A 288,358-nucleotide genomic window follows, 5' to 3' on the forward strand; every position below is an offset into this window, starting at 1 on the left:
ATGGATTGCTAGTGCTCCTTTCCCTTTTTCATATGTTACTTCCCTGTAAAACCAAAGATGATGTATTAAAATGTAGTTTGATGTATTAAAAGCTTTACCATTATGAAATTGCGGAAGACTTGAGAGAAAAATTCCTTCCCATGTTCAAAATTACTCTTTGTTGCCTGGGTAAATTCCTGATACTTCTGAAACACCTAATGGCTGCTAAACAACCTGTGAGTAAGGAGAGAAGATCAACAAGTCCTGTTAGGGAGTTTAGGGGACATATGCCATTTATAATCATGGTATTTGTTCCTTAACATTGTATTAGTCAAAAAAGTCTTCAGGCCAGCATATATAGGTACTTGCCTCCCCTGCAAGCATCTTTATCAGCAGACTATGTGCAAAAATAAACCATGCAGCACTCTTCTAGAAAAAAAGGGAAGCGGTGGCTTCCAAAGATCTCATTGATAAAAGTATTTTCACTTTTTTAGTTGAAAGAAAATGTACAGATGGCAGTTAATCTCCCAATGAATCTGACAGTTAAAAATTATGGTGTTAACTAAAACATGCCAATATAGTTCTATTAATAAACTGGAGTTCAAGGGCGTGAGATTGGTGGAAAAGTTTTTCCATCATGGAGTCACGTCCTCAGTGAAAACTGCAGCAGAGCAACACAACTGTGAATGTGGCACACGAACTATTTGTGAATTGATGCTCCTGCTACTTGGAAAAGATGCTGCTGATCCGTGTGTTTGTCTCACGTGTGGATGTTGATGGTATATCTGCAAGGATCTGCAAGGCGCTGTTCTTCAGCTTTTCATTCAGTCATCTGATGGCCAGGGAGTAAGATTGTGCAAAGATCTCTCAGAAACACAGAGTAGAATTGTCTCAGTTGTTTTGTGACTCTGGTCATCCTTGATCAGCTCTTGCCAGTGAGTTGGGTGTGGTGCACTGGCACCATGACCTGAAAAGGTTTCAGCAGAAGCATTTTGAGAAGTTTGTTTGGAGGATGTGGAGTCGCGCACATGATAAAATACAAAATCGTCTAGTATCCTCTAGGTTTAAGATCTCTTTTGTAAATGAGTTAGCGTTAAGTAAAAAGAAATATGCGATTGCATATACTGACTACTGATAACAAGCCTTTATAGGGATGGGATATGGGACTTCTAGAGAAAAAAAAAAAAAAAGTCCAAGATAGGACTACACCTTATTTCACTGTGACAACTTCATCAGCGTGTGTGGGTAAAAAGTGCCATTGCGGTTCAGTAGGTGGTCAGCTAAACAGGTTGTTATCCTGTTTAGCAGCAACTCATAGGAAAAGAAAATGCAAGAAAGTGTAAAATCAAAATGCATGAAATTAGGATGATTGCAGCCATAGGAAGCTGCTCTCCTTTCTGGCTCTTTATGGAAGTTTGACCTGCAGCTTCTTCCCAAACCAGTGTGCCATTTCAAAGGTCCAAAAGGGGAGAAATTAAAGAATGACCAAGTCTATGAAGATGTGATTTGTTTTCCTAGAGGACAGACTTCTGCGTGACGTGGTGGACCTTGTTCTCACCAACAAGGGAATGTGAAGCTCAAGGGCAGCTTCAGCTGCAGTGACCATGAAATGGTGGAATTCAAGATCCTCAGGGCAGCGAGGAGGGCGCACAGCAAGATCACTGCCCTGGACTTCAGGAGAGCAGCCTTTGGCCTCTTCAGGGACCTGCTTGGTAGAGTACCATGGCACAAAGCCCCTGATAATGAATAAAGCCTTGGCTGGAGTACTCCTGGGTATTCCCTAAGGCACAAGCATCCTCCCTGGAGAAAGTACGAAGGGAAGCACATCTCTGGCAGTGTTAGAAAACAGAGATGAAGGAGAGGTCGAAAAGAGTGGAAATGTCTAATGCAGAAATGTTGGATAAAAATGCCATAACAAATCTTTCAATATGTAAAATACTGCAATAAAAAAGGGAGTGATCAGTTGACCACAGGTCGAGAAGAAATAGTATCCTTACAGAGACATACTTGACACCCCACCCCTCCCACTTCCTAACTTTAGAGATGTTTAAGCACCAGAATTCCCAGTCTAGGCAGATCATTAATTTTGGTTGATAAGAGTTTTTAAAATCTTGTTAGACATCTCTTGGTGATGATCGGATGTTACTTGATCTACCCTCAGTCAGGTAGCTGCCCAAACCAATTTCTCGAGTCCTCTCAGCTTGTTATTCCTGCAATACTCTATTCATTATTAGCTTCTCTAAAAATGAATTTCTAGTAAGTAGAATAAACTCTGCAATGGTACCCTGTCCATCATGTTCTAACCAAGGTGCCTTGAGACATCCAAACTTACTGTAGGCAAGACCCTTGAAATCTTTATCAGTTACTACAAGTGAAGACATTGAAGCTTTTCAGCTGCCTGCTTTTCCAGTGCAGACCTGCACGGGCTCAGCAGGACCTTTTCTTTTTCAGTAACAACTTCTTTAACCAGATGCCAACTCCTCTGCATATACAGTTCTCCCTGACCCCATCAGGGCTTGCTGATCGTTTAGGATAGAGACAGGTTGCCGTTCTGAGCTGCAAAAGTCTTCTCGCGCCTTCCTGCGGCTCCAGCCGGAGCCGTGCGGCTGCTGGGAGGGAATGCCACTGCTCTGGTGTGGTGGGACGAGCAGTGTCCTCCGCCCCAGGTGAGCCTGGTGCCCCACAGCACCCCAGCGCAGCGGCGTTTCTGGTTTATGGCCTTACAGCGTGACTGCTCGCAGCTACATTAGAATGAGGTGGGGGCTGACCCTCTGTTGCCAGTGCTCGGTTTAATACAGCAGTGATACGCCTGTTGGCCTGGGGGGAGAAACTAAATGGAGCAATGAAACAGCAAATGACAGTCCTTCAGCCAGCTCTGGAAGCAACAGGTGAGTTAAGCCGTCGCGTTGGCATTTTTGTTTTTCCAAGGGCCATGCCTGCACTAAAATGCTAGTGAAAGCTCTGCAGAGGGGTTTGCCCTCCGCCTGCCCCCTGCCCTGGCTGGGCTGTGGTGCTGCTCCCTCGGGACAGGGAAGACCCATACGCTGGATCGATAAAGTGACTCCTTCCTCAGCCCCGGCCCGAAAGCTGTTGGTGGCTGTTTCTCAATGGGATCGTTTCCTTTCTCTGGTTTATTAGGTGGCTCCAAAACCAATTGCACTGGCCCAGTAAGATGGGGATGGGAGAGCAAGCACCGCTAAGCCAGCCCTGCTCTGGACTCGTTCATCTTTAGTAGTCCCCCAAGACTGCAAATAGCTGCCAAAATGCCTGCTCTCCTCCTGGGTGCAGGGGCTGCGTGCCGGCCATGGCCATTTCTTTTACAGCTGCGGGGAGGGAAGCCCTGCTGAGCTGTGAGCACGCTTCTTGTCGGCAAAGCATGACCTCATGGACATCCGCCGCTTCGGCCGCTGGTGAATGGGACGTGTTGAGGCTGGAGGCCGGCTGGCGGGGGGGAAGTGCTGGGAGCACGGGGCTGCGTGCGGGGAGGGGTGAGGAGGCAAGATTGCCTCCGTCATCTGCAGCAGCTGGATCCTGCCAGTGCCCCCAAGAGACAGGAAGGCCATGGACAAGGGATGCCCCTCGTCCATCAGGTAAAGCAGGTGGTGCTGGGGAAGCCCCTGCAACACAGGGGGTCTTGGGTGCCACCAGCATTTTGGAACAGCCTCGTTTGGTTGCTTCCAGTATTTTTATTTTTTTTTCTCCTTAGTATTTCTGGTTTGTGGAAACTTTTCATCCTGATTCTGTTTGCAGACTCAATGTTTGCATCCCAGCCAGCTCCTTTGCTGGGATAACTTGGCGTTGTCAGGTCAGGGGGCTGGAAGTCCAGCTTCAGAGCTTTTACTGTTGGATTAAAAATGCCATGGCCCCATGGCATGGATAACTAAATGTTGTATAGACCCATTTTACCAATTCAAACTTGCTCTAATGATTACGGTATCAAGTTCAGTGTAAGGTTAGTTATTGTCTGTCCTGGAGCCAGTATGAAGCTGACACAAATTTTCTACTGTGGGCCTTGGCTACTTCAGTGGGAATGCCATCCTGTGGCCAGGTAATTTGTCTTTCTAGTTTGTTATGTGCAAATCCAAATTGTTTGTTGTGAAAATGACAACTATTTTGAATGGCAGTAGTCTGTTGCGTGCTGTCAGAAGACAAATACTGGGCATTATATGTATCAGGGGAGGAAAGCCCCTGGGAGTAAGAAATGTGTTTGCTATAAAATTCTTCATAAAAACAGGCAAGTACGACTCCAGGTGACAGTCTTGGCTCCAGGTGAAATCACTTCTGGCTTCAGTCCCTGCGTTTGCCTCTCAGTCTTGGTTCAACAAATAAAACTGCCTGCATGCTACAGGATGTCAATACCATTTTGATGTTTGCTTCCAAGATGGTCTTGCTTGGTCCCAGGCAGTTTGCGGTGGTGTTAAGATACCCGTGTATAGGCATGACCAAGGGAGGAGAAGCCTGTGGGAGATTTTCAAGCTTCCTCTGTGGTTAAGGCACAGGACTGGGAGTCAGGAGATCAAAGTTCCTGTGTTGTACAGAAAAGCTATTTCAACACATAGGCTGCAGTGATAAAAGTGATCTCATAGGAGTACTACACGCATTTCTTTGATGGGGCCAAGGCTTCGTTCTTGCCAGGTGGTGCACTGCAGCAAATTGGCTCATCCCAGCTAGAAAAGGCTGCCATCCTGAAACGGGAGTAAGGACAAACAGCGCCGATGCTCACTGGTCCCGTAAAATGTACATTTTATGTATGTCCATGAAAGTAGCCTCAAAGTGGTGAGCACTGAGAGGGAAGAGGAAAGAGTAGGCAAAAGGTGACTCTGCTTACTTGTGTCACACCATGTCACAAGAATTGGGAAGGATGTGGTCAGCATAACCACGGCCAAGAAATGCAAGTAGAATTGCCCTTATATGTTTATAAACAAACTAAAGTTGTTCTGGGTATTGTTTGCCAAAGATGTAAGAGTTAGAGAATTGTAGAGATGACTAATGGAGAACAGTTTGAGCAAATATTTGTTTACAGTAGCTGGCCACAGAAATGGCTCACATGCTCAGAGCATGCTTTTGGGATATCCATTCATGCAAGGCTTTGAAAGGAGAAGTGGGGAGGACAAAATCCCTAGCTAGAACTTGCTTCCAGGCTGTTTAATTTGAAAGATAGCTGTACAAGCTGTTTCTCTCCATTTGGGAGTGATACAAACTCTCTTATCAACTTCTCATCTCTTACAGAGCGGTGACAATTGCTGCTAAGGCCTTATGGGAGATGGTAAAACAACTGCTCTGTGGCACCTCTGGGAGATCCAGCTTACTTTATGGTCTCAAAACTGTTCTGAGGCACTGGTGTTTGCAGGAGTAGTCCGTGCCCCTTCTACACGTCAGAGCCTAGATCCAGCTTTCCTGCTGCTTTTAGGAAGAAGTGAGTTGCAACTACTGAGCACTCATTTACTGACATGGCTGGTCTTGGGGTCATTTCATGAGTTTTCAGTAACTTGTCTGTTGCCTGAAGAAGACAGCAGCTCCTAATAATAACATCATAACCGTGCTACTGCTGTGTTGGGAGGGGTTGCAAGGTATCTACTCCGGGTTAAACATCAACTAGCCTGACAAAATACCTTGGGGATGACAGACTGCTCTGAGGAGGGGTTATACTATGGGGGTGGGTGGGATTTTGGCATGATGGAGGTCTTTTATCTGGTGAGTTATGAATTGCCATGAAGTGAAATGATGCTTTCCTACCACTGAGATGGACTTTGGGTTAACAGCGTTGAGCAGTCCTCAGCACCCTTTGTGACGAGATCCACCCTTCAGAGATGAGCATCTGTATGTAACTCAGAAGTGCCAGGTTGGCGACGGTCCCTGAGGGACGCCCCTGGTGATGGTGCACAGCTGGTTTCCTTTTGGTATGGCTTTCGGTCTGATGGAGTTACATCGGTGAATAGAGTTTTTACTAAATTGTTAATCAGTCGTTATAATCCTGCAGTTTTCTGTTATAGGATACTGGACACTTAAAGAAGTGAAAGGCCCAGGTTACCCATGATGAGTTACCTCTTGAAGAGACGTGACAAAGTCTGTGGCTGGCACAAAAAACTAATATAGCAGATAGAAAAGGAGGAGCCGAAAAAAGCCAGTGGGCATTACTGGGTCTGGACCTTTTAACAGCCCCGTTAATGTTACTGTGAGACATCTCTGCCATTCCCGAAGACATGAATGCTCCTTTCCCATGGAGAGTAAAAGGTCAGAGGCAAAAACTGTGAAGTGAGATGAAACAGTGTCTTGTGAAATACACCTCTCCTCCATTCAAGTCTGATACGGAGATGAGGATTTATGGTTAGATGTTCTTATAGATGAGCTTATGGGAGCCAGCTATGCTCTAAAGAGCCTGGAAAGAAAATTCTTTTCACCAGTTTGGCAAATGTTGAGTTAAACCCTGCAGAGGTGGAGGTGTTTCCGCTCAACCAGACTAATGTGATGGATTCTGTGAAACAGGGCTGGGAAATGTTAGGTAATGTGTAATAATGTTATAACTTTCCTAGCAGAATTGTATATAAAATATGTGTGTATCATTAATTATCATTATGTATTATTAATTATACACATATATGGCAAAATAAAAAGGGAGAGGAATATGTAACTTTGATAGGAAGAAAAAACCTTGTGAACCACAATTAAACTTTACTGAAAAATCATAGCAGTCAAATGCCTTCTTTTATGAAAAATTCAGAGACCTTCCCAGATTAAGCAAATTAGATTCACATCTGCTAGAGACATATTCTCTGCTCTGCCTCACAAAGAGAAATAATGGCTCCGTAACCCCATTTAAGACTGAGGTTTGCCTGTGCATGGACACCCGCGTAACTATCCTGGAGTAATTATTTGTCTCGGTCCACTCCAGACCAGTGCAGGGTGGGGAAGTGGAGAGGGGGCATATGCAGTTGTTCTGGAATAGATGTGGAGACCGGCATAGGCACAGAGAGATGGAGAATTTGGAGCTACACAGTATTTGTTTCTCTATGTAGAGGAGAGATCCACACAGATATTTATCTTTGTAATTACCTCAGCTGAGTTATGATTAACCCTAAAGATATGGGATGACTTTTGGACATGAAGCTCCTCTTGTGCAGTGAGTACTGTCTCGTGCTTGTTTTCACATATGCGCTCGTGTATAAAAGGGTGTTCACTCTTGCAATTGCATCTCCTTGTACAGAGAGTCATGTAATGGCCCTAGTAGCCCTCCCTGTATCATCTGGATGCTGCTCTCCTGTCCTTGTGCCCCTGCAGCACAAGGTGAAGATGTCCGGCAGCTCCCTGGCCTGCGAAGATGTGCAGCCTCTGGCGTGCGGGGCGGCCGTGGCTGCCGGGTGCTACAGCCGGGAGCGGGAGCAGTGTTGGGCAGGCAGTGAATGCCACCTTTCAGGGCCCAGAGCTGAAAGGGTACCGTTGTTATCTGCACCCCTCCCCGACCGCATCCCATGACCTGGTGCTGGGAGCCTTCCACAGTGGATCCAGGCAGAGACAACAAGGCTGGGATGCGCACCCGTCTCCTTGCCAGCAGCGTGCTGTGAGCAAGGATAGGAAGTTCATGGGTGCTCTGCTTTCCCTTGTGGGCCCTCCCGCTGCTGCCGAGGCACACGCCGTGCTGGGCTGACCAGTGTGATGAAAACTGTAGCTTGATATGAAACACTCAGAGACCTCCAATAGTAGCCATGTAGAGTGCGGGGCAGGCTTGTTTAACATCACTGGGGACTGAACAACAGGACCACCAGTACTGTCAGCCTCACCCTGAAAGGGTGAATCACGGGGTTGGCTGCCAGAGATGGATTTCCTCGGCTTTTCCTTCCTGCAGCCCTGCCTGGAGAGGCTGCTTGTTCCCAGGTGCTCCAGAAGGTGAATCTTTCATTTAAGCTTGCTTGTTAATTGAGCTTGGTTTGTTGCGCTCCGGCATACATCAGCACAGACTTCTCCGATGGTCAGTTCAAGATGGCAACTATTGCCACTGAGCAGGCAGCGTTGCTGGAAAGCTGTACTGTTCCTGTTCAATAACTGCAGAGGAAGCCAGAGAGTTATCACACTCACTACAGCTAGACGGTTTGCAGGTATAGACTAGATTTCTCCCCTCCATGTCTTTTACATTTTGACTTTCCTTTCTGAAGAAAATAAGTTGTACTATTTCAGGTTAGTGTACAGCAAATGGAATTTTCTGCCCCTGTGTTTTCACCAGTTCTGCTCGGTCCCACTCCTCTCACCATCCTTCTCCCCTCCAGATGTCCTCTCTATTGCAGACAGGCCCTCACAGGGGTAGGAAACAAGAGAAAGAGGCAGGAGCATACAGGTAGAAGAATGGTAACTAGAGGAGAAAAGAACAGAAGAGACAGATGAGGAAAGAGCCCAGCCACAGCTGGACTCAGACTTGTCTGAGCCTGGTGTGCATTTGCTCACAGCTGCTCCAGCAAACGTGGGAAAACAGAAGTACAGCTACAGGGTGTCGTGTGCGGACACTTGCCTTAGGGAGATCAAACCGTTCCTGGTTAGAAAGATCCCTTACAAAGGCATCTCCCTCTTACTGTTCATTGTGCAGGAGATGTAGGCATCTCCCTCTGGAAGACTGCTAAACTGTGTCACCTAAGGCTTTGTCCCTCCTAAATCTAGGTGTCTAAGGTGAAGGTGTCCACATGTGAACTCACTATCTATTCTCCCCATTTTGGGATGCAGAGGCTTAATCAATACGGTTGATACAGCCTAGAATTTTTTACTCTCATCCTGCAGTGGACAGCTGGCCGTGGTCGGGGTGACCCTTCTTAGACTCTGCTGACTGCATTGACCCTTCAGCTCCAGGGTCTACAAGTGGGAGTTTAGACATGCGGCTTTTGTGTAGACACCTTAAATTTGCCAGCACAAACCTCTCCCTATTTTAGACTGGGATGATTTATCCATTAGAGGTGTCTGTATCTTTATTTAAAGTGTAGGACAGCAGTTAGGGTGGACACCCAGCTTTCACACAGCAAGGGCAGCGCAGTGGGAGGGGATGAGATGGTGGGTGGAGGAGTCACCCCTTCCATGGGTGGAGGGCAACACTGGTGGGCTTCGCCGTGGCCCCCCTCTACCCCCAGCCCCCAGGGTTGGGCGGGCAGCAGTCTCCCGCCTGGAAAGTCCATCAGGAATGCCAAAGCCCCTCTCTGTTGGTCTGAGCTGCCAGAGTTTCACACAATGCCAGCCTGTTTGCAGGGACATTATTCCCCACCGAGAAATAAGGCTTTCCTCTGCCTCTGCAGCACGAACTTGTTTAGAATACATGGACTATGATCTTTTTTGTCTATTTATTTATTTATCTTAACTTCAAAACCAGAGTTTTCTCCATAAAAACTTTTATAGGGGGTGTTGGAAACCCCATTTTTGCTCTGAAAAGACAGGTAATGAAACCAGAACTAAGCCTGGTTTGCTACTCAGCTCTGGTCAGTTCTGTGGAAACTGAGAAGTTTCAAGACTCAGTATTGGAAAAATGATCCAATATGAGTCCAGACCCCAGTTAGCTCCTGTTCCGCTGTACAGGCTTATGGACATGAAATCCTAAATCAAACTGAGCAACATCACAGTTGTTCTCTTTGCAGTCTTTTCTAGATGTGATTTCATAATTTACTAGTATTTTTTGCATATCTTTTTGTTCCTATTGCAGATTCTTCTGCAAGTGCAAGGCATGATGTTCCACGTAGTGCACATTGAATGCATTATTTTTAGAGACTTGAAGCATATGCTAAGCACCACTCTCTGTAGTGCAAATATATGATGTTACTTTGCTATTTTCTCTTAAATTTACTAATGGAATTAGGGAAGCAAAATAATTTTTACTAGCAATATAAGCAAATACAACAACATTGCATCCCCAGCTTTCACACTTCCTACACCCATCATGTTCCCGGAATGAATGAGAATGTCACAAACCCACATATGAGCTTAGCAAAGACCACAGCATTTCACACCCTAATAACCTGCCATTAATTTGGAGCATTTCTGCCAACTCCATCGTCCACATGTGGTCTTCAGTGTCCTGTTCACTCCTGACAGCCTGATCCTCCTCCAGCCTTTTGGTGTGCACCTGGATCTTCTTGCTGACACCTCACTTTCTGCTTTCCAACATTCATTTGCAATCCTGTCTGCCCCAGCTGTCCACTGGTGGTATTCTCCCCTCCACCTCTTACCCTCAGCCATCCTTTGACTGCCTTGCTAGGAATAGACTTTTTAAACAACTGACTGGACTCACTGTATTGATTCAGCCTTTATACTCCAGCCTCTGTGTTGATACTTGTGTCTCTATAACCCATACAACCATTCCCATACTTCGTGTTCCTGCCACAGCTTTGGTCAAGACCTGGTTGCTGGCCCTACAGCTCTGGGAGGCGAGCCCTGCCTGGTTTTGTACACTTTTGCCGAAATTCTTATTGCTCTTGCTTCATGGATCTAGGAAAATAATAATAACCCCTAGATGCATTTTCCTTCCATTTTTCATCTCGCTCAGACATCAGCCTCAGTTTCTCAGGACATAACTCAGGGTACTGAAGTACATCTGGTGTCTTCTCCTGAACCATGGAGTCTTTCAGGTCTGCTCAACTGCTGTTTGCACAGGATCTGCATCTAACCTACTTCTGAAACCCCTTTCTACCATAAGGTGCTCATCTGCTTTCCATTTTTGTTTTGGCCCATGCATCCTGAGTGTCTTGAGTTTGCCTTTCTCTGTTTTCCCTAAGGGTACCTTAACTCCTATTTTTGATGGTGGGCAACTTTCTTCTGCTGCTGCAGACTGGTGAGAATCACTTCAGTTTATCTCTTCAGTCACTCTTCTGGGTAGACTTGAGTCTTCCAGGAAAGAGATGCAAAAGCGTGACTTTAATTTCCTATTTCACTAGAGTGCATGAAGTTTCTTATTTAGCATATAAAGTTCACAGGAAACATTTCTTTTGACTTCCTGGGATTTCTGCCTGGCCTTCCACTGTTAATACGGCTATCTCAAATGTAGCACAGATCTTAATGGAAATGTAGGTTAAATGCGGTGATGGGTGTTTGGTGAACTCTTATGGCAAAACAGAATAGTCTGCATCCCTTTGATGTGTGCCCTCTTGAAATACTACAATTACTCTGCAGATCAGTGATGTCTTGTTTGTTCCTTACCCTATTTGCTGTATTCTGTGTTTTACACCATCAGTGTAGGAGGAATCTTCATCATTTTCTGTGTTTTTACAGCATCTCCTGCTTTGGGGTCCTCAGCCATGGCTGAAGCATCTAAGCAATAGAAACACAAATAAATTATTATAAAGTTGGATGTGAATAATTTATCTTAATAAAGGAATTTTTTTTTGTATTAGAATAATCTTTGAAAAGAGAACTGGATTCACTTGTTTGCATAAAACTGGATGGGAGGACACCTGTATGTTTATAATCTATCTATAAATTAATATTTTCATGGAAAATTATTTTTCTGTGATTAAAAAGGCCTGTTGCCACACTGAAGCAGTTAGAGAGTAGCTGTCCTGTGATACTGAGGATAGATATAAATAGATTTGCATTCACAAAACATGACCAGGAACTTCTTGAGTTACAGGGGTGTAAACAACTTCCTAGAGCCTTCATGTTTGTAGACAATCAGATTAAACTGGAACCTATTTTACAATAAAATAGCATCCATTACATTTGCTCTACAACCTTAAAAAAACCCCACAAACCAACACTGAAGAATACACTTTTGGACCTTAAGTACCTCCAGCAACAGCACGAATAGAACACTTTAATACAAACTACACGGTGGTCCACCTTATTGCATTTCCTGAGCAGACTCGTACAGTAAACGCCTCTCCCCAGCAGCAAGAGACGGGCTATGGATGTACATCCATGATGCACATCAAATGAGAACATTGGAGATAACTATAGATGACCTTATGGATAATCCTGAGGGAGCTGGAAGTGTTCAGCTCTGCCTTGAGTCTTAGAAGGTCAAAACCAGTTACTCATCTTTCAAGAACAATTGCTTCTTTAGGAAGGCTCAGCTAGCAGAAACCATCATTACTACTTAATAACATGCAGTTCTTCAAGGCAAAATGTCAATAGCATCATTCTCTTTGTATAGAATGAATTTTGTATTATTTTCCTTTGTCTTATTCTGCTTGTAGCTATGATATTAATGTAGCATCTGTTTCTCCAGTTGGCATGTACTCTATAGGGAGTGTAGATTGTATTATCTTTTATCAGTTTTTTGTCTGATACAGGAAAAAAGAGTTTGGCTGGCATGGTGCTTAATTAACATTGCATTGAGTACTGCAGAGTAATTCGTAAATCTTTGAAATTCCAGTATAAAGAGTAAGAATGACTGTTTGTCCGGATAATCTTTTTAGTACTTTCTGATGGCAGAAAAAGTTATTTTTCCCCCCTTTCAATCACGACCAGTTTTTCATAGCGAGAACTGTTAAATCTGCTCTTTTACAACTTCTGCGGCATTTTAACAATGGCCCTTTCGCTGTGTTCTCCTCCTGCTTCCTGCCCAGACTCAGGGCAGCGTGTGAAGTGTCTGCTCAGTGAAGGTAATGGTGATCTGTGTACTCTTTCTCTCTCTGCCACTTGTTACAACCCTCTCGGGCTTGGGAAGAGCTGTGCTTGGGCACGGAGTAACGGGTGCTGGGAGTAAGTCGAGTGCTAGTTCCTCACTGAAATCACATGATGGCAAATCTGGGAATTCCTGCTTCATTTATGAGTGTGCACAGGATGCAATGTCACTCTCTCCTCATCCAGAGATGCTTACTACAAAGAACTGAGCTGGATTCCACATCAACAAAGTCATTTACCCAAATAAACTCTCTATTCAGAAAACACTAGGCATCTTGCAACTCCCTCAGCTGAACCAAGTATTTTATTTTTAACATCTGTGCACCTTTTTGGGTTTTTTTGTTTTTTTTTTTTTTTCCCCATTTCGGAGGCTTTCATTTTCAAAGAAAAGAACCACCTCAAGAATTCTTCAAAAAAGCAGGTAAAACGCAATTTTTCTACAAGAAATATTTTCTAGAACAGTTTAATGCAGTTCTGTTATACTGAGAGGATGAGTTTTATTATGTGCAATAAAATAATATGTATTAAAATTTAGTCAAACTTTGCAAATAGTTCAGGGTCTCTGGAAAACATTTATATGTACCTGAGCATTCAGCATTTTATAACATCAGTGAGGCACAGTGAGTATATGTTATAAAATTCAGTGGTTCTTTTTGTTACATTTCCTTTTACCTTTACATTGTCTCAAACATTAACCTTTCCCAGAATATTAAATATTTAAAAGATTGTTTTAACTTACTTTAGACTGTGGATTCTTTGGAGACTCAAACTTACTGTGACTTTTAGTGTATTTTTTGCTCCTCCTATTCATGTATAAGGGAAGTAGTTCAGGCTTACTGTTTGGGCTAGGTGGTCTGCAAAACATGAACCTTTATGTTTAAAAAGTATGTTTAGGTCTGCGTGTTGAGGTAACCCATTGATCTTGCAGAATGAATACATCTCCAAAGTAAAACGATTTAATAAAAAATGAATGAAGCAGGTTTTTACTCCCATCACTTTTCTGAAGCATTCCTTTTCATGGATTTTACTCATGTTGGCTGTATTTGTAACAAGCTGTTGTGATTTTTCCAATCATCTTGCTGGAGTAGTCTGCCAGCATGAGAGCGGTCTGCAGACCAACAATGGGCTGGTCTGTCCTGCTCAGCCCTGCTTTTGCTGCAGGAGGAAGAGGGTGAAACTGTCCCACTTCCCGGCAGCTTGAGATTTTACGAATTAGCTGTGAACGTTTGGTTTTCAACGAAACTTAAGGCAAGAGGTCAGGGGATTAGTAGCTACATAATTTTTATATATATTTATATATATATATTTAGAATAAAATCCATTACTCATATAAAACAGATGTTGAAGAGCTTCCACTTTCAAGAGGTGTGGTTCAGCTGACATGTAGGAATCTTTTTGTCTTTCTTAATACAGTCATAGATGGAAAACAGACACTTATTTTCTACCTGAACTCTCACAAAAGAAGCTGATCTTCTCCCACGCTGCCATCACAATTCCTGGTAGCTTCATGAGGGCAGCTCCTGAATCGTTGCCGAAAGCTGAGCTTTTCAATGCAGACTTTGATCTATTGGTAGGAGGCTAATTTGGACCTCATCAGTTCTCTCTTGAAGCGTGCATACGCTGTCTTCTGAGTTAAGCAGGTCACCATGAGTTAGTCTTTAACATCACTAGAGCAACGAAGGGAAACCATGGAAGACAGAATTGCTGAACTTGAGGGCTGATCAGATCCTGGTGAGTTAATGAGAAGATTTGTCTGGGTTATGGGCTTTTTCTACAGCTAAATCTAGGAGGAGAAACGGTTCCTCACCGCAAGCCTTTGGGGACGTTGTTTGCGTAGAAACAGAAGAAATATTTAGGTTTGTGGACATGTGAAACTGCTGTCGAGGGACAAAAAGGGAAGAGTAGAATGTTAGTCTAAGGGATTTGCCTATGATTTTCCTTTGTGAAGACGTGTTAAATAAAGTTAAAGCCTACTAGGAGTACTGAGAAATTTTAACTTTTGCCCTCTTTTTCATCGGTAGAGAAATAAACTACAAAAGGTACAAAATGTATCACGTAAGAAGAGCCTTGTTAGTCTGAGACAATGCAACAATTATTTCTGTAATGTTTCCCGATAACATTAACTGCAGAAAGACTGAGAAAAACCCCCACAGTCTAATGATTTATTTTTTTTTCTTTCTATGACTGGATGCTTTTGCCAGATCACATTTTCCCCTGAGGATTAACTTTGAACTGCCAATTAAAAGTTATTGCTAAATCCTGTTACAGCAGAAAGCCTTCAGGTTCTTACTGTTAAGGTTTGGCCATTGTCTCTCTCTCAGAGTAGATTAAACTGCTGGGGTTTTGGCAAATTACTTTTGCAGAATAACCACATAGCCAATATATTTTTTAGGGGAAGGGTAGTGACTGTATTCAGTCCAGGTTATTTCATTCAATTAAAAACAAAGGGAAAAAAAATCTGAAATTGAGACAAGAGCAAATATTACCACTTTGTGTTAATAGTGCAATAAAGTTTGCCTATCGATACAGTGATGACTTGCTTTCTTCTTCAAGAGCTTTAGAAAACCCCATCGACCTATCCTACTTACAAAAGAAAATTACTGAAATCTATGTACCAAAGGTTGGATGACCCTTCCTACAATTTTTGGGCAAAAGAGCTAGAATGCTGCAATAATCCTACTGTTTTCTGACAGGCACGCGCTGTGTGTGTCACTGCTCTAAGCGAGGACAAATGGAGCATTATCTCAGAAACCGCCGTGTGGTAATGGTTGGCAGATGTTTGCTTTCTTTAATGTGGTCACTGTAGAATCATCATCCACTCTAAAATCCGTGTGTCCCAGCTAGGAACAGATCAAAGAGGAAAGAGGAATGAATCCACTGATATTTAAATTTGCCTGAGAGAAGAAAGAAAACATTCTGCATCCATCAGAAGAGCTGCATAGTGCTGCCAAAATCATCCATTCACCCGAAGATGTGTGGAACATAAACACTGTATTCAGCCATAAATCAACATTCAGGCTTTCATGTTCCTTGCATTTCCGTGCTTTAGCCCTAATCCTAGACCTGTGATCTTGTTGAAAAAGTTGACATTTTTCATCTCTGCAGGAATATAACCGCACCCAGCATTTTCCTATCAAGAAGGGCAGAAAAAGGGGTGTCTTTTTAGAGGAAAAATGATAGCCTAGAGTGAAATAAAAGTTGCTTTCCCGTTCAGCAAATGAATGGATGAACCTGCTTCTCTGCAGGGTACAGCATCTTCTGGTTGATTGATGACTTTTTCTTGCATGCATTACCTTCTTCTGAAGTGTCTTCGTGACACTTGTTGAGAGAAGGCTTAGGCTGACAGAAATCCTTCTGCAGCATTCAATGGGTTTAGGTACCAGGTCTGCAGTATTTCAGGAGCCTATAAAAGAGAGTAAAATGAGTACCGAAGAAGGGACTTTGACAGTTGGTAGCATCAGCCACAGCGGGGATTTCTGGGGCTCTGTACTTCTCTCTCACAGAATCTGGCTTTTAAATTGGAGCCTCAGTAAATGCAAAAGATAACCTGATCCAGGGGCTAATGAAGTCTCATAGAAGACTCTCATTAGCTACGTGGCACAGGACAAGGGTATGGGGGCATCTGTCCTCTGCAGGTTGCCATTTGCCAGCCTCCCCCCGTTGACAGCAGATATACCCTTATCTTCTTCCATGGTCCTGTGTCACTTCAGAAGCTTGCAGCGTCAGCTGGCTCAACACTGTAGAGATCTCATTTGGTGTCCGCTGCCTTTTACTAGTTTGCATAAACATAGGACTTCTTTTACTCTCTTGGGAGGGCTAATTATTGTTGTATTTATTTGATCTATGAAACTACCAGCACACCCTGTGGATGCTACATTTGAGGTCTCCTCTAACTATTTCTCGTCTCTGATGTGAAGTGCTTGTAGCAGAGAACTTCACCTCTTTTACATGTATCATTACAATTATTAGTTTAATTTAACGTAGAAAATTCATCTGTTACATTTCTGTTTTAATTAAATAAAGCATCTTGGCATGATGAGCCTTATAACTTGTAATTTCAAAACTGACAACAGCATTGATTATTGTTTTTCAATAGGCTGGGCTATGATCTCTCTGGTTGCTTAACACAAAAGGACAGTGGGGTTTCTTTGTTTTGTTTGGTTTGTTTGGTGGTTTTGGTTTTTTGTTTGTTTGGGGTTTGGTTTTTTGTTTTTTTTTTTTTTTTTCCTCCTACTAGTTCCCAGCTATTGAATTCCACTCAGCACCAACAAAACTGCTTTCTGCTAATCTTGCTGTGGTGCTGCAGCTGGTTTGGATCTGGGGCATGAGGTAGTGCCTCACTCAGCTTCTGCCACCGCTGGGCTGCACAGAGATTGCCTACACGGAGCTCTTCTCCAGCACGATTAGAGTTGGTGCCGTCACTTTTCCCTGACCGAAATAATGAACCTTGAGAAATGTTAAGTCAAATATAATGGACAGAGACTTGCTCATGCTGGGGTGTTCCACGCCTGTCCCAAAGCCAGACGCTTGCTCTGGTCTCAGGCCTTGCATTAGGCTGTGTAATATTTTCCTTCCTGTTGTTCACAGGATCATTTGCTAAAAATCTCATTTTTTTACCTGTCGTCAGACCAGAGGGACTTGAAGCATACATTTTCCTCCCAGTCCAGCGGCAGAAAGCCAGTACGGTTACATGACTTCTTTTGGATTTGTGGATTTGTGATTAGCATGGATTTGTTAATTACTGTGCATGGGAGCGGCGGTGCCACGAGGCACAAGGCACAGCTGGGATGTATTTTCCGCTCTGCGAGGAGCAGGAGCAGCAGCAGCAGGGCGAGCGCAGGGAAGTGCCTCTTCCAGCTGCCCGGTGCAGGAGCTGCTTCAGCGGGGATGCCGTAAAGTTTGCTGGAAGGGAGTTTGTTTGAAACTAAATCAAAACAGAAATATAAGTGTGACATTTGGCACCAGTCCCTGTTCCTTGAACATCCCTGAAGGATGTTTATGGGTGATTTTCCCTCTGAAAGAGGTTCTCTTTCAGACAACTAATGAAGCACAGCACTTTTTGTAATTGCTTGTCCTAGAAATACATTTTTGTTATGGCTGTGTAGGTTTATAAGTTTGTAATTTGTATTTTGAGCGGAAAAGAAGGATTGGTTAAAATGCTTTGTGAAAACTATATTTAAGTCATAACACAAATGCCACAAATATTCAAGATTTTTTTTTTTTCCATTTTCTTGGGAACAGGGCAGTGTTCAAGGTGAAAAATGCCAAAAGATATACTAAGTACAAATTGCAGAGATGTTGCAACTCTTCTGGATCTAGCACTACAAATGTCTCTAGAACTACTACTGCTCTTAAACTACAGCCTCTCCTATGTCAGACATTAATCATAACCTATAGGCATATGCGTAGTTGAGTCAATATCTCTTTGTCTGTAGAGGCGTCATCCAATAATCGTATGATTATGAAGGAGCCATTTCAGTGTTTGCACATCTATCCCTAGTGATTGATCTTTACAGTCTCTGCTAATTTTGGTCCTTGTGGCTCTTTGCAAGGACTCTTAGTTTTAGTTCCTAGAATTCACACTACAGAAGCTGCTGCAAATTTCACAGCACCGTGGAGATCTCATGATAGGTGGGTAATTTAGAAATTTGTTTTAATCAAGCTAACCAGAGTCCTGTAGGCTGAAATATTTGGCAAAGTGATATCATTTATGATCAGTAATGTTCATACCATAAAGCACTTTTGAATATTTGTCATTTGTATTTAGGAATATATGCAGGAAGATTTCTAGTTAACAGGGCTGTTTAAAGCAGGAATAGTTTCTACCTGTTTGGTAGCTCTGGCAGTATGTTTTATTTTACCTTTTCAAAGACACAAAGCATTTCCTAAATATCTGTTAATTGTCTTCTAATTTCCTGATTAGGTAAGTAAACTTTCTTGCTGTGTCTCATCAGTAGCAGGGAGAATTTTACCTGGCAGTTGTGAAGGGCGGTGGGCTAATTACAGGGCCTTGAATACAAATATCACAGGAAAAAATGGAAAAAACCCAAAGTAAGCCTTGGGATATATGTGGATGAGACAGCTGTGTGACTCAAAGCTAAAGCTCCTGTAAATTGGGGAGGGAGAGGCAGAGATGCTGCAGCAGCGCTTCTGTAGGAAATGAGCCAGCTGAAAGGACCCACTCACTAATAGGCACAAGAAAACTTATTTGAAGAGCCTTAAATACGCTCAAACATGGCTCAAGCTTCAGTCAAGGACCTGACTTTTTCAACAATAAACTCAATTTGTTACAATCTGTTGAAAGCAAAAGCCCCTTAGTTTTTGTGCTGGTGTTTTATATTTGCTTCTATAACTGATAATACATTTTTTTCAAAATTGACAGTCTTATGCCTGTATGCCCTTGCTTGATTTACTTTAAAATTTCGTATTGCACTGAATGTGGCTAATTTAATTTATAAACTGGTGTTTCACCCTGCAGATACAATTTCCCATTGAAATTATTTTTCCTGGTGCGTTACACTAATAAGATCAGAAGCACGGGAGAAAAAGTGCTTAACTACAGCCAGTAGTGGACAATTCTCTTTTAGCTGAGCTGGAGCTTGGCGACCTTGTTGTCCATGGATGTCCCTTCATGCGACAGCTCGAGGGAGGCTCTGGTAGAGCAGGGAATCAGGGCGGGTTGATGTAGGAAATGGGGAGGTCTATACATAAATCCCCACCGCCTCCCACAGTGGGTTTTGCATCCAGCTGCTCCTCAGACCATCTGTGTCTAAACGGGAATGCCGGTCTGAGGTCATCGCCGTCTGAGGAATTTTACATAACGGTCAGGCCGGTCAGCTGAGAGGCGAGCGTCAGCCAAAGTTTCTCGCTGCTGTCATGTGCGCCGGGGTCTGGCCCTTGCCTGGTACGCTTTGCTACAGGCATCACCGACTTGCTTTAAGCAAACATCCTTCTGGGTTGGCTGGGGCCCCACCTGTGGTCTAGGTTCAGGTGGTGGCTTGTGGGGGTGGCGTGGAGGATAAACTTTTCAGAAGTTCCTAGATAAAAGAAGGACCTATATTAGTTTTGAAATTTGACCTTATGGAGTGACAGGGAGATACTCAGCTCTGCCTAAGCCCTTCCAGATAGGGAACTAGGCATCTGGTCCTCAGAAACTATGACTCTTTAAAACATTTACCATTGATGTTGAGACGAACTAAAGGGTTTGAGAATAAGAGGCAGATGAAAACTCCCCAAAGGACAGCCTGGTGGTTGTGCTGGTGACCATGGCCATGGGAGATACAAACTCCACATCTGTGTCTCCCAGGAGCCATAACACACCGTCTACTGGTAACCCACTCCCCCTCATGGTGGGTTCATGTACTCAGGGAGTGCCTGGCCCAAACGCTGGGCTACTTTGTGTGCAGCAACTGATGGTACTTTGCTCTATTTTCTACCTCACCTAGCTTTGAAGCCAGGCCTGATTTGAGCAGGAGTTGGACTAGGTGATCCTCAGAGGTCCCTCCCAACCTCTTCTTGTTCTTGATTCTGTGTCCTCCTTTGCAGTGGGGCTTCAGGTGGCTTCAGATCTTCCAGTGAGGAAAGAAACTTCAAGATGCATCTTACCCACAGGAGATGAATGCCCTGACCACAGGCTGCCAAATCTCCTTTTCCCTGACCCAAGAGATATGCAGAAACTGGTATAGCTGACCAGTTTGTAGAAACTGGTACAGCTCCAACAGCTTGTCCTGGTAGGTATCAGCAGCAGAATACCCAAAGTCAGGTCAAATGCTGGGCTGGTGGGACATTCAGATGCAAATCTAGTTTTGGACCAGAGGTTTTAATCCAGCTCCCTTTATTCCCAATGAGCCCTTGGTCTTTTTGATGATTTAGGTTACCTCTTTCAGTCTGGTTTTAACCAGAATGTCTGCAGTTGGCCAGGAAAAACCTTCTAATAAAATATCACTTGCAATGAAGTGTTAAGGGCCGGGAGTTCTTTGCAACAGGAATTTGTGAATACTTGACATTTTCATGGGTTCAAAAGGTGACTGGACAAGTTCATGCCATGGAAATCCAACAAGGTATGTGGAGAACAAAGCTACTGTCACCTGCTCGGGAGCTGCAAACCCTTGGAGACTGGGGAAGGCAGGATGCAGGACTCAGGGCGAGGGAGAGCAGCTCCGAGCTACCCTGGGATGGCTGGTCTGTAAGCGCGGCCTTGGCTGTCCATGAACAGATTCGCTGAGCTGAGCCTTAGCCTTCACCGTGCAGCATTTCAGCAGAAGTGCTGTGGTTCTTTCTCTGCGGACCACATCCTAACATGATCACATATCCTAATTACAGTCTTACAACCTAAAGGACATGTTGTGCAGGAGAAATGTTTTTGCAAACACTCCTCCTATATCCCTGACTTCAGCTGAGGAAGGGAATGAAAGGAGAGTTTCTTGTGTCATTGTGTATTTACTGTTTTGTTGGGCTGCAGATTTTTCATTGCGTACGTAAGTTTGGGCAGCAGCTAGTGCATCATGCTTGTGCCTGCCTCCAAGCAATTTTCCTAGCTGAGTAAAAATGAAAAACAGGAAATGAAAGTTTAAAACGAGTACAGGTGAATTTAAACTGAAAGAAACATCTTTGAAAAAGTACATATAACAGGCACACACACGTAGGCACTTACAATCACAACTTTTATTTGCTTTAAGTATTTAAGTGCTGTTACTCCATGTTTATATCCTCGGTGACCCCTGATGTGTTAGCATTTCATAGAGAGGGACTGTCAGGCTATTAGGGACCACTCCTTCCCTCCCAAGCATTGTACAATGCTGTAACATTTTTCTCCTGAAGAGGGAAGCTGAGTAATTTCAGTGAACAATATGGCCTTTGATATCAATGAATAATCTAATGGGTTTATTTAAGCACCATGTGGTAATGACTTTTTTTCTTTTTCTCCTTGACATTTTCTGTGCATCATCCTTGTTAGTTACCCAGACTCACTAAGCAGTGAACTTTTTCACGCCATCCATGACAGTTTTATCTGGATCTGCCCTGGTGGAGAGGATGCTTTGCCTCAGTCCGTCCTTGAAGACAGTTGTTCAGGTGTTCTTACAAATGGTCGCAACAGCTGTCAGTTTGCCTTTGTAGTTTTTCTCTTTGGGATGAGGGTGCTAGTTTTTGCACACATTTTCCTGTCCTTCATTTTATGTGACTACCCACAGATGCTGGTTCCAATCTTACTGGAAGTATTTTAGTGTGGACCAGAAGTGCATGTTTGAACTGAATCTCCCACCATCTCTGTGTGCTGTGCTTTGGTTCATGTGGTGGAGGAGTCACAGAGTGCACAAACTGGATTACTTGTGGCTGAAATTAGACCAAGACATGTGCTCTCACTGCCAATGGGCGTTCAGTCCACAGGACCAGACTAGGACTAGTCCACGCTAAAACTTCCTGGGATGTGTACAGTGTGGACTTCAGGTCCTCAGCACCAATCCTTCGCCCTGCAGATTCGTTCCTATTGCGCCACACTACTTACTAACACAGATATAGCCACAGACAGCTTGTGGAGTGCTTTTGTCTTCTTTTATTACTATTTGGGGCAATAGAGTCAGTGCAGGGTAATATATGAGATATCGTAATGTGCTGCTTCTGTTCCTGCCTTCTCCTGGCATTTTTCCAGTCCAGAACAAATGTTGTGCTTCTCTGTTAGGTCAGTTCTTTAATATCTCTCTTTGGTCATGTTGACAGCTACTTTTGCTTTCCTTTTAGACTGGTTGTGTGTGATGAACTTGAATGCGGTTGATGTTTCAACTCTTAATAGAAAAATAAAGTCTCTGAAACTCCCCTCCAGGCTTTGCAGGAGCACTGCATGCTTTAGCTAGAGGCCAGAAAATCGCTTTTCTAATGATCAAGATCGTAACTGGCTATCACAAAACTAGAGTAATTTTACATATAATCACACCTAATTTGGTCTGGGGTTGAGCAGGGACCTGATATATTAGGAGACACTCCTCATACACTCCTTTTTCTGTTTTCAAGGAATTTCTCAGCAGGTAAGCATTAATTCATGCAGTGCGTCACTTGATCGCTTGTCCTTGGCTGGCATGGGACATCTTTGGTGTTGTGTACATGCACTCTAGCACGCATGCATGCCAAACACAAGGTTATAACTTCAGACTGTATACCTTTACAAAAGTTGCATGGTCATAATGCCCCAAGAATACCACTTTCTGCTAATGTTTTCTGTGCATCAGATTTCATTACATGGTAGTTTTCTTGTCTCGGACATACAGGCTGTTTGAGTGCTAGCACCCAATGTATTTTGGTAAATCTCTGCAAGGAAATCATCCTAGGTGACATGTCCAAGATCCTGATGAAACTCCTGCATGTACTGAAGATTTTCTGACTGAGAGTGTCAGCAGCAACTCTGTTTTGTATATTCCCTCTCACTCCACTCATTGCACTTTTTTGTATCTCTTTCTTATCTTATCGTTTATGGCTTAAGTCCCAGTGCTGTCACAAGATACGTGCTTCAGCTTCACTAACTTAAATGCTCCAAATTAAATAATGGTAAACCACTTCATTTGCATGCATGTAGGAACCACAATGAAGCTAAGTCATTGCAGCCTGGCTGAAAATATGAAGCCACAGACAGCTTTGTTTTGATTTCAAAAGCATATATTTTTCTGTTTTGCTGGAGGTACAAAGAAGGAAATATCTGCCATTGACTTCAATAGGCGACAAATCTCTTCTTCTTTCAAGGAAACCAAGGTTTCACCCAAAACATTTTTCTAAAGCAGCTTTGGGATATGAATACCCAAGAAGTTATTGGAGGAAGAGCTACTGTGAGACGCTGAATGTGTCTGGTGTCTTGCAGGAGGTGCCCCTATGGTCAGAGGGGCAGCTTTGGGGGAGAGCCAGCACACCGTGACCATGCTCCCAGGTTCGCAGTGATAACTTGCTTGTATGCTCCCATCTGAAGACTGTCATCACACAGCTCATGATTTCTCTTCTGCTAGCTTCAGGTGCTGGCCTTTCAGGAGGCAGCCCTTATCCAGTAGTTGCTGTGATGGTGGTGATTTTGTGCTCCAATTCTTTCCTGTGATTTAGGCAGAATTTTCTGGAGATGCTTCAATTCTCACGGGTAACAGCACAGGCAGTCTGATATTGTCCTCAGTAAGCCACTTTCCTGTAGGTTTCTTTCTCTGATCAGCTGCAAAAAAAAGGATCTGAGGCCTACGAAACCTTCTGGCAGCACGAAGCCATTTACCTTATACAAAGTCCCTTGGGCTTAGAGCAGGCAGGAACGGGGCTGCTGCTGGACTGGCAGTCCAGCCTCACTGCCTTACATGTGTGGTGCAGACAGGGGTAGGTGTACTTGGGATGCATTTTCAGTTTAAAACAGAGTATTTTATTCATTGCCTGGCTGACTACAGACAATGTTGCTGCTGATGGACTTGCAACACTGTTGCTGCTTAAGACCATTTTAATCTCAAATCACTACAAATTTCAAATGTCTGACGAGATAAAGTTTATTGATGCAATGTTTAGATGTAGGAGAACTGAGACAGAGGTTTTAAAAGTTTTTTCTTGGGGCTGGCCAAGATGTCAGTGCCACCGTCCAGAGGTGATGTGTTCTGGCTGGTAGGGCTCCATTTTAACCTCCTGCCCTCGCTTCCTCACGCTGCTTGTGCCAGTCGACACTCACAGAGGTATCAGGGATATGAAATGTGTGATGTGCAGCCTTTTGAGTTTATGCTCTCTCTCTCTCTCTCTCTCTCTCGAGAGAGAGCCTGGCAAAGAGAAGGCTTTGAAGGGATCTTATTGTTGTTTTCAACAATCGAAGGTGGTTATAGAGGAGATGGAGCAGGGCTCTTCTCAGTGGTGCACAGTACATGGAAAGAGGCGACAGACACAAGCTACAATAAGAAAAATTCTGCTTGATTGTAAGGAATTTTTTCTCACGCTGAGAGCAGGTTAGCACTGCAATGGGCAGAGGGAGGCTGAGGAATCTTCGTCCCGGGAAATATTCAAAACCTGGCTGGACAAGGCCCTGAGCAACCTGGATTCAGATTGGCATTAGCCTTGGTTTGGGCAGGGTTGGGACTAGAAGACCTCCACGTGTCCCTTACAACATGAATTATTCTACGGTGCGTATCACATAGTAATGTGAAAAAGCAGCCTGCTCTGAGCTTTTTACCTGTATTCTGAGTATTAAAAGAAAGCAAAGCCACTCTACGTTCATTTTCCAGAATCCCTTATTATACCACGCAGTGAATTCAAGCAACAGCGTGAGTCCGTGACGTGCTCTGCAAGGCCGTTGGAGCCTGCTGCAGAAGCCAGGCTGCCTTCCCGGCAGAGCAGCTGCCCAAGGCTTGTGCCCGTGGGCCCCGCTGACCTGCCGAGCTCCCCTGGAGCGTGAGGCTCCGTTTTAGCACCTTCCCAAGGAGAAGCAGCAGGGGCCGAGGTATTTCAGGTTTGGAAGAAGAGTTGGGTTGATGAGAGGAGCACATAACAAAGCCCCCCTCAAGTATGGCCTATTGGAAGGTATTTTGGCAGGTTCAGCATCTTGGGGCTGGGAAGGCACCGGCGCTCATCGTCGGCAGCTTCCTCCTCTGCAGGGTGGGTGAAGGATCTGCTCCACTGGGGCTGGAGTCATGAGGAGCAATGGTCTGGAGATGTCCCATTAGTTACAGGGGCTCAAAGGGAAAGAGCAGAGTCATTTCCTCGGAGGGCTGAGAGTCTTCTGCTCTCACTGCTGGAAAATCCAATTAAAATACAATGTCTGGCTAAACTTGGTATCTTCATCGCAAAAGCATAATGAGCTCTTTGCATTTTGTGTGTCTCTCAGCTAATGAGTTCTCCCCTTTCATACGGAAGCTCTGAAGACAGATTTTTATTATCTTTCTCATTATTATTAAGAAAGGAAAAAAAGATAGTCTGAATACAGTACCTCTCAGACATCCTGCCCATGTCAAGGGCTGCCAAAGCATGTAGAGTGTGATTACAGCTTCCTATTTCATTGCTGAAGTGGCTCTATAAATAACAGTGTTCAAAGAAAATTGCTGGCAGAAGCACTGCTTTTTAAGCATGAAAATGTACAAAAAAATCTCAATAACTAGATGGTTTTTTTTGCCTAAGCCTCCTAAAGGTTTTATAGGTCCAAAAGGAACACATTACTGTAAGGATTTTTTTTTGAAACTTTTTCTACTGTGATAACCATTTCTGTTTTCCCTGGTTGTTATCAAAGATCTGCAAAGCCAAGGTCTAAAAACTAAATTCCACTTGATACTGACACTGATTTATTTCCTGAGGTAGAAAATTAACCCCAAATGATTTTGAGCTCATGGACTAAAAGGAAATTTGTACAGCCGGACTTTCATAACATTTGGGGCTTGAGGGGGACTCTCAACTCGAACTCTCACATTTTTATCACACATTTGCACATTTCAGCCAGTTTTCCAAGTGCTGGACTGAGCAGCATGCCTTGTCTAAGCAGATGTCCTACTGATAAATCTAGTTGAGAAGACATTGCCAGACTGCTGTCCTCAGTAGTTTGTTTCAGTAGTTAATCAATGTGATGACTTAAAAAAAAAAATAATAAAAGTTGTACTATATTTCCTGTTTGAATTTATTTGGCTTCAGCTTCCAGCCATCAGTTTGTGCCATGCCTTGTCCACTAAGTTCAAGACCCTTTCAGTACCAGATATTTTCCCTCTGTGAAGGTGGCCTAGTAATTGAGTCATTGATCCATCTTTTTTTTTTTTTTTTAATGGAACAGATTGAATACCTTTGATCTCTTTGCAGTAAGACATTTCTCCAGCCCTTGAATTATTTTCATTGCATTTTTTTCTGCACTGCCTCCCTTCTTGCAAATTCCTTTCCAAAAGGGGAGCCCCAGCGCTGCATCCAGCACTTGGTGTGTAACAAATTCTTACGTGGAGGGAAAACAACAATCTCAATTCCTACACACTATTTGGATTTACACCTTCAAGGATTACACTCCTCTTTTTTTTTTGCTGCATGGCGCAGGAGATTGTAGGCTTCCTTTGTCTGTTAAAAGCTGGAGCATTTTGCAGGGCCACTCCTCCTTGCTATGTAGCTTCATTTTCTGTAAACAGGCTGCATTCCTTGCTCCTATTATTTGCATAGGTCTGTATGCAGAGATGCTTGCTCTGAACGGGATCAGATGGCTGCCTGAAAAACAGTTTATAATCATAAAAAATTCAAAGGGCAATGCTGTCCATTAAACAAAGGGTATCTCATTAATTCTGGGGGATATAACCCTAAGCTGAAGGTGTCTGTATTTTCAACGGGAAACTTCTCACACCAGGTCCTAGTAATGCAATATTTGGGCTAAGCAGCTCTTACTGTTTTTCCTTGCATTTTGAAAGGAACAAACCCATGCATTCTTTTACAAATGCTTTACATATGTTTATCAGTCATTCACAGATTATAGACATCTTTTCCCCTCTTTATATGAATTTGGTTTCTTTATCTTCTTATTCTCTACTCTAGAAATCAACCCAGAGGTCCAATTTTTTGGCTCTATGAAACAGAGCAGAAAATTCCTCCCCCGGACCCCGCCCCGAGAGATTGTTCTGCATGTAGCCACAGACTGCTTTTAAGTTCCACAAATCAGAAAAAAATGTTTAACATTGAATGCAACAGATTTCATCAACACTTTCAAACAATTTGAATGGAATAATCATAACTCTTTTTGGACTTTACTAAGCAATAAATTAGTTGAGCTACAATCTGAGCACCAGAAAGACAATTTACTTTCAAATAACTGGTATTTAGCTTCAAAATACAGACTACATGGATGTCAGAGAAAGTTAATAATGTAAATTTTTTTGTTGCTCTGTTAACTCAGAACCATTTCTGCTATGAGGTAACTTTTGTGAACTTTGATAAATGAAGAGAAGACTTTTATCTAACAATTATCCATAATCTAGCAATTATCTTGTATGAAGCAAAAGAAACAAATGTCTGCAGTTTGATGTGAAATTCATACATATCTTTGAATAATATGTCTCCTGAAGTATGATCCATGATTAAATTAAAGACTTTGGGATGCAAGAAATTATCTAGTCATTGTCTTCCACTTTCTTTTATGACTGTTAGGGTGAGATTTCCAAATTGTATCGGGGTAAAGAAAATTCTATATTCCAGTGAAACTTCCTGAGAAGTTTAGATCAAATTATCTCTTTGAAGATAATAGTGCTTATTCCCACCAGCCCTAGCATTCATTTACACTGCTTTGACTGTGAAAAGAGGATTTAGAGTAAGTGCAAATGTATCTTGCTCTGGCTTTATGGTAGGGAGAAAAGTTATTACTGTGAGCGTCAGGCCCAACAGTTTTGTCTCCTTTCCCCTTCTTATTTGTACCTGTGTCCCACTGTGGGAACAGGGTGTCATCTCCCGAATATAAGGATAGGGACCAAGAGCAGAGTGGAGCCAATTATCACACAACAAGGTGACAATTTCTTCCAGCCCTCTGTTGAGCTCGGTGACCAGCAAATTGTGTTTTTCAGGGGCTATTTTTCAATAGGGATTTTTAAAGGGATAGTGTGACGATGGAGGGCTGGAACTAGAGATGAAACAACCTCATCCGAACTTTTCTAAAGCTCAGAGCTGGCTGTGCCCATGGGTCTGCCCTGACACGAGGTGGTCGTGACCCTCGTGCGTGCTCAGGAGAGTGCACTTGCTCTCCGTGCGGGTTGCCGCAGGTGTCCAGGGAAGGCTGCCCGTCCTTCCCCAGCCAGTGTGTTGCCCTGCACGCCAGCCGGGATTCCACTTCCATCTGAGCTGCTAGAGGCTAAAAAACTTCAAATGAGAATAAAGAAAGAAAGGGAAAGGTGGGTGCATTTCTCCCTCCCTCCCTCTGTTTAACTGTCACAGTGTCGCATTGCTCTGTTGGTCAATGGTGAATTTTTGATTGTATAAGGCTGTCATGTCACGTTGGACTTAGCATTTGAAAGCCAAAAATACTTGAGGGACTGGAGGATCATGTGGCTATTCTTCCAGCCAAGTTTCCCTCAGATCTTTAAGCAGCTGCTTCAGAAATGCATTCTTGCTGCAGACCTTCTGGAGACCTGGAGGGATTCACAGAACAGCTCGCTAATGACTCTTCTGTGCAGTGAACTTTCTGCCCAGGAACACACTGTCTTCTGCGAATGCCAACAAATCTAATCACTCATCGGGGCGGTTTGTTTAAGATGATCTGAACAGAGAGGCCACCCTCGGTTCCCCTTTCAGGGAAACATGCTCAGGTGTACTCTCAGGCAGAGTCCAAACATTTTGATGAGCAGCGGCGGTAACTATTGCTACTATAACACGATTCTTCAAAATCTCAAAATAATTTACAGCTTTGCTGAATGAAACCTACTGGACAAATGTTATTTCACAGACAAGGTACACCTTAGCCCTGAGACAAGCTTAAATGCATAGTAAAGCAGGGAACAGAAAATGCTGTCTCTTTGTCTCCAGTTTTGTGGCAGCTGCTAGGCTGGGGCTTCACCCCCTCCTCTTAAATGCTTAAAGCAATCTCCAGTTGCTGGAATATTTAAATTGCTTGATCACTTTGGAGATTTTCTTGCTCTTCCTTTTTATTGTGGTAGGAAAGCTCTGTTTCTGTGCCATATTTGAAATATCTTCTTCCCAGTGATACCTAAATGAAATAATTCATAATGACATTCCCACCAACATGAAAAGAATGTCTGCCTTGGGTGAGGGAGGAGGAACCACTGCGGTCTCCAGGGAGCAGTGCCAGAAAATGGAAATGCACCAGCCGCTGCATTCCTATTCATAGACCTCCTCTTCTGCTGTGGACTAGGGCTGGTCTGGTGTCCTTCCCTTCCCACCTGTCCTCTGCCTGTGCCCACGGGGCCGACTTGCCAGCATGATGGTTGCAGTGTCTCTGTGTGATCTTGACCTTCTGTCCCTGCGGTTGCACAGTTCAGCCTTCCCCTCTGAGTCATGGATTTGGGCAACTTATATTTGTAACCAAATATGTCTCACAAGCTAAGCATTTCAAGCCTGTGTTACATCTTTGACAGGCTTGGTCCAAAGCTGAGTGAAGTCAGTGGAAGGACTCTCACTAGCCTCGATGCATTTTGGATAAAGCTCTGAGGAAAGGCTCACATTCCATACATTTTAGCTTGGATTTGGATTTTCATAAGCTTTAACACTCCAGAAAGCTGCCAGCTTCACAAATCTACATCCCATAGCATGTGCTTTCAGCCTCTTGGTTTTGTAAGAATGCTTTAAAGCCGAGAGAGAAGTTAATGAATTTGTTAGGACTATGACATGAACATGCCATCAACAGCACGGAAACACCATTTTTCATTGAAGATGCTGTGTTTCCTTTGAGTGCATGATTGTTTGCATCTAGGAAATATGAATGTACGTAAAAGCAGGCTCGTTTGCAACATGAGGCAGGTAAAAAGCTGTGTACACCAGTAGAGTGCTAATGGAGTGCCCAAATCCAGAAAAAGAAAGTTCTAAATATGTCTGTTTTCATTTTCCCCCTTGCTTACTCAGTATAGGCTCCATCAATTTTTACTTCATAGCAGAGCGGGTTATTGGAATAGCACTGAAATATCTAATCCAAACTGAGGCTTATTAGCTCAATCAGGTCTGACCCTGTCCCAGCTAAAATCAAAGCAAAACTTTGATAGGAACAGAACCAAATCCCTTCGGCTGTCTGGAAAGAAGAAGTACTAATGATGCCTGAAATCAGTACAGCTACGTCCATTTACAGGGTCACTGTCTGGCTCCTGGAACGCTTTGCTCTTTGCCATGACTGTCTCAGAAGAGTATTATTTTTGCATTCATTGCTTTGTAAAACAGGAAATAGTTTTGTCTTGTGCTGATGATTAAATTCTGAATATAGCCATGAAACTATTTAGTACAGGAAGGAAACAATTTTTTAAATAAATAAAAATAATTTTTTAAAAGTAAACAAAACCTCCAAGTTTTTTGAGCATTGAATATAGAAATGGATGTGTACAAAATACTTAACTAGCTCCCTTAATGTCCCCTCTTGGGTTTAATTATCTTGGATGTATTATGGCCAGTGTCAGCAAATCACGTAGCAGGTATTTTTACCTGCAGTGAAGTAAAAATTCCAGGCATATTAGCAGGCTGTCAAAAAATTACATTCACTTTGAAAAGTATAATCATACGTAGTATGATTTGTTTGTGAGTTGAAACAGTTGCTGCGCCAAAGGGCACTTCACAAACCAAACTCCAGTCTGATAGTACTAGGATAAAAAGACCAGCTAAAAAGTGTTAAGTCTATCTCACTGCCATCTCCATTTGCACTTGGGTCCTACAGGAAAAAGATCTATTTTGTTCCACTTTGCTGCATGTTTGGAATAAAGGAGGAACCAGCAATACAGTGAACTCTGCTCTTCTGCACCTGTTGGTATTATCTTTTTCCACGGTACAGCTGCCAAGGCATATGGAGGCTCTAATTCCTTTGTGCAAAGAGACTCCTTATCATCATCTTTTCTATGAAGTAAATTTAGGCTAACAGCGGGCAGGAGAAATGTGACATGAACACTTATTGCGTATCAGTATTGGAGCTGCTGCAGCAATTTCAAGCACCTGCAGTTTATCAAGTTAGACATAAGAACGATTGACACTGTGGGAATAACAATCATCTAGACATGTCATTCAGGGGGCAATAACACATTTTTTCTGCACTTTGTTTTAGGGAGCTTCGTGTTAAGCTTGAAAGTCTGTAGAATAATCTGTTAAACTTGTAACATTTATTAGTACAGTATGGGCATAAAACTAATAAAAACCCCACCTCTGATATTAGCCTTCCTTTTCCACTTGGCAACCTGAATTTTCTTTTTTTATGAAGCAGAGCTGAAACTAGCTAGCCTTCTTCTGATGATTTCAAAATATATTGTCAATTAATCAACCTCTTCTTACTGCCTTGTTTGTTAATAATAAAAAAAAAAAAGATAGAAAGACCTCTTTATGCACCAAATAACAGAATAGAGCCCTGTTATATACTTAGCCTGACATGTCTGAAGGATAAAGAACCCAAAGTAAAAATAACACCACCAGCAATATGTAATAATCAATAAAAACCCATTGGAAGACATTTAAGATTTCAGAATACTCTTTCCTAACAGCCTTTCCTGCCTGTGTTGCTGTCACCCTGCGCTGCCTTTGCTTGCAGCAGCTGGAGGGACACAAGGCAAGGCCGGGCGTTTCTTGCCAGTGTCTATCTTGAGGCCTCAGCAGTTACCTACAGAAGTTCTTCAACATGACCTGAGAATGTGAAATCTCATTGCTTTCCTGTGACCATGTAATGATGGGTTATGAAAGTACAATAGAGAAGTACCAAGCTCTCAAAAGTCCTCTAGCAAGGCTATAGAGCTGGAGTTTTATTCATCAGCGTGAATCATTTCATGTTCTTGCACAGAGCTGTAATGAAAGGCCTTGGACATCTCAGCCGGCTATTCAGCTTTCTTGACTCATAATATTTGCTGTTGATCTCATTTTTAAGAGAATGCAGAAACATTAACTTTATGGCATAAAAAGCAACTCATATCTTAAGGAGCAAAGAAAACCTTCTCTGGGTTTACACTTGGGTCATGACAGGAAGGAGACTGTTTTTCCTTTCAAACCTCTCTAGCTTCTCAGCATCTCTTTATCAGAGCAAGCTACATGTGCTGAGGTCTCCAGCTATATGTTGCAAGTCTCTTGTAGGGTTTCCTTATTTTTTTTCCCAAAGTAAGACTATTTCAAAGTTGCACCATTTTCCTTCTGATACAGCCTACTTCTAACACAGCCTCCTGAATCTCTGGGCTTACAGTACTTAGCTGCTTTTCTCTAAGATGTGGGCACCTTTTTGGTTCCAGTGAGAGTGCCGCAGCGGCCCTGTGCACAGACGACACAACTGTCATGCCTGAGTAGCGTTGGTTAAGTAGTTCAGTAGCTTGTGTTAATATTGACGTTCACCTTTCCCTCTCTCTTTATTTGCGTGGCTTACCAGCAATAAATCTACTTCAGTGTATGCACTGGTTCAGTGATGTGACAGCATTAAGTAAGTCTTCAAATGGCCAAGCCCCAGAGTTGGCCTCAGTAACTCTAACAGCGTTACTTGGTGCCGTAGGTTTCATGTTCCCAGTGACTCCTGTCCTGGACACAAAGCTACCAACATTTGCTGGAAATTAGCTCACGGAAGCTGAGATGTCTTCACAGCACACCTCTGCCTTAGCACCAGGTCCCTTGGTAATCAGGGGGAGGTACAGGCACTTCCAGAGCATGGTGTGTTGACTCTGTCTCGGGGGTCCACCGTAGCAAGAGCTGGATGGGGGCCTGGCGGTCAGTGCCTGCCTCTCTCCATGGGCTCTATGGGGACCTAGGATGTAAATGTGGTGCTGGGGCAGGGGGCAAAACTTGTGTATTACAATTTCGTGATCTGTATCTGATTAGATACTTTAAAAGTCTGTCTATTCATTTGAATGAGCATTGGATTGGCCTCTTTGGCAGATGCAATAAGAAAGCAAAAAGGAAATTACATTCTTCCTTCAGCAAAGGCTCCTTCTAAAGATCTCCCCAAACCAACTCTTTAGACTAAACATTGAGCAAGAGCAGGGCATTGACACATAGACATTCAGGGATAGAGTGTTTTCTTTAAAAAAAATCCTAATTTATGGGGATCTTTTGCATAGGGTATGGTTACAGGAGGAACTGAATCTCTCAAACAGGATGATCACTGACTGCCTGGCTGATGATGGAAGTCTCTGTGTCAATGCCGTCTTCGGTTGAACCAGATGAGGCTCCATAAACTGTTTTTCTTCCAACAAATTCTTAAAAATCCATCTGTCCTGACCACTGTAGCATGTCCATGACCCATGCTATTGATTACCTTAAGATACATACAAACCACTTCCCATCGCAACAGCGCACGAAGGCCTGCCCTATCTGACCATTCCCGCTTATGCAGAAACAGTTTCTGCTGACCGATTACAGATGTTTTATCCACGTACAATTAGGTGAACGCTGCAGCAGGAACTGCCAGGAAGAAGCGGGGGTGGCCAGCTCCTCTCCCGGCAGCTAACCAGCACCCCTTTGCCGCACCGGGCACGCTTGCTCCGTGCGCGGCTGGGGCAGCCCGAGGTCGCGAACCCTCCTGTAACACCCGGCTTTAAAAAAATGGGGTTTCCTCTGTGTGTTTTTCCTCGGGAAAACCCCGTTTCTGGCCGGCGGTCAGGCTGCCAGCAGGGGTCAGCCTGTGCCCGCGTATGCGGCGGCTGCCGGGGCCGGTGGGCGCAGCCTGCGGCCGCTTTCACTGACTGCTCGGCGGCTTCTGCTGCTGTTCAGCGCTGCCCGGCAGAACTGCCCCGAGAGCGTCCCAGGAAAGGCGGAGTGCTGCTGTCACAGCAACGTGTGTGCCCGAGCAGCACGCATGGAGCCTCTCCTGCCCGGACACAGGCATTGAGATGAGACGCAGGAAAGACACGGTCTTACTTCCATGTTTTGCTGGCAGGATGGTTTTTAAAAGTGTTGCCAAATTGTGTCAACACTCTTTTCTCTCTCTGTTACATCTGCTCCGGCATGCTTACTTGCTGTATTCATGTCTCAACTACTTAGTGCAGCCTGATGGTTTTGTGGTTTCTTGGGATGCAGTTAGACAATACTTTTTCTGCAAGGACGCCCCACCTGGGCTGCTTGCTTTTGCTCCTGTGCTGTGGTTTGCTGCCCAGAATGTTGCATTGATGCAGTCATCTCCTGGGCCAAGAATTCATTTGAAACATAAGAAGTCAGATTCATCTTAGACAGGAGCCTCAGGCAGTCTTATTTGTGCAATTGGTGCATAATGATGAAGGTTTACCCACATCATTCCTCTTGCAACTAGTGGGTGGCATGAAAAAATGACCCCAAAACCACGGAAGAGTCAGTAGCGACAAGCTACTGTGGCCTGCCCTGCAGCCCCACTCTGCAAATCATGCTCTGGTTTTTTCCCCACTGGGTCATGCAAAGGAGGACTGCTCTGTGCAGTATTACTCTGTGCAATCCCGAACACCGCCCTATGGGATAATGGATCCTATACGTAGAATAGGCAGGGTTTTTGTGGAAAACAATTGCAGTGGAAAATACTGTGAAATCCTGGATTAAAAAGTGATTTTTTACATCCCAAACCAGTCTTAGCTCCTTCCTACAGCTAGAAATGCTTTCTATTTATAAGACAAAACACACCAATTAAGAAATACTGAGAATGCTTGCTTGCACATCACATTACTCAAAATAAATAAATATAAATAAGTGTGTATTGGCAGTGGTAGTGTGGAAGCACGTGTGTGTGTGTGTGGTGTCTTGTTTTTAGATTGTGGCTCTAGGGATAGGTTTTCAGCTGAGTTTTCATCTACCAGTCCTGGGAATGGTTCTCCACTGTCTCCAGGATGACAGGGTCAGGGATATGTGCGGCAATGGCCATGCAAGGACAAGCCTACGATGGGAAGATTTCAGAGATGTAGAGCTGAAACAGCTGCTCTGTTTCTCTGGGCCACAGGCTAGGAATAATGACTCTCCTTTCTGCTGCTGAGATCATTTTAAGGTGTCTTTGCCACAGGAGGCCACTACAACATCACCCGTCTGACTAGTGGGGAAGCTGTTGGGAGATGCATATCTGGAAGGAGATGCATGTACAGAAAGGTGCCTTGGTGGCACTTCTGTCTTGACGTACTCCGTCAGTATGGCTGTGGGAGATTCCTCATAGCAGCCCATACCCATGGCCTCTGCAGTGCTCCTGGCACAAGGGCACTCTGAAAGAGGAGTCAGAGCAAGAGACAAGTTTATTCAGTCTCAGATGCTATAGAGAAATCTCCCAAGCAGATAAGATTTGGCTTGAAATTTTCTTGGGAGAGAGGCTCCCTGGCAAATGCAAGCTCTGGGGGCTGCGCATGAATTTTGCTTCAAGAGCCGTGTTCTCCTTCCCCTGCGGAAGGCAGGCGTGTGGGCACACTCCGCTCAGCAGCACTGCATCCTCCCTCTTCAGCTAGCTATTTTTTAGAATTTGGGTTTCTGCCTGATAACGGGAAGGTGACTTAGTGCAGAGGTAATGTTTTTTTCCAGTCTTGGTGGGAGAAAGGCTTTGATAGATAATAAGATGCGCAAGACAGGAAAAATGCTATTTCTGGGCATTACCTGGAGCAGATGTGATATTTTGTAGCCTCATGGCCCCTAAGATTAAATTCTGCTTCATTTTTGATTGCAAAAATGCTATGCTGTGCTTATCGATACCCAGGAAGAGAATGTTTTAAATGACGATGTATTACCAGCTGTGTCATTTGCCTCCAGCATTTTGTTTTGCAACCAAAAAGCAGGCTGCACAAAGCCTCTTAAATAAAATAGTCTGTTGATCTTATTAGTACCTATACTTTAAAAGTGGATGTTCAGCTGCTTGGACTGGGATGAAAGGGATGAAAAGGGATAACAAACATGGCTTAAATACTGTATTAGCCCTTTTATTTTCAAACTCTGGATGGGTGGTTGCTGAATCAATTTCTAGTGGTGGCTAAAAAATACTTTCTGGTGCATAACTCCAGAGAGATGAACCCCAAATGAACTTTTCCTTGGCTAAAATCTCTCCTTACCCTCACATGATAACATCTCACCTGTGTCTCATTGCTGATGGAGGCATAGCAAGATAAGAAAAAGGAAGAAGAAATAACAGTAAAGTTCTGTAACTACAGAGAAATGTGATCATTTGAGAATTTCTTGAATGGTAAATGCACTGATGTCTTAGAAGCTTAGATACCATGGTGACAGTTGCCTTAGCAATGTTTTAGCTATGTAGGTAATCACAATCAAACCTGTCTCTTGTGGCAAAGCTTTTGTGAATGTGCAATAATGTGGTTTATGGTTTTGTATCTAGGCATCAGGTTTTCTCTCAAGCTTCTTTTCCTTCGCATTCTTTTATTTTTTCACTGATGTTAATTCTGAAAATAAATGTCTTTCATGCTAAGGCTTTGTACATATGAGAACCTGACTCACCTCAAGATAAAAAATTTCCCACTTTTGGGGTGAGACAGGATCAATTTTAGAGGTTGTGTTCAGGTTCTCATCTTTTAAAAACTAGTACAGCCTGATTTGCTGTAGGTTTACTGCTCATCTTTCCACAGCCTGACATAATTTAAAAATCTGTGTATTTTCACAGCAGGCACTCAGACAAACCAAATGTTATGAAAAATTGAATAAGTGGGCAGATATCTCAATTATCATTTACAGAGTGTCTTAACAAAATGAGTATGTAAACATATAGAGTGAGATTGGAGACAAGAACAATTATCTTTTTCATTTGGAGTTGGAAGTATTTGCATTTCAAAGTTATTTATTAGGAAGGAAGGCACTTTGGGATTTTAGAACAGGCAAAACTGGCTGCCTGGTAGGGCAGCAGGCTACCAGAAGCGACAAGAAGGTGTTGGTGGGGCAGTGATGGCCCCCGCGTGGTGTGCGTTGGCCCTTCCGACACCTCCAGCCTCAGATCCCACCGTGCAGGAGTGGCATGCCTGGTTTTCCAGGACTCTCACTCAGGGTTTTGTCTTGAATCACCAAAATTCAGTGCTTTCCAGGCTATGGAGAAGCCCTGGACCAGCTCAGTGACAGCGTGCTTAGTATTACAGCAGCGATGCTTGTGCTCCTTACACCAGGTGATGATGGGGCTTGTCCCTTCAGGAAAATATCTGGAGGAGAGGTATTATCCATTGAAAACTGAAGTAACTTCAGTGTTTCCTGATGTATGCCAGCCAAGTTAAAAAATGGGAGCACTGTGAAGCCAATAGCTGCCACCTTTTTTCTCTCATTAATTCACCACACTCTCTGTACCTTCCTTTTCTTTTTTCTCCCTTTCAAGAAAACCAAGAAAGAACAAGTAACCAAAGGCTTATTTATGATGATGTTTTTCAGGCTGCTAATCATTGACTCATAGACCAGCTCAGGTTGGAAGGGACCTCAAAAGATGATCTGGTCCAACCTTTCATGGGAAAGGATGCCTAGATGAGATTATCTATCACCCTCTTTGGTCATGTCTTGAAAACCTCCAGTGATGGGGACTCTACCACGTTCCTGGGGAGGTTGTTCTGGTGAATGATTGTTCTCACTGTAAAAAATTTATTTCTTATATTGAGATGAAACCTCTCCTGCTGCAACTTGTACCCATTGCCCCTTGTCTTCTCCATGTGGCTCCTTGTGAAGAGAGGGCCTCCATCTTCTTTGTAGGCTCCTTGAAAGTACTGGGATGCTGTGATGACATCATCCCTGAGCCTTCTCTTCTCCAGGGAGAAAAGACCCAACTCCTTTAGTCTTTCCTCACAGGGCAGGTTGTCCAGTCCTTTGATCATTTTCATTGCCTCACCTTTGGACTCCCTCCAGTCTGTACACATCTTTTTGAATTGTGGGGACCAGGACCAGACACAGTACTCCAGCTACTGTGTAATGGTGGGAAGAGTCAAGTTAGTCAATTTACTTGTAAGGACAGGTGAAGAAGATTAGGGTATGAGAACTGAGGGCACTGGGAATAGAAAAAAAAATAAATAAATGCAGGACTAGAGAAGGAAATGCCACCTGGGGAAATTCTGATTTAGATTTGGCTAGCAGGCCTGCCTTTGCTTGGAGCCAAGATCTGCATTTGTGGTGACTTGTATGTTCAGTCTTTTCTTTCAGGAGCCTCTATTCCCTTCTAGCCTGCAAGGCTATGAGACCTCAAAGCTGCACAAAATCATCATTAGCTTTTTGTTATTTCTGTTTCTAGTGATTTCTCCTGCTGGGACTGAAGCAGAACCTATTTCCTATTACTGTGCTATTTTTGGCCCACAGCCCTGCAGGTCTACCGACATGTCCTGTGCTGAGGTCTCTGCAGGGAGGGGCAGGTATGTGCTCCAAAAAGGCTGCTTCCCCCTGCTGTGGGGACGTTGGAGGCTGACGGCCCCGTTTCCTGAGGTCATGCTGTCCTCTGCAGTGGCTTCAGCACTTTACCCTGAAATATTCCTGTGATTAGACTCCACAGCATGCATTTAAGACAGGCTGATCTTTAACTCAGTCTTCATGTCTGATTTGTGCACTTTGTGGGATTCTGAAGTGTTTTTTTTATAAATTTTCACGTTGAATTTTAATGATGAGAGTATAAAAGCTTTTTGACTGTTACGCACTAAGTTTTATTATAATCACCATTAATAATGATATAATAGAACCTAATTTTCATCAAGGTTTGATTCACATTTCATAAATGCAGCTGGCAACTGCTGAAATGGCACGTTTTCTTCATAAAACTCGAGTACCTGCTTTGCTTAATGAGGGGCCAGCTGCTGTACCAGAGCTTCAGGGTGACAGTGGCTTTCTGAGGAACCCAGTGGGTTTGGAGGAGACCAGTGGCTTTGGCAGGGCTGCTGCCACCACAGCGGCCGGAGAAAAGCCATGTCGTGGTGGTGGAACAGTGCTGTTATAAGCTGGGAAGATGTTCCACACTGGTGACTCTTGCGCCTCTGATGAAGAGATTATTTTGGCTTATTCTGTGGGATAGGGCAGTGCAAGTTTCTGGGAAATTTATGGGAGAAAATCATGGTAGACATGGAAAGAATAGAAGAGCCATCTCTTTACGTATTTCAGTGGGTTTTTATAATGGCTAATTCTGAAGCTGCAGAGAGGTTTAAAACATTAGAATTATTCCTAGTGGGAATAAACCAACAAGACAAATATCCAAAGGTGCACAAAAAAATCTTCTGCTTGGCATTTTTAACATGCTTGTACTGAAGTAAAAATGGAGTCAATTAAATTTAGTCCTAATACATTTGTTTTCACTTTCTTTAGGAGAACCACAACTCCCCCCCCCCAGGGACAGATGTACTTTGATAACAAAGATGACAGTACAATTTCTAGACAACAAGAGATGGAGCTGAATCAGACATCTTTACATCAAACCAGTTTATCTCCAAAGATGGCAGCCAATTCAATGACCAGAAGTTGCAATGAGCTGCAGCTATTAAAAGAGTATCATGGCATGGTAGCGAGCCTTGGAGAGCCACAGACCCTGTGTGAAAAAACAGCAATTGGGGAGGATGGCTGCATTGCTCTGGGGAAGGATTTCACTTCTGTCCCCATGCAGGGAAGGTAAGAGTAAGGATAAACAGAATATTTTTTTTCTCCTAATCCAAATTAATTTTTACTTCCTTGCAGAGCAGATATGTATGTTCATTAAGTGAATTCTGTTTCTCCCACACAGAGAACAGGAAGCTTAATGGGACATCAGAGCAGTCTTAATTGCCATGGGGAGATCATGGATCACCAGATTTCTGAACTAATCTCAGCTTTAATAGCAGCCATGGGCCAATTTTGTGGTGTTTTCAAGATCAGACACATGGCTTTTCTCCCCTACTTGGTGTCACAAAGTGTTGTAAAACACACGGAGCTAAAACAGTTTTCATACTCCACCCCTCACCTGTTTCAGAAAAATGCATCATAAGGCCATAAACTGAATGACTATGGCTAAGGTTGGGAACACTAAAATGGCACTAATAATGCAAATGTGACAGCTGACTCTTCACATATCAAGTGTAAAAAGGAGTGTGTGCTCCTTGTGTATCCTCTCCTACATGATGAAAGGTTCAGGTTTGGGGACAGGGGTTCCAGTTTTTCCACATAGAATCATAGAATGGTTTGGGTTCGAAGGGACCTTAAAAATCATCTAGTTCCAGCCCCCCTGCCATGGGCAAGGACACCCTCCACTAGACCAGGTTGCCCAAAGCCCCATCCAACCTGGCCTTGAACACTTCCAGGGATGGGGCATCCACAACTTCTCTAGGCAACCTGTTCCAGTACCTCACCACCCTCATAGTAAAGAATTTCTTCCTAACATCTAATCTAAATCTACCTTCTTTCAGCTTAAAACCATTATTCCTTGTCCTATCACTACACACCCTTGTAAACAGTCCTTCTTCAGATTTCCTGTAGGCCCTCTACAAGGCTGCTATAAGATCTCCCTGGAGCCTTCTCTTTTCCAGGCTGAATAACCCCGACTCTCTCAGCCTGTCTTCACTGAGGAGGTGCTCCAGCCCTCTGATCATCTTCATGACCCTCCTCTGGACTCATTGCAACAAGTCCATGTCCTTTTCATGTTGGGGGCTCCAGAGCTGAATGCAGTAGTCTAGGTGGGGTCTCATGACAGCAGAGTAGAAGGGCAGAATCACCTCCTTCAACCTACTGTCCCTGCCTTTGCCTTCTGCCACTTGGGTTGTGTGGCTTGAACAGTTGCTGGTGAAGACTGAGGCAAAAACTTCATTGAGTGCCTCAGCCTTCTCCATAACCTGAGTAACCAGGTGTCCTGTATCATTCCAGAGTGGGCTTACATTTTCCCTAGTTTTCCTTTTATGGTTGACATACCTGTAGAAACTTTTCTTGTTGCCCTTGATATCCATGGCCAAATCTAATTCTGTCAGGGTTTTAGCTTCCCTAACCTGATTCCTGGCTGCTCAGACAGTTTTTATATATTCCTCCCAGGCTACCTGCTCTTGCTTCCACCCTCCGTAGGCTTTCTTCTCCTGTTTGAGTTTGCCCAGGAGCTCCTTGTTCATCCATGCAGGCCTCCTGGCATTTTTGCCTGACTTCCTCTTTGTTGGGATGCATCACTCCTGAGCTTGGAAGAGGTGACCCTTGAATATTAGCCAGCTGTCTTGGGCCCCTCTTCCCTCCCGGGCTTTGTCCCATGGTACTCTACCAAGCAGGTCGCCAAAGAGACCAAAGTCTGCTCTCCTGAAGCCCAGGGTAGTGAGCTTGCTGTGTGCCCTCCTCGCTGCCCTGAGGATCTTGAACTACACCATTTCATGGTCACTGCAGCCAAGGCTGCCCTTGAGCTTCACATTCCCCACCAGCCCCTCTTTGTTGGTGAGAACAAGGTCCAGCATGGCACCTCTCCTCCTTGGCTCCTCTATCACTTGGAGAAGGAAGTTATCATCAATGGATTCCAGGAACATCCTGGATTACTTATGCCCTGCTGTTCTGTCCCTCCAACAGATAGCAGGGTGGTTGGCATCCCTCATGAAGACCAGGGCTTGTGAATGTGAGGCTGCTCTTATCTGTCTATAGAGAGCCTCATCTGCTCAGTCTTACTGGTTGGGTGGCCTGTAGCAGACTCCCACTATAGTGTCATCTGTCCCTGACCTCCCTTTAATCCTGGATCCATAAGCTCTTGGTTGGCCCCTCATCCATCCCCAGGTGGAGCTCCATGCACTCCAGCTGGTCATTGACATAGAGGGTGACACCCCCTCCTCGTCTCCTCTGCCTGTGCTTCCTAAAGAGCCTGTATCCTTCCATTCCAACACTCCAGTCACAGGAGCCATCCCACCATATCTCCATGATGTCAATAAGAACATAACCCTGCAGGCGTGCGCATGTCTCCAACTCCGCTTGTTTATTCCCCATGCTACATGTGTTTGCATAGGGGCATTTAAGTTGGGCCCCTGATGAAGCTGACTGACTGGCTGGAGTGGCTGGAGTTCCTCTGTGCTGCACTGCAGGTGCTCTCCCGCTGACCTGCGATCCTTCTCCCGGCTCTGGGCATCTGTTGCTGGCACTGGCATCAAACTGGTAGGAGTGGGATGGACTGAGGTTCCTCTCCGCCAACAACTCTAATTTAAAGCCCTCTTCACCAGCTTGGCAAGCCTATGACCAAAGATGTTCTTCCCCTGCTCTGACAGATGGATGCCATCAGCCCCCAGTAGACCAGGTTTCTCAAAGTGAGTCCCATGGTCTGAGTAGCCGAACTACTGTGGCACCAGTCCTGTAACTGTTTGTTGACTCACCAGATTTGACTGGCGCTTTCAAACCCCTTCCCTGTGACCGGGAGGACTGATGAAAAAACTACCTGCGCTGCAGAGTCCCTCACCGTGGTTCCCAGGGTTCTGTAATCCTTCTTGGTCCTCCTCAGACTGCTCCTGGCTGTATCACTGGTGCCCACGTGAAACCACAGCAATAGATAATAGTTAATGGACTGTACAACATCAGCAATTCTATTTGTAAGTGTTTAGAAATATTTTATAGACCCCAAAATATTGCAGTTGGCTTTTTATACATTTCTTGCTCACACATACACTTTGTTAAAAACCCTTTGATATCTGGATGGAGCATCTTTTGCGCTAGCAGCAACCACAGCATATGGAAGGCAATCAGGATGGACTGTCAACCTTTTTGGGCAGTTCTGATAATTTGTAGAGGTGACTTGACAGAGCCTAAAGCAAGAGCAGTGTTGTACCTAACGTGAGCTTCTGCAGAGCACAGGCCTTGAAACGCTGCCTGGGAAAGTCTGCATTGAGCAAGATGACTTACACTGCACTGGTGAAATAGTGCCAGCACAACTTCCAGAACCTGATGCTGGAGACTTCTGTTGCACTGCTATAAATCAGGAGAAAACGTGGTAGATTTCAAAGCAGTTTAATTTTTAAAACAGATTATTTTTAAAGACTAATTAAAATTAAATAAACATAAAAATAAAATTTCTGTAATTACTTAATTAAAGTGGATCAGAAGTATAACGCAGATCAGAATCATCAGTAAGTCTTACCTGTAGTCAGCCAGACTTTTCATCCAAAGGACAGACTATTTTTATTTCTCTCCTTCCCTCCTTCTTCTTTGTGTGGTTCTCCATGGCTGTTTGGGTAGGGTGGGAGTGGCAGTCCCAGGGGCACCCCACAGTTCTGGACATGTTGGTCACATTCCTGAATTGCTGGGCAGGGCTGAGGTCTGTTCTGTGGCCCTACATCTCATTTGGAAGGAAATCTGCTAATGCTGGGAGTAAAGGAGGTTTGGGGCATTTTGGTACGTACCCTGATCTGGGCAAGGGGGAGCCAGGCTAGCTGGATGACCTTTGCTGCACCTCTTACTTACCTACAGTGTAAGTGTGTCCTATAAGTCTACAGCAACCCAAGTCAAGGTTTTATGTGCATCCGAAAGTATTTCTGTCAGAGTGAGAACTGGAAATCATTATAGCTATGCTTTCTAAATATTAAAAAAATAATCAAATTGACAGCTTGACCACAAAAGCCATATAAATCTTTTAGAAATGATTTTTGGAGCATTTGAGGATTTGTTGTGTTGACTAAGAGTTTTACTGGCAGAATCAAATCTTGTAAAAGTTCTTCAGTTCAGCATGTGGTGGGGATGAGTTAATGTCATCTTGTTTTGAAAGAGCACGGTAAATACGACATATGTGTCAGGACAGGAGGCAGGCAGGGGAAGGGAAGGACTGAGTGCACCTGGAGATAAGGTTTTACTTTTGCAAATTCACATATATGTCTTACTACAGGTGTGTTTACCAGTGCTATTTACTGTCCTGTTAACTATCGTAGTGCAGGAACAAACCCCACGATTGTGTTCTTACGGACCAGCTCTCACCCTTCTGGCTAACCGTCTTCCTGTTATTTTCCAATGGGTGATAGGAATTTGTGTACTGGTGATGCACAACTTATTGTGAACCTATGAACCACAGTTTGGAAATCATGGTAACAGGTGGTAGAGGTGAAAAATACTAAATCATGGGTGAGCCCACCTTCTTGCAAGTGCAAGCAGTAGCTCCAGGTCTTTTGATAACATCATTTTCCTGTTGAGTAAACTGTAGTCACTGTGTGTGATTTAGGGATAGATGTACAATTAAATAATCATCCCCATGCTCCCTTACAAATGTGTATCTAATCTTCTATAGTAATATATTAGGCCTCAGAAAAGGATCTCCTGAAATTTCTCCTTGTTGATCTTGCTCCGCCAATATTGACTTTTTTTTGCGTGGAGATGAATCTTATCTGGCTCTTTTTAGCCAATGTACATTAGGTTCAGTTAAAATACTGATGTGATCTGTGTGACCCCTCTAGTATGAGAAATTACCCTTAAATCATCTGGACTACTCAACAGAATGCAGATAAAAAAACGGATAAACCTTTGCAGACTCACAACTTGTTTGATTAGTTTCTTTAGAATGCGTATTAGCTTTTAATGTAAATTGTTTTTTTGCTTGCAATGAAAACTACTAATGTTTAAAAAAAGAGGAAACCAAATCCTTTCTTTTTTTTTTTTTTTCTGTAAAGAGGTTCACTAAATTGGCATGTCTGTATGGTTTGTTTTAATGCATCTACTTAAGTTAAATTGTTGAATTATCTTTCAGGGATAAGATTTCCAGGTTCTCTAAATTGTTCAAATGTACACTGAGACAAGACTTTCCAAAGAATCTATTTAATGGAACAGGGGATTTATCCTGGTTGCTAAAATCACCTTTAAGAAAATGTTCTTGAGTTGAGCAGGATCCTTTTCCCAGGGACATAGATGTCCACCCTATCTTGGACTGAACATTTTGATCTGACTGCAGTGCAATGCTGCAGGTATTTAGGTTGGTGTGTGTATTGTGTCAGGCTGCCTGCCCGCCAAAATGCCTTCTCATTTACCTTGTGCATTGCAGTCCCTTCTGAGTCCAGCTTTTACTGCATTGCCTTTGGCTCCCTGGGCTCTGAGTGAGGAGGTCTGGACCATCCACAGTGGTCACTCTGACTTTGTCTTTCCTGAACATCCTTCCCTGTGAAATAAGCCCTGTCCTCCTTGTGAGGAACATACGTCCTTCAGTCCTGCTCACCACTGGAAATGCAGATATGCCTCTCTGAAGTGGGCTACGAATGAGCTCCAGTGGCGTTCAGTGGAAATGCACCCGGCCTAGGTGTATGTTTACACTGAACTGTGGTGCAGTTTGGTCTATGGGAAATACAGGTTTTAAAACAGCAGCTAAGCCTGCATTTTCATTTTGCACTTCTCTCATTCTCCTCAGCCTTTAACAATGGATTGACTGGGCTCTCTTTCATCACAGTTACATGAAAGTGGATTTTGCAGTTGATAGACATTGGTCCAAGCCACCTTCCTGAGTCCAGTACCTTGCAGGAAGATTTCACTCTGCTCTCTGGCAGCATGGGCAATGCTCCTCAGGTCAGCCCTGACATCTCCAAAAGCACAAGCTACTTCCTTCCATCGTGTCTCTGCACGTACGGGATGGGGCCACAAAAAAGGCCCCTTGGTGGCCTTGGTCTCATCATCATCAGTGCTACTTCCATGGGAAAAGCCTAATGGCATGGTTTTATATCAACCAAATCTGAAATCCTCCTTTGTGATCCACAGGAAGGGGGTGAAGTCAGCATTTTTCAGCTTAGGAGTTAGTGAACCTCAAAGGCCATTTGAGATGAATAGTAGTTCTTAATTTCATGTAACCTATTACTTTGTGTTGCTATTTAAAACTATGTTACTGAAAAAAGAAGGGCATTCATTGGAATATAAAAGTGGTGGAAGATGGTGGAAGAGGGGGGTAATAGAGTAACTAGACCCTGTGGCATTCATTTTACATTGCTTTTTGGTTCCTTTCTCTTTGATGTAATTGCGGGCTGTACCTCCTTTAGGTGGTCAGATAATAACTTTATCTTCTTAGGAAAAAAAAATGCTTGGCAATTGCACATTCATTATGTCATGAACTTTCCATGAGAAATTAGACTGTGAAAGGAAGGTGATGAAATCAAGCCCTAGCCTTACTCCACTAAAGTTATATTTAGATGAATTTGGCCCTGGAATTTGCTGGTCATTTAATATGATAGTCCTTGGAAGTATTTTTCTTTAATCTTTGTGCCTCATTAAGCAGATTCATCTCTGGGATAAGAAAAAAAAGATCTGTTCTTTTTGGAATCTGCTTGAGTTTGTGTTCATCTGGCAAAACTATTTTTGTCAGCATTTCTTCTGGCTCTCAGTTTCACCTACGTAATGTTCGCTTACGTAAGAAAAAGTAAAAACAATCAACCAAATCCAACTCTTCCTTTGCCCTGAATCTGTGGTCCCAGGATCAGTAGGGAGATTGGTTTGCAATGAGAAGGTCAGTGACTTAAAAATGTCTATTGAATTCTCAGTTTGCAGCAATACAACAGAAAGATTACAATTGTATTTCCAGTTAGTTGGAGAAGCTGGGAGAGGGTAAGCTATTGTATAGTGGAAAGTCAAATATGAAAGTGAAGTTATGCCTTTAGCAGTGAGGGATTATAAATCTCAATTTTGATTTTTAATTATGTTGATGTATTGCTACCCTTAAAGGACATTCATGAGACTTAGAATTAGATGGCAAGAAGACATGGTTACTGTCTAAATAAGTAAAATTTATGTGACAATTTAAAAGCTTCTTCAGACAAGGAAAAAGGCTGAGAAAAAAAAGAACTCAAAAACATTCAAAACAAATTTTTTGTGTGTCCTAAGACTAATTTTGATCTTTGGCTATTAGAATAAAATGGGATCATCTTCTGTTCAACAGTCAAACAGGGAAAGCAGTCATTTTCACATCATAATTGTGTGTTTGTGTAGGAACCCTTCTGATTTTTCATGTCAATCACACAAACATTAGGGGAGTCCAGGACAGAAAGATGACTTCACAGCAAACCACCACATTCATCATTCTCGTGTGGCTTCTGGTGATCTTGCTTGCTGCCTGAATGGTGACACTTCTGGCTTTCTTTCCATTTATCTGTAGTGAATGTTTCTGAGTTTTGATTACCTGTGCAGATCTTTAAGTGCTATGACACTGCAGTGAACAAATATTATTATAGAAGTTTTAAAATCATGACTTTACTAAATGATTTAACTGGGTTCATTTGGATTTGAAGATACTCTCTCAAGCTCTCTCTTTTTTGCTAACATGGAGGCATGTGGCTGCCATACAGCTTGTCCTGAAAAAACTGTGTAGAGGCATGGAACTGCTGAGACTCTCTCAGCTCAGATTGCAGCTCCCTGCTCTTGCCCCTACTGCATCACAAGATCCCACTGAAAACCTGAACGACTCACAAGAAGCAATAAGCAGCCCTAGGAAACCTTTAGCTTGAATAGTAGGAAGTATAACAGAAAGACAACGTTATGCATGATAGGCAAATAAATAAGTTATTGGGAAGTTCTGCTACCCCCTTCTAACTTGCTGTTCCCCATTTCCTGGAAAAAAGCTACTAGGAGTGGTAATGGAAGGAAGACAGAAGTGTGGTTTTATGGCTTAACTTAAGGAGAGTGTTTTGCTTCATTTGAGCAAAAGATGTGTGTTCAGCAAAAGACTGATTTTAACTTATGTTTTGCTGTTAATGAAACAAACAGACATAGACCTTACTCATGATAAATTATACTTTGTTCGGAGATATTTAATTTCTCTCTTGCTGTGTACTATTCATCCTCTTGGTGCTTGTTTCATATAATTATTCCCAATATCTCAGATTGGTCATGTACTACAATTTCTGTTCTGTCATTGGCAGACTAAAATCACAGCACTCCCATGTAGCCACTCAAATGCTTTTTGATTCTGACAGGACATTTTGGTAAATGAAAATCCCCCACTATTAATTTTTGGGTTTAAGTGCTCTGTTGAAAGAATTAGGGGGTACTAATTAACTGCTTCACACTTTTCCACTGTCAGGCTAAAAACTGAACTCAATACTCAGTGAAAAATTTGCAGTGTACCAACCTCCAAAGATCAAATGTTTCAACTGAGTCCCCGTGACATTGCACAAAACTGTTGAATTTTACAAGCAGCTGCTCTCTTCCTAATGGTTAATAATATGGTTATGTGGGGTTCGTCTTCATTAGATCTCTTAGGCCAATTGTGGAAAGATGCCAGTAACATACAAGCTTCAATCCTCTTTGGGGTTGGACAGCTGTTTCCTCATGTAAACCTCTATTTAAATGGAGGAAGGCTTTTAATGTCAGCAATGACTTTTTTACATTATAGGGTTGAAGGGTTAAGCCAACCAGACAGCCAGACTTTGAAAAGAAATGTGTTGCACAGAGCCAGTCACAGTTGAGCAGGAGGGCATGCATGGGGCTTAAATAGCTGTCAGGAGGAGTAGCTATCAACGTAAGATGAAGTAAATAGCTCAAAGGCTCAGTATCCCTCAAATGAAGCTTTTTCTTTGAAAAACTGTTCCGTGTGCTTTGTTCCCGGCTGATTTGCCTGTGTGTGGGTGGCAGCTCTGACATATTAAACAATTTGTGGGAATCAGAGCTTTGCACTAGCAGGTGGTCAGATGATACTAATTAATAAGAATTGAGTTTTGTCCCCAATTTCCCCCCATGTAAGTGTGCAAAATCTTTATGTGAGGAAGAACACTTGAGTCTTTGCTGACAGTGACTGGGGAGAAGAAAAACAAAGCGTTGGAAATCCAGAACCCTTACATGTATCACTGCATCAGGTGGACATGCACTACTGTTGGGTGGTAAATGATCTGCATGATGCGTTTTCCATGGACCCAGGCCCTGCAGTTGAAGGATTGAGCAAGACAAAACCTGAAAATGCAGCCAAAAATAGTTGAGAAATGGCATCATGGAGAAGAAGCTGATGTTTGACAGTAAGTGTTGGCTATTCAGCTTTAAGGCTTGGACCTCAGTGAGCCTGAGGTAGGGCAGGAGCCCATGAACTTAGCAGAGCACAGGAGGAGAAAAGGAGAGAACCCAGCACAAGGACAGTTTGGTTTCATAGTCCAGTCAAAAAAGAAGTAATGCTGGTGTGGCTCTTTTACTGTAAATGCCCCATTTAATTACTTTGCACAAGATGTAGGAGGTGAGTGTACAATTCCCACCCTGGTCTGAGAGATAGTAAACACACACCTCCTAGCTCTTGAGTAAGTATATGGGCCACCAGGCTCCAAGGCACTCTTATTTTTGTTTTCGCTCTTTCAGTTTAACACTTTTTCTTTCTCTAAATAATGAAACATCCATTGAAAGAGCAACTGTAATTCAGGTATTGTATTTTCTAAGTAAATTTCCTGATAATCAGCATTGTTTTGTTCATTTCATCCTCTTGCTTCTTCTTCCAGTGACTAACTATCACTTTGTTGAAAATAAAAGGGCCTGAAGGAAGAGGAGAGGAAAACAGTTTGCAGGCTACTGTCTTTCCTAGTAGTCAGGGTAGTCAGATGAGAGCTCGGGTAGCTTAGTTTGTACTGACTATTTGCCCAAAAATATGCCTCAGCCTCTGCCCAGGCTACTGGAGAGCTACTGGAGAGGGGAGAGAGGACTCTGAGACACTGGTGGAAGGAGAAGTGTCTGGAAGGAGAGATATCAATAAAAGGCAGAGACAGTAGGAATAGTGAGAAGGATGGATGGAAACCCTTCCATGTGGCTACGGAGAGACACTGGGTGTAGCTGAAATACAGCATGAAATACAGAGTGAGACCAGGGTGTAGTGAGCTATGGAGTGAATTAGATAAAAGCAAGTTAATGGTGTGGTTGTAAGCCAGATGCAATCAGTCCTCAGTTAGGATAAAAAATCCTAGCTCCACTCAAAGCTGCAGTTAACAAAGGAGTACAAAAGTATCAGTTCTAAACCTTGAAGCGAGCCGGCTGAGTTAACGGCACTCCTTGCTTACACTGAACGCCTTGCACTGGTGAGTACTTACAGCTTGGTCTTCCAAACAAAAAATATGACGTATTAACAAGATAAAAACATGGAAGGCCACGATCCCTCAAAAAGTCAAACAATCCCACCCTGCAAGGGGTACAGAAAGAAATATTTCCTTTTTTTTTTTTTTTTTATTTTCCATAGCTTACTGTTAGGAACATATGTTTTAGAACATAGTTCTGCTTGGTGATAGAGATGTGTTTTGGTCTGCCCAACACTTTAAATGCCTCTCCCATTAGAATTAATTAGCATCAGAATGGTTTGTCCTCTTGTGTTAGAAGCACCGGAAATCATTCCTCCGCCACAGCAAAAATTTTCAGGATAGTGGTGGTCATATATTTAAGACCTGAAGTTCATGTTAAAGTGAATGTAGTTGATGGAAAAATAGATTAATTTAGATGGAAGAAATTAGCCAGTGAATTAAAAAAAATTAGGGTCACAGTCTGTAGTCTGGCAAATCATATGGCTTTTTTTTAAAACCTGCTATTCATAAGGAGCTCAAGTGATTTACTCTCTGAAATAGAGCAAAAGCTGATAAATGAGTCACCAGAATGCTTACAGACAGTGACCAAGCAAGCAATTCTCTGCTTGATAGGTACTAATGGGACTGCAGGGGCAACCTGCAATAATTGTGCTAATGGACCAGCAGAAGTCCTGCTCTGTCCACAGCAGGTCGGAGCTAAGTCAAGGACAGCACAGCGAGCTGGAGCCGGGTCTGGCAGAACTGAATAGGTTCAGAATTAATGCAATTAGGTTTGTTTTGTTTTGTTTTGTTTTTTTTTTTCTTTGCACATTTTTATATGATTTCTTTAGGGCAGGGTGAAATAGAAAACAGATTGGCAGTTTCAGCAACTCACAGTTTTCAGAAATGCAGCAGGATACTGACTCAGTACTGTCCGTGAATCAGCATCGTTCAGAAGCACCTGTGAAAGGCTGAAGGTTTTGCTCACACTTTCTGAGCTGCTCCCTTTTCCGTGCGAGTCAGTAAGGACAGCAAACATAGTCCATCTGCCACTCAGTCCCTGCTGCCATTGAGCAGAGTTTTTGCAAGGACTCCCTTGACTGAAGCGCAGCTCTGGCAGTGGTGGAGTCTGAAAGCATTTCTCTCAGGTGGCCATGCTGGCAGCTGTATTGACCTGGTATGCCTGGCAGGGCATCGCAATTGCTGTTTGAGGAGGAAGCGCTACGCTACTGACAAATTTATTGTAAGAAGTCTAATCCTGGATTAATACAATACTTCCTTGAATAGGATAGGTAAATATTTCACAGCGACTTCTCCACCCACTCTTGTGGTCTTATGTAAATTATTTTCTCTGCTGCTCAGAAAATACAAAAGTAAAAGCAGCTTCAAATATTCTTTTGTCTCTAATCTTTTTAGGAGTGATAAGAGCAACTCTACCTCCTCAGCCACGTCAATGACGTGAACTGCAATCCTCTTTAGGAGACAGCTGGTTCATCATGTAAACCTCTTAGAGTGAAAAGCATGAACGTGAATTTAGTGAATCTGTCTGAAAAAAGGAATGGTAAACCCAGAATGGAGGGTAACAAGGAATGCCCTTCTGTTTTCTCTCATGTGTCTTTAATTGTGTAGGCTAAACGAGCAGGGCTATGTCATAATATCATATAAATGCAGAGGTTTGTTGCATCCGTTGGCAGCACATGGCTCCTTTGCCAAGACTCTCTGTGTACTGTACGTTGTGCCTCCCAGGGCTTTCCAGTACAGAATAACAAGACAAATGCTCTATGTAGAAGTGGCACAATGGAATTTGTTCATTTTAGACAATGTTTTTGGCTCACACCTACTTGGCATATTGTAGTCTGTACCCAAAAATGAGCTAAGCCAGAACTGTAAGGAACAGTGATGTTTCAGAATAAAAATTTTGAACATCAGCATGTGGAAAACTACTATTTTTAACCACAAATAAAGTGGCAACGAGCACCCATTACAAATCTGTTCATAGTTGTATAACAGTATTGAAGAGGATTATACGGCCAAAAATATTCCTACTAGCCTATTTTGACAGAAGACAAACTACCCTCAGCCAAAAAGAATGATAGATTGTCATAATGATTTGTATGCATGGGTATTGTGCTAATCACAACTCTGAACCCGTAAGTCTGTCAACAAAAGTTGAAAAAGCTTCATTGAAGTCATTAGACCTGTTGTGCTTTCCTTCAGCTGGAAATCTGATGTTTGTGACGCAAAACACACCAGAGCTCTGTATCGAAAGCAGGCAACAAATGTACAAATTTATTTACAACTTAGAGTCGGACTGATCATTTAATTTTCTTGATGTGCCAATCCAACAAATGTTTTAAGCTCAAGCAGACAGGATGGAGAAAAGAGAATTCTGTCTCTTCATACTTGTGAAATGCTGCATGAATTTGGGGAGATTTAGGTCATATATATAATGCTTTGAAAACAAAGTATTGACACCAGCTTTTATATATGTAATGGAATTTATTTACTTGTATGCAGAATTAGTCATCAAGATCCCACCTGTGCTACATATGTATCCCCCCTTCAGGGGTGAGGCCTTCATTGTATTGTGGTCTACATCACATTTTGTCTTCATTAACAAGAAAGTTGCAAGTAGGAACATACCTTGTCCTATTGAGGTTATAGTGTTTGGTTATTGACCAAAATTAATATATAAACTGGGATAACACCACAGAGCTGAGACCGTAACCATACCTCTTGCAATGAAGAACAAATGTTGATGGAGTCCGTCCTTCCTTTCTAAATCGATGGCCTTTTTAAAATTTAATATATATATATGGTTTTGTGTTAAGTTAAAATCTGTTCTTTTAGCTCTGCCATGTGTCATGATTTTTTTTTCTCTCCAGCCCACGCTTTTTCCTAATGCTTCTGGAGGAGATAATTCCTGTAGCTTTAGTTCTTCCACTATTCTGATTAACTTTCACATTGCATAACCCTACAATAATATAATTTTTTTTTTTTTCTCTGTGACAATGTACTATGGACTTCTGCTTCTCATAGACATTTTGTTTGTTTGTTTTAAAACCTTTTCTTTGCAATTGTAATCTATTTTTAAGTGCCTCGACTCACATGTGATTCCATTATTTGGGCTTTAAAGTTATTATTTTTGTATAGAAAAACAACCATTATTCTGTGTTTATTCTTGAGGTGCAGAAGAGCTACCTCTACACTAACTTTTAAGAGCAATGTCTGGCTATGGTCATTTTAGTCGCTCTCTCTCGTCTTTCTTTTTTGTTACTTAGCTTCATTGTTCCACTGCCTAAAGTATCCACTTACCTTTCTTTTTCCTTTGCTTTTCCATATTTACAGAATATCCTTCAGTTTTCCTGCTATGTCGCACCCTACTAACAATTTCTTTTTGCAAACTGCCTGTGCAGACTGTATTAAAAAGACATTTGTTAGTGCAGTGGCTGCTTATCTTGGCAACAGTTTCTGGAGTTGTTTTATTCAAAAGATATATGTGAGAAGCTGTGTTTTGTTAGTACTATATCCTACATTCAGGCATCTGATGTGTGTTTCAGGCTTCTCTTATTTGGAGGTGCTGTTGATTCAAGAGCACTAAATGTTTTTGATCCGTTTGAGTTTATAATCAAACAGTTGCATAGCTGTTTGGTCTAACACATAGCAAAGGACAAGCTTTGCTTTTTTTTTTTTAATGAAAAGCTTATTGTTTTCCTGCTTTTTAAAATGCTATCTAGTGTTTCTGATTGAAAATTAATAGATTATTCAGGTGCTATATCTGCCTGAAGAAACCAAACACTTGTAAACTTTCTTCTGTCTTTAACTAAATTATCTGTCCTCCACGGCATTTCTGCCAGGGTGGGACCAGTAACAGAGATCCTTCATCTCAATTCTTCTGCTTTTGGAGGCAGTCATATCTGTCTGGCTTCTTCAAAGGGATTCATTTCTAAGAACATGCTGGTTTTTTTCATCTGTCTCTTTGTATAGCAGCTTGGAGCTTTCTGCCTTAATGAGGGGAAGAAGACAGAGAGAAGCTGATGACAATGGGCAGCTATGTCAGCATGGAGTTTCCCCTTTTCTGCAGATAATATCTTCCCAAAGAATTTTTTTTTTTTTAAGTCAGCAGCACTGACACTTTTCCTTTTCTATTTTCTTTTTCTTTGGGAGCACAGAATGAGGTTTTATTTATGTAACCTTGTGTCTGGATGGCCAGAAATTTTCAGTCGTATGAGAAGACTTATTATCCATATGGCTACTGAGCAGAATCCTTTTTTTTTTTTTTTTTTTTTTTTTGTGATCAATGTCCAGAATTTAGCTTTGGGATGGTGCTGCTTTTTAGAACATGCATAGCAAATGTTATGGCATTTCTCATCAAGAATATGTTATGTCAGGAACAAGATGGAAGGAAATCAACCCTGTGAGATTATGGAGCAACCAAAGTGTCACTCTGCATAGGGCCAAAGGGAATGCAGTGTCTGAGAGAAGAGAGTCTGGCATCTGTGTGACTGGGAGGGAAGATCTGCATCATTGCTATCAAGAAATATGATGTATAGTTAGGCTGTGTTACCGGAACAAAGCCATCTGCCATGTAGGAAAAGGAATTTCCTTCTCTACCCTGAGAGGCATGATTTTGTTTTGTTGACTTTTCAGTGCACAGGAGTCTGTTCTTACCTGGAGACGGACTACAGCTTAAATGAGGAGGAAGGGACGCTCAAATGACATCATTATTCTTTGCTTTCGTGGTAAATTTCCCCACTTTGGGGGAGACTTGCTGAATATAATTTGCATGCTACTCTGCATGAGACAAGGAAATTCTCAGAGTTTCTTTGGAATGCATTATTTATAATCCTTGGTTTTTTCTTTCTTTTTTCTCCTTTTTTTATTCTTTGAGAATCTAACTTGAATGTGTTTATGGACTCAGATCTTGTGTTTCAAATTCATCTCCCATTGGCATTGAATCAAAAATCTGTCTTTGAAAGCTGCTTGTTAACATCAATTAGACAGCTCCTTCTCTGACATTGTAGCCTTGAGGTACCTGTAGATATCTGAGGCCTTTAAAGACAGAAAAAAGAACCCAACAGTGTGGAATGAGTTTTCTGAGGCTTGGAAACTGCATATGTTAACACGTTACAGTGATCTTAGTGAAGGACTATTGCAGGGAAAAGCATCATCTTTGTGAAACAAAACTGCATTTCTTCTTGAATGGTTTAACTGAATATTCTCCAAGTGTTAAGAGTAAATAGTGTATTATTATCAGCTACCTTTTTTATTCTGTTTGGTTTCTTTAATTTGTTCCTCTGGGATTTTCAGTGCTTTAAGCATTTTTTGTCTGTGATATAACTCGAGGAGGAATGCAATGACCGGTGATATGGATTTACTCTATATTGGAAGTTACTTGTTAGAAAGTTATGAGCAAATCATATTTGGAAGGATTTGTTCCTAGTTCTTTGTATTCCTAATCAACAACGAATAACTTTTTTTTGGTGAAAAATCTTCTGTACTAAAAAGAGATTTCATCTAAGAGCAAATGAAAAGTACATGAAAAAAAGTACTTTTTGGTACACTGTAATATAGACATTGTTTGTGTGAGGTCTATACATTATTTAGTGAAGAAGTCCTTCTTTCACTTTCGCAGTTAACTCTCCAGGTTGCTAGTATAGTCAACATGGGAGACAGGGAGGATGAAAATGATTTGATGAGGTCTCTCCCCTGCCAGTGACTGTAACTCTCCTGGACTAGACTTTTAGACAGCAAAAGTTACATGAATAACCTCAGCATCTTATGCTCAGCCAGAATCTGAAGAGGAAATCTTAGTACCTCCATTATAGTTAAAATAATGAAAAAAATAAATATAATGGAAGGACTTCCATTATAGTGAAAAAATATCCATTTTTTTTAATTTAATAGTGTTATTTCATTATATGATAGCTATATCCTCCCTACAAATTATTTTTTAATCTTAAACTTTTACTGCTGTTTCTCCTCTGCCTACTCTGAGCACTGCGTCTCACGTCCTAGCTTTGGAGTGAATTTTAGCATTTTTGCTGGGTCCAGTCCACTGAAATCAGGATCAACATAAAGGCCATATAAGTTGTCCTAGTTATATTGTAATACCTTATGAGAACCTGACTATTTACCTGATATGAGGGTTCTTGAACTTGCCTTGTTTCATTTTATTGTGACCAAAGGACAAAATACAAGTCCCTGCAAGCTTACAATAGTAGGGATCCATCGTGTGTTTTTTTTGAAACAAAGCTTAATTTGATAACAACTTGAATTTTTTAAGCCATGTGGTGGCCTGCTGCTGGCCTTCACCTCCTCTCTCTAACACCTCTCCAGGAACAGAAGTCAGTCCACATTTTTTCCTGTTGTTAATCAGCTTTTCTATACATCTGTCTGGCTTTTTTTTTTTTTTTTTTTAACTCTAAGAAATGGAGACACTTTGATTTTAGTGACAAAGTTACTTTTTTACTCTAAAAGTTGCAGGTATGAATAATGTTATCTCCAAATTCTTGGAATGAAACATATGGAACTAAATTTTTTAAATAAATGTTTAAAAATGAAGAAAAATAGCTTCTTAATGACTTCATCTTTAAGTATAGATCACTAATTCCTCTTTTCTGTCTCCAAAACTGGAGAGAGTGGCATAAGAGTATATTATAAGACTATGCAAAGCCAGAAACATAATTATGTGTGACAGCTTGTTATTTCATTGCTTGGAATAAGGAAAACCGTATCAAAATAATCCTGTCTCACCAGGATTTGTGTACGAAAGCGTTCCCTTATCAGGGAAGTGTCAATGGTCTTCTTTTAATAGTGCTTCCTTTTCTTGTATCATCCTTAAATTCAGCTAGTCTGAAAGTGAATCTTCATATATTCCTTCAAACCTTTGAGACTACAACATCATATTGCTGCAACGTTTGAAGAATAACCTTCTCTAGAAATGGTCACATCATCCAGTTGTTTCTCAGACCTATTGTTCTGTTCGTGTTTCCATCATCCAAATGCCCTTGCATCTTTAAGAGAGTCTGGTCAGATAGAAAGTTAAAACATTAAGTTGTGACCACTTCCTTAACTTTTGAGATTCTTGAAATTGCCTCACAGACTACAAAAAAAAGTGTGAACCCACCCTTATTTGTCATAAATTCAGTTAGCATCAGAGCTGGTTAAGCTAAAAGCCCATTGTGAATGCCAAAGAGAAATGCTGGCATTTAAAAGCCAGCCTTGGAGAATATGCTAAAGTATTACAAGTGCAGCCATGCTTAAAGTGTTGCAAATAAATTGCTTCCCTATAGCAGATTCATTTTTTAGTCTGTCCTGCAGCATTTGAGAATAATACCTCTTAACAGGTTATCTGTGTAATCCATAGAGGAACTGGGGTTTTGGAATTTGGAGCACTACCAGTACTGGCTACTGCTGCCTATTTCATATTTGCAGCTTGCTGGCAGTCACCAACAGCTAAACGGTTTTGGCAGCACCTGCTCCTGAAATATATTTTCTCCTTCAGACTGTCTGCAGTTTTTGCATGCTCTCTCCTGTAGCTTTCCAATTTTCTTCACTGAAGCAGAAATTGGAGATAAGGAAACAGTAGCTACACTTTCTTAAGTGCAACTTCTCAGCCCGTCAAAGGGTAGGCTCTTGGGCCTGCCCCATCACTGTGGCCCTGCTGGGTAGTTACGAGGGTCCGGGCTGGCCCTGGTCCCCATCCCTGTCCCATCCCTGCTCCCTTGCTGGGTGCTGTGAGATGGGCCCTGGTCGAGGAGGGCATGGCCCTGCCAGACCCATGACCACCCTCTGCTCCTGGCTCCTTCCCATTGGGCAGCCAGCCCTCACCGTGCCCTGACACAGGAATGAAAAATTGTGTGGAGAACAGCTTAGTCCTCTTAGGTAGAGTCAGAGGAGCTTTGGGGCAGCTTAAGGGTTAAGTATATACTTCTAGCTTCACTCACTGCAGTGGGGTCCTGGTGTGTCTAAGTTGTTAACCGTGTCCTGATGTCTTCTTGATGGAGACTTTCCCTGGCAGAGGCAGGCAAAGACTTGAGGAAAAGGACCTACCAAGCCCTGGAGGTATCTGAAAATTTCATTTTTCGGGGAAGTACAATAACCCTACAAAGCCAGATTTGATTTAAAAAAAAAGGGAAATACAGGAAGCACACTATTTTCCAAGCTATTTTTGAACTTAAACTTGCCCTACTTCTTAAAATAGCAGAATATTGCATAAATGAAGGAGGACAGATGACTACCACATGCTCTTGCAGGACATGTTCGGTCTCCAAATTCAGCAGAAATTAATGTAGCAAGCACATTGTGTGTTCCTTGTATATGGAACCATTTCTGTCTTGGAAAAGCTTGCCACACACTTCACTACATCTTTCTTAAGCATGTTCTTTATTTGTCTAGGGTCTTGGCATGGCAGACGCTTCTCAATATGAGACCTGCCAGTTGGCTGTACCTCTTGCAGTGTCTTGCTGTCAGGTAGTGCCAGCGCCGCAGTCCTCTGGGGAATCCTGTACAGTCCTGTCTAATAAAAAATTAGGAAAGTCAAAGAGAAAATGAGTCTGTATTAAGTAATGCTTTCATTGCTAAATTTTTCTGACATCTTAATGGTGCATGCTTTTAAAGGGTCTAGAGGTTATTTGCTGATTTAGTTGAAGCTACATAAAGCAGTCATCAGAAAATGTCTGGAGCCTGTTTAGAGATGTGAGATCTGGAGTCTTTGATCCTTCCCTTGACTCCTAGTGTATCAGTTGACCATACTTCATTTGCGATGGGTAGTCATAACAGTTCCCCCATGACGTGCTACCACTGAGGAGAAAACTCGATGGAGGGTTGTGTCTCTGTGTGGGCACATATATATCATAATGTTGATGTACGTATGTATACAGCTGCTTAGTACACAGTAAATGTTTAAGAGCTGAATGCTATGATGTCGGTTAGCACAGTTTGTACCACATAAATGTTGTTCAAAAGTGGACTTTATCAGAACCTGGTGAGAGAATGTGTTTCAAACACGGTCAAAAACTGGTGTGTGGTTTTCTTTTTTATGAAAAAAAAAACCCTCCCTGTTTTTCAATTTGTTTCTGCATTGTGATGAGAAAGTTACGCTAAGAGCAATTACTTCAGTACATATCATTTGTATAAATGTTCTCTATTCAGGGAAGATGATGCTTCTGAAATTAGGCTTAAACTTATAAGAATTTAGAAATTATAAATTAAAGTCATACAGTTGTTGCTAGTCTGCTGCATGATTAATTTTGTCTCCTATACTTAGTCTGGCCTCCTCTAGGAAACTTTGCTTAAATTTTTATTGTATTTGTTATAATCTCTTGGCTTGGTAACATTCCTGGACTTTTGTTTAAGAGGCAGCCTCACACTTATAATGGTTTTAGTGACTACTAATTCAGGGAAGCATACATTTTTTTTCCTGGGAGAGATTCTGCTTTCAATTTTTTATGTAGTAAAGTTTCCAATAAGTTATGTTCAAAACTGTTGATGTCCTTGCATAATACTTATGCTTCCTTATTCACCTCTTCAATTCTGACCAAATCCTTTCCATAGATGTGAGAATTATTGCTTTCTGTTGTCATAGAAATAGCTCTTTTACTGATAGTTGCGTGCACGATGTAGCATATGGCAGATGAAGCATTATATTAGCTGATGTTTAAAATGTATGCTTTTTATTATAGGGAGTGAAAACTTAATGCATTGTGTGGCATGATTAATCTTTTCAATATAAGGCTAAATAACAGATTCCAGCAAAACCTAGTGATTATTCTAAGTGTCAGCTGACTAGGATGAGTATGGTCTTTTCCTTTCTCAGGTTCTTGTAGGATGCTTACTTCTTTTAGTGTCCTTTGCTGTAGTGTATTTGGGATCGAAAGGCTGCTTATTGCTGAACGACAGTTGGACCACAGTGTCTTGCTTTTCCTTTAAAGTGGCATGTGTAAACACATAGAGGAAATGCCTGAAAATGTGGTCGGGGACAGGTCTGGTGCTCAACAGCATGAATAGAGTTCTCTCTTTGGACTTCATCTAAAGTCCCCTGAAGACTTTGGAAGTTATCACCTGCAGATAACGGGAAACAGTGGTACTCTGCAGCCACCGATTCTGAATGACACCCAAGGAGTCATCAGTCAGTGGGAGCAACTGGAGTCTCCCACATCTCTTCCTTTCCTCTCCTGCTCTCCCTGTACCTCTCCATGTGGCCAAGAGGGCAGGGGGACCTTGCTTCTTCTTACACTGCCCAAATGAGTGTAGGAGACTGAAGGTCCTATTGCTGCTGTACAGCTGTAGAGAAGTACAAATTGCCACCAAATAGCGTGAACCTTGCTCGTCCATGGGAGCAGTGGCACAGCCACAGGTTGTGGGGTTTTCTGCAACAGATGCCTGAGACTTGCACTTGGACCCTCGTATTTTTTAATGCTGTGGGTGAGATCCTTCTCCAGCTGCTGACAGGCAACTGGAGCTCATCTGTGGATACCTCCATGACTTGGCAGAACCTGCTGTATCATCTGGGGCATGGACAGCCCTCCTACGATGCTGGTTGCTCTTCTGGGTAACTATGGAGACAGTCAGAAATTGTAATTGCTTGAAAGATTAGCTATGGAAAAGTATGACTTTGACTGCAAGTAACCAGCTCAGAAAACACACCCTTCCTTGGAACAAACTCACACTCCTGCAGAGAGCGCCAAAATCTGATATATGACTGTCACAGCAGTAGCCAAGTGGTTAAGAACACAACCTTGTGTTTGAAAGATTTCTCTTAATTAAAAAAAACATGCCCAGCTGTAACAAATGTGAGAATGAATGTGGCCACAGCTGTGGTTGTACAGGAGGCAGGACATGCTCTTCTTTTCCTGATGTCAGTTCTACACGGATCTTTCCATATGTGTGGTGCTTTGTAAGTATTTGAAGAAGTCAAATACTTTTTTCCGTATTTTTTGGTTTTAATTTTCTCCCATCACTTTTAAATGAAAGGGAAATGAGAATGTTATTTTTTTTTGTGTGAAGATCTATGTGCATATCTACATATAAATGTATACATTTGTAAATGCAATTATTTGATGTCTCTTCTTATATTTAATGTATAAAATGGTAATGATTTTTGAGTCTGAACCATGAGAGAACAACAGTGGACAAAACTGGTGTCCAGCTTACCAGCTCCTCACCTGCACATAGTATAAATCCAGAGCAGTCTTCTCGTCCTATGAACGGGCCTATCCAGAATGGGTTAATGAGGGGACCTGAGCTCCTTGGCAATGTTGCTGAATTGCTCAGTATAGATTCCACTCCATTCTATAATTTAGGTATAATCAAAGTTTCTAGCTCTTCTGATTGTGAAGAAACATTCAAAGTGTAAACTAATCCTAAGTTTTGAAATGGGTCACTGATTTCTTTCCCTTATTTACACAGTCTCATAATTGCCAGCCACTTGCAGGGCTGAGAAGCACCAAGAATGATGCCGAGAGAGTTTTTGAGCACTGCAGACTTGCTCCTCTAATAGTAGGGGGTCTTTGGGCCTTCCTAGGTTTTGCTTGCAGATGATCTCTGTTATCCTTTGATGAAGTGGATGACCAAATCGCACCAATAGTGTCCCTGTAGAAATATGAGAGGCGCAGAGGGCCTTGCATTAGGCTCTCTGTTTGGGGATGCCTTTCATTTTTATAATCCATGCTATTTTTTCATGATGTTTTTTCAACTTCTGTTTCTAGAGCTTTCAGCCTTCAAGAATCTTTTATGCCCTAATTAGCTTTATTGTTTATATTACTCTCATTCTCTGATTAGAGTAATCACATCACGGGGGAGTTGAGCCTTTTCTGCTTTTTCTCTAATTATTTTTGTTTTGTCAAGCCTGGCTGTTTCCTGCTGCTTATTCTTGTCCATGTGTTTTTACTCTCTACAAATTGATGTTGTCATGTACTAATTGTTTTCACTTTTTCCGAAGACCTTTTCCATTTTTACTGTATTGGCCATTCTCGGCAATCTGTGAGGCTCTACAGTTCCATTTAAAAGTGTCACAACCTATAGCAGCAAGTGTGTCCTGGTTTTTGGCTGGGATAGAGTTAATTTCCACAAGAAGCTGTGAGGGGACACAGCCGGGACAGCTGACCCAAACTTGCTGAAAGGGTATTCCATACCATATGATGTCATGCTCCATATATAAAGGGGAGAGCTGGCTGGGGAGGATGGATCTCTGCTCCGACATGGGTCGGACATTGGGCTCTGGGTAGCGAGCAAGTTGTATTGTGCATCATGTGCTTTGTATATTCTTTTATACATATTGTTGCTGTTATTTTCCTCTTTCTTTGCTGTCCTGGTAAACTGTCCCTATCTCAACCATGGGTTTTACCTCTTTCTTCCAATTCGTCTTCCCACCCCACCGGCAGTGGGGAGGAGTGAGCGAGCAGCTGCGTGGTGCTTAGCTGCTGGCTAGGGCTAAACCATGACAGAGTGGAAATAACAAATGTGCAAAAAGAACAGCATATAGTGTATATTATTTGGAGCCTTTTTCGCGGAACAAGTGGCACCATTTTGTTTAACAGCAGAAACAGCTAATTAGTTTTTGCAAGAGTTAAATTTCTGAATGTGCAAGTTCAAGGTCCACTATCAGAATTTATATTAAAATTTCCTCCTTTGGATGCAAACTTTGAATGCAGTGGGATGCTGGGATTAGCCAGGAGCATATCAGTGATGCTCGGTGAGCATGCGTTTAAAATCCTGATAGTGTTTTTGCTATTCTTATGGATTTCATTTTGTGAAAGCTCTAGGTAATCTATTACATCTAAGGCTATGATAAGATTAGAATAGCATTCTCTTCAAAATACCAGAGTTTCTCCACTTAAACTTTTTTGTGAATGATATTCTCCTATTTAATAAAAGAAGCACTTTGACACCTTCAGAGTGTGCAAGCATCTCTTCACAGATAAAGTGTCAGTGCAATGTAGCACCTGAATTGTAATCTGCCCAACATTTGCCCTGAGGTATGGGATAATTCAGTCTCTAACTCATTCATTCTCTTCTGTTGGGACTGCAAATGCAGTGCTTACAGCAGAGTTTGAACAAGCGTTGTGGCCACTCAAGGCTGAAATAACTATATCTTATTGTTCCACACCTAGCACAGCTTCTGAATGATAACACAACTAAACAAGCAAGCTGAAGCATTAACTGGAGATTTTAATTTTACAAAGTCTGAGTTTGTGCATACCGCTACAAATTGCAAGAAATTCCACTATCTTACATTGTGTTATAAAGTTAAATACATAGATCCTTCTTTTTTGAACTGGCCTTATATGTATAAGAATGAATTGCCAGTCACCTTTGAATATTTAGTTGTTTGTCTATGATTTTATAATTTCCTTCCCCTCACAGTCTAGCAATAGCAGAAGACATTTTAGGTTTCCTCTAAGTGTCTCTAGGAGTAATGAGATCCGCATATTGACTGTATGTCTAGCAGATTTTTTGGGGACTTTCTGGTGGTAGGTGGCTGCAATTTTGAATGGAATAAATCTGAGCATGTCGGAATAATGGTGGTTTTGATGGGAAATGTCTCTGGAAGAGCCAGGTCTTGGAGAGTGCTCTAAAATAGCTCAATTATTTAATGTCTCCCAGAAGCCTGCCCCAAAGCTAGACCCCTGTGATTGTGCTTGATTCTTTTCGACTGTTTCCTAAGTTTTGGGATTTATATTTTAGCAAAAGGCTTCTTAACAATGCTAAACTGCAATATGGCAAAAAGTAGCTTACTGTCTGTTAATTATCTGCAGCACCAGGACCAACACTTGACAGAAACTCTTTGGAAGGGATTGTGCTGCAGGGATGAAGTACTTGCACTTTAGATAAATCTTTCTTCCCTCATACAAAGGGTGCTGGGGTGGTTGTAGAGAATTTGTGATCCATGTGATATTTGTGGGACTGAAATGATCCTATTATTTTATGTTTTATGAAGTATATTAATATGAACTTACATGAATATATGTAATTATTTACCTTAAGAATTTTGGCTCACTAATATTACAGTGCAGTTGTTCCACTGTAAATTTAGGTGTCTAAAATATAAGTGTCAGTTAGATGTCTATTGCTCTTCTGGCATTAAAAGGGAATTTAATTGACTATTTTAGATGCCACTTCTAGGATAAGATAAATTTATCTTATTTTATGCAGTAGAGTCCCCCATAACTATAAGGAAGTAACTACCATGAATAGTTCAACCTTCATTTAGGTGAACACCATTCTTAAAGAATATTTAACTAATAAGATGCACTTATAGCAAAATATTGTGTAGAACTGGAACTGTAGCAAATCATTGTACTGCAGATTTACTGTTCTTTTTTTTTTTTTTTCCCTCTCCAAAGATATAACTTCAACTTTTCCAAATTATTCAGCTCAAGGTCAAAAAACACTGGTTTTACAGAGAAGACACCATTGTTGAAGGTTTCCTCAGAGGAAAATAGGTGAGTTTGCTTTCATTTTACTTGAATTATTTTTTTTCTAAACTCTCTTCTATGTAATTGTGCATGGTTCTTTCTTATATCCTGACACCAAACCTGCTGGGAAATAAAGTGAATGACAGGGGTTGTGAGCTGAGAATGACTCTGGAGGACCTTGAGTGGGAAGAAAGGGCTGTAAATGGGGAAAGGAAGGACGTAAGGTCTGAGGTCAGAGTGATTACAGAGCCCTAAGGATAGGCATCTGAAGGTTGTGCGCTCTTATTTCCTCCATGTGGTGTTACATCAGGTGCACTGAGAGACACAGCAAAGCTATAGAAAGGGTCCTTGTAGGGGGTTTCCACAGCAAATCCTGAAATATATCTGCCTGGCGCATCAGAGAGCTGGTTCTCCCAGGTGCACCTAAATGCCATGGGGCCTTTGCTCTTGCTGCCCAGTCTACCCAGCTGTGTCACCAAGGGGAGCTCAGTCTGTACTGAACAAATGTCTTTCTAGGAACTTTTCCATTAACATCTTTCACAGGGAACCTAAGGATATGCAAGCTCAGTTGCATCTACTACCTGTTAAAATAAACTACTGTTTTGTTTTATTATGTTTACTGAAAATGTGTGACAGGTTGCAGTCCATGGCTCTTCATAATCCAGATTTTACCACAGATGATGATTCATGGGACAACAGCTCTGCAGAATTTGAGCAGAGGTTTCAACTGGGAAGTGAAATGACAAGTTTGTCCAGATCTGCTTCTTCTGAGAAATATGAAATCTTGGACAACCTTCATGTCAAGTTCAATTTATCAAAAATGAGGTCTGAATTCAAAAGTTCATTTATTTCTTTTTCCATTTTTTTTTTTAATTTAAATTTCTGCAGGGATTAGTTTTTAAGTACAGACGTCTAGAAAACCATTTATTTTCTGCAAATGAGTAAAATGACACTCCATATTTAGGCCGTATCTTGCCATTGATAGTCGATAAATAAACCCTGGTGAAATTGATTATAGCCTCTACCTAATGATCAATAGCCCCTTGCTCTTGCAAGCATCAGACATAGCAGCTATTCTAAATTTGTAATTATGTACCTTCTATATTGCTTTTAACATTTCTTTGAAGCCATTTCTTAAAAGCCCCTTGGTTGATTCCACAGCTTTATTCTTCACTGTTTTGTTGCTTTTATGAAATACTTCACTTTACTTAAAAAATGTATCTAACACAGCCTTTCTGTAGTCGTTATAGTAGCTTTTCACATATACACAATGAATCTAACTGAGCATTTTTCTGTCTTTAAGTACATTAATATATTTCACTCTTTAGATGAAAGTAGTCTTTTACCTCATTTAGGCATGGAGAAAATTGAATCTCTTAATATATTAAAAGATACCAATGTGATAAGAGCTTAAGTTAAAATTTTCTCAGGATATTTTTGCCCGGGATTTAACCAGCAAACCCTTTAATCTTGGATACTAATTCTCTCTGCCCCTTCCAGAGTTTCAACAGTTTTTTTACTAGTTTGGTTTGGCCTCTGCAAATAGCTCTGAAGATTTGCATGGAGCCCAGCACTGCATGTCCGTGTCTCCGTGTTGATCCACGGAGCATTTCAAACGAGATGTCTGTGCATCTTTTCCCAATCTGTATGTTGTCTTAGCTCATCACTTTGCAATTGTTTGCCTCCTTTCATCGTGCATACTGTATTGTGTAGAGTGCCACTCTCCTGGACTGCTGCTGAACAAACGGAGCAGGAGAATTTCAATGGCTGCAATTAGTGCAATATGAGCAGATGTGAAGAAGTTTGGCAGGCGTCTTTCTTCACGCCCGCGGTAGCTTTCCCTGGTAATTGACTGAACAAAGGCATCAAGCAGGAGCGTAGAATCCATTGTTTCCAGTACAGCGTAATTTTATAATCTGGAGAGGAGCGCATTTCTCTGGCAAACCTTCCCGTGAAATATTTTCATAGCGATGGCGTGGGTTGTACATATGGGGCCAGCTCCTTGGCTGCTGTAATTCAGCATAAGTCCGCCGAGATAATAAATGGAGCTAAACTGCTCGACACCACATGCAGATCAGACTAAAAATCATTTGGTTTAGAACAGGGGGTGAAATCCTTCATAGATTTTTACTTCATACATTTCCAACTGAAGTCAAATAGGATTGCGACGGAGGCATATATATCGGCGCCGGATTTGGCACAGGGTTTGTACTTGCGTCGCTGTGCCAGATTAGTGCCGTAGGAAGAGACAGATTGCAAACCACGGGCGAGTCAAAGGCTGATCGCTTCTCAACTGTAAGCTGTTAAAAGCGCTGCTTCCCTAATACAAAATGCCATGAAAACAAACAGACGGGAGGAAAAGAGCCTTCTGAATTCTATGTTTAATGAAATAACCATTTCCAAAAGCTTTTTTATTATATCTTGCCAGCTCCTTTAGATGAGTTTCTGTTATTTACAGACAAGTGGTTATGAATTTATAAAGGCTTAATTAATGCTTTTTGATTTCTTTTATGTCTTAAAAACAAGTTATTGTGGTTTCTTATTTCAATAATAATTTGAATTATTGTTATTATTAGAAATGATAATTTGGAAGTACAACAGAAAATATCAAGTACCTTAAAACTAAACCAATCTGGACTGGGCCTTAATAATTCATAACATAACAAATTCGCAAAAATACCAAAATGGAACTGTAATGCAGAGATGGGGATAATAGACAAGCAGGATAGAGGGTGCATGATTAAGCTGGCACTAGGTATTTGCCATAAATCCCGTAATACCAAAAGAAGTTATCATTTGTGAGGTGCTGATAATGGCTTTTGCTGTCATTCCTCTCTTTTTCAAGCCTTTATTATCTTCTTCCTCCCTCTGCCACCTTGTTTTTCTGTAGAGCGGGGCTACCTGGCATTTCTGGAAGAAGTCACCTATTGGCTTCCCCTCTTCCTCTGCCTTCTCCAGATTTTTCTGCTGTGCAGTTTGTGTAAAGTTGCAACCACTTGTGTTTCACAGGATATTGTAGCCCCTTTATACCAGTTTGTCTGTGGCAACGTATTTTTATTAGCTGCTGGTTTTGGGTTTTTTTCTGCCTGTTTGAAGAATTCTAAAGAGGAAGTGATCTTTAGAAAACAATGTTTTTCGAAAATAGATCTCCAGTCACTCATGTTGCTTTCAGTCAATGAACTTGATTTAGGGACTTATTTCCACTGTGATTGAAAATGATTTGTGACTTTCTTCAGACTTTGCTTTAATATTTTGTTCTATAGCAATTGTCAATGCAGCTAATTATTGCACTGTTCCCTTCTCAACTAATTATCCTCGTAACTTGAAATGTTTTCCTTCTTGCCTGTCATCAGGCTTAAATCAAACTTTACATTTGCCATTCTGTCAGAAAAGCAATGTTTGAATGTTTACTTTTGAAAAAATGGAATGAGAACATCAATGCCCTCAATTAATGAAAAGATGTAATAAGAGCAAATCACAAAAAAGGGTTCTGTAAATTATGACATCTGTGTAACATACTGATGGGCAGCCAGAAAATGTTTAGTTGAGAGTTGCCTTTTATGGTAAGATAAAAAAAAAGGTAATTTAAAAGTGCTAAATCTCAAGATTTCTTACTTGAGAGCATGCATTTTCAACATCCACATTTTAATTTAGAATTATTCTTGCTTAACCCACTCAGTAGTAAGCTCTGACACTTCAGAAGATTTGATGGCATCAAATCTCCAGAACCGGGCATTCCTTCAAAGGGCACAGATGTGCTATGGAAAAAAAAAAAATCTAGTTTTGCTAGTTGGTTTATCTAGAGATGCTCATGAAGTATATGTGCTTTAAAGAGACACTACTAAACCCAGGAGATTCTTAAAGCTTGTTCTCATCCTCAAACCGTCTTTTCCAAATACCTTTCAGAAAGTATATTAGAAGTCCAGTTTTGAGGAAGTCATTCATAACACCACCCCTCTATGCAACAATCTACGCTTTCTGCTTGGCCGTGCCACCTCCCTGCAGTGGCAATGCTCCTTTGCGTCCGTAGAGAAACTGGGTGCTCTGGGTCTGTCGGGGGCCAGCAAGAGCAGCAGAGAAGTGGCTCCAGGTCCCAGCACCAGCTCATGCTGTAGCCCGAGGGGTAAAACCTCCTTCCCCTGCAGTGAGACCCGGCTGGCAGCAGACCTGGAGCAGCAGATCCTTATAGTCACCGAGGCTTCTGAAGCCCCTGCTGCCCTTGCGTAGTGGTGTCCATATCCTGACGTGCTATATTATCACCTATAAGTGCTCATCGTGATGCTTCTAAAATGTCAGAGATATTAAGAGAGCAGAAAAGATTTGTTTTAAACTAGCCATATGCTAAATACATGTTTCTTATGTTTCAGGTGCTGTCTAAAATTCCTAAAAGTTTCAGGCCTTTTTGTCTTTGTAGTTGTCTGCTCTGTAAGTATTGAATTTGCAACCCTCCGTGCCCCCAGCCCCCCAATTCCTTAGAATTAGTTCAAAATGAAGTGTGATATTTGGTCTTAGCTAATAAAAAGATGCCGCTGGGTGGGGGCAAGACAGCAAAAAGTGAAAAACCTGTGCAGGGCTTTATGCGAAATCAGACCACTGTTTGATGCACTAGCCATCACTTGGGACAATGTGGTAGGGTAGGCAGTTGAGTTTGAGGAGGCAGCTTAGACTCAAATTTGTATGATGTCCTTAATGGTTGCTTGTTGAATTTAGGATGAATCTTTAGATATTGGCTAACACCTGGGTAACATTCATAGGACAAGCCGTGCCGGGGAGGATGCACCAGCAATGTGCTCCATGGTGTGAAAAGCAGAAGGCCATGGGGAGGTAGGCAGCTCCCTACCAGGGATGCCCGAGTGCTGCCCTCCTCTACCAAAATCTTCAAAATTAGCAAAATCTTAGACTGCAAGACTTGAGAAATGTTTCAAAAAGTTGGATTTTATCCTTTTAGCTGCTGTGAGGAACACTTTTTTGGCTAACAGGACTTCTGTATTGGAGACAAAAGAGATGACAGTCTGTATTTCCTCAGATGTGGGTGTTGATTTCCAGAGGGATCCTTAAGATTACAACTTTGTCCTAAGAAACACTTGGATAAAATACATTGAATGTGTGACTTTGGCAGTAAGTTTACAGAAGGAATATTATTTGTCCTTATTAAGTATGCCAGGGCTGCTTTTCAGCTGTAGTGGAAAAATACCTGAAAATACTGAAAGCAATCTTACAATTTAATGTGCAGTTTGAAAGAGCTGTATATAAGTATTTGAGATAGGCTTAGCAGGCATTTTTCAGTTTTTGTGTTATTAATGAATGCTTGGTTTTTATCCTTGCCCTAGATTTTATTTTGCACTTATCCAGATCAAGGTGTGTCCTGGCAGATGTTGGCTGTATCACCTCTGGAAAGCTTCTGTATCCTTCTTTGATTAAAAAACAAAACAAAACAAAACAACCCAGAACTGAAGTTTCATTGATAAACTGGTTGAATGGGTGGGTGTTTTCTGTCTTATACCCTGAGAGGACTGGGTGTCCTCAGAGCCTGGGCTGCACTTAGACTTATCTTTGATGCAGGCCACAGTCGTGCTGCCTAGCCTAGCCTAGTCATACTGAATGGTGCCTGCCTGGGCTGCCTCATGGTGCCCATCCAGCCCTTGTGTCCAGCCAAGAGTGTGGAAGTGGGTGGCAGAGCTGGTGGGATCAAGGCCCAGCAAGTAGCTGGGACCATGGGTAGGACATGCACTTGGCTGCAGCAACTGCACCCCAGGCCAGTTGTATACTGTCATCTGTAATATATCCGTTGGGTATACTTGGACCGTGATGCTACCCAGTGAACTCTTTCAAAAACAGGAAACTATATGATTCATGGATACATTTCCAGAACAGCTTAGCCCAGCCATATGTATGGATTTGTAGATCTGTAGATATCTTTTTCAGTGGAGGTGCAGATTCTTTTACAAATTTTCCATGCAAAATTGCTCAGTAGTGAATTTAAATCTACAGATTGCCAAGAAACTGTTAAAAAGAACGAGCAACAGAATAACCCAAAATAAAAATGATTCCTCGCAGGTGAATGCAGACCTGAATGTGAAAAGTCTTTGAGGGATGAAAACTCAGTTAGTAACAAACAAAAAATTTTGCAAATAAATTACATTTCCTGTTCCTACTATATTTCTAGTTTAATCAGTCTGCTCCGCAATCTGCTTGGCTCTTACTTCACCAGCGTTAAAAGATGATTCACATACAGATATATTTCACAAGCTCCTGGGAGATGTCTTGCTTTGAAAAGGTGCGGTAGGATTTAATTTTTGAAATGCTGATTTTTTCTATTTAACTGGGCAGTTCCATGTCTTTGAACAGGGAGAGTCTATTTTAAATAGATTTGATTATTAGCATTCTCATTGTCACCGATAATGACACAATATAACACAATAATTAGTAGCGTAAATGAGGAAGAAAAGGTTAGTGCTTGAGGGGCATTTATAATTAAAAGTTGAGATTGCTTTTTGGAGGAAAGCAAGTGAACATATAGTAGGAGCAGTGACAACTAATACCGTAAACTCCCATCAATATCTTGTTCACATAAATCTTTTTTTTCTCCTTGAAACCGTTGGTGAAGACTCCTAGATATGTACAGTGTTGAACAGCACCAGGGCTGTCATGGCCCAGTCTGCCAAACGAGAGTGTACTGGCAGCAAGTCTTTAAGTTCAAGTTTTAGTCAAGTGTCATAGCATATCTTGAGAATTTCCTCTCTTTCCACAGATTTTGGACTGGAACCATAGATGCTACATTGTACACATTGAGTCTGCAACCAGTTATTCTTTTTGTTTGTTTCAGGGAAGTGCTGGTGGGACTGGGATTTGAGTACAAACAGGTGTTCCTATATTTTACAGTTTACCTATCATGTCAAGATGCTTTGAGCCAAATAGCCATCAGACAGTCAGAATATAGCATTCCCATTTCTTACTTGACAAACCTGGGGCTGAAGCTTCTTAGTTTGTGTCATGTGTGTTGAAAACTGGATGTTCTGTCCCCTATCTGAGATCACTGAGCTGGGAAAAAATATGTGAGAGACAAGCAATCCAGCAAAGCCATGCTTCATTTTCAAGGTGATGTGGTAATTCAAGAAGAAGGGTCAAGGAGAAAGATTGAATTTCTAAATGAGGTTTGGAAAAGGCACAAGCAATTCTGAATGTCATCTCACTGTTGCTGCCAGTCTTCATTTGCACAGAAGTAAGCTCACATGGTTGTCCTCCACTGTGTTGCATACTGAAGAAAATATTCACCTTTTTGGCTAGGCTTGGATAATGTTAACCATTCACACAGCAGTGTTGAAGATGTGATTTATGCTGGCTGACAGCCTGCGGTATTCCCAGTGGATGTTAGGCACTACTCTCTGAAAGTCTGTAAGAATTTCATGGTAGGACGGCAGGTGTGCTGCAGTAGTCCTTGTCACAAAACCCTTAGAGGCTATTACAGGAGACTGCTTTGGGTGGAAAACAAGTCTCTTAGCTCATATGATGCCAAATTATGCAAATGAACACTCTTTACCTCTTGCTCATGCCTCAAAAGCTGTTAAGAAGTGTTGAATGGGTACTAACCACTATATACTTTTTAAAAAAAAAGAAAAAAAATCCTTCCTGTCGCTTCTATTTCTTTCCAGAAAAGCCCATGCCCATTGATGCATGTGTTATGGATGCATACTCATGCACACAGTGTGTCTGCATACACTAGAAAAATAAAAACAAAGTTTGAAATACCGTTAAAAACCAAGCGATCCCCTTTGGACTTCATATCCTTTGTCATCCTGGTGTCACTTAGATATTTGTGGTTTTTCTGTCATGCGTATTACACCTCAGGTGTGCTCAAAGGCAGGACTTTTTGCTTCTGGTGCTGGGAGAGACCTGCATCAGCTGACATAAGGGTGACCTGTTTTTCATATGACATCTCTTTAACATTTTTTCTGCTTGTTCTAGTTCCTGTTTGTTTATGTTTCTATACCTTTATCTCTTGTTTGGATTCACTCTAACTGTCTTTCTTTCCATTACCTTCTTTTTTTATCAGCCCACTTGTACCTCCCTTTGCTTTGCCCCTCCCCATGAATACAAACCTGGCATGTGGCACTGAGGTGTGTTGGCTGCAGTTTCTGAAAACAACATCTCGCCTCCTGTGAATTAATAGAAGATTTTGAGTCTGTAAGGTTTGTTTTTTATATGCTGATTTCCCTATCGGCACCAGATACAAATTCAGTGGATTTAGTATAGTTTTTCAAAACAGTGGTAATATTGTTCCTTTTTGACAACACTTGGGATTTATTGCTTTATAATTTCTAACAGTCAGCTCTCTAATACCAGAGAGAAGTAAGTTTATACTGAAGCCTGGCTCAAGGACCCTTTTCTACAGGAAGCAAGATTCAATACCCTTATTGATGTAAATGTGTGAAGCATTTTCAGATATTTTGCTCAAAGGCTGTATGTTAAGTGGGGAGCATCAATAATTAATAAGAAGATGTGCCTTTGGAAAGCGGAGTACAAAAATAGAAGAACAGATATAGAGTCTGAATAAATTCCAGCATTTCCTAGTTTAGTTACATGTACCTGTTCTAAGACATGAACATTTTATTTTCTGTAATTGTTTGGACATTCAAACCTTCAGGTAACTTTTCTCCATTAACTGGTTGACCAAAGAGTGAATGAGAAATATTCTTATTCTTCTCCACAACTTACATAAGTTTTCAAACTCAAAGAATCTTCTGAAATGCTAAATATACTCCTTCGTTTGTAATAACTTCTGCCCTGATCTAAGCAAATTTTAAATTTTTCTCCAACAATGGGGAACAGACAGCTGGAGCAGAACTGTGCATTAATATCTTGAATTGAACTAGGCTTTATGAAATTAAAAAGTAATGGGGATTCATGGATGCTATTAAGGAATTATACAATCAAACTGTAGGCTACCTCACTGTCATTTAAAGAAGTGTCTGTCTCCCTGATACAGTGCCTTCTTTTCTTTCACTCTCCCTGATACAATTATTGCTATTTCTACACCTCTCAATAGTAGAAATATTTTCTTTTTACAAGAAAAGGTAAATGTCCTTCTAGAGCATTTCTGTGCAATGGGTCTCACTTAAGACATTGAGCTGTGAATTTCCATCTTTACTCTCTCCCTGACAAGTGTTTCAGTAACAATCTTGTTTGCTTCCCTCTCAACCTCTGTACTTGTGCCAGTACCTGTTATAGGTGAGGGAAAGATAGATCAGTCTAGGTGAAGTAATTTCATTTCCATTTTTCAGACTGATTGTCAGAACTTCCTTCTCTTGGACCTGAAACCTGATAATAACTGGGGAGTGGACTGTGAATTCCTTCTGAGTCTGGCCAAGGATCTTGCATTTTTATAAAGGTATTTTAAAGCCTTTCAGTCCTGATCGGATTGTTTGCTTTAAATGTTTGATATCTCCTCAGCAAAATTTTTGGAGCAAGGGCTGACATTTTGCAAGGTATATATTTGCACAGCACCCAGTGTAAAGGGTTCCTTACTCACTTATGCTTTACGTGCAAAACAAAACTTAATGAAAATACATCATCTCAAGTCATGGCTGAATGGGTCTCTGGTCAGTTGGAATCAGACAAAACCAGAGATATCAAATTGTCTCGTTAGTGGCTATTTTCTCTGACTTACCTTCCTCCTCAGTAGCTCTGAGAGATTTCATCACATCCAGCCTGAGATTAAGATCTCAAATTCAGAAAATAGGAAGTGTATCTCAATAGCAATAATATGTTGAAATTTACATCACAAGCTAGATTTCTCATTTCATTTGGATTCAGTGGAAGTATTTAGAACAACTTCCAATATGGAAGTTGATGGGGAGGCTCTAGACTGAGCAGACATAAGATGGGTAAATGTGCTGACCTTATTATCAAATTCCTTGCTGAAGGTGCATGAGTTTGAATGATTGGTGCAAATGAGCAAGAAAAGGTCACTAGGAAAACTTGTAATCATGCCATGACCATTAGTGACACTGGAAATCACCTTTCCCACTCCCTGAAGCAGAGGTATACATAGAAAGAAAGACTGTGAACAAAGAATATAGTCAGATTTTAGCACATTTTCAGATTCCATGGAGGTCCTAAAAATGAGTTCTTCTCCCAGGAAGCATAAATTAACAAAATGAATGAAACCACCTCTCTAATACCTTTAGTTCTTTTTCCCCTTTGATTTTTTTTTTTTTAATTTTGTAACTGTAGTTCTCTGCTGTCAGACACTCCTCCGTCATTTTCCCTTGCAGAACACATTTAAAAATCATTTATGTTTGTTGGTGCTGTTGGAAACTTACTAAGAATTTTGGCCTGCAAGCAATGTTCAGGCTGCTAAGTAGATGGATGAAGACCAGGACCACATGCAGAGGCAGGCAAAGCAGCAGAATGTCAAGGCATCATTGAGAAAATGCTGTAGAAAAGAGAGTTTGTTACGGACTCACATAACTTCTAGAACTGATGGAGCACAGAGAGGAAGGATGGATCCAATGTAGCAAAAAATGGAACCAGACTGCTGACACTCCAAAAAAGAGAAAAAAAAAAGTTATAGAGCATTCTTCAGATGGGGAAACCAATAGGTATAGAATAGCATGTGGTTCAACTTGGTATATTGTGAAGGGATGGTGTAAAAACAACCTCATAAGCTACAAAGAGGGATAGGACATCAAAAGAGAAACCTGCAGAGTGATGCAGAAATAACCCCAGTTAAGGACAAGATAAAATAAAAATAGATGCTAAGACCCAGGCAAAATGCCTTCTTTAAAGTGGCAATATCCTAGAGAAACTAGCATGAGCGACCTTGTCATAAATCATGATCAATAGTACATAAGCACTTCAGAAACATACTATTCTCAAGGTACGTTTTACAGTAGGTAGAGTAGGTGATACAAGTAGATGTTAAAGAAAGCATAAAGTCAGCCATTTGCATGTAAATATAACAGAGAATCTGTGTCAGTCATGGCTTTTCAGCTGGTTCTGTACATACTGAATTAATGGCGTGATATGGGGTAGAGCAGGGACTCAGTATTTAGGGAGTGACTCATCTCAGCTACACCTGAGTTAGTCATCCTAGACCCTTTTTATAGTCAGAGAACTGATGCTTCTCATGAGCGATTCCTCTCATCTTTGTGTGGTGGTTTAAAACGAAGCAATGAATTCCATCTTAAAAGCACCCCCTTCTCACTGATTTTAAGGAAGTAACCAACTCAGACGCAGATGTCCACAGTATAGAAGTATAGACTGTGGTGAATGAATACCAATTTAAATGTTTAGCCACTGCATCCTATTCCGTAATGTTGTCTACTTAAGCTACAAAAAAGTAAAGTGACATGAGGTGACTCTCACACACCCTTCAATACCATCTAGGAGCAGCTAGTCAGAAAACTGAGATCAGAAAAAAACAGCTCTTGGTTTAGCTCTGAGCAGTGGACCCAATCTGGTGCCAGATGTAAATACAGACAGCCACCGTGCAATGGTGCACAAAGCATAGACAACCCCAAATCCCTTGACAGGGTAATTCACAGCAGTAATATAATTTCAAGAATGGAACTACATAAAAATGAGGCATCTTAGCTGAAGTGAAATAAAAAATAACAGCTCTGGCTGTAAATCTTGTCAAGGAATATTTTGCTTTAAAGGTACATATTGCAGGCCACATTAAAAAAAAAAAAAAAAATCCCAGCATGGTTAAGTTGCAGAATAAAAGGGGATATTAGAAGTAAAAAGACAGTTTTCCCAAAAGTTAGTCACATCTGAATGATTAAAATATAGAGGAAATCAAATTCTAGCAATTTAAGGGAAATATAAAACCAAGATATGGCAGAACAAAAATATTCTGAAGAGCAGCTTGATAAAAAAAAATAAATCACATTTTGATTAATATAAGCATGACTGAAGTTTTCTCCTGGTTTATTTTGATTCCACCTTTCATAAAGGCTGTGATCTGCTGCAGTCTAACAATAGAATTATGACAGAGTCTCTACATATTGTTTGGAGAAAGATAACTCTGATGGGATTTCAGAACCTCAATGCGGACCGGTGAATGATGTTCAGTTCCACTTGCAATCAAAGGAGAACCTGTTTTGCTAGGGCCCTTTCTGATGGTTTTACAAATGCACAGAAAGGAATGGAAAAACGTCTTAAGTATCCTCATCTTTATAGGAAAAGAAGGAAGGAACCGCTCTTCTTGAAAATAAGATTTTACTTCCCCTCCCTTTAATTTTAAGCATCCTTTATAATAGCTCCTGAATGTGTCATCTAGGTAATTACAGGATTTATTTTAAAAGTATTGCTTAAAAGGAAGCTGCCATAATGATATGCACCTGAAGCTTTTCAAGACATGAATTACTGGCTACACTCCTAATAAGAGGTAAACTGTCAAGAAGTGTCCCAAATCATTGGGTTAATGACTTCAGGTCAACAGGCCTTTTAGAAGGTATAATTAATGTTTCTAGTTAAAGGTATAGCTATAGTTCCAGTTGAGATTAATATTATGTATTAATTAGGACACAGAAAAACTGTGATGCCAAATCACACTTAAAACCTTCAGAACCATAAGAAAACTGTTGTAATTTGTTTTTATGCTTGCTAAGGGCTATGTGTGTAAATTCTTCTGACTGGAACTGGTCTCCTGACTTGTTCCATCTGAGGTTATTTTTGTCCTTTCCTGTATGAGTCCTTAAGCAAATAGGTGTTTGGGAGGTTCATTTCTAATGAATGGCACGTGAATGACACTGGTGGTGATTGCTCTGCTCACCGTGCTAAGCAGGGTGGGTGACATTTATACTACTTTGCAATGCATTGGGTACTCACCTGCCACTAGATCTGCTAGGATCTTTTTTGGGTTCGTGTGAGAGCCATCTCTTTTTCTAGATCCAGTTCTCCTGCTGGGAATGTGGGCAGAAGCAACAACTCTTTTTAAGATGAATGACCCCTGCACAATGCTACAAAGCTTTCCTCCTTAGAACCTGGTCTGCCATGGATGGCCTTACTGGGGCTCACTGGGAAACAGGGCACAGCTCTACACTGAGTCCCCTCTAACTATACTGTGTTTTTTCTTCTCCTGTTAAAATCTTTGAGTTCTGTGGGCAATGAAACATATTTCTGGGGAACTCCTTCTGGTACATATATGATCTTATACATTTTTTTGCAACAGATTCACTCTTTGTAGTATGTTCAATTAAATATCAGATGTTAAGACCATTAAGATACTCAAGCATGTGATTAAGTTGAATGATTTCAACAGAAAATGTACATGTAAGATCCAGTATCTTCTTTTCCCTTAAGGTTGGTTGGGGTTTTTTTTGGTGGTGATACCTTAGTTTTCTATCTGGCCGCAGATAGTAGCAAAACAATTACAATATCTCTCTGTTATAGAAACAAAAGAACAGTGAAGGTTTTAAAAGCTTAGACCTTCCCTCCTCCCTGTGGGGACACTTCTTTCTCAGCCATGCCAGAAGTGGACTTCTCACAATACTGAGTTTAAATATTCCTAGATGTATTGGGACTAATAGAGCCAGACTTCCAATAGATTCGTGGCTCATAGTGTGCTGACTTCTTAATTATATTAGACTAGGAATGTAGTTTGACCACAGATCATGCTAGATATCCAAAAGAGGAAGAAAGAAAAAGTAGAAGAGGGGACTGGAGGAGAAAGAGACCACGAATATTCCAACCAAGAGGAGTTCTAACATAGAATCATAGAATCATAGAATGGTTTGGGTCAGAAGGGACCTCAAAGATCACCTAGTTCCAACGCCCCTGCCATGGGCAGGGACACCCTCCACTAGACCACGTTGCCCAAAGCCCCATCCAACCTGGTCTTAAACACTTCCAGGGAAGGGGCATCCACAACCTCTCTGGGCAACCTGTTCCAGTGCCTCACCACTCTAGCAGTAAAGAATTTCTTTCTAACATCCAATCTAAATTGACCCTCCTTCAGCTTGAACCCATTACCCCTTGTCCTGTCACTACACTCCTTCATAAACAGTCCCTCACCACCTTTCCTGTAGGCCCCTCCAGGTACTGGTAAGCCGCAATGAGATCTCCCCGGAGCCCTCTCTTCTCCAGGCTGAACAACCCCAGCTCTCTCAGCCTGTCCTCATAGGAGAGGTGCTCCAGCCCTCTGATCAGCTTCGTGGCCCTCCTCTGGACTCGCTCCAACAGCTCCATGTTTCTCCTGTACTGGGAACCCCAGAGCTGGACGCAGTACTCCAGGTTGGGTCTCACAAGAGCGGAGTAGAGGGGCAGGATCACCTCCCTCGACCTGCTGGTCACACCTCTTTTGATGCAGCCCAGGACATGGTTGGCTTTCTGGGCTGTAAGCGCACACTGCTGGCTCAAATCTTTCCAGTGTTTGAAAACTTGTGAATAAAATTTTGATGAAAAAGCAAATTCTCTGGCATGAATAGGATGTTGATTCTGATTTAGTTTTGCCTGTGGTTGGAGCTTCCACAGTGTTTTTCCCAGTAAGAATTCTGTGATGTTTAAATTGCTGAGCTAATGATGCAGTCTTTCATCTAGTACAAGCACTTAAAGAACCTTACTTCTCTGTCTATCTCCATATGATATTTTGGAGCTTTGGTACATCTATAGTGTCAGCTGAAAGTGTTAGTGATCTCAAAAGCTGCTAGGAAAGGGCAGATGTATTCATTCTGAACCCATAATTCCTGTTTCCTTAGGAAAAATCTATTTTGTTCTTTTCTTAGTTTCTTAAGCATTTTAGGTGAAGAATGTATTTTTCAATGTAAGTTGGATAATCTTTTTTTTTTCCCTTTTCCCTTCCCCCTGGAATTTGTACAGCCTATGCTCATTTTTAATGGAAATGTACGCCTTAACAACTTAATTAACAGCTATGAATCTGACTGATTTTCGTGATGCTGCTCTGTTGAAATTAGACATAGGAGGCCCATTTGTAGCAGATGTAGTTGATCAGCAAACAGATGAATATGTTGTAGTACAAATCAGCCAGACTGAAGATGTTGGATCAAGGAGGAGACACCAGCAGCAGGTGATGGTCTTTGAATTTTCTTTCACTTTTTCTGGGATGTGTTTTATCACTTATATTTCCATCACCATTGTGTTCATTTAAGTGGTCGTGCTTTTTCCTGCTGTGAAGTGTGTCAATGTCAGCATTAGAAAACTTATTCTAATAAGAGTACATTTTCTTTTGTCTTTATAAGACTTCCTTTAGCTTCCTATATTAAATTTTTTAAAACTTAGGTCCCTTCACTGACACTTACCATGGAAGTTCTTATGTTTAAAATTGGCAACGTCTCAAAAGTTGTCTTAGAAGGAAGAAACAAGTGTAAAGTGCCTTTTCGCACTCACTGAAATACATTTTCACATTTTGTTGCAAATTATTTTCTCAAATATGTGTCACATTTATTGGCTTTATTTCTCTTAAGGCTTTCTCATTGTTGATGTTGTTTGTAACAAGTTCCTGCTGCTCTCTCCCGGAGAACTTGGTGAAGGAGGATCTTTTACAGCCTGTCATTGTATATCACTGGAAAACAAAGATAAGCTTCATCATTTAATAAATAGCACTGACATACAAACAACTGCCTCTCATCCTGTATACATGACAGGATGGCCTGCCTCTACCTGCGACAGCACAGCTGAACAATGCCAACAGTAATTCCCACTTACACCCAATCTCACAGCCTACAACAAAAGTTTAGTCCTGCTACCTCGGCATGGCAAACAATATGGCAAACCGTAACGGCAATTACTCTCTTAACCCACCCACCCCCACGATGAGGAGGCTGCTGTAACCTGTGCTGGTGGCAATGATCCCCAAGGAACCTTCACGTTGCTGTGGGGTGGCCAGCGCACAGTTGGTTGCAGCAGCCCACCTCTGCTGGCACACCAGCGGTGGTCTTGAGATGACCAAAGGAGTAGGTAGGTAAAATAACCCTCCCTGCCTGCATGCTCCTCAGGTATTTTTCTGTGTCAGATGTTCCAAGCTGGCTGTTGAAGCTGGTGTTTTCCACGCTTTGTAGCGCACAAGGTCAGGACTTAGGCTCAAGATTTAGGCTACAATTAACCAAATTTGAAGGTTTTTTAAGTTCCTTTTCTTTAAGAAAGAGAGAATATCTGTATCTACATTTAAAGAATGCATTTGGTTAAACATGCATGAATATCAGTGTGTAGTAATGAGCAAAGTTTCAGAAAGTGTTTATTTTCTGAAGATTTTTTTGTTTCTTATTGCTAGAAGGTCAGCAAACAGGAAATCTTTTTACTGAAATTCTACCATGCCCTCTTCATAATGTCTGGGGGTACGACATTGCTCCTGGGCCTCTCATCATTTGTACCTCATGTATGTTAGTTTTTTTCCCGGGCAGTCTTTGGGAATGAACCATATTTTTGTCTCTGAGCCTAGCTGCCCTAGATGTTCCTTACAGACAATGCAGAAAATACGATTTGTCATCCCCACTCTGGAGCACTTCCTGGAGGTATCTCTCACTTCATTGATTGAGTGAGGGCATGAGGATGAATTTGCTCCAGCCTGAGTGCCTGTACATACCTAGCTAGGTGGAATTAATTCAGGCTGGTGTGTGTTATGCCCTCTCCACAAAAAATTCTCCAAAATGCACAGGAGAGAGAACAAAGAGGAATAACCCCTAGATCAGAGACCTATCACTTTCAATGACTTTTATTAATATTGCCAAATGTGACTCTCTTGCAGGTGGTATACAACTGGACTCTACCCTTAAGTTCAAGAAGAAATCAGCAAATCATCACAACTAGAACCTTTCAGATACTGAACAGGTTGGCTAAGAGACTGAGAAATGATTCATTAAAGCAGTACTTTACATAGACATATTCCTATAAAGGAATAGATAGTATTTAAAAAATAATCTATCACTGCCTGTTTCAGAGGGGTAGGAAAGGATGACTTCTTGTTGCTTTTTAAATGGATTGACAAGGCTGGTTTGTACTTGGGTTACTTTTCAAACAATGTTATTTAGAGGGACAGAGTGAAAATATTTGAAAAGTTGCTTGCAATTGTATAAATATAACACACACACATATTTTTACAGATACTCAATATAAAATTAATGCATTAATAAAATGAATGGTATTTAATTCCATAAATAAGCAAAACTTCTCCTTCTTTCACCAGAGGCACCATCTTCATAAACATTCAAGCTTTCCTACAGGAGCCTGGAAGTGTTCCTCTATCCATGAAGCATCAGTACCTTCATGCAAATATAGAGGCACAAGTAACAATTGCGTCCATCGTCTTAGTAGGTGTCTATGTGCTGATCATACTGGAAGTAAGTCAGGTTTTGTACTTTGATATTATTTCCCCCTTGCATTGTAAATGGAGCACAAGTAAGGGTTTCATTCTTGGGCTTTAATACGCTTTTAAAATGTGTATATGAGTCCTTGCTGTACCATCAGCGTTGCTAATGGCATGAATAGGATATGTGTGAGGAAATTGTACTGAATTGTAACTGATTTTGGCAAGTTATATTAACGTTACAGTGATTTTGTATTTTTTTTTTTATTAGGACCTATTAGTGTTTTAATATTTTAACAAGATTATAGCTTGGTGAGAGTGAAAATAAGTCTGGGTTATAAAAGGTGCGGAAAATCTTATCTTAAAAACAATTAACTTAAAAATAGGTGAAAGAAAAAAAAAGCTTCAGTTATTCCCTTTTCTAAGGGATCTCAAGCTATGAATTTAGTGTACTCTTAAAAGGTTAAACTAAGCACATTTTTTAATGAGTGACATTTAGAAATTCTTTCACTGTTTCATTTAAAGAGGAAATGGAGTCTGAGTTAACATGAAGAAGTCAAGGGACAGAGAACTTTAAACATATATTGCAACTTCATTCCAAAGACTTGAGGTATCAAACCCAATGAAAATGCCTTGCATCAGCACTACGGATGGAAAAACATGGCAGAAATAGCACAGGGCTCTGACTGACTTCTTTGAACTGGAAACACTTACTGCCTGATTATCCTGAAATAAAGAGCAGATACAGAGGCACAACTTTTCTTTTTATTTTTCATGTGACCATACACACTCTCAATGAATTCTCCAAGTTGAATCACACCTGATTTACACTAGTATGAAACAGAGAAGTGAATCAAGTCTACAATGTGGTCAGTAGTAACAATGTCCAACATGCTCCTTTTTTTTTTTTCCATATCCCTTGTGTACTTTAAGATTTTCATCCTGTTACCTATTGAAAGGGTAAGACAGTTGAACAGGTTCTAATCAAATATCAATAATGGGTGCACACAACATGACAGTTGCTTTAGATGGTTGGATTATGTCATTCAGCAATGGCGATTTATTTATGAAACTAAAACTCCCTCTACGTATTTTATAAATGAGCACCAAAATAATCTTAATACTTTTAAATGCAGCTTTTATTTAAAAAAAAAAAACCAAACCACAAACCTCAACTATGCAACCCTTTAGCAATTGCAAAAACATCAGGTTTTTAAAGTATGTAAAGGTTGAGGTTTTGTGTTTGCATGCTAGAAAGCTACTTTGGAACAATTCATGTGTCAAACGAAATAAAGGCTTGAAACTGAAAAGCAAAGCCAAGGAAAGCATGCATTTTCCTGTTGTTTCTAAGAAAAAGCTTTAAAACAACTCATTAGTTTATTGTTTCTGTGAAAAGATCAAGATGAAATTTCTGTTGTTGGCAGAAAAGTTATTTCTGCAAATTCAAATGTAGAAATAGGTATTTATAGGTAAACTTACTTTGAATTTTAAAATGTGGAAAGTCATGTATTGCATCATATGTTAGCTGTTTTCTCCATAACATCTGTAGGAATGGCAAATGCTACAACTAGAGTAAGTTTTAAACTATAAATATATAAGCTGGCAATTGCTATCATAGAAACAAATTTGACTGTTTGGTTCCCTTACGGATCTCTTGAAAGACATGGATGTTAATATTGATAGAATATGTAATAGTGGCTTACCTTATATTCAGTATTTATATCTTTAGTGCCTGAAGTCCTGCTTTCTCAACACATTGCACCCTCTATTCCATTAGCAGTTATCACTGTTAGAGAAATCAATTGGTGTTGCTGCAGGAGCGATCTCTCATGGATTTTCATTTTCAGTGTTGCTGCTCCCCATCGTTTATCAGTCTTTATTAGAGTTTCCTGTGTCTTATTCATTATCATTGGCAATACAGGTTCAACTTCAGACAGTGTGGGCACCCAAACAAGTTTTAGAGCTATATTTTCATGTATTTTATTATAATGATGAAGAAAGAGGAAGCTTTTTATCCGGTACAACTCACAAGAGCCACCCAAAGGTGTGCCTGTTGCTCCTGCACAGCCCTTTTCTCCAAACGTGAATCTTAGATCTCGTGTCCACAACCTCCTCAACCCCACTGTCCTCATCTTTTAATCCTTCCTTCCTTTTCCCCCCTTGCCCTTTGCTACCTTAGTCACCAGGGACCGTGCAGGAGAACAGGTTGCAAGAGCTTCTGCCTCCTGCAGATACAGATGATGGGAAAAGCTGATGAAGTAAAGAGATTCCAGTTGGAAAATGAAGTGCATTTGCTGTACATGGTCATCTTTTCCAAACTTGCACCACTGTAAAGACATAGGGTGAATTCTACTTTGAGACAGCCATTTGCCTCTAAGTTGACATCAAACTTCGAGGAGGTCAACGTATGTCAAGTACCAGTCCTTGTTGGTGGAGAAGTCTTACTGTCTCAGGATGCGTTGTTCTTCAGAAAACATGTTAAGCTGTTGAACTTCATTTCTTCAGACAAGTATTTTAAGTGTTGTTTCTTTTGAAACTGATTAGATGTTATTCATTCATAAAGTGCAAATATGTTTCTGGTAAAAGAAGATGCCTCTTTTTCCTCTTTAATTTCTTATGAGTTCTTTTATGCTTACCACAAATATGAATATTTTCTTACTTCACAATCCTACTCTGCCCCTTGAAGTCTTGGTATATTTTGTTTTAACTCTCTTTAGATGGACATCTCTTAGGTACTTTTTCTGTTTGAAATCTGTGGGGTTTTTCTTTTTTTCCCCATGTAATCATCCTTTCCTTCAGTAACTAGACATTCATGCTCTTGAAATTGACTTTTCTTCAAATTTCAATGAGTTCACTCTTTGCATTTCAGTCTTCTGTTCTCTCCCCTTCTCCCAGATGAGAAAGGAGAAAAAAAATCTGCTTTTTGTGATATTTTTGAAATATATATAATCTATACTATTTTATAGACTTGTTGGAAAGAATGAAGTATTTCATTTTGTTCTTGGAAGCCTACATTGCACAGAAAATTAAAACAAGTGTATGTTAAAAAGAAAAAAAAAGGGGGTCCAGGTTTACCTTTGTTGATCTCAGCTCTACCTTCTGACCCTTCAGAATACTGAAGAACAGGTAAGATGGGCTATAAGTATGTTTTCACGTTGGTCTACAGGGACATCTCATGTAAAGTGCTGATCTACGGAGTTCTGTACTGATGTTGCTGTACTAAATTAGTTCACAATTTATTTCAATATAGGCTCTTTCTAGTTTTGACCCTCAAAATGTGCTGCCTCTTTCAATTGAGAACTTAAAGAGAAATTCAAACAAAAACATCTTAGAAAAACAATTTTTACACTTTTCTTCTCCAAACACCTTTGTTCTTTCAGCTAAGAGTGCTTTTTGTCTTTTACTTTCTTTGATTTCCATTCTTTTTCCATCAAAGCTTTTTTTCTATGTATATGACTAAAGTGACTATTTACACCCCATTCACTCAGATTCAATAAGCAGTGGTGTGTGGCTGTTTCTGGTGGTACAGCATAGTCAATGAAAAGTAGTGTGGACAAAATATCTTTGTTTCCTCTTTGCAATACAGTAAGGTATCTTTGATTTCTCCCCTTTTTCCTGAATTTGTGTACACAGAGAATGGGATAATACACTGGTTATACTGAAAATAAATCTATCTGCCTATCTATATATTAAAATATCTGTTAATTGTATAAATTTTATTGAGATTTAGAAAAATTTATTGAGTTGATAAAGCTCTTATTAATAATTATTAACTGCATATATGCACTATGTTGGAGCTGCATTAATTAGAAATACGTAAGGAGGAATGTTAAACATCTATTATTAAAGGACAGAGCTCATTAATTTGAATGAATTATTGTGTGCATTTGTGCAATATTTTCCTTTATTAATATATTTATTTTGTGTTGTGGGTTAAAAAGGAATGTTAGCTGTTTATGATACTTAAATGAGCCAGCAGAAACAAATATGAGGATAATGTCCTTTTTAAAGCTGTTTTATCAAACATTTTATTTAGTTAGGAGAAAAGAGAGAATAACATTCATTTCATGAAATTTAAAAAAAAAAAAAAAGAGATAACAGTAGCACATCAAATGGCAGAAAAGTGATACCAGCAAGTATCAGAAATTCTGTGAGAACCTGCATGGGGCTTGTTTTATCACAGGAGCTATGATTTACTTTCATATCCTGTCTTGTAGGTAGCCCTAAGAAAAATCTTGCCAGGATCTTTCAAATGACATTTTAATGATCTGTCATCTTTAACAACATTTTCATGTCTGTATTTCTCCTTAAAATACAAATACTTGAAAGTGCATGATCTGGCCTCAAAAGCTCTAGCTTCTTATTAGTATGAAGTGTGGGCTTATAATCACAATTTTTATCACTTTAATGGAAATGGAGAGTGTCAGTTTCTCTCCGTATAACTTTTCAATTATTAACTAGCTTAAATTATGACTAAACATCCCTTAAGCTTAATTTCTTTAACTCAAAGCAGAGTGATTTTTAATAGCATCTAACCAGGACAAATTAGCTGCAGACAGCAAAACTTTTATGTGGTTCAGTCTGACCATTTTTCTGCCGTTGTGGCCTGGTTGAACCAATGTTTCTTCACAGGGAGCATTTTTACAAATGAAATAAGATGTTTATTATTGCTGCTGTCTACACTCACACAGTCCAGTTTTTGCTTATTTCCAGTAACGAGGCTATTTATCTGCACATGGAAAATGCTTCAGAGATGCTTCAGAGAGGGAACAGGAAAACAGAAGAAATATTCACTGGTACACAAAATACAATACTAAGTGACGGCAACAGGCTAATCTTAAGGTAGAATTTTTCTGATGAGGAAAGTCACAGAAACCAGTGATCGGCTTACTCAGCATGGTTTCTCACTTCCCATCCATTTTCACATTGATCTGTCTTTAAGTACGGACAAGAGCGTGGATTAGAGTGTTCCCACCTTCGCGTATATACTGCCAAAAGATTGGTAGCAGAGGGACAGAAGAAAATCCATAGCCTTTATTGGAAAAGATGGTGTAAAAAAGAAAATTGTAGCTGCTGCTCTGCCTGGACTTTGTGGGGAAAAATATATGCCTGCTGATATTATTTCCAGTCGTGCAAGACTGGAAAAACTGCAAAGAGGAATTAAAACACTGCTGTAGGACTTGGCAGAAAATTAGGGACAGGTTATCAGAACAAACCATCTATCATCTTTGGTGAAGAGTCTGAACCATACCCCACTGGGCAAGAATAAAAGTTTGCCCTCATCTGCCCTCCTGTCTGGGGGTGGGAGGGAGCAAAAGGGCCCAAGATTGGGGCAGAGCAGGAAAGCAGGTGCCCTTGGGCATGCTGGCCAGCTTCTAGCAGGGCAAGGATCTCTCCTGCACACTTTTCCTTCCTTGAGAGACTACTGGTCCTGACCGGGGGAGAGAGAAGGCTGCCTCGATACTCTCTTGATTATCTGCAGTGTTTTACACTGAGGTATAAATGGAGCCAAGAGGTAGGAATGAACTTCCCATCCCAAGGCAGAAATCATAAATGTGAATCTGGGAGTTGCACAGAACCTGAATCCAGCGTAGTGAAACCAAAACCACAAAATCCAGTAGAAAAACTTAGCTTGAAGAAAAATCTAACTCCCTCTGGAGCAGGCCAGCTGCATCCTTTCTAGGCAGCATGTGGTTGTGGGTCTGGTTTGGAGTCCCCATAAGCCTAAAGCATCATTACCATTCAAAAGTTTACTCTTTCTTCTCTTCTCTTCTCTTCTTTTCTCTTTTTTCTTTCTTTTTTTTTTTTTCCCCAGCTGAAAATGTGCAGTATAATGAGGGCAGACTTGCAGTCCCCTCGAGTAACGGTTTTAGGACATAAACTGAGGGTGTGTATGGGGAATGGTATCAAGGCGCATGGACTGAATGGAAGCAGCAAAGCCTGCTGAAATAGGTGCTGGAGGACTGGACTGAACAAAGGGATCCAGACATGGGGTGGATCCACCCATCCTGTCCCTCAGAGTGAAATATTCACTGAACGGTACCCTAGATGTTGTCCCAGGGAGAACAGCCTGCGACTGAGCTAGCAACTAACCAGTATGGACCCCTACTTAGGGTCATTCCCTGCCTTTCTGTGATTTAGGAGGAGGGTGTGACCTCTGTGCATTTTCACCTCTGTGCATTTTGAGAGGCTCAAAATGACTTTAAAGCAGTTGTGCAGGAGCATTACAAGTTGCTCCATATGAGGAGCAGTGGATCAGGACCCCAGAGGTGCCAGGATTTCTGCCGCTTGGGTAGAGCAGAGCCTCTGCTGCCAACAGGACAGAGCCATCACCAGTTAGATAAACCACAGTTATTTTTACCTGCCATAACTGCAACAAAGGAAGTGTAAAGGAAGCAGAGTGCTGTAAGAGAAGGATTGGATAAGTTTAATTCAAACAAAAATGCAGTATAACAGCTAGCAAAATCCTCGGCTGGATCCCAGCTTGATATGTTATAACAATGGTTTTGTATTATTAATCCAATATGAATATTGATTTTACACTGACTATTGCCTGTCTAATTGTTAGATCTATCTTGGTAGAAGTCTGGCTCTGCTCTGTATATATGCGCTTTAAAGAAAAATATCTTCTTTTGGGTGCTATGGTAGTTCTGTAGTATGTAAATTGGCCTTAATTAAGAACTTAATATGAAAAAATTGCCACTGGATGGTGCTGCTTGCTATTCTAAGGACTTGATAAGATTGCCTGCTTTAAAAGATGCTGTCACCCAGGCTCCGCTTTTTACAGAACGCTATTTTTTGAAATAATAGGAGTCATATTTTCAACACTAAGTGTATAAACTAATTTCCAAATGTCCATTTTCTATTTTCGATTGCCTTTTAAAACTAATTTTGAACTGTATTTTGTTCAATTTGTGGAAGACTGTCAAGCACAAATGTGTTGCCCTGCCTTGCATACTATGCATGTTGTGGGAAGATTTTTTTTTCCTTTCTGTTTGAGACAGGCAATAGAACATTAAATTAGCTTAATTGAATGCTGGTGTTCAGCTTGTACCCTGCCTACGGCAATGAGAGGGGTAGAAAGCCATGAAGACTTAAAATTTTAACAAGGTGTTAGAACACACATACACTTCTAATGCACATAAACAGGGACGAGAACCACTCAGCTTCTTCTGGGGACAATGTCTTCTTTTGGCAAGGGCAAAAAGGAATGAACAAACATGAGAGAGTGTAGGGGCCAGGCTTGGAGGGAGATGTGATGGCATGTTCTAAAGAGGAAAAGAAATCCAGAGGAAAAAACTCAAGTGAGAAAGAGAGGAGATGTCAGGGATGAAAGACTCTCCAGAGGAACCAGTGGCTAGAGCAGATACCTTCTTGTGAAGGCAATGTGAGGGCTGAAGTTTTCGCAGTGCATGGCTGTAATTCTGTATGGTCATATTACCCTTCTGTTAAAAGAAGGCTGATGAAGATTCACACAGGGAAAGTAAAATAGGTTTGCCCCTCACTTTTGTGATTCGCTCCATGTAATTTCTTTACTAGAAATACACAGTCTCGTTAGTCTTGAGGATGCTGAGATAACTAGGGAAATACAGATGGTGGCATCTTCTTCAGTTTCAGAAAACATTCTGAAACTGCAAATATAATGAAGGGGTCTTGCAGTCCCAACAAATAATGCTTTTAGGACATAAAAATGAGGGTGTGCATTGGGAATGGTTTTAAGGCACGTGGACTGAATGGAGGCAGCAAAGCCTGCTGAGATAGGACTGGATTGAGCCTTGAAAAGGGTTGTGTAAGACTTGAAAGCTTGTTGGCAGGCCAGCCTGTCGATAATACAATGGCTTTGGAAATGTCAGCCCACAGTAGCAGTCTGGTTTATCATCTTCTAGGTAGCAACATAAGTCTTTTACTGGCTCATGATCAGCTCGCTCTGCTTTATTCACGTAGCAAGTGTTTTTCATAGCTAAAATATTATAGGAGTGAGATGCTTTGGCACAGAAAAATGATCACTATCCTGTCTTTCCACAGGGCTCCACTTTCTATTAATCTGAGCTGACTCAAGGCCTTGATTTACAGAACATCAGCTCATTCATCTCTGTGTGCCTCTGTCCAATTACACATTAAGACAAAACCCCCAAATTCATGGCAAATAAAAAGACTCACTTTTAAAATTTGACTTTGAGGAGGTCTCAAACTGTCAGGTGTTGTTGGATTTTCCCCTTAGAGTGTTTTCTGGAGGCGTATAAAAATAATTTTCTTACACCAGAACCATTCCAATAGGTAGAGGCTGGAAAATATCCAACTATGGCTTTAATGATATATTTTTGTATGAATCCAATAGAAATATTTACTAGGTATGACACTATACCTTTTTATCCCTAGTTCTCATCAGCAATATTCTGAGCTGGGAGATTATTTCAAAACCAGACTCAAAAGTCAAGCAGTCATTTCAACCCTCATCATAGAGGAATAAACCCTCATCTGGATCCTCTAGCCAACATCTGTACGAATGCTGTTTCCCTCCTTTCTGGCTCTACTGTTTTCTCCAGCTTTGCTTTCCCCCTGAGTTTCCGAGGCATGAAAATAATAAGGGTTTCAGTAGTCTTGCTCATCTCGCACAGTAAGGATGTGTTTATCCTTCCGTCGTTCAAGGGCTACTTTGAACCAGTTACCTCAATGTCCTGTGTCAGCATGAAGCTTTAGTCCATCCAGTTTTCTCTACAAACAGCAAGCAATGATGTTGCTGAGGAAGATAGCTCACAGATAGTGAAAAGATTGCAAATTGTGCACATTGTTTATTCAAAGCCTCTGATAGAGATATGGAGTAAGAAATTGTGTTGGGTTTGCGTGGCAAGGTTTTGGTAGCGGGGGGGGCTACCTACAGGGGTGGCTTCTGTGAGAAGCTGCTAGAAGCTCCCCCTGTGTCTGACAGAGCCAATGCCAGCCGGCTCCAAGACGGACCCACCGCTGGCCAAGGCCGAGCCCATCAGCGCCTCTGTGATAACATAATTATGAAGAAAAAAAACAGTTAGAGAGAGCTTTTGCAGCCAGAGAGAGGAGTGAGAAGATGTAAGAAACTCTGCAGACACCCAGGTCAGTGCAGAAGGAGGGGGAGGAGGTGCTCCAGGCACCGGAGCAGAGATCCCCCTGCAGCCCGTGGTGAAGGCCATGGTGAGGCAGGCTGTCCCCCTGCAGCCCATGGAGGAAGGATGAGGGGGTGTAGAGATTCCACCTGCAGCCCGTGGAGGACCCCACGCCGGAGCAGGTGGAGGCACCTGAAGGAGGCTGCGGCCCCGTGGGAAGCCCACGTTGGAGCAAGCTCCTGGCAGGACCTGTGGACTCGTGGAGAGAGGACCCCACGCCGGAGCAGGTTTGCTGGCAGGAGTTGTGACCCCGTGGGGGACCCACACTGGAGCAGTCTGCTCCTGAAGGTCTGCACCCCGTGGGAAAGACCCATGCTGGAGAAGTTCATGAAGGACTGTCTCCTGTGGGAGGGACTCCATGCTGGAGCAGGGGAACGGTGAGAGGAGTCCTCCCCCTGAGGATGAAGAAGCGGCAGAAACACCGTGAGATGAACTGACCGTAACCCCCATTCCCCGTCCCCCTGTGCCGCTGAGGTGGGGGAAGGTTGAAGCCAGGAGTGAAGTTGAGCCCGGGAAGATGGGAGGGGTGGGGGGAGGTGTTTTAAGAGTTGATTTTATTTCTCATTCCTCTACTCTGTTTTGCTTGGTAATAAATTAGATGAATTCCCTCTCTAAGTTCAGTCTGTTTTGCCCGAGACGATAATTGGTGAGTGATCTCTCCCTGTCCTTATCTCGACCTACAACCATTTCGTTATGCCTTTTCTCCCCTGTCTAGTGAATGAGGGGAGTGAGAGAGCGGCTCTGGTGGGCACCTGGCCTCCAGCCAGGGTCAACCCACCACAGAAATACCTTTGAAGAATCTAGAATTGGCTTATAGATTTTCTATATAGAAGAGGGGAATGAATTAATCAATTTATTCACAGAAAATAATTTGATCTCCTTAAGTCTCTTTTTCTCTCTCTCCTTCTACGCATTGTGTTTTATATATAGAATGAATTGATGTCAGCTGGTGAAACTTAATGTAGTTACTTAATCATAGAATTTCAAGGCTATCTGTCCTAGACAAAACTCCCAAGATATCCCTACCTTGTATTTCTTAGCCTGTTCAGTCAACATACCATAGGAGTAAAAGTGAACTAACACAGCATTAACTTGGATACCATATAGTATTACTTTTAATCACCTTTTATTTAAGATAATAATCTTGTGTAGTGCCATCTTATGTTTTGAAACACAGCATTAAGAAGTGGCAAACTGCTGCCTTCTATACCTTTTCCTAAGGCAGGGTTGTTTATACCATGACTTTCTCCACTGACATTGAATCAGAACAAGTAATTTGGCCCACTATCTGAGTGAAGATGGATATTATAGCACAATGTCATAGATGGGTGCTTTCATATCTTGGAGTTGTGTAGATGTTCTTCAGGAGTTACATAGTTTGCTGTAGAATCTAATGTTTCTATTTAAAAAAAAACCCAAGTCTTTCAGGGTTGGGAATTTGTCAGTACAAAGAGCTTATTGAATGTATATTGTAAATCTTATTTTCACAGGGTTACAGAGATCAGCCATTTATTGTGCAACTAATAAGAATGCATGTTTATACTAAAATATGCAGTTAATGTTTCCAAGTCCACAGACCTCTCCAGTCTGTGTTCTTGACTGATCTTGTGCACATATTTAATGCATATGGTAGTACTATTATACTGAATCACCACTGAATTCTTATAAAAATGAGTAAGCTGTTGGTCCAGGGTTTTTGTATTGTTTTTTCTTTCCCCTCTCCCCACCCAATAAGGCATACTTGTGTACACTGATGCAGTTTGGATGTATTTTGACTTACAAAAATGAGCCTAGTAATAAGATTTTATAAAAATGTAACCTTAAGACTTATTTTATGATTCACATGGCTGAATATGTATAGAATACACATAGACAGTGTTCTAATATGCAGACAAAGATATAAATAGCTGTTCTCACTGTCAGTGATTTTTGTGATGCTTGTAGTCACTTTGGGATCCTTGATGCACATCATCCTTCTGCAGCTGTAGACTGCGTGGTTGCCTCAAGAGCTGCTGTATTCCATCCCTGAATACTGCATCAGTATGTCATGCTTTCTAAGCTATGTCAAGCAACTCCCTTTTGCTTCATTAAAATCCCTACAGAATTTACTTGCTATTGCTTAACTAAGTAATTCTAAGGCAATTAATTTTCTGTTATCATTCATTTTGCACAGCTGTTGAGACATATCCTCTGTTAAGGGGTTCCCGTGTGCTGGGTAGAGTGTCCCGCAGCTGAAGAAGCAGCAGAACTGCTTCTGCAGAGCTCGTGTAGGGAGCAAACCAAGGGGAGGAGGGCAAGGAGGTAAAACATTAGCTGCCACGATGAGCTGAAGGGGAGGTATGTTGCTATGCCTTCACTAACTGGTACTGGTTAGACAGTCTGTTTAATATAGGCGAGCATGAAGAAAATCAAGTAAATATGGCTGGCTCCATTGACTTTCTTTTTCTGCTGCTCTGATCTCATCTGTTCCTGACTATATCACATATTTCTAGTCTGTTGGTTTACATTCTGTCCAAATTGTGCAATTTGCCAGAAGTAAAGCAAATTTTCATGAACTGAGAATTTGATGCCATTCAGCTTTGAAGTGTATCTACTGCAGGGCACAGTTCAAAGTATTGCAAGACTCTTTTTGACCCTTGTTGATTTCTAACATAAGCTCAAATTTTCAGTTACGTTGCTTGACAGAGTTAGGAAAAATTACCTAAATTATTTAGCTAAATTACCATTATTTTCTGCAAATTTCAGTTTTGATTTCAGCTTCTGATGCCAGTTTCAGGCTTCAGAATTATTTTTTCCAAACTGCAAGTGGATAAAATATGAGTAACATGAAAGACTGAAGTTTTGTCTGTATCCTGCTAAACCAGCTGGAATAGTCCAAGCCAAAGCAGACCACCAAAATTTATAAAGTACATGACAGCAAATGATAAGATAATCTTCATCAAGGAATCTGACTGAAGAGCACATTTTCAGAGGCAGTCAGGCTAATACTGTCTTGATTATCTTTAGGAAAAACAAACTCTTTGTCTTTGAAAAAAACGTCTTCCACTGCTGAGGATATCTTCTTTTAATGCAATAAACCCTATTAAAATATGAAAAGGAATAGATATGAAACATAAAGTCAGGGAAAAAAACTATCCTAGAGCAAATTTTACTCTCCTTCTCTCCCTCCTTATCCCATGAGAATAAAGAATTGAACTAGAGACTTTATAAAGTCTAAGAGGGATTTGGCTGCTGATTTTATAGGGAAGGTTTCAGCTACTCTGGAGGTAGGCGAAAAATTGCACAAACCCCATATGTGGATATAGGCTTGGAAATAACTGCCTCCTGTTGAAATGCAGCAATGCTGCCACTCTATCAAATGAAAATTACTTTATGAGTAAAATAAGTAGTTTAATGCAACAGGCTTCACTGGAGAAAAAAATGGATAAGAAATGAATTGGGGCTGCATTTGAAGCTTTACATTAAAGTCACTGACAGTCATCTTTCAACTGCCATTTATCACTTATAAAGAAGGACTTGTGGAAATAAAATAATTGGTATGATGTATCATTTATCAAATATCTTAAGAAGCACATTTTAGAAATATGCAAGTCCTCGATTTCAGCTGGGAAATGTATGCTCTGAAATAGCACACAGGTCACCATTCAATTGGCTTCTAAATAATTTCCTTTTACTTCTTGGAGCACTGTACAAGATAAAGTGTTTGGAATTTAGAACCATTTTTATAATAATGCTGTTGCAGTCTACCAAAAGATTTGATGAACTCTGTGCAAACATTCCAAAGCACTTTCAGACAGATACACAAATTTAAATCTGCAGATGGTCTAGGTTGTCTAAATCCTGTTTGCATTATAGCTCTGGACGTGTATATTTTTAATTAATATCAAGCACAAAGACTTGTGGCGTAAATGATTTGGGTTGCTTTAATTTCTTACTTTAAAATTTACTTCTGAATTAAAAGTATCAAAACTATCACACAAAACCAGCATTCAGCACATTGTGTTTATCACACAGCAGTCAATCATGAGACAAACTTCCTACAGATAATTATGCAACAAAATCATCATGGAAGTTTTTCCTAACTTTTTTCAGTTTTGCACCTGAATAGTCTTTGTTCATTCTTCAGGATATATTTTTGTATATCCTTCTTGAAAAATCACTAGGATGAAGGAACTGACAGATGACTCCATTTGTACAGCATTTCCCCCCCATCTTTCTGCAGAAATTAAAGGAAAGTTCACCCATAGGTGACAGCAAACTCTTGAAAACTGAAAATGCAGTCAACCCAATGTATGCAATTAAGTATACAGTGGTGACAGCAAATATGCAAAAGTAACAATATAAAAAAATCTAAACCCAATCAAATCTCAGAAAAACCATGATATCTTTCTGAGAGCTGCAAAAGAGCTATCTAACGTGGGTGGTGATTAGATGAGGAGAAAGCCTCCAGCCTGAGGACAGCTGAGGATTCCCCAGTAGCTTACCCTTGAACTTACTTTGCCCTAGTAAGTAGCTGATCTCCTTCCCTAACTGACATCTCTGCGTCGTGTCTTTTATTGGAGAGAACTGTAAGGTCTAATTACTGCACCCCGTTGTCAGCCACAAGAACTGTCGAATGTTCTCAAATGCCTCCCACCTTTGCAGAATCGGAAGGGCCATACGTGTGCGTTCATATCAACGCTCTGAAACTGGAAATCAAAGATGAAACAGTGACCTGTCACGCACATTTCTGTGGGAGCTGGTGGGAGTTGTAATCTGTGCTACGTACTTTTAGGTTCTTAGGACATAAAAACTTTGGTCTGATCTCCTGCTTTATCACTACGAATAGGTTATGCTCCAATGCATTTTGAAGACAAACATAGGAGAATGAGACAGATTTTTCTTTTGACTCCTATATTAGTCATTTATATATTTATTTTTCTACTAATTTGTTAAATTGCTTAGTTGTTTACTATTACTGTTAAAAATTTATATCCAAGGGAAAAAAGAACAAAGCCAAGTCTTTCCTTTTTTCTTTCCCCTTGCAAGCAGGCAGGAGGGCCTTGAGATGTCCACACTCTAATGTTTCTTATCAGCAAAATGTTTCTTATGAAATTAGCAGCAAATGAAATATTTCTAGACTGCCTTATTTCTTTCTCAGAAATAATTCTGACTTGTGCCTGAATAATATTTAAACACATTAATAGTAAGTGCTGTTAATTAGATTTGATCTTTCATACTGTGATTTTCATTAATTACATTCTTACTTTATTTTACACAATTTATGATCTTCTAGACATGGTGGATTAAATAACTACAAAAGAGCACTTGGAGGAAAAAGCCCATTTTCAGGGCATGCTTGCTTTTACACTTTCTCCTTGAGAATTTTAAGTGCAATTTATTCATTAGATACACAGACGTGGACAAATATCCACATAGCGTAGTAATTGTTGCAGTATGAAATGAATGTCTGTGTTTTGGTCAGAGGCTCGGATCCTATTTTCAGATGCATTGCTTGAACGCTACGGAAACATCAGAGGTGGGGGAGAAGCAATGTGCAGGGCGGGGTTAGCCTCTACACTGGTGAAAGCAGCTTTTGAGGAACTGAGGAGACTGTGGCCAAGGCGTCCAGCAGATTCTAGCTGAAGTATATGGCTTTCTTGAAGCCAAACAGTTTGCAGAGAAAATGCTGATGTAAAAAAAAACACTTTATGAAGGAAGAAAACTCTGCGTGTGTGAGACAGAAAGCAGGTGCACAGGTTCGCCGGGTCCATCTGTGCCCCAGACCACAAACTAGACCTAGGAACTCCAAGCCTTGCATGTCTGTGTATGTGTGGGATCCACCTGCCCAGGCCTGAGCTGTTTGCTTGGGAATTGCTTTGTAGACATTGGAGATGAACAAGCACCTATAAAGAATGAGGTGGATCACCTCCTTGGCACATGTCTTCCTCCCATGGAAACCAACAGGACTGTCCTTAAGTTGGGGAAGATGAATTGCTTTCCTTCGTGGGTTGTCTGTTGGCAAATATAAGAAACTGGTTCTGAAGTCCCTTCTCTGCCTTGAGATCAGAGCTGAGACTTCCTAGTAAGGTTTTGCACAGGCTTTTTACATTATTTTTTTTTTAATAACATCCTGTAGTAATCAGCCATTCTCAGGTCTTTTTGAAGGGGAGTGGGGTAGAATAAGGAAAAACCCTCACCCTAACAAACCAAGAAAAGAATCTGCCACAGGATTTTTTTATCCTTTTCCCTCCTCCTTTTTAATAGTAAGGAGATGTTTAGAGGAGTCTCTGGTCAATTCTTACCCTTTGTTGCAGATTGTCCACAGGACCCTCGCAGCCATGCTGGGCTCTTTGGCAGCGTTAGCCGCCTTAGCTGCTGTTGGGGAGGTAAGTTATCAAACTGTAAGTGCTCACCTTGCTTCTGGGTGTGATATCATAAATTTCCATGTATGCCCTGTTGTGACTGGGCGCGTGACAGAGCAGTGTTTTTTAAGAGAGGGGGATGGTAGGGCAGATATTGGGATGGGGAAGCATCTTGGGGAAAACAAGTCAGCCTAGGGTATAGACCAGAAGAGTAGGAAAAAGTCAGTTGATGCTATCTTGTTCTGATTTGCCGGAAGCTGAGTACAGCCATTTTCAGCTTAATTCGGAGTTACTTTAACACTGTTATTTTCAGTAATGTTAGGTTACCAAGCAAACCTAAATGGAAATACATTGCCTTATAATACCCTAAATAATTACACCTCATGTTTACACCTTCCAATCCTTTTGTTTCCTCCCTGCTTACTCTTAGTTGATATTTAGTGAAACCCCTGAATGATTTTCTCTGTTTTTCTCATAACTGGTCACCACATCATTGCTATGTTCCCTTAAATTCCCTCCAGTTTGTTCACAGGTGAAGGGGTATGCTTTTGTTCTCTTACCAAAAAGGAAACTGGGGTGTACCATATAATTCGGTTATCTTTTATTTCTGTAATGTTACATAAGGAACAACTAGATAAACCGATACCCTAATGTAGGCTTGTGATAATGACCCGCTTAGGATACCAGCAGTACTTTGAATTAGTAGTAATAATAATAATAGCAGTAATACTAATAGTACTAGTGGCAATAATAAAGAGTCCTTTTTGTGTACCTTGTAGGAACACTTATTAATTTCAATCATAGCTTATTTAAATGATTCGTCAATTAAGTGGAGTCTATATTTCATAGCTAATCATAAGTTAGATGTTTCGTGGCATTCACTGGCAATTGTGTTTTCTGATTGCAGAGGCCAAGTATGGTCAAAGTGGTGGAGTGGATTGATTACGAGACACTGGCGCTGCTGTTTGGAATGGTAACTAAAATGTAGCTTTTGCTCTCAATGTGCTGCAATAATCACATTCAATATAGACATGTTTCCCTTTTAAACATTTTGTTAATTGCACTTTACTGAGACATGTTATGATGAAAATTTGGGCCTTAAGGGATTTATCAAAAAGGAGGATGATCAGACCTCTGAAGGAGCCTTTTGAAAACATTGACCCTTTTCCGTCTTTTTTTTTTTTTTAAGTAAATCTGTGAAATTGTGTTGATAACATACGGAAAGCATCCTTGAGGTCTATAAATGGAAAGACCTGTTTAAGTGCCAAGTATTATCACTCTCATTTATCTTGTTAATTTTGTTTACCCAAAACCTTCCTCAAACACACTCTGCTGGAAAAGTGGTTTTCTTTGTCTTAGTCAGTGCTATGTTTGGAGCCAAAAAAAAACCCAAAACCCAAACAAAAATGCTCTCCAGAAATGTAGGAGAAATATCTGGTTAGATTATAATCATATATTATTTTAATGACTTTGCCCAGAACTATTTATGGTAAAAAGAGTTGTCCCAGTGGTATTAAACTCTAACACAAAATATACAATATACAGAGACAAAATTACAATTTTTTGTTGCCATTCTGAGCTTTTCTTATTTTCTGACACTGGTCCCTGCTCCTCACCTTCCCCACAGAAAAAGAAAGAAAAAAAAAAAATCTCTTGGGAGCAAAGATGGAAGGACAGGAAACCTCCCAGAAATGTGGGAAAATGCAAGTAACTCTTGGAGCCACTATCGTCTGCACTCTGTGGAGCATTACGACAGAAAGCAAACACACTTATTGGCCCTTCTTGATTAATGACATAAGGGAGATACATTGAGTACTTAATGCATGATGACCACTTAGTCACTACAAATAAAATTCAACCAGGCTAGTATGACATTTACAGACTGCTTATGTTGAGAACTAAATTTCACCGTATGACGCATTAACAAGAGATATCTGGCAGCTCTAGTGGATATCCTAATATGATGGTGATCAGATTCTCAGAGCTGTGTCAGATAAGAAGGACTTTTGTCAGGATCACAAACTACATTGCTTTGGTTTTGTAATAATTGTGTAATAATTCAGTTGCAAGCTATTCTCTTTTTCTTCATCTTTCGGCAGATGGTTTTGGTGGCTATATTTTCAGAGACTGGATTCTTTGACTACTGTGCAGTAAAGGTAGGGTTGTTTTGGTACTCTTAATTTTTATTCGATTAATCAAGTCAGTATTCAATCACACCTGTTAGACCAAGCACTGTCTTTGAAGAACCTTTCTTAGGGCAGTGTATACTTATCCCATTAGAAATGTCAGTGGTCAACTTGTAATTTTGAAAAAATCTCTTAGGGATGAAAGGAAGCCCTTAGGGCCATTCTGCTTCTACAGGAGAAAGGTAAAGCTCCCCAGTAAAGCTGAGTTATACCGCTGACTTCCCCAGGACTGTGGTTCTGCTGTAACTGAAATCTGTATTTATGCTTCGCAGTGGGAGAGAGGAAATATGGGAAGTATCATTAGCTTTATGATCACACATGAAAAATGGCCACAGACTTTTGCACAGTAGCAGAAACAAAGATTACATGAAAAGGGTAATTCTGATGGATTGATTGTAAAGCTAGTATTACCCATGGTGAGGGACTCCTTCACCTGCTGCAAATCTTAATTTTCTTGAGAAGGGTGGAAAGAAAGAAAACAAAAGTGACAAGGAGGACTGCTTTGAACACAGAAACCCTAAGCAAAACACGGGTGGACACAATTCCTGCCTACACAGATGTCCAGACTGTGTAACCCTGGCAGTGCTGCTCCGAGGACGGGGAAGGTGTCCCAGCGTGTCAAGGGTGTGGGAGGTGTGAACCACCTCGGTCCACCTGGGCATGCAGGCAGAAGGTGGGAGCTCAGCCCTGCTCCTACCACAGACCTCCTTCGTGCCTGGCAGTGGAGCGTGGTGTCTCCGCAAACTTGTTTCTTCTTCTGCATGATGGAAATGTTTGCTCACTTCCACGAAATGTTTTCTTGCTAAATTAATTAATACTGGAGAGGGTGCTGTTGTAGGTGCATGGAGTAGTACATGCTCTGAGCTCACTGTTGCCTCATCTTTGGTGAAGTCATTTTATCTATCATTTTTTGAAAGCTAAGTTGGAGTGATCTAGTCCTTTAATTTTGTTTCTATTTGTTTGGTTTTATTAGGCTTATCGATTCTCTAGGGGCAAGGTGTGGGGCATGATTACGCTTCTGTGCCTCATTGCTGCAATTCTTTCTGCATTTTTGGACAACGTTACCACGATGCTACTCTTTACTCCAGTAACCATAAGGTATTTTATTGTTATGGTTTTGGACTTGGTCTTTTATAGCCAGCAATCAGTAGTAGACATGTGTCCAAAATGCTCGTTTGGACTTTTTTTGATCATCTAAATGGAAATCGATGCTTCAAATACTCCTATTGTAGTAGGGTAAAGAGCTAACTTTTTCAAAGGGATCGGTTGCCTTTTCCCTTTGTGTTAATAGTGAGCACATATCTGAAGCCTGTTACACTGCCTTGGCAGCTAACTCTTCTGGTTTGTCTCCATATCTGAACTGCAATAGCATATCGCACCAAATGCTCCCTAGTAGATGAAATCTTTTTCCTGTAAGCAGGGAGAATTTTTTAATTAAAGCTGCCTTGTCCTTTACTGGCTAACATCTATATACAATTTTAGGTAGTAATTTATGTTTTAGTGAAGTTGTTATCCTTTCTAATACTAGTGACAAATAATTTTAAAAAAAATCTCCTATTTTGGAATATGAGGCTCTGAATTTTCTTCCTGCTGGTGATCATGACATTGATACAGCCATTGGTTAATTCCACAATTTGAGATTAGATATTTGGAACTTTTAATAGAGAACAGTGAATTTAATTACTTCATATTTCTGAAAATTAATAACATGTGATTTGCAACTACATTTAATCAATGCGTGATTATGAATTACTGTTTAACCTGAATTTAACCCGTCTGGCCAGGCAAATCTGGTTAATCTAGTTCAGTTTCAGAAAGATCTAGTGTGTTTTTAAAATGATCCTGCGTGATGTAATGCTTGCAGTCGTTATCACATAAAAGTACACAAAATTCTATTAAGATATGCTCCCACTTTAAAATGTAGTGTAAAGCAGTAAAAAACAATTTTGCAAATGGAATTTATTCTAGATTGGGAAACAGCTGGTGAATGAAGGCTCCATTTGTCTTCTGTCCGATTATATTTTAAATAGATCACGTTGCCTTACTCCAATCAATAATTCCACCGCTAGCAGTAAGCGAGACTGGAACTATTAAACATCAAGTTTTCTTTACCTGTGTTGCAGAATATTTTGAATTAACTATAATTGGGAATGGATTGAAATCCAGATGTCAATGCAACATGAATTACTGTTCACAGGCAGAGCTACTGTAGCATTTATTTTATTTTCAAAGAATCATAGAACAGCCCAGGTTGCAAGGGACCTCAGAAGACTATCTGGTCCAACCTTTCATGGGAAAGGGAGCCTAGATGAGATTATTTAGCACCCTGTTCTGTCACGCCTTGAAAACCTCCAGTGGTGGGGACTCTACCACCTCCCTGAGGAGGTTGTTCCAGTCATTAATTGTTCTCACCATAAAAAATTTTTTCTTATGTTGAAATGAAGTCTCTCCCAGTGTGACTTGTACTTGTTGCCCCTTGTCTTCTTCATGTGGCTCCATGTGAAGAGAGAGCGTCTGCCTTTGTAGCCACCCTTTAAGTACTGGAGTTTTATACTAAAAGTATAATAAGTACTTTAGTTTTGTACTAAATGAGTTTGTAACACTGAAGAAGGTGAAACTCAGTATGCAGGAAACATTTATATTTGAATCACTATCAAAGCTAAAATAAAATTTTACCTTGCCTAGTAAAGCCACATAATTGCCTATTTCTAAAAGCTTCATGCTGGGGATAATTTTTTTTTTTTTTTAATCTTACTGCCATTGTCTTCAGCTCTTGTCTACAGCTTCACTGTGTTGCACTGCACTGTCATTGCTATGGAGATAAAGCTTGCAGAAAATCCTACTGACTCTATGAATATAAGGATTTATATTTCCATTAATAAGGCATAAAACATGATACTTGTTTCACTCTGCATTTTGTAGTAAGATGATAAAAAAAATAACTACCCCTTTTTAGCTATAGTTTATTTTCAAGATACTTTGTTATTGTGAACTGGAAAAGGCTAATGGTTGTTCACATGGGGAATTATATAACCAGGGTAAGTAAACGGAAGAAGTTTGATCCTACCACATAGCTGACACATTCTGACGGTTTTATAGTTTGGGCTTGGCCTTTCTTGGCATACGTCAGAGGTTCTTTCTTCAAGCTACCTCTAGGCCCATCAAAAATAAAGAATCAGTAAAGAAAAGTTGTTATATTTTGAAACACTTGGACAGCAAGAAGCGATGAAGTTAAAATTGCAAGTACAATTGTGGTCTTGTACCACAGTTGATACAATTGGGCCAGCTGTACTATGAAGTACCCTTTAAATCCATAATTTTGTGCTGTTGGTGAAATAGTGTATTTTTGCAGTTATTTTGTTCTGGAGTTTTTATGTGCTGACATATGCGTCATCTGACAGTGGTTTTTCTGAGTTTTAAACTGACACTTTCGGCCACAGTGTAAGTCTATCAAGTTAAGCTTTTGTGTAATACACTCTTTTTGAAATACCGGTTTTAATAATACAGACTTAGACTGAATAGTAAAGCTCAACTCTTCCTTCAGAGAAACGTGTGACAGCACTACAGCGAAAGTGATCCTGAGAAAGTTTTCTTGCTGCCCACTCTTCCCCCCCATCCTGTATTAGGTAGAGGAGACAATTTAAACGTGGGCTCCATCCTTACACCCTGGAGCAACATTTCAATAAGCCATGACCTGAAAAGCAGTCATTCCTTATTCCAAAGTCCTTAGGTGTGACCTTACCTTTCAGCCTTTAATACCACAGCCCAAGTGTAAAGTCAAATGTGTACTTCAGAAATGAGCAGATTGTGCGGATCTGTGCGTAAATGTAATTTGTGCGAGTTGAAGTAATCTGCGTGAAGATTACTGGGTGTAAGTGGGCTCTGAGTTGAAATGGATTGTGAGGTTACTGAGTCAATCCCAGTATTTGCCAGAGCACTTTAAGATGCTTCTTTTTAAAGAAGAATTTTACTTTTTCTTATTAAAGAAACGTCTTACTAAAGAAGCATTAAATATTTTTGAACTGCTAAAAATATTTTGAGATTTTTTTTTAATAATGAAGAATGTGTATTTCCTAACCTTGTTGCATTACAAATAGAAATACTCATGATCAAACTGTAGACAAGGGGAAAAATAGGAACAGAATAAACCAGATAAACCTAGGCTGAAAGCTGAGGTCACTAAGAGATGATTCATGGCTAAAAGGTTGCCTGCACAATCCTCTACCACTGCTTCCCACGTGAAAGTTGACAACTGATGCTGAGTACAGAGCCTGTGATTGCCCAGAGTAGTTTTCCATAGGTCAGTGTGACCTGTGGACCATGGTTTAAAAAGTTGTATGACACCAAAAATTTGAAATGCTATTTTCTGTGTAGTCCAACTCTTGTAATAGTTGATTACTTTTGACGAAATGCTTTTTAAAATGCATCAGTTATGTTACCATTAACTATTGCATTATAAATGTAAAAAAACCCCAAACCTATCTTTTTTGCATTTATATTGCTATGATTACTGTAACACATATAAAATTAAAACTTTAACAATACACACACACACAAATATTATGTTTAAAATCCTGCAATTTTTCAGTGGAATGACTGTATTTTGTAAATTTTATAAGTTTTAAGATTTAAGGTAATTTAGTCATAGGGTAATTTAATTCTCTTTATACTGCAGGCTCTGCGAAGTACTTAACCTTGATCCTAGGCATGTCCTGATTGCAGAAGTAATCTTCACAAATATTGGGGGGGCTGCCACAGCTGTTGGGGATCCTCCAAATGTGATTATTGTTTCAAAGCAGGAGCTGAGAAAGAAGGTACGTATTGCAAGCTGCTCGGCTACTAAAATTAAATACTGATGTTGACTTACGCAGCATTGAACCTTCTCTTCCCCCAGACAGCCATATAAACAGAACAGAATCCACTTTTTCTGCCACGCTATTTCTTTCTTAGTAGGATGATCAGGCAGAACAGAGTGATCTTTTGGGGACAAAATTGCAATGAAGAAGAGACTTTTTGCTAAGGACTGAGAATACCAGTTTCCATTATTTTTGATGTTGGGGGAAGGGTTTCCTTGTCAATGGCAAAGTGAAGAAGGAAGCAAAACAATAAAGGGTTGTAAAGAGAGGGCAGCAAGCTGGAAGAAAAGAAAAATGTGAAAACGAAGATTAAAATCCAAAATTTTTTTTTCACAATAGGCTTTCTCTCAAAAGTTTAATATATTGAGACAATTTGTTTCCTTTTCAGAAATTTCAAACCAGAAATAATTGTCCATACACAAAACCCCACAACGTGAGCGGCTGCATTGCCCCCATAGAGCAGTGTCATACCCGACTCCACTGCAGGCAGAGACTTTGTCCTTCACCCGCAGCCCAAGGGGGTGTGGGGGGTGACAGGAGAGGGGGGCTCCTGCCATGCAGCACGGGACGCAGCTGGCTCCCACCTCCTGCCAACACCGTGGTATCCCCAGGCTGCAGTGGCAGATTTTAACTTCCAGCACTTGACTCTTCTATTTACGGATAAAATCTTTTCATTTTTCTGGGTGACCGGTGCTAAAGGGAAGGTTATAGTGGCTGGTGCTGGGTGGGACAGCAGCACTCCAGATGACTGCCAGCAGGACCGTCCTGGTCCCACCATCTCCTCCAACCCACATGGCCCTCTCCACCCTGCAGATGGGCAGAGCCACTGCTGGCACGTGTTCACGTTTGCAGCCTTCAGCTTCTTCAAAGGAGCTGGCGTTTGCAAGAGTTTTCCGTGCTTTCAGCTATCGCTGCCACCCTTGAACAGGAGGACACCAAGTCCCACTTCTGCCTCCGGCACCGTGCTCCCTGGCATCCCGCGGTGCGTCACCCGTCCCTGGTGTGCCGAGGGCAGCAGAGAGGCAGTCTGCTCAGGATGCAAGGGGCAGCCCCTGCGGGGATGGGGCAGCTCTGCTCTCCTTCTGCCCCTGCACTGCCAGCACCACCAAGCTGCACGATGGAAGGGGTAGTGACCTACCGGGCAAGTCTGTTAGGGACACCAGACATGTGTGTTCTCTTTTGGCCAGGTGTCATAAACCCCCGAAATAAATACATTTAAAGGAGTTCAATGTAGTGTGTGAGCTAGTGTGAAAATACCTGTGCCAGTGGGATGAGGGAATTGTAGTATAAAAATCTAGATTTTTTTTTTTTTTAATTTGGAGTCAAGTATGTCTCTATTGCTGTACCAAAAAAGGATACCTTCTAATTAACTGAACACACTGAAATTAATTAAGTACTGTCCAGGTTGGAAAATGTCTTTGAAAGTTCATAGTATTTAATAATGTTTACCTTCAAAATATTTGAAATGTGCTGAAATTAGTTTGTTCGGATGATGACTTTGGAGACTCTGTAATATTCCTGGCCGAGGATTTGATAGCTAAATTTTACATTTTTAAATATGAATTCTGTGCAACTATTTAAACCTTCTTTTCTAAATGAGAATAATTAGCACCTGCCATGCAGGTCATTTTCCTAAATACTCAGAAACTCTTCATGTCTGTAGAACCTTTTAGAAGTGGCTATAAACATGGGAAGCAATTAAGCAATCACATTGAATGGAAACAATTTTACATCTCTGTTAAATGAGATATTGATAATTTTAGGAGGACTCAGATATATAAATACCCTAGCAAATGTGACATTATGTGTTTCAAATCATTCTGTATTTGAAACAAGCACAAAAAACTTTCCAAACATTTTTACTCTGTATTGTTTTCAGATCTTTTGTTGCATCACAGACATAAGGACCTAATAAAATAGATTAGATTCAGCACAGGACCATGGGACTTGTGCTGCTTCTTTCCCGTGTTCTCATCTGTTATATCTACATATATATAAACAAAAGAATGTCAAAGACCTGTCCTTGGCTCTGAGGCTGAGTGGCATGGACTGGTTTATGTCCTCACCTCCTCTAACGGAGATTTGCCCGGGAGAGCGCTGGCAGGAGCAACTGGATAGAGCCCAGAGGGAGGGCAGGGAGGGAGCTGGACCATCTGGCCTCTCACAGTCTGCGCTGTTGACTTTATAGTGGGATTCCTAATTTTGTCTGCCTGCTCTGGCATCCTCCCTTTTATTCAGAAGAAACAGGCATTGTTGTCTTGTTTCTGAAACTACTTCTAGCAAAGGCTGTTGTGCGCAAGAGTTATACGATGAACCCAAATTCTGCCTCCAAAATACATGGGCTGTCTGCTATATTTGTACCAAGTAATTTTTCTTTTCTTTTCTTTTTTTCTTTTTTTTTTTTAAAAAATAAAAAAAAAAACCCAAGTGTTTCAGAGGTAAAAATTCTTGAATGTAATACTGGCATTTTGGAAACTGCACTTCATGCAGTATTTTTTACAGTGTCCATTATGATGTTTTCTACAGCAAATAGCTGGCTTTTTACCTCTTTTAAACATTATGGTCATGTTTTTGGCTTTCTAGGAGATTTTTCTCCTTGATATTGTCATTGAAATTCCTCTTTTCATCCTCATGCCCTTCTTTTTCAGTGTTTGTTTTGCATAGTAAGTACAGGAGTACTTGGACAAATGCCCCTGCAGGAGTCTGAATAGTGTATTGCACTATGTGGATGATAGGGTTTTCCAGTTTATTAGGTGCCATCAGGAGGAGAAGTTTAGTTTAAAGAATTTCAGTTCTTCCTGAACTTTTACTGTTGTACATCAGCCTCTAAAAACAGCCTAGTAAGATATTATGCAAGTTTAAAATTTCTTGGGAAACACTGATTTTTAAATCAATACAAAATGAAGTGCAGCCTTGTTACTTTGGGTGCTGTTATTGGGTTATAGCATTAGAAATACTTTACTCTTTGATTACTGTAGGGCTGGAGAGATTTTTCTCCCTAGATTCTGGGGAAAACTCATGTCATATTGAGAATATTTTATTTAAAGTATGTTTGAATAAATAAGCTTTTTGTTACCGTTTACTCATTAAAATGTAGGGATAAGTTTGTTTATTTGTCTTGAGATGCAAATAGATGCCAAAAGGACTTTTGCTTTGTAGCAGTGGTTAATTCATAATGCTGACATTTCCCCTACCATCATGCTTGGAATCAGTGGAACATTTGCATAATAGGAGAGGAAGATTTGTTGTACTCTTGCTTGTTCTTAGTCAGAGTTGGAAGAAGTCTCACAAAATAGCATGTAAGTTGTGATAGTAGGCAAGGAAAATAAGAGTTTTCTTTAAGGGCAAATGGAAAACTCAGTGAATACAATTTTTTTAAAATATTTTTTTATTACCTTCAGAGTACTGCTACTGTGTGGTCATTGTTCACAAAATTATATTTTTATCTTGAAGAGATATGTGCTTCGGACTTTGGGAACTCCATTTTTATATGCACAATAGAGCATGAACCATTTCAAAATGGTCATTGCTTTCAGAAAGGTTGAACATTAAGTCCTCTGCATTTGGCAACTTGACAAGTATCTACAGTCATGCCTTTGAAATCAGAAGTTGCTTGTGCTCTAAGCTTAGGCTTTGATTGCAAGATCTTTAGAGAATTGATGGTGACTAGATCTCCAGAGCAAAACGACAGTGTGAACATAGTGTGCACTAGTGTATCTAGCTTTAATCTGTCTGAAAGAGGTAACGATAAGAGCAAAGGCAGTTTTAGCATGTGCTAGCCACTGGATTATAACCTTTTCTTTACTGTCTTTGTGATAAAGTTTGCACTGTTAATCTGATGTTTGCTGAGGATTTTGGGTTTTCAACATGCCACTCAGAGTTATTCCTGTCATTTAACAGGAACTCCCAGGAAAATGGACAGCCATCAGATTCTCCTGTTCTGCCTCTCAGGGACTTGCAGCCTTCATGCTGCAATTTAGCATGGTGCAATATTAGTTGGTTATATTTCATAAAAAAATGTACCAAAACTTTATAAATAGAAGTAGATAATTCTGAAAAATAGATCCTCTATATGACTTTATAAAGATATTTCAAGCACTGGCACATTGTGAAATGGATTCCTGTAGTTTACTAGGCTATTTTTGGTGAGTTTGTTTGATACAAGGTTGTTAAAACTTTTAATCAATTTGTAAAACTCTTGCCCTTTCTGTCAATGTTTCATTGATTCCTTTCTCAAGAAAAAATTAAATCCTAAGTAAGGCATAGGAAATAAAATTTATGGGTTTATGGCTGATTTCAGATTTTTTTTCCCCATCTCTGCATGTAGTAATCATTAAATAGTATAGTGCAAGACAAAAAAGGAGGTTTGTGAGTGTCTCAGATAAGCATTATCTTCATGTAACTGTATTAGATCATCAGTGATTTCTGGCTCAGCGACGTCATGAGCAGTTCCCCCTGAGACAACGTAGATCTCAGTCACTCAGAAGCAATGTTTAAGCCAGTGTAGAGATAATAAATTACTCTTGCTCTTCCTCATTTTATTAGTTTTAAAATACTAAAAGTAAAGGGCATTCTGGCTAGAAGCACAGTATTTTTGGCTCCTTGAATTGCTGCACCTAGCTATAATTTTTGCTTTCTCTTTGCTCTAAAATGGCAGATTTCTTCTGGAAAGGTCTGAATTACTAGAAGTTAATTTGACACCTCCAAAAGAAGGAAAAAAAAATCAGGATGATAGAAAATTAGTATTTTAGGAAAACGGTATGATACTTCCTCCTCATATGAAACCGATATATTTGACTTTGCATTTAAAGCTATAAAGCAAAGAAAGATGTCCACTCTGCTTCAGCTTTGAATCTATAGGCAGTGGAACCTTTAGGCTGTTGTCTTGCTAAAACAAAATCTTTAGATTTTCTGTCGACTGGGGAATGGAAGAAATTTAACACAATCAGCATAGCCTTGAGTAAGGGACATTTGAAGCATGTATTGTATTTATCTGATGGATTGAAATCTGGAAGAAAATTATTTCTTGCCTATTATTCATGTCAATTCTATTTCAGACTATTGTGCAGGAAAAAAGAAAATCTTTATGAAAATGACATTTTGTTGCATGCAGCAGATACATGGAGCCCTTCAATGTGTTTTTACAGTGCTGAATTCTGGCCCCAGCAGTGCAGAGGACTCAGGAGGTATAAACCGTGTTATCCCCAGACTCAGTGGAGATATTACATTCCCTTTCTAGGACGTGGGAAAGGGAGCAGGAGCAACTGATGAAGTAACTGTGCCACTGTCCTTGTATCCTCTGCTGAATCGTTCATATTTGTGGTACAACGTAAACCCTTTAGTCTCTGAAAGTTCTCCAGAGGCTGCCAGTTGACTGCTAGTTACCTGAGAGTGTCTGGTGTGAAATCTGCCTGCTCCCTCCCTGGAGGCGTATTCTGCGTGCTGCAGAGCTGCTGGTGCTAAGCACCCAGCCCAAAGCATCCGGGTAGGCAGTGAACTGTTTTTCACCGCGAGCCCTTCTGATATCAGCCATAAAAGTGATTGTACTTGGTCGTCCTCAGCCTCGTCATGGCTGCAGGGTACAAGTTGTCCGAGGCTAGCAATCGTCAGGATTCATTTTCACACGCTGGCTCTTGTGGATCAGTGCAAGGAGGTAATGGGGCGGAAAGCCGGGAGAGAGGGATGGGAAGGGAATCGAATCCAGCCTTGCACCATCACAGGCAATACAGTCATGCAAGCTCTTTCCTGATATAAGCGCACACTCCATGTCAGAAAATGATTTGTTTCAACTGAATTGGAAAGCTGTTCTGCAGTCGCAGCAGAACAGCACGTTTTATTTTTCCCCCAGGGATCTCAGAGATAAGAACGATCAATGGGGTGATATGAAGTTTAACAAAATCCTGAATCTCAGCCCAGCTACTCTCTTTAAAAAGTTTGAGTAAGCTCCTGGATAGGATGCCAAAAAATCTAGCAGACACTTTTTCTTTTCGATAGTGTCTGCAAATCACTTTTAAGGCTTATGTATGTCAGCTCTTACGTCATGAAGCTGTGTTAATCCTGCTTTTTTTTTTTTAAGTGCATTGTGATCTCCATCTCATTTTAATTCCTTTCAATTATCAGTCAGACCTGAGACCTCTTTCTTAACCTCAGCATTTTAGTTTGCCTTCTAGGTTGATATGATTTTCCTTTTCATAGAGAAATTAGTTTTGTATGTTTCAAGTGGCACATTTCTTGTGCTGTATTTTTGTGTTTGAGAAGCTTCTGCATTGTGGCATTTCAGTAAAAAAGCACAATTGTTTTGCTCTGAAATTGGTGTGATATACAAAGCATAGAGGCAAGTGACTTTGTAAATCTTCACATTTGTTTGCAGTGAGCCACTTCCTTAAATTCCAGTTCTGTTAATATAAGATAGAGACATCACATATTTGAAGTCGAGAGTTTCAATGATTCTTTGAGTTCCTATTTCTCTTTTTTATTTCCTACATTAGTAATTAGCTTTATGCCCAAGTATTTCTGCAGACAATTTCTGCCAACATATTCTGCCTGATGGGTGGCATCCTTCTTCATAACGTGGGTGTATTGCTGCCAGAAAGGCTTCATCTCCACTGCTCTTTTTAAGACTAGGTTGGGTGCAAAAGTAATTTTCCTCATTCTGGTAATTCTGATTTGAGTATATTCTGACCACTTCTAATTACTTTGTTGCTCCTCAACCAGCTATTTCCCCGTAATTTTGGTTTTTAGAGAATAAACATTTTTCCAGTCAGATTTAGGCATTGCTGTTTTGGTTAGTGTTGCTTCAGTGGTTTTACAGCTTAATTCCTTTCAGCTTCCTACCTCTCCTCAGGTCATTTTAGAGACCATACATAGCTGAATACTTATTTTCCATACTTCCTGAACTGTCTAATGGCACATCGTCAATGCCTGAGCAATTTCCAAACCAAGGCCAGTTCACCTTGCTTTTAAGGATTCTGATTTTTCTGGCCAAAATTTTCTGATTTTTCTTTTTTGGCTATAATCTTAGAGGCATCTCATTTAAAATTGACAATAAATCTAATTTATATTTGGCTGTAAATAAGAAAATATACAGGAGGGATATGAACTTTATATACTTTGGGGGCAGGTCTTACAAACACTGAGCCTTTGCAGAATTTAAAGTATTTTTTTTTTTCTCATTGCTATTTGTAATTTTCCTAGAGTTATGAATGTTGATTTCATCCTTCATAGAAATGTCTCCTCTAGCTCTGAATCTTGACTGGATGCCCAGAGTCCAATCTTTCTGAGTATTTATAAAAATTGACTTGTAAAGTCTGTCTTGCAGAGATGTCAGACATTTATCTGGCTGACCTATTATGTAGGCAAACGGAATGAAGGTATATTATTTTCCTTTGTGGTATCATGTTTTTCTCTCTGATTCTTAAAATGATCTTATTGCAATTCCTGAAGCTGCTTCTTTCTACTTTCATAAAAGAATGGCAGTAGCTGAGTTATAATGAAAGGCCAGCGAATGCACAGGTACACAGTTTCACCTTTTTAGTGGCTGGAGAGTGGAAGTGTTGTCATGGTTTAATCTGGCCAGCAGCTAAAACAACCACACAGCCATTCGCTCACTCCCCCCGCCCTGCCCCAGTGGGATGAGGGAGGGAATCGAAAAGAAAAAAAAAGGTAAAACTCGTGGGTCGAGATAAAGACAGTTTAATAGACCAGAAAAGGGAGACAATAGTAGTAGTAGTAATAATAATAATAATATTAATAATAATATACAAAACAAGTGATGCACAGCACAATTGCTCACCACCCCAAGCTGATACTCAGCTAATTCTCAAGCCAAACTGCCTCCTGACCCATCCCCCAGTTATATACTGAGCATGACTGAGCATATGGTATGGAATATCCCTTTGGTCAGTTTGGGTCAGCTCTCCTGGCTGTGTCCCCTCCCCGCTTCTGGGGTGCCCCCCGCCTTCTCCTTGGCAGGGCAGTATGAGAAGCTGAAAAGTCCTTGACTGCTTGGCAACAACTAAAACGTCAGTGTGTTATCAGCATTATTCTCATCCTAAATCCAAAATGCAGCACTACACCAGCTGCTAGGAAGAAAATTAACTCTATCTCAGCTGAAACCAGGACAAGTGGTAAGGAATATACTATTAAACAGCAACTAAGGATGATTTTCTTTAGCTCATGAAGCTGAAACGTGTATTTTTAACAGGATCATATTCTAATCCTAGGTCTGCATATTTATGTTTAAGATTTATTTAACTGTCTGCAAACTATGGATTTTTTTTCAAAAAATAAAAAAAAGCACTAATCTTTATCTGGCTATGAAAGTTCTTTATGATTTTAATCAGTTTCTTGTGTCATGCATTTTTTATTATGCCCTTTAGTGCAACGGAGAATTTTTTTTTTCCTTTTTTGAACCAGAGGCATTTCAGCTGGGACATTTCCACATAAATTCTTTCAGTAGGAGGCAATATAGCTGGTTTTAATTTGTCTTGGCATTACAGAAGGGTCTATGGGTAGGTAGCACAATTTGGTAAAAAAAAAATTGACTTGCAGAGATGTCAGACATTTATCTGGCTGACCTATTATGTAGGCAAACGGAATGAAGGTATATTATTTTCCTTTGTGGTATCATGTTTTTCTCTCTGATTCTTAAAATAATCTTATTCCAATTCCTGAAGCTTCTTCTTTCTACTTTCATAAAAGAATGGAAGTAGCTGAGTTATAATGAAAGGACTTTACAAGACTTTACAAGTCAAAAAAATCCACAGTTTGGATTTGGTAAAAGGCATGTCACTTGTAGAGGCCTGCAGAGACATAAAGGTGTTGCACAGGGAGATCCCATGACTTTCTAGAGTCTCTGGGAAATCAGTGGATGCTCTGAAAATTCAGCTTGGACAACCTGAGCTGTTCAGTGCTTGGACCATGCTTTCTTCCAAGTGGCACAGAGATGCTCTGCTGGGATCATGAGTTCAGACAACCTCTACTCTGTAAATATAAGACGGTGCTTTGCTACCAGAGTATTTGGATGTGACCCTCTGTGGGGGGGTTGACCCTGGCTGGAGGCCAGGTGCCCACCAAAGCTGCTCTATCACTCCCCTCCTCAGCTGGACAGGGGAGAGAAAATATAATGAAAGGCTCGTGGGTCGAGATAAGGGTAGGGAGAGATCACTCACCAATTACCGTCATGGGCAAAACAGACTCAACTTAGAAAAAAAAAAATCTAATTTAATACCAAACAGAACAGAGTCAAGCAATGAGAAATAAAACCAAATCTTAAAATATTTTTATTATAGAAGAATATTTATGAGTTAAATGAAATCCTGGATCAGACAGAATTATTGTAAAAATCCATGTTGTCATCAGTTAAAAACAAAAGCTGGTCATTAAAATTTAAATATTTCTGTGATTCAGTGTGATTTAAAATGAATTTACTGTGATTTGAGTAATGAAAGTGAAAGTTAATGATTCAGGTTTTGGTGTTTTTTTGTTTGTTTGTTTGTTTGTTTATTTGTTTTTTCTATCCATGTCAGGAACACTAAATGTATTTCAGAATAACTTGTAATGCTATTTTTTAGTTCTCTGAATTAATGTGGCTTGTCTCCTTGAAATAGATGAAATACAGCATATACTGTACTTGGAACTTACTTTATTGTTTTTTATTTATTATTGATTGCTAAAGTACATATAGTTGAATACTTTTCCTTGTAGGTAATATAGGAAAATAACTGATTTTTAATTTAGGTTTTCATTTTTATTTCCAGGGATTGGATTTTGCAGCCTTCACGGGGCATATGTTTGTTGGCATCTGCCTCGTTGTCCTTGTCTCCTTTCCTTTTCTCAGACTTCTTTACTGGAACAAAAAACTTTACAATAAGGAGCCGAGTGAAATTGTTGGTGAGTGTGAAAACTTTTTTATTATCATTACATTGAATATGTGCTAAACGGAAAATGAATGGTGCCTACTATGATGTTGCCCTCAGATGGAAGTGCCAACTCTCCTTCAGTCTCTGAACATTAGTTTTTTAAAGAGTAATTTAGATTTTATTTTTAGTCGTGATATTTTCTGACTTTTAGAAGTGGATGTTTTTCTGGTGCTAAGGTTGAGGTCTTGACATGAATTATTAAATATCTTTCAAAATTTATAGGGATATTTTGCATCATTTATAGCCATAGGCTTGAATACCAGCGTGTTCTGTATTGCAACAGGTAACATCTGCTCAAGGTGCTGAGTTCACAACCTCGCTTTAGAAATATCCCAGGTTTCCCTTATGACAGGCATAGGGCACTGGTGCATTCCCTCACTGCTGGTTTTCTTCCACTGGATTTTTTTAGCAATCTTTTCCTGTTCTGTGGTCCGTGAAGGACATTTCATCAAGAGTAGAAGAACTTTCCAAGTTGCCTCTGTGACTCTTCCAATCCTAAATTTCCCTGATGTATATTTTCTGTAATTCAGCCTGACTAAATCTATGTCATTTTTCAGGTTGCTCACCTTGGTAGTCTCTAGAAGTCTTGGTAAAGCTGTTTCAATGGCTCTTCAGTATGTCGGTCCCTTTTTGTCTTCATGCTTTTATATTTTTCTATTTGGTCATTTTGAAGTTTCCATCACTGCTCTCAGGCTTCTGAGTGGTGAAACTTAATAATAACCCCCAAATGTTCACAATTTCTTTACGAGGTAAGAAATAATTTACTAAGTATAATTTCTTATCAAACTTTGCACAAAGATAGATGAGTATAACTGTTTCTTCCCTGGGACTGATTCCCCCCTCCCGCCACTTTGGGCTGTAGGAGACTTAGGATCCAGGTTTCCACTGACCATGCAACAGATGTTTTAATGTGCTGTACAACATTGCTGAACCTGTGTGTGGGGGGTCTATTTAGCATAGGGAAGACAACTTCTGATATGGTTGATATGACCTGGTTCCATTTGTAATCCTTGGAGAAAGATTAGCCCTTCTAAAGACTAAAGTAGCTGTCTACAATAGAACAGATATATTGCATCCCCCAAAGTTTACTTCTCTCTTTTGAGTATAAGAGTCCACAGTGACTCATTGGTAGAGATCTTCATGATAGGTACCTAATTTGGCAAGATGAGTACCACTTGTAGTGACCTGCTGTGTTTCAGGGAAAATTAGCTTTAGGAGTAGGATTTTATTAAACAGACAGAAGTGACAGTCCTCTCTTCAGCGGATTGTACCATGTGTCTTGAATACCATCTGACAGAAAGGACAGAGAAGAGACTTCATGGCTTAGGAAGTTGGCTCTTGTGCAGACATTTGGTTTTGAGGGACTTCAGTGCCCATTCAGCACAAGGTGTGCTCAGCCTACCTGTTCACAGCTCTAGGGGCCAAAGTCTTCCCCAGTATTAAGAACTAAAGTATTTTTGAGCCGTTCTAGAGGTGATACTACCTAACTGTTTGCTAAGAGAATTAAGAAGATTTTTCCTTCCATATATTTGTTTAGTATCATATATGCATTTTTGTTACTGTGCCATTGTAAAACAGCTGAGGCTTTCTGCACCCTTAGATATTTGATCCTGAGAGCAAGAGAAATAAAACAGTGAAGTCAGTCACTCAAAATCCCTATGTATTGCCCTGTGACACTACAAAGTAAGATTTTTCAGAAAGCTATCAAGAATCTTTTCCTACCTTCTTGTACCAGGGAAGGTGCTGCAAGAAGTCTTCCTTAGCTGGTTAATAAATCTATTGACTATATACATACAGGTCAAAGAGAAAAAATATCTTATTTACCAATAGCAAAAAAAAAAATAGGACACTTTCTGCTCACCTCAGTTACACTACATCAGCCTCCATTCAAATAGGTAGAATTTTATCTTGAGTGCCAAGAATGCCTTTAGAGAAGGTAGGTCACTGAAAATTGGCAGTGCTAACATGCAAAAAGGGATGCTCTCCTCTCCTAGCCATAGATGTGCCTTAAATTTGCCAATTTTAAATAATTAATACTGAGGTTTTTTCTTGTGGGAAGGCATCATTACCTAAAATAAATATCCATAAAACCTCTTAATAATAAGTATTAAGAACTATGTACCATGGGTGAGTGATCTTACTACTTTTCTTGTCAAAGTTAGTACTTTGAAGAGAGGTGAAAAAGCTATGAGATAAACAATATCCTCTCCCAAGTTGTCTCCAGTAGACTACTGAAATGCATAATCTGAAGAGGTAGGGAGTTGGCTCCTGTTCCTATTGCTCCTTCTCTTTTTGATGCTGGTGGATGAAAAGCTGGACATGAGCCGGCAGTGTGCGCTCACAGCCCAGAAAGCCAACCGTGTCCTGGGCTGCATCAAAAGAGGTGTGACCAGCAGGTCGAGGGAGGTGATCCTGCCCCTCTACTCGGCTCTTGTGAGACCCCACCTGGAGTACTGCATCCAGCTCTGGGGACCCCAGTACAGGAGAGACATGGACTGGTAGGAGAGAGTCCAGAGGAGGGCCACAATGATGATCAGAGGGCCAGAGCATCTGTCCTGTGAGGACAGGCTGAGAGAGTTGGGGTTGTTCAGCCTGGAGAAGAGAAGGCTCCAGGGAGACCTTATTGTGGCCTTAAAGGGTGCTTGTAAGAAAGATGGGGACAATCTTTTTAGTAGGGCCTGTTGTGATAGGACAAGGAATAATGGTTTTAAACTGAAAGAGGGTAGATGTAGATTAGATATAAGGAAGAAATTTTTTATGATGAGAGTGGTGAAACACCGGAACAGGTTGCCCAGAGAGGTGGTAGATGCCCCATCCCTGGAAACATTAAAGGTCAGGTTGAACGGGGCTCTGAGCAACCTGATCTAGTTGAAGATGTGAAGATGTCCCTGCTCATTGCAGGGGGAGTTGGACTAGACGATTTTTGAAGGTCCCTTCCTACCCAAATCATTCTGTGGTTCTATGATTCTGTATCAATATGCCAAATACAGAGCGTGTTCCTACCTGTTCTACACAGGGCTCAGGAATGAGAATCCTTTGTGGAAGAGATCATCACTGGGAAAGGAATTATCTTTTCATTGGGGAGGAAAGGAGCCCTTGCAACCTTCCAGATAAAACCCATTGTTATTATGCATCACTATTGAAAATGATTACTTTTCTTTGTTGCCTGGAAGTATATTATTAAATCTTTGGTATTCAGCATTTTTTTATAACTTCCCAACTTTCTTATGTAAAAAGAATTAATTTGCTTTTATTCATGTCTCGTTTTCTAATAAAAGTCATAGCTTCATGCTCATTTCCATGAATAACTAGAGTTATTATATACTTAAATTACCTTTAAAAGTGCCAGCTTGCAAGGTGCCTTGAGATAAATAATATCTAAACAGTCAGAAAGTCCATTCTACCAACTGTGAGCAATTTTGATCCTGACATAATAGCATTATTTTGTGAATATACATTTTAGAATATAGAATTGCTATTTTCCTTTCATCTATAAAATTTTAAATCATATGTTTTTGATTTTTAAGAATCAAGTATGCATAACAGCTTTTTGATTAATTTGAATAGTATAATTTATTCACTGACATAATATTTTTTCCAGTGAAACACTGTACACTTTTAAGAGGCCAGCATATTTCCCTCCAATTCATCTCTTGGTAATCTTTGTTACTTGCAGCTTAGTATGTTCAGATACAGCAGTCTCCCAATCAGTATACCATGTGTTCTTACAATCAGCTGCTCCTCCATTGCTGCAAAGCTAATCAGTAGCCGTTCAATTAGAGCAAAGGCTGGAGAGCTACTCACTCTATCGAAATTTTCTGTGAAAGGGGAAGAGAAAGCGACAAACACAGCTCCATTAGGAGGTAGCCATCGTGATTTTGATTTGCAGAACATGTTCCAAGGTGCTTTCAGGGGTCCTTCCATCTCAGGTTGCAATGATTCTGTGATAACTTCAAATGGCTTGTTTGAAGCAGCTGTTTTAATCAACTAAATACCAGCCTTCCCTCACCCTGTCCCCAATTAGCAATTACACAAGATATGTGAGACTTAATTGGTATATTATTCTCCCCAGTCTTTTTCACTGTATGCCATGTGCTTTAAGCTGTTTTCTGTTGCTTTGGGCTACACAGACTATTGAGAATAGATAAGCACTAATTTTATGAACAGACAATGTTGTTATTCTGATGATACATTGACAGATTAATTCCAATGCTGTGTGTTACCAGTGTCTTTAATTTCTTTGGCTCTCAGACTAAGCTGCAGCACCTCTGCAGCAGGAAAAAAATGCATGTTCCTTCCCCAGGAGCCACTATCTACCTGCAGTAACTTGAAGTGGGGCATATTACAAAAGAAAAAAGAATCTGAAGAACTCAGCCATGAGAGAGAAAATCTTTTTAAGAATGAAGGGATATATTGAGAACTATTTTGAGTGTGACTTTCAGCTGATAAACTTGTGCCTTGTTCTGTGTGATCCAGAAAAAGATGCTAGGATTAGGGTAGTAAGCTGAGAAGGTTTAAAAAGTATATATATACTTTTCCAAAAGAATATGTAAGGAGAAATAATAATATATGAGTGTAAGAGGAATTAAACTTGCTGTTGCCCCCCCCAAAAAAAACCCCTTGAAACTAAAGTTTTTACTTCCCTTAGAGGTTAACAATACATTATTTAGTCCCTGTGAAGCATGACAATACACTGTTATGTCCCAGCTATCAAACTGTGGAGATGAGGACCTCAGTGTTTGGGAAGGGTGCTGTCCCCAGGACAGTGGGTGATACAGGGATCAGTGACAAGTACTATTATTGCCATTTTTGCCAAAGAGAAAGAGCTTTCTCTTAGCACAGCAATTGCTTTGGCACCAGCTCCCCATTTCTCCTGTGTTGCTTGCTCCAGTTTCTGATTGTTTCGCCGGCTGAAAGAGAGACCCACACTTGAAGCAGGAGTGGTGATGCCAGGAGAGGGGGGAGCACATTATCCCCTCTGGTGTAGCTCACTGTCTGCAGCAGCTGGGAAATACTGTTATGATAGTACAATAGCATGTAAATCCTACAACAGAAGGAATTTTCTAATTAATCATAGTCATGTGTAAAGTGCTTAATGTGTGAAAAACACAGTGCTGTTTCCCACAACGTGAAATGTGATAACCAGATGAGTGAGCAAATCTGTTCCTTTCTTCCATGTGGAGCTCTACAGCTGCTTCTCTACGAGAAGAAACGGAGAGGAGGAGGGGAAAAAAGAGGTACAAAACCAGAAGTGAAAAGGTAGAAAATCTAGAAGAGGAAAGAAGTAGGGGAGCAATAATTGAGAGTTGTCAGACATATGCAACTGATTGAACTGTGCTGGCTGCAGGCCCAAGATGTCCAGGCATTGTTCCTGGACTTAGAGTAAGTCTTGCTCACATTAGGCCTCATTTTGCATGAAAATGTCCAAAGGATGACACAGCTAAGGTGAAGGTTAAGAAAGAAAAGAAGGTAAAACTGGAAAACTCATTTAGCACTTAATGTCTGGTGAGTTTCCCCCTCTGTGTCCCATAGTGACTACAAATGTCTGCTAAAGTACTTTGTGCTGCACACGGTTGACATGCATAGGCATTGTCAACTGTGATTGCAGCTGAACACGAGGTATAGCTCAGTGCTGTCGTGATTATTTTGTCCGTGAGAGCCCCCTTGCCTGTCACAGCCCTAAGATGCCTGCCTGGGGGAATGGTCCCCAGGGGAGGTGGCTGTGGTTAAAGAGTGAATAGCTGTTCTTTTCTCAGGGCATGGGATGTCTGGGTGGCCTCTGCATCCTCTAACAGTGGTGCGTGCCCTGAGGCCATGTCCTGCAGTGTGACATCCAACCTTTGGGTTTAATGCTGGGGAAGAACTACTGTGATGACTTGCAAGACAATCCCAAAGCTGCTTCAGACAATTTGAATTGAAAAAAGACCACATAAAATAATAATAATGTCCAGGGCCAGAAGGACACCACAGGGGCACAGAGGGGACCCAGGGTCAGGTGTTATGTAGCATCAGTTCAGCTACGTGCACTGCTCGGGGTCAGAGAACAGTCCTTAGCCCTATTTTAGTTAGTAACATAGTTGTAACCGTAGGAAACATTTCTTGAGAATCAGAGAGAGATACATCAAATATCTAGCTGGATTAAGGACATCGATAAATCTCAACCCTGAGGTGCATCTGTACCTATGTAGGTACTTCACTAACTGCCAGTAAAGCACTATTGGTATTTTAATGTAACTGCTGAAAGTAGTGGGCTGTCCACACTTGAAAACTGGCTCAGATTATGAGAAACACATCAGGCAGATTATGCAGCGAATAATGTCCAAAGAATGGGATATTTCAAGATTTTTTTAAGCATTCAACTCCAATCTCAATCTGTATGGCAGTTTTGCAATATGCATTGCACTCTACTGTCCTCACCCAAGATGATAAATTCATGGGAAATATGGGAAGCATTTTTAAATCTTGAAGAACAATGTGAAATAAGAAAACTTCCCCCCCTCCCCCGCAATCCAGTTGTATACATTAACAATGAATAGTTAACATTTTAACTGTCCTACTATGGATGATAGCATGCTAAACTAAAAGATGCAGCTTTCTTACGAATTATCTTGAGATCTAAGATCATATCTTTCTGGTACATATTGTATCTTTTATTTTAAAGAACTGTAAGACTTTCAGTCTCAAAGGAACTAGGTAATCTTACGGTCTCTGCAGACTTTGTGTATACTCCTTTTTGGATAATATATCAGGATCCACTGGGTTCATGGGTTTATGTTTGAAAATGTAAAAAAACCCCAAAACCTTTTATTATTTGCACCTTCAATGATCTAATGATCAGGAATGAAAATAAGTGTAGTTATTTACTTCACACAGATTCAAGATTTTTGTATTTTTAAACATTTTAGATCATTTTGTGTTTAAAATCCTGTATATGTCCTTTGTACTGTTTTAGAGTTGATGTAGTATTCCCCTTGGAAAGAGGAAAATGTTGATCTGTCTTTCCTTGTTTTCAGATGATAAAAATAGCATTCTGACATTGCAGAATAAGGGAAATATGACAATCTCATATTATGTGCGTAGTGCATTGATAATGTAGCCATCACAAGAAGGCAGCTGTAATATTACTTTACCTGCCTTATGCAGAAAGAAAGTATAAAAGAGTGGCATTTAGAATCAATAGAGCAGCACTTCACAATTTTATTATACACATTTTTCACGGAAGGAGTCAGTACAGAAAAATCACTGGTAGGAGGGAAAAACTTAGGAAGTAATAGCTCCTGTTTCTTTTGCAGCACTTGTTCCCCTGGATTTTTGTATGCATATCACAACTGTGGAACGATTATACAAACTGGCTGGCAAGACCTTGCCTTATCATTAACAGTGCTTTGGTGAAGCTATGAGAAAATTTTTCACTTTAGTCTGATGGCTCTGAAGCTCATAAGATCTTCCTGATATACAGAGCTTAAGAGAACAATTTAGGTTAATTTAACATGTGCTCTGTATCTGTTTGCTGCAGAGAGCTTTCGCTGTGATGATGTTTCAAATAAAAGTGTAACCTTGACAGATTTTTAAATTATTCCTGCCATTTTTATTTATCAAAATGAGCTGAAGTTATTAGTCATCATTTTTACATTTAAACCAGTTGCTAAAAGGAATGGCGAGTCTGAAGTGTGCTTCATCATTTTGCTCTTCATTTTGCCCTATTAAAAGCATTAGATGAGGCATTATCTTTTGGATTACAAGACTTGTCCTCCTGAGGCTGTATCTGTTCATGATTCTCTTTTCCTTAATAGAACTTTGGGAATACCATCTTTAAGTGGTTGCTGAAAGCACCTTTTTTTTTTTTCTCCCCACCACCCTCCCCACCCCCCAGTATTGAAATGACCTCAGCAGTAGTTATGCTTGGTCCAAAATGTTTTATGACTGGAATGTATCTATTCATTTTTGAGCAGAGGATAGTGAATTGAACAGAGATAGTTTTTAATTGTGAGACTTGGACTTTAACAGAAAATGTTGGTTAAATTGGTTTTCATTGGTAAGCTTAGAACTTCTTGATAGCGAGTAAACCAGAATTATTTTTCTAGATTTCAATCCTGATGAAAATTTTCTGAAACAAACTACACTGGACTTTTAGATAAATGAATGCTCAAAATACTTGATGCTCTCCTTCCCATGACCCTGTGCCATTCTCAGTGGAACAGAACAAAGTATTGTGATAACATTAGGCAAGTGCCAATAAGTGCACATGAAACTTAAATACACTCAGATTCCAGCTTTTAAAAGATGTGGAACTGCAGTAGAAGAAACTAAGGGTCAAAACCACGAGGACTGAAATAACTTCATGGCTTTAAGTCTGACTCACCTAGAGATGAGAACAGAGCCCATGTCACCTGAGAGACATCCCATCCCTTGTTCAGGGACAAACCAACTGAAGAGTAATATATGTCTTTATCAACCGTCCTGGAACGTTATGGGACATCTAACCCTCTTTAATATCTGCAGATTACTCCATCTGAGTGTTATGTGACCATCATAGAGTCATTGACTATTTCCTTATAATTATGCAGGTGTGGGCATGTAGTGTTGTGCTGAAGCTCCTTGCACTCCTTTCAGTAGCTAACATTACAGGGGAAAACCCAAAGCACAGTGAGGAAAAATTCCAGTTGAATTTTGAAGGAGAAGGACACTTGCTGTTTTGCAGCTTTCCGAACATCCTGACTCCTGGAGCTGCTGCAGTCTGCCCCAGCTTGCCCAGAAGACGACTCCTGGGAGGTGACTGAGGCGTGCGGCAACATCTGAGCTTTGCAGTTTTCTGCCCGGGCTCCAGCTGCTTTGCTGCAGGGATGAGGATGTCCTGTAAATCCTGTGCCATGGATATAATCCCATGCTGGGCATCCAAACTGGCATTAGGTGCCTCGGTGACCAAATGGGGCCCCGGCTGTTGGACTTTGAGTTGAAAAGCTGGTATAAATGCTCCGTATTGCCTTATGCAGCATTGTGCAGATTTCTTGCATTCCTTTGCAAGTATTTAGCTGAATAAGCAAAGTGTGTCTTGTTGCAGTTCTGAAGACCCTGCAACTTTTATGCCTCTGCTTACCTTTATCCACTGTTAATGAAATGAACTACTCTAAGGAATAAAGACAAGAATGTTTCAGGCATTTCTTTTTTCAGCATTAGAGCCTTATGATTGTGTCCTGTTGAAGGGTGCCGACTCCAGAAGAGAGGCATGAGTTGTTGAGCTGGAATATCCCTTGAGGTGAATTCTTTCTACAGTTGGGTTTCACCTTTGTGACTTAGTTTCTGTGCTTTTAAAATGGAGATGACACTTACTTACTGTCTAATAACGCTTAGAGGATTAATTACATAATTTCAGGGATTTAAAAAAGTTACTAAAAGGTATAGATATTACTATTACTAGATTAAGCTATAATTCCTGATACTTAATTTGCTTTTCAGTTAACATTTAAACAGAAGTAATCTTGTTCTGAGAAGTTAGCTAAGAAAAATAATTGCTTTACTGAAAAAAAGTTAAGCTACAATAGCATGTTGCAAAAAAGCCCCCCATATTCAGAGGAACATGCTTTGCATGTCATTAGTCACAGCCCAGCAGTGCAAACTTGTGTTGCTTGCAAAAAGATAGTTAATGTATTTAGCGTACTTGCAAGTTAAAAATTGCCATTTTATGAGAATTCTTATCATCACATCAAGGCTGTTCATGCTCTTCTGAGTATCTTCAATTAACAAGCCTGGCCTCTTCAGATTCTGAGACTGGGAAGTAATTACACTCAGTTTTTGAGGATGTCGTCTTTGTTATTGGCAGTCGGGTGGGAGGGAATGTGTGATTACTCTAAGTAAAAATCAATCTGACTATTAATTTTCAGATTGCAGAAAGAGTATGCATTTTAAAAGGAACCTTAATGTTTTCTAAAATGCAGAAAATGTTTTCTAAAATGTCACAGTTCAGGTCAGTAGCTGAAACTCCATTAAATTCAATGGGTCCAGGACATCTTATCTGTGGTCTCCATGGTAAAATATGATAAATGACAAAACCAGAACAGATTAGTAGCATAGGGTTTACATCTTTGCTGATCCTTTATTTGATCCTAGAACTAAGCCAAAAATTATTATTTTCTTGTTGGAAATGGACTTTCTGGAAAAAAGAAAAAAAAAGAAAGAATAAGAAAAAAGAAGAAAAAAGACAATTTTTGTGAAATAATGATGCTAGGTATACTGCTGTGGTGCCTTGTGGGCTTTCTGAATATATGATGTTCACAAAGATTTTAGTATCATAATGATCTGAATTCCCCGACTGAGCTGCAGCTCTCCTGCCTCCTTTTACTCCAGATCACTGCATACTAAACTTTGCCTTGCTTATACCAGTTCAACTATTGTTACTACAGTTGCAGTTAAATGTTAATTTAGCTGCTTCAATGATAAATTGCCATGAAAGTTGTATGCCACACACACATACCATTTTAATTATTAGCAATAGTAGGATAAATTAGTTAGTAGGCTGATCCGCCATAAAGCTAACCCTGCAAAAACCCTGCAGATGTTTTTTTTGCCAGATGAGTGAGTGGAGCGAGTTCACCCTGGTGTAACATGACCATTAGATCCCATCTGAGGAGGGGACAGGAACTTACGGACATGGGGCAATGGGGTGCGAGACCCTCCCATGCAGGGGCAGCCAAATGCTGCCCTTATGCTGCCTTAGCCATAATTTCAAAGCGATTGATAAGACCCTGCAGTTGCATTAAGCCCTTGTCCGTGATGTGTGACATAGTATGACATAAAATATCAGATGTTCCCAGACTCTTGGGGTTGCTGCCTAAATGGGTTTGCAGACCTGCAATGGGAGAAGCATAGAAAGGCCCAAAGGTTTGTGGCTGGGTTCAGTGTTCTCACTGACCTCAAGGGTCCTGCATGATATTTCCTTCAAAACAAAAACTACTGATAATACATATGTATCACCTGATGCCGTAATGAGCTGTTACAATAAGAGTGTGCATGAAAGAGAAATAGGAGAAACATTCTGTGTGGTGACCTAGAAAACCTCCTCACAAATTATTACTGCAACAGGAGTTGCAGTATAAAAGATGTATCGACTGTTCTGGTTTTCAAAAGACATTTTGCTCTGAAGTAAATTCCACAGCAGGTTGGACATCCTCATCCTTGAGGTGTTTAGAAAACTAATGTCTGAACAATAAAGCATGCACTTGCTGTACCTAAAGGCAAGATCAAAGCCATGTGAAAACACATGTATATTTTTCACATAGACCAGAAAGCACCAGGCTGACCTTGGTGTACCTGGAGATTAGCCCCACGGTTCTTTAGACATGGAACAGGAATGTGCAATGCAAGCTGTGGTGCTTTCCGCTCTGCGGGTTTGTCTGTGGCACAGATACAGTGCTAGCTGTCCTTTTCTGAAGGAGAGAAGAAAAAGTTTCTTTGTATAAGAACACCTGCTGGGGATCTGCTGCTTGGTTAGTTGATGAAAGATTCAACTTTCTTCCATCAGCAAAATCCTTGGTAAAATTTCACTTGGAAAGGACAGGGGGAAATGCTATGGCAGGATGAACAGACAAAATCAGAAAAGGTGGTGTAGCAAAGACAAGCTATCAGAAAGCAGGATGGCAAACTGGATAATCATGTTTCAAAAGCGTTTCCAGAGAAAAAGAAAAAAAGGCACACTTTCTCTTGGACTGTTGATGAGACACTTTCAAAGCAACAGTCCAATTGACTTGAAAATTGCATGAGAAAGCAGTACAGAAAGGACCACTTACCTACTGAGGGGGTTCTCCTCCTTCACCTGCTTAAATTAAATACAGAAGTTTGTATCTCCTTCAGGCTAGAGCAGCATGTAGGATCATAGAAATATTTCTTTCACCCCAAAGGGCTCAGGAAACTTTTTCAAGGAAAAAATTTTGCCTGGGAAGTTGTCGTGGTTTAACCCCAGTTGGCAGCTCAGCTCCACCCAGCCGCTTGCTCACTCCCCCTGGCAGGATTGCGGAGAGAATCAGAAGAGTAAAAATGAGAAAACTCGTGGGTTGAGATAAAGACAGTTTAATGGGTAAAGCAAAAGCCATGCATGCAAGCAAAGCAAGACAAGGAATTCATTCACCACTTCCCATGGGCAGGCAGGTGTTCAGCCATCCCCAGGAAAGAAGGGCTCCATCATGCATGACGGTTACTTGGGAAGTCAAATGCCATCGCTCTGAATGTCCTTCTGCTTTTCTCCTTCTTCCCTCAGCTTTAAATGCTGAGCATGACGTCATATGGTATGGGATATCCCTTTCATCAGTTGGGGTCAGCTGTCCCGGCTGTGTCCCCTCCCAAGTCCTTGTGCACCCCCAGCCCACTCACTGGTGGGGTGGTGTGAGAAGCAGCAAAGGCCTTGGCTCTGTGTGAGCACTGCTCAGCAGCAACGAAAACATCCCTCTGTTAGCAACGCTGTTTTCAGCACAAATCCAAACCATAGCCCCGTACTAGCTACTATGAAGAAAATCAACTCTATCCCAGCCAAAACCAGCACAGAAATTGTACAGGCGAGTGTGCAAGAAAGCCATGTTCCAACTTTTCACCTAGTCTTGCTTGTCTATATGGGAAGGAACAACTTCGCAGCTCATGACTTCAGACCAGTTTCAAGATGGATGTTATGAGGAGGAAGGTGCCAATGAAATACCCTGTTGCCCCATTAACCAGAAACTGTGGAGCTCAAGCAGATCCCAAATATGTGGTATCCAGTTTCTTTCAGAAATTACTATACCGCTTCAGAGACTTAAAATTTAATCTTGCCATCTTATTAAAGAAAAAATACCACCATTTCTGAGGTTCAAAATATGGGGGTTTTGTATAGCTCCCACCCACTCTAATCCTCAAAAAAGTTTTGGGTTTTGTTGTTGTTGTTGTTTTTTATTTATTTCTTTTCCTGTGGGGAGTAGAAGCTCAGCTGTGGCCTAAAGCTCTGTCACCTTCTGGTTTATATTCTGGAAGAGAATGGAAAATCACTGCTGATATATTTGTGTGTGTTACAAATGTTGATGGAAAAGTAAATGATGGCCAGGACAGGGTCTCTGCACAAAGTCACGTGGATCCTTTGATAAGCAGGACCTATCCATGTTTTAATATAATTTAGTGTCAGATTACGCTCCTGGCAAGAATCATCAAATATGTTACAGAGGAAAGTGGTAGATTCTGCATGTCTTTGATATCTGTGGTTCAGGTATGAATCCCTTCCTCGAAGAAAAGCTTTAGCTGAGCACTAGTTGTTTAATAACCTGGGATAGTCATTGGGCTTTAGATAGTGTGAATTTACATTTCTGGTCTTGCATTGTAATGCTGAGGCAAAGATTACCATTTTGATGGATGTGTAATCGTCTATAGGTATGAACCAAACAAAATATGAGTCAATTGCTGTTCAGATCCCTTTTTTGGTGTCAACTATGCAGGCTTTGGACATGCTTACTTTTGCTTTTAATTGTTTGAGTTCTGTCAAGTCTAATTCCCTCTTATGGTCAATCTTTACTTGATTTAGTCTGTATTATCATTATAAATACTTGGTCACAAAGCAAGGGGGGGAATTAAACATGTTTAGTGCTCTTTTTGTTAGTAGATACCATGAACCACTAGGGATTTGCAGCAGCAAATGTTAATATCACTGCCTACATCAAAATGTGTTTACATCTTTCTTATGTTATTACATGATTTATTTTTTTATAAATAATGCATATAATATGTATATATGATGCAAAGACTTCCACATCCATTTCTTAGGATAAGAACAGTTTGCTGATTGAACAGGGATCTTAAGACATAAAGCTGTGAATTTTTGACTCCTTGTCTTCAACAGCATGAAATTTGAGGGGAACAGAAACGAAGGGTGAGGAAACATCCTGTTGCTTCATCAGGAAACATTTGTGCAGACAGTTTCAGAATGAATATTCTGTTTTTATTTCTTTAGTGATTTCCTGGAAAATCCAAAGCTATATTTGGCATGCACGGCCTTCCCTGAATAGGAAAACATGCTTTTTGGTCATTCTCTAAGGCCTTGACAATACTGGAAATAAATAAATCAAAAAATGTTGAGAATCTTGACAAGACTTTGAAGACTGATTTCAAGTGTTAATCAGTCTGAACTTACACAGGATCAGATATCGTTCAGGCCTGCACGCAGCTGATAGTAGCTGTATTTATGGATATTTTCAGTGCCTAAGAATTAAGTCCTCTTAGGAAACCTTTAAAATGTTATTAAACAATATTCCATAAGACAGTGCTAAATATCAGTTTTGCCTTACATTAATAACGTTGCTTCTATGAACATAGAGTGAATGGAAACACGTTGTCCACTCCGAATAAGGTGAAGGAGCATTTGCTGCCATTCCTCACTACAAAGTGACTTGTATCTTGTTAGCATTATAGTAATGTATTTTGGCAGTTAATTTTCTGAAAAAAAATTAATGTGATATGATTTTAGCACTAAAGCTTGTGGAAGGCATTTGCAAGCATATGAAGACAGTGCTTCTTTTTCTTTGGAAAAGGATGTTGAGATTAATTTATTTAAAAATGTTTCTATATATTTTTCATTCCCTTCAGCTCTGCAAAATGAATGGTAAAAGCAACTTCCTAAGTGGAAAATTGTTGGGAAACCATTCCAATAATTTTAACAGCTTTGAGTTCAGGGCACGTACACATATTTTGTGTGCCTCTGGTTTCTTATGCATCATACCTGCTTTAAGATAAACGATTTTGCTTCTTTTTAGAGCTGAAACATGAGATCTATGTTTGGAGACTGACTGCACAGCGCATTAACCCAGCCAGCAGAGAGGAGACTGCCGTAAAATGCCTCTTGATGCAGAAGGTGTTGACTCTGGAGATGCTCCTGAGGAAGAAGTTGAGGACGTTTCACAGGTGAGCAAGGACCAGCGTGTCCCACCTCCCCTGCTCCAACCCTCGGTGGGGACAAGCTGCAGGCACGGGCAGTTTGTGGGGCTGGCAGGGAGCTCCTGCTCATCTCAGTCTACAGCCAGGGATGATAATGTGGCTTTGTGAACATCACGGGTAATAGTTCTGTTTGGTCAACGAGCCAAGGGCTCACCTCTAGTAATTTTAGGCAGATCTTCTCTGGGACGAGAGCTATATTCTTAGCTGTCCCTTGATCAGATGTGTGTTGGGGCAGATATGAAGAGCCGTCCTCAGCCTCAGCGAAACACAAAGTGTTTTAGGACAAAACTGATGTGTAAGGCCTGGAAAATATATGTCAATATCACCCAAATTTCAAGGCCTAGAAATTTCAAGTCGTTTTTCATTTAGAAAGATCATAAGTACATCATTAGATTTTTCCTTGCAATAGTGGTTTCAGCACAGTAAAATGCTATATTTTTTTTTCTACTGAAAAGTACAAGTGTTCTTCAGTGAACCGCCAAGTTTGAAAAAATATCACTAGTGAATTGCTGCATTTTAAAATTATTTCATAATAAAATCTTCAGTGTGAACCTGACTGTAGGCATAATTAATTGTTTATGTATAGAAAAGGAGAAGTTTTTATAAACTAGAACTAACAAAAATGTTAGCCTTATTTTGTTTATGTGCTGGCAAAACCAACTGTTTTGTTATGGAATTTGATGGCTGAGAATAGCAGTAATAAATACTCTGAAAGTGAATTGACTAAACTAAAGTAAAATTGAAATAATTCATTTTTACTAATAAACATGTTAATAGGCAGTATGGACAAGGGCATGTAAATATATGATTTCTTAAACTAGTAATAAAATTGTTTATATAATTTTTGCTGATATTGTGCACTTTGAATGGATTGACCGTATTACTACTTAAAGACAAAAAAGGCTGTTAAAGTCACCTCCTTTTTGAAAGAATATAGTAGATGATTAGACTTTACGACACTCTAAAGAAGACACTTCTGAAGTATAAATAAAAATTGAATATTTAATCTTGAAAATCATGATTCCTCCAGCACAGTACATTTACAGCAATGTAAAAATTCATTAGCATTAACAACAGCGCTCCTGAACTGCAAACCCCAAGGCTTTTTGCTGGAGGGCTGCCTATGCTGATAACACAATGAAGTTATTCGGATCTTAAAAACTTCATTATAAAATGCAAATGTAAAATATATGCGTTCTGACTTGTTGATGTTAGCACACGACCCTTGTTTTATCGCAGCAGGGCACATATCAACTCCTGGAACTATTGAGGGGACTAGATATTGCATATAGCCAGATCCTATGCTGGGGTCCATGCTCTGGAGGCTAGCTCCTTCAAGCCTGTGGCACTCTTCATGATCTGAAGGGTTTGTGTGTTATTAGTGGAACATGTTACAAAAGTGGAGTCTTAAGTGAACGCCCATGGGAATTTTGTTGCTGTCTATAAGAAGGCCACGACTCCTTTGTGGTATGAGTTACTCTGTACAGGGGAAAGGGTGATCTCTTTGTGACGAGAGGGATTTATTCAGAGCTCTAATTTCACTCTGGAAATAAACAGCTGTCATTTTCTTTCAGGCAAATTTCACAAGAAGATAAAAACTGGGAAACAAATATTCAGGAACTCCAGAAAAAAGTAAGTAGATGGCGGTTTTTCTCAGTATCTGTGTAAGCAGACCTATGCCTTTATATGTAAAGAGTGCTTTGGATCTAATGCAGATTTAATGATTCTCAGGGTAGCAGAAAAGTGGCAGGCAGGATGGCTGGCTTCTTGGTGGGATGGGGTTACTGAACTACATTGTGAGTTTTTGTTAGGTTTTATACTTTTGGTCCTTGGAAAAAAAAAATCATTTAACAGACCACAAAATGATTCAGCAGTGTTTTCTTAAATTTTTAACCCATGACTGGAAAGGCTCAGAAGGTGTCAACAGGTTGTTTATAACCTGATAGAGCTGATGATGACAGAGTACATTCCTGCTGATGTACCGAATCCCAACTGTAATTTACTACGCTGTCTGTGGTTTGCCTGCTTTATTATTCAAGCAGGGATAAACCACTTGGATAAATACTGTTCTCTTTGCTGCGCACACTTTAACACTGCCCAAGTCTTTATGCTGAAGCTGGGTCTGATGATATATGAACTCTGTAGTGGGATTAACTTCACCTAAATTTAATTGTTTAAATGTCACATCCTCTCCACCTCACTGGCATCGCTATTGAATCCTGTGTTTGGGAGATGGGGACGCAGGAGCTGGGCACGGGGGTGTAGAAGCTGCATAGGGTGTAGGGGCTTGGCTAATCCTGCGTAGGGGTTAGGAGTTGTACAGGAGGCATGAAAGATCTGACCTCTAGGCTAGGCTATAGGTTTTCAAAGCATACACGCAAAAAAAGGTGATTTTGTCCAGGGTCATGAAACCACAGAGTGCCCGGAGTGCCCTCTGTAGTAGGAATTGCATTTCAACCCTACTTCTCCTACTGAAATGAAGTTGTGATGGGGGTAGCTGAACACAGCTGAATCTGTTCAGCAGTTGCTAGCTACTTGTATCTCTTAGACCACATTGGGCCACCTATTCCTGTTTTTAATAGGTGTGCATGAAATGCTTCGATTTAAATATTTCTGTCTTTTATGCTGAAGAGGAATATACAATACAGTAACAGAAGTTTGCACTTCACACATGCTTTTGTGAACTCTATGCATAATAAGTAACTCCTTCTGTAATACAGTTACTATTTTTTTTTCTCCCTGTCTACAGCACAGAATAACAGACAAAATTCTTCTCATCAAATGCCTGACTGTGCTGGGATGTGTTATTCTTATGTTTTTTCTCAACTCATTTGTTCCAGGCATCTACCTAGATCTTGGTAAGTTTTATGGTTTTATTCTAAGTAAAACAACCAACCTTATTTTTATGAGTCTGGATCTTTTCAGAAAGCCTTTTCCTATAAGTTTCTGGCCATGCAATTCCACCAGGTTAATCAGAAAAGAAGTTGCTCAGGTTTTCAAATTGCAGTCACGTCCCAGTCATCCCAGGAGGAGTAATATAGAGTACTCATGACTTCATTTTTCTGACTTCCCAATACTAACGAGCTGGCTAAACATTACAGAATGACCAAATTTGACCTTGGCATCATCTCACTGTAGGCTGGAATGAATGAGCAATATGCATTATGGAGATCAGAAAATAATCACTCCATGGAAGAACAAAAAAGTGTTCTGGCATTATTTCTTAAGTATAGATAACTCTTTGTATAACTTCCAGTCCTTATTAATTTATCACTAGCATAAATAATTTCCCAAAATAAAATCAGGAAAACACTGTATATGTGTGAAATTAAAGTAGCTGTATGCATACTTTCTATGTATATACCTATATATAGGTTTTTATATAGATAGTTGTATATCTGTATGAAGACAGGCTCTGCATATCCTAAAAATAGAACCAAATTAAAGCTCATATTTAACTGAAGGAGAGTCATAGAACCTACCTGTGCATTGCCTTACAAAAAGTTAATTAATTAATTAATTAATTAGGCTCCTGAGCACTTGAACGTTGCAGAATTTCAGATTTATGTTTTTTTCATGCAATCTGAATTCCCCCACTGTGTATATCCATCCCAGTGGCTGAAAGATGCAACAGTCTGGAAGAGGACTAACTCATAAGCAATAAACGATTGATTGACTAATCATATACACAGATAACACATTTAAATCCATTTTTGTTATGTACAATATGGAGCTAGTTATAGCTGTACAATGGTGATGAAGTCGTAAACAAGACCTTCCACATCTGCTGCTGACACTTCTGGTGTATTGACTGGCTTAGAAAAGTACTAGTAGCAGAAGGCTGTTCTCTCTGCTGGGACCTAGGGAAACACCAGTGCTGAGGATTGCTGGTGCCACTGGGAGGATATAGGCTACTATGTCTGGAGCAATGTGTTTTAATAGACACAGCTTTGCTGCTAAATGCATTTGTTTCAGGGACTGATTCTCAGCCCTCAGGCCTTAGAGGTGCAGAATGGCTTGAGCCCACACTGCTCAGACCTTGTCCCTTCAGAGCAGGCTGGCCATATCTCCACAGCACAGCAACTGGCCCTGTGTTTCCTCTTGACATTGTATGCATGGGTTAATTAATTTTTAGGTTCACAGTGAGGGTAGTTCTGTAGCTTAGCAGAGCTGTGTTTTTTCCATTTTATCAGTTAGAGGAAAGAGGGCAGCCAGAAATAGACATATAAAGCAAATTAGCTTCTGGTTTCATGGCTGGTGCCATCGTGAGGTTTTCGCTTTTGGCGATGGGATATTCTTCAATGACTATAGCCTGCTAGGGAGGGATGTGATTCACCTGTCTAAAAGAGGTAAGGGAATCTGTGGCAGCAGGCTGGTCATCTTGGTAAGGCAGGCTTTAAACTGAAGGACTTAGGGGATGGAATCCAAAATGACAATGCTCATGCCACTGCAACCAACTGGGGAATAAGCCAGGCCTACCAGAGCAGAGACAAGTGTTCCTTAGCTGCCTCCCAAGATGTGAACCAGAAGACCAACCACCTCAAGTCTATGTATACCAATGTACGCAGCCTGGGGAACAAACAGGAGGAACTGGAGCTCCGTACCCAGTCAGAAAATTATAATATCATAGGAATAACTGAAACATGGTGGAACAACTCACATGACTGAAGGATCATGATGGATGGCTATAGACTGTTTTGTAAAGACAGGCAGGGAAGAAGAGGTGGAGGAGACGTGCTCTATGTTAAGGAGAACCTTGAATGTATAGAAGTCAACTACGGCGATTGTGGAAGCCCTATTGAATGCCTCTGGGTCAAGATCAGAAGGGTCTTCTCCAAGGGGTATCTTACAGTAGGCATCTGCTACTGACCTCCAAACCAAGATGATAATTGCTGAAGAAATATTTAGGTCACTTAAGCAAGCTTCAGGTCAACAGAACCTGGTTCTTATGGGTGATTTCAACTACCCAGATATTTGTTGGAAGAACAATGCAGCAGCCCACATGTCATCCATCAAGTTCCTGGAATGCGTAGAGGACTGCTTCCTCATACAAATGTTAGATGTGCCAACCAGGAATGAGGCACTGCTGGACTTGCTACTCACCAACCAAGAAAACCTGTTTTGTAATATCTCTGTTGGTGATAGCCTTGGCTGCAGTGATCACAATACTGTGGAGTTTGGGATCCTGCTGAGCGCACTGAAGGTTAGTACTAAGACAAAGGTTTTAGATTTTAGAAGAGCAAACATCAGCTTGCTCATAGCTCAGCTGGGAGGGATTCCGTGGGAAGCTTCCATGGAGGATAAAGGAACTAGAGAGTGCCGGGAGTTTTTCAAGAGCGCTCTCCTGGGAACACAAAACCAGTTCATCCTCTTAAAAGTAAGGGAAGTAGGTGGAGCAAGAGACCCCCTTGGCTTAACTATGAGCTTCTGAGTCAGCTCAAAACCAGAAGGGAAATGTACCAGAGATAGAAAAGCAGACGAATACCTGTTGAGAACTATAAAGGCATTGCCAGGGCATGCAGAGATGCAGTTAGAAAGGCAAAAGCTCGGCTCTAATTGAAATTGGCCAGAGATGTCAAAATCTACAAGAAAGGGTTCTTCAGGTACATAAACAAGCAGCAGAAGCAGAAGGATAATATTGGCCCACTGTTAAACAGAAGAGGTGAATTAGTAACCAACAATGCTGAAAAGGCAAAGGTTCTCAACACTTTCTTCACCTCTGTTTTTACTGACACTGTTTGGCCCCAGGCCTTGGGAACAAAAATCCAGGTCAATGCAAACATGGACCTGCGGTCAGTGAAGGAAGAGTTGGTATGCAAACTATTACAGGTGCTTGACCCTTACAAATCAATGGGCCCTGACAATATCCACCCAGGGGTGTTGAGAGCTGATGTCATTGTGAGGCCACTCTTTATAATATTTGAGAAGTCATGGGGATCGGGGGACATGCCAGAAGACTGGAAGAAGGCTAATGTCACCCCCATCTACAAGAAGGGCTTAAAGGAGGATCCAGGAAATTATAGATCCATCAGTCTTAGTTCAATCTCTGGGAAAGTTATGGAAAGAATCCTCCTGGGGGCTATCACAACTCAAATGAAGCACATGATTGGGAAAAGCCAGCACAGATTCACCAAGAGCAAATCGTGCTTGACAAACTTGAAGCAATAAAACTGCATCAACCTGCCGGGTTGATGTGGGGTGAGCAGTGGACATTGTCTACCTGGATTTCTCCAAGGCTTTCGATATGGTTCCCCACAGCCTCCTCCTAGAGAAACTGATGCATTATGATCTAGACAAGTGGTCCATGGGGTGGGTGGGGAAATGGCTGACAGACCACACACAGAGGGCAGTGATAAATAGCTCTTTTCGAACTGGCAACCTGTTACAAGTGGGATTCCCCAGGGATTGATATTGGGCCCAACACTGTTTAATATCTTCATAAGCGATCTGGATGATGGAATCAAGTGCACTGTGATGAAGTTTGCAGACGATACCAAACTGAGTGAGGAAGTGGACACTTTGGAAGGGAGAGCCACCCTGAAGAAAGACCTGGATAGGCTGGAAGAGTGGGCTAACAAGAACCTTATGAAGTTCAACAAGGAAAAGTGTGAGGTCTTGCACATGGGAAAACATAATCTAGGAGTGCAGCACAGACTGGGATCCACCTGGCAGGAGAGCAGCTCTGTGAAAAGGGATCTAGGAGTCCTAGTGGACAACAAGCTCAATATAAGTGAACAGTGCTGCAGCAGCAAAGAAAGCCAACAGGATGCTGGGTTGCATCAACAAGGGCATTCCCAGCAGAGATAAAGAAGTCATTATCCCACTCTACTCAGCACTTGCAGGCCATGTCCGGAATACTGTGTTCATTTTTGGTCCCCACTATACAAAAAAAGATGTGGACAGGCTGGAGAGGGTCCAGAGAAGGGCCACAAAGATGATCAAAGGACTAGGAAGCCTATCATATGAGAAATGGCTGAGAGAACTGGGTTTGTTCAGTCTTGAGAAAAGAAGGCTTAGGGGAGACCTTATCACCATGTTCCAGTACTGCAAAGGGTGGCTACAAAGAAGATGGAGACTCCCTTTTTACAAGGAGTCACATGGAAAAGATGAGGGGTAATGGGTGCAAGTTACTCCTGGGGAGATTCCAATTGGACATAAGAGGGAAAATTTTCACAATGAGAACAATCAGCCATTGGAATAATCTCCCCAGGGAAGTGATGGATTCCCCAACATTGGACACTTTTAAGATTCAGCTGGGCAGGGCGCTGGGCCATCTTGTCTAGATGGCGCTTTTGTCTAGACAGAGCTTTTGCCAAGAAAGGTTGGACCAGATGATCCTTGAGGTCCCTTCCAACCTGGTATTCTATGATTCTGTGATTCAGTGCAGGTTTCTATTATTCACTAGCTGATCTGCAACTGCAATCTTGAAGTAAATAGGGACTGTATGTGTTCTGTATAATTTCTCCCTGTTCTGCATTCAAGGCAAACCTGCCAGATTAATGAATAAATTTTATTAAAGCATACACATAATTTCTATTAACAATTAATGGAACCTGCAAACTTATACTGAGATCTCATTGGTGACTGCTGAATTCCACTATCTTGACGATAGATGTCACTTATTTATCATTACTGAAATAGTGCTGCTGTGAATATCTATGGATTTTAGTCCTCCAGTGCACAGAAATGAATTTCCTAAAATACAGTACATCTTGTACTCTGATGGTTTGGGTAAATTTGTTCAATATGTTTTTCTCATAAAAATGAAAGTAGATTGTAGCTCAGTGTTTAATTTTCTACCAGAATAATGTTTTATACAGAGGCTGAAGTGTTAGAAATCTAATAACTTTTAATTGCATTTGGTAGAGTGAATTAGAAAGATTATAGAATCCTTTATCAGTCCCCAGCCTTGATACAATTTTTCCATTATGAACTTGGCATCATTAATACAATTTGAGGCAACTGACATTTTAATTTAAATAATAAAATTTGCATACTTAGCTGCCTTTTAAAATGCAGAACACTTTCATATTCAGTTTTCTTGTACCTGTTCATCAATTTATTTAATCTAATTCTATGGAATACCTATGTTAACGAAAGATTAGTATCAAGACTTTAAATAAACAGATATGGAAAACTTTAAGACTTCTACAGTGCTTTCATTCTGTCCCATGAGATTTTACTTTATTGATAAAACATTGATAAGGCATCTGAGAAAAGATGACAAAAGATAAAAGTAAAGCCCCTTTGAGGATTATACCTGGGTCCTATTTTGTCTTTAACTTTTAGGCAGGCATATCTAGAGCTTTGAACTATAATGACACCCCCCAAAAAAGACAAAAGAGTTTTTAAGTAAAGCAAGATTTTGTTGAAATATAAACTAGATTTTATTTTTAATAGAGAATGCTCAAAGTGAGTGGGTCAGAAAGAATAGACAAATCAATTTATAACCTCCTTCCTTCTACTTCTGTGGGGCAGGTCCTTCCTCTTTGATTTAGTTTCAGGCAGTTCAATGAGTTACTGAGCTGCTCTGAACCCTGTGCAGTTCCTTCCAGTATCCATGCAGAGGGACCCATCGCCTCTGTGGTCCTGCTTTTGTCTGCCCCTCAGTGATGTCTGCCTGCAATGCAGGCATCCCACTCCTTGCCGACCCCCTCACTCTTGCTCCCTTCCACCTCTGAAATGCCTTTTCCCAGGGCCAGACTCAGTAGTTTCCGAGGCAGGCAAAGGTCCTCTCCTCCTTTTAGAGGATTGCAACAGGCTCTGTTGCAAAGGTGCAGAGAGTTTCAAATCATAAACCTTGTGGGAGCTATCTTGGCTTTTATTGCTTCTGCAGAGGGGTTATGTCTTCACACTACTGCTTGATCCAATTCTGGTTCTTTTGATGCTGTGGATGTCAGACATCAATGTTTAAGCTAATTACCTTCAGCTGCTCTTAAAATAATCTCTGGAGGAGGTCAGTAATCAGTGAAGGTGATCAAAAGCTGTGATTCATCTGACCTACTTTAAAGGTCTAATTTATGACATGATTCACCTTACCCTACGTCACTTCACTCTTTATATGCTAGATGATATCTTCTCAAGCTATATTTAAAAAAAAAAAAGATACTTAAAAACAAAACCCACAACAGCTAGATGGACATTTGGCTTGAAAATTGATTATTTGGAGGTTTCACTTCTAAATAAATTCAACTTTGGTATTATCAACCAAAGCAGTGTTAGCAACAACCCCAAACTTAGGAACTTTTAAAAAATGTATGGTTTTATTCTTTTCATTAACTAACGATCACTATGACCTTTCTGGGTAGTAGAACAAGTTCTATAAATTAGCACTCCACATCACTTCTGTCAAACATCCTAGGTCTAAATTTTCCCCGTTGTCCTTTCTCTAAAGCTAAAATCCCTCAATATTTACAGAGAAAGATTATCTTGTTTGATGACACCTCATTCATGTATTTCAATATAGTTTCTCTTGGAAAATGATCTCTTGTCTTCTATATTCACTGTGGTTTAACTTCTGACTGTTGACTTGGTCCGCAAATGCTGCTGCAAATACTTTTCAGGATCTGAAACTCTCTTTTTGCAATTTATCTTAACCAGTTGTACCTTGTACCATTGAAACATTTTAAAACTGTGACTGAAATAGTGGAAAAGTAGGAAAAAAATTGTCTTCATTTAATTTAGACTGAGTTCTGTTTGTTCGGTAGGTCAGGTTGTGCAAAGGTCCTTTTTATTTAGTGCCAGTGCATTAAAGTTTTCAGTTGCTGTAGATACAAAAGGCTCCTGTTGTATTGTTACTCCTTTGGATACCAATTGTCATGTTTTCTGACTCAATTCCATAATGTACTAAAAATTTGTTGAAATTCACAGGAAAAAATAAATACTTTAATTAGAAAGGGCTTCAACAGAAAAAAACCAAAACCACAAGTATGTCTATAGAGAATGTTATGCAAATTATAGCAAAAAAATTGTCTTAATCTGCAGAGAAGAGTAGCACCTCAAATTCAGGAGACTGGACTGGATCTGAAGTTTCTCCCATTTAATTTGTCTTGATTTTCATCCTGCTTTTGTTGAAGTGGACATACATGATTTTCAGCTTACACTGAAATTTACCTAGGGGAACCAATAACTATAATAGAGTTGCGGCTGAGTGGCACTTGTCTGGTAGCTTGCTCAGTGATGAAGGAAGGGCTGCATCGCCTTACAGAGCTTCACAGCTTGCTTAAATTTGCTACTGAATCACAGAATGTCAGAAGTTCCGTATTGATGTTTACTTGGCTTAGGAACACTGAAGCTAGTTCTCCATTACTGCAGCCTACTAAGATTTTAACAATTAACTTAATCCACTTTCTTTTCTGCAACATTTTCAACAAGGAATTCACTGCAGCAATGATTCTTCCCTAACAACTTTGAGACAGACCGGCAGGGTATGTGTAACAGCTTGCGCGAGAGTTGGCAGTGCTGTAACCAACGACAAAAACCTTAGAGATCTTTGACTAAATTATTTAATGCTATAAGCTAAAAAGGAACTAATATTGCACAAATGAAATAAATGTAGTCTGTGCGGGTTTGTTCTGAATGTGCAGCCTAGGAAGCTGCCTAAGAACTCCTCTAATAAGCTTTTTCCTCCAGCTTTTATCTGGGCCCTGGGTCAGAAGATATATGTGCATTTGAACTTGTGCTAAGAGGTTTCTTTCGAATGGTGAAAATGTTTTTAAACTTGAGACATTGCCCTGTAGCTCCATGAGGAAGATCTTGCCTCACAGTGTGCTGCAGAACTTCTCAGGTCCAAAAGATTTATAAATGATCATGGAGAAGGAGCACAGGGTGGAGAAAGGTGTGGACACATACCATTAGGCTGAAAAGGGTGTCAACATCGGAGCATCAGTAAGGCTCTTATTTTTACACTTTGAATTGCTATTCTGGAACTTTTTTCTCATCTGCCAGCAGTGATAAATGGATTAAACCATGTTATGCTACTGTCCTGTATGACGGTCGAGTTCAAATTCATCACTGTTTACAAACAATAAAATAATATGTACAGAAACAAACAAACTTGGCTCTCAAAGTCTAAGTGTTTGTACCCATAGAGAGGGAGGAAAAGAGAAAGTATTCATATTTTGGAAATGTTTGGTTTCGGGTGATTTTGTGCAATAGTTAAAATGAATGGTTCATTGTAGAGCTGCTCAATGTTACTGAGGAGTTATTTTGTAAAATGTTTGAAAAAACAGATCAATTTAATAAGCTGCTGCATAATTGTTTAGTGCTTCAGAAAAAAGAAAATCCTGGTGAGACAGACAGCTATTAAGGTACAAAAACTGGTGAATGACATAGATTGAAGAAAGCATAGGCTTTCTTAAAAGCCAAAAAGCGGCCAAAAGCCATGTTAAGTTTAACACATCTTATATTTCACATCTTATATCACTATGTCTTCAGTGTAAAAAGTGCACATTTAGTCTTTCATTTGTCACTATATCTAACATTTATCTCCAGATTATCTAGGATCTGTGATATTAATCAGTTTTAGCTGATGAGATCTTGTAGGTATTGACTACTACTGAATTATCAACTGTATTTAAAGCTATCACAACAAATATTTTCTCTTCCTTGTCTTTTTTCCCCTTGGTGGTGGTTTTTGTTGTTGGTGTTTTTTGTTTTGTTTTGTTTTGTTTTGTTTTTTACTTTGTAAAAATTTCCAGCATGGTTTGATAAATTAAGGAACCAGATGCAAGGCCTGGGAAGCAACATTTATGGACCTTTTCTGTACAGCTAAAAATATCAGCTTGAATAATCTGTGGTTGCCTGGAAACTCCTTCACACATTTCAGTAAAGTAGATGGTTTTGGTCCCCAAAACATTTGGATTAGGGATGCCTTCTCTGTATATGGCAGTAAGCTCCTGCTTTCAAAGTATCAGTAGTGATATTATGCTTGTGATATTATGGGCAAAAAGGGGAAAATTCCTTATACCTAGAACTAAGAATTTATTGTTAATCTAATTAAAAGTTGTATCAGTGTAATCAAAACACAACAAACAGTCACCGTTAGTCCTCTTACGATAACACTAGCACTTACAGGCCCAATTATCTAATTAATACAAAACTCATTAACAATATACAGTTAAAACTGTTTTTAAAAACCCCATAAAACCCCCACCCAAAACCAAAATACTCCCAGTATCTCCCACTTATATTCTGATGTTAGGGTCCATCTTTGACACTCTGCAGGGTGCTAAGGTTGACAGGTTTAGGCTGGGAGAAGTCACAACAAAGTGTTGATATCCTCAGGTCTTTGCTGGGATGAGCGTTAGGGGTGTCTCCCTCCCCTTTACCAGGAGGTGAATAGTGTCGATGTCGATGATTTCTTCCTCCCTGTACTTAGGTCCACTTGAGCCAATTTTTATGCATTTTCTAAAGCTTTACACGTTGCTTTTTCAAATTTAGTCTTCAGCTCTGCATTATACACAATTTTATCATGTGTGGTGTGTTGCATGTATGTTACATACTTGTTTCTTGTGCTTTTTATTACCCCTAAAAGGGGTTTTGACCACCTCCTAAGTTTGCTCTATCACCTATAACTAACCACTGTTGAGTTGCTGATAGACCTGGGGCCCTTGGTATCATCCTATGCATCCCTTTTTAGCTGCAGTTACTCATCCCGTACACTCTTGTCTGTGGCAACTTCTTTCCTTTCTCACTGTTTTCCATTAATGCTCCACCTACGTGAAGCTGTGACACTGCTTTCCATGACAAAAGTGGTTTCTTTAGTTCCTGACCTGATAATGGTAAACAGAGCAACAAATTGTAGCATCTGACCAGAGTGTCCAGCCTAATGTAGTAAGATACAGTAAGATTAGAGCCATGCTTTTAGGCACTTCTCTTTGAAAGTCCTCAACCCTTTCTGGAGACCCTTCCATGTCCTTGCAGTTGTGCTTGCAGGGGCTGATCTGCAGCCCTTTTCCCCAGGTGATATCAGCTACAATTGTCAGTGGAATTTGGTATGTTTGTCCTCATCTAGTGCTCTTTGCCTCCCTGCTCTTCTTTCGTCTACTATTTTTTTTCTGTTCTGGCGTGCAGTAGCAGTTGTTTAAGTTATCTAGTACTTTTACACTGAGGTCAAGAAGAGCACTGCATGGGACTGACCTGCTGGCCTCTGGGTATGGAGTGTGGAGATTTGATTGCACCGTGAAGATATGAATTGTTGTTTCAAAATGAGAATGGACATAACTTTATTTAAGAGACTTAGTACATCTTTGATTCATAGTGATGTTGAAAAAATTCCTGTTAGAGTGTATATGACTATGAGTTAAAAATAAATTTGACAATTATTTTGCAATAATGAGAATGTTGGAATGGAGCTACATTGATGCAGTCAGCATAGGCTCAAACTCAGAAAGTCTGGTCCAGATCTTAGTTATTTCTCTTTCTCAGCATAACACTTTATTCCTGAAAATAAGAGAAATCTGCTTTCCATGATCCTTGCAGTCTTAATTTCTTTTAGGATAGCTGTAAAAAAAAAATCTGCCCTTGAAATTGTGCAGTCATCTTTACAAACATGTAATTAAGCATGGAAAATATCCTCTGTCCCTGCAGCTGCCCATACACTTGACGAGAAAAAAACAAGAACCAGTAACAGCTGTATCTGCTAGTGCAGCTTTTGCGCTTTATTGCTTACTTCTAGAAAAGTTGACCTTTCCTCTGTCTTGATATTTGCATCTTCTTAAATTATTTTTGGTTCACAAGAGTCAAGAAGGCTATGGCAATAGAGTGTGTTTGTTTGCAGTGACCTTTACTGAGATAACTCTGTAAATTTTTTAGGCTTATGGATTGGTGCAATGTACACAGCTATTTATCTGTCAATATATTCCCTGTAGATGCAGTGCCTAGCTACAGCAATCTCTAACCAGGGTTTCTTTCTTACAGTGTTCTAACTTGAATGCCATTCTATCATCTCACCTATGAAATTGTGTTTGGAGAATTAACAAAGTTAGGTGTTGACATTGCAATACAATGGTGAATGTGATTTCTGCGTTCTAACCTCATGGTATTACAGCTATGCAACAAAGTCCACCCCATCCTTTCCTAATGCACGTGTGCTGATCTGTGCTTACAGAAAGCTGGTCCTCTGCCTCCTTGTTTTATGCTACGCTTCTGGTTTTTAACTTTGAAACTACCTTCTGTCATCACAGGTTTCTGTTTCTTTTGCCTTGCATAGGATTATAGTTTCCACCAACTTTTTTTCATGTCCTTTCAATACTCTTGTATTGTACCAAGCACTTCTTGTGGTGCAAGCTCCTCCTGCACTGTCACCATCATAGTTCTGTCCCCAGGGAGTAGCCTTAAACTGTGGTGCTATAAATAGCACAGAACAACTGAAAATTATTTCTATGAAGTTAAGCCCATGAAAAGAGACTGCTCAAAAGACCAGCAAGACGGCAATTTTATAAAAAACCTAATATGAAACATAAACCAGTGCTTATCAGTTGACAGCAACTATTACTTATAAACATTCAGCATGATTTCAGAATGTGTATTTTCAGGGGTGCCCGATAAAATAAAGCAAAAAATTACAGAAACCTAAATACAGGACATTTTAATTCACATTCAGAACCACTGGTGAAACTTATTGCATAAGTAGAGCAAGCACTACTAGAAATATGTCTTTGATTTAACTTTTTCTCCCAAATATTTCTATATGCACATATAAGAATATGGTTGAGTGTATATACCACAGTGTATGAAACACTGGCATACATCTTTATTTCGAGGGGTTGTGGAGTTAATCAGACTTCTTCTGACTAAGCTATTGGAACACAGTGATGGATCTTACTTCCTCATATATTCATTAGCATGCTGTGTAAAAAATTATTCAAAGGTAAGCACCAAATATGTTTTAGCTGGTAAGCCTGTTACGATATTGTGTTCACGAAAAGTTGCTGTGGCCATTTTGACAAATAGAGAATTGTTAAGATCACAGAAAAAGACTATCGTACTTTACTCAGTGACAAATTTCTAAAAAAATCGGTGTGTCCATCCCATTGTTTGCAGATGGGAGTATTATAGTTTCATCTGGCAGAACCTGGTCTAGATGACTTTTTAGAAAACTCTACTTACTTCTCAACTAGTATAAATATGTGACCCTGAATACTGTGTAGCCTGAATCTTCCTCGCTCCTATTACACCTCCTGCTCACTCCCTCTTGTCCTACCCACTACTGCTGCCGCAAGCAGGTTGCTCCCTGCCCTCTGGAGCAGCCTGGTATAAACCCAAAGACTTGCCAGGACCCATTAAATCTGCTTATCTTTGGGCTAAATATCCTGGGTTCTTCAATTTTTTCCTCAAAAGTCAACTTTTCAGACTGTTGATTGTACTTACTTCTCTACCTTGGATTTCGTAATGAGTACGTGTCTGTCTTCAGGTACATCTTCTCAGGGTTTACCAGGGATGAAGAGAGCAGAGGTTGCTTCAACAGAATTTATTGTTTATCACTCTGGTTCTGTCTTTTAGTGGGCCATTAGGTTCAGTTGTGATCCACTGTATTTGTTGAGTCTTTTCTGCAGGACTGTTAGGCATTCAGTTGCTTCCCACCCTGGATTTGAGCAGTTTTAACTCTTCCAACCTAAATGTAGTACCCTGCACTTGTATTTCTTGAGCAGCATGCTGTTTTGCTCAGGCCAGCATTGAGATCACGTAAAGTTATCCTGGCTTTGGTTTTCAGTGCATATGTCTCAAGTGCCATTTCAGTTTCAACAAAAGTGAATTTTAAGTGTACCCTCAGTATTCATGAAGACATTATTCCAAATTCTGCGCACGTAAAGTGAACATACAGTGTCTACATCTTCACATTGTTAGGAGGAAGCTTATTATGTTTTTCATCTGATAGTAGGTCAGACAAAATTACTTTTACTAAGGAATACAAATTCTTAATGATCATTTGAAAAGGCCTACAGATTATACAGTATTTTTTGTCTTCCATTTCTTTCTCTTTCACCTACCTTCCTCCCAAATATTCTAGAATTCTATGTGATTCTATTAGATCGTTTTCTATTTTCAAGTTCTGCTCAATTATTTAAAAATAAGGGGTATTTTTTAGTAGGATTGCAATTGTATTCTCATCATGAACTATTTATTGTTCCAAAAGTGGTTTTCCCTACTGGGTAAAATGTATGAGAAAAGCAAAGCACTCATGCTATTTCTACTGTACCTTTTTTCCTGGTCCCAGGCAGAAGACATGCGAATCTTTTCTGTGAAGACTGCATTATAAATTTGCAAGGTGCATTTTATAATAAAATTTCATTTTATTTTTCCTAATATAAATAGAAACTGTCACTGTCTTCAAGAGGTACCATATCAGTGCAGAAATGGAATTCAGATTCAGTTTCTCTTCATGTTATATTTCCAGAACATCAATTGTTGTGAAACAGAGGCACTAAAAGGCAGTAAAGGAAGTGGTCTGTGGAAATATAAATGGGCTTTGCTTTCACTATAGTAATGAGAAGTTATTTTTTGAAATTATTTCTATTTCTCTTCCTCCTGGCTATCTTTTGTGGCCCAGTAAGCTAGAAAATAAATGAACAGAGAAACCAGTCTTTAATGTATCCTAGTCCTTTCAATTCTTCAAAAAGAAAGGAAAAGCTTCAAATTGAATCCAGGGCAAATGCAAAGCTACCCAAATATATAAACCACTGATATAGTGTGTTCACTGTCATGAACATACTTAGAAAGGCCTTGGAAAAGCCTTAGAAAACCTGTCCACTTAGAAAGCCAGGCTGCCACACGTTCGTTAACTTTGCAGTTAACTTTGACAAGCAGTTCAGCAGAGAGCATTCGATCACGCAGTTATGGGCATTCAGTAACTACTGTGCCCTTCAGGCTTCAGAAGACTAGACTCTCGTCCAGCTGTGGGGTGCTTGAAGTCAAACCGTAGTACTAAAAGGCGTTGTGAACAGAGATCATGCATAAAGTTCCCCAAGTTCCCATTGCCCCAAGGACAAGGGGCAACGGGCACAAACTGGAACACAGGAAGTTCCATCTCAATGTGAGGAAAAACTTCTTCACTGTGAGGGTGACCGAGCACTGGAACAGGCTGCCCAGAGAGGCTGTGGAGTCTCCTTCTCTGGAGATATTCAAAACCCACCTGGATGTGATCCTGTGCAACCTGCTCTAGGTGATCCTGCTCTAGCAGGGGGGTTGGACTAGATGGTCTCCAGAGGTCCCTTCCATCCCCCACCATTCTGTGATTCTGTGACTCTGTGAAAGTTCCCTGAGAGACCTCCTCCTTCCTCTCCCCTTCTCTTCACTCCCTCTCAGAGATGGGTAACTGTATCTCCTTGCAAGCATAGCGAGGAAAGCAAATACGCTCTGAAGAGACTGTGTGTAGACTGAAGTAAGCTCTGTGTGGCCAGAAATGGCAGCGAACGTGTTTGGGCTGTAGTTGCTAGAGCACTGCAGAGGGACACGTCCCTTGTCCGTCTATATTCGCAGTGAACAATATTGTAAGGCAGGGCACTGTTCTCTCATCCAGAGCCATGTACGTGGAGCTAATACGTGCTGATAACACTAGAAAATGCCTGGCTCTATCCACCTCTTGTGCCATTCAATTATATTTCATTAGCTTTAGTGAATAATTGTTATCTCTGTATAGCATGTTCAAATTGATTTATTTTCACTGGAGGCAGGAGGGTAGAAATAATGCCAAGGTATTATCACAGATTGTTCCAGAACTATTGAGAAATTGCTGTTCTTTAATTCTTCACTTTGTTGTACTTGCGTACAAAATGTATGTGATAAAATGTAATGTCACTTACATTTGTACAAAATAGCAGTAAAATTCTGCTACTAAGCCACTGATCTGCACACATCTACTGCCCCTTGCAGTATTCCTCTAACAAGAATTGCCATCATGTTTATTTATTTAAGGCAGAGTTGGGCCCACTGTTCTCTGGAATTCAGAGAACAGACAAGACTTGACAGTCAGAAGAAAATTAGCCAGTGCGTGTCCTAGTGGTAGGCAGGAACTGACAGTTCTCTCCTCGCTTTCTTTTAATACTTTGGAAACTCCTGGAGCACTCCTGTCCCTGGGTTTGTAAGTGTTTTTACAAAGTCTGATTTGCCTTTGGTATGAAGGAGATTATCAAGGATTTTCAGAACATTTTCCTTGAAGATCCTCTATGTGACATTTGCCATTTCAACATTCAAGCTACACACATACCCAGAGTCCGGTGCACAGAAAGTCTGCATATGTTTTTGGCTTATGCCAAAATCCAGCATTCATCCTGAGCAGTACAGAGCATTACCACTCTTCAATCAGTTCTGGAATCTTTTTCCAATGGGTGGCAAAAATGTCATTCTTCCCAAGAAAATTTGACAGCTGTTTGGAAAGAAGAGAAGCAAGGTTGTGTGTACCTGAAGCTACAAAGGCGGGTCTTCTACACAAATGTTTGCTGAGGGATGTGGCTCGCAATAAAGAAGGGAAGCTGCTCCAGCCCCTTGCAAAATTTGGAAGGCTGAGACAGTGATGACCCAGCACTTCTTTCATTTTCAAAAAAAAAGAGCCTTTGTGAAGAGAGAGGCTCCGTACAGTACAAAGGGTATGCATGCTTTACCCCAGTGCATCCCATCCAGCTTTCCTCCTTATACAGCTGAACTGAACCTTTTCTAGCACTTGGCATCTCTCTCCCTGCTTGGGTGATATGGGGTGGAGTTCACCCTGGCTGTGCCACATTTTGTACCCCGTAGGGCAAAGGATGGCCAAAGGACAGTGTGCTTTCAGAGCCTGGCTGCCTCGAAAGGAGGGAGGACAGCTTTACCTCACTGCTGGAGCTTAATAAGGGACTTGTGAGAGGGACCAGCTATTCCCACTCTGCTCCTCTGCTCTCTTTTGTGGTTCTTTTTGCTCTCTTCCTCCCTTGCAGTATGATGCTCATGCATGAGCTATTTTTGACCACAGGCTCTGATTAGATCACTGTGACCAATGCAGGGAACATAGTTGCTCAGCTTGCAGCATGGCAGCATTTCTATCTTTGGAGGTGGGCAGAGCTGGCTGTGAGACATGTTTTCTGGATCCAGTGAGGCACTCAGATTTTACTCAAAATCTGTGCTGGAAACAATGTAGGAGCTGAAGCTACAAAATTTGGGATACAAAATTCTTTCACTTTTCACCTCTCTGCTTAGCTTTGGCTTTGTTTCCACCTATATGGTGGTATTTCTGCTGACAAACCATTAAATTTCTTAGTCCTTCATACCTATTTCCTTACAAGGATTTCCCTGCATCTCCCTGTAGATTAGGTTTGCACCAGGCTTGGTGCAAAAAAATCTTGTGAGAGTCGCTTATCAAGGAAACAGCAAGACCAGAATGATCAGCCTTGTCAAAGCTTTTCAAGAAGAAGGATCATGGGGAGGGGGCTGGGGAAGGGAGAAGCCATTTGTAGCGCTGAAAACGTGGTTTCAGCCCATCGGAGAGGGCAGAAGCCAGGTTAGGGGCATCAAGAGCAGAGCTGAATTGGGGAGATGGCACACAGAGATGCTGGAGAGAAAAGAAACACCAAGTCATCGGCTGAAGGCTTGGTGTCACCGAGAGAGGCTTGTTTTCAAAGCCAAAAAAATGCAAGGAGTTTGATTTCTCTGCTGTGCAGATACTGCAGCGTAAAACAAACCCACCTCGAAGCATGAAAGCCGGAGCTAGTGTGAAGCCAGCTGGTTTAGCTCTCCGTACCAAACAGACCAGCCAGAGTAACTCCTGAGCTGCTGGATTTGCCCGAGCTCCTGGTTTCGCCTTTCTAGCAGGTCTGGCTGCCCACGCTGAGCTGCAGTCTTTTCAGCAGATATTCCTTACTGATCACGGTTAATCTGAAATTCTCTTTTAAAGAGTGTAGTATGCCACTGAAATCTCCTAAAATGTGCTTGAGAGAGCAAAATGCATTCTTAGACCAGGAGATACTTATGTGACACTGTATAGGTTTATATTTGTTGTTTGTTTTTGGTTTTTTGGTGTTTTTTTTTTTTAAATACCTAATGTTTACAGCTTCATGAACAGGGACAACCTTTGGTCTCTTTATTTCTTTTATATTTAAATAGGATTTAAATGGAATATAACTTGATTTTAAACTGTTGGATGTTTTTAGAACTCTTTCTTCTTTTAACCTAACAGAAAAAGGCTCACGAGCTGTAAATTGAATGGCTTAAACTTTTATGAATCAGTCTTCTATCTTTGAATTTTCTTACAACTGTGGTTCTTGAAGGCTTTTGGAAAGGGTTCACTTTATTCCTCTATCTGCTTTGTAGCAGGGGCCTAATCTCCTCAAGTTACATTTGTTATTTGATTATAAGTTTGTGACCTGAAGTTGTTTGCCAGCAAAGATTGTTATTCTTCTTTCTTCCTCACTTCTGCAATTTTTGAATCCATCACTTTCTGACTGTGAATGTATGAAATACATTGAAGAGCTGAGAGGCTTTATTTCAATGTAATTAAAAAAACCTTAAATGAGATATGTTAGTTTTTTGTATTAAAAAAAATAAAATCATCTACTATTTAGGAAAAAAATAGAGAAGAAAGACAGAAAGAGGAGCATCATTCTGAGGAAAAAAAACCTCTCCAAACCCTTTTGTTTCATGTCTGAAATTTCATTCTGTTGTTTAAGATAAATGTGCCAGAGGAATCAAACAGCTCCACAAAACATTTTACCGGTGCAGAGAGGCAGTGAGCCTTGCTTCGATGGGAGATTTGCTGATTATGTTCTCCGGCTGATTGTGTGTTCGATTTGCATTTTCTCTCAATCAGTTACCGAAATACGTGTCTTAAAACACTCTAAGATATATAGAGGGATCCTGTCTGGAAAAAGCCTGTTTTGCTATTTAAAGTCAGTGCCTCCTCTGTTTGCAAGAGCTTTTCCCTTCCTCTGTTTACCTTCTGGAGCACAGAGCCAGTGAGTCATAAGGGCCCCGAAAAACGCCATACTGTAACTTTTCCGTTGGTGGCACATCGCAAGTCTGTGACATGTAAAGTGGTGTTCTCTCTTTCTCTCGTGCAGGCTGGATTGCCATGTTGGGAGCCATTTGGCTGCTAGTGCTAGCAGACATCCATGATTTTGAGATGATATTGAACAGAGTCGAGTGGGCAACCCTCCTTTTCTTTGCAGCATTGTTTGTTCTCATGGAGGTAAGATTCTGTGATTTCTAAAGCCTCAAGAGTTACGACTGACTTAAAACGTGAATTACGTTCTTGGGCAGAGGCCTCCTGCAGATTCGGTCCCTCTGGAATACTGAAGATTGAGTGTAGTCATAGTAGCACAGAGAGAAATTGCAAAGTGGTGGAAGTTGGCTGGAACTCTTTGAGATTTAGTTTTTCATTGTAAGCTTGGTCTCACTCTCTCTCCTTCTGCTGCATTTTCTGCACATATCTGACACAATCATTGCCCATAAGTGGAATTCTATTTTCCAGGTCTGTCGGCGGTCTATGTTTGCAGATAGTTGATATGTATTTATATGTTTGGTTTGCAATTATTCAGAGAAGTGATAAGAAAAATAAAAGAACAAGAATAAATCAGAATTGAAAAATGCTCCTAATGCTGTCTGCTACATGCTGTCTACCAAATGGCCTAAAAGATTTCATGGGAGTATGGTTTGAAAGGATAAAATCACTGAGTTTCAGTTTGCAATTGTAATTTAGAAAGATATTCAGTACTTGAAATGCCTGGATATCTTGCTGTGTAGTTTCTTTGTGTTTGCCTACTTGGCTATCAGAAACAGTCCAGCCATGTTTGTACCCCATTTTATTTACTGTTTGATGCTTTTGTATAGCCTGAGAGGATTTGGTTTTACCCCAAATGTTTGGATAATTCTTTGTATGAATACCCACATTTACTTGTCAGTTAGGCTTCTGTGCATTCCCTAGAATGCTTGGTGTTTTTCAATTGTTATTTGCTGGGTTTAAATGATGTAATTATGTCGTGGAAACATGACTGATAAAACCCGAGTGACCACTGGCACTGCCATGGCTAGCGAATTGTCTGAGTGAGCAGCCTGGGAAAAGCCTGTAATAACAAATTTGCTTGCACAGCCTCCTCCCCTCAGCCTCCCCCCAGTAATTACAAAAAGTCCAAGAATTTGTAAATTGGGATCTATTAAAAAAAATCATCAACAGTAAATAGGACAAAATTTGAATGAAATACAAACAGCAAATAATTCAACCAACTCTAATTAATGCCAACTGGAAGTCAAAATCTAGTAACCTCTCAGAGTATGAATAGAAACTCTGATTATCATTAGGAAGCTTGTTTGAGAGCTAGTAGGTCTAAAATTCATCAGGAAATGTCGATTTATTGTACATCCATTAGTACAGGCAATTTTTAGTTCTCTGTGTTATCAGACTCTATATATCCTTGTGTTTTTTAGCTCTTATAGGGCATCCATACTGAAGCCATATTTATTTTGTCTGCTGCTGCTGTAACAGTTTATTAGTTGCATTCCCTGATGTATTTATTGTTTTAACTTGGATTGAACGGTTTGATTTGAGTGCCGTGTGACTGCACAATAACATAGTAAAACACGCAGGAACTTATTTGCAATTTACTGCCAGACTTTGGATATGACTGTTGTAATTCACTGAACTTCATTTTTATGGTTTCTCAGGTCACCAGTGAATAGTTTGCTAACGAAAGAATATTTTTTCCTGGCTCTGTAGAATAACAGCAGTTTAAGGTCATGAAAGAACTTCTACTCATAATCAAGAAAAAAAGCGAGACACACTAATTTCTTCCCCATAAATGAAGAAGAAAAACGTTCTAAGTATCATGTATCATCACTGCTAAGTTTGATCTGAATCTGTTACCCTTTGGATTAGCAGGAGATGACAGTCCTTGCCAAGGCATTTTTTCTTTCCTTTAGGCTAACAATGTCAAGAAGAAACAAGTCAAAACAAAGATATGCACTGAAGTATAAGAAATCTTTCCACGAACTAGGCACTCAGCAGTTGTCAGCTCATATTCTTCACCCGTGGCAATCCTTCATCTTGGATGGTCCCCAGTCTGAAGCTATTTCCTACTGCTATAAATGTTCTCTTTCCTCTTACAAGGCACATTTGAAAACCTGTGTGGGATGTAGGCTGCAAGTCATTTTGGAAAATGTGAATTAAGTTCCAGAGCTATGGGGGAACTCTTGGGGGTTCTGCCTTTGTGTGCTCATTGGTCCAGTCTGGCAGATCTTTTGCAATGAAAAAGTCAGAAATCCTTTGGAGCTCTCTTGTTTTCTATTGCGTCCTTCGCGTAATTCATCTTTACAACTGTCTTTTTAGTCCTTGTTCACAACTGTCTGTTATAGGCTATAAAATCTTTCTGCTTCTTCTGTCTCTTTGTGACATAAGTTCCTGTGCCTCTCAGGGATACAGTATTTTGTTCAATTTTATAGTCAAAATTGACATTTTACCTTAATCCCTTCAGGCAGAGTTTATTTACAACAGTCATCACAACATGCTGTCCATAAGAGGATTTTTCATGCAAATTTTTGTGCATAAATTAAACTTTGATCTAAAATGCTACATGATTTTTTTCTGCAGTAAAACTGTTTTCAGCTGTCAGACAGGAGCTAGTATGCTTGAAGGCACCAATTAGTGCAGTAATACTTATTCCTCTTAGAAGACACAGGAAGATCCAGGAGACCCTCTGCGCAGTTTACACCCAGGGGAGGCCATTGGCAGGGTCCTAATTGCTGACTTTCATTTAGGTGCTTGCAGGTGATTGGCCTGGATATTGTAGAGACATCCTAAAGTTGGTTATGTGATTAGTACTGGCATCATCTCTAACGTGATGGGCTACCTGCAGACTGACTACCTTGCAGCAGTGACGTGGGTGTCCTTCACTCCCTTCCCTTTTGCCTGAATTTCTCTTTTGTAGTGCCATGTCTGGATTCCAGAACAAATTTTGAGCGTTACTGAAAAGTAGTATGTTGTGCTAACTGGATAATTAAGTAATAAGGCAGCAATGCTAACTGAATGTAACTCTGAGCTCTGGTTGCTGACAGCTATGGGTTAAAAAGTTTATTTTAAAGTGTGAATGCAAAGCAATTGCAGGAAAAAAATATTATTGTTCATTAAAAATATTGCTTTTACACTCATTTTAAAAGTCACTTTCATAGCCTTTGAGTTGATAAAGCAATGCAGATAGCTTAGAATGAAAATTGTAACTTAAAATTACCAACAAGAATTCATTTCTTAGGAAACTTTCTCCTGGGAATTCAGAGTCATGAAAAAATGTCCATTTTTATTAATGCAAGGGGTATGTTTATGTATTTGAAAGTCTGATCACTTGCTTTCTGCGTGCTGCATCTTTAAATGTAGATATACCTTTTCTTGTGCAATGCATTGTTAGAAGGAAATATAATTTCTGGGCCAAATTTAATAGGTGGTGATACCCAAACCACTAGTGTTCAGCTGCTGCCTGAACAAGCTGCAGATACAGGAATTGTCAGTCTGAATGACAGTCCCTTTGTCACTCTGACATTACCGTGTCTTATACCACAGCACTCAGTGCCTGTTAGGATCTTTGTCCATCTCTGTCATGGAATTTGACAGTGTGCAAGTTGAATGTTTTTTTTTTTCCCCACTGACGTCTCTGAAGGGCTCTGTCTGAGAGCCAGGTGTGCGGGTTATGTGGAGTCGTGTCGTGTGAATACTGACTTCTGCGTCTCTGTGTGGGAATGGAGTCAGTAAGTGAGGCATCGCAGCTGACAGTCTTTGACGTGGCAGAAAAAAAATATGAAAAAAAGCCAACCATCTTGGTCCAGGCTGATCCAAAAATGATGTGATTTTTCTCCCCTGAGAAACTGAAAAGTCATAAAATAGATGTCCCTCACTCAACCTGAAAATAGCACTTCATTCTGGACACTTGTAAGAAAAATAAACCCCTCAAACCCAAAGTGAATTAAAGGGTAGCTCTCATAAGTTAAAATTCCCCTTTTATCTTGTAGTTTGAGGGAATAGATCATTCTCCCATGGTGTGAATACTCAGCTTATATTCTCCTGTCTGCCCAGGGAGAGAGCAGAGCCATCACCACTAGGCTGGAGTCTTGCTATCTCTTGTCATCCATGGCAGTAACCATGGTCGTATGGGGTGCTATCTGGGTATGCTGTGTGATGGGAATGGCTCTCACAACGGGGACAGAGCACTCTGGCCCAGGCTGTCTCCTGGCCCCACGCTTACGGGGCTCGCCTCCTCAGTGTGGGTGCCTGACATGGGGATCAGGGAGCTGGTTTTACTGTCTTTCAGGTGCTGCTGCCTCTGTGCCAATTTCCCTTCACCCAAGATCTCTGGCCTGGTTTAGCAGATGGGTAGTGTTGGTTTTATATGGGTCCGAGGATGCTGTTTAACAGAAAAATATATTTTGCTTTCTCTTTTCTTCATCTCAGGCTGAGCACGAGATTCCCGATTTCATCTGACCTTTTAAACGCATGATATACTTCTGTCTATACTGTGGTTTTGGGGAAGTTGGTTTAAAATCAGTTGTGTTCAGGTATTCAGGAAAACATCTATTCACTGAAGAATGCCCTCTTGAAATTTCAGCTGCTCTCTGATGCCAGTCCCCCACGCTCTTAAGCAATCCCACCAGTCATTCCAGCACAACCAACATGCACATACAGCTACCAATTTCTGCCATGTCTTTTCTTTCCACCGAAAGCTGCTATAGAAGCTACATGAGATGAATATCAACATCTTATGAACGGGAAGGGATTGTTGTATTTTTTTACATCCACTGGAAAAAAAAAGTAACTGCATCAGTTGATACCAATGTTTTATTTTTTAGGCTTTGGCTCATCTGCACTTAATAGACTACATAGGAGAGCAAACAGCTTTGTTAATAAAGGTAAGTTTAAAATATTTACCATTTTTAATACATAAAGAAAATAATTTTACTCCAATAAAATAATGAATAATACTTTCATTTTTAATTTAATATTAATGATTGCATTCCTGCATTAGCAATATCAAGAAAGCATGTTATTCTTTGGCATGGGTGATATTTAATATGTATGTATCTGTCCACAGACAGAATAAACATACCCATAAATGCAAAAGGGTAGCCTTTTCTGTAGTCTAAAAAATGATAATAATAAAAAAGAGTAAAAGGGGAAAGTTTAGGGTTGCATAGTTTATTTCTTGTGTGAAATGCAAGTATGAGTATTAGAAATATCAGTCTTTGTATTTCTATTTGTTCAAATTTTCTTGGAAAAAGAACAATAATTGTGTTACTGAATGTCAGGCTATTTTCTTTAAGACGCTTTTCCTATCTCAGAGCCTGAAGGAGTAATAAGTGTCGATAAATTAAAACTGTGAAGAACGTGCAATTATGCCATGGGGAGGACAGAGCAACACTGATCTCATCAAAGTTGTAATTTAATCTCTCTCAATCCCAGGTGGTTCCCGAGGAGCAGCGTTTGGCAGTGGCCATCATTTTAGTGCTCTGGGTGTCTGCTTTGGCCTCCTCCGTGATCGACAACATCCCCTTCACGGCTACAATGGTAGGGTCCGTGCAGCGCTTGCACATCCTCCTCCTGGTGCTGGCAAGGGAGCTGAGCTTGCTGATTATGATTTCCTTTTTTTTTGACTTCTGCTGTGTTGTAGTTTATCCCCTGAGACTGAATATTATTACAAGCTTATTCAAACCGTTTAGGCGTCTGGCTGGACATTGCGGCCAGCAGCTGCAGTTGGCTGTGGGACTACAGGCACGGTTTTAGCTGTGGTGTTGCACTTTCTCTCTTATATCCACATCGGTAGCTGAAAAGTGAAATTGCCTTTTTGATGGAAACTGTCACTATCCATCCGCTGCTATCAATAGTTTCCCTCTATGCACTATGTAGTTACACTAATGCTTTTTTAACGCCTGAACCTTTTATTGCTACCTTACTTAGGTAATTAGTTTAAAAACCAGCAAATAATGTTCACACTTACCAGCAGCTGAGTTTCAATGTCACAAAAGTATCAAATTGTAACAAATTAGGGCATGATCGGACAGGTTTATTCAATCAAATTCTCTGTTTAAAGTGCAATAATCCCTTCATTATACCATAGGAATGATTCATTGTTAGAGCATGTTCTCAGCTAAGTATAATATTTTCTGCCATTGTTATTGGATGATCACGTCCACCCTTAACCTGTGTCAAGGTTTAAGACACTTCTTATAGGGCATATGACAGGTTGGATAATTTGCAAATGCTCTATAATTACACATTAATCTGGTATTTTGAGTTGATTGGTGTGGTGTTTCCTGTGGAATTATATTGACTTAACAACAACAGACTGCAAGCAATAGGCACGAAGGGAAAGATTGGTTCAGGATGAGTCACCTCCCAGCAAACACTTGAGGACTATTAAGTAATAATACAGAAATCTTAGCTTCAAAGGTTTTGCCTCTTATCCAGCTAGTCTATGAAAAATTGTTTGGAGTAATACCAAAAAACACCTGTATGCACATTGACCAAAGGATCTTTTACAGGTTTTGAAAGGAACCTCTTTTAAAAGAGTATGTTTGGGGGAATGGGAGAGATTCCTGAAACACAGGAATCTTTTGGGATGCTTGAAGATCACTTCTTTTCTGTCTTTGAGGGAGTGAAATGCAGATGGACAGGTGTCATGGTTTAACCCAGGTGGCAGCTGAGCACCACGCAGCCACTCGCTCACTACCCCCACAGCAGGATGGGATCTCGGGAAGGGCAAAAGTGAGAAAACTCGTGGGTTGAGATAAAGACAGTTTAATGGGTAAAGCAAAAGCCACACGCAAGCAAAGCAAGACAAGGAATTCATTCACCACTTCCCATGGGCAGGCAGGTGTTCAGCCATCCCCAGGAAAGCAGGGCTCCATCACGCATAATGGTGACTTGGGAAGACAAACGCCATCACTCAGAATGTTCCCCACCCCCTTCCTTCTTCTTCCCCCAGCTTTATATGCTGAGCATGATGTCATATGGTATGAAATACCCCTTTGCTCAGTTGGGGTCAGCTGTCCCGGCTGTGTCCCCTCCCAACTCCTTGTGCACCCCCAGCCCACTCACTGGTGGGGTGGTGTGAGAAGCAGCAAAGGCCTTGGCTCTGTGTGAGCACTGCTCAGCAGCAACGAAAACATCCCTCTGTTAGCAACACTGTTTTCAGCACAAATCCAAACCGTAGCCCCAGACAAGCTGGTGTGAAGAAAATTAACTCTATCCCAGCCAAAACCAGCACAACAAGAAAGGATTCCTGTTGAGATTTTAGACATTTCAAATATATATCTTTTTCATTCTGTTCTGGGCTGAACGTAAGAGACTGCTATATTTTTTTGTTTGTTTGTTTTGTGTAAAAATAGGCAGAGAGAGAATGGAGGAAGAAAGAGAAATGCAGGCATATTCTCACCTGTGCAAGAGCAGTCATTAGCTGAGGTGTTAAGACATTAATGTATTATACAACAGACTAAAGTCAAGACCTAGCATCATCTAGCTCAGTGAATAGGCTTGGACTTTGGTCTTTGTCATTCTACATTAGAAAATCCTGACAGAAAATTCCTAAGTAACTGAGTCCCAAGTTCTTACTTAAGATTGTATAAACCTTCATTTAAAATTCTTTTTGTTTCTTTGGCACTGGGTTCCTACTGTCAAAAGAAGCAATATTTGGTTTTGGAAGGGTATTTATCACCACATATGTCAAAGTTACGAACTCCTGATGAGGAGTATTACATATATTGAACGCAGCTCTTTTGTAGAATAGCTTTTCACAAACTGGGGACTGAGTGTGTGTGTGTGTGTGTGTAATAAACACACAGTGCAACAGGTATTTCTTAGATCTAATTTATTTACTGACTTGCTATTTACTGAATCAAGCTGTAATTATTAATAGCAAACTCACTTATTCAGTCACATAATTCACTCACATATTCACAAAGTTGACCAGTCGGAGCAACAGCTTGGAGTTCAACCCCAAGTGTGTACTCAGAAGCAGAGGATCATACTGACATGCTTCTGTATATGAGTTTGGTTTCATATGCCCTGGTGATATAGGAGTATGGGAGACCTGTTATGATGTAGCCGTGAGGCATCAGTTCGTTCATGGGATGTCCCCAACACTGCCTCTGTGTTGCTGGATAAAGTCTTCCATTCATCCCCTACAACACCGTGCAGCACGTGTTGTCCAGCCTCGGAGCAGGGAGATGGCGTGGGCGATACGTGCTCAGTAGAGTAACTCAGAAACGGCATGAGTGGACAGAAGTAAGGATCTGCCATGTGAGGTGACTAATGCCCCTGGACTAAAGGCACCGTAGATAAGAAGGGACTCGGCTCCACCTCTTTCAATCTCCTATTACACCATGTTACTTGCTAATTTAGAAGTAGCCCATAATATAGAGTATTTTGACCCAGGACCTGCCTGAGAAATGGAAGAACTATGGAATTTTACTATAGCACATATGAAGGCTTGAGGCTTGACTTATGAGGTGCATAGCTGGAGGGAAGAAAACGAAAAAACCTCCAGATAGATCTGTAACTGTGATAGTGTTTCCATAAAAAAAAAAACCCGAACAAAAAACCCCAACAAGTTAAAGGATAGTTGTCCAAATTTTCATTTCAGCTTCTTTATTTGTACTAGTGGGATAGTCAGATTCATAATGACTTGCTTTGTGTATAGAAAAAATGAAAATTTAAAAAATGTGAATGCCTAATTAATGGAGCTTGAGACTAAAAATATAACTTTATCTGTGTTTGGATAAAGTTGACTGGTCCATTTTAAGTTTCAGATCTGACAGCATTAAAATTTATAGCTGGCTGATTCTTACCTTAACAGGATGTGAAAAGTGGAAGCTGTAAATCAGTATTTTAAAAAGGTAATTAGAATATTAATATATGTGAGCCAGCATTACAAAGAATTCTGGGAAACAAACTGTTTTATGAATTGAAGTAATGAAAACAGGTAAGGAAAATGCTTTCCTAGAAGAAAATCCAAGCTTTTTCAAGAATTGCTAAGTATCTACATAGACAAGTTAGGATTCTTGATTCTCCTGAAACATAAACACAACACATTATCTGCAGTCTTAGAATAAAACCTAAATATTTTCAGTTATTTTAAGAAGGAAATGTGTTAAGGTGCAAAATACTCATATGTTTAAACATTTTGAACACATTGATGCTTTTCAGCAGCCTTCAGCACCAGCATCATGGAGAAGAATTCTCCCTTACTAAAAAATTCTGGAATTACAATAGTCAGATTAGTTTAGTATTTGAAGCATCTTACTCTGAAAATGCCTTTTCAGTTGTTGGTCAAATTCTTCTTTGCTCTAGACAATAGTAAAACTGATATAACCCCACCATCAAAAATGTCAGGACCATATGGAATTCATGTACAGTGGTAGCTAAACTGAAATCTTTGCAAAAAGCTCAGAACACAGTGAGTATTTTATGCTACAGAGGATGCTGTGGAAAGATAATTGTGTACATGAAACAGTGGAATGAGTTTCTGAGGACACTTAGCTCATCGTAGGTTGATTACTTTTACTGTTTCTGTCTTGGTGAAATTCTGTTTGTGTTAAAGTATAATAAAGCATTGGAGCCGCACAAAGGCAAAAGAGTCTTCAGAGTATCTTCCAGTTACTTGTTTCTCATAATTTGTCCTGACTGAAAACATCATGAACTGCCCCAAAACAAGATGAGATTAAATTTGCTTGATGAACTGTAATCCCAAGACTTTTCCCTTCTCTTTAAGCATTGGAGAGTGAAGATCCAGCTATCTAATTAAATAGATGTTTATATGAGTGAGTGTTTATTGCACTTCCTTACATAAGCATGCCTGGGAATTGTGATAGTAAAATCAATCATTTTTTTGCCAATATGTAACGCAAAATATTTTGGGTTTGAGATATACTTTGCGAGAAACTCTATGAACTCTGACTGTATGCAAAAGACTATGTTGCCAGCAGCAAATGTAATATATACAAATATATCTGGGAGTTGCTTAAAAAACACCCACAAAATGTTCTGTGCATAAACAATTAATAAACCAGTAGCTCAGTTAGTAAGTCTCACACATTTTATTTCTTGAATGGCAAGGGGTTTTTTTTTTCATGTTGGATATCCAGCCTGCTTTGTCTAAAGAATAAATGTGGTGAATCATGTAGTGATGCTCTATGTGTCATTCTATTAATCCTCTGATATTTTTCCTCTTTTTTCAACAGGATAAACTCACAATGACATTCCTTGTCAGGGAGGTTACTAATTTTTAAGGCTTGCATTTTCCTAGTATTGTCATTTAAATAGCCATGGATTTCTGCCCTTAGAATGTTAGGTGACATGATTTTATTACCAGCATGCTCTTTAGTTTAATTGACATGTTTTATCAGCTGCATATGCTGGAGCCATCTGTTTATATTTTTCTTTTATTACCAGAACTAAAAATATAGCCATAGTAAATGCCTGTTTTAGCTGAGTTTAAATACTATTTCCTCAATATAGTGTATCAAACAATTTCCATTAACCACCTGGCTGGCAAGGTGACTTAGTCTTTGACAGGTTGTTGTTAGAAGCCAGATAATTTTTGGCCTACTATTTATCGCCTCTACAACTATGAGAGTCTTTTCATTTGCAATACCGAATATTTTGTATGTATCTCATGTTCTTAGTGTCAGTTTTATTTTTGGATCTTCTTTGCTTTCTGTCCTGCCGGAGTTTACTATGTCCTGCATTTCAGTGCTTGATAAGAGTGTAAAGACTGGGCCATAGTTTTTTTCTATTAATGCATATTCTCTGCAGTTTTCATGGAAGACATCTTTACCACATGCATAGAATCATAGACTGGTTTGGGTTACAAGAGACCTCAAAGATCATCTAGTTCCAACCCCCTGCCATGGGCAGGGACACTCCCCACTAGACCAGGTTGCTCAAAGCCCCATCCAACCTGGCCTTGAAGACTTCCAGGGATGGGGCATCCACAGCTTCTCTGGGCAGGGACCCAGTGTCTCACCACTCTCATCATGAAAGATTTCTTCCTTATATCTAATCTAAATCTACTGTCTTTCAGTTTAAATCCATTACCCCTTGTCCTATCACTACATACCCTTGTAAAAAGTCCCATTCCAGCTTTCTTGAAGGTCCCCTTTAGGGACTAGAAGGCTGCTATAAGGTCTCTACCATCAACACATTCCAGGAACCTCCTGGATTGCTTATCATAGAATCATAGAATGGTTTGGGTTGGAAGGGACCTCAAAGATCGTCTAGTTCCAACCCCCCTGCCATGGGCAGGGACACCCTCCACTAGACCACGTTGCTCAAAGCCCCATCCAACCTGGCCTTGAACACTTCCAGGGAGGGGGCATCCACAACCTCTCTGGGCAACCTGTTCCAGCGCCTCACCACTCTTAACAGTAAAGAATTTCTTTCTAACATCTAATATAAATCAACCCTTCTTCAGCTTAAACCCATTACCCCTTGTCCTGTCACTACACTCCCTGATAAACAGTCCCTCACCATCTCTCCTGTAGGCCCCCTTCAGGTACTGGTAAGCCACAATTAGATCTCCCCGGAGCCTTCTTTTCTCCAGGCTGAGAAAACACAGCCCTGCTGTGTTGTCCCTCCAATATTGGGGTGGTTGAAGGACCAGGGCTTGTGGTCCCCCATGAGGACTAGCGCTTGAGAATGTGAGGATGCTCCTATCTGTCTATAGAGAGCCTCATCCACTCGGTCTTCCTGGTCAGATGGCCTGTAGAAGACTTATACTTTAGTGTCACCTGCTCTGGCCATCCCTTTAATCCTGGATCCATAAGCTCTCGGTCAGCTCCTCATCCATCCCCAGGAGGAGCTCCATGCACTCCAGCTGGTCATTGACATAGAGGGTGACACTCCCTCCTCATCTCCTCTGCCTGTCCTTCCTAAAGAGCCTGTATCCTTCCATTCCAACACTCCAGTCACAGGAGCCATCCCACCATATCTCCATGATGTCAATAAGAACATAACCCTGCAGGCGTGCGCATGTCTCCAACTCCGCTTGTTTATTCCCCATGCTACGTGTGTTTGCATAGGGGCCTTTAAGTTGGGCCCCTGATGAAGCTGACTGACTGGCTGGAGTGGCTGGAGTTCCTCTGTGCTGCACTGCAGGTGCTCTCCCGCTGACCTGCAATCCTTCTCCCGGCTCTGGGCATCTGTTGCTGGCACTGGCATCAAACTGGTAGGAGTGGGATGGATTGAGGTTCCTCTCTGCCAACAACTCTAATTTAAAGCCCTCTTCACCAGCTTGGCAAGCCTATGACCAAAGATGTTCTTCCCCTGCTCTGACAGATGGATGCCATCAGCCCCCAGTAGACCAGGTTTCTCAAAGTGAGTCCCATGGTCTGAGTAGCCGAACTACTGTGGCACCAGTCCTGTAACTGTTTGTTGACTCACCAGATTTGACTGGCGCTTTCAAACCCCTTCCCTGTGACCGGGAGGACTGATGAAAAAACTAGCTGCGCTCCAGAGTCCCTCACCGTGGTTCCCAGGGTTCTGTAATCCTTCTTGGTCCTCCTCAGACTGCTCCTGGCTGTATCACTGGTGCCCACGTGAAACCACAGCAATAGATAATAGTTAATTGACTGTATGAGGTTTAGTAGTCTCTTGGTGACTTCCCTGATCTGAGCCCCCCATAAGCAGCACACCTCTCTAGAGAGTGTGTCAGGTCAGCACATGGGTGCCTGTGTACCTCTTGGAAGAGTTGCCTACTGCCATCACTCATCGCCTTTTCTTAGTTGCACTGGTTGTTGTACGGGGAGCAGACTGGGCTGCCTTAGTCAGCTCCCCAGGGTTTCTCCTGATGTGGCGGGTCTTTCCTCTTCAGTCTGCAGAGCAGTGAAGTGGTTCTGCAAGGGCACCTCAGGCTTTGGGGGAAGTCTCTTCCTCCTGCTTGTCCTTGCCATCGCAAGCTTCCATTCTTCTGCATTGTTGGCCCCTCTCCCTTCTGTGTGTGCTGGTGGGGGTGGTTTTGGCTTCTTGGCCATGGGCTGTGGGTCCACTGTAAACTGTGCTTGGAACCAGCTGTCTAACTCCTTCTCAGCCTCCCTGATGTTACACAGCCTTCTCGCCACCTCCGGCAGCTCAGCCACCTGCTGCAGGAGGTCCCTCACCTGGGCGCACCTTTTGCACGCAGGTCTGCTCCCTGTTCCTGCCCCAGGAGAAAGGTCTGGGCACTTCCTGCAGCCTGAGGCCTGCACCGCAGCCTCTCCTTCAGCAGCTCTGTCTGGGTGGAGGCATCGGCCACCTCTGGGGTAGATGGTGCAGACCCCGCAGCTGGAGCTGCAGCCTTTGCTGACTGCCCACTTTTCTGCCTTGAGGGTCAGGTAGGATGGGTGCCATTGACCTGTCAGAGAATGGTGCTGGTTGCTGGGTTATGTGTATTTCATCTCCCACTTGGCCAGTGGAATGCCCCTCCTTCAAAGATATGCCCTCCCTGCTTGCCCTCCTGCCCAAACTGCCCTGGCTGCCACGCATCACCCTGTTTGCCCACTCTGGTCACAGCACTCCTGGTTGCTTGTGCTCCCTGGGCTTCCTTTTGTAGGTGTGGAGGTGGCCACCATGGCTCTGGCAATGCCCAGGCTGCCTCAGCGTCTCCGGCAATAGGTGCCGGCTGCTGGCAGGTCTCTCTGCTCTCCTGGTGCTTCCCTGTCTCAGGAAAACCCCCTGTGAGTCAAGACCTGCTGCTCTGCTGCGGGCCGGGCTGGCTCCAGAGCAGCTCCCCATAGCGACTGATGCAGTTCTTAGCAAAGTGTGTGCCATAAAATCCCACAGTATAGAGCAGCAATGAATCCCTAAAATAAAGACATGAAGGTCTGCACCATTGTCATTTTGCACAAATAGACAAAATGGGCAATATGACTTGATGCCTCCTACTGCACTGCACAGGTATAGGATAAACTTGCCTAAGTTACTCTTGCATAATGGAGGTGTGTGTGATTACTTGTACAAGTGTTATCTTTGGGAAGCAGTAGCTGAGAGGGCTTCACTCTACTGTTTCTTATGAGTCTCCTGCCATCCCAGGAGGAGACACTGATAGAGCAGGACCAGTGTCTCTCCTCTTTGGTCTCCTCTCTGTATATCCAGGGGTCTAGCTAGTAAATCTAAATCATCGTTTCTGTTTGTATTGCAGAAGAAGGTCTTCACAGGTTGAAAGGGGTCTCACTTCTTCATCTTCTTGACTGGCAGAATGCCATGCTCATGCAAAGGTTTTGTCATAAAAATAGGCGAATAGGAAAAGGTCTTGATTCAACTTCTTCTTTGGTAGTTTGGAGTCTTGGAAAAGAGGCTGTGACAGCAAGGTGTGAAAATTGTTAACTCTTTGGTCATGGTTTTACTTACAAAGAATGCAGTCTATGTACCAAAGTAAATGTGAAAAGAAAACATTAAAGGCTCTTCATTCCACTTTTGTACAAACAAGACTGGAAGGAGCAAGTCTTGGGAGGTGTCAAGTAGACCCCCTCTGTCAAGTAGGCAGATGTGCAAACATCACCACCAATCTCTTTTAACAAAAAGGGACTGCATACCACAATATAAATGCAAGGACTGTTATGAGAAAACTAACAGTATTGCATGAAATTTAGCTAGTAGTAATTGGTATATATAATTCTAGTCTAAAATCTCTCAATTTTCTCTTTTTCAAAGCTTTCATTGAAAATAAAAATTGAGCTTCCTTTCTTCTTGATTGTTTCATCTGGCTTAAATTTTCAGGATTTTAGAGAGCTGAGAGGGATAGGAAGAAATACTCTGTCCTGCAGAATCATATTTTTTGAGTCTGAATTAATTTCTAATATTATTAATTGTTAATAGATTAGGTTTTCTAGGGAAAGTGGATAATTTATAACAGTAATAAAATCCCATTCCTGTTTTAAAAGCTTGCAATACTGATTCAAGATTAAAAGACAGTGTGAAAATATATACATTCCCATTTTTATTCTTTTTATATTTGTAACATATCCTATGCACTTCCACGGTATATGGTATAAATAAACATTTTCTTCACAAGGGTCGATTTCAATTAGGATAGTTATACAGACAAATGCATCAACATCTGTAGACACTAGCGCTGTTCTTTGTGCATCAGCTTACATCCAATATATAATACACATAACACCCTGTATAGAATCGAGATTAATGGCTATCTCCTTTCTGTATCAAGTCTTTGAGGACAGTCTCCTTTTCCCACGTACAATCATTATTTCTTACAGTTGTGGGTTTTTTTGTTTTAATACCTGGAGACAAATAGTCTTACAATGAGTGAGTGAGAGGGATTTGGCTTTGCTCTGTTGAGCTACATCACTCATTTTATCTAAATCCTGCCAATCAAGCAGCAATGTGGAGTGGTTCAATATCAAACTTTCCAGTAAAATTAGCAAGTTTTCTAGAAACCAGTCCAACAGAGATTTATCCTGGTAAGATTGTTGAAATAAAGGGTATAAGAAATGAAAGCTGTTTTCCTGATAAGACATTATTATTCTCCTTCTAATATTGATAAGGGTGGTTTTACATAATCTGAAGAGGGAATAATGAAGGAAAAATGAGGCTTCATAAGCTTTAACTTTTGGGGTTTTTTTCTCTGTTGAGGGGCAGCACTTCATAAAACTATGAAAAAATCTGCATTCCAAATAAGTTAAATCAATACGACAAAGATCTTTTTACAATATATATCTGTGGTGGGTTGAGCCTGGCTGGGGGCCAGGTGCCCACCAGAGCCGCTCTCTCACTCCCCTCATTCACTAAACAGGGGAGAAAAGGCATAACGAAATGCTTGCAGGTTGAGATAAGGACAGGGAGAGATCACTCACTAATTGTTGTCACGAGCAAAACAGACCAAACTTAGAGAGGGAATTCATCTAATTTATTACTAGGCAAAACAGAGTAGAGGAATGAGAAAATAAAATCAACTCTTAAAACACCTCCCCCCACCCCTCCCATCTTCCCGGGCTCAACTTCACTCCCGGCTTCAACCTTCCCCCCCCTCAGCGGCACAGGGGGACGGGGAGTGGGGGTTACGGTCAGTTCATCTCACGGTGTTTCTGCCGCTTCTTCATCCTCAGGGGGAGGACTCCTCTCATCGTTCCCCTGCTCCAGCATGGAGTCCCTCTCACGGGGTGCAGACCTTCAGGAGCAAACTGCTCCAGCGTGGGGTCCCCCACGGGGCCACAAGTCCTGCCAGCAAACCTGCCCTGGCGTGGGCTCCCCTCTTCACGGGTCCACCGGTCCGGCCAGGAACTTGCTCCAGCGTGGGCTTCCCACGGGCCGCAGCCTCCTTCAGGTGTCTCCACCTGCTCCGGCGTGGGGTCCTCCACGGGCTGCAGGTGGAATCTCTACACCCCCTCATCCTTCCTCCATGGGCTGCAGGGGGACAGCCTGCTTCACCATGGCCTTCACCACGGGCTGCAGGGGGATCTCTGCTCCGGCGCCTGGAGCTCCTCCTCCCCCTCCATCTGCACTGACCTTGGTGTCTGCAGAGTTTCTTACATCTTCTCACTCCTCTCTCCGGCTGCAAAAGCTCTCTCCCTCTAAGTGTTTTTCTACTTCTTAAATATGTTATCACAGAGGCGCTGATTGGCTTGGCCTTGGCCAGCGGCGGGCCCATCTTGGAGCCGGCTGGCATTGGCTCTGTCAGACACAGGGGGAGCTTCTAGCAACTTCTCACAGAAGCCACCCCTGTAGCCCCCCCGCTACCAAAACCCTGCCACGCAAACCCAACACATTCCACCCCTCGCCTCTGTGAATCACATATTTAAGAATTATTAAAACATATTCAACAGAAAAACTACACACACACTAATCACATCTACAAGGAAAAAGAATTCCCCCCACCAGAATCAAAGCAACACTGTCACAACACTAAACAAGAGTAGACAATACACACAGAATCCACCTCTCATCCCTTCACCGCTATTTCACTCTCAATCTACGTTCAGTCAATGTTTTGCTCGTTACCTCTTCCAATTACTGTCCTTATCTCGATTTTCTCGTGCCCCACGTTGGGCGCCAAAAAGACTGTGGTGGGTTGAGCCTGGCTGGGGGCCAGGTGCCCACCAGAGCCGCTCTCTCACTCCCCTCATTCACTAAACAGGGGAGAAAAGGCATAACGAAATGCTTGCAGGTTGAGATAAGGACAGGGAGAGATCACTCACTAATTGTTGTCACGAGCAAAACAGACCAAACTTAGAGAGGGAATTCATCTAATTTATTACTAGGCAAAACAGAGTAGAGGAATGAGAAAATAAAATCAACTCTTAAAACACCTCCCCCCACCCCTCCCATCTTCCCGGGCTCAACTTCACTCCCGGCTTCAACCTTCCCCCCCCTCAGCGGCACAGGGGGACGGGGAGTGGGGGTTACGGTCAGTTCATCTCACGGTGTTTCTGCCGCTTCTTCATCCTCAGGGGGAGGACTCCTCTCATCGTTCCCCTGCTCCAGCATGGAGTCCCTCTCACGGGGTGCAGACCTTCAGGAGCAAACTGCTCCAGCGTGGGGTCCCCCACGGGGCCACAAGTCCTGCCAGCAAACCTGCCCTGGCGTGGGCTCCCCTCTTCACGGGTCCACCGGTCCGGCCAGGAACTTGCTCCAGCGTGGGCTTCCCACGGGCCGCAGCCTCCTTCAGGTGTCTCCACCTGCTCCGGCGTGGGGTCCTCCACGGGCTGCAGGTGGAATCGCTACACCCCCTCATCCTTCCTCCATGGGCTGCAGGGGGACAGCCTGCTTCACCATGGCCTTCACCACGGGCTGCAGGGGGATCTCTGCTCCGGCGCCTGGAGCTCCTCCTCCCCCTCCATCTGCACTGACCTTGGTGTCTGCAGAGTTTCTTACATCTTCTCACTCCTCTCTCCGGCTGCAAAAGCTCTCTCCCTCTAAGTGTTTTTCTACTTCTTAAATATGTTATCACAGAGGCGCTGATTGGCTTGGCCTTGGCCAGCGGCGGGCCCATCTTGGAGCCGGCTGGCATTGGCTCTGTCAGACACAGGGGGAGCTTCTAGCAACTTCTCACAGAAGCCACCCCTGTAGCCCCCCCGCTACCAAAACCCTGCCACGCAAACCCAACACAATATCACAGGCAACTATACCCCAGTTTGCAAACTATCCTAGCTTGGAGTGCTTCTGATGCTATTGCAAATGCTTACGACTTGAATCAGAAAGAGTTGTAGAACCAATTCAGTTTTTCAAAACATTGAAAACTACAGTGAAAAGTTTCCTTGTAACCTTTTCATATTTTGCATTTCTGTTTTTAGTGCTCAGGTTAACTATAACAGTAGATGAAACTGAGGTTTGAGATATTGGTAGTGCAAAAATGTTGCCTGACACATAATTGCCTGAACGATTGTGACAAAAAATGTTAAAGGTGATTTTAGGGGAAAACAGAGAGGCAGGTTCCTTTGTAACTAACCCTGTGCATGATCCTTATCTATTTAAAATGCAAACTCTCAAGCAATGAGAAATGTCCATTGGCTTTAATTGCTTTGCAACATCTCTTCAAGAGTTCTTGCTGTTGATCAAGTTTCTTAATTCCTCCTTTTTTTTTTTTTTTTTTTTGAGCATCTTGGGATGGAAATTAGAACAATCTGCTTGCATTATGCCTACTTTTAGATCAAAAGAATTAGATGCCAGTGACTTTTGGACACTCTGTGGCATGCAGTTGCCACACAGGATAATCCATCATGTTTGTTAAAAAATGAGTGTATATTATGGATCAACTAAATATTTCTATCATCTCAGAAACTAGAAATTTAACTGAATGTTTTGCATTCATCTTTCATCTGGTTATTCAAAACTGAAACTTAATGTGCAGCATTCCTTGTTAGATATACTTCCTATTTACAAAGGATATATGCATGTTAAATCTAACTTCAAGTATGTGTCAAACGTCTGCAGGACTTCCATTCCCTTTCTGACTTATAATCATTACTTTTGGTAGAGATTAATTCCTTTAAATAGGGGAAAGATTCAAATTTAAGTGTACGCAAATATGCGTATTGCTAAGGCATGTTTCAATGTTTGTCCCTTGCCACAAAACCAGACATTTATGGGAGTAGAGATTCCTAATTTAACTGCCTGTTAATGCACTTAGGAGCATGACATCACTGATGATAATTTTAACATAGAGGATTAATTATTATGAAGCCTTTTAAAAGGAATTCACAGTGTTTCTAAGTGGAGGAAAAGCAATGTTATATGAAGGAGAGAGCAATAAAACCAATGGGGTCAAATGCATATTTGGGGTCCTAAAATACTTTGTTGGGTTTAAAAAAATTACGAAATGGAGATTCAAGCACATTACATGATTGCACCTTCTCTTGATACGTTGCAATGTATCTTTGTGTTTAAAAGAAGACACAATGAGTTGAAACATTTATTATGTGACTTTCTTCTAGGGGGTTTCTATGTCTTCAGTGAACACAGATTTACAGGACGCTGAGAGCTCCTGACACTGAACTCTTTCACTAAACAGAGAACCAAATTTTCTGGTGGGAGTATTATGCATGTGTGGCTGCTAATACCAGGCAGCGAATTACCTCATGGATTTTCTATCTGGGATCTCTGTTTTGCTTCTCACTTCTCATGTCCTTCACAGTGCCATAATTACAGAGGGGAATCCTGGAGGGCTCTAGGGTTCTGCTTTCTGCACGGTTTTCACCAGTTGGGTATGAAAATGGCATTACTTGGTCGGCACTTGGGAGCTGGCTGGCAACAGCTTTAGGACTGACTTCAACAGCAAGAAAACAGCATTATAATTTTAATTTCCTCTGCCTAACTACCTTCTCTTTGCTGGGCAGGGCATGCACACACGGCAGTCTAATTTAAAAAGGGTGCTAGTCCGCATCGTTTAGGCTTGTGTCCTGCAACAAGTGAGTTACTGTGGTACGTCGGGATACTTGCAAATACCGAGGAACTAAATAATCCCTTTTGGTTCTCTGGTCAAAATTATGTAGTAGGAAAAATGCTTCATTTAGATGGAGCAAGATGGCTTATCCTGTGATTTCAGTATTTGTGTTTAAATTTTTTCTTATGTTGAAACACAACATTGTTTTGAAATAAATATAACTGCAGTTTGGATTGCATATCATGTTCTGGCAGTGATGGTTTTAGAGAAACAAAGTTTGTGGGGAGAAATGAAATATTTCATGACTGTTTTGTGGAAAAAAACATACAAGATTTTGGCAAGCTGACCCTTTAGGCCTTAAAATAGAAATAGACATCTTCAGGCAATGTACAATTCAAGAATAATTGTTTAGACATTAACTTATCTAGGTTAATCAATTAGAGGATTGAAGAGGGATGATTAGCACCACTGGCAGGAGGGATGGGAAAAGGGTTGTAATTCTTCACAAAGCCTATATATTATTCCATACCAAAAGAATAAACACAGTCAGTAAAGGTGAGCATCATTCAGCCATCAAAGTGAAAACATTTTTCAGGAAGCAGCTGTTCCATCTCTGAGATCATACCCCTTGAGGGGGACCTGTGAAATACATTCAAATGACAAATTGGAGGATTAGAAGTCATAACTCTATTCACTACTAAAAATCCTGGACTCTGAGAAAGCATTAATTTTAAGGCATATCACAGTTATTCCCACAAATCCCTTCCTGCTTGATCTTTCTCTGTTCCACCTTTGCTTATTCTTTCTCTCTCCCTTTTGGTCTCATACACCTCTGTGCACAATAAAAACAGGTTAATAACATTATCACCTCTCCCCTTGCTAATGACCTTTCTACAGGTACTGATTACAACTTTCTTTCAAACCAAGTGGTTACACAATTAAGTTGAACTGAGACCAGTTTTTCCCAACTAAGACGGAAGTTATTTAGCTTTGAAAGGTGTTACTGACTGAGATCTGGTGCAACTAGAAAGCCTGCCTGCTGTATTTTTGGGGTCTACATCAATTGCTTAATGAAGTCTATTATGTCTCCTACAAGCCTCGTTTGACTTTTCAGGGATTTTATTTTATTTTATTTGCTAAAATGGTTAAAGGAAATTCAGAAACCTTGGAAATATTTCCCAGTGAACTAAATCTACATTACCTAGTAAATACAATGTTAGAATAAAAAGTAAAAAACCTCAGCTCTGCATATGAATTCAGAAGCCTGCCACATTGATCTTTCTCACTTTTTCCCCAACAGATCAGACAATTTTGATTATAACAAGGATTCAGGAATTTTTTAGTTACATATACATGATTTACAGACATCTTGATCGTGAAGGTCTGGACATATGTTACAGCTGTTTCCAGCAAGAAGAGGGGATATAGCTCTGTCCTTTAGGTTTCAAGAACTGGAGAGGGAATTGATTTATAGTCACTGTCAGTTCCCTATTGAACTAGAAGGATCTAATGGGAGGCAGTCGTAACCTTAAGAAAGCCTCAGTTTTGTCAGGCTTGGCCTAATATTGCAGGCAGGTTGCACAGGCGGGTTTTGAATATCTCCAGAGAAGGAGACTCCACAGCCTCTCTGGGCAGCCTGTTCCAGTGCTCGGTCACCCTCACAGTGAAAAAGTTTTTTCTCATATTCTGGTAGAACTTCCTGCACGGGGTTATTCCTCTCTAGGTGCAGGATCCTACATTTGCCTTTGTTGAACTTCATTAGGTTCCTCTCCACCCAACTCTCTAGCCTGTCCAGATCTTGCTGAATGGCAGCGCAGCCTTCTGCTGTGCTGGCCACTCCTCCCAGTTTTGTATCATCAGCAAACTTGCTGAGGGTACACTCTGTCCCTTCTTCTAGGTCACTGATTAATATATTGAATAAGATCAGACCCAGTGCTGACCCTTGGGGCACACCAGTAGCTCCAGGCCTCCAACTAGACTGTGCGCTGCTTATCACAACCCTCTGAGCCCTGCCATTCAGCCAGTTCTCAACCCACCTCACTGACCACTTGTCCAACCCACACTTCCTAAGCTTGCCTATGAGGATGCTATGGCAGACAGTGTCAATAGCCTTGCTGAAGTCTTTACCTTCTCTTTGGCTTGTGGAACTAGCAGTCAGTGGGGAAAAGTGAGCACAGAGCAAGAATACGATGCAAAGATACTAATTAAAAAAAAAAAGAAAAATAAACCAAGTTATTCTTCAGACTTGTTGGTGTTTTATGTTGTTTATTTGAATGAATTTTTTTTATATCATGCTGATGGTTGGCTAATGTCCCCTAAATCTCTCCGTCTCTTCTTCTTAAACTACAGATTCCTGTGCTTCTCAACCTGAGTAAAGATCCTGATGTTAACTTGCCTATGAAACCATTAATCTTCTCATTGGCCATGGGTGCGTGCCTTGGAGGTAAGAGTTTTTGTGAGAAAGCTGACATAAGGTAACAGCTATGCAATTATGGCATGTATAAACTGGCACAATAGGTTCAATGATTTTATTATGCAAATCATTGTGAGGGCCTGATCCAGCTCCTTTTGACTTCAAAGGACTCCTGGAGAAGGATCCCAGTCACTGTCTGCTGCTACAGTAGGATTTTTGCAGTCTGCGTTTGAAGACCATATCTGCATAAAGTACAGACGCACAAAGAAGCAGTCCAGATGGTGCTTATGGGGTTCTGATCTTTTGTGAGAGAAAATACAAAGATACATTTAGCTTTCAGAACAGAGACCTGTCATTGCTCATTGAAAAGATGCAGAAAATGTATAATAGCTGAGATCTGAAGGCTTGCTTCAAAGTCTACTGAAGTCACTGGGAGGTTTTCTGGCTGGCTCACAGAAATGGTTTGAGGATCCATTTGCTGACCTATTTATCACTCCTCACTCTAAGAAAAGTCTTTTTGAAGTCTTTTGGAAATGTACCTCTAATAACGAAAGCTAATAGCCATTCTTCTAGTACCCATCTTGGTGTTAACTGGGATTGCTTGTATTGTCAGTTCATTAGCACAAACAAGCAGATGGTTTCATTAGTTTTTTTTTTAAATTGAAAATGTACCATGTATTTATATAAAAGAGAATAGCCATCCGGTAGTTTTTAAATTAATGTTTATAGTTGATTACTTTTTTTTTAACATTCTGCAAATGGCTTCTGAAGGTGTTACAACACAACATTTCCAAATAGCAAGTGTACTAAATGCAATTAAAATGTGAAAGTTTTTAATGAGAAATAAAGTAAGTATTATTTTTTTACTACTGAGAATTTTAATGCTAATTACATTGTATTGGGCTGTGTTTTGATCCCTGAATATTTAGATATTTAGGTTAAATAAAGTTAAAATGGATAAAATGGTATTCCGCAATGAATCCAGCCCTTCTCCCCCTCCATGCCCCTCCAAATAGTTTCCTTGACTTTACAGAGATTAAAACTAAAACCAGTTTTGTGTGTAATACAAGTTCTGGTTCGTTTATTTAGCTAAGTGATTGCTAGTACAAGTAACCTTAATACCTAACAAAGATTATAATGATGTAATTTAAAGATTGAGTTTTAAGAGCATGTTGCAAAGGCAAGGCAATTTATACCAAACAATGGTTGTTCAGTTGAGGAATATCTTTTTTGTACTCATCGTTACTCATCATTATATTGTGACTTTAATCTCTTCCTCCTTAAAACCAGTGATTTGAATAATCAACACATCTTTATTAGATGTTTGCCATAAAAATATCATCTTTCTTCACAATTTACTAATCACCAAACATACTCTGATTTCATTAAACTTTCAGATAAAAAAAAAAAGAAAAGAAATATAAAGTTGGCCAGATTACATTGACATATTCTGAGTGAGAGGCACTTCACCAGCCTTGAAACCTTTATAAGTCTCAAGTGATATTCCTAAAATATCAGTTATCATCTTAACCCAAATTAATTTGGTTCATTGAAGGGCTGCCAGGATTTTAAAAAATACTTTTGTGTGTAGGCAGTATGAGATAAAAGTAAAAATATAAACAGTACCATGGGAATTATTTGAATTAAAGGCACTAGAGATCCATAGGAAGTGCCCAGGTATTCAGGTAGTTTCCATACAGATATTTGGATAAAAAGTTAGATTATCATTATTAGCAGAAGCTTAAACTCTCCAGACTGTGCTCTATTAGCTGAGCATATGCTGAGTTATACTGGCAAAGGTCTCATAGGAGTGTTAGCCTGAAAAATAATATGCTTCTGACTTTTCCATGTCAAAACTAAAAGCTAATGGATAGCAGTTCATTGTTAGGGAATGAAAAGCATGGAAAAGCTTTTGCTTTAAAAGATTTCATAGCCTCCAAAGGTGGGGGAAAAGGGGATTTTCTTTTTTTTTTTTTTAAAAAGAAAGTGTTGATGGCCTTTAAAAGTTATTTCCAAAAGTCTTATCAGCACTGAAGTGGTGTGAAGGAATCCTCAAGGTAGGCTAATCCTATTGTGGAAGGGATTGATTACAATTCTATCATTACTGCCTGGTGCTTAAGGCAAAAGATTGGATCTTATCACTGCTTATGCAACCAAAGGAATTTGGCAAACAAGATTTTTTGTAGAAGTGTCTGATAAAATAATACATTATAACTACATATTTTAGGGTTAGTTTACTACATAATGCAGAGCTTCAATTCTGGTAGTTTGATAGCGTTTCTGAGGCTCAGGGCAAGCACTTGTCCTGGTTTCAGCTGGGATAGAGTTAATTTTCTCCCTAGCAGCTGGTATAGTGCTGTGGTTTAGATTTAGGATGAGAATAATGTTGATAACACACTGATGTCTTAGTTGTTGCCAAGAAGTCAAGGCATTTTCTGCTTCTCACATCACCCCACCAGCGAGTAGGTTGGGGGTACACAAGGATTTGGGAGGGGACACAACTGACCCAAACTGGCCAATGGGATATTCCATACCATATGACATCATGCGCAGTATATAACTGGGGGAGTCGGCTGGGAGACGGCATGGCTTGGGAACTAGCTGAGCATTGGTTCCAGGTGGTGAGAAATTTCATTGCTTTAGCTGTTGTCCTGGAAATGAAAGGACTGAGCCAGTCTTAAGCAAGATGGAGAGACCTTTGCCAGTATAACTGTGACGCTGTTGTCACCTTCAGCATTGTCTCCCAAAAGAGAGCTGCTATTAAATTTCTATCTTTCATGACATTGGGGTCAGACATAAGGAGTAGCTGAAAATTGTGTAGAAGCTTGTTGCTCTGTAAAATGTGTCTGTGAAGATGAGAAGGGATGAAAAATCCTGTCTGTCAATCAAGGAAGCCAAGAACAGTGATGGCCATGGGCGTTACCTGGTGAGATGGTCACAATTTTGAAATTTTTGGGTCTTCCTTGGAAGAACGTGCAGAATTTTTCTGGCTCAGGTCAGGTCAATCTTACACAGTTAAGAAATAAACATGGCAGTTTTTCAAGGAATGTGGTTCTGGACATGTAGGTTTATATTTGACCCAGCTATCTTTAAGAACATAAATTAAGTTGTAAGTTAGGAGTCTGGCTGTCCCAGGCTCTCTGTTTGGTAATGGGGAGAAAAGCATGTCTGAGAGGCAGATGTTTATTCACCCACTGAAAACACCAGATGTTCTCTGCAGAGCACATCGAGCTCCTCACATGCAGAACCTGAGTAGCTGAGGTAGGTGCCCAAGACAGGTCAAATGATTTCAGACCTTGGGGCCTTGTGGTTTGTCAATTCTTCTGAATGCTGGATAACTCTATTAATTCTTGTATGTCTGGGCATTAATGGTCAGGCTGACTAAGTAGTAGCTGGAAAAATTGTATTATGTATTGTCTCCCAGTATTTTAATTATGTTTTGACCATGAAGGAAAAGAAAACAGGAAATATAAAAGGAACAAAAGGAAACAAACAAGGAAGTAATGTCTCTTGTTTTCTGTGGTCTGATGAATCTGCATCCATATTTCTTTTGCAGGAGAGGACATTAAATAAAGCTTTATTGATTAATGTTTCCTATTCTAGTACATGATGACATTATGGTACCTCTTGAGATGGAATTGTACGTAGACCTTCCAATATTGTCTAGGGAATGCTGCTCTAAAATTTTGGAGGGTAAATGAATATTGCTAGCTACAGCAATTTCAGAACAAGAGGAGTTTTAATTGCACTGCTTTTATTGGGTCATAAGTTTTAAAATAACATGAAATACGGATTCAACTCACTTCGAGTAAGTACACAGAAACCGTCCTGTTAAAACTGTTCAATTGTGTAGAACTAGATTCTTTGCTGAGCTGAAGAGGTTATACCTAAGATATTATCTGAAGAGGTTTTGTACATTTGACATTTTAAGAGCTGGTATTTATTTGTCTTTTTATCTTTTCCTTTTTTCATGATTTATAGAAAGTATGTTTTGAAAAAGCAGGAAAAAAAAGACTTGAGTTTAAAAGTGACTGAATTCATATTTGAAAGTCCTTACCTTTTGAGTTCTCTGTTGCTAGCATGGAAAAGTGCAAAAAGTATTTCTTTGCTGCAGTGATTGTTGCTGTGGTCCGAAGGAGACATTTTCTGCAGTGTATAGTTTTGCACTATTTTTTGTCTCTGTATATTTTCCTGGAGGACAACACCTGAAAGTCATCATTGTCACAATTCTGCAGAAAGAGGCAATCTCTAGGATGGGTACAGCTGTGCTATTCTGGCCACACAAGCTCGGTTGTAGGCTCTACTTCAAGAAAGGAAGTAGGAGGAGGGGGCTGCTCGCTCTTTTCTTCTAACCTTGCAGGGTCAAAATCCAGGTGTGAATAAAACCCATTATCCACAGGACATTGTGCTAATTACAGCTATTAAAAGAGTGCATCCCACAGTGCAGCTAAACAGTTGGATTTCTCTCAGTGGTCCAGTGCTATAGCTATTCTGTCTCTTGGCACCCCTCCTTTGGTCCCTGATGCAGATGGGGCCTTGCACAGCGGAGCATCACTGGTTTATTATTCCTGCTGATTCTGCTCAATAAAATCCTAAACCAGTTTTAAAGCTTCAGACACAGCGAAGGTATAAACATAGAAATATTGTTTGTATTCCTAAACCAACTCTCCTTCATTGCAATATGAGGGGAAAGTGATAACCTTCAATAAAACATAAAATTTCTTAAAATATATTATAATTAACATTATGAAAAAAGCACAACTGTAGATCCTTTGAAGTTCTTTTATAGTTACAATAGATCAAATTTTTATTTTCAGTTTGAAAGATTCAAAAAGTCTATCAAGAACTGACTGTATTGAGTAAAAATATAGCAGTTATGTAAGAGGACCACTATTCAGCTTTGCTTTTGAATTTAATTGTTGTATACTATGTGTAACTGAATCTGTAGGAAAAAGTTTTAGTGTAGAGAATGTATTTATCTGAGCTTGAATTTAACCAGGACACTGATATTGAAAGTTCCTATTCTTTCTAAAGACCATTGCAGTCTTTTAATAACAAGAAGTCCTGGAGGTCAGTTTTATGTCTTGTGAGACAGCCCAGATTTAGATAAGTTTTTTGTTTATGGATATACAACACATAATCCAAATCAAAGGGTGGTATTGTGGGGAATGAGAGTGACTTGAGATCTTTCAAAAGGAAAAGGATGTTGCTGCTCTTGACTTTAAAAGGCAGGGAAAAAAAAAAAGAAATTTAGGAAATGTCTCTCAGTTTTTCTCTAAAGACCTCAGTGCAGTCTTTAGCAGTATTATGCCTCTAAATTGTACAGATCTAGAACCAGGTATTTTGTATGTCTTACAGTAATATCTGAGTATACTTGCATTATTTCTATGATGTTTGCAATGATGGAAATGAGTAATGTGGGCATAAACTGTGATTGCTCTCCATTAAATGGCAGTACTATTTGCTTGTTCTTAATGAGGAACTCACTTCTGGTGTTAACTGAAAGTTTTGGGGTTTGTTGTAGCATGAAAAAGAGCATCATTGGCTATGAGCACAAGGAATCCTTTCGCTGTATCGATATTTGAGTGCCCTAACTGTACTCTTGCTGTTTTCTGGAACAGCCAGAATCTGTAACCTTTTATAAAAATCCAAGTGCTGTTTTCCTTCATTCTTTCATGACATGCAAGCTCTGGGTCATCATGCTTTTTCAGTATGAAGTTCTTAAAGCCCAGCAGTGCTGTAAAGTCCTTGGTGTGAGAGCCAGGCTCATTACCAGAGTCCTCACGGTGAAAGGAGATTCTCTAATCTTTAAGATTACCAAGGATAATCTTCTGTGGCATGGAAGATATACAGAAGGAAGTGCTGAATGCCGGATGTGAAACCAGCTAAAACTGAGCGTGTACGTTTGACAGATGCACCTTTGTCTGTATTAAGGCAATATCAGAGGCCTGCTTGGCTTTAAGACACTGGGTTAATATGGAAGCAAAACTCATATTGAACCTAGTCAATTTTTCTCACCAAGGCCATTTTTCTAAGCTTGAAAAGAGTTACCTTGGCAGACATGCATATATAGATGTATGTATGCTATTAAGGGTGAAATGATTGTATGATTCTAGGATTCTATGAACTAAGAAGTATATGGTGTAAAGGATGCCATTTCAGCTGTACTGATGAGGATTCATAGTTTGGATGGCAAATCTTTGTTTTTAAAATGGAAAAGAAGAGAGCTATGTGTACTATGTAGAATTCTATTCTATTTTACATTGATTTAGAAAAAGAATTTATACCAAACATCAGGTTCACTTGATTATAATACTTGCATTACTGATGAATTTGAAATGCTTGTATTAATGGTTTTCAATCTGTGTGAAATAACTGCATGCTATAAAGTTCTGCAAATTAGAGATAAGATAATGATCAGAGATGACATTGGAGACTCCTACAAAGCATATGTGGAGTTTTGTTTAATTTTATTCACTTGCTTTGTGCATTTCTTTATCATACATTACAGAAGGTTTTTTAGAAGCCTTGGCCGCTTCTGTTTTCATAGAATCATAGAATCGTCAGAAGGGACCTCAAAGATCATCTAGTTCCAACCCCCCTGCCACGGGCAGGGACACCCTCCACTAGACCAGGTTGCCCAAAGCCCCATCCAACCTGGCCTTGAACACTTCCAGGGATGGGGCATCCACAGCTTCTCTGGGCAACCTGTTCCAGTGCCTCACCACTCTAACAGTAGAGAATTTCTTTCTAACATCTAATCTAAATCGACCCTCCTTCAGCTTAAAGCTTCCTTCAGCTTAAACCCATTACCCCTTGTCCTGTCACTACACTCCCTCATAAACAGCCCCTCTCCATCTTTCCTGTAGGCCCCTTCAGGTACTGGTAAGCCGCAATTAGATCTCCCCGGAGCCTTCTCTTCTCCAGGCTGAACAACCCCAACTCTCTCAGCCTGTCCTCATAGGAAAGGTGCTCCAGCCCTCTGATCAACTTCATGGCCCTCCTCTGGATATGCTCCAACAGCTCCATGTTTCTCCTGTACTGGGGCCCCCAGAGCTGGATGCAGTACTCCAGGTGGGGTCTCACAAGAGTGCAGTAGAGGGGCAGGATCACCTCCCTCGACCTGCTGGTCACACCTCTTTTGATGCAGCCCAGGACACGGTTGGCTTTCTGGGCTGCAAGCGCACACTGCCGGCTCATGCTGAGCTTCTCATCAATCAACACCCCCAAGTCCTTCTCCTCAGGGCTACTCTCAATCCATTCCCCACCCAGCCTATAGTAGTGCTTGGGATTGTGCTGACCCATGTGCAGGACCTTGCACTTGGCCTTGTTCAACTTCATGCGGTTTGCACGGGCCCACCTCTCCAGCCTGTCAAGGTCCCTCTGGATGGCATCCCTTCCCTCCAGCATGTCGACCACACCACACAGCTTGGTGTCGTCGGCAAACTTGCTGAGGGTGCACTCGATCCCACTGTCCATGTTGCCGATAAAGATGTTAAACAGTGCCGGTCCCAGTACCGACCCCTGAGGAACATCACTCATCACTGTTCTCCACTTGGACATTGAGCTGTTGACCACAACTCTTTGAGTGCGACCATCCAGCCAATTCCTTATCCACCGAGTGGTCCATCCATGGAATCCATGTCTCTCCAATTTAGAGACAAGGATGTCGTGTGGGACAGTGTCAAATGCCTTGCACAAATCCAGGTAGATGACGTCAGCTGCCTTTCCCTTATCCACCAATGCTGTAACCCCATCATAGAAGGCCACCAAGTTTGTCAGGCAGGATTTGCCCTTAGTGAAGCCGTGTTGGCTGCCACCAATCACCTCCTTATTTTCCATGAGCCTGAGCATAGTTTCCAGGAGGAAAATATTTCAGAGTAATATAGAATATTCAAAATCATTATGTTGTATCGGTGAGTTGCTGCAGTATGAGAATACAGACTCTGCATAGCTGTCAGCAGAAGAGGTCTATTCAGTCAGAAGGTAGCACTTGGACTGTCACATAGAACAAGACAAGGAAGCTATAGCAAACTTCAAAATGTTTAAGTGCAGAAGGTAATACTGGATTATTTACTTTCCTTCCTCTGCCAGATAATACCCCCTTTTCTGCACCTTGAGTGGTGCAGCACAGAGGAGGAAAAAACCCCCCTCGATCTGCAATATTCATATTGATTCATATTGATGAATCAGACACTCCGATGCTGAAGAACATTATAATCATGCCCTACATATTATTTACACTTATATTAATAAATATATGTAGCACAGTTGCAGTTAGCACACCTAAACCAAAGAAGGGCACTAGCAGGTGTTATGAAACTGTTTTAAACAAGGCACTTAAACCATAGTAAAACATAACAGGTAGGCTCCAATTTTAAGTAAATTTGAGTTAAGTTGGAATCTGAATTTAAAGGAGCTGGATATTCTATAATAACTTAATGGAGGGACACTTTTTTTTTAGTAATATTATCTTGTTCTGCTCAGCTTCAAAGTAAGTTATGATAAAGTTGAATAATGTATTTTTATGCCAAGTGTCTATACATGGAAATAGTTTTCAATATTTGGTCCCTAATAGTGCCACATGTGGCGAAGCTGTGAAATTGAGCTGACATAGTTTTAGTCTCTGAATCTAAAAATTGGAGAGAAAAAAATGTGTTAGCTGAGGCTTGCATGCAGCCTTAAAGGCTTTAAATGGAACCTACCCGAATATGTGTTTCAGGACATGAGGGAATGGCATGTCAGAGTGCACTGCTGGCACTATTCCTCGTTATATTAGTTTATTTTATCCTTGTACTGGGTAAGTTGGCTTTGAGGATAGAGATGACTTTAGTGATCACCTCAGGTTTTATGTCTCTTTTACAGATGTCTAGACTTGAAAGAAGCTTATATAAGTATTTCTTTATGTTGTTACAGTAACAAGTGCAGAATGTTCAGCAACCTGCCTTATTTATTTCACACTTCTGGTAGAAAAGTGACAAATTTAAATTTCACCTTTTCTTCTCATAGCAAAAAGAAAGCAATGAGCATTGAATAGCGCAATATTTACAGTAACTGTCCTGCTGGAGGTATAGTAGTGGTAATAAAAAATTGTAAAGTTCATCGGATTAAAAGTGTTGGAATGAATGCAGTTCAATGAACTTTTTGGATAAGTTAACTCAAAACTTTGATTCACATTCTTTTATTTTCTTTTTTTTTTCTCTTTTCTTTTTTCAATAAACTCGATGTGTATGTATTTGTGCAGAAACATTCTATTCAAAATGTTTCCAAATTGGTAAAATTAAAAAATGTTGATATCAGATGACTGCAGTCTATAACATATAACAAATTTGAATGAGTTCATGCATGCCTTCTCTGTTACTGCATATGACACTTGAGGTTCCTTTTTATTTTAGGGACTGCTAAGGGTTTAATTGGCCTTGATTCTGTAGCTCTTTATTGACTGCAAAGTTTGAAGGGCTTGTTAATTTTTACACATAAAAATTATTAAAACATATTCAAGACTTGTAGACATTTAACATATGAATATAAATGGATTTGTTTAATGAGGCAAATCTGGATTAGTTTTGTGTGAAACAGAAAATTTCTGAAAGCTATAAAGGCTGCTTCCTGTAAGGCTAATCAAAACCATAACTTCTGCCACCAGATTTTTCACATTTGCTCAGTATGTGCTTTAAGTAGAGAAACAAAATATGCTATGGAAAGCAACCCCACACATCAGTCTACATATATTTAACAATATGTAGAGCATATGGGAGACGGCACAGAGTTTTCTTTCGAAAATGGCTGGGAAGCAAGGATCTGGCTTCCTTCAGTAAGTTTTGCTTTGACACTGTAATGGGATGGTTTAATTGCAGCAAAAAGTGGAGCTGAGAGTCCTCCCCCTAAAATTATTCATGATTCTGTAGCAAACTCCTGGTTTCAGAGTGAGAACCTTTGTCTGGCACAGGGCAGTGCAAGCAGCTGTGTCTGTGGAAAACTCGGCCTTGCACAAATGTTTGTCCAAGGCCAGGGAAAAGCTGTTTTCAGGGCTTGTGTTGGCATGAAAACAGGGCAGTCTTTTTGCTTCTGCTTTATCTAGCCAGAGATACAGGGAAGAAAAAATGCAGAAGGGCTATCAGTTAAGCACAAGTGTAGCTTGTTATCCACCATCAGACCACGTGGACAAGTGGTCTGTAATGCTCACAACAAAACAAGACTTTTCTGTAAGCAATCCACTTTTAAGCTTGCTGTTGCACAAGTTACTATCATCTCCTTCATGGTCAAGAAAGTTACTGTTTATAAAGGCTGCTCATGCTAGACCAAAGAGCTTGATTAGTGCTAACCCCTTCCCTTTGATTTCTCAGTGCTTTGAGTAATAAACACTAATCCTGCCGGGCACTTTGAGGTGATTCTCCAGGCAAACATTAATGCAGCAAACCCAAGGGTTAGGCTTGCTCTTGAGGGGTCAGTATGAAAGGGACTCCTGAGAACCAACGGTATTTAGCTATAATAGATGTGCTGCTGCTAAGTAAAAATCAACAGCTGAGAAGGAGGTTTAAAGTGAGAGAAAACATGTTATTGATGCAAACTCCCTTCCTTTTCTTGTTATGATTCTTCTGTGAATTCCCAGCCTCTTCCTTTAGTAAGCTTAATCAGTTGTACCAGCATTGATTTACAGTGCATTGCAAACTCTGCTGAGGGAGAGGCCATTTGAGCCCAAGGGAGGTGCATTACCCGTGGTGTGCAGGTTCTGGGCTTGAATTTGGCAGTCTCTGAAGGAGTGATGTAGCAGAGGGTAACAGCTGAACACTGGGTTGAGAAGAAGTAACTACAAATGGAAGAAGAAGGCTGGAAGAAGCAGGGCTGGTGGATACTGCTGGTATCAAATCAGGCTTAACAAACCTTGTCAACACCTTCCTCCTTGTACCTTTAAGTTAGCTGGAGATGTAAAGGCACATTCTAATATGTGGGGTTTGGATCTTTCTTGATAGATTTATTCTCATTAACTAAAACTGTTGAATACTTTCTTACACTTTGGGTTGATTTCACATTCCCTAAAGCTATTCAAAGTAATTTGCATTGAGAAATATCAGAAAGATACATTTATGTCTCCTTTTCTGGGCAGAAACAGTAGAAGACCTTCTACTGTGCTTCTGCAATGACTATGCAAAGCCAGGGCAGGTCCATGGAAAAGTCAGTATGATCCATGAGGATTCCTCTGTTGCTTTCTTATTTGTAGCCTAGGCAGCAGCAGCTCTTTAAGTGACATGTCTCTATCTTTCTATAATCACACTTCTAAGTGAGAATTTTTTTTGCATTAAGAAAAAGGTCTTTCTTGATTTCATGTTTATGAATTATTAAGTGTAGTTAGTGTTGACAATAATGCCTGTAGTCTACCAAGAATAAAAGGCAGAATAGACATGCAGGATAAAATGTATGGCTTACCTTACTATTGATATTAGAAATACAATGTTTAATTCATTGTAATGAATACAGCTTGTAATAACCATCTGCCTTGTGATAAAGAATGAGTTGCAGTAGGAGTCATGGAAAAAATTACAATAGGAGTCATGAAAACATTGGTTATTACAATGTTTTTCTTTGATACAGTGCCCTCGTGTTATTACATTTTGAGCATATAAACAAGCAAATAAGAGTCTTTGCTATGCTTTTTAAGCTTAATTATTTTTAAGATTGACGATGATGTGAAGATGAAGTCAAGATTGTGTGAGGTCCTAGAAAATGCTTATCCTTCAATTGGAATTAATTTAATATATGTAGGTGTCCATGCACGTTAACCTAGTCTTGGGTTTTCCATGATTCAGAGGTCCTAGTGCTGCTGTTTCACCACTGCGTTAAACATCTGCCGTGGAGACAGATGTTACTGGGAGGAGAAACAAAAGTTTGCCTCCATTGTTAATTTCATTGTAGTTGTTTGAAGCCTGCTGAGGCAATACCTAATTAAACTGCACACGTACTCCGAACAAATGAAAAAGAGATGCCGTTCCTTTCAGATAACATTTAAGGTGACAATTTCTCCTCAAGTGAAATCTACTTGGGGAAATCAATTCAATGCTGAAGCAGAAACTCTTTCCATAATACTTCATTGCGTGAAGGCATTACTGTAGCCCATGTACAGTATAGGAGAGCGCATGCTGTTTGGAAATCTCAACTGTATCTAGTCACAGCCATGGGACGAGTGCAGTTTCAGTCCTGTTTCTTTAATTTGAAGCCACTGCTCTATTCTTTGTCTACAGTAATATTCTTCTGATGGTGATGTCTGATTGTGCTACACATAGAGCAGAAACCTCTTATGAAATGTTTGGAGGCTACAGACTACTCATTAGTTTTGGAATTGAAAATTCCTTAAGTGTTCCTGCCTGATTCCTCTAATAACATCAGCTGTATTCATTTGCTCTGTTTTTGCATTAAGCCACATGCTTTGTGTCTTGGCTTTCTCATGCCAGAGCCTATGAGGAACACTGATGTGGCAAGTTCAATTTCGTATCTTTCAGCATGCATTAAAGTGACTAAAATACGCTTTGAGGTAAAGAGAGGGCGAGGGAAATGAGCTGTGCTGTTCCTAATGACCAGTGCTACCCTAGACACTATTTTTTAAAGGTTTCTGGTCCTCTAGACAGTCATCTTTTCTCTCCACACCTGAAGCTTGTGTGGGCAAGTGTGTGATTCCCTGTGTATGATAAGAAGCCTAGCTCATAAATAGCCCTTGGTGTCTCACGAGAATGCTCCATGGTGCTTTTATGATCCGTAGGGATACACCCTTCTACAGATGTGCAGTTCCACTAACATCAGCAGAGCTCCTCATAGACAGAGAGGACCTCTGCACCCAGCTCCTTTGCAATGGTCAAAGCCTCAAAATCAGAACAAGTAGGAAGCAGGTCACCTAGCATAGCTCCTGGGAGAGCAGAAAAAAACAGGAATTAAATAAATGCTCAATTAAATATATGAAATAAAAGGTCTATTTGGGATTGCAGAGAGTTGGGAAGAGGAATACTTTTCTCATCTCACATTGTCTGCAAGATTTCAACATCTTTCTTGTTCCATAGTGGGATCAGCTCAAGAGCTGCTTGAGGCTGCTGATGAGAAAACAAACCAGTCTCCTGTTCTTAATAGGTGTTGTTTAGTCCATTCACCTGAGGCAGCAGATATCCATGTTCAGATCCCTACTCCAGGATGAAAACCTCAGTTTGCTGCCTATTTCATGTTGATAATAATTGACCATCCTGGAATAAATAACAATCCTACTTTCTCTTTAGACTCAATTGCAAAAACCTTGGCCACACAAGGGCTTTGTCTTGGAAAGTTTTGCTTTCATGAGATCAACATAAAAAAAAAAAAAAAAAAAGTCCTGAGCAACTTTTTGGGGATTAGTTGTTTCTCAAAGTTGTTGCTCTGTCCCTAGAAGGACTGGTCAAAAACCTGTATCTTAGTATCCACTGACACTGATACGGCTTTGAATCCAAACTGGGATCAAAATTATCTCAATCAAGTTCTTTCTCCTACCCTTTTTCTTATTAGAATAGGAAGATCTTCCTTCCTCCAATATTCCTTCCACATCACATCTTTTCTCTCCTTTTTCTTATTCCTGAACTCTATCACTTCATTGTATTTGAATTTAAGACTGTGCTATTATTTTTAAGAATACTTTTAGAAGTCTGCTCATTTTGTGTGCACTTTTAAGTGCAGAAGGCCATATGGGTACCATGTATGAATACTTAGGGGAATAATCCTTCTGCCTTTATTCTGACTTATTTTTTGGTAAACTGATCTCTGGGTGACCTGAAACATTTACTAAGTCAAAACAATTAACTGGAGCATTAGTTGCCTTCTGATCTGTTTTTCTCCAAGTCAGACCAGAAGAGTGTCTACTGAGCAGTAATGTTTAACAGAGCCAACATGAGAAGAGTAACTGTATGCCAATGGGAACAAAGGAAGACTTGTGCTTAGAATAATGGATCGTTAATGTAGTGATGTGTGGCAAAAGAGATGACTTGCCATAGTGTAAAAAAAAAAAAAAAAATTCTCCTAGCTTGTTACCTCTTTTGTTCAAAATTTCAGTTAAGGAATTGAATGTAGGAGTCATTGTCACTTCCCAAGTCATGCCTTAGATCAGAAACATTTGCTGAAGACATCTGCTTTGTGGAAGTCAAGTGTATGACATTTCTTAAGTCTGAGGTATGATTCACGGGAAAGTTATAGAAAACGGGTCAGTCTTTCTGAGCTCTGAATACCTGACTTCTCTACATTGCCAGATTGTTGAAAGATTAGAGAAAACACAGGAATAAATTAGTTACTGGAAAAAGCTTAGGAGAAGAGAAGTATGTAGTTCTTCCAAGAGGATAGATGTGCATTATAAACATGGCATATTACTTTCCTTTGGTGCATTCCTCTCCTAAGGGAACTTGTATAATGTAATTTGGTGAAGTTCAATGAATAAAGTTATGTTCCTTTATGTATTAAAGGACCATTGTAGTTTGGTAAACAAACTTTGTATCTGTGGTGATCCTTTTTCCTTAGCAGAGAGATGTGAAACAGATCCATTCCCCTCCATTGTCCCACTTACTGTGTCTTAAATTTCTGTTAAAAAGAAAAAAAATCTTAGTAATTAGTTACCCATCTCTATAAAAAAGACACTAATTTGTCAATGTCAAGTTTGTGTAAGGAAAAAAGGCATCCATTTTTCTTAGCATGCTCAAACTATCTCATCCTTTGTTTTCAGCTCATCTGATGGCACCTTCTTGTATGTAAAACCAAAAATCAGCAAGTTGATCTGAATGCAAGTCTCTGGTGTCATTTTGACAACTGCTAGATTGGTGTTATGTTCCTTCCCTATTTTGCTGGCTTATGTAGAATCAGAGAATGATACCAGGCTTATCTTTCAAAGTGTGAAGCTATTTATAGGATGTAGAGATACTGTCTGTGTGTTTCTTTTCAAGCCTATACTACAGAAATTGATTTCTCTTTTCTAACTAGTGCATGTTAAGATTTCAACATAGAATAAACAGAGGAAGGGTAAGAAATAGAGCACAACTATAAACCAGTATTTGTTTTCTGAACTGCAGGTAATGGAACATTGATTGGAGCATCTGCGAACGTTGTTTGTGCAGGAATTGCTGAACAGCATGGTTATGGCTTCTCTTTCATGGAGTTTTTCAGGTACAGTTTTAAACTTCTCACCTTAAATCTGTCATTTTTTTTTTCTCTATGCAAACAATGGATCCTCCAAGGAGAAAATCTGGAAAAAGGGTCTATAAAATAGACCTGTGTTCCTAATTTGGTTTTGGCAACTGAAATGTGGGTGGAGGGCAGATTGCTTTATTTTTGCGTACTGTGGATAGAATGCATAAGGGTGATGGGAGCACAGTGGAACTCCAGGAGGAACAAAGGCTCAGAAATTCCTGCTTTATCAACCTCAATCTTATCTTCACTGCTGTAGTGATACTAGATTGTTGCTTTGTTCTTAAATACAGTTTAAACATAGTTTCTCATCTGCACATTTTCATGGACTTTTGATTGCCAGGAGAAAGTGCCATGTCCCAGTTTAGACTGAGTAGAACTTTACTCCGTGATACCATGAGTAAACCTATTTATCTAAAAGCAATTACTTCTTTTCACCAGCTGCTTAGCAGCTATGAGTGAAAGTGTGATGAGCGGCTAGTAACTGCTCAAGTTGTTGTTTAATAATTGTTTTAATTGATAATTAAGAATTTAATAATGGAATTTCCTCTGCAGGTCATTCATCAGCAGGTTTTTAAGGGACAAGGTGTACTTAATGTACTTAATGCATACAAAAACTTAATTTTTTTCCAAACACCTCCAGTTTTTGAGACTGTGGTTGAAGGGTGTAAATGGAAACCGGCAAATAGAGGAGTAGACATGAAGTTAAAGTTTAAAGTGTAGTTGATTTAACTAAAACATAATTCCTTGCTTATTTTTCTACGTATTTAGGGAAAGGATACTCTAAAGGTCACACCAACATTTTTTTCTCTTTTTTTTTTTTTTACATAGTTTACTGCAGTTTCTCAGCTTTACCAGCTTTCCTGTATATTGTTTACCTCAAAGCCTTCACATCTGCGTAATTAATACAATTAATCATATGGGAGTGTTTGGAGCAGAGCCAATGATAACCCTGAAAAAAAAAATAATCTGAACTGTTCTTGCTAAAATTCTTGCTATGAGCATGTGCTGCTCATAGCACAGCTTATCTCTTCACTCATAGACTTCTGATGCTGATGATATGTTTTAGAAAGACAGAACGCCTATCAAATCAAAGTCTTGGTTGTCAGGATCTTTGAGACTGTAGTACAGTCTTATGTAGTACACAGCGATAGCTAACAGACTTCTTGGAAGTCAAACCCTTGTACAAAATAGATGGTGATACAGCAATGATGGGCTTGTGGATTGTTCCGTTCATGTTTCACAGATGTTCAGCTTGTCATTTGGGGATTTAACTTGCATTTAGCATTAACAATGTGTCTTCTATGTAGATTTTGTAATGAAATGTTCTTAAAGCTTCCACGACACTGACTGAGTATCTAAGCAGAAACAAGGATGTAAAGCCTGACTAATCTTTTCAGCAGTGTTCACTGGAATGTATTCTTTGGGAAGACTGAAGACAATACACAGATGTTCTGAAATTACCTTCTATACGTATGCTTTCAGTGGAAACGATTACTGGGGAAGGCTGTAGACATTGTGAGCGAAGATATGAGAACTGAATCCAGAGTGGTCACAGGAAGATAGCAATGGATATTAGCAGAAAGCACATAAAAGCCCACTTTTGCTGGCTTCTCAATCACCAAGCAGGCAGATCATGAACTCCCTTATACTTTGTCTTAGGCAAGTTTCGTTTCAGTTGAATGTGCTCCAATTCAATATTTTCTGAGGCTTGTCCTGGCATTAAGAAGTATTGTATGTATATCTTGAGGATTTTGATCTTGCTTACTTTTATTTATGAAGGTTGTCTCAAAGCATGAAGTGATTTTTCTGCATTTCCACCCCGTTTATCCAGGATCACTCATTAGGTTTCACATCCCTATTCAGGGTCCTCTGCGGTGCTTCTACCAGCATAGATACAGATTGTTACTTTCATCTTGCAAAGCCCTGTGAGTCACCAGGGAAAAATCATGGATACCACATGTAGGGAGATGATGGCCCTCTGCTGCCTCGCTTTTGCTAAGGTGTCTTCAGTACAACCTGGGCTGGTATTGTTTTGTCCTTCTCAAGTGTCTCTGTGCAGGAAACCCATGGCATGTTTGTCCTGGGTGGCATCTGGGGTCATACAGCACAGTATGCTACCTCTCATACCCTTCCTTCCTACCTGCATGCTAAGCCAAAACTATGCAACTATGTTTAAGGGGAAGCTTTGCTAGAAGCAGCTTTTTTACAAACCATCTTTTGACATGGTGGGCTGAGGAGGAACTCTGGGCAGGGTTGCTAAGCATGTCTGGTGAGCACACCTTGACACAATAGAGGTGTGGGTGCCTAGTGGCGAGAGGAATCATGATGACTCTCTGTCTATGGAGAGAAAGGAAAAGGCAAGAACCAGGCCCTGTGTCCTGTAAGAGGGCTGATGGGCTCATGACCTATCCCATGTGTGTCTTTGTGCAGTGGCACTTGGTGCGGTTCGAGGTTCTTCTTCTCTTTTTTAAGAGGGGAGCAGTGGCAGCCCAGCTGGTGTGTTGTACAATGCTATTCTGCTGCCCAGCCAGAGCCAGAGGTGGCCAGGTGTGATAATTTTCCTTGAATGCTGTGCTCTGACCAGCTTGATGTGCTTCTATCTTGAGTGCCTTCAGCAGAAGAAATCCTGCGCCAGGGGGGTGCATGCCTGAATGACCATGAATGCTATAGACTGTCAGAAATCCAGCATCCTGGGGAAGATCCCCCTTCAGAGCCACATCTAATTGCTTCCTTCCCTGGATCAAGAGTCCTACCTCCACAAGGACCTGGAGGTACTCATGTCCTTCCAGACTGCTAGACATGGCTGGATGTAAGGGGAAGACAGACAGCCCTGGTGTCCCATCTTCCCTGTCCAAGCAACTCAGGACCATGTGCTGGAAGTTCTGTGCTGTAAGGTGGTCCCAGTAGGATGGCATTTAGGTGGGAAAGATTATACTGAGAAAGGAAGGAGAAAGACACAGGTCCTCCCTCCTTGTGTTGAAGCACCTTAAAGCAGCCTGGTGTCCAGAGTACACTGCTGGTTAAGGAGATACCAGGTCCCAACCATATATGCCTGTCTGCGAGTGTGCTGGCCAATGTCACCAAGTATCTTACCCAGAACACATTCGGGTCTTGTTCCCTTCTCCCACATTAGCCATCAGCACATGTACAATCCAGTTCTGTCTGAACAGTGCTCATAAGGGGAAGAGTAAGATCGCCTGTGAGAAAAGATCCCTTGGTTGCTAGGAATTCAACTTGCTCTTTCTGGCCGTTGCGAGCTTTTCTTGATGCTTCATTACGTTCCACTGAAATAAAAGGATTCCCATGTCCCTTAGAATATACAAATACTGTAATAAACTTAATCACCAAAAAGATATTTTTACCCTCGAATCTGTTATACATGGTGGTAGGACAACAAAAAGCGGATTCTACTGGTATATCAACAGCAAAAGGAAGATTAGGGGACATGTAAGCCTGCCACCGAATGAGGAAATGACCTGCCGACAAAGGACATGGAGAAAGTAGAGGTTCTCAGCACTGTGATCATCAGCAAAAAGTCCAGCTGGACACCAGTCACTAGCGGTGCTCCCCAGAATGCTTGTGATCCCCAGTGGTGCCTTCCAAGCTCATCTATTCTGGGATTCAGCTTTTAACCAGCCTCAGAAATCTGAAGGCAAATAATGAATGATTCATTTGAACTACCTCATATTCAAAGGAAAGGAAGCAGTGTTAAGACAAAAAGAAAACTGAAAGTCCTAGAAAGGTAAAGCTCAGAAGCAGCAAATTGCTTAAAGATGCTCTTGCGTTTTTGAGTCAGTCCAGCCAAATTACACTCCTTTTCCACCTTGGAAACTTCCTCATCAGACTGTATTTATGTGTTTTAATCTTTCCTCCTGAAAAAATCTTACGTGTACCCTAATTTTTCATTATCCTTCTAATAATTCAGAAGGTAGAGTGGAACACAATATTCCAGGCACTGCCCTCTGATTTTTTTTCCATTTCACAAAGATAAGATTAAATACAAAATACAGACCTATTTGCCTTTTCGTTGTTAATCTAGGCCATTTCAAATTCCTGTTTAATTTACTATTCACTGTCAAATCCAAGTCTCTTTCAGCTTTTATGTTACTTACTTGAGTGTGAGTATATCTGTTCCCCCCCCCCCGCCCCGTCCCGTCCCCCAGGATCGCATACTTTTCCTACGTTGTGTTTCTAATTAGCATATCATCAATGGGCAGAGAGAAAAGGGAATTGGTGTGCTAAGTGATCTAGTAAGTGAATTGGAGGATGGACACAAAGACAAATATTTAAGTGGTAAAAATAGAAATAATTGTGAGTCAGTGAGGTTTGGAAAAGGAGATAGAGAGCAGTGGGACGTTTGCTATACATGGTCAAGGGAAAACATCAGAGCAAACAAATGAGCGCTATGCCTCTGGAGAGAAGAGCAATTTTTTTGGTAGTCTTGACCCCGTAGAAAACATCAGATGTGTTAATAATATGAAGGTAATTGCTCAGGGCCAGCATATATGAGTAAGCAGAAGGCAGGGAAAGATAATATGCATATTATGATTTTTAGTCTAGTTATCAGAGAAACATTAAATCATAAATAAGAGCTTAACATAAAGGAAACCCCCAAATGTAGGACAGTGCTATTTCTCTTGGCAAATGGTCAGATAAGGACAGTATAGTCTTGTTGCCTGAATGATTTTCGGAGGTTAACATAATGATTTTATATCAACTAAGACTGTAGAATAATCAAGAGAGCTTTGTTTTTCTCAAGGAATAAGATAAAAAAAATAGCATTGCAGATGTCTCCTAATCTAGATGCTTCATTTCATGTTAGCTTTTTAATTTTCACTAATATATCTCTGAGTTTGTTTGTTGCAATATAGCATTCCACTAGGTCTGTCCACCCAATGGAATATGAAAACAACCCGCAGAAATATTTTTGTTACCAATGAAAAATTTGGTTCCAGCTTCATAACATATGAAGTGCTCATTGCTGTAGGGGCTTTAATTATCTGTTTCCACTTCCTAATAAAATTGCCAGCTTGATTTTAATTTTCTCTTTGAGAGAGGCATTTATAACCTTATAAAGATATGTAGTATTTCAAACATAAAGTAAATCATGTTCCTTCTGCCTATTGTAATTCAATACCAATCACCCCTGTGTGTCTGTGATACATGACATGATAAAAAAAAACAAAACCCACAGATAAATGCTGAACCTATTTGACACAAAAAGAAAGTGGGTATTATGGGGAATACTCTAATTTTATTTCAAGCAAATTTTGGCTGACTGTGAGTAAATCATGGTGCAAGATATATAGGTAAGAGAGGAATGGATTCACTAACTTGATGTAAAGGGATAAGAATGTGGGAGGGATGATATGATACATGAGGAAATCAGTCTGCCCAGAGGAACAGGGTATGAACCCAAGGACCTAATTTAGATTACAGTGGTAAGCTTAGCTGGGCATGATCCTGAAAGGATTGTGAATATTTTCAGGTTTTGCAATTTTGTGTCATTGCTCTCCTTTTATATGTCATCTGAAGAGCTGAATTAATATTCTCTGTCTTTACTGGGAGTAACAGTAATTTGGAAGTGTCAAAAAATATTGGTTTCTGATAATAGCTTAGGAAAGAATTTGTTTTCATCATAGGATTTGTCTTGGGAGATATTCACAGCAAAGATATTTACAGTAGGATATCCCATTTATCCCTGCTTGAGAGCACTCACCCATAAAGACTGTGAAACAGCGTTTCCCATGAGAGCTGTCACTCATGCATGTGGGAGGACAAATGTGATGTTCTTTGCTACCCCCTGTGTATCCTATTTACACAACATACTGAAAATAACTGTTTTAAAAAAAAAAACACATTGGGCTCTGTAAAGCCATATAAATGTCTCTACTTGATTATGTGCTAGACAGCTGTAGTCCTGTTCATTCCATTTCATTTGATGTCATTTCCCCCTTTTTTGTTGCTATTAACACCACTCTATGCTAAACACTGTTGCTCTTTTAAGGCTGATTCTGATCAGGAAAAAACCAGCCCTACTATTTTGGGTGTGAATTTTCGTGATGGAGACTTCAGTTGAGCAATGTGGTATCCAAACACCTGAATACAATTTACCTGTGACCTTTCTGATCAACTGTGCAGCTCCAGAAGATAGAATTTTGGAATGTTCAAAGCATCTAACAAAGATTCAGTCAACTGTTGAGTAAAGGTTAATGATTATGATACACAAGTTAGCTCAATCTCATTTCCCACTACTCCTCTGATCAGTAAGGAAAAGTAATTGGTCATTGGTTGAATATTGATACTTGACATGATAACAGATTTATTCTGTTCAAATAAGTGTAAGTGCAACATTTGAACAAAGCCCTCTCAACAAACACTTGTTATGGTACAGTTCCAACTCGGGCAAGTTGTCACAACTTTTGCTTCATAAAATTTCTATCTTTAAAAATCCAAGTCTTTTAGGTTTATATCACCAGTGCTTTTTTTCATCTTTATCTTGATTTCTTTACATGTGTAATGAAAATACTAGAAGTGGGTTTTTTTTAAATAGCTCATTTTAATCATAAATTTAAAATCTAATTACACATGAAACTTCTATTTATGATCAGACTTAGGGAACTGAGTTTAACAAATGTAATTTAGATTTTAGCATGCTATTCACTATTATGCTATGAAGGGCAAAGCCATAGACAATCTATTGATTTTTCAGCTGATCACTCAACAAAGTAGAAAGGTAGTTCAGCACATATTCATCTTTCAATATTAGGTTCTAGGCTGGGATTACTAAGAAGAATGCCAGTTTTCTCTCAGCTATCCAAGAATAATCACTGCAAGATTTTAAACTGTCAGTGTTGATTTAACAAATGTTCTCAAACAAACGTTACATTGACATCTGTGGCAGTTGAATAAAGTGAATGCTGCTTATTTTAAATAGTTGCATAGCTTGTGTCAAACCCCATAAAAGTAAGTAGTCCTGCAATAGTTTGGTGCAAACCATTTTAAGAATAATTCCCGAGTGATGAGTAGTTTGGGTTTTTTTAATGTTTCTTTTGATTTTATTTAAGGTCAAGAAACAATGTGAGTGGAAATGTAAACTAATGTGGTTTTAGCTTGTTTATTTTTAGGAAAAATGGAGAAAAATAGTATTTTGAGCTTATTTTAAATATGAGGATATTTGCTTTTTCAACTTAAAAAATAGAATTTATCTGTATCATGAAGATTTTCATGGAGCTTAAAATACTCCTATGTTTTCTAATTAGAGCCAATATCTTTGAATTGATTGGCCTATGGACATACAAGTATTGCTTTTTACTTCTCTTTTTGCTGTGAAGTCTTTTGGATTAGCAAATAAGTTTCCAGTAAATGTAGATGAGATTTAAGTACTTATCATCTCACTCAGCTTAAAATAAAGTTATGTGATTCAGGTATTAATTATTTTTTTACGGTTTTATCTTTTAAAGTCTATGAAATGTGTGTGTTTCATCCTCCAAGTTTTTTAAAAAGGACATTCAAAATGCAATTGCAATGATCCAGTGTTTCATTGGGCTCCACAGGAAGCACCAATCCTCCAGACACATACACATCACTTTAATATTATGGGGTAAGCTCATGGAAGTAGTATCTAATCATAGGATTATAGAAAAATCATAGAAAAATTATGACTGGAAGGGACCTCAGGAGGTTTCTTGTCCAGTCTTGAGCTCAAAGCAGGGTCAGTTATGGGCTGCATAGAAACAGCACAACCTGCTCCGCTGCCTGGTTGTCTCCGTGGGGAAAATGTTTCTCCTCTCTTGTTCCAGTTTGTGCCAGTTTTCTCTCCCTGTCCTGCCGTGCAGGAGCATGGCTCCAGCTTCTCAGCCACCCCTTGCAGGTGCTTGATGCACTGCTAGTGCCCAGCTCCCTCAGTCGCTCCTTAAGGGGCAAATGCTCCAGCCTTGGGGACCCTCTGTGAGTTCCTTCCAGTTTGTCTTTCCTGTGCTGGAAGACCCAAAACTGAACACGGTGTCTGGATATGGTCTAATGATTGCTGTGTAGAAGAGAGCAATCCCTTCCCGAGATCTATGGCCCATTCCCCTTTTCATATAGCCAAGGAAGCTTGCTAGGGTTCCTGTAGGATCGTGTGCAGATCAGTGCCCACCACCACTGCAGGGCCTTTCTCACAAGCTGCTCCCTGGTCAACCTGTCCCCAGATGGTGTTCTTGCAAGGGCTCTTCTGTCCCCTGGACAGGACTTGGCATTTCTCCTTGTTGAATTTTATAAGATTCTGCTCTTCCAGAATTTTTCCAGTTTTCATTCCTCCAGTTTGTCCAAGTCCTGCAGGATGGTGGCCCTGCCTTCCACCTTTTCAACATATGTGAGATTATAGTCTAGTAATTTCAGGACAACTTTGAAGAACTGTTGTGGTATGCAATGATATCCAATATTAGTGTTCAAGATGGTGCCAGTGTAAGAAAGAAACTGCAAATATCTGTTTGTGTTGAAATGGGAATTTTGATTCAGCCTCAAACGTAACTCTTCTCATTTGATCTTCTGTGTTGATCTTATTTAAATTATTTTAATAATTTCAAAATAATTATGCCCCAAATACTCTTCAAATAATAGATCTGACTACAGAGCATCCTGTATCCAATTAATTGTTGCACTGTGTCAGTTAATTGAGGTTTTCAAGCAAGGAAACAAATAATAATAAAATGTGATATATGCAACAGATTTATATAGCTTAAGGTAGGAATTACAAAAAAGCTTAAGGTGTGAATTGCAATATTCAATTTGTATAATGTTTATTAAAAACATTATTAATTGAAGAATGTGTCATAAAATCCCCAGTTTCAAGAATTTCATGCTGAAGGTTCCCAGAATGGTTGAAAAGTGATTATAAACTGTATAATCCATGCATATATGTATACATGAACAAAACAAAGAAATTGAATTAAACTTTTATTGACATAAATTTTGAGTATGGGTCAGTAGTGGCCAAGCATGAGTACTCGTACCTCAAGTGAGTAAAATCGTTGTAACCCCATATCATAGAATCATAAAATAATTTGAGTTGGAATGGACTTCAAAGATCATCTAGTTCCAACCCCCCTGCCATGGGCAGGGACACCCTCCACTAGACCAGGTTGCCCAAAGCCCCATCCAACCTGGCCTTGAACACTTCCAGGGATGGGGCATCCACAGCTTCTCTGGGCAACCTGTTCCAGTGCCTCACCACTCTAACAGTAAATAATTTCTTCCTAACATCTAACCTAAATCTACTCTCTTTTAGTTTAAGCCCATTACCCCTTGTCCTGTCACTACTTGCCCTTGTAAACAGTCCCTCTCCATCTTTCCTGTAGGCTCCCTTTGGGTACTGGAAGGCTTCTATAAGGTCTTCCTGGAACCTTCTCTTGTCCAGGCTGAACAACCCCAACTCTCTCAGCCTGTCTTCACAGAAGAGGTGCTCCAGCTCTTCAATCATCTTCGTAGCCCTCCTCTGGACTTGCTCCAACAGCTCAATGTCTTTCTTGTACTTGACTGTTGAATGACTATCAATCAGATACAAAAAATCATTTCTTAGAGGAAAAAAAAAATCCAAAACCCAAGCTGAATAATAAAACAAAATCATATCAAGATAAGAGCTGGATCAACTTTTTTCATGCTCAATAATGTTCTTGTTTTAAATTCTGAAGTGTTGCATGCTATTTAGGAGGTCTGATATATAATCTCTGAGTTGCCTCATAGGACTTCAGGATATCTTTCCCTTCCACAAGCGTAAAGCTACTGGTTTTAGCCTCATATGACTACAGCATATTAGCCATGAAATCCAGACTATCTCCTGATAAAAAGGGTTATGAAAAAAATAAAGGGAAAAGTCCTAGCCACCCTTTGCATTCCAAAGTCTGCTATTTTGCATACATACCAACTCTCCAAAACATGTGTGTTGAACTTTGCTTGTGTGGGTTTCAAGATCATGTAAATTGGGGGAAAGTCTGCACAAACAGGGACAATGGCATTCTATGGAGAAGGCTTTTTTTTTTTTTTTTCTTTTTTTTGCAAATCAGTGGTTCTTTGGAACTCAGAATCTTTAAGGTGTTCAGAAATTCATAAATTTGAAAGGTTAAATTCAGGACAAGATCTAAAGAATATTGGTCTGTCATGCAGACGAATAATGAATGTAATTCTAAAAGCTCTTCCCTAAATGTTACATAGATGCAAAGTCCTCACATTTCTGGTATATTTGCAGGTATAACTTTTTTCCTCTTGTGCAATATTATATGTATACATAATATGTATAAAATTATCCATCCAGTTCTTGTAGATATTTTGAGTTCAGTGAAATTACATATCACAAAAGTAAGAAAGAAAAATAAATACCCATATAAAAATAGAGCATAGAGAGAAAGACTGTTTCAGATATGCTAAAACCAGCTGAGAATTTAATTTTTATTTTTAGCTGAAGTACAGGATACTGCGCCTGGTTTTCTCTTAAAAACAAAACAGTTGCATGCAGTATGGATGAAAGAATTAGGTTTGGTACTAGAGAATTTCTGATCACCGTGGTGCTCCTACTAAATGTACAGGTTATAGGAGTGGTCATGTTTGTAAATATTCTGTTAGAAATTGCATGCAATGGATGCTCTAAGTCAAAAAGAGCATAAAGTAATTTAACACTTTAAAACCAATCAATGAACAGTGAGGTGAGTGGTAAAATGTAATATATATCTATATTTTTGTAACACTGATCATAACCCATTCTTAGTCACCTTGTCTAAGTACAGGCTACCAACTGAATCAATACCTAATAACTTCCCAACAGCACTTGGAATGAAAATAATTTTAAGAGTAATGATTTCTAGATATTTTTGGCACTGTCAGAAAGTGGATATCCTGCTGGGTTTTTACAGTTCTACTCTTATACAAACTATTTTATGCAAAGATTTTGAAGATATCTTGGATTGTGTCTTCCTTCATGGAAGAAAAGACATAAAATTCTCTCCCAGTGCATCTGTACTAGTTATGTCATTAGGCTGATACAACCTGTTGGGATAGGAGTCATCTTTCAAGACTCTATTAATTTATAGTATTCTACAGTGTTAATCTACATCAAACAAATTTACCTAAGCACACCTAGAGAGCATTATATTCCAAGCTTTGTATTGAAAATACACGGGATAGATTTTTTCTCGGTGCACATACTTATATTGAGTCCTACACAGGTGAAGTCTGGCAAGATTCACCCCTTTCTTGTCTACTCCAGCCAACATTTTCTAATTTTACTTCATGTTCAGTAGAGATGGCAAGGGAAAGCTAGACAGTAGGAAGGGAAATGTTAGATTGAAGAAACTGAGAGCTATGCTGAAGCATTCTGGAAACATGAAGGACAGCTTTCATACAGTCCAGCATAAAAATACTAGTCCTTTTTTCCCTAGAGAGGAAAAAGCAAGGACATAACAGCAATGTCTTTTTGCTTCTCAAAACAGATATTTTTCTAAAGTATTTTGAAGAAACGATAACACATTTTTAACAAAAGAATAATAAAAAAGAACGATATATTCATCTGCTTAGCCAACATCTGGCCAATATCACTAACTTTTAAAGAAGTATACTCTTTCTTTAACTTCCAACACAGTTAATGACTACTTTCTTCTCCACTAGTCCACTAGGTTACCAAAACCCATCACCAGGATCCATGCAAATAGAAAAAGATGTGTTCCTATTGTGAACTTTGTTTGGGTCTGCTTACAGAAAACAAAAGTATTAAATCAGGTTCATAGAAAACTTTATACTTGTCTGATTCATATTTTGAAATGATAGGGCAGCTGCATAACTAGGAAAAGGAACTCAAGTATTTCTGCATTTATTTTTCTAATAATCTGTAAAGAAAGCTGAAGAGAAGAAAAAGTCTTTCCAGATTGAGGCGGGTGAGATAGGTAGGTTTTGGGAAGTGCTTTGTGAAAGTTTCACACCAGACTTTTTTTTTAAAGGAACAGATTTATATTTTTATGAAAAGATTCTTGAAGTATCTCCAAAGCCCAGGATTTTAGTAGCAGATTTGTGCTGAAAAGTGGTTTTGAAAATCAGAATGTCTGCTCAAAAGAACAGTGTACTGTTTCTTAGGTGTCTTAGTAGTCATGTAAAAACTTAAAGGATGAATTACTAGAAAAATCTGCAGAGAACAATTTTTCACTGGTAGGTGGTGGAGTTTAAATAAAAACTCTTTCTTTGCTGACTTGTCTGGCCATGTGGATTCATATTTTACCACTACTAATATAGGCGGAAATCAGCTGAGAATATTTACCTTTCTAACAAGCTTTTAAAAGCCAAGTAAATTACCTCATTTTTCATTTCGCTGAGTTTAATTTCCACCAGATCCTCTAAAACTAGTTTGAGTGGTACTGTATCTAAATGTACAGAATTTCATTGTTCATGATATAATTAAAATAGGTGTATCCAGTTTTAGGGGCATCTGCAGTGAAAATAGGAATGCTTTTTAGTTGATTAAACTTCTACAGCATCAAGGTAGGAGTTAATTTGGAGCCTTTCTGCTTTTGCATTGAGGTAAATACGCATTTGTTAGATGCTAAATGGCACAAAATGAAGGTCATATGTACCATTATGCTGTTAGGCTTCTCATGATTGTGATTTAAAAATTCAAAAATAAAACCCTGGCGCCTATTAAATCCATTATTGATTTTTCAGGTAGGCAGCAATGAAGTTGCAACAAGAAGTCTGAGGGCAATCAAGAGATACTTCAGGGCCTTGGGACAATTGGTTAAGGTATCAGGAGCACAAGTCGTGTTCTCCTCTATGCTTCCAGTTGCAGGCAATGATGAGGAGAGAAACAGGAAGAGCCAGCAGATCAATACCTGGCTCCAAGCATGGTGTCACGAGCAGAATTTTGGATTTTTTGATCATGGGTTGGTTTACATGCCACCAGGCCTGCTGGTGACAGACACCTGTCTCAAAGAAGGAGGAAAGGATCTTTGCACAGGAGTTAGCAGGGCTCATTGAAAGAGCTTTAATCTAGATTTGAAGGGGGAAAGGGGTAAGCCTGGGGGTGGCACACCAATGTCTGAGGGATGGTGTTCTAGCGAGATCCTTTGGTCCGCTGTTGCAGTGGAGGCAGGGGATGGAGATCCATGTGGCAGCAAAGACACAAGGGTTATTGATGTTTTAAAAAACACAGAAGCACCTGGGAATGGTCCCATAGGAATTAGAGCTTACCCCCAAAAAAGGTGGTAGGATCAATAGCCCAGCTGAAGGGCATCTACACCAATGCACACAGCATGGGCAACAAACAGGAGGAGCTGGAAGCCATTGTGCAGTGGGAAAACTATGGTATCATTGCCATCACAGAAACGTGGTGGGATGACTCACACAACTGGAGTGCTGCAATGGATGGCTATAAACTCTTCAGGGGGTATAGGCAAGGAAGGAGAGGTGGTGGGGCAGCCCTGTATGTTAGGGAGTGTTTTGATTGTCTAGAACTCGACGATGGTGATGACAGGATTGAGTGTTTATGGGTAAGAATCAGGGGAAAGGCCAATAAGGCAGATATGGTAGGAGTCTGTTATAGACCACCCAACCAGGATGAAGAGACAGATGAAATACTCTATAAGCCACTGGGAGAAGTCTCACAATCACTAGCTCTTGTTCTTGTGGGGAACTTCAACTTACCAGACATCTGCTGGAAATACAATACAGCAGAGAGGAAAGAGTCCAGGAGGTTCCTGGAGCGTGTGGAAGATAACTTCCTGACACAGCTGGTGAGTGAGCCAACTAGGGAAGGCGCCCCACCAGACCTGTTGCTCACAAACAGAGAAGGACTTGTGGGTGATGTGATGGTTGGAGTCTGTCTTGGGCATAGCAATCACGAAATGACAGAGTTTTTGATTCTTGGAGAAGTAAGGAGTAGGGTCAGCAGAACTGCTACCTTGGACTTCTGGAGCGCAGACTTTGGCCTGTTTAGGAGCCTGGTTCACAGAGTCCCTTGGGAGGCAGTCCTGAAGGACAAAGGAGTCCAGCAAGGCCGGACACTCTTCAAGAAGGAAATCTTAAAGGTGCAGGAGCAGACCATCCCCAAGTGCTAAAAGACAAGCCAGCAGGGAAGAAGACTGGTCTGGCTGAGAGCACTTTGGCTGGAACTAAGGAGACAAAAGAGAGTTTATGGCCTTTGGAAGAAGGGGCAGGCAACTCGGGAGGACTACAAGGATGTTGTGTGGTTATGGAGGGAGAAAATTAGAAGGTCCAAAGCCCAGCTAGAACTTAATCTGGCTACTGCCATAAAAGACAACAAAAAATGCTTCTGTAAATACATTAGCAACAAAAGGAGGGCTAAGGAGGATCTCCATCCTCTATTGGTTGTGAGGGGAAAAACATAGTGACAAAAGATGAGGAAAAGGGTGAGCTACTTAATGCCTTCTTTGCCTCAGTTTTTAATAGTAAGACCAGTTGTTCTCCAGGTACCCAGCCCCCTGAGCTGGAAGACAGGGATGGGCAGCAGAAAGAAGCCCCATAATCCAAGGGGAAATGGTTAGCGACCTGCTACACCACTTAGACACACACAAGTCTATGAGGCTGGATGGGATCCACCCACGGGTGCTGAGGGAGCTGGCGGAAGTGCTCACCAAGCCACTTTCCATCATTTATCAGCAGTCCTGGATAACCAAGGAGGTCCCAGTTGACTGGAGGTTAGCCAATGTGACACCCATCTACAAGAAGGGCCAGAAGAAAAATCTGGGGAACTACAGGCCTGCAGTCTGACCTCAGTGCTGGGCAAGGTTATGGAGCAGATCATCTAGAGCGCCATCACATGGCACATGCAGGACAACCAGATGATCAGACCCAGTCAGTATAGGTTTATGAAAGGCAGGTTCTGCTTGACCAACCTGATCTTCTATGACAAGGTGTCCCACTTAGGGGATGAAGGAAAGGCTGTGGATGTTGTCTGCCTGGATTTTAGTAAAACCTTGGACACCGTTTTGCACAGCATTCTCCTGGAGAAACTGGCTGTTTACATCTTGGATGGGCGTACACTTTGTTGAGTAAAAAACTGGCTGGATGGCCAGGCCCGAAGAGTTGTGGTGAATGGACTTACATCCAGTTGGTGGTCAGTCACAAGTGGTGTTCCCCAGGGCTCAGTACTGGGGCTGGTTCTCGTTACTGGTTTTCTCTGGTTTTCTCTGCACCTCAGTCAGTTTGCAGATGACACCAAGTTGGGCAGGAGTGTTTATCTGCTCGAGGGTAGGAAGGCTCTACAGAGGAATCTGGCAGGCTGGATCAACGGGCCGAGGCCAATTGTATGAGGTTCAACAAGGCTAAGTGCCGGGTCCTGCACTTGGGTCACAACAACCCCATGCAGCGCTACAGGCTTGGGAAAGAGTGGCTGGAAAGCTGCCCAGCGGAAAAGGACCTGGAGGTGCTGGTTGACAGCCGACTGAATATAAGCCAGCAGTGCACTCAGGTGGCCAAGAAGGCCAACAGCATCTTGGCTTGTATCAAGAATAGTGTGGCCAGCAGCACTAGGGAAGTGATTGTCCCCCTGTACTTGGCTCTGGTGAGGCTGTACCTCAAATACCATGTTCCGTTTTGGGCCCCTCACTACAAGAAGGACATAGAGGTGCTGGAGCGTGTCCAGAGAAGGGCAACGAAGCTGGTGAAGGGTCTAGAGAACAAGTCCTATGAGGAGCGGCTGAAGGAACTGGGGTTGTTTAGTCTGGAGAAAAGGAGGCTGAGGGGAGACATAATTGCTCTCTACAACTACCTGACAGGAGGTTGTAACCAGCTGGCTGTGGGTCTCTTCTCACAAGAAACAAGTGACAGGACAAGAGGAAATGGCCTCAACTTGTGCCAGGGGAGGTTTAGATTGGATATTAGGAAAAATGTCTTAACCAAAAGCGTTGTCAAGCATTGGAACAGGCTGCCCAGGGAAGTGGTTGAGTCGCCATCCCTGGAGGTGTTTAAAAGACATGTAGACATAGTACTTAGGGACATGGTTTAGTGGTGGACTTGGCAGTGCTAGGTTAATGGTTGGACTCGATGATCTTAGAGGTCTTTTCCAACCTAAATGATTCTATGATTCTATGAAATCAGAGAGATTTTCTGTAGTTAAAAGAGGTCAGTGCATTATTTTCCTATATAATTGATCAATGTCAGTAGTGCTAATGAGAATGTGGGCCATGTGTCAAGAGTTACTGTGTTCACGTCTGCTGCTGTTGTGGTCTAGCACTCATGTTTCATTGCAAATCACTAAATGAAAGGTTTGCTAATGCCTTACAAGCTGTGAGTAGATCCATGTGAGAAGAGAGGAGAGAGCAGCTATGGTCTCTTTTGAGTGATTTCACTCACTGATGATCATGCCCACCTCATGTTGCCAGCTTGTTTTGCTAGCTGAGATTAGAGGAATATTTCTGACAAGAGAGAATTAGGACTGAAATAGTCTTTGCTGCTTTCCCCCACCATGTCTTGGAGCTAACAACTGGAATGAATTTCTTCTTATTACCATCTCAGTTCACATAGCACATGGAAAAGGAAAAGGTCTGCTTTTGATAGATGTGGTGCCCACTTGACCTGTGTGCTGTGTAGTGGTAAAAGAGCTGTATGTTATACAATTGGAAAAAAATCTAATAAAGAAAAATCTTAATCTTAGTTAATTCGATTTAGCAAATATTTATAAAGAGGAGATGTTTGCCACAGGTGCAGGAAGCCTTTGGTTTATTTTAAAGTATAATGGTAGAATATTGTGAAACCCATGACAAGAAATGGAACAGAAAGCTTAAAAAAGAGCAAGTCCATGCTATTAGAAGTATAGTTCCCTGAAATATGCAGGTTACTTCTGAAGCCATATCAGATATTGTGCCCTCTCCCCCTCTCCCTGTTACCATCAGGGTTTAACCAGTCCAGAGTGGCTTTTTTTTCCACTGGCAAATCCTAATCTCTTGTTAGGCAGGAGATAATCTTGTTACTCTCTGAATTAGGGTAAAAGTTGATTTCCTTCCATGGTATTTGTTCTAGGAGTTACCCATCTCCTGTGCTTGATGCAACAGTAAATAAGTGCTCAGTGAGGTACAAAGCCCTTTCCTCTCCCTTTTACTTCCTGGGAGGAAACCTATATTTGTTGGGACCTTATAGTTGATAGTAGCATGTATGTTAAAACATATGTTCACAGACAACTACAAAATTTGCCTGTTTGTAGCTTGTTACTTGCTCTTGAGTGACACCTGGTCCAAAAGTAGTTAATCATATTAAGGTTAGCTTTGGGGTTGGTGTGGCTGAACCCAAGGCACTTTTATGCAAAGGTTAAGAGCTGTGTTTTCTGTCATTCAGGTGGTCAGAGCAGATCCTGCCTTTGGGCAGCTGTGTGTTATGGCCATTCAGGTCAGTGCAAATAGCCCACCCATAAAGAAGAAGAAATAAGCTAATAATCCTGTTAAATATTCCAAGTTGTCTGTGTATAGACTTGTGTATGCAACAGGACTTGCTGGAAGCTTTCTTGTATTTTTACCCTGGTTTCACAGCCATGTGTATTTCATGACTTTTATATGTTTAATATAAATAAATATATGGGGAGTTGGAACTAGATGATCTTTGAGGTCCCTTCCAACCCAAACCATTCTATGATTCTATGATTCTATAAGGGTTTTTATCATCTCTCTTCCAATTTCTCTATCAGAAAGACAGTGGCTACTGCATATGCTTCTCTTGGTCTTACCATTTTTGTTTTATTCCTGCAGTGTCTTTTGGGGATATTCTAAATTGCTGCCTTTGCCTAAATTCTTGCCTTTTGAAAAGCAAATGCATAAGCTGTACTGAAACACTGTTATTTTGTTTGTTAAATAACTGTGAATATTTGCCTTACCTAGGTGCTTGCCAGACTGTTGGAAAAAATTAATTTGATTGCTGCTCAGATGCTGTCCCCACTATTCACAGGAACCTTGTTTGCTAATTTGTTTCATGGTGACTGAGGCTTCTTGTGTCTTGAAAGGGATTTGCTTTGGAATAGACTGAATTACTCTTTTACTTCTTCCAGTGTAATGAGGAGCTTTTTAAGTCTGAAAAGTATGCTTTTCTCAGCAAGAGCAGGAGGTCTGTCTGTAGTGGTAGTGATAAATTAAATGTTAAAAGAAAGAAGGTGAGCCGTATACCTATGAATAATCAAATCAGGGAGAGAGAGAACAAAATTGAGGCCATTCCAAAACAGCAAAAGCCAATAAACAGCAAAATTAAAAAAAACCCCAAAAATTCTGGTTTATTTCTTAAATATAACATATCGATGAAGGCTGTTTATAGTAAACGGTATTTGCAGTGACTGGGAGAACAGCCAAATATAGGTTTGTTGCTTATGGAGTCCTCTGCTTTTCCTGCTTCAGTGAGAACTCATTGTAATCAGTGGTGTCTTTTATTTAAATTCAGAAGACTTTGGATTGTTCTTGATAGTGACATTCTAATGCACTGTTTCCACTGACTATTGCAACCAGCAGGTGGTCATTAGGATATTAATCTAATATGATATTTTCTATACTACAATTAAATAAACTGTATGAGAATAAAGGCAGCTTAGATTACATCTCATTTTTAGACCCATTGCTATCTGGATTATTTGGCTTAGTGGCTAATATGATGAGAAACATGGCAGTAGTCCTGTATAGTACATAGTCTGTCACATTTTATTACTTAAATGTAGTATTTAAAAAATATATATATATATATATTTGCTCTTATCTGTCATGGACATGAGAGCAAAGTAGGGTCTTTGAGATCTCTGGGCTTTAATTTTGAAGTTGAAGCCTGCCACCTACAAATTGCGCCTGTTTGACAAGAAAGATTTTCTTTTTGAAGGTTTTACAGGAATATCTTTTTGACAGATTGATTGTGTAAGTCTTCACGTTGCTCTAATAACTCCTTTTTAATGGGAGAACTTTAATTAATGTCAAACTCAAAAGTTCAGTGACAATGTGCCTTCTCTTAGTTTAGAGGTTAAAAATAATTGATACTTTTGTATGCACAGAATAAACTGCCATAAAAATGTTAATTTCTATGACTATTCAGATAGGAAGAGATAGAACTAAATTCAAAACGAGTGGTCAGCTTTTCTGTAAATTTTGAGACAGTGAATATGACTCTATTAATAAATACAATCAACAACCATTACTGAAATAATTAAGAAAAGCGTGATAAGCCAGTGCTTGTTGTAATTACTGTTGCAGATGGAGTAGAATTACAGGTTTGGAAATGTTTTTGGATTATGTAGAAATTTCAAAAATACTTTTCAGAAAAGCGGCTAATTTCTGAACTATTGCAGTATAGAAAAATGATTAAATTTCTTTTTTAGTGCAGAAGACTATTAAAAAAAAAATCCACCATTTGCTAAAACACACTGCTGTCTCATGTACAACATGGTTTTCTGACATTAAGAACATCTGGGTGGAGGAGCCCTGGAGGGGGGTGCTGGGCCATGAGCCAGGGGGAGTTCCGGGGAGGCTGTGCAGGGACAGTGTGGTCTGTGGGTGCCCTTGGGGCCATGGCAGCTTTGCAGTGTAATTGAAAATCAGATGATTTACCAACATGGACAGTGTCTGCAGGTTGTTCTGTCTGGTGTATTTTGAGTAGTAAGACACAGCACAAAAAACTGCATACCTATGCTCATGAGTATGAATTATATGATATATAATGTCGGTGACTTTTCAGGTCACCTTTTGTGTGAACCATCACTTCACAGAACTTACAAATTTTCTCTGTGGTTGTGTTACTCCAGAATTTTTTTGCATTTTCCTTGTAAACAACAAGATGACTGTTAGAAATAGGATACTTGACTTGAAATGTGACTCATTACACCTGAGTTCATCCATTTCATTCAGCCTATTCATTTATATTCCTTCTGCAGTCAGTGTAGAGGAAAAGGGAAGACTTGTCCTGACATCTTAAAGGTATGTCCTGACATTGAAAGAATTACCTTCTTGAAGTCCCATCCTTTCATCTGACTAAAAATAACCCCATACTGTTGTGTCTTAAAGCTAAATAATGCAGCTTGTACCTTGGGTAAACCACATATATAGTTAATTTTTAGCAGATCCAAGATAAAGATTGTGCTATAGCACATATACAAAAGAAATACTGATGCATGACACATTACTTTTACTACTTCCTGATTCATGAGAGCTACAGGGTAAAACTATCAATTTATCTTGACAATTTTAGTGGAATTTATGCATGAATGTGGGTATGTCTATGAAAGGCATAGCAACTGAGAATAATTCTACATTAACATAGTGTATTTAATTGAAAGTTAATATTTCAAATTTTTAATTAACACTTAAATTGAAAAACAAGTAGATCAAACCCACATAAGTTTTGAAATAATTTATTCTTCAAACCATTCTCATGCAATCTTCAAATATTATTGACCAATGCAGCACTAAATTTTCTGGGTTATTTTTATAACAGAAAAGTGTAGAACAAAAAAGTGAATGAATGCACCATTTTAATACAAATTTTATTCTGCCTAATCTTCATGTGACAAAAGTATCTTGATTCTCATACAATAGTTTACTGGAAGATGGATTCAGCTTCAATTAAAATACCTGATGTGATATGAGCTAATTGTCTAAGCTTGCATTGGCGCTCCCAGTGGGGATGTAAAGCTTTATTCACGTGCTTAAACATACATATTTTCATAGTCCTGTATCCAGGATATCTTCATGGGTCTGACAGATATGACAGAAGATACATGGACCCGTGTCATCCTCAAGTGGCAGCTGGAAGCTGAGTGGGACAATCTTCACATCTCCAGTGGCACTGTATGTCTTCATTTACACAACTGACTTGAGCATCTCACAATAGACTCAAGAGAATGTGATGTGTGATTTGTCTCATCCTGCAGTAGAGACATCTATTCTACACACTGCTTGCTGTGTTCACTAGACTTTCCACTGTCTACTGTGGGAACTTAGAAAAAAACCCCAACTTTCACATATAGTTCCCATCTACATGTGTCTGAATCTGGAGCTGAATCCCAGCATAAGTTTCTCATCATGCATACACTGACACTGTACAGAAATTTTTCCAATGCAAATGCAAAAGAGAAAAATAAGCAATAACCAAGACAGAAACATTTTAATGTAGAAACTATGTACACTGAAAAGATATATACACTGGAATTCAATTTAAGATACTGCAACACATTCATCTGTGTTCATTTTGCTCTCTACTCTCTACTCTTTCTTCTTGTCCCTTACTATCCCTCTATTCATACCTCTTCCCTTGTTATTTCCTGACAAGTAGCAAGTAGTGTTTTCCTCTCCCATACAGATGCATGAGAATAATGAGAAAGGCAGTGATAAAGATCTAGTGCTTCCCCAGCTCCTGCTATTAGGTCAATGGTCAGGACTTTTCAGCAGGATCTGGCTGAGCTGTGTTCAAATCTATATTTCATCTGGCTAAATAAATTAAAAGGACTTTAAATGGTAACTTCGTTCATTAGCCAATCACTTACTGCTTCAGGGCTGATGATGGTCTTGTTATGATATTTGCATTTAAGGTGCTAGGTCACTGGGCTGCGTTTGCTGGTGAGCACAGGACACTGGGGAAGGTGCTGTCCTTCATGCTGGGGCATGAGGCAGTGACTTCAGCAGGACTGGGTGGCTCTCCTTCCCTTGCATTACTTTCTCTCCATGTATACTTTCCCCCCAAACACTGGAAGAGGGCAGTTCGTAGGGAGTGCAGACATATGCTGACCAAGGTCTGATTCCTTGGGAATATGGGAGCTTGATAAGGATTCTCCTTTTTGGAACAGTCTTGATGAAGATTGTGCATGGATGTTTAGGTGGCCAGTTGTTGTATTTCACTTTATATAAAAAAATATATGTACAGCAAGCAGGCGTCATTTGTCCAGTGTATTTAGGAGGTAAAAATGGAAGGACACTGACTTGTTTTTTTCATTCCCAAATGTAAAGTGTATTTAGTTAACAAAATGCAATTCTTTACTGGTCAGCCATTTAGTATGTTGGTATTGTGGATTAACCCAGCCGGCAGCTAAACCAGCCACACAGCCCTTCGGTCACTTCCCCCCTGTGCAGTAAGATGGGGGAGAGAATCAAAAAGAGAAAAAAAATCCCCAAAAGTAAAACTCATGGGTTGAGATAAAGACAGTTTAATAGGGCAGAAAAGGAAAATATTAATAATAAAAATAAAATATACAAATATACATCCCTGGAAGTGTTTAAGACCAGGTTGGATGAGGCTTAGAGCAACCTGGTCTAGTGGAGGGTGTCCCTGCCCATGGCAGGGGGTTGGAACTAGACGATCTTTAAGGTCCCTTCCAACCCAAACCATTCTATGATTCTATGAAAACAAGTGATGCACAGCACAATTTCTCACGACCCAAAACCAACGCTTAGCTAGTTCCTGAGTCATGATCCCACCTCTTGGCTAGCCTCCCCCATTATAAACAGAGCATGATGTTATATGGTGGGGAATATCACTTTGGCCAGTCTGGGTCAGCTGTCCTGGCTGTGTCCCCTCCCAACTTCTTGTACACCCCCAAGCCACTCTCTGGTGGGGTGGTGTGAGAAGCAGAAAAGCCCATGACTCTGTGTAAGCACTGCTCAGCAATAACAAAAACATCTCTATATTATCAACACCGTTTTCAGCACAAATCCAAAGCATAGCCCCATACTAGCTACTATGAAGAAAATTAACTCTATCCCAGCCAAAACCAGCATGGTTGGAAATAACTCTTGTTATATTTGCTTCACCTTAAAATTCTCATTCCAGGGAAAATTTTGAATATATGTTCATGCTTCTGTTGTTGTCATATAACATATTTCTATATAAGTTCTGCATTTATCAGATTTAACCAGAATATATTAAAATAAAAACCTTATGATGCATACCTGCTGCAAATTTCAAACTCAGTGAGAATAACTTCAGTAAGAATCATGCATTGCTGATAGACATAATCTGTAAAATCCTCAAGTCTAGTCATGCATAAAATGGGGACCTTACATTTTTATTGGCTAGTGGGAATTTTTGCTGCGCAAAAAAGTGCAAGATTAGCTGCTCATGTTTATAGCTCATGGAGACACCTGTGGTCCCAGAAGAATTCTTCTCCATGTTTTACCCTGACCTTCCTTTTTAATGGTTCTTTGCCTGGCTTCCTATGTCCCTTGTTAAATTCCTAAAGAAGTGGTCTATTATTTTTTCCTTAGATGAGAATCATCTAGTCAGTTAAACCCCAGATATGAACTTAAAGTTTGCAGGTTTCACCATTAAATAGGACTATTTATGTATAACTTCTATTTCATTGAAAGCAGCTGAAATTTTTCTGTTATCAGAAATAAATTCCTGTTGCAAATTATTCAGTATTGTGAAATGAAAGTATTCTCATTGCTATGTGTGTGCTGATACTTGTCATAAATCACAGAATTCATAGAAGCAAGATGTTTGTTAAAAGGGAACACATTCTGTCTTTATACACATACAGATATGTATTCCAATGGCAAAGCTGTTAGGGATTTAATTGACATTTAACATTAGAATTATCAAAAACTTCCTGGTGCAAGAACAGTAAATCAAATACTGTCTGGTTATTTCCCAGGATCTTCATGACCTAAACTGTGATCTTTCTTTACCTTTGCCATTACCAAGACTTGTTACAGATAGTTCAGGATCGCAAGAGTCATTCTAGATTGTGACTACAATGACGATTGCTTTTATTAAACCTGGGATAACTAGACATATTTCCATAAGATTTTCAAAATTGATGAAAACAATGACTGATGCACAAATTGGAAGAATTTGAAATTAAGAACAAGTCCACTCAACACAAGCTCTGCAGATAGTCAAAGGTAAATCTGAAATTAATCTTTTCTTCTGTTCTCATGAGCTTAGTCATATAGAGTGTCCGACATCATTTGTCTTCATAACTCAAATTCATACTGACACACAAAAATCAGAAAAGTTCCAGATCCCATGGTTGCCCATTAATATGCCTAACTTGAAGCAATAAGGGGTTTGCATAAAAATTGTCTAACAATTCCTTCAGTAATATTTTAGCTTTGTGACCTCCTCAAATAGCCTCCTAAAATGCTCCAAAAGAACAAGGAAATTGTTAGTCAATAAGAGGAGATTTTTTTTTCCCTCATGCAGTAGTTTCCTTCTATATCATTGTTGCAGTTGCTAGTGCTGCTCTTAGTAAAGCAAATCTTGAATTTGCAATTTAGCATGTATATTTTATGATGTTTGCCTGCTCAGCCAGTTTTGTTTGTTGTTTTTTGTTGTTTTTTTTTTTTTTTTAATTTCCTTAAAATTTGCTTCATCTGGGAAGGTTTCCACATACTAGTGTCCACAAAGTATGTTTCACTATCTAGGTGCTGTTCCATTTTTGGTTATAAAAATGGTAATCTGGAATGAAAACATCTGTTCTTTCTAGAATCTCTGACAATAACCTCTGTTTACTTGACCAGCTTTGAAGGAGAACGTATCTTTACAGAATCTAATGGAGACATTAGTATATCAGCTTTGGTTTATTATTTCAAATTGCCATCAAATTTCTTAAAACATTTTATCTAATTAAAAGCAAAGTCCATTGGACATATTTATAGTTCCTTAGCTAGAAATAAACCAGGACTATTTTGCTACCAAGCAATTAATACATATTTTTAAAATATTTTTAGTATTATGGATCAGAATTTAATAGGAAAAAAAAAATCATTTTTATTTTCCATGAACGTTTGATGCAGAAGGTGAAATGCCAAAGTGGTTAAGATTGGAACTAGCTTTCCATTTAAACAGCTGATTTTTCTAACTGTGCTAACATACACTTGCTTACTTAAATTGGTCCAGAACCTGCTACTTTATATGAAGATACAATTAATTTAGCAGCTTAGGGATAATTTACCAGAAAATCTTTGATCTTCATGCAATTCAAGTCCAGAAGATCAGGAATTATGTAGTTCACAGTAAACACAAGAAAATCCCTGATATGTAGAGTTATAAAGTGAAGACATCCTTGCTTTAAAAGGAGCTCAAATATCCAAGTTTCAAAGGGTTAAAGGGTTGTTTACTACTCTAGACATGAGCAATGAATGGGATTGCTTTGCAAGTAAGTCTTAGATAATAGTGGGGGCACTTGGATGTGGTGACAGTGGGAAAGAATACACTGGTCTAGCTTATCTTTTAATTTCGCTGTCAAAGAGATAGCCTGTGCTTTATGCATCTTTAAGTAAACTCATAGTGGAAGGAGGGCATGATTTAACTCTAGAAAAATAGGGAAAGTTGACATAAATACCTCCAAGTTTAACTTTGTCAGTTTATTTAAACAAAATAGAAAGTCTCTTTCTCCTCAGAACTTTTTGGGTTATCTGTAAAAAAGTCCATGTCTTACCAAATACGGGTATCAGGATGAGATGGGCACCTCTGCAGTTTCCATTTGCTGTGGTGGCTGGGTCTCCACTGACTGCAGTGAGAACTTAGCCACCTCCCATGTAGATGTCTACATAATAGGCACCTGAGTTTAGGTGGCTGAATCTGGAGCTGAATCCCACAGTCCAGGACATGTCAGATGACTTCAGTGTAATGCAGATGTTCCTGACCTTAATGAGCTGTAATTGTGATTACGCTGCTAATGAAGCAGAATGCGCTGAGCTCCGTGCTGCTGCTGGTACCTCTGTTTGCAGATGTAACACAAGCTCAGCCCTGTCCACCCTGTCTACATTGCACTATGATCTTTGCTGTAATTGTGGTGACATAGACCCCAAGAAAGCTATCTTGCTGTAAAAAAAAATAAAATCCTGCCTTTAATGGCAGCCGTGGCAGAATGTGGAAAACCAGCAAGCCTGTGTTTTCTTGCCAAAGGAATTATTTGATTCATTTTAGATTAGGGCACGTGTGTCAACTGATGTATAACTGGGTGTGAGCACCCTGCAGCCAAATACTGGGAAAACTTAAACTGGCAATGCATCCACACCCTGCAAGCACCTGCAGAGACAGTAGAACAAATCCTCAGACTGGCGGGATACAGGATATCTGTTTTTTCAGCAGCCCCCAGTGTGGGAGATGGTTGGGTTTAATATTTTAAGGCACCAGCTGTTGCTTCACCACTGTCCAGTAAGCCTCAGGCTCTAAGTGTGCTGACGAATCATGGGGACTAGGGTCCACGAGGTGGTTTGGCTGAAGCACAAAGGAGATGGAACATGTGCTCTGGCTGAGGGAGCTCCATTTCATTCATTGTGCTGAGGTCCATGTCACACACCATTGCTCTTAACCTTGTTTCTGAGAGATGGTTCTGTTGTTGGTTTTGCCAAGGCTGTTCCTGTCTCATTTTTAAAAACGAAACAGGACTATGATTGCTGAAAGTATGCATTGGTGATGTAATAATGTCACAGTTGAAGCTAATGGACATTCTTCAGTGAGTTTGGGGGGGGAGCAGAACTAGGCCAGACCATGCCCTTTTGAAAAACTCAGCTGTTGCTCATGCCTCTTTAAGGCATTTATGGAGCAAATATGAGTCCTGTTAATGATACTGTCAAACAAGAAAAAATATTTTCCTTGTGGTTTAATATTTCCAGAATCTCTTGTACATTTGTTTTATCTCTTCCTGTGAAAGAGCACATTTTTTTCTTAATGCAAACATTTAGACTGTGTGCTGTCACTGTAGGCACTGTTAGATTATATACAGAGTTTATGAGACAGTTCAGTAATGTGGCATAAGCCAGGAGGTGATTCAAGAAATCTAATGCAAGAAATTCTTCTGCCAGATGGAATTGTACCTTGCTGATAGGTGATTACAAGGCTGCTTATAAACCAGCAAATCGATCTTGAGCCATTTGTCTAGCTTTGGGACTAAAATGACCTGGTTAATCTAGCAAAATCTGCATGTGTTGGTTGCTGATACCACTTTTTTTTTTATTCTTTCAGTGCTTGTTTAATTTATATGTAATTAATGGAAACATACATCATCAAATAAGGTGGAGGTATATAAATTCATGTAACAGAAGTTCACTTTCCCAGACTGTAGGAGTTATCTATTAGTTCCTGAGGTTAGCATAATGTTTGGTAGGTAAATTGCTCTTGCTTGCCAGGATTGTGAACTGAGACAGTCAAGGCAAAATCTTTCAGTATTGCAGAATATTTCATTGTTCTTTTGATATCAACACAGTTTGTGGAGACCACCATGTTTCTTCTAGTAAGTGCTTCTTTTGCCTTCCTTTAGAAACATATTGTATTTCTGATTCATGCTATGCTTGTACAAGGTGGGGTTATTGTGCAGGTAGTTTCATGAGGATTGCATTCACGTGCATGTTCTCAACTCAGAGCTCCCTGGTCCACACAGGTTTGTTGTGCCGATTTGTGCAACTGCTCTTACCAGAGACCAGAACCCAGAGTTCTTGCCGAGGTCCAGCACAGTAAAAAGGTGAGGTGCTATAAAAGGGTCTGATCAAAACCATGGTACCTGTCCAGCCAACATGTAGGCTGAGAAAGATTGTTCAATAGTAATGAATACAAAGAGTAGGGTTCATGTCACCTAATTTAGTCTACTAAAGTGAGGTGTTCAAACTGCCTTGTACCTCCTGTGTGGTCAATATAAACAGATTATCATAGTTGTCATATTGTATCTGCATGTACATTAGCTTAGCACTAACATATCAATAACTGTATCAAACCGGAAGGTTGGAACAGAAAACACATCTCCTTAGAACTGTAATTTATTTAGCCCAGTTATGTAGTAAGCGATAATATGCTACAAAAGAATATGGAATGTGGCAGCAAAACTTCAGGAATGGCAAAGAGCACTGTGCTTGTACTCTTGGGGGACCATGCTACATGTTTTGGGGACATAGCGAGCACAAGGTTTGTAGAAATGGGTAACCTCTTTTGTCAGATTTGCTAAGTATAATTGGAAAACATGTGCAAGATGATCTGAAGGTAGATAGGCACCTCAGTGGTCATGTATGCATAGAGGTGCCTCTCTCTGATAATTGCACAGACTGATGCCTAGTTCAGAGTACCTCAGTTTTGGACACCTCATGTTGGGTGATGTTAGTCCAACTGACAGAAGAACACAAAGAAATGTAATAGTGAGACTGCAATGAAGATGACTGTGTACTGCCAGTTGTGCCAGGGCAAAATGGAATGGAGGACTGCTGACAAGGTGACTTTACAGGGAGTTGTAGGGGATCCCTGCCAGTGCTGGGAAGCATTGTGGAGTAAGATACTAATATAAAATATGTGATGAGGGCTGACACCATGATGCAGGTGGAAACATTGCACTGTGAATAAGCAGATAATTAATGAGGTGCTAGTCTATGAAAGTTGACAAAACTTCCACTTTTGAAGAAAGAGAGCTGGTGGAGGGATGCAAAGAGGGCCCTGCAATGATTAAACTTTTGGAGCTGGAGAATAACCTTAATTTCTTGAGGCCAAAAAAAAGAACATTGAGAAACTGAGGTGAGGGCGCCCTAGGTAAACATTTTAATTATGTGAACAGGCAGGAAAGAACAATTGCACAGAGTTAATCTGCAAGAGTTTTAGATGTAGGTTAGATGTGAAGCTCTTCATGCAGATGTGAATCCAAACTGACTCAAATGATGTGTGAAGGTAAGGAGCACGATGATAGTGCTGTGAAGAAAGGAAATAAATGGAAAGATATGCAGGGGTGTGTGTGGGAGGGTGGGGTAAATAAGAACTGTGCTGGCTGGCATGAAGAGTAAACTGATAGGTAGACATCTGAAGGGAACTTTGAAGAGAAGAGAGGTTAGCTTAATTGGAGGAAAGAGATCAGTGAATTGTCAGCACAGGGAACATTGCTGAATTGTTTGTAGTCTGTGGTGAAACTACCCAGGGATGAGAGGCAGAGGAAGAGGGAGAAGAGGATCAAGGACAACATCTCTTCAGTGAGAGGACACACTGATGCACATCTGAAGAGAGATCAGATGAGAGTTGGAAGATGAAGCAGCCCCCAAAGCCAAGGATAGTACAGGTGGCTGTGTCAAAACCAGTGACTCTGCTGGGAGGACGAGGAAGGAACATTGCTTCTAGTTTCACTTGAAAGGTCAGTGGAGTGGACTTTAGTGAGAGTGCTTTTGTTGGTAATAAAATGAAATGCTCTGGTATTATAAAGTATTTTGAAAGATTCTGTCACTGACTGAAGAAAAAAAAAAAAAGAAAAATAAATAGGTTGAGGGCCAAGCTGAGGCCCGAAATGAAATCTGCACCTGACTGTAGTAGTTTACATTACAGCTTAGTCGAGGAAAATTCTGTACACTAACATGTAGGAGAACTACATGACCTGCATTACACTGTAGAGCTAACCCCACCAGATGCTGTGAACATTGCACAAGATTTATGCTCTTTACAAGGAGAAATAGGCAGCAGCTAATGTATATCTTTCTCGTTGCCCCTGCAGGGCTTTTTGTCTTACAGGGTAAACTAATTTCCTTTCCTTGCCATAAATGCATGTACCTCCATACTAAGGAAAAGAAGCTTTATGGCTGATACACTGACGTTCAAAAAGCCATTGGTTAAATTTGCAATCACTTCATACGTTTACATGGACTTTGATGTTCTGTCATTGTGCTAGTCAGGCTGCAGAATAAGTGTCTCCTCACCTAAATGGTTACTAAGATTATCCCATGTTTTGAATATTGTACAGAAAATCTAGTCAGTATATTTTTCTGATGCAAAGTGTATTTAGTTAGTGTATATTCTGAAGTGCTAGCAATTAGTACGTCAATGCACAGAAGAATTTGAAATACTAAATATGTGCTGAAGCTTATCATTAAATACATTACTTCAGTGACACTTGTGCAAGTTATTTCCATTGTAACTACCAGAGCATGGGTTTTTTGGTGCAAACTAATGATGTAGTTGCATTTAGAAAAAACCTTCAAATACATTTTTCATGTTTAATAATTTCAACCAAGACATACAAGCAGTTCACTTGTTCTTTGTATTTTGGCAGATATTATTCTTCATCATAAGAATAAATTGACTTTTCAGTTATGAGGTACACTGCTGGAATATTAATTTTTGGCTTTGTGAGATTTCTGAACAGTATTCAGTATACGCAACTATTTATAATACATGTGCATGCAGAAGTATTATCACTTTGAGGAATAATTATAAATTATTCCCTACTTCAGCAAAGTTTTCATGTTCAGCAGGCATATTTCTGAATAGTAAACTGATTAAAATGATCCCTTCATTTGAACTTTGTTAGAGATCATTTATTAAGTCATACAGATGTTTTAAAATATTTGGTAAATGGAACTTCACTTTTCTATTTCTTATTGAAGTGTGAGATATATACTGTGGGAGTGTCAACAGCAGCACACCAGTTAAGATCACCTTGAAATTTAAAATTGAATTGTGATAATAATTTTTCTTTTTCATAACTTAATAACTGAATTTTAGTTTTTATATTTAACTTAACAATTCCTTAGGGATTACATGTAGGTTCAAATCAAAATAGATGCTAATTCATGCCACTTTTAACTTCACATTTCTTTCTCTTCCCCGTTACCTTCCCACGCCTATAAGCATTCTGATAATAAGTTGGAGACTAGACCTATACAATGTAGGCACATGCAAAGCTAGATCCCTTTCTCTCATCTTTCTTGAGTTATATCGAGGTAAGCCTTTGGCACATCTCAAGATCAGTTAGCTACCTGTAACAAGCATGTTTCAAAAAAAAAAGAAAAAAAGAAAAAAAAAAAAGAATGCTTTTGAAAAGCTTTTTGTTCCTTTCTTTCCATCAAAGCCTAACTTTTGATCTGGTTTCCTGTGCAATCATACTGCTGTGAATGTGTGTCTGTGTTTCCCACCTAGTAACTTCTGAATGTGCTTATCAAATTCAAACACTTTTGACAGGGGAGAGGATGGCGGGGAAAGAGGGCTTGATTTCTCAAATATAATTAAAATATCTGAAATTTCATCAAAGTTGGTGGCTGGGAAGAGGAAAAGAAACCTTATTAGTATTCCCACTGAGGGAAAGTGCAGTCTGAGCCCACAGTTCTTTACACACTGAAAAAATCCATCTAGGTGAGTGTCATTATAAGTTATGGAAGAAAGCTTCAGCTGGAGCTTTCTGCTTAGACAGAAAGTCAATCAAACATAAGACACAAATTGGCAGGAAATAAGTCTTCGTTATTTTCCAGTGTTCATAGAGCTGCTTGTCTGTAAGGGAGAGATTCACCTCACCTCACTTTGCCATTCTACAGCACTGGTATCTTTACTTCCACATCCAGCTCTCATTGTAGTCAATGGAGAGAAAAAACTTTTAGAAGGTGATTCATTTCATCCTAACACAAACAACTAATACAAGTCAAACAAATTCTGTCCTAGAAAGGCCAGTAGGTCAGATGTGGACTTGTACAGGTGTGTCCCACAACACGTATTCTTTTCTCACATATACGTGAATTGTCTTTGCAAGGATAGCTGTGGTGAAATAGGCAGGAGAGGTGTTTATTAGAGATAGCATCAAAAGGCAAAACAAAAGTAATTGGGGAATGGCACACAGCAAAGTAGAGGTGGCACTCAGCTTTAGGGAGATGCAGGGAGGAATGATTAACGTGGAGGGACTGCTGCCAAGAGTTTCTATATAAAGAAACTGATGCCATTGCAATGACGATTTGGCAAGAGTTTTATTCCTCTGCTTATTCTTAATTAGAGTTAAACATACATTTATCATTTGTGCCTTTGGATTTTAAAGAAACAAGTAGCTGGTCAGTCACCCTACTACTCCCTGAAATGAGAGCACAGTGACATGAGTCTGGGTGCAACTCATTTTGAAACTGGACTGAAAATCTCCTTTCTCACTTCAGTCTGGATGACATTCCCTAGCTGGAAAAGCAAATCTCTAAATCCTCTTGAGGGTCCTGCCTGATTATTGCCACCACTGGCCTTTCTAACTACTGGAAGATTAAATATTTTATGGGGAGGTGTGAGGCCACCACTGCCTGCAGTAAGGGGCAGAGAATATGAGCTGTGTGCCCAGGAACAACGGGATTTGAGCCAGGTGGAAGATAGTCCTGTTCTGACCGACTGCGCGTCTTAAGCCGGGGATACGTGAGTTGATGGGAGGAAGGGCAGTTTGAGAAGGGAGCAAGTTCAGCTAAGTAGAGATGATTGTTAGAAGAGAAGAATTAGTGAAGTGCTTGCTCATTTCCATACTTTCAGTAATTTGACCTGATAAAAAGCCAAACTGCCTTAACTCAGTTTCTGTTTAATCCACCCGGGAGATGATATAAAATTCATATACAGTTGTTTGTATTGAGCAAGACATATTTGAATTCTCACATTTGTAATGTCATATGTGCTGGCATAAAAATTTTTTGTTACCCAAAAAATTCCTACTTTTTGCAGCTTCATATAGGTATTACATCAAGTGCCAAGTTTCCAGTTAATTACAACATGCTCAATTTGATTAGACAGTCACTATAGTTGCTGAACAAGAGTCTTATTCAAAGATTATTGAAATTAGAAGGTGATTTTCTAATTAAATAGGGTACTTTAGCAATTACCAGAATTAATCAGAAAGTGCTGGATTGAGAATATTTACTTGGAGAAATTCTGTATCTCTAAACATTGTTTTGAAAAACAATTTGCAAGAGATCCACACACAAAGGTAACTTAAATGGCAGGAAGAGACATGAAGGCTGAGAAACTCAGAGAATGCCATAAGTATGACACTTATATACATTTGTCATATGAACCCTGACTAATAGCCTTCTTAAGAGAGTATATTAATTCTCCTCAGCTTGAGCTTGCTTTATCCCGTGCTTCATGTTTGCTTGCCGAAGCATCATACAGACATTTGGAATTACATCAGAATCATAGTTTTATTTGGCATTTAATTTTCTCAACTCATTTGATATTTTTAATAGAATTAGCAAGGTGATTTTCCCTCAAATAGACTATCCTGGTGTCTCCCAACTTGATCAGAAGAAAGGAGGATTTTGTGTTTATATTATTTTCATTATAATGTATTTGAAAGTAGAACTGCTCAAAAGAAGTATTGCTTTTCATGGAATAGTAAATACATTTTTATTTTCTTGTCTAAACTAGATATTATTTCTCACGTGAAAGATGTAGTAGTATTTACTATATTCTTTGCTTTTTTATTGCTTGAATTTAGCAGTGATTTTTGGCAACTATCTTCTTTATTATATTTACACATTATAATTAATGCAATATTGTATTAATTTAAAGAGCACTAATAAAACACTTGAATAATAACTTCCTGATCAACGCTTGCAGTTGTTCAGCTTCAGTGAGGGTTACTTAAACAGGGGTACTCTAAAATTTTAAGCAAATATGCGGCAGTTCAATAGGCTAAAATAAGGACTAAAAGCTGCTTTTTTGGGAGAAGGTACAAAACCTATTCCTGAAAAATAGATAAGGTTTTTCAAGTTTTGGTTTTTTGAGGGGATTTTTTTTAGTTAGGGATCAATTTTATTCAACTTGCCTTGACAAAGTCTAATAAAGAAAAAGGGAAGGATTCATTCTAGGAAAGTTTGAAAAGGAATTCTGTTGTGGGTGTTGGTTTTTTTTTTTTCTTTGTAGTACTGTGTAACATATATTACTAAATAATTTTTCAAGTATTTGTGGTTTTTTTCTCCTGGGTTTGTTTGTTATTACACCTTTTTTTTACTTGCTGATAATGAAGGCTGAACAAATCTGTTAGAGGCTCAAAACTAAGTGACATCCATACACAAAAATTGTTTTCCTAGTACTATGGAAATTATCTAAAGAATAGACCTTCTAAAGGCAAAGGGACTCCCCCCTTCGCCAATTATTCCAAACTGTCAAGAATTATTCACATTCCATTTCTATCACTGTAAGGATATTAATGCAAAGCTTTTGCTTAAGATTTTGTTTCATAATGCTACAGCTGAAATGCATCAGAATGCATCATTGTGCCTTCTGTTTCTAAGACAGGAAATTCAAAAGTCTATTGACCTTAGTTGAAAAGGTCAAATTCAGAGAAATAAACTAAAATGGAAAATGTCTTAAACATATCTGAAACAATGATCCCAATATTTTAGAAAGATAATAATGTCATTCTGTGGTGGGACTTAGGGATGGTTCAGAATCTGTTGATGACACTTAAGCCAACCATTTGATTGTCCAAGCTGTTCAAAAGAAAATGAAACAACTGCAACAATAAAGGAGGAAGAGTGGGGTGCATGTAGCCTTAGGTATAAGTGGTTGGTCCAGACCATCTGGTCTGCATAACTCACTTGCTGGGGAACTTCTGTGACATTCCTGTGTCACGTTATGTGCTAAGGGCAGGCCCATGTAGCAACGTCCAGGTGGGTCCCTGGTGCACGCTTGCATTTCTGGAGCAGAAAACCAGCTCTTCCACTGTAGAGATGGAGATGAGAGGAGGAAGGCAGAAGTTAGTGAAGCAACCAGCTTAGTTTTCACCCACATGTTGAAAATATGAAGATACTAAAATGTCTTTATACTTTAAAAAATATCTAATATATTCCTGTTATTCCCTCATTTCAGTCACTCTGTAATCCTTACTCCCAATGCAGGCCTGAGTAACACTCATGATGGTGTGGGTTAGATGAAAACACTGGAACTAATGTGGTGTTTCTCAAAGAAACTTCTGAAAATTTAGTGCATTTTTAGGAGTTGAGAACCAGAGCTTCTCAAGCTCTGACCTTTCAGTTTGAAGCACCTTAAGGGTTATCTGCCATCTATAATAATTAGACAATGAACTTCAATTGGTGCTTCTGATTGACTCTCAACACCTGTGAACTGGTCAAGTAGCTACCCTATCTTAAAACGTCCTGCTAGTGGATGCGCTTATTTGCCTCTGTATACTATACTTTTGATATCTTGTCCATCTGTTAGGTCTCCTCTGTCATCTCATAAGAAAAGTTGGTATCTATCTGTGACAGTCTGGAAGAACATATTTGTATAATTTGTATTTGTCTAATGCTTTGTATGTGGGTGTTTTAATGTGCTGAGGAACTGAGGCACTTAGAATAGGATTCACTTTAACCTTAGTTTTCTAGTGCACTTAAAATTAGACCTATGGTTAATAAAAGCTTTCCTTGAAGTGAGCACATAAGAGCTCTGATCTGTGTCTCCTCTGTGGTAGGAAGACCTGTATATTGAGGTGCCCCATGACGGCAGGGAGGGCTTGGGAGGTTCCAGCTACCCCTTTATTTGCCTTTGGTTGGAATTTCATGGTGGGCTGGAGAGAAGCCTCCTAGTGCACCCTGCTGGAACGAAAATCTCCATTCTCTGCTCTTGTCTTAGACTGGGTGGCATAAAGCATAGGGTTTGTGGTGGAAAGTTTACTGGCCTTAAAAGATCAACAACCTTTTATCAGGAGGCATCTGCTGAGTTCATAATGAAAAATAATCATTAGTGCACCAGAAACATTCTTCAACTTTTTAATTCAAAATGCAATTACATTGCTCCTTTGTCCTGGTAAACTGCTGTACGTGAGTTCTCTATCATTACATTACATAGCACATGAATGGGAGTCTCAAAGCAGGGAGAAAGAGGAGACGGGAACAGGGTGGAACATATTTTTTCTTATGTAGCATCTGGCTTTTTAGCAGCATCCAGGGCTTTTAAAATCATTGAGATTGCTCTGTTGATGGAAATTATTAAAGAATTGACTGATTAATGTCTACTGCAAAATGTCATTTTCTTTTTATCTTCTGTTTTAATCAAAATAAAAGCACATTGGGCGAAAAAAAAGAAGCTAAGAAAAGTGCCCCAAGATACCATTTGTGAGGGTTGGAATTAAGGACATTCATGGAAATGTCGTGGTTTAGCCCCAGCTGGCAGCTGAATACCATGCGGCCATTCACTCACTCCTCCCCCCACAGTGGGATGGGGAGGAGAATCAGAAGAAAAAGATAAAATTCGTGGGTTGGGATAAGGACAGTTTACCAGGACAGCAAAGGAAGAGGAAAATAACAACAGTACTGATAAAAGAATATACAAAGCAGATGATACACAATGCAATTTGCTCACCACCTGGAGCCCATTGCCCATCCCATCCCTGAGCAGTGACCCCTTCTCCCCGGCCAGCTCCCCCCTTTATATATTGAGCATGACGTCCTATGTTATGGAATACCCCTTTGGCTAGTTTGGGTAGCTGTCCTGGCTGTGTCCCCTCCCAGCTTCTTGTGAAAATTAACTCTATTCCAGCCAAAAAACAGAACAGGAAACAACATTCAGGCAACTTCCATTCCTGAATCCTCACTGAGAAAAAGCAAGATAATACAGAGTCAATAAAGGTTATTTAATTTGAAACTAAAAAAAAACACAGTTAATTTCTGCCATATGCATTATCTTTGGTTTCTTTAGATTATGTAGGAAAATAACGTAGTCTAAATTGGTTTTGTACATACAGTTTGTTTCAAAAATAGACAAAACATTATTTTATGAGAAATGTAGATAGCAGTGTGACCTGTAAAAAAGTATTTTAACAAAAATGTGGGTAAACCTCAAATTTGCTTTTTGTAAAGCAAAAAGCATATAATCATCAAAAGTGAGTTTACAATGTTAAATGTTCCATAAAATACAGAAACAATAACTGTAAACTTTGCAAAACCTGTTTCAGCAGTCCTAATGCATTATTTTTTTCACAGTAAATCTCACTAGTTCTGTATAAATCTATCTCATTAGTAGAATATTTGTATCAGCACTGTTCAAACAATTAATGAGAACAATTCACTACCACGAATACTGAGGTTTGTGCTCACAGTTGGTACATGAGTCTCTTAAAGTACTATCAAAGAAGACATACTTCATTAATTTTCTCTTCTAGTCATCCACAATACTTTTACTCATCTTAAGCCCAGACTCACGACTACACCTCATTACACAGATATGTGGAAGAGAAATAACTATGGCTTTCCCGAGGAGCAGAATCAATTTCATATATGTGCATTTCCTAGAGTTCAGAATGGCGTGAAGGTTTCATAACAAAACCAGAAGCCACAAATTGAGGACTGAACTTGTTCTGGGGTCTGCCTAGAGGATGTGGAGAGCAAATATATTGCTAATATACAACAATAGATCCAAGGGTGACATGAAGTTTTGATAAACTCAAAAAATCAATAGCAGATTGTATAATCTGTCTATATAGAACATGCTCCACTAATACTGAATGGAAAGTCTACTTTGCCTCTAGGACTTTCATATTAAAGTACCAGGTAATTAATTTTTAGGGACTATTTGAGGACTCCGATAGAATCATAGAATGGTTTGGGTCAGAAGGGACCTTAAAGATCATCTAGTTCCAAACCCCTGCCATGGGCAGGGACACCCTCCACTAGACCAGGTTGCCCAAAGCCCCATCCAACCTGGCCTTGAACACTTCCAGGGATGGGGCACCCACAACTTCTCTGGGCAACCTGTTCCAGTGCCTCACCATCCTCACAGTGAAGAATTTCTTCCTAATATCTAATCTAAATCAACCCTCCTTCAGTTTAAACCCATTAGCCCTTGTCCTGTCACTACTTTCCCTGATAAACAGTCCCTCACCAGCTTTACTGTATTAAAGTACCCTTAGGTACTGGAAGGCCGCAATTAGGTCTCCCCGGAGCCTTCTCTTCTTCAGGCTGAACAATCCCAGCTCTCTCAGTCTATCTTCATAAGGGACGTGCTCCATCCCTCTGATCATCTTCATGGCCCTCCTCTGGATGTGCTCCAATAAGTCTTTCTTGTACTGGGAATCCCAGAGCTGGACGCAGTACTCCAGGTGGGGTCAAGAGCAGAGGGGGAGAATCACCTCCCTTGACGTGCTGGTCACACCTCTTTTGATGCAGCCCAGGACACGGTTGGCTTTCTGGGCTGCAAGCATGCATTGCCAGCTCATGTTGAGCTTTTCACCAATCAACACCCCCAAGTCCTTCTCCTCAGGGCTGCTCTCAATCCATTCTCCACTCAGCCTGTAGTTGTGCTTGGTAATGTCCCAACCCATATGCAGGACCTTGCACTTGGCGTTGTTGAACTTCATGAGGTTCGCATGGGCCCACCTCTGCAGCCTGTCAAGGTCCCTCTGGATGGCATCCCCTCCCTCCAGCGTGTCAACCACACCACACAGCTTGGTGTCATCGGCAAACTTGCTGAGGGTGCACTCGATCCCACTGTCCATGTCGCCGACAAAGATGTTAAACAGTGATGGTCCAAATACCAACCTCTGAGGAACGTCACTCGTCACTGTTCTCCACTTGGACATTGAGCCGTTGACCACAACTCTTTGAGTGCGACCATCCAGCCAATTCCTTATCCACTGAGTGGTCCATCTGTCAAATCCATGTCTCTCCAATTTTGAGACAAGGATGTCATGCGAGACAGTGTCAAATTCGTTGGTCTCTTTGGAGCACATATTTTAGAAACATACCAAGTATGTTACATGCAACACGGACAAAAATCATTTGACTAAGAAGGAGCTAAAATTCAGTCTGTCTGTGACATATTATTCCTTTTTACCAACATAGACCATGTAAGATCACTTGTTTCCAGTCATAACAACACTGCCTGGCGAAGAACAGAGTTACTGCTTTGATGATAAACTTCTATAGTTTTGACAGCTCCCTTTGGAGCTTTAACATTGTATACTGTATGTTTCTTGGGAGTAACTGTTAATGGAAAAGTGAGATAATATACTCTTAAATGGACTATACAGATTGCATTACTGAGAAAAAGTAGATATAAAGCATTTTAGGTTTTAAAGGGATATTTATATTTTAGCATTAAAACAGGGGAAACTGCTTAAATACAAAGCTGTATAATAAAATTGCTTGAAGGACCTTTGTATTTCTGAAAAGACAATATGTACAATAGAAAATATGACTAATACAATAATGGCACACAGTTTTAGTTTTACTCTGCTGTATGTTTCTTCTGTTTTCCATAGAGGCCTAGAAACAAAATAGGGCAAAACAGTGGTGAGTTAAACTTGGATTATCTTTGAAGGGAAAAGTCTGAACAAAAAAGAGGAAAGGTGTTTCCAAATTATCCTACTCCATCCAGTTAGTTGACTGGAATTTGGAAAGCAACCAGTGTAACCTTAGATCTTTTCTGTAAGTAGTTAATAATTTTAGTGTTTGTCTTGTTGTATTGGTAACATTTTTATTTTTTTTTCAGGATATCAATTTTTTTCTTGACATTGAACTATAATACTGGTGCTCTGAGTTAAATACAAATATCATTCAAGTTGCGAGCACACAAACATTTGGCCATTTGTTTAAAAACAAAACAAAAGGCACATGATTTTTTTTTAAAACATGGGAGATTTAGCAACACTGAAACTAATCTACAGAGCCAGGTAGTCTGGATTTGAGCACGCTGTATAAATTTAGTAGAACACATCCCAACATGTGCAAAGGTCTCAATCTAGCCTATTTTCCATCCTGTCACACCAATGAGCTTGACTTAAGTCATTGTCTTTCTCATTTAAATGTGGGGTGTTAATGTTGGCCATGGGGCCCTTAAGGCTAAATGTGGAAAGTTATTGCTTTTTTCCCCCTTTGTCACCTAGATACAAGGTTTTGAACACCTTGTGCGTGTTAGCAAATTATTAATAAGGATTTGTTCATTTTAAGGGATATTAGAATCACAAGGATAGCGGGAAAAATAACTTCCACAAATTTATCGGTGTTATATTGCCCCTCCCCAGTAAAATGTCACTGTTAGTTCTATCTGTGTTTTCAAGTTTGTTTCTGTACTTGAACTCTGTTCTTTCCCACCTGTCTGCAGGATTTCACTATTTCCTATTGGAGTTGTATGTTTAGTTTTAAAAGAAAGGTCAGATGCTGTTGTCACCTAATAACTAGTTTCTTGTTTATTTTTTACTAGAATTGATGTGTTTTTCAATTTTTTCATGGTGTTTCATACAGGTTGCTAGCCTACCTTGTACAAATAAGTTTTAGATAGTTATCAGAGTTACTTGGTCTTATAGAAATTATTTCAGCTTGGTTGTACCACAAAGACTTGGACAGATGCTGCAACAAGTATTGTATCAATAGACATTTGGATCTGCCAGGTGGAGCTGGCAGATCAACTGTTCTCTTACAATGAAAGTTTGCTCTTTTTTCTTGAGATAATCTGAATTTTGGAAGGCCAAGGAAAGGCCTGTTGCTCATTCTGCACATACAAGTATTGAGGTGACAGCAAAACACCTTCAGGAGGATGTTCTAGGCTGTGGGAGGCAAAATCTAATACCTTTTTATTTTCTCAATTGGGACCTGATTTTCCCTATCTCAGGTTCACTCCTGGCAGTGACTCTATGGGAAATCTTGGCATAGACTCAAAACAGATAGAATATCACAAGAAATTACTGTAATTTTAGCAATCAGAAGAAAATAGGATTATAGGTTTTGTTCTGTGATTTAAATTACACAGTAACTCCTGTGTATAGTAAGTAGTAGGTAACCACACTGTAATTTTTATGTAATTCCAGACTATATGAAATTCACGGCAATTTAATGTTGAATTAATGATCACTTGCAGATTTAGCCACCTGTTTTCTGAGCTACAACAGGTGTCTGGATTTGAAGGGGTCATGGGCATGTGATAAACATTTTGAATATATTTTCTTTAAGCTGTTAGTAAAGTCCATACTTTCCTCTCAGGTAAACTGGATCAGTATGTCAAAGACTTGGAATGATGGAAAGGTTGAAACAACTAAAATGACAGGAGACTCATAAGACAGATTGAATGAAAGGGAGAGAAGAAATAGGATGGCAGGAAAGTGACCACAGATATAAGAACAGAGAAATTAACCAAGAGGAAAATTCCTATTGACTTTGAGAGTAAGGCAGACAACAAATTAAAAATCTCTCCTTTCAATTTCCATTCATTCCCAAAGCCAAAGAAAAAAGGTAGGGAATTAATCAATAGAGCTAATAATTTTTTTTTTTCCAAGGAATTATAAGGTTTTCTTTTTTTAACAATTAGGATGAAAAGTCAAAATTAGCTTTTAAGAAAATCTCTCCATAGAAGAATAGGGCAGCAAATAATCACAATCAAAATGAGCTATATATCTAAAAATATTAGAACAAATAATTTATACATTGTTTTGGATAAATCTGAAAAAACAAGGAGACTTTCAGAAACTACAATATTCACAAGCAAATCTTATGTTTATAAAGGTAATTTTGTCGTCTTCCCTTTTTCACCCAAAAAAAAAGGATTTCACTCTGCTATTTAATCTAGCTGAGGTACAGAAAAAGAACTTGCTCACAGAATTGATGCACCCTCTAGAGAGGTGTGCTACTTACCAGGTGCTCAGATCAGGGAAGTCACCAAGAGACTACTAAACCTCATACAGTCAATTGACTTATCTACTGCTGTGGTTTCACGTGGGCACCAGTGATACAGCCAGGAGCAGTCTGAGGAGGACCAAGAAGGATTACAGAACCCTGGGAACCACGGTGAGGGACTCTGCAGCGCAGGTAGTTTTTTCATCAGTCCTCCCGGTCACAGGGAAGGGGTTTGAAAGCGCCAGTCAAATCTGGTGAGTCAACAAACAGTTACAGGACTGGTGCCACAGTAGTTCGGCTACTCAGACCATGGGACTCACTTTGAGAAACCTGGTCTACTGGGGGCTGATGGCATCCATCTGTCAGAGCAGGGGAAGAACATCTTTGGTCATAGGCTTGCCAAGCTGGTGAAGAGGGCTTTAAATTAGAGTTGTTGGGGGAGAGGAACCTCAGTCCATCCCACTCCTACCAGTTTGATGCCAGTGCCAGCAACAGATGCCCAGAGCCGGGAGAAGGATCGCAGGTCAGCGGGAGAGCACCTGCAGTGCAGCACAGAGGAACTCCAGCCACTCCAGCCAGTCAGTCAGCTTCATCAGGGGCCCAACTTAAAGGCCCCTATGCAAACACACGTAGCATGGGGAATAAACAAGCGGAGTTGGAGACATGCGCACGCCTGCAGGGTTATGTTCTTATTGACATCATGGAGATATGGTGGGATGGCTCCTGTGACTGGAGTGTTGGAATGGAAGGATACAGGCTCTTTAGGAAGCACAGGCAGAGGAGACGAGGAGGGGGTGTCACCCTCTATGTCAATGACCAGCTGGAGTGCATGGAGCTCCTCCTGGGGATGGATGAGGGGCCAACCAAGAGCTTATGGATCCAGGATTAAAGGGAGGTCAGGGACAGATGACACTATAGTGGGAGTCTGCTACAGGCCACCCAACCAGTAAGACTGAGCAGATGAGGCTCTCTATAGACAGATAAAAGCAGCCTCACATTCACAAGCCCTGGTCTTCATGAGGGATGCCAACCACCCTGCTATCTGTTGGAGGGACAGAACAGCAGGGCATAAGTAATCCAGGATGTTCCTGGAATCCACTGATGATAACTTCCTTCTCCAAGTGATAGAGGAGCCAAGGAGGAGAGGTGCCATGCTGGACCTTGTTCTCACCAACAAAGAGGGGCTGGTGGGGAATGTGAAGCTCAAGGGCAGCCTTGGCTGCAGTGACCATGAAATGGTGTAGTTCAAGATCCTCAGGGCAGCGAGGAGGGCACACAGCAAGCTCACTACCCTGGGCTTCAGGAGAGCAGACTTTGGTCTCTTTGGCGACCTGCTTGGTAGAGTACCATGGGACAAAGCCCGGGAGGGAAGAGGGGCCCAAGACAGCTGGCTAATATTCAAGGGTCACCTCCTCCAAGCTCAGGAGTGATGCATCCCAACAAAGAGGAAGTCAGGCAAAAATGCCAGGAGGCCTGCATGGATGAACAAGGAGCTCCTGGGCAAACTCAAACAGGAGAAGAAAGCCTACGGAGGGTGGAAGCAAGGACAGGTAGCCTGGGAGGAATACATAAAAACTATCCAAGCAGCCAGGGATCAGGTTAGGAAAGCCAAAGCCTGGATAGAATTAAATCTAGCCAGGGATGTCAAGGGCAACAGGGAAAGCTTCTATAGGTATCTCAGCAATAAAAAGAACACTAGGGAAAATTTGAGCCCTCTCCAGAAGGAAACAGGAGACCCAATTACCTGGGATCTGGAGAAAGCTCAGGTACTCAATGAAGTTTTTGCTTCAGTCTTCACCAGCAAGGGCTCTAGCCATACCACCCAACTCACAGAAGGGAAAGGCAGGGACTGGGAGAATGCAGAACCACCCACTGTAGGAGAAGATCTGATTCAAGACTATCTAAGGAACCCGAAGGTGCACAAGTCCATGGGACTTGATGAGATGCATCTGTGAGTCCTGAGGGAACTAGCGGATGAATTTGCTAAGCCACTCTCCATCATATTTGAGAAGTCCTGGCAGTCCAGCAAAGTTCCCACTGACTGGAAAAGGGGAAACATAACCCCCATTTTTAAAAAGGGAAAAAAGGAAGACCCAGGGAACTACAGACCGGTCAGTCTCACTTCTGTGCCCAGCAACATCATGGAGCAGATCCTCCTGAAAACTTTGCTCAGGCACATGGAAAATAAAGAGGTGATTGGTGACAGCCAACACAGCTTAATTAAGGGCAAATCATGCCTGACAAATTTGGTGGCCTTCTATGATGGGGTTACAGCATTGGCGGATAAGGGAAGAGTGACAGATGTCATCTACCTGAACTTGTGCAAGGCATTTGACACTGTCCCACATGACATCCTTGTCTCTAAATTGGAGAGACATGGATCTGATGGATGGACCACTCGGTGGATAAGGAATTGGCTGGATGGTCACAATCAAAGAGTTGTGGTCAGCAGCTCAATGTCCAAGCGGAGAACGGTGATAAGTGGCGTTCCTCAGGGGTCGGTACTGGGACCGGCACTGTTTAACATCTCTGTCGGCAACATGGACAGTGGGATCGAGTGCACCCTCAGCAAGTTTGCCGATGACACCAAGCTGTGTGGTGTGGTCGACACACTGGAGGGAGGGGATGCCATCCAGAGGGACCTTGACAGGCTGCAGAGGTGGGCCTGTGCAAACCTCATGAAGTTCAACAACGCCAAGTGCAAGATCCTGTATATGGGTTGGGATATTACCAAGCACAACTACAGGCTGAGTGGAGAACGGATTGAGAGCAGCCTCGAGGAGAAGGACTTGGGGGTGTTGATTGATGAAAAGCTCAACATGCACCAGTAACATGCACTTGCAGCCCAGAAAGCCAACCGTGTCCTGGGCTGCATCAAAAGAGGCGTGACCAGCAGGTCAAGGGAGGAGATCCTGCCCCTCTACTCTGCTCTTGTGAGACCCCACCTGGAGTACTGCGTCCAGCTCTGGGCTCTCCAGTACAAGAAAGACATGAACCTGTTGGAGCATATCCAGAGGAGGGCCATGAACATGATCAGAGGGATGGAGCACGTCCCTTATGAAGATAGACTGAGAGAGCTGGGATTGTTCAGCCTGAAGAAGAGAAGGCTCCGGGGAGACCTAATTGCGGCCTTCCAGTACCTAAGGGTACTTTAATACAGTAAAGCTGGAGAGGGACTGTTTATCAGGGAAAGTAGTGACAGGACAAGGGGTAATGGGTTTAAACTGAAGGAGGGTTGATTTAGATTAGATATTAGGAAGAAATTCTTTACTGTTGGAGTGGTGAGGCACTGGAACAGGTTGCCCAGAGAAGCTGTGGATGCCCCATCCCTGGAAGTGTTCAAGGCCAGGTTGGATGGGGCTTTGGGCAACCTGGTCTAGTGGAGGGTGTCCCTGCCCATGGCAGGGGGTTTGGAATTGGATGACCTTTAAGGTCCCTTCTGACCCAAACCATTCTATGATTCTATGAACTGTACTGCATAAGACTATACCTTGTGTAGACCTATATAAATTTCGTTAACTAGTTGAATTCTGTTCTTCATGAAGGTAAAATTGTCCTATCTTCCATTAAAAAAACCTACCCTTCTTGATTTCAGTTCATGAGTTTTATTATATATTCTTTTCATTAAGAGCCATGAATATTGTGGTTATACCCTTTTTCTTGCAAAGAAATATAAATTAGTTACTTTGCATATTGAATTATGAAACCTCATTAAAAAATGTAACTTTCCTTTCATTCAGAAATAACCTTATGTATCTTCTAAGTATACCTACACCTGAGTATCTTTTTTGAGGCTGCTTTCATAGGCATTTAGATGTTCTTTTAAAAATGATCTCGTAAATATCAAACTTCTAGAGTAAAGCATTGCATATGATAAGAGATGTCCAAGAATGAGAAGAATTGTCTGTCATCTGTCCTTTGTTAAATATTTTTTGATGACATGCAAATCTTCAGGTGTACAGATAATGCTTTCTTATCCTGTGTTGAATAACAGAGGAACAAGTAGGTGCATGAGAATCACACTAGGTGTGTGAGAATCACAGAATGGTTGAGGCTGGAAGGGACCTCTGGAGGTCCCCCTCAAGCAGGGCCACCTACAGCCATTTGTCCAAGACTATGTACAGATGAATATCTCCAAGGATGGAGACTCCACAGCCTCCATGGGCAACCTATTGCAATATTCAGTCACCCTCATAATGAAAAAGTGCTTCCTGATGTTCAGAGGGAACCTCCTGTGTTTCAGTTTGTGCCCATTGCCTCTGGTCCTGTCACTGGACACCACTAAGAGCCTGGCTCTGTCTTTACACCATCCCTTCAGGTGTTTATACACATTCATGCCTTTTCCCCAGAGCCTTCTCTTCTCCAGGCTAAACAGTCCCAGCTCTCTCAGCCTTCCCTTGTAGGACACCTGCTCCAGTCCCTTAATCATCTTCATGGCCCTTCATTGAACTGGCTCCAGTGTGTCCATGTCTCTATGTCCATGTCTCTCTTGTACTGGGGAACCCAGCACTGGACCCAGCACTCCAGGTGTGGTCTCACCAGAGCTGAGTAGAGGAGAAGGATCATCTCCCTTGATCTGCTGGCAATACTTTGCTAATGCTGTTCAGAATACCATTAGCCTTCTTTGCTGCAAGGGCACATTGGTGGCTCATGTTCAACTTGGTGTCCACCAGGACCCCCAGGTCCTTTTCTGTAAAGCTGAGGTTATACCTTCTACAGAACATGCAGTATGAAACTGATATGATGTAAGAAGCAAAATTTTCAATCTGATTCAAACTCCACCAGTCAAGTTTAAATTGTACATTAAATTGCAAATACAACTGGGAGTGGAAGTTAGTTTTAACTCTTTTTTAACTCTTACGCCCGGCTACCACCAGGCTTCTTTCACTGCCAGTGGTTTGGTCTTGGGAGATTTCTGCTGTTGTTTTTCCACTGAGGAACCACTGAAGGTTCCCCATTTCCTTGGAGGCATGGTTGTTTCACAGATCTCCCTGAGGATGCACAGGCTGTGGAAGTTATGAGCTGTCAAGGAAGGCAGTGCCTGTAGGTGTGATTTTTATGAGTGAGAACGTTTCATATGTCATGTCCCAAATCAGGCAGAATGGGGCATTGGACCTGGGTCTTGTACATCCCGGGTCCTGCTGGCTCTTGAAGCATTACAAAATAGAGCTGCAAGGTACTGTATGAGATCAATCTGTCCAGGAAAATGCAATTCAGACCCCAAAGGCTTTGCTATTATTGTTTAGCAAATAATATTGGATAAACTTATATCCTAAGGACACTGTAATATTTACATCCATAGATACTCATAAAAATAGGATTTATTCCCAGAATAATCATACACCAGTTTCCTTTTCTTCTAAGTAAATACAGGACCAGAAATCTTGCAGCAAGGCAGGATCAGAAATAACTAGGTCATTACCAGTGAAAAGCTTCACTTTCCTTACTGTTTTTGTGCCCACGTTTGAGTTCTGATACATACTTCACGTTTACCTTCACAGAGTTTCATCTTGTTCATTTCACATTCTGATTTTAATTTGTTAAGAACATGCTGAATTCTGTTCTCCACAGACTCTGACATCTCTCCCGTGATGGGTGATTTGCAATCTTTTCACTACTGAATCGCTGAAGTTATTAATAAGTAAAACTTTGTCCAAGACAAATCCCTGGGGCTCCTGCTTGAAATGCTCTCATTATCTCGCACAGAACTAACATCTGCTTGTTGTGTATATTTAAGCTGTGTGATTTCATTTAGATCACAGTTTTACGTGTAAGCTTCTAGTAAGAGGAGGAGGGAAGAGCAGGGTGAATGCCAGATCCTGTCATCCATCCTTTCCTTGCATCTGACCCCGCTTCCTCTCTGCGGGGGTGAAAGCTCCCTAAGCTGGCTGTGGAGTGTTGGAACGAACCTTTCATACCATGCAGGACGTGTGCATCTCCCTGGCTGCAGAGCGGGAGAGGGAGGAAAAGGCTGCCCAGTGCAGGATCCATCTGCCCTGTTCCCTTAGTTTGTGTATAAAAATGTCATGTCAGATGCGCTGCTAGTCTAAAATTGTGTAAAAATGTATTTTTATGCAAAGGACTGAAGTTTTAGTGCAAGAAAGGTTTTTATGACTTCTAAACTCTGCCTATCCCTTTTCCTGGGCAGGAGCAACTGAATGACATGCTGTTTTTTGACTCCAAGGAGTATGCTGAAAATGAGAGTATCTGGAAGTAATTTTCACATTGTTTAAAATGCATTCTTATATTTGATATAACTAAAGAAAATGTAGATGCCTAAACATTATGTTGTATGTGGCCTGGGGCAGCAGCTTCCTTTGGGGGAGTGCAATGGGTAGTGTAATAACATAATAGGGCACTGAACCAACTCAAGCAATCGATTAACTCTGCAGTAACTAATACTTACCAACTGAGCTTTATCTCCTCTCCCTCTGGTACGCATATTCCACATTGAATTTGATCCAATTACATTAGCACTCAGGCCAGCGAGCCTGAAATTCAGGCCTCAAGTTGAGGGGTAATTGCGCATGCAACGGGAATAACAGCTTTGTAGTTGTGCCCTATGCAAGCAGCCACGCTAAATGAAATGAGGTTCCTCCCCAGACTGGCTGTGTCTGGTTCCAGCTATACATTTGACTGGCACTGTGATAGCGGGGGTATGATTACGATTCCTGCATGTTTGTACGTGGCCCTGTATAATTCATCCATTTTCTCACGCGGACCTCCTCCAAGCTGGAGCTGGCTTTCCTGTTCTCATTTCAATGGTTGAGTAGCCATTGAATCTGTTTGGATCCTTCCCTCCCCCTGCCAGTCTTCACACAGGCATTACGTTGCCATTCACTGCTGAGCTGCTGTGCCTTCTCCAGGGAGGTTTCTTAGGTTGCATTAGTACAGATTAAGACCTGCGCTGTCCCCACTCCTCCCATTACCAGCTCATTGTTTGCTAACTGTGAGGTCAATAAAATTCTGTTTTCTGTCAAACAACAGCCAGCTTTCTTATGAGAGTTGTAGCAATCTCTGGTTCAGCAGCCATGTGGATACAGCTGCAGGGAGCATTCATTAGATATACTGAAGGATGTAGGAGGATTTTTTAGCCATGCTATTTTATTCCTAAAGCCATCGCCAGTTTTGGTTTTTTGTCCTATCTGGACACTTTTATCTAAGTGAGATTAGGGAAGACCAGAGAACAGATTTGCTGGGAGAAGGAAGGAAAGGGTCTGAGAAGCAGTAGATTAGCCATAAAATTTATTTATTTATTGCTTTTTTCTAAAATAATTCCAAGAGATGCTCTAGCTCTGCTATTTTACAATATTATCAGCTTGATCATAGTTTAGTGACTGAATAATCATAGAATCATAGAATCATAGAATGGTTTGGGTCAGAAGGGACCTTAAAGATCATCTAGTTCCAAACCCCCTGCCATTGGCAGGGACACCCTCCACTAGACCACGTTGCTCAAAGCCCCATCCAACCTGGCCTTGAACACTTCCAGGGATGGGGCATCCACAGCTTCTCTGGGCAATCTGTTCCAGTGTCTCACCACCCTCACAGTAAAGAATTTCTTTCTAACATCTAATATAAATCGACCCTCCTTCAGCTTAAGCCCATTACCCCTTGTCCTGTCACTACACTCCCTGATAAACAGTCCCTCACCATCTTTCCTGTAGGCCCCTTCAGGTACTGGTAAGCCGCAATTAGATCTCCCCGAAGCCTTTTTTTCTCCAGGCTGAACAACCCCAACTCTCTCAGCCTGTCCTCACAGGAGAGGTGCTCCATCCCTCTGATCAGCTTCATGGCCCTCCTCTGGACTCGCTCCAGCAGCTCTATGTCCCTCCTGTACTGGGGCCCCCAGAGCTGGATGCAGTACTCCAGGTGAGGTCTCACAAGAGTGCAGTAGAGGGGCAGGATCACCTCCCTCGACCTGCTGGTCACACCTCTTTTGATGCAGCCCAGGACACGGTTGGCTTTCTGGGCTGCAAGCATGCATTGCCAGCTCATGTTGAGCTTTTCATCAATCAATACCCCCAAGTCCTTCTCCTCAGGGCTACTCTCAATCCATTCCTTGCCCATCCTATAGCTGTGCTTGGGATTGCACCGACCCACGTGCAGGACCTTGCACTTGGCGTTGTTGAACTTCATGAGGTTTGCACAGGCCCACCTCTGCAGCCTGTCAAGGTCCCTCTGGATGGCATCCCTTCCCTCCAGTGTGTCGACCACACCACACAGCTTGGTGTCATCGGCAAACTTGCTGAGGGTGCACTCGATCCCACTGTCCATGTTGCCGATAAAGATGTTAAACAGTGCCGGTCCCAGTACCGACCCCTGAGGAACGCCACTCATCACTGTTCTCCACTTGGACATTGAGCTGTTGACCACAACTCTTTGAGTGCGACCATCCAGCCAATTCCTTATCCACCGAGTGGTCCATCCATCGAATCCATGTCTCTCCAATTTAGAGACAAGGATGTCATGTGGGACAGTGTCAAATGCCTTGCACAAGTGCAGGTAGATGACGTCAGCTGCCCTTCCCTTATCCGCCAATGCTGTAACCCCATCATAGAAGGCCACCAAATTTGTCAGGCATGATTTGCCCTTAATTAAGCCGTGTTGGCTGTCACCAATCACCTCTTTATTTTCCATGTGCTTTAGCATAGTCTCCAGGAGGGTCTGTTCCATGATCTTGCCAGGCACAGAAGTGAGACTGACCGGTCTGTAGTTCCCTGGGTCTTCCTTTTTTCCCTTTTAGTTCCCTCAAGACCTGCGGATGCATCTCATCAGGTCCCATGGACTTGTGCACCTTCAGGTTCCTTAGATATTCCTAAACCTGATCTTCTCCTACAGTGGGTGGTTCTGCATTCTCCCAGTCTCTTCCTTCTGCGATCTGGGCAGTGTGGCTCAAGCATTTGCCAGTGAAGACTGAGGTAAAGAAGTCGTTGAGTACCTCAGCCTTCTCCATATCCTGGGTAACCAGGTCACCCGTTTCATTCCGGTGGGAACCCACATTTTCCCTCCTCCTCCTCTTATCACTGACATACCTATGGAAGCTTTTCTTGTTGTCCTTAACATCCCTGGCCAGATTTATTTTTACCAGGGCTTTGGCTTTCCTAACCTGATCCCTGGCTGCTTGGACAGTTTCTCTGTATTTCTCCCAGGCTACCTGCCCTTGCTTCCACCCTCTGTAGGCTTCCTTTTTGTGTTTGACTTTGTCCAGGACCTCCAGGAATAATAATTCAGCTCTTTCAAGTAATGAGTCAGTCAAAAGCAAGGATCTGACCAGTCCATCTGAAAAAGAAATAGCACTTATCTGCAGTATATTTATGCATGTTCATATGAACAGAAAAAGAAAAATAAATTTTCCAAATGCATTTCAGACTTTTCAGGAAATATTTGAAAGCTATGACAATCCTACGACCATTTCTAACAGTTCTTCATATCTTTCATCACTTGGACACAGCTAGCCCTTCTCTCTCCTCCTCTCCCTTTCTCTTCTCCCAAGTCCAAATACCAGCTTAACATTAATGGCTTTGAAGCCATAATAGCAATAATAATGCCTGTTACCAAAATGGCAAAAGAGGCCAGCACAGCAGGTCCTAAATCCCAGAGAGATGGAGGAGAAAACCTCTGAAGTCAGGAATGGAAACTGGGCTGCTTGGGCAGATCTTGCAGGCAATATTGGGTCATGGACACAGGGACATGCCAGCTTCTTCAGGGGGATGTCAAGGAGACAGAAACCAGATGATCTATAAGCCCTGACAGTCTTGCCCTTTTTACATTTCCAGCCTTGCAAGGGTTTCCTTTTGTTCTCGGTTTGCCTCTATTTCTACTGATATGTGAAATGAGCTCATTTTGACAGTGGGCCAAGAACAGGCATGAAGGAGGCATTATGAACAAACTTGTTCTCGCTAAATAATTCTAACATTTTCTTTAGTGTTTGGGTTTTATTGATTTCCTAATTATTCCACAAACTTTATACATCAAGGCTGATTATTTCTGTGTTTGCAGTGACCCTCATTCCTGGTAAAATTCCCTTGTCAGTAACTTGAACCAATGGCTGTTAAAGGTGAAAGCACCTCTGATCTGCTGATCACATTTATGCCTCCTTCAGTCAGCTTTTCAGCAAAACAGCAATGAAAGAAACATGACTCATGAGGATCTCAAGGTTTAGAGTAATGTCACAGCTGCAGGTAGAAAGCACAGACTGCAGTGAGCCATTGAGAAGTTTAACTTTCATTTCATGCAACTGGTTTCATACCCTGAGGAAGTGGGGGCTGGACTTAATGCCCCAAGAGGTCCCTTCTAGCTGTAGCTTTCTAAAGAGAGGAGCTATTCATCCACCCAAGCTCAGAGAATGGTGTCCTCCCGTCACCTACGAAATGGACATCTCTTCGTTAGTTCTCTGATCAGCAATTGCAGAGGGAAATGGGATCAAGGAACCTTCATAAGGGCTCCTAACAAGAAAGACAATAAGGCACAACAGGTATACCCACATGTAATAAGTAGGTCTTCAAGGAAGAGAATAAATGGAATGCTGTACTTCAGAGAACGTTGTCATGCTTTGATAAGGTTTACAGAAATTATTGGCTGAACTCGACAAAAGAAAGTATGTAAGGAGGTTCGTTCGTCACATGATCATTTCTCATCTCAGTTCTCCTTGTGATTGTAGTAACATAAAACAAATGAGTGTGATCAGAGTGGTGGTTCTTCACAGTCCCTCAGTATCATACAATAATACTTCTAAGTTTCAGAAAACTCCCTTCTTTTCACACATATGGAAAACCTACAAATCTAGCAGAGTTGGACTTGGCCAACTCTACAACATTGTTTCCAGTTGTCTGTCTCTGCTGCCTATGTTTCTCTATCTATAGGAAGTTATAAAATCTGGGTCTGAAAAGCTTATTCTGCAGTGAAAAAGAAATAGCTGTTCTGATAGAACAGCAAAGTTTTAACACTTTCACAGCTGCCTGGGGTTTATGTCCAACAGCCCATTAATATTCTAGTCTGTTAAACCTGGTCAGAGTGACAGAAGAGGAATACTAGCTGTGTGTGACTACAGATAAAGAGTGAAACAATTTAATGAGTTCCAGCCATAGATTAAGTTATAAAGTGCCATACTAGGGTTACACACCTAATTTGAAGTGATACACACTGGATAATCTATTCTAATGCTGCATAATTTGTAGGAATTTTTATTTTACATGTGTAATTGCATGTTGTCTGGGGGAAAAAAGCAAAACCACAAACAAAACGAGACATGCTAGATTCTGAGACAGAGTAAATTGGAAGTCCTGAAAACAATGAAATTATGCTAATTTTGACCTCCTATCTCTTAAATAGTCTGCAGGTAGAAATGTGAGCTTGAATATTAGACTCCTAGACATTGTCATACTCTCAGTACATCCATGCTTTTGGCACTGCTATAAGCATATTTGAGACTTGGAATGTGTAGGATACCTTAAATTTCCTTTTCATAAATTGCTTGGAGAAGAAACTATTGTATTCTTATTAATTTTTCCTTTATTTTATTGTTGTTTCAGGTTAGGTTTCCCCATGATGATTGTGTCCTGTACCATCGGGATGTGCTATCTTCTTGTTGCTCATGTCGTAGTAGGTTGGAACTCATAGCAATTTATATTTTCAAGACTCAGAAAAGCTTTCTCTTTCATTTAGTTTATATGTCATAACACTAAGAACACATAGAAAAAAGATGTGTAAAACCCCAACATATGGTATCAATCAAAATGATTGTCAGTGTCAGCATCAGGTTTGGTCATTCTTAACCTACTGTTTTGTGAACAATTTGCAGAACTAGACAATCAAAATTAAAATAATCCATATATTTAATTATGAATTCAATTATTGTGCAGATGAAAAGACACTATCACAAGGGAATATGTTGTGCCTGAAAGTTTGCATTGACACAATGTGAGTATAGTCACAGATGAAAAACTCATTCACAATAGCAGATGTTCAGTAATTTCTTTTTAGGGCTTCATTTGTCTTTGTCAATATATTTAGCTATTTGTATTAAAGTAACTAATATTCAAGTTGTAATAATAGACAGTTAAGCAGAAAGTCTGTACACTATGAGGGATGTATCATTATCTACGTTTAAAAATAAATACATCATCTGAAAATGCGCTGTGGAAGGAATTATTATTTTTGAACTGGGATTGCATTCTATGGAGGCTTTGTTTTTCATTTTAAAGCTCCTAATCAGTGTTAAGCTGCTTTTTTTCTTAAAATAAACTAATGCCCCTCTTCTTACAAAAGTATGGACATAAAATGTGATAAAGCACCAGACATGTTCCATTTAATTATTAATTCACTTCTGTGATGGAGTACTCTAAATCTTTTAATAGGTTAATACACTATATGGAAGAATGAGATCATACTTTGGCTTTGATTTCCTTCTCTCTGATAATAATGTGTTAAACCACATATATTGTTTTGTATAATTGGCTGCCAGAACAGGTCAAACTTCTCATTATGAATATTAAGTCGTGTGAGGAATTCAAGGTCTCAATCCCCATCTTCCAATACCTTTGTGGGATCGGTCTGAATTACTGGTGGGCCTGTTTTATCTTGAGTCAGAGAAATTGGCAACCTGGTGAGTGCAACCCAAGTGAACAAGGCTGATTTACAGGCAGCTGGTAGAGATGATTAAACGTGGCTTTTACCTGGGCTTAGTCCTCGAGATAACCTGGTACGTGAGAGAGAAGCAGTACCTCTCCCACAGAGGGTGTAAGCTTAATCATACATCCCATTTTACTCATATCCTGGTTGTATCCCTCACCTAGATTTTTTTTTTTTTTTAAAGTCTGAAATATGATGTCAAGAGGCTAATGGAAATGAGTCAAAGCACCCACTCAAAGGAAGGCTGGCTCCCACCCCTCCTGGTAGATTCAGTGGTAGCAGAGGAAGCGTGTGGAGCGGGAGGAGAAGAGCTCTCTCCATTGCCCCAAAACCTCCCACCATGACTTCCAGCCCCATCCATGCTCGGGCCTCCTGGATTGGTGAAGTCTCCTGCAGTGGGGATGAATTTTGCAGTACTGTTGAGAAACCTTGAGGCTGCTCCAACAGTGACTAGCTGGAGATCACAAGATCTCCCAAGAAGCAGCATTGCCTCCACTTCCTTTTATACTCAAACAAACCCCACCAAAACCAAAACCCTGCAAAAAGTCTGGAACAAAACAAGACAAAACAAAACTAAAACCAAATAGATGAGCCTGAAAGACACTCCTTCAGACAATCTGTCTGAAATTGGATGTGGCCTGTCTCACTCTCAACGTGGAGACTTTTTCTTTGTAAGAGCAGTTTACTCCATAATAACTGGAATTCTGTTTCAATTAAAGAAACATTTATGCTAATCAGCTTAACATTGATCCCTGGTTAAAAATATTCACAAAATTTTCTACAGCCCTCAACTTTTCTCACATTGGAGCATTCTCAGTGCAGTCACTAGGTGTACAAGAACTGCTGTATTAAGCCCTAGAGAATGCAAAATCAGGCTCTGCTAAAACACATTTTTTAAATCTGATTTGGGGGGATTGGGGTTTTTTTATTTTTTCTTTTTTTATTTTCTCACTCCCATGATTTAAGGTTTCCTTGTCTTTTCTATTCCATTAAAACACTGTGTAATAGTATAAAAATGAGACATTGTCCCACCACACAGCTTACTAGTTCTTTTTTATTATTCTTTTTAAGGGGTAAAAAACCTAAACTGAACCAAATCCTGCTCCTAGGACCTTGAAACCCTCCTGCCAACCCTAAGCAAACTCATGCTAATAATATGATCACATTAGCTGACATGAAAATGCATGTCTGCATTTAGTTTTCTGGAAGGAGGAAGAGAAGTGTAGCAATTCATTTCCACTAACTCATCTTAGGAAAAACTCTGGAACCCTTTGGTGTGAGGAACACCTTGCTGGCTTCAGAAGTGATACATCAACAGGACTCAAATGAGATTTTCTTTCTCTTACATTTGTTGTGTCAAAAGAAGGCAAGTAGTGAACAGGGAGTACAAAATCATTTTGATCATGCTTTTAGGCAACCAAACTTAAGGCTAAATTAATTCTGCTTCTAGGAAATTTTTTATTGCATACTGTTTTCTGAGGATTTCCTTCAAATAAACTGGCTTTCCTTCCTTAAACAACCTTGTTACTTCATTTGCACAGGAAAGAAGAGCTCAGTGAGAGCTCATATGACAAAGCAAATTGTAAAAAGAAGATAAAGTTGTTTGTTTGCACAGGGCTCTATGTGAGAGTTAATCTAATGTTCAATAACCAGAGAAATAACAGTGATAAACATGTTTTTGTGGCCTCTTGCTGTTGTTTCTCACATTAGCAGACAATCTGCTAAAATGAAAATTACCCAGGTACTTCAGATCATTTCAAGGTAATGAAGTATATTTTTCATTGACTCCCATTATAGTTATCAACGTAATCTACACATCAGAAGGGTGCAAGTTACAGTGACTACATCCTTGACAAAACTAGTGTACAGGATCCCATAAAAATTGAATGAATTTGAAGAGTGGGTGGAATTTATTTTTGCAGTGAAATTCTCTCTAAAAGACTGAACAAAATATTAGTTAAATAATAAATTATGTAAAAGTGTATCCTATTTAGTATGCTTGTGGCTGGTATCAGAGGGTGGGATTCTCATTTTCACTGACATCCCTCTAGGCTATTCGGTGACATTTAAAGTCATAGAGTAAATATAAATATATGACTACTCTGAGATCCAATTACCTTTTCTGAATGGTGTAAAATGCAGTAAGACAGCAATATATGAATTATAGCAAAGCCCATTGAAAGAAACCATGTCCAGTTGATAAGCAGGGCAATTACTGAAAGCAAGGAAAGAAATGGGGACATACTTGAACTTCACAAATACTGAGCTATTGCTCAACAGCATTGAGAGTGGTCAAGAGTCTGCCCAGCCCAGCATCTGTCTCTGACAATGGGGCATAGTGGGTACCTGTGAAGAACACAAGAGTAGAACAAGCATAAAATTATGTTTTTCCAGAATATTGTCCCAACTTTCAGAGATTTCTGTGACCCAGAGACTTCTTGACTGAGAGATGGCATCTTTATATTGCATTGCACCTGATGGATTGTCCTTCCACAAACTTAGCCAGCTCCTTGCTGAACCTGTGTAAATTCAACATTTATCACAGATAAACTATACACTGTGGGGAAAATATTCCAGCTTTTTTTTTTTTTTTTACTTACCCTTTGCTAATTTAATTTCTATGACACCTCTCCCCAACACCTTTCCCTAATCTTTTGGTTGGGAAGGGATAACGAATAGCCATCCTTTTTATAAATAATGATCTTATAGACCTATTTCCAGTCTGCAGACCACAGTCTATTTGCTCATCTGTTAGGTGGAAATACTCTCATATCTTTGCTCATCCTGTTTTCACCTTCTGAAGTTTCGCCATAGCCTTTTTGATTTGAAAGGACGAGAAGTATAAACACTAGCCAAGACACAAATACACCATGGATTTACACAGCAGCCTGCTGATTTCTTCTTTTTCCATTTTATGGACAACCGTCTATAGTGAATGTCAGGCCAATTTTTCCTATTTACTTGCTCTTGTAAGGGTTTTCTGTTATTATTTACTATTAATCATTGTCTTTGCTACCCATAACCCATAGACATAGGTTTAACCTTTTTTTAACCTTTTACTTCAAAATCTAGACCATTTGAAAATTTGTTGACTGTGACAGTGCCAGCCTGACTCTGTCTAGAGCTTCATGGAAGGACCATAGTCCTCATCTTGTGGCAGTTTAATTTTTTTAAGAGCTGTTGGACTGGATATATTTACTCTCTTAACTACAGATCAATTCAAAATGAGTTTAAAAACTGGAAATGTTTTCCTGTACTGCACAGTGAGCTTTGTGCTCACACTTTCCTAGCAGATATTATTGACGTATGAGTGAAAAAATATTTCTCATTTCTATAAGCATATTTGAATTAAACCGCAGGATTTAGAAACAGCCAACTGTCTTGAAAAACATATAATGATTTATTCTTTGGGGAATAAGCTAACTCCAGATCATATTTATAAAAGGAAATTTGCCTAATTGAATGGATTGTTCCACAGCTACCCATAAAACCTAATTTTAGACCATACAGACCATACTAAAGCTTCTTGTACTATGTCCTGATTAACACCAAGTCTAATCCTAGAAAGTAATTCTGGTTTTCTTAACAAAAATCAAATTGAACTGTATTGTTTCTAAGAAACCAAATTTTAAAGGTACAGTTAGAAATGAAAATTGTTTGACCACCCAGAAAGAGGAAGGTCTCGTCTAAGAAGTCAGATGTTATTTGCAAAGTATTCTCAAAAACTGTCTTCAGACAACTTGCACTGCAGACTTCCTCCAGTGACTCAGAATAATTTTATATTTAATATATGGGAATAGGCTCAGAAAGAAAAGGCTTCTATTTCCTGCTGTGTTGCTAGCTTTCTGTGTAACTTGTTATAGTCAATGGATTTGTTTATGTATTTGTTTCCTGGTTTTGCCCACTTTGAAGTTCTTTAAAATGGTACATTGTCTATATGGATGCTTTGGGCTTTGTAAAATTAAATACTGTTGATCAAATAGCGGGGAATTAGAGTTATATGCAAACATCATCTATTATTTTAAAGATACTAATAAAAAATGTGGAAACATCAGCATAACAACTATCAGATGGTTACTCCCTACATTAACCACCATTAGAGAACTCATAGGTTCCAAATAACAGAAACTCAGTGGTACCTGAAATAGACAGAAAATAAATATGCTAAGCATGAGCCTCTGTGTTTGTTGTAATGGGATGCTAAGAAAATGATTGGGAACCAAGCCAGAAAAAATAATGAAATAGCTGAAGCATTAAATTAATATTTCTGAAGTGAATTTACAATCGGAAATTCTAGCAATTCAGAATAAGTGCTAACCACCTCAGATGAAGTCAGCAAATGAAAATCTGAGTGATTTATTAAGGACAACTGAAAATCAACAAGTGTTGGAGATTTATTGGGAGAAGGATTAAAATCTTCCTCCACAGATGCTCTAGAGGGAGAGGATGAGAGAAGAAACCTTTTCTCACACATTTCTTATTAGGGAGAATATTATAGGATTAGCAATATCCTAGTGCTACTCAAAATAATAAGAAGCAAAAGGGGTTTAGCACTATGTTTAAAGTTGATCACATGCTGGTTTTTTTTTTTTCTTCAGGTTGCTATTTCAACTTTGATAGGCAGCAGTGATTTATTAGCAGTAGTTTCAATTAGTGCTTTGCCTAATGAATCAGTAATGGAAAGAAAGGTCTCTCAAGATGTGGTTTTGGCCATCATTACTCTTATCCTGGCTGGAGTAAAAGGCCTGCTGCTATTTTTAAGAAAATCAACACACATTGGTTTGTCCATGATGTATGAGCTGCCCCAACTGTACAAGATAATAGGAGGAAGGGAGCTGCAGAGTTCTATAAACAAGAGGCACAATCAGTGGGGAGTTATAGATTTTTCTCTTTTTCCTGCTTCCTCCCATGTCTCCCCCTTCCCTCTCGAATTTATTGTCCATCAGATATTTTCCCTTTATAGACATCTGCTGTTTTGAACCTTATTCTTTGTCCATTCACATTCTGTTCCTTCAGTCCAGCAGTTGCCAAATTAAACCCTAACTCATTTGTTTTGTCCCCAGCCCCTTTCTCCAGATGGCCTGTGCCTACTTATCCTTAATAAAGTTTAAGAGGGGTAAGCTGCTGCTTATTTAATAAACAATGTTAAAGAGAATAGGGAAAAGGGTTATTTTTTCCTAAACTTCCTAATGTCAGTGATGCATGTAGTCTCTTTTTTTATTTATTTATTCATCCTTCTATTTAATATATTCATCTATTGCACTTTCCAACCTACAACCTCTTGTCTGCGTTTTATGCATTGGTCATGAAAAGAGTTACAGACACTGACTTGAAGTAAATAATCACAGCAAGTCTGATGGTGCTGGGGCTCATGAACATAAATTGAAAACTTAAGATTCTCCTTAAATTGTCTCAGGAGTGTTAATGCTTCACGATATTTTGTTTCTCATTGTCTTTCCTGCATTCACTTTTGAGCTCAGATGGCTATAGATTATAGCCAGTGAATCCATTTATTAAGGTCCCAGAATGTCTCAGAAAAAGAAACCTGTGAAGTCTAATTATTATTTATTTTTAGTTTTATAAATATGGAGTAACTTACCTGCTAGGTGGAAATATATCAAACTTTGTGCTACTAGTCTGATTATAGCACATAGGTTATTTCTTTTCGAACCAGATTTTTAGTGGTGGTTAAAGCTGTGGGTAATGTAATCTATTTCATAAATTCTCTGTCTTAAAGGTACGTGCATTTCCATAGGCAAAGATCAATCCATGATCTCAGGAAACAGATGACTGAATATTTATTTTTAAGAGCTTTTTGGAAGAACAATTTTGGGGGTTAATGTGGACATATACTCTGACCTCTGAGAAAAATGTTTGATTGTAGATCCACTAATTCTGGGCCCGAGCAGCGTGACTTGACTGGCCAAAATGTATGTGAAGAAGATATATTTCTGTCTTGACTGTGTGAAAATGGGAAGAAATACTAATGTGAGACTGAAGAAGAATATGAATAACATGCTGAGGTTTTGTACCATACCAGCTGAAGTCAGTGAAGAGTCCAAATGTAATTTGCTTGAGCTCAAAGACCTCTCTTAAACTGCTACGTACAATGTAAGGCGTGCACGTGCACAACATGCATGGTGAGTTCCAGCAAAATTTTGACAAGATACATTCCAGGTAATAAATACTGTCATTACTGGCACAGTTTTCAGTATTGCCAGTAAATAAGGCCACTTGACAGTTCAAGCTATTTGTCAAGAACAAGATTAAGGGAAGATGAATATTAAAGACATGATTACACAATCTTTTCTGCTGAAGAGTTTTAAAGCTCTCATGTTTTAGAGATAGATTTCAGGGTCTGAAATTTGTCAGAGACTGAGGTACTGCCATAGACATAGTTTGAGGTGTCCTATAAGAAAAATCCTCCAAGTTGACCTTGTCATAAGCCTGTGAAAAATCTTACCCGCTGCTTAGGCTAGCAGTTTAAACCTTTAAAACAGCATCTGCACTGCATACACTGCGTCTGGGAGCCACTGGAGGCTGAGCAAGGCTTTCACATGAGAATTTGCTATCTGATTTTTCCTGACGTGCTGATTAGTCATAGTTGCAAATTGTAAACTAGTTAGCGAACAGTTTTACTCTTAAACTTTCTTTGTCTCACTTCATCAATCCTGCTGAAGGGTTCCTGTGAAAATAAGTTGAGTGAGGTTTGTGAAACACTGCAAGGATGTCTGTGAGGAAATCTCCAATTCTGATTTGAGAAAAAAGCTTGAACGACATTCAATGAATAATGTGTGGCTACATCATGAATTGATGTAAAGCAACATGTCAAACATATTCATAGCACTAGTTGGCTAAAGCTGTCTGGTTTTTTTTCATGAAAAGTTAGGTAATCGTAAAAGTGAAAACTGTGTGATAAAGTAGATGAATAAAGGAGCTGCCTTTAACTTGAATGTAAAACTTCTAATTTGGTATTTCCTGACTCCACAGTCTTCACAAATTCTTTCTTATTCCTGTGTGCAATAAAATACTTATTTCCACTGTCAGAATGGAAAAATAAGTAGGTGGTCAGATTTTCACATTTTCTCCAATGCAGGTTAGATGTGGAAATTTTTTTCAAAATAAGGACTCAAAATTAATATCAATATTCTACAGTACACACAGAAATGAAATTTTTTTTATCAATTACTGTAAACACCTTTAGATACTAACAACATACAGAGAACATATGTTATATATTCTGCATATAAACAGACAGGAGATATTTCAGTTTGTAAATATTTATATTTTAGATTTAGCATTTGTTATAAGCACTTTTAAACTTGAACTACAAGTTTCCCTTAACATAATTAAACTTTACATTACTTTTCTATGGGCCGTATTAGACATGATTTTTTTTGTTGCCTTTGTAAAAGATTTATCAAACTTGGCATCTCCACACTGGAACAAATTTAAAAATCCACACATCATTTTTCTTGTCATGGGATGGACATATTCATACAATGCATACACTTGTTGCATACACAAACATTAAAAGGGTTTGCAAGGCAAGCACTCAGGAGCTGAAGAACACCAAAACAAAAGTTATACACCCAAGCTTAGGTTCGTTCCTTTGTGTTTTACTGTTAAAACAGAGCCTTGTGCACTATCTTTGTGATAGATGGCTGCATTTATTCTCTTTGTGTAGTGTTGCCTGCAGCAGTCCTCCTTAGGTTTCAAATGTATGGTTTATGTTTTCTGTTACAGTGATTAATAAAGATACCAGATTAGAAAAAAAGATCAGGTAGATTCTTGTGAAGCAGCTTCTCCCAGCCCAATGTATTAAGCAGATGTTCTTCAAGGAAAGTCCTTAATTCAGGAAATCATTCTTGCTTATGAAACATCTAAGTGCATATTTTGTTTTTAAAAAAGCATCTGTGCTCTTCTTGAATGGCGAAATACTTGCTGAATATTTAAGATTATCTTGGTACTATTACTTTGACCCACAGCACTTGGAGAAAGGGAATGAGTTTGTCCCTGAAAATGTGTTGACACACCGAAATGTGTATCTAATTACCCCATTTGTACATGCAAATCTGAATTTGGAGGGCTCAAAAAGTGTCCCTAAAATACAAGCATTTAATAAAATAAACTTATCTGTGCTGAGAAGTGTGAAGAACAGCCATAGCTATTGGTAGAAAAGCCTTCATAAAATCTCTGGAAATCCATGGGACTAGAGGCAGTGAGAACTGTGTGAAAACAAAGTTTCAGGGTGTCTGAGAAAGTATGACTTCTCCAAAAAAAAGTGCAGCTGAGGATAACAGCTTGTCTGAAGCAGACAGTATTTTTATTATGTTAATAGGTTTTGTGCTAAAACAAAATCAGCATTAAAGTCCTGGATTTTGTAAACAAGCTGTCAACAACACTTTTTATGTATTCACATTATGTTTTGCCTTATTATTCTTCGTAAAATTGATGCCAACTTGCATTACATTTGATTGTGGAATGATAAACACATCCCAGCGATAGAACATAAAGGGATTCACACAGTTTTCTTCTCTATAATGCTAAGCAAAGGAGCTTGCCTACCGTAAATACGCATTTAGCTCTTCAATATGCTTAAAAGGAAAACATCTCGTAATAGCAGGAGGTAAGGCACAGTGAAGACACTGCGTCTCACTGCAATTCAGAGGATGATAGAGGGAAAGGACGGCAAGAGGTTTGATGCAGCGGAGAAATGTATGCTCAGTTCGCAAGAGTCAGACCTGCTCTCTTTTCTACGTTTCTGGTTAGTCGGTGCCCAGCAGCTGGTTGTGAGCTTTGTGCTTCTATTGGCTTTATCATCATTATATCGGGGAGATGAATTAATCAGAGTTCCTTCCAACAGCACAGCAGCGACATTTTCTTTGGTACTGAAGGATGGCAAAGCTCAAGGGAGGCAACGAAAGGAGAGTGGATTTCTTCAGCCCCGCTCGCCAGCCAAATTAACCCCTTTCGATGGAGCCATCGATTGTGATATAAGACACGTTTGCATCTCCATTTTGGTGGGCTTTGTGGCTCCCCTTCAGGAGATCTGATTTAGGACTCTGCAATGGATTCTCCCCAGCTGCAACAGAGCAAGAAGTAGGATTTTGCCATTGGTGGGCTGCTCAGGAACCATTTCCAACTGGTAGCATGAAAATAGCTCTCCCCCTCTCCCCTCCAAACAATCCTGAGGGTCACAGATCCCAGTGGCTCCTGATAGCAGCTTCATTTCACACTGAGTTGTTCTGTTTTGCTGGAACTTTATAGTTAGTCATTGCCTCCAATGATAGCTCAAAACATCTGCTTGGGACAGCCAAGGGGGCCATTGCAGGACCACAAGCAAAAGGCAGCAAACACAAAAAAGCTCTCTGGAGGAGACAGATGCAAGAGAAGTACCGATAAAGTCCTGGCTGTGCAACTCTTTCTGCATCCTAGAAAAAAATTATTTGAATCATTTGGCCTGCTGGAAAGAACTGCGCTCTGGTGCTGGTGTAGTTGCAGAGGCCATAAGGGGGTGGGATGAGGCTTCGTGGCCATAAGCGACTGCCAGCAATAGTGTCTCTTAAGGCAATTTCTCTAATGCCATAACTGATATGCAAGGGAAACAGTAACTGAGTCACAATCAAAAAGCCTACAGGGTACCCTAACAGTTCTATAGTTCTTTATGCAGTGTCTTTATTGCATTGCATTGCATTGCAATGACATTGCATTGCAATGACATTGCATATGTCATTGGTGTGTTTTAATATCAATTTTGTGCAGGAGTAAATGGTTGTGCAAAGGAAAAGAGAGGCCAGTGAATTCCCTTTTCACCCATAAAATCTTGTGCAGAATTGGCTCTTTTTCTGTGTATGCATCTAGGGATGGGCCAGTGTGAATGGTAAATAAAACCAAGGAACTGTGAAGGAAAAAAAGAAATTCATGTGGCACAATGATGGCTCATAGCCTATGCCCATCTTGTATGGAAATAAGTCTAGAAAGTATAATACGCACAAATTATTATGAGTTGGGTAAATAGTTTTCAGGTAGTACTTTAGCATGCACAGAGCTTAGTGCAATCCATATCTTAATGGCATTCTCCATTTAGGAAATGTTTTGGTCCCTATTTATTCTAATTCTAACTCTTCTGATCAAACTAGAGTGGGGTTCTTTCAAAATAACTTTATGTCCTGATCTTTTAAAACTGGCTCAGCTAAGTATCTGAAGCCCGAAGTAGTCCTGTTGAAAATTTTTGCTAAATGCTTATTTTCTCTCCACGTAGCAAGAGCTTTTTGATTCCTCTGGTTTATTTCTGAGAAGGAACCCTCCCGAGTCCTCCAGCAGCTGTCTCATCTCTACAGTGTAAATGGGGACATCTTTAATGTCTTCTAAAGAAATGATCTCACCCTGTAAGGTAGTAGCTTTGGAAATGGTGTAGATTTGTGCTAGTGTTAAATGAAATTATACTTAGAACCCTAAGCCATCAACTGCAATTGAAATTTAGTTTCTTTTCTGGAAACCTAGGAGCTCTGGGATATGCAAGCCAGTATAGGAACCTAAAGCGACTGACTGCACGTACGTCTACAGGCAACTCACAAGAGGGGTCAGAGAAAGCTGACACATAAAGGTCTGCTTAGAGGTTACTTTTGCCACACTTGATGGTAAGACTTTTGTGACTCAAAATGTAGAAAGATCAGCCTGTATTTTCTGCCCAGAGAAACCCTGGCTGGCAAATCTATTGTGCCTGTGTTATAAAGCACCTGTCTGTTAGAGGGAAAGTGAATGAGACGTAACCTCTCTCTGCGTATCTCTGAGACAACGGCTGGTTAGTAGCCTGATGGAGGCACAAATCTGCCTCTCCAGCAGTATCTTTTCTCTAATAATTATTAGCTTACCTGTTACTGTGTTGACATACACTTAGCTCTATTATTGAGTTTAACTCCATTGATTATGCTTCATTATGGAAATTTCTGTAACATAGGAATGTCTCTGGCTCTGCTGCACTGGGTTTATTAATACATAATGCAGTGAAGTGGAGCCCTTTCACCTTTAAGACTGACCTACCCAGGGTCTTGCTCCAGACCCCTGCATCACGATGGGCTTCTCACACTAGAATTAAAATGGATGCTCTGTATTCACTCGGTGTGAAAAAGAATACAAGAATTACAACAGCTCTAACTCTGCTTTGTGCTGGTTTGTTAAATGTGATATATTGATATAAAAATCCCTTTCAGACATGAATACGCAGTAAAAGAAAACCAATTAATTAGAACTTGGATTAACTGAGCATCAGCGTTTAGTGCAGAAGTGGTCCCTCCTGCTACATAGAAAGCCCTAGCCCTCAAGAGGCTATGACTAAAGGACACCAGACTGAATCACTTAAGTAGTCATGCTGTCAGCAGACATTAATGAAGGTTGCTTTTGCATACTAACAATAGAGACCCTGGTCTACATCATGTAAATCTTTATTATCGTCTATCTAAGAAAACAAACCAGCTGCAAAAATATTAATGGTAGAAAGGGACAAGCATAGCAGTAACTGCTGTTCATCTGTGCATGAATTATCTGGCTTATCAGATCTACCAAGAATCCCTTGGTGCCCAGGCACTGGTTCAGTCAGCTGAAATCCACAGTGCCTCAAATGCAGTGTAACTGCTCTGAAACTCAAGAGAAAAGAGGATTAGTTTATACAGCAATCTTGTTCTCTTTGATGTGATTCATAACTGCATTTGAAAATGTGTTCAAAATACACAAATATGGGGTTACCTCTCCAGAGTCCAGTATCGACTGCAGCAGATCCCTGCGCGGCGTGCAGGTGGGTATTCCTGCCGTCTAGCTTTGGCCTTGAGTTTACTTGCAGTGAAGAGGAGTGAAGTTAGAAGCCCAGACCTTAAGGTCTTCCCCCAGAACCTCAGCCGTGTGTGTGAAGGGCAAATGCAATTGCCTAAGTTGGTGAGAATATTCTCTGCAAAGCAAATATACTGGAAAGTGTGCAAATATACTGGAAAGTCTGTGTCTGATGTATCTTGGCATGAGAGGGAACCACGGGAGATTTGGAAATTTTAATTTTAAAGCAGAGTTTATTGTTTGATTGCAGAAGTGAAACCTTTTTGCAATAAAACTTAAGACCCACTATTAAAATGCTCCTCTCTTCTCTTCTACTGTGGAGTAGCTTGTGCAATTTCCTACCTCTTTTTTCCAACCTGAGCATTGCTTTGCCTTTGCTGCCATTAGCTGTATTCCCACCCTGTAGATTTTCCATTTCTTGTATGAATATGCTCTACTGATACAAACACATTTAGATCTACACTGCTGAGTATATGCTCAGGAGGTTTTGCTAGTGTAACTACACAGCATGATTAAAGCAATATGACTTTTGTGTCCTTATTCTTATCCTGAGGCTGTTTTGCCTCAGATACACGATCATTCAGTCTCACTAGAATTCTCCTACTTTTCCTCCTTTTTATTTTTTTTTTAATTTTCCCTTCTAAGATGTGTACATTTCCCTTGAAAGATGTGTACATTTCCCATTTCTGCCTTCCATTCTTTTCCTCTTGTTTTATCTCCTAGACTTCTATTTTTGCTCAACTTAATCTAGTTCCTTGCCATTCTTTTTCCATCTGTTGCTTCACTTTTGTCTTTCTATTCTCTTTCTAGCAGTTATTCCCCTTCTTCTCCCATATATTTACAGACTTCTTGAGAGTGGAAATTGGCCCATTTTGTTTTTTGTTTATTCCTTGTCTTATTTTTTTTAATGTTTCAGGTATCTGCTCAAGGTTAATTTCGAAAAAAAAGATATGCATATTTGATGCCTCTGTTTCCTTTTTGGGAGAAGGGAAAAGATGCTACTACTTTTACAAGTCATCTATCACCCTGCCATTTTTTTCTGTTTCTCTCCTGACTCTGAGGCAAAAGATGATTTTTGCCACTTGTCTTGGTATGGTCTGTTCAGCTCTATGTTTATACACAGTATAGGCATGGCATATATTTCTGTCCAAGAAATCCCAGATAGAAAAATGAGGATGCTACATCTCACAAACCAGTGTTCCACATTTTGACTGTTGAGTGGTTGCAGGTATGTTTATAACACCATTAATCACAATCCTCTCATCATCTATAAAAGTGGATTTCTCACACCATTATTTTCATATGACTGCCACCTTCCTGCAAAGAGAGCCTTAAAAAAGTAGAAAATCTATTTGTGGCAGGACATATAGGGTGTAAACAACACACGTAGAAGCACCCTATAATCTGGAAATGATCCCAATGGCACTTAAAATAAGAAAGCCTTTGTGTCTCACAATAACACAAAATCAAAAAAGTGCCAGCAAAAACCAGTCTTGAGAACAGGCAAACAATGTAACTGCAGTCCCAGCAGTCTGTAACATCTATAAATTATAAATGCACTAATTACACATTAGGCACAGGTGACGTCCAGCATCTTCTTGGTTTTCTAAGCTCGGTTCTTCTCAGAAGGCAAATGCCTTCAATAACATCTTGATGAGATACAGGGAGGAGAAAATACTCATTGTTTGCCTTCCCTGCCTGGGAGGTCTTAGCAAGAAGAGATATTTTTTTTTTTTCTGCTCCATTTGCTGTAACTCCTGAATTTCATGTGAACAGATGCCAAAGGCCCTGGCCCCCAGCTCCATGAGTATCTCCTTTCCATAGTTGCCAGTGTGGGCAATTTTGAGTATAGCAATGAATCCAAGAGTTTATTACTATTTGATATCCAACCGATTGTGGGGCTTATAATCTTTCCAGCACAGGAACAGCAAATGTTTAGAGGGGACAGGGAAGAGGTAGCCCCTGGGGACATCATCAACCATGGGGAGGTGGTGGTCACTGCACTTGGTTTACGGTTTGGAGCCCAAGAAAGGCAGCCTGGGGGTGAGATGGGAAGGAGCCCCATGATGGCCAAGAGGTTCATCAGAAATAACCAGCTGGAACCTGCGTGAGGATTCAGAGGTTAGGCAGAAAGGCTTCATCTCAGGTGGAGGAGAAGGAAGGGAGGAGAGGGGAGAAAAAAGGTGAGTGTGGGAATTTGTCCTATGTGATTAGCTTGTCTGTAGGGAAGAGACAGGACATTTCTTCAACCTCCCAGGGCAGGAAGGACAAAGGTAGGAAAGCTTGGGCCCTGTTAGGTAAACGTTAACCACAGTCTCAGATGTTTGTGCTGTAGCAAGGGTTTTGTAAGCCAGCAAAAATAAGAATGTGAAGCACAGATAACCTCACTTTGATGGTTCTTGCATTCTCTTTGGAAACATTTATATGTAGTTTTTGTCATCAGAGTATAAACCTTATAAAAGTTTCCACTAATTCAGTCCAAAGAAGCATTCATGGATTCATGGTATTAATTTAAAAGTGTAGGGTGCGTTTCAGCAATATGGTATTTGTGTACAAATATTCAGCAGCTATGATGAAAATTAATTCCAGGATTAGATTAATCTACATATTCATCTTCTTCAGTTGTGTTCAAAATGGAAAACAAGAACACTTGAGAAGTAAAGTTAGATTAACTAGCAATGTATGAATATTCTGGGTTTGATTAACTGTTTTTAAGAGTACCATTTTTCTACTGGAACAGAATCACCTCACCACTGTTCCTCTTATCTTGTACTTTACAGCAATAGTTGGCTTTCATGTGTCTCGCTTGCTGCAACTTGGGTTTTAAATTTGTATCTTATTCTCTCTTGAGAGTATTTGTCTTTCTTTCTTGCCTCATTGGTTACAGATAATTATTTATATCATTTTTACTTTCAGATTTTTGTAGCCTTGACAGTTTTGCCTACAGGGATGTTTTCCTGTTTTACCGTACAGTTTCATAACCATTCATCTGTTCTGCAGAGATCAGGTCCTTTAATAATTCTCCTATATTGACAATAAGAGGTAACTTGTGGTACTAGCCTACATTTTGGGGTGCTGCCAGTCTTGAGTGCCTTAGAGTTCAGAAGTGGAGGAATTTTTACTGTCACGCCACTGATGCTCTGTGGTAGAACCCAGACTTTTTCAGGCACTGTGACATTGAAGTTTTAGCACCACAGTTTTGGTTTAAAGTCTCTGTCAGGGAAGAAAGGAAGAGTTTGGCTGTTTCCTTAAATGCTCCCTTTACCATTTAAATGCTGCTATTGCTACTACAAGAGCTATAGCTCTGATCACTTCTGATGCTTTGGTGACAAACCTAGATGGCATTGGGGTCCCTGTTCATCTCAACCTACACTGTAATAAAGGTTTAGACTAGGGGATAGATGTCCATTTCTGAAAAAGGGGCACTTCTAAGGAATTATAAGCAAGTCAAAATAAGCTCTGAAAATTTTCTAGCCAAGCTGGGAAGTGCCTAAGGAGTTGTAGGACCTACAGCCCGACCAAGAATCCAGCACTAAGGACAGAGGTAATGTTTTCAACATGATAATCCTATCCCTACTGCAGACATGTAAAGCATTTAAGTAGGCAAAAAAAATAAAAATAATAACTTTGTTTTGCTTTCTCTTCCAAGAAAGTGGCATGGATTCCTTGTTTGGTTTGGTTTGTTGTTGTTGGGGTTTTTTTGGGGGGGGGGGTTTTTTGGTTTTTTTTTTTTTTGGCACGGGGATTTCCCAGGTGGACTGACTGCTACATACAGTTTCATAAAACGTGACTGAAACAGTCATTTTAATCCGACTGTTTTGTAGCATAGTTTTGTAGAAGTGGCATAAAGGATAAAGAACAAACTGATGAATACAGGTAGATATTTTCTCTGAGATAAATGATTCAGAGTAAATATGACAATTTAATTCTCTAAGATATTCTAAAGTGCCCCTTTCCTCTCTCTTTTTTCTTGTTCTTTGTTGTTTTGGGTTTTTTGGGGGGTTTTTTTTTTTTTTTTTCTTTGAGAAAAGGTAATGCTATTCTTTTTTTGAGAGAGAATTGAATTTGGCAGACTGTGATTGCAGATGCTGGCAGAGAAAGGATGCATGGATGGTTTTTGAGCCAGAAGCAGTCACCAACCAAAATTACAATTTCCACACTTCCCAGTTCCTGTACAAGGGCAGAGAGGTCATACAGGTGGGAGATTGCTGCTTGCTCTTTCATCCATGCTGTGCTGAAACAATCAGTGGGGGAATACTTTAGTCATGTTGCTTTTTAAAAGGTAGTAAATCCTTGGCTCCATTTAAAATAATGGACGTTTTGCCACCAGATTTTAAAATGTACAGATCTGTTTTCATTCTCGTATTTTTCTAAAGATTTCTCTTGCAAATATATATTTCTACAGAATCTCATAGGACTCATAGTCCGGGAGTTTTGCACTCCTGTCCTCTATATGTAGTGGGTTCCCTCAGACAGTGTCCTGGTTTCAGCTGAGAGGGTTGATTTTCTTCATAGTAGCTAGCAAGGGGCTATGTTTTGGATTTGTGCTCGAAGCAGTGTTGATAATATAGAGATGTTTTTGTTCTATGGACTTATTGTTGAGCAGTGCTCACACAGAGCCAAGGCCTTTGCTGCTTCTTGCAGTACCCTGCCAGTGGGATGGCTGGGGGTGCACAAGAAGTTGGGAGGGGACACAGACAGGACAGGTGACCCAAACTGACCAAAGGGATATTCCATACCATATGACGTCATGCTCAGTTTATAAGGAGCTTGGGGGAAGAGGAAGGGGGGAGCGGTGGCATTCGGAGCGATGGCGTTTGTCTTCCCAAGTCACCGTTACGCGTGATGGAGCCCTGCTTTCCTGGGGATGGCTGAACACCTGCCTGCCCATGGGAAGTGGTGAATGAATTCCTTGTCTTGCTCTGCTTGCATGCACGGCTTTTGCTTTACCCATTAAACTGTCTTTATCTCAACCCACGAGCTTTCTCACTTTTACCCTTCTGATTCTCTCTCCCATCCTGATGGGGGGGAGTGAGCAAGTGGCTGCGTGGTGCTCAGCTGCTGGCTGGGGTAAAGCCATGACAGACAGTTTCTGCCTCCCTTGGAGATGAGAAACTTCCCTAATGCACTGCCTTACCTTACTGTCAGAGGAATTTGTGTGCCTCGGGATGCTTAAATGCCCTCTGGGAGCTCAGATGACAAAAGAGACATTTCAAGGTGGGAATATATCAGTAGTTGGGCAAGGGTCGTATTTTGACATTTTGCTGGTAGGTTGAAATCTTCTGTAGAAATCTTGTCCAAAAAGTGTGTGCACGTACATATACGTATGTGTGTGTATATATATGTGCATATATATATGACAGTATGTACATATATATGTATATATGTGTCTGTCTGCATATAAAATAGTTTTATAACTTTTTTGATGAATGAACCCTCTCTGCCCCCATGTTTTCCAGTGATCTGCAGTGGTTGCTGTTAGCGTGGAATGCAGCTGTAGTTTTCTTGACTTACAGACAGCTCTCTAGTATGTTTCTGTCGTGATGTCAATACACTTGGATGTATCTAGAGAGCAACTGGAATACACAGTAAATTAGTATTGCTATTATTTTTATTATTTGTGTGCTTACATTCTTTAGAAAAAAAAAATGCCTGCAGCACATGTTTCACAATCCCATTTACTTCCATTAGCACACGGAAATATTCTGTTTCAAATTTACTTTTAAAACAGACATCGTATCAAATCCATTTTAAAAATAGTTTGTACCTACCCCAGGGAGATCTGGAATCCTTTAAAGCCTACAGCAATTTACATTCAGAAAAAAATGTTCAAGTCAAGCTTTATCAGTTCACGCTGTGCACAGTTTGGTGTGCTCAGAGTGGATGGTAAAAAATAAGAGCTTTGTGACTTGTAGCAGTCTGAACATAGGGCTGATACAGTGTTTAGGATAAAAGAACAGCTTCTTTCTCTTAAATAAAAGGAACAAAATCAGTGTTTTGAACTTAGCATCTTCTCTGCTTGATTAGAGGTGTTAATTATTTCAGCATAATGACTGTCTATGTTCACAAAGTGTGGTACCCTCAGGACACTGTACTACCTCTTATCAGCCGCCTTTGAATGGCACCACTTGGCTCAGCTGGCTTGTGCTTTGCAAAGCATGTCAGATGGGGTCAATAGATCTTTTCAGCTTCTACTTTACAGTCATGTATCTGCCTGAGTGCTTTTTAGTTATTCATATGCTTTGTGTAACTGGGCATTACAAGAGGAAAAGTCATTTTCCTTCTGCATATTTCAGTCATACGCTGTTCCCGTCTTATTTTCAGCTAAGTTTTAGAGAATCAGTTTAGGATAAGAGCAGGAAAGTTTATGGGGTCATCTGCAAACGCACTTATAAAGCTTTCTAGTGCCTTTCTGAAGTACTCCTAGATGGGTCCTAAAGGATCAAGGGCTTTGAGCATCTAAGTCACAGAAGGCAAAGACTGGGAGAATGAAGAACTGCCCACTGTAGGATAAGATCAAGTTCAAGACTATCTATCTAAGGAACCTGAAGATGCACAAGTCTGTGGGACCCGATGAGACACATCTGTGGGTCCTGAGGGAACTAGTGGATGAATTTGCTAAGCCACTATCTATCATATTTGATGGATTTCCACTGACTGGAAAAGGGGAAACATCACCCCTGTTTTTAAAACAGGAAGACCCAAGGAACTACAGGCTGGTCAGTCTCACCTCTGTGCAGGCACTAAGGGCATATCGTGCCTGACAAATTTGGTGGCCTTCTACAACAGGGTTACAGAATTGGTGGATAAGGGAAGAGAAACCGATATCATCTAACTGGACTTGTGTCAAAAATGCATTTGACACTGTCTTGCATGACATCCTTGTCTCTAAATTGGAGAGACATGGATCTGATGGATGGACCACTCAGTGGATAAGGAATTGGCTGGATGGTCACAATCAAAGAGTTGTGGTCAGCAGCTCAATGTCCAAGTGGAGAAAAGTGACGAGTGGTGTTCCTCAGAGGCTGGTATTGGGACTGGCGCTGTTTAACATGTTTGTCTGCAACATGGACAGTGGGATCGAGTGCACCCTCAGCAAGTTTGCCGATGACACCAAGCTGTGTGGTGTGGTCGACACACTGGAGGGAAGGGATGCCATCCAGAGGGACCTTGACAGGCTGGAGAGGTGGGCCTGTGCAAACCGCACGAAGTTCAACAAGGCCAAGTGCAAGGTCCTGCACGTGGGTCAGCGCAATCCCAAGTACAACTACAGGCTGGGTGGAGAATGGATTGAGAGCAGCCCTGAGGAGAAGGACTTGGGGCTGTTGGTGGACAAGAAGCTCAACATGAGCCAGCAGTGTGCACTTGCAGCCCAGAAAGACAAGCTGCATCAAAAACAGTGTGACCAGCAGGTCGAGGGAGGTGATCCTGCCCCTCTGCTGCACTCTTGTGAGACCCCACCTGGAGTACTGCATCCAGCTCTGGGGGCCCCAGTACAGGAGAGACACGGAGCTGTTGGAGCGAGTCCAGAGGAGGGCCACGAAGCTGATCGGAGGGCTGGAGCACCTCTCCTATGAGGACAGGCTGAGAGAGTTGGGGTTGTTCAGCCTGGAGAAAAGAAGGCTCTGGGGAAATCTAATTGCAGCTTTCCAGTACCTAAAGGGGGCCTACAGGAAAGATGGTGAGGGACTGTTTATCAGGGAGTGTAGCGATAGGACAAGGGGTAATGGGTTTAAGCTGAAGGAGGGTAGATTTAGATTAGATGTTAGGACGAAACTCTTTACTGTGAGGGTGGTGAGGCACTGGAACACTTCTTGTGAGTTCAGGTACTTGTTGGCAACAGGGAAGATATATATTTCCTAAGAGGAGATTATTTGGCCTTTGGGTCAACAATGTGGTTTATAATTCTAGTAGAGGGTACAAAAAGAACAGGAGTGATGGGGAGCCCAGACTTTTGAATCTGACTGGTATCTTCAAGTGCTGCTTGCTTTTTGATGACTTCTATCTCTTATTCAGGTCTTCAAGACTTGGCTCTCACTTTTTATTGCACCAGGCCATTGTTGACATTACCATTCTTCAGCATTCTCCTTGTCTTCTATATTCTATATTTCTTCATGCCAAGTAATTGCTTTTGGTCCTTTGCCTTGTTTTTCTTTTCTGCAGAACATGAGCTGTCCTGAGAGAATTCTATACGTTAGCAGCGAGTTGTGTCCTAGAGTGGATCTTATAGATTTATTCCATACCTGAAAATTACTTTTCACTTTTTCATCTCAAAGAACAATCTCTTCTTCTTTTGCAACATCTCCCTTGAACTAAGTTTTCATGGGTTGGAGGCATTCTCCTTTGTGTCTTCCTGTCTCCCTCACAAGAGAAAAAGTAAGTAAATCAAATGTATTTCTCCCTGTTGTACTGCTGGGTCATAATTTTAAAAGGCAAAACTGATTGGAAAAGAAATATCTTAAATAGTTAATTGTGAATCAAGAGGCAAGCACATTATTTGACTACAGTGCAATGTATGAGCATTTCCATTGAGCTGAAACATGATTCACAATTTTCCGCACACTGACAGAAATGTTCTCTGGCGCACTCTTGCTGCAGGTCCTATAATTCATGCCCTTTAACAGCTTCAGAGGCAAGCTGGAGCTTTTTAAATAATAGTTCGCAAGAATGATAATTGCAGACCTGTCATACAGTGGGGAATGCTATAGAGGCATTCAGTGCACAAGGGAGGCCTACGATTTTCAGGAAAAAATCATGATTGCCTCTAAGGATAGTTGAATTACAAGTAACTGTTCCATGACATGTCAAGAGAGCAGTTGGAGATCAAGCACAATCTGTGGCTGAAATACTTTAAAGGTGGACTGGAAAACAGAAAACTGGCTTTTTGCCTTTTCCTTTTCATGGTGTGTAAGATCTTTCAAAGACCGGTGGATTTCTTCTTTTTTCCATTTTTCCCCTTCCCCCCCCCCCTTTTTTTTTTTTGTTTTTTGTTTTGTTTTAACATTCTACAGTTTAGGTCTTTGCTGCTCAGTGCTGAAAGATTAGATATCCAGGTACTTGAAACAGTAATGCTATCCAAAGGCACAGTTAGCAGTCAGATCCCTTTACTGCACTCCCATTAACTGGAAAAATATCTTATTCACATTGGGGAAAATCAATATTTGGGCCTTTCAAAGGCCTTATCAAAAATCTTATAGGAAACTGAAACAGTTTAGGAAAACAAGGAACAAGAGGCAGTTAAAAACAGAAGTCATATCAGCACAATAAAGATTACCTTTAGCATAGACATGAGCAGTGTTTTGCAGGTAATAGAATATGATCACCTCTGTTACAAAGAAGAAACAGCTGTAAGGGAAGGTCTCTGTAGCAGAAGAAACATAGCCTCCCTCCAATTTTTTTTTACTAATTTAGGAAAACAAGAGGACAGATGTGAAAAGAAATAGCTTTTTAAACTTTCTAACTCTGGCAGAAGAAATCACATCCTACTGGGTGCCCCGAGGACTGGCTGCTGCTTACAGGGTTGAAGACTGGTCTGCCAAGGAAACTGCTTCCTTCCTGGTGCAAAATCAATCCCCAAGAGGCCCATTTGTCTCTGTTTTGGATTTTATTTCTCTATCTCTGCCTGCTCCCTCCCCTCCACCACCCCAGACTTTCTGAAGCATAGCAAACTCTTTCTTTCCTTGTCTCATAAATTTTGCTAGTTGTTTTCATCACTCTGTGTGGCAGTGCTCTCATATCAGAGAACATCTGAGGTTGCCTTGCCATTTATCCGAGACTGTCTCCAAGTCTCCACATTGGCTTTTATCCCCTCTTCCTTTCTGCCATCCCCGTCTGACTGCAGGCTGTTCTTTCACCTAGAAAAGAGAAGTCAGACACTGTTGAAGACCCGAAGCCTGGGATGTCTCTGACTTGTCTGTCATGCCTGTTAGTCAAACTTCAATCATTTCTTTGTTAGAACATCTTTTGACAGAGGATTTTTACTTAGCAGAATCATGAAAACAGCAGTTATCCCAAATTATCACTGCATTATGCTTATGCTGCTCTATCTCCTCCCAGTGATGCAGTCTAGACTATTCCTTAATTTTATGTTTTTCAAAGAAAAGAAGGGGGGAAAAAAGGAAATAAAGGGTCCTGAAAAACCCAGAGGCCAGGTAAAAATTTCCATTTTTCAGACAGTGTTGGCTGTGTTTCTGTCTTTCAAGCCTGCACAAGTTCTGCTGACAGAGTAGTGATTGAGTGGGGTGCAAAGAAGATGAAGAATTTCAAGGTGTTAAAAAAAACCATAATTTAAATCATGCCTGACTGAAAAGAAGGCAAAGAACAAGAAAGAAAAATAATTTTTAAAAAGAGCTTTCTTTCCAGCAAGTAAGTTAACTATTCTGCCTCTCACTCTTTCACCAAGCATGTCATGCCTTTCCACGTAAATCACTTTGGAAAGTGGATGTGCTCATCCAAGTTCAGCAATTTTGGTGGCTCCATCACGCTGATATCAGTGACGTCAGCTAATATCAGCTGTGTTAGTGTTGCATAGCATTTAGGGACAAGCTGCATCTGACTAGGTATATATGGAAGTTTTCATACAGTCTGGATTCCCTAACTGAAAAAAAAGCTTGAGACAGGAACTAACACTCTCAAAGTCTGAAGAAGCGGATCTTCAAAAGAATACAAATAGCATCCTAAATTTCCAATAACGTCCTGAAGAAAGAAGCCTGATCTTATTGTAAATGCTAAGTAACTGATGATATCTTGCTGAACAGTTTTTCAATACAAGGCCATTACAAGAAATAAACCCAAAATAACTAGAAAGATTAGTTGCAAATTTATTCAGCTGCTTTTATTTCTGAGCAGATTATTATCCTGATATTTCAAAGTTGCTGAGAAAGAGTGGAGACAAACTCATGCTGGAAATCACAGCTTTTGAAATGACAAGTGGTATTTCTCAGGCTTCTGGGAGATAGCATGCATTATTGCAGATGAAACACCAGATTCTGTCACACTAGCAGGGTTAAAAGCAGAGCCAAACAGTGAAAATTTTGAATGTTACAAAATCACTGAATCAATTGAAGAATTATTCAAATGATAAGGTGTACATTAAGATCCAAAGTACACACGCTGGGCTATCATTCTCCCAAGTCACCAGCATGTTATCACTGTGAGCCTAAAATTTTGAAGCTGGTATTTTTCCAGCTGCTGTTCAGCTCCATGGGCAAATCGGACTCCTCTTATCCCACATTTCAAGGATGGGCATTCTGCAAATGCAGTGAGGTTTTTTTGCTCACTGGCTCAGTCACTCAACAAAATAGAAAAGCAGGCAGAACCCCAGTGAGAACTTCATTTGGGTTTATTTAAAGTTTGGACTGAATGTTTACAATAGGAAGGCATGTGTGATGGACTTGCCTTTTGCATGCTTCTCCTTATTCAAGCTTCTTTAATTTGCACACAGACATTTGTAGTTTCTTTCAACTGTACAGAAGGGTCATTTTATTGTTGTTATTAAGAAGATTAATGTAATTACATATTGGGACTGTCGCTTTCCCATCAGTCTTTCCCATACCTTGGCTTGTTGCCTACCGTATTACATCATGCTGTAAGTATTTCATAACAAAACGATCCTATGTTAATTAAAATATTTTAAAGACACTGTTGTGAAACCCAATTATTATTAATTGTCTTCATTTTCATCCAAAACATCAGAAGACAAACAGTGGTTAAGAATGTGTAACGGTGAAATAATATTTGTAATCAGGTAGGGTCTGCATTTGGCCTGAATCAAAATAATAAAAATACATTTTGCACTGTAATGAGTCTAAGGCCTTTGGGCAATTATCTGTGATTAATGCTATGTGTAGATTTTCCTTTTATTCCTCTTCCTTTTGTCTCTCTGGCCTACAGCAATTTGCAGCTACAGGGAAACTGCCTAATCACTGCCTCATTTTCTGCATCTGTAAAATACGATGTATACCACCATGCTCAATACATTTTTACACAGATGAATGAGAAGTCAATTTTCTTTCTCTTTTGCTAGCTCTTGAATAGAGAATACAGAGTCTTTTCTGAGTTTTTCAAGAGAGAATTTAGCACTGGGAGAAACTTCTGCTTTAACACAGACCTTCCTCACCTACTGCAAGGAGAACAAGTTGCTGTCTCCCTTTCTTTGATTCCCTTTTCTTTCCGGCGAACAAAGCCTCCTTGGACACCTAGAGTGTAACCAGCAGATGCTGCTGGGGCAAACCTAGGAAAATCTTTCCTTTGGCCACTTGTTGGCAGACACTGCATGGCAGTAGAGGAGTATTCTTTATGCTTCATTGCTGCAGTGATCTGAACTAACAAAAGGCAGAGAAGACTTGCAGGGCTGGAGCTGAAAAAGACTTGAGAACTTGTGCTGGCTACACAGGGAGTTTTGCACTGCTGAGCCCCAGCTGGTGAGCAGGGAACCTGTGTGATGCCACCCAGTCACTTGCAGCAGACATACACAAGGAAGGAATCACCGAATCATAGAATCATTTAGGTCCTTAAGGTCATTGATTCCAACTGTTAACCTAACACTACCAAGTCCACCACTAAAGTATGTCTCTAAGTGCCACATCTACATGTCTTTTAAATACTCAACCACTTCTCTGGGCAGCCCATTCCCGTGCTTGACAACCTTTCGGTGAAGAAATTTTTCCTAATATCCAATCTAAACCTCCTCTGGTGCAACCTGGGGCCATTTCCACTCGTCCTATCACTTGTTACTTGGGAAAAGAGACCAACTCCCACCTTGCTACAACCTCTTTTCAGGTAGTTGTAGAGAGCTATAAGGTCTCCCCTCAGCCTCCTTTCCTCCAGGCTAAACAACCCCAGTTCCCTCAGCTGCTCCTCACAGGACTTGCTCTCTAGACCCTTCACCAGCTTCATTGCTCTTCTTTGGACATGCTCCAGCACCTCAAAACTGAACAAAACTGAGCATAGCATTCAGGGTGCAAATACTGGAGCAGGAAGAGCTGCACCAAGGCTGCAGGCAGCCCTGGCATGTGCCACCGAGGTTGATGGTATGTTTTGTATAAAGACCTACTTTGTCCTTCTGGAACCTTGCAATTAATTTCCTTTTAATGGTGTGATATTTTATTTTCACATATGAACCTTAAACACTTCATCTGGAGCTAGTCATGTGACAGGTTCCTTGGATAGCTTAAAAGACAATTGAAAAGTTTCAGTGTCTGTTTTTTAATTAGTCTAATTTTTGTCTGTTGATAATGAAGGAACAATGGGCATGATTTTTGTGCCTGTATCAAGTGGTACGTAAACGTTAGGAAAAACATAGAATCATAGAATCATAGAATGGTTTGGGTTGGAAGGGACCTCAAAGATCATCTAGTTCCAACCCCCCTGCCATGGGCAGGGACACCCTCCACTAGACCAGGTTGCCCAAAGCCTCATCCAACCTGGCCTTGAACATTTCCAGGGATGTGGCTGCCACAACCTCTCTGGGCAACCTGTTCCAGCGCCTCACCACCCTCACCACAAAGAATTTCTTTCTAACATCTAATCTAAAGCTACTCTATTTTAGTTTAAACCCCTTGTCCTGTCACTACACTCCCTGATAAACATCCCCTCTCCATCTTTCCTGTAGGCCCCCTTTAGGTACTGGAAGGCCACAATTAGTTCTCCTTGGAGCCTTCTTTTCTCCAGGCTGAACAACCCCAACTCTCTCAGCCTGTCCTCATAGGAGAGGTGCTCCAGCCCTCCGATCAGCTTTGTGGCCCTCCTCTGGACTCACTCCAACAGCTCAGTGTCTTTCTTGTACTAGGGACCCCAGAGCTGGATGCAGTACTCCAGGTGAGGTCTCACAAGAGTGCAGTAGAGGGGCAGGATCACCTCCCTTGACCTGCTGGTCACGTTGTTTTTGATGCAGCCCAGGATGCGGCTGGCTTTCTGGGCTGCAAGTGCACTCTGCCGGCTCATGTTGAGCTTCTTGTCCACCAACAGCCCCAAGTCCTTCTCCTCAGGGCTGCTCTCAATCCATTCTCCACCCAGCCTGTAGTTGTACTTGGGATTGCACTGACCCACGTGCAGGACCTTGCACTTGGCCTTGTTGAACTTCATGCGGTTTGCACAGGCCCACCTCTCCAGCCTGTCAAGGTCCCTCTGGATGGCATCCCTTCCCTCCAGTGTGTCGACCACACCACACAGCTTGGTGTCATCAGCAAACTTGCTGAGGGTGCACTCGATCCCACTGTCCATGTCGCCGACAAACATGTTAAACAGTGCCGGTCCCAATACCAACCCCTGAGGAACGCCACTCGTCACTGCATGCACTGGATCTGACAGTCTGAGAGAGGCAAGGCTGCAGCAGCTCCATGCCCCAGGTCCAAGCAGTACTGAGGATGAAGGTGCATTCCCAATAGGCACATGCACACAAAGCACATATATATACCACAGACAGTGTATACACACACAGAGTGTTTTGTGTGTCTGATCACAGACAGACACACAGAACACTCACATGAGCACAGACAGCACCAACAGCATCATCTTGCCCCCCTCTCTGGCTGAGCAGGATGGAGATCCACTAGTAGGAATATTACACACTTGTACAACGTAGACCCCTCCAGCAGCTAGGCTCAGACACTCAGTCTGCCCAGTTGTTGGTTCCTGGCTGTCGCTGAGTCCGCAAGGCCAGCTGCTGGTACAGACCCTAAAGCACACGCGCACACACACACACACAGACCTTAGACTCACCCCTAGAGACCCTAGACCCTGATGTGTCTCTGACAGCTAGCTGGGACTCCCCTGGTCTCCACTGTCCAACACGCTCCTGGTCTTGCTCTGATTCCCAGGCAATCTACTCACTGGCTAGTTGGGCTCGATCCTCACTAGCCATCACATGCTTACTCACACACCCACACTCACTCCAGTTGCTGAGCTCAGACCCCCATACAGGGCATGGCCAGACAAGGGTACCAACCAGCCAACTACTTAGAGGTGACAAGCCTCTTTTATCTCTTACCCCTTTATTTTTCCACACTTGTTCCTCCCTAAATTGCCCAAATCCATCACTTCCTCCACTTTTGTTTTCTTCCCTAAAAATCCCATAATAAGTCTTGTGCAATCCCCAAATGCTCTTTCCCTGCATCCCATCATGTGTCCTACATCTCTAGAGAGCAACCTCCCTCAGTCCAAAAGGTGCTTTGGGTTGACTCCTCTTGATGGGTTTCACAGCTTGGCCGTGGGGCTGAGGCTTTCCTGGGTCAGCCCTGAGAAAGGTCTGGACAGAATGTCCTTTCCTCTGAGTCTTTAATTTGGGTTTCCACCTGCCTTTGTGCTCCTGTGCTCCTCTAGGCTTATGGAGATGGGTATTTGATGGGGTGATAGATCCTGTGGTGGGCCTGGGAGCAACTGGAGCAGGGTGTTATGCGGGCTTCCCCACACTGTGCTCTTTTGTAGGTGTACAGACAAGCTCTTCATCACATAATGTAACAATAAATATATTCCTACTACTGCACCAGCTTTAACTTTATAGCTGTCCATCCTCTGCGAATCTGACTACTTTGAAAATGTAGGCTTTCTCTTCAGGCAATGCCATGAACCAAAATTTACAACAGACTATCTAAATAGTTTAAAGGTAAACCTTCCAAAAGTCAGCATTACAATAATGATGTTTAATAAGTGTTTTCTGGTTCATGACTTAGTCTCAATATAACAGGAGAAAATTCTTCCTGCAGTTTTCTATGGACTCAGACTGACAGTACAAATCTGATTTTAGAAACGACCTAGTAGGATGAAGGTTTCTGTGTGAACAGGACCCTATCAACTTCAATGGGGTCTGTGCAGACTTAAAAAATTCCATAGAAATTCAGAGGTCACTGCACAAAGCAAAAGGTCCTCCATGTGAAACTCTTCTTGTGTCCTTGTAAACAAAATTGCTAATTTTCCTGATATTTGGTCTTTGTCTCAAAGCCCCAGAATCTTGGTTCTCATTTTTTAATTTTTGTCATTGCAGAGAGAATCCTGAGATGTCAAACCTAGAAATGTGGCAACTTGAATAAGAATAAAAGGAACAAAAATATAGATTATTTTTTAAAAGATTGTTATTTTCACACTCAACTTTCCATTGTTTTTCTGTGGTATAATACATGAAGTCTGGATAGCTGCAAGTGTGTTGTAGAGAGGCAATATAACAAGTTTTTTTTACGTGAATTTTTATTAAAAAATTGCAGCAGACTCCAAGGACAAGCAATTCAAAAGCTATGAAAACAACCTTACGATGAGATGCAAAAATAACAGTTTATTTCAGCTGGAAACAAAGAGAGAGTGCTGAGGAAGGAGAAAAAGTAGCTGTTTTCATAATTCATTTAAGAACATGTAAGTCTAAGACCCAAACCCTCTCTCACTTCTAGTTTGGCATTCTGTGGTTATGGTCCTCAGTGGAACTATATAATCAGTATTTATGCCTAAACAGAAATAACATTTCAAGGCAGAACACGAAGTAGTAGTAAAATCAGAGCATTTTCAGAGCTCAGTAAATACTAAACAGCTCTTTACACTCAAGCTGTTGTTCATGTTTCTACAAACCCTTAGGAACATCTTTTTCTTCTACCTAATTGCAAATGGTGCCTAATGATGACTTGACTTGGGGCATAGCATGTAATTTAGATGCTGTTTGCTAATACCTTTCTTTTTAGCAAATCTGTGGTTTATAGCAAATGCTTGTGACAAATGCCCTCTCTGTTTTATTCAGAAAATGAATAACTTACTAAAAATAAAATTGAAAACCATATGGGTCTGTAAGCACCACACCAGGAAAAACTACCATTCTAGTAAGCTCCTTGTTTCCTAAATTTTTTGCCCGCAATCTGGAAGTGTGGAAATGCTTGGTGTCATTTAACATTTTTAGTGTGGTATATGTCTATAAGTAATAGATATTAGTTTTTACAAGCCAAATCACTAAGGAGTGAGCAACTTAATGCTCCATCAGAGATGTTTAATACCATATGTTTTGTCTGCATCTTCTTTTTAAAAGTACATTTCCCCCTCTCCCTTAATGATCTGGGAAGATTAGATGCATGAAGCTATCAAAATGCATTTGCTAGATGTAAGAAATCAAGCACTTAACAATTAGGATATCTACTGAAATGCCAATATAGAACAGAGGTGGCATTTTCCAACTCAATTTGTCATTTGAAAGGTGGATCTTACTGTGGTGTTTCTTATTAAAATGTACCAACAAATAGAAGATGAAATAGAAACTGACAATTTTGTCATGCCTCTAACAAGAGCAGCAGTAGGTCTTTTGACTTTTCGGATGTGGAAAAACTTGATCTCAGATTCATTCTTTTCAGTGTATAAGGATTTCGTGATGTACTGTATATAAAAATACAAATCTAGCTTTTACATTTGACCTCTGAAACGTGGTGATGCTCTTACTACTTGAAGTATAGTTTCCTCACATTGCTATTTTTCTTTGGGGACAATAAAAGGAGTTCAAAAGGCTTCTAGGTGCATTTTGTGTTGTTGCAGATTTGAGGAGCAAACAGAAGCTTTTTGGTGGTATTATTGTGTCTATCTTCAGAAAATATAATTTACTTCAGTTCTCTGGAAATTACATTACCCTGAAAACAACAAAGCCTCAAATTGTTTCTATGACATGCATTACATGTTGAAGAAAAAGAAATGAATGAGTATCTAGTCTAATTTTTTTAAACTCTGAAAATAAGAGAGTGTGTTTGTAGTTCTCTAAATTTCCCCAGACCAGTGCCAGAAAAGGAAAATGTGTACTGAAGGTGATCTCATTTGGAAGTGACATCCCAGAGATCAGAGGCACCGAATTGCTTTCATCTCTGCCTACAATCCACTTCCTTTGAGAAACCACATATGTTCAAATAAAAACATAGGCCAAATTAGTTTTGTGACAGCCGGTCCCCCGCAAATGTACATCATCTTCAAATACGCATTGGAGAAGAGAGTTTAAATTTGTGCTTGTGTCCTAATCCTCTCAGGATAACATCAGAATTATCCAAACACTGTCACTGCCTCTAGGTTAAGTAACAGCTTCCAAAGCTGAGTACATCTGTCAGTGGCAGATTGCAGCTAACACCACGCAACTGGCACGCTGCAGCTGGAGACTGATTAGAAAGAGTCAAGTGATTTTGCTGCTTAGTCCTTTCCTTTTGTTGGTTAAACAATTAATGTATATATTAAGTTTAAAAAAAAAAAAAAAGGTAAAAAGCATGGAACTTTCCTGGTTTGGGTTGAAATAATCTGTTATCAGGATACATATATTTTTGCAGGTTTTTCTGTAGGTGTCTGCTGTAATTTCCCAGAAGAGTAGAAAAATGTGATTAGACATAAATTTTTTCAATTCTGCAATAGCTCCCTGCAAGATTGCTCTTTACTTTATAGAAGAAATTTATTACTGGACACATTTTTCAACCTGCTGAATTCCCACTGACAGCTAAAAATATTGTATGCCTGCTATTTCAGAAGTCTTCTATTTAGCTAAAGTATTTGGATAGTTATCTACTGTCCTCCTACTTTGAGGCTTCCCTATGTCTAAATAAAGATTTCTCCTACACCTAAATCTGCCCATCAATGAGCAGTTGCTATTTGGCAGACAACTAACATCAGGAGAAAAAAAATGCATAGTAGATGAGTATGTTTCTTTCAGCTGATAAAAGGAGCCTTTATAAACAGAGGCAATAAAGATATCTGATTTTCTCCATTGCCAGTAAAGATGAGGACATTTGCTCAAAGTTATATGCATACTACACAATAAATTAAATGCATGATTTTCATTATCCGAGAAGCTGCAGGCACCACCCCCACTTATGGAGGAATAAAGAGGAAAACCAGAAAGGTAGTTCAATTTTGTCACGTGTTAGTTCTCTCTTGCTCCATTCCTTTGCCCTCAAAAGAAGGCAGCAAATAGGGGAAGTACTTTAAAGGGAGTTTGTCTCCTACTTCAGCATGAGACACGTGCAAGAGACTGTATGCAGAACAGATTGCTTTTAAAAAACTAGTTTTACTGCTGCGTACATGTATGTCACCAAAAGTCAGAATTGAATTCGGTGTCATCTGGATGTGCCTGTGACTGACTACACTCAGAGGTGCACCCTGCAGGGGTGACAGCACTGTGAGGGGCAGCGGTGACGGGACAGCGCAGGACACACGGAGGGGGCTGTTCTCGGCCGAAGTGGCTGGCAGTCCGTCCATACCTGCTGCTGTACATTTGTGTAGGAAAAAGAATGCAGAGCCAGTCTTTCAATCTACGCCCAAATTAAGGATTTTGCAGTTATTTAGGAAGAAGAAGTGCAGAAGATGACAAACTGGGTTTGTAAGAGCATGAAAGTGTTTGGCTTGCCCTTGGTGACAGCTGTGGGAACTTGAGAGAGAAAATGACACTCTGCAAAGCTGAAATGTGGTTTGAAACAGAAAAGGACATTGAAACTTGCCCCAAAATAGGATACCTGCATCTCTTATGTTGTCTGTAAGCAACAGGCCTGAGCTGCAGACTTCATGAGCAGTGCTGTGCTCAGACGTGGGGGTGAGTGGCTGGACGAGGGCTCAGAAGAGCCGTGTCTGCTGACGGGCACAGGGCTGCCACTGAGCTGCTTGGCCGGTGGGAAGACTGGGAAGGAGACCAGTGCCATCCAGGCAGGACATCAGCAGAGCCCTTCCAAGCCATCCAGTTGTGTTTTCCAGAACTTTCAGGGCTGATGCTTCTCTGAGGGGCCTTTGCAGAGCAAACACTGTAACCATTCATCCCATCCACCCCTAACCCATGTAACCCCTCAGGACACCCCGTCTGGCATACCCAGCTCTTGTACTGTGCAGAGGTGTTACAGGGAGCTGCATCCTAACCCAGACCCCACGTCTAGCAGCATTTCCTACTGCTCATAAAACTGTATATGTCCCTCCCAGTGAGGCAGGCAGTGTCTCCCACTCTCTTGGGCTTCCTTGAGTCCTGTGAGGAGTGGCCAGCTCCTGACCCAGCTGTGCCTGGAGGTCTCTTGAAGTGCCGTGAGTTTTGGCACTCACCCTGTGCACAAGGTGTCCCGCCATTCCTCCTAGGGGCACTGGAGAGTTGTCACCTCTTCCCACCCTGTGACACAAAGTGCCCTTTGCCCAAACATGCATCTTCCCTGTCCTCACCACTGTGACTACTCCCTCCAGAGTAAGGATGTGCTATTTCACAGGTGAGACGCAGAGGCTACGTTTGCACTGTACGTACAACAAATGAATAGACCAAAGCAGATGTTTGTAAAGACCTGAGAGATGCCTTTCAGGGGAGTTTATTTTGGACTAGGTCTTGCTTGCTCTAGTGGACTGCATGCCTGTTAGGAGCTGGAGTGCTTTAGGTGTGCTCCTGGCATGCATCTTCTAGTTTACTTTAATTCAAGAGTAATCTAGTTTGTGCAGTCTGATGACACTTCAGCAATGTTAACCAAAGCACAACAGGGAAATCTGCTTCAAAAGTGTGCTTCTGCTGAAACGTCAATATAGAATCACTCAGAGAAACCTGGTATACCTTAGACTAGAAAAGTCGATACCTGTCACCTGGGTGTTAAATGTAGTCCACAAGCCCTTGAACATCCGTTCTCTAGTTAGTCCAGGCCCTCTATATAGCTATTTGAAAGATGAATGCAGACTATGCTAATCCATTGAATATAGTAAGATATTTCCTCAGGGTGACATCTTCCATTGGCAGTGGGTAGTAAGACCAACTGTGCCAAAAAAATTGTAATCAAAAAGTCTCATTCAGGAAAGGACATAGAAAAGAACAGAAGGATTTGTTGACTTTTGCTACAGAATACTAAAACCAGAATAAATATTTAGATACAGAAAATTATTTTCCTTCCTAATACACCTCTCATAATTTTATGGGGGTGCTAAGTGCACTTCCTCACAGAAGAGCTCCACACTGAATGTTTTGCATATATTATGTGCTGAGCTTTTCCATAATCAGCATTGCTACCACCTTTTCCTTAGCAGATCACAGTAAAGCTGATAGAACAATAACATCTGAGTTGTACAAGTGTTTGAATTTCTGATTTGGTCACTAAAATGAAGAATTGCAAACATTTATAAATTGTGCTGGGATAAGGCTCTTCACTTATAGCTGTTACACTTCACATTGCTAAATATTTTTTTAAGCTAGAAAGAAGAAGAAAATCTCGGTGGTAATTTAATTAAGGACCTTCCTGCAAAATGTAGGGTTGAATTCCTGTTTGTATGAATATTCATTTTACATAAAGTACAACAAGAGATACTCTGTACTTACATGATATTTTAGGCATTTTTGGGGAGGGTTGCAATTCCTGCTCTGAATCAGGCAGAATGGGGATTTGAATCTGCATCTCTCGCGTCTCTGACCAGTGCCTTGGCTCACCAAGCTGAATTCAGGGGCTGTCAGGGAGGGAAAAGAGACAATGACACCTCATTTCCCTTATTTTTGTGCATGGCATCAAAGTCCTGGTCCTTAAAAGCAAAACATTGAGGATGGGATACAGATATGTAAACATAAGTGTCTAATGCCATTTGATCTCTCTTAGGATTGCTGAACCGTTTACACGGAGCTGAGAGAGAGGTCCCAGGCTGCTCTACAGTGGGGGCCAAGTGTGGTATTCAAGTGGTATTCAGATGACTATAGGCACCTACACTGAGGCAACGGAACTTCAGTCTTAGTTTCAGAAATGCAAAAACAAGATATTGATTTTTATTTTTTTCTTATTTGACCAAAGCTGAATGTTTATCAAACAAACTACATTCCCTGGTAATCTCCCTGTTTCATACGACAACAGGTACTTCCTCATTTGAAAATGAGGAATAAATTACTAAGATCACTCCTATGCCATTGTAGAGGTGAAGAGCAAAAGAGGTGTTTCAGTCCAGTTTCACTCACAGATACCTCCCTGAGAAATAAACACGAGCAGAAATTCTTCAATTGTCACAATTGTGCTGACCTTATGAAGTTCTATAAGTGTCTAAAGAAAATGAGGTAGTAGTACAGGGCAGCAAATTCCCCACATAAGTGAGAATTCCTCATATAAGTGTTAGCAAATATGCCAACAAAAAACTATCTTTGTGGCAACCAGAGTGGTCCAGCACCAGCAAAGGTCTTGCAATGTGTACTGCACTGGGCTTTCCTAAACAGGCACTTGAAGTTGGCACAAAATCACATCTGAGAAGGTAGCTGGATTTTGCCTGTCAGCATGGATCATGTAGTATATGGGTTTCATATAAAAATTCCTCAGTTTTTGTCAGCTCAGCCATTTGCTGTAATGCATATGGCAGCTCAGACATACTGCCATAACCTCCCTGAAAATATTGGCTGAGGTATTTTCAACTTTAGTTAAAACTACTTTTTAGTTCAACTACTTTCAACTGTAGATACATGAGAAAATGGGGATCAGTCCATAGTTTTAATGCTTAAAAATCCAGCTAATTAATGAAATTACCCTTAAATAGGGAGCATTTACCCTTAAATAAGGAGCATCTGGTTTCCACACAAGAGGCAGGTTGCTTACAGGTTTTTTTGCAGGGGTCTGCACAGGACCCACTGGTGAAGTGCGCACTGGCTGCGTGCTCAGGTGCCGCATGCCCAGGAACACTGCTGCTGTCTTTACATGGGCTGTCTGAGCAGCAACACCCATGCACGCTGCTTTTAATATCTCCCCAAACAGGAGAATGAGCTTAGCAATTGTATATGCCCAGAGCAGACATTACAGATGGTAGGTATGTGGGTCACTGAATGCAAAGCTTTGTTTATCATTAGTGGGAGCCAAGACCCATGTGAATGTTATTCAGTTGTATTTGAAGAGAACAATCTCACATGTTTTAGACAAGTGTGAAGAAATCGTATGTGTTAGAAAGGTTGATATGATTTTCCATATAGTTAAGGAAGCCACAGGCACATCTGTCAGTTGCTCTCTGTAAACTACAGATGCTATTAACACCTAAAGAATTCTCCACACTACTGAAGTCCTTGGCCTAGGAGGATCTCTTGGATTATGCATATCTTTTGCATTATGTTTTTCTTCTTCCATATTAGGGAGAACTGATGTATCAGTTTATGATGGGATCATATTACAATCTAAACTGAAAAATGATTTGTGGCCTCTCCTTATCTGCTTTAAACTCATCCCAAGGTGTCCAGTCAGTTGTTGTTATTTCTATTATTTGGATGTCAACAAATAAAACCAAAATGTCCTTCTGTTCAGTGCCTTCTGGTCTTTGTCTCAGAAAATGGAACAATGCATGCTCACAGGGTGTGAAAAACAAAGGATTACTCTTGATGTGTTACAGATAAAAGAACTGGCAAACAGGTATACAGGTATGACTTTCCTGAGCTCACATAGAGTCCATAGGGAGAGCTGGACTCTTCGAACACCATTTTGGTCTCCTACCCACCTCCAAAGAGAAAATTCAGAGGAACTTGCAACCCAGGAATCCAATTTCAGTATCTGACTCGTTCATTTCTATGCTGACCATCCTCTGCTCTCCAAGCACCTGGCATCATCTTGCACAGTGAGAGAGCTAAAGATAGGATTGACCTCTAATCTTCCTGCTACCAGTGTCAGCTAGCAGCTCAGGGGCAGCACGCTGCCTGCATTTTGAGAAGAGAGGGGGCTGTGTGATAAGCCTAGCCCAGCCCCACGGACAGGGAGCAGGATCCTAGGCAGTGATGAACCAGCCTGGACTGCCCCTTCTCTCTTTCCATTCTTGGCTGTCTTGCAGCACTGGGTATGATAACACTGCCTTGAGTGTGGGGAATTATCCCATTACCCTTTCTTTTCCTCCTTAATTCAATATATTGTACCTAATAATTTTTGTCTGCCATTTCTCAGTCTCTGTTACAGTGTCCTGAACATACACTGGCAAAAGCTTTTAGAGATTGTTGAATACACAGCCTTTTGATAGATCTCCATTTATTTTATCTCTAAGTATCCCATGATACATACTTATTGCTTACAGTTTACAAATACTGAAGAATTTCAGAGCATCTGAAATCTGAAGTCCTTTCTGTATACTGCATTTTTAGCATAAGTATTACCATACTGTTGCTTTGTAGACTGGCTGTGAGGACTCAGGCAAGACTCAGAATCAGGTTAAACATGATACCCCTGGACAGTGAAAATAATTAGTTGAGAAGGCTTAAGCTATCCAGCTCAATACTGTCCACCTCTTTGCACACACATTGCTAGATTTGGGGGAATTCCTTCTGTCAATCTTATTATAGGCAGGCTACAAGCCGTCAATAAGGGTTTGCCTGGTGTGATGTGGTAAGGTGCTAATTACCTTTTTCTTGTTGTTTAGCAACATCCTTCTTTCCTTTCTATACTTATGGCAAAGGAGGAGGTCCTAGGAGAACTCTAAGACTTGGTCTGTGTTCAAAAGGATTATCTTTGCAATGGGATAATCCCCACCATGTCAGCTAACAAAGCTTTAGGTCTGGATTATGTTTGCAGTGTAGTGCAAAGCGATGATACCAGATCAGAGAATCTGGCCCATTTTGTGTGGTAAGTGATAATTCTGCATGTTGCAACAGGGCATCTGTCATTTAATATATCTGTGTACACAAAGAGAAAGAAGGTTTTTTGGTTTTATTCTGGCTCATTATGTAGAATTGCAAAAAAAGCTTGGCTATGGTAGTGTAGCTATCTTGATCCAGGAATGGCTGTAAGAAAAATAAGGCTTTGATTCATGAAAAAATTCAGGAAAGCAAACAAGATTTCTGGTACAAACTCTCTTCATCATAGATATAATTTTAGAGGAAGAGTTGACCACTCTGGGCTAGATTTCCTTTCCCAGAATATCAATTTTGTAATCAGAAATTTAACTGGACAAGTAATAGACATTTCATTCTGGTGATTGAGTAACAAATTATGAAAAGTCTGAGCCTCAAAGAAGATAAAGATTTATTTATTTATTTAGTCTTTTAAATTGTGTTTAGACATATGTCCCCCTCCCCTCTAGTTACACAGAAAAAATATTTGCAAATCAATCAGAACCGTTTACTTCAACATAAATCAAAGGTTTTGTGTTGTTGGGGTTTTTTTATTTTAAATTATTATTATTTGCAGGGGGAGAATTACTTACTGCCTTTATATCTAGATTTAAATAATTCTTTAATTAGTTTTTTAAACTCTTCCTGTCTGGCATCAGGCAGTGGCTTGAGGTCATCTAAAATGCTGCCAGACAAGCATATTTAACTCATCTATGAGACCTTGCTTTTCAAATGCAAAACCAAATAATCTACAGATACTCAGATTTTCCTCTCTCCTTGTTCCTTAGGATCTACTGAGGTGGAATTAAGTCATTCCTTTCCAAATTATAAAAAAAAGTTTAGAAAGAACTAATGTATCAAAGCTTGATCTATGGTGTTAGATACATATTTGTCAGGAATGACACCATCCTGGCTGACCTGACCTAGGGAAAGGCTAGATGGACTTCCTGATGTCCCTTCCTCCATGACTCTCTGACTCCCAGTGAGACTCGTTTCTGTTTGTGCCAGGCTTTTCTCTACATCTTCAGGTCTTCTTCCTCCAAATGCATGCGGCTCCAGCCCCAGTAGCCCAGAGGCAGGGCTTTGTATGCTGCAGTGCTGGTCACTCTGACATTGCTCATGTCAACACCCGGCCTGCAACATTTTTAAGTAACCAGGTTAGCTCTCTCATTCAACCTGCTTTTGATTTATCTGCTGTGAAAAAATGTCCTCAGCAGGGTTCCCAAAGTACATAGTAGGAGTAAGTACCCCATGTGGCTGGCTGAGTACGGCTGTCCTGGGGGAGCAGAGGTTTGTCTGCACAGGGGTTTCTTGCAGCAGAGGCAGCTGCAACATCTCAGTTGCCTGAGCCCTTGCAGACAGCCCAAGAGATAACTGTAAGGTGCTATTTATGCTAAAAATTCTGTCTGCAGAAAGGATTTCAGGTTTCAAATGCTCTGAGCTTTTTCAGTATTTGTAAACCCAAGGATAGAAGAGTAAAATAATACTTTTAGCCAAGATGAATAGATAAATAGATAGTAAATGCTGCTCAGATTGGTACCCTAGCTCTGTGGTTGCAGCTAGAAGATTATGGTCACAATCAGTGCCCATGGCATTTGGTGTTGAACTAGCCCATGGGAAAACACCATACCTGTCTCAAGTGCTTCACAATAACCTGCAGCTTCCTTAAAAATTAAAAACACCAGCAACATATGTCAAATAAATTTAAAACAGGCTTTCATTTAGTAGCCTATAATGTGAACACTGGCTTCAGGCTTGTTTCTGAGACATCTTCACAGAAGGGGATGCCACTGTCCATGTATATTAGTGGTTAATATTTATCAGATGTATAACTAAACTAAAATTTAAACAACACGGTTGAAGGGAAGAAGGGGCAATTTTCATGCCAGGTCAATCATCTCCTGTGAGAAATCTGATATATGAGTTTAGAGGTGCAAGGGCATGAGAATAACAGCACAAGGATAACAGCAGGAGAACAACCCAGGGAAAATTTCACCACAGCAGTTTAGGTGAAAGATTACAGAGTGAAAGAGACTAGAGAATTGCAAATCTGACACCTTTAGCATTACAAAGGTTAAGACACAGTGTGACATGGGGAACTTGAGGAATTTGATGAGACAGTCATTATTCCTCAAAGAAAGAAAGGCAAGATCAATAGGAAAATAAATAGACCACTCCGCAGCTTGAAAGGGTTTTACAAGCTCCTCTAATTGCTCAGTTTCCTCCCTTTGCATCTTTCTGAGCAATAATGATACCTGGCTCTATAAGTCACTGCTAAGAAGCCAGCTTGACAACTTCAGCTGAGGAATTTAGATTTTGGCTTAAATCCCCACCATGAGCAACATACTGCTGCAGGAAAGGGGGGAATATTAGGTGTATGGCAAATATGCCAATAGCTATGGTTGATGGATATGGAAGTGTAGCCTCTTTGAGGAGATTTGGAACCAGAACGGGCTTTTTAGGGCTTGCTGAGCTTGTGATGCTTTCATGACTACCATGTGCTCTCATGCAAAGGTGTCTCCCTCCACTAAGTAAGGGTACCAGCTGCTTGGTCGGCCAAGGCTTTAACTGTAACTAACCTCACGCCAGCTCTTGTGAAGCCTCCGTCATTTTGACCATCTGAGGACACACTGAAGAAGGGAAGCATTGCCAGGAGAACTTCTTAACAAGTCAAAGCATCCTTGTTTAACCCATCCGAGTTCTGTGAAACAAATTTCTCAAGATAACTCCATGTCTAGGTGCTTAACATCAACAGCTCTAATGAGTATGGAAGCCAAAAATCTGGAAAGTTAAATAAGATAGAGTAAAAGAGCTAGTAGCCAGGAGTCTGTAATGCTACTTTCTTGACAAAGAACAAGCACCTGGCAGAGATTTCTAGTATAAGAGGAACTTGGCAGAAGATATGGAGAGTGGTTTCTCTGGAGGATGATGTGATGCCCTTAGCACAGACTGTGGCAGTCCCTGGTAGCGTGGAGTAGATACTGGTGGGTTTTTCAGTCTCTGGTAATTGAAACGACATTGCTATTACTTCTTTCTTGTAAATATTTTCAAGTTCTAGGAGTTCCACTACTATAAACTGAATGCAGGCAACTTTAAGAGTAATAATTTTAAAACTGCAATCAATTATGCACAAATTGCCTAAAACCATGCTGTTATTCTTGGTTTCATGGCTCAGTGCTCAAAGTCTGTAAAAAGATGAGTGGGTCTGCACTGAAAACCCTTGAGAAATGCTAGTCTTCAATTGCCTATTTGGGAATGACATTAATTACAAAATACCCAGGCAGAGTAACCACATAGAAAGCTGTCAGTGACAATAGCATGAATAGTCCTAAGGGCTTTGTCCACACAATCTGCATGCTTTTGCATCAATTCAAGTTGACTAATAAGATGACAGACTAAAAGGTTCTTTTTTCCAACCCCAAAATGCAAACCCAAACATTGCTGCAAAGCTCAAAATTGTAGTCCAGTGATGGTATCTCTTTGGGCCACTTGTTCCAGCCCTGTGCAGAGACCCTGAAAGCAGGGTATACACAGCTTTAAAGGATAAGACAATTATGTCTCAGCCAACATACACAAAAGAGCCTGTACTTAACAAGCCACATGGCTTGTTATGCTCCTCACCTCAATAAGACACTCAAAGAGTATTTGCAGGTCAGGCAGGCATTAGTCAGGAAGAGAAGGATTTAACTGCTTTGCTGCATGGCATAGATGCTGTTGCTGAGTTGCTATGTTCCAGCATCGCCTTTGTTTTTTGTTTTAGGATTTTATACCCTTCCATGACAGTGCTTTCCTTCTTGAATCCTTGAGCTACTAATGATCCTGTCTCAGAATTCTTACTTGTCTGCAATTTTATCTTCCTTATCTCTGCTCTACAGACTTTTTCACAGCTCTTTCTCAAACTGAGCAATTACCTCAGAAGTCTGAGCTGAGGTTATGCAGCTGGGCCATGTCAGTGTGGGGATTCCCATTTCTGGCAAGCCTGGGACAAGTTACAGAGGGGTACAGAGAGGGAGACCTACACCACCTTGCTTTTCGCATTCCCCACCAGGAACAGGTCAGTGAAACAAGTAATAGAAACTATAGCAAAGACTTACCTATATGCTGAAATTTAACTTAGAAAAGCTTCTAAATGATACTTGAAAGAGCTACTGAGGTAAATCCTTTGAGTTTTTTCTGACCACTTTCAAAATAGGATAGCTTGGTTTTACACATATTACTTTGCACTAGTAATGTGATCCTGAAGTACAGGTACAAAGTGATTAAAAAGATAAGGAAGGATCCCTGCATGTGAGTTTTGAGTGTCTTCCTGGCTAAACATTATCCATTTGTAAACATAGTGTTCTCTTGTGCCCTCCTGGCTCGGGCTAGACCTTTATAAAGGTTATAGTAATGTCTCTTCTGCTGCAGAATTGTGTATGGAATTGAACAATATTTTAAACCTCACATAAAATCATAGAGTAATTTAGGTTAGAAGAGAGCTCTGGAGGTCTTTAGTCCACACCCTGCTCAAAACAGTGCTAGCTTCAAAGCTAGGTCAGGTCACTCAGAACCTTCTCCAGTCCAGTTTTGAAAGTTTGCAAGGATAATGATTGCACAAAATCTCTTGACAGGATATTCCAGTATTTGACAGTCCTCACCGTGAACACTGTTTTCCTTGTGTTCAGTCAGAATTTTTGTGGCAACTTGTGCCTGCTGCCTTTTGTTCTTTGTAGTGTACCTGAGAAGAGTCTGGCCCCATCTCCTCTGGACCCCCTTTTAAATAGTGGAAGATGGTAGTTAAATCCCTGCCTTGTCCTATTTTTTTCAGGCTAGATAAGCCCAGCTCCTTTAACTTCATATTTTATGCCATATGCTCCAGCTCCCCTCACTTACCCTTCACTGAACTCTCCAGTTTGTCAGCATCTCTCTTGTAGTAGACACGCTGCTCCAGAAGCAGCCCCACAGATGATCAACAAGCAGAATAACATCCCTTGACCTGCGGTTGTAGTTTAGCCCCAGCTAGCAGCTGAGCACCACATGGCCACTCACTCACTCCTCCCTACCCTACGGTGGGATGGGGAGGAGAATCAGAAGAAAAAGGTAAAAATCATGGGTTCGGATAAAGACAACTTACTAGGACAGCAAAGGAAGAAGAAAATAACAACAGTACTTATAAAAGAATATGCAAAGCAATTTGCTCACCACCCAGAAGCCCAATTCCCATCCCCAAGCAGCAACCCTTCCTTCCCAGCCAGCTTTATATACTAAGCATGACGTCATATGGTATGGAATACCCCTTTGGTCAGTTTGGGTCAGCTGTCCTGGCTGTGTCTCCTCCCAGCTTCTTGTGGAGCACATTGCTCTCTGGGCACATTGCTGACCCATATTCCGTCACGAGGACCACTGGGCCTTCTGTGAAAAGCTACTTTCTCGTCAGTGGGCCCCAGCCTGTCCTGGTGCACGGTATTATGCAAGCCCGGGTGCAGGACTTTGCACTTGTCTTAGCTGAACTTCATGAGGTTCCTGTAGCCCCTTTCTCCAGCCTGTCAAGGCAGCCCTGCCCTCCAGTTTATCAGCCACTCACCCGACCCCTAGTTTGTAAATCGTAATAATTTGCACAAATGTTGCACTTAACATGTTCCCTTTTCTCAAGTGATGCCAGTAGGAACAGGTACTACTCTCTAATCACAAAGGAGAAAAAGCAGTCTTGGAGCTTATGGCAAATTTTACAACAGTGCATTCACAGTCGATCCTATTCACTTATATATAGGGTCAGTATAAGGTCAGATTTCCAGTTGTTATGCATTGCCATTATTTTCTCCACTGGCTTTAATTTTTATTTTCCATTGTTTGTCTCCCCTCACTTTTGGATGCTCAAGAAGGAAGTGAATGAAATACGAACTCCTTCCAAAACAGTGAGAAATCCATCATTTACTTCAGTAGGTCAGCATTCCCTTCTATGTTTCAGCTCTTCTGTTTTAAAAAGACAAACTTCAGCTGAAGAAATGCAGTGAACGAAGAATACACCAGAATGTTTTATATTTTACATTGCTAAACATAACAAAGCATAAAAAGTTTCAGAAGTTGTATAAAAAACACAAGACCTTTGCAATAGAATAGCTCATTTTGCACTTTATGTTCATTTTGGCTTGCAATTTGCTTAAAAGCCCTGCAGAGAGAAGCATTTATGTTTTGATAAAAATGGTTAGCATACACGTTAGTGCACTTAGATTGTCTTGTTTGCATGGGCAATGAAGTTTGAGGTTAATCTCATCTAATCTAAATGACGCTCACGTTAGACTTTGCCAGAGAGCTGCAGAACAAGGGATCCCATGTCTGTGCAGCAAAGTAGGCACTTACCTCCCAGATTTCTTAAAAGGAGCATTGTTTCCAGATGCCTTAGGCTTATATTGTGTCCTCAGTTCAACTCAAACCTCAGAAAGCAGTTAACTCTTTTCATCCTTGCTTCTAGCTGGATGCACTGGCAGCAGCAAGCTGCCTGGTCCTCAAAACATTTGACATCAGGGGCTAAATTTCCACTTTAGATTCATCCTTCTGCCTCCTATTAACATTAACGGAGATCCCTTCACTAAATCCCCTGCAGTACACTGAAAATCTCTTCCTGTTTATAACTCAGGGTCATGTTGTTGTTTCTCCCTGGATTGTGTCCTGAGGGGATTATTTCCATTTTTATGCCCATGCTTTCATATAAAACAGGAAATGATTTTAACATTTCCAGGCAGTATAATTTGCCTTTCATGAGTCTCTAGGAGTGTTAAGATGATTAATATGTTTTAGTTTTAATTTTCCTCTAAACCTGGTCACACCAAGGAACAGTTCTGCTGGTCCCCAAACGAAAACAAAGGAATGAAAGACATGCCCTTACATCTCTTCTTTAGTTTTATTGTGAATTGCCTCTATGCCTGCTTCTTCAATACCTGAAATCCCAGCCTGCGGCTCATCTGGACTGACAATTTGCAAGAGTACACTGTAGTTCCTGCATGGCCCATGGGCACAGGTCTTGTTTAATGCACTGCTGGAAACATCAAGGAATTTTAACCTCTGGAAAGCACTCCTAAATTTCATAGCTTTCAAGCAGGTGCAAGAGCATTGTTCTGTGTATGTATTAAGGTGTTTTACTGACTTGGCTTTGCAGCTGGAGGTACATAATGGCAATTAAATAGGGAGTTATTTGAACAGACGAAAGCTGATCACAACTGTCTCTTCAGGGTGGAGAAAAGTTGCAGCAAGAGATGAAGTGAGAAAGCTGTGCAAACATTAAGGAGTAAATGCTTTAAGAAATGACTGAAATGTCTAGCATGCCCGTAGAGCAAAATGAAAATGCTGTGTTCAAAGGCCATGTTTATAGTAGTAAATAAAATGTGCCTAGGAACAATCCTGGGCGTTGATGTCAATTGGTACTGAGTGCATCTCTGCAAAGGACCTGTCTTACTCTCCCTAAGCAGTTTGCCTGCCTGCAAACTGCGTGCGTGCTGGCGATGGTCCCTGCCGTGTGCTGACTCCTGAACCATGCCTGCGAATCATTTGTATCGTGCTGGCTCGTTTGGGTCACAACAGTCCCAGAGTCTACCTATTTAACTGTATAGAGGGTTGCACTGCTTAATTCACTAGTATAAATGTATCCACACTGTTTGCACGTATGTTTGCTAGTCTAGATAACTGGCATAAGAAAAGTAGTGAAGATAGGTCATCTCAGGCTTTATCTGAGATAGCTGCCAAGGTGCAAACTTTTGACTCCAGGACCTGACTCTCTATGTGGCCTTATAGCAGCAGACATTAGCATTGAAACTATCCCATCCTTGTTGCTCTTGGTGGCCCTGATATCTAGATTAAATCTGCCACATTCATTTTACGGTTTGGACAGACCATATATTCCTTAGAATTCAATTTCCATTTTAAAAATCATTTGGGTGTTCAGCTGCCTTAAACTTTCTGAAAGTCAGCAGAGTTTACATCACAAACCACTCAGCAAACTGTTCTGCAAATGCTGCTCGGTGCCTTTCACTGGCAGCTGGCAGCCGGGGGAGTAGAGCTGCAGCTCAGCCCCAGAGGACCACGACTGAACCCATCCTGCTTCAGGGTGGACTCTTGCTGTGTAGACCCCCAGCTTAGCCACAGATTTCCAGGGTACATTAAGCAGCGCTCTCTGTATATGAATTAGGAGCTCACATGCCTGTTGTCCACCTGCCCTTGCTCACTTATTTCTGATTCTACCACAGCCCAGTCATACTTGAAGCAGCTTTAGTCAGCTGCCCCTCACATATGGTGCTTGGGACTGTAAAGAGCTTCTCAGGTGAGCTTGCAGCCTGTGTTAAACTCAGTGTTTCTAATATTTGGTGTGCAGGCTAGCTAATTTAAGCCTATGTGGGATATGCTTACATTTCTCCATAGGCACAGCATGGTGTTCACAGCAGAGCCACACATCAAGAGAACAAACAGGCATGCAAACTACTGCCCTTGTATATTTGGATCCTTACAGAAGCACAGCTTATCACTCCTCCATAGTATTCTGGTTTGGACCTGTTGGTCGGAGAAGGGGCCTTGCTCTCTCCCGGCCCAGCCCTCCCACCAATCATAGAATCATAGAATCTTTAATGTTGGAAAAGACCTCTAGGATCATCAAGTCCAACCATCAACCCAACACCACCATGCCTACTAGACCATGTCCTGAAGTGCCATGTCTGCACACTTTTTGAACACCTCCAGGGACAATGACTTCACCACCTCTCTGGGGAGCCTGTTCCAATGTCTGAACACCCTTTCAGTGAAGAAATTTTTCCTAATATCCAACCTAAACCTCCCCTGGAGCAATTTGAGGCTGTTTCCTCTTGTCCTATCACTTGTTGCTTGGGAGAAGAGACCCACACCCACCTCACTACAACCTCCTTTCAGGCAGTTGTAGAGAGTGATAAGGTCTCCCCTCAGCCTCCTCTTCTCCAGATTAAACAACCCCAGTTCCCTCAGCCACTCCTTGTGAGACTTGTGCTCCAGACCCTTCACCAGCTTTGTTGCCCTTCTCTGGACACGCTCCAGCACCTCTATGTCCTTCGTGTACTAAGTGGCCCAAAACTGAACACAGTACTCAAGGTGTGGCCTCACCAGAGCCGAGTACAGGGGGACAATCACTTCCCTAGTGCTGCTGGCCACACTATTTTTGATACAAGCCAGGATGCTGTTGGCCTTCTTGGCCACCTGGGCACACTGCTGGCTCATCTTCGGCCAGCTGTCGACCAACACCCCCTGGTCCTTTTCCACTGAGCAGCTTTCCAGCCACTCTTCCCCAAGCCTGTAGTGTTGCATAGGTTGTTGTGACCCAAGTGCAGGACCCGGCACTTGGCCTTGTTGAACCTCATACAGTTGGCCTCGGCCCATCCATCCAGCCTGCTCAGATCCCTCTATAGAGCCTTCCTACCCTCAAGCAGATCAACACTCCCTCCCAGCTTAGTGTCATCCGCAAACTTACTGTGTTGGGTTTTGTGTGGCAAGGTTTTGGTAGCGGGAGGGGCTACAGGGGTAGCTTCTGTGAGAAGCTGCTAGAAGCTTCCCCTGTGTCTGATAGAGCCAATGCCAGCCGGCTCCAAGATGGACCCGCCGCTGGCCAAGGCCAAGCCAATCAGCACCTCTGTGATAACATAATTAAGAAGGAAAACAAAATAGATGGAAAAAAGCTTTTGCAGCCGGAGAGAGGAGTGAGAAGATGTAAGAAACTCTGCAGACACCAAGGTCAGTGAAGAAGGAGGGGGAGGAGGTGCTCCAGGCGCCGGAGCAGAGATCCCCCTGCAGCCCGTGGTGAAGACCATGGTGAGGCAGGCTGTCCCCCTGCAGCCCATGGAGGAAGGATGAGGGGGTGTAGAGGTTCCACCTGCAGCCCGTGGAGGACCCCACGCTGGAGCAGGTGGAGGCACCTGAAGGAGGCTGTGGCCTGTGGGAAGCCCACGCTGGAGCAAGTTCCTGGCAGGACCTGTGGACCCGTGAAGAGGGGAGCCCACGCCAGGGCAGGTTTGCTGGCAGGACTTGTGACCCCGTGGGGTCGTGCAGTTCGTGAAGGACTGTCTCCCATGGGAGAGACTCCATGTTGGAGCAGGGAAATGTTGAGAGGAGTCCTCCTCCTGAGGACAAAGAAGCGGCAGAGACAATGTGTGCTGAACTGACCTCAACCCCCATTCCCTGCCCCCTTGTGCCGTTGAGGGGGGAGGAGGTTGAAGCCGGGAGTGAAGTTGAGCCCGGGAAGATGGGAGGGGTGGGGGGAGGTGTTTTAAGACTTGATTGTATTTTCTCATTGCTCTACTCTGTTTTGCCTAGTAATAAATTAGATGAATCTCCTCTCTCAGTTCAGTCTGTTTTGCTCATGACGGTAATTAGTGAGTGATCTCTCCCTGTCCTTATCTTGACCCAAGCCTTTTGTTATACTTCTCCTTCCCATCCCACTGGGGGAGGGGTGAGTGAGCGGCTGCGTGGCACCCAGCTACCGGCTGGGCCTAAACCACAACACTTACTGATGGCACACTTGATCCCCTCATCCAGATCATTGATAAAGATATTAAACAAGACCAGCCCCAAGACTGACCCCTGGGGAACACTGCTTGTGACTGGCCGCCAACTGGATTTAACTCCGTTCAACACTACTCTCTGGGCTCGGCTTTCCAGACAGTTTTTTACCCAGCAAAGAGTGCACCCGTCTAAGCCATGAGCCACCAGCTTCTCTAGGAGAATGCTGTGGGAGACCGTGTCAAAGGCTTTACTGAAGTCCAGGTAGATA

General features: G+C 40.7%; 1 protein-coding gene across 4 annotated transcripts; it reads left to right on the forward strand.

The window, feature by feature from the left end:
• The first annotated feature begins 14,260 nt into the window (after window positions 1–14,260).
• OCA2 (OCA2 melanosomal transmembrane protein) lies at window positions 14,261–240,734 on the forward strand. Of its 4 annotated transcripts, XM_054813836.1 has the most exons (26): window positions 14,268–14,295; window positions 39,370–39,669; window positions 64,301–64,399; window positions 65,009–65,197; window positions 68,740–68,797; window positions 69,703–69,775; window positions 79,246–79,403; window positions 81,081–81,163; window positions 81,519–81,672; window positions 97,075–97,146; window positions 98,030–98,095; window positions 99,222–99,278; window positions 100,282–100,406; window positions 103,984–104,122; window positions 113,923–114,055; window positions 128,844–128,991; window positions 130,599–130,656; window positions 131,774–131,882; window positions 150,051–150,178; window positions 154,816–154,875; window positions 155,426–155,530; window positions 172,182–172,275; window positions 187,311–187,404; window positions 207,296–207,338; window positions 208,089–208,208; window positions 240,188–240,734. In XM_054813836.1, the coding sequence occupies exons 2-26, from the start codon at window positions 39,401–39,403 to the stop codon at window positions 240,332–240,334; spliced, it is 2,781 nt and encodes a 926-aa protein (XP_054669811.1). In that variant the 5' UTR covers window positions 14,268–14,295; window positions 39,370–39,400; the 3' UTR covers window positions 240,335–240,734. The 4 variants fall into 4 exon arrangements, with proteins under 4 accessions (XP_054669813.1, XP_054669811.1, XP_054669812.1 ...); XM_054813838.1 differs by lacking the exon at window positions 39,370–39,669 and having other exon boundaries at window positions 14,261–14,295; XM_054813837.1 differs by lacking the exons at window positions 207,296–207,338; window positions 208,089–208,208.
• Window positions 240,735–288,358: the final 47,624 nt, after the last annotated feature.

The sequence above is a fragment of the Grus americana genome, chromosome 1 (genome assembly GCF_028858705.1).
Source record: "Grus americana isolate bGruAme1 chromosome 1, bGruAme1.mat, whole genome shotgun sequence".
NCBI lineage: Eukaryota > Metazoa > Chordata > Aves > Gruiformes > Gruidae > Grus > Grus americana.

Coding starts and splice junctions, on each gene's coding strand:
- OCA2 (XM_054813836.1), top strand. CDS start 39,401: ATGTACTTTGATAACAAAGATGACAGTACAATTTCTAGACAACAAGAG. Junction 69,776..79,245: donor ATCACCTCTGGAAAGCTTCT/GTATCCTTCTTT, acceptor CTTAATTAACAG/CTATGAATCTGACTGATTTT. Junction 79,404..81,080: donor GGAGGAGACACCAGCAGCAG/GTGATGGTCTTT, acceptor ACTCTCTTGCAG/GTGGTATACAACTGGACTCT.